This window comes from Cydia strobilella, chromosome 3 (genome assembly GCF_947568885.1).
Source record: "Cydia strobilella chromosome 3, ilCydStro3.1, whole genome shotgun sequence".
NCBI lineage: Eukaryota > Metazoa > Arthropoda > Insecta > Lepidoptera > Tortricidae > Cydia > Cydia strobilella.
The window spans coordinates 5,266,186-5,509,978 of NC_086043.1; the positions used below are offsets into that span (position 1 = coordinate 5,266,186).

The 243,793-nt window shown below is 37.7% G+C and overlaps 3 protein-coding genes across 3 annotated transcripts; 2 read left to right on the plus strand and 1 right to left on the minus strand.

The window, feature by feature from the left end:
- The first annotated feature begins 59,315 nt into the window (after positions 1–59,315).
- LOC134755695 (atrial natriuretic peptide-converting enzyme) lies at positions 59,316–201,882 on the plus strand. The gene is made up of 17 exons (XM_063692242.1): positions 59,316–59,518; positions 78,037–78,146; positions 96,200–96,278; positions 110,929–111,136; positions 112,508–113,152; positions 124,622–124,762; positions 141,877–142,071; positions 155,032–155,164; positions 155,505–155,657; positions 156,119–156,337; positions 158,104–158,251; positions 158,700–158,881; positions 192,536–192,716; positions 193,149–193,302; positions 195,193–195,316; positions 197,232–197,380; positions 199,863–201,882. Exons 2-17 carry the CDS (start codon positions 78,131–78,133, stop codon positions 200,061–200,063), a joined length of 2,928 nt encoding a protein of 975 aa, XP_063548312.1. The 5' UTR covers positions 59,316–59,518; positions 78,037–78,130; the 3' UTR covers positions 200,064–201,882.
- A 20,524-nt stretch (positions 201,883–222,406) lies between these two features.
- Positions 222,407–243,528, minus strand: LOC134755628 (gamma-1-syntrophin). The gene is made up of 14 exons (XM_063692122.1): positions 243,057–243,528; positions 240,320–240,463; positions 239,072–239,231; positions 237,883–238,008; positions 237,008–237,123; positions 236,194–236,338; positions 236,014–236,084; positions 235,456–235,572; positions 234,537–234,695; positions 234,192–234,437; positions 225,289–225,404; positions 224,699–224,789; positions 223,773–223,893; positions 222,407–222,831 (listed from the first exon to the last, which is right to left on the minus strand). Exons 1-13 carry the CDS (start codon positions 243,090–243,092, stop codon positions 223,780–223,782), a joined length of 1,641 nt encoding a protein of 546 aa, XP_063548192.1. The 5' UTR covers positions 243,093–243,528; the 3' UTR covers positions 222,407–222,831; positions 223,773–223,779.
- LOC134756165 (potassium/sodium hyperpolarization-activated cyclic nucleotide-gated channel 1-like) lies at positions 226,546–230,692 on the plus strand. The gene is made up of 6 exons (XM_063692994.1): positions 226,546–226,651; positions 227,356–227,579; positions 228,193–229,157; positions 229,222–229,308; positions 229,510–229,616; positions 230,581–230,692. Exons 1-6 carry the CDS (start codon positions 226,560–226,562, stop codon positions 230,690–230,692), a joined length of 1,587 nt encoding a protein of 528 aa, XP_063549064.1. The 5' UTR covers positions 226,546–226,559.
- Positions 243,529–243,793: the final 265 nt, after the last annotated feature.

The following is a 243,793-nucleotide window of genomic DNA, read 5'->3' on the forward strand; positions in this document are numbered from 1 at the left end:
AGGCACTATATAGGTATAGCATAAATAATAAAGTATCTTACTTTAGCCAGGAATCCAGAATTTTAAATGGACGCTGCAGGTTTAAAAATTACGAAAACGGCAGAGTAAAATTTTAAGAAAGTTGTTCACGAAGATCAGTGTCAATTCATTTTGTCGATTTCTTGAGCACGCCTAGCCTAGATATGACTGTGGGGCAAAAATGTCACAGTGACAGACGAACGGACAGACAGACACGCGACGCGAGTGAGCATAGTTGTTTCCTATTGTGGGACAGATTGTTAACCAAGGGTCGTGATATTTTTATATTAAATACAAGTAGTATTATTAAAGTGAGACCTTTATTCTATCGCCTCAATTTTTTTGGTCCGTCTAGCATGTCGCATTACATCATTACAGCATTAGTAAAATTCTACTTTATTTCTAGTTCATAGTCATTGAAATAAGCTTCATTATGAAACTAGCGATCCGTCCCGGCTTCGCACGGGTAGTTTAACTAATTTACACAAAACCTTTACAAATTATACCTACATATAAACCTGGAGCATTCCACGAAAATGTCTAAAAGAAAATGACTGTCTAAAGATTGGTTTAGGATTGTTGTTTTAAATAAATTATTTTCATTTTCATTTCATCACTACATAGAACACACTCACACACACACACTCAGTCACAGTCACATACACACACACACACGAACACGCACACACAATCACTCAAAACACACACGTACACATGTTATGCAAGCCATATCCAGTTTGTATAGAATGCTTTTTTACTCCCTTCTTTTTTTTGTGTTTCCACTTAGTTATTGCATGTTAATTGTACTTTTGTGGACATCTGTTATTGGCTATGTTTTCTGTTCACTATGATTTGTATTAATTTTTGTATTGATGTTGATGCCCCAAATAAATAAAATAAAAATAAAAATAAATAGTATAAAACAAAGTCGCTTTCCGCCTCCCATCCCTATGTATGCTTAGATCTTTAAAACTACGCAACGGATTTTGATGCGGTTTTTTTTTAATAGATAAGTAGAGTGATTCAAGAGAAAGGTGGAGCATTCCACAGGCTGTTCCGTACAAATGCATTTTATTTCCTGTGTTGCGACTTTTTTTTCGGCGTTTAAAGCAGATGATTATTTTTCTGTGCATATTTTTGACCATTTGTCACAGAAAAGGAAACTACTATACCTGCAAATCCTGAGAAAATTCGCGTTCGTACGGGACAACGGACACCCTCTAATTACTGTGTCAGCATAATTGAGTTTTGATAGTGTGGGAACACACTACACAAGTGAAGATACATCGATTGACACCGTGTGCTGAGGCTGAGGAACGGTGCGATTGACATACTCCGCGGTTAGGCGGAGAAACATGAAATTGCTCTGATAAGAGCAGTTTGGATTGTCCTGAGAAGGACAGTTGGAATATCCTGCAGCATCTTCGTCGGACTCGTCGTGTCTTCTTTCCAAGCAGCGGGGCACGGCGGACCGACGACACGATGTTGACTCCACAGCGGCCGGCGAGCGAAAGGACTCGCGAAGGCGGGCCACTCAGTTTTATAGGCGCGCCGCGCGCGCCTGCGGCATGTACCAGCGTACCTCCTTATCTCTTGTTTCACTCTACTATGTAAATATGTCTCTTTCTTTCTTTATTCATTTTTGTATATAAACCGTGTATTCTGTAAATAAATTCAATCAATTCTTGTACATAGACAAGTGTTTTACTTCAGCTACAAACCTTCTGAACCACCATAGCCAGCACCTTACGACGGACCCTACCGAGTACTAAAACGAAACGACAAAATATTCACTCTGCAGCTACCTAACCGCCAGACGAATATTTCGATCGACCGCCTAAAACCCGCATTCATCATCGCCGACACCGAGCAAGATATACCTACAACTACGAGTTCAACAAACATACCTACAACATCAAATATAACGACGCAACCGACCGTTTCACCGAGTTTACCGACAACACAAGACACCAAAAACGACAACAACAACCAACAACAGAAAAAAGGCATCCTGAAACGAAGAAATGAACAAAGCACAACCACGACCGTTCAAGTACCTACAAGCACAACCCGCCGAGGCCGCACCATTCGCCTGCCGGTACGCTTCGCTTGAGGGGGAACCCTGTGGGAACACACTACACAAGTGAAGATACATCGATTGACACCGTGTGCTGAGGCTGAGGAACGGTGCGATTGACATACTCCGCGGTTAGGCGGAGAAACATGAAATTGCTCTGATAAGAGCAGTTTGGATTGTCCTGAGAAGGACAGTTGGAATATCCTGCAGCATCTTCGTCGGACTCGTCGTGTCTTCTTTCCAAGCAGCGGGGCACGGCGGACCGACGACACGATGTTGACTCCACAGCGGCCGGCGAGCGAAAGGACTCGCGAAGGCGGGCCACTCAGTTTTATAGGCGCGCCGCGCGCGCCTGCGGCATGTACCAGCGTACCTCCTTATCTCTTGTTTCACTCTACTATGTAAATATGTCTCTTTCTTTCTTTATTCATTTTTGTATATAAACCGTGTATTCTGTAAATAAATTCAATCAATTCTTGTACATAGACAAGTGTTTTACTTCAGCTACAAACCTTCTGAACCACCATAGCCAGCACCTTCGCCATAATAGGATAAGTGAATCACAAAGCTTAATACGCATATTTATGTTAAGGTGATCACTATAGAATAAAACTATGAAAACGGATTATATCGCGTATATTGAATTTATAATACATCCCGACGTTTCGAACTCTTTACAGCGTTCGTGGTCAACGGGTGACTGAGGAAAAATTACAAAGTGCAAAAATACCCACATACTAAAATAATGAAACAATCATAGACTACAAACTTTAAGGCTGGTTGTACATGCAAAAATCGGTTCATAAGGCTAGTTATACACTATAATTATTTTTCTTTTTTTCAAGTAAAGATATATATATATACGCGATAAAAAAAAAACTATGCCGGCTCCAACCCTACACCACGGACCCGAGAAGATTTAATTCCCTCCTAAATTGTAGGAGGGTATCCCAATATGGGACCGGCAACAAACTCGGCGGGACACATCTTTTCAAAACATCAGAATGTCCAGCATCATCCAACACTAAGGTCTCACAGTCTATGTCTCGCTTGCTCCTTTATCAGGTGGACTACAGGATCCCAAGCTGGTGGTAGAGAAAAGCCATCTTCCCTATTAAAGTTTGGATATTTCTTAATCTCAATGGCCTCGCGCAGCATTCTGGGTATGTAACGCTTCTCCTTGGCAAGAACCAGAGGCTTATCAAACTTGATTGAGTGATTGGCTTTATCCATGACATGCTCACAGACAGCAGACCTAGGTCGACGGTGCTTGACATCAGCTATGTGTTCCTTCACCCGAGTGGAAATGCTCCGTTTCGTCTGCCCGACATATGATAGGCCACACTCACAGTCCAGCCTGTACACTCCTGCAGTCTGTAGAGGGGTATTGTATTTTACAGGCCTCAGGAATTGTGACATCTTCTTCATTGGCTTGAAATATGTTTTTATAGAAGCACGCTTCAAGATGTGGCTGATCCTGTCCGTGACCCCCCTGACAAAAGGCAGAATGGCAGGCCTTTTGTCAGGGGGGTCACGGACAGGATCAGCCACATCTTGAAGCGTGCTTCTATAAAAACATATTTCAAGCCAATGAAGAAGATGTCACAATTCCTGAGGCCTGTAAAATACAATACCCCTCTACAGACTGCAGGAGTGTACAGGCTGGACTGTGAGTGTGGCCTATCATATGTCGGGCAGACGAAACGGAGCATTTCCACTCGGGTGAAGGAACACATAGCTGATGTCAAGCACCGTCGACCTAGGTCTGCTGTCTGTGAGCATGTCATGGATAAAGCCAATCACTCAATCAAGTTTGATAAGCCTCTGGTTCTTGCCAAGGAGAAGCGTTACATACCCAGAATGCTGCGCGAGGCCATTGAGATTAAGAAATATCCAAACTTTAATAGGGAAGATGGCTTTTCTCTACCACCAGCTTGGGATCCTGTAGTCCACCTGATAAAGGAGCAAGCGAGACATAGACTGTGAGACCTTAGTGTTGGATGATGCTGGACATTCTGATGTTTTGGAAAGATGTGTCCCGCCGAGTTTGTTGCCGGTCCCATATTGGGATACCCTCCTACAATTTAGGAGGGAATTAAATCTTCTCGGGTCCGTGGTGTAGGGTTGGAGCCGGCATAGTTTTTATCGCGTATATATATATATCTTTACTTGAAAAAAAGAAAAATAATTATAGTGTATAACTAGCCTTATGAACCGATTTTTGCATGTACAACCAGCCTTAAAGTTTGTAGTCTATGATTGTTTCATTATTTTAGTATGTGGGTATTTTTGCACTTTGTAATTTTTCCTCAGTCACCCGTTGACCACGAACGCTGTAAAGAGTTCGAAACGTCGGGATGTATTATAAATTCAATATACGCGATATAATCCGTTTTCATAGTTTTATTTCATGAGTAACTATCGCGGTAACCGAAGACAATATTGTGATCACTATAGTTTATACTCGATTACCAGTAACATTCCTATCCATCCTGACAAACCATAGCAGTACCACGACATACCAAAGAAAACAATTTTTATTTTCTTATGGAAATTGGCCTGCCCACGCTTAATATTGTTTCTCGAACGCTTATTTGACAGGCCCTTAACGGGGGGTATCGTTTTATTTGGGTTATGCGAGTTATGTAATTCACGCACCCGCGAAATTACTTTTTTGCGAATTATTTGATTATATTATTTAACGAGTACGTATTTTCTTAAATTATTAACTATTGCGGATTAAGAGATTTTTTATAACTTAAAATACTTAATTAACATGTAGCGACTTGCTTCGCATCCGCATAAACTCCAAATCGATTTTTACGGCGGCGCATGCGGATGCGGAGGCTCGTTTTGAAAATGATGCGGAAGTTCTGCGGTTGCGGTTGCGAATATCCGTAACATCCCTGCTCTTAAACGATGATCACTATGTTATTATTTTATATCAAACACGGCGTCAGAATCAATTTGTTATCTAACGCAAACGGAAACGATCAGCGACAAGCAAAAGCTCTTACAAAAAATATCTTTATCAAAGTAACAATCAGCGATCATTGATTCCAGGGGGTCTATTATCTACACGTGATTTTCTTGAAAGTCGATTGCTAGTCATTTACAAAATTTAGAAAAATTTAGAACCGCTTAAAAAAATATTCCCTTTCCTGTAAAAATAGAAATCCAATAAAGTTGCTACGATACTCATTTCTAGGGTAAAACCCTTCCTCCCTCCGTCCGTCCGTCTGTCTGTCTATCCGTCAGTCCGTCTGTCCGTCCGTCTGTCCGTCTGTCTGTCCGTCCGTCCGTCTGTCCGTCCGTCTGTCTGTCCGTCTGTCTGTCCGTCCGTCCGTCTGTCCGTCTGTCTGTCACTATCCCATGAACCGTGATAGCTAGACAGTTGAAAATTTCACAGATGATGTATTTGTGTTGCCGCTATAAAGCCTCCTCACACTCGTGCGTGAATCGCGGCGCGAAGCCGCGAATGCGAGTGTGGAGTCTAGTTCGCTAATCAGCGAAATCGACTCCACACTCGCGTTCACGGCTTCGCGCCGCGATTCGCGCACGAGTGTGGAGCGGGCTTAACAACAAGAACTAAAAACAGAATAAAATAAATATATTTAAGTGGGGCTCCCATACAACAAACGTGATATTTTTGCCATTTTTTGCGTAATGGTGCCCGCGAGTCCGACTCGCACTGGGCCGGTTTTTACCATTAGTAATAATAATTAAAGATATGACTTAAGGTATGCCAACGGGCTATTGAGCGCAGCATTTTAGGTGTGAAGAGGACCGATCGTATCCGGAACACCACGCTGCGCGCAAAAACCCGCATTGCTGACGTCGGTGAGAAGACTGCTAGGCTCAAATGGGACTGGGCCGGTCACGTCTGCCGCATGCATCCAGACAGATGGGCTAGCATAGCCCGGCAGGCCCAGACGGAGATGGCGGGACGACCTAGACACCTTTCTCAACAACTGGCCGGAGGAGGCACTATATCGGGAGTCGTGGAAGACAAGGGGAGAGGCCTTTGCCCAGCAGTGGGACACCATAATGGGCTAGTAAAAAAAAAAATGACACTATCCTGTAGGATATTATTAATTAAAATATTTTGACTTGCAGTATTCCTAAAATGGATCTTCCGTCCTTTATGTCGCATTTGCATTTGTGACGAGTCACAAAATGAATAACGAGGCTAATGAAATAGCAAACGCGAATATCTGGGCGCCGCAGGAAAAACGGACCTCTCGCTATTCGTCTCAGTGCTCACCACTCGCACTAGTCGCACGCATAGGTTTTTACTTTCAGTTTTAAACGTAATGTTACCTAATCACACAGTCGTCTGTACCTCTTGGTGGCTCTAAATCCGAACAGTTTGTGCATATTCAAGTATTTTTAAAATTAAATCATCATACTTTCGCTCTGCCTATTTGGCTAATAATCCAGCATCTTAAGCAAAGCCTCTAAGCAGCAATTATAGTTTGAGTATTAAACAAATGTTAACCTTCTTGATGTACGTTATGGGCCGTTTTACTAGATCAGAACGATTGTCTAATGCTTACCTTGAAGGATTTTAACCAATTAACTGGCGCTTATGGCGCGGAATTGGGAGGGTCAATAACAATTGCTTTATCAACGGTTTGCTTTGTTAAGTACGGTATCTTTAGTCCAAATCACCTCGTTTACGTAAAAACGAATTTATTCAACTGGTTTAATCGTTTTGTAAATAGGTACATTTTAGTTTTTTTTTCAGGTTGAAGCAACGAATAAGTTTATCAAATAAAGTACACCAAATAAAGTATTTCTATTTCTATTTAAATACACTGATGCGTGTTAGATGTAATCGCAGTACTAAGCCAGTTGCACCAACCACAGTTAACAGACTGATTAACGTCACGTAGCAGATCTATGAAACTTCCCATACAATAAAATTTAGCGAACGCTTTTAACGTTGGCAGATGATTTAGTGCAACCGACCCCTTAGCCTATCAATTTATTTACTGTATTGCGGCGATATCACAACGACGATCAGTGTTAGTTCAACAATTAAAAAAGCAACGCAGTTCAAAATGATCACATGCTCAAAATTATCGTTACAAGAGGTTCGTGAGGTTGGATTATGTAGAAACTGTGGAACGGTCCCACTGTTTTAGTTCGACGAATAATTAAAGCTGATTCGGACTTATAAACTGATGTCAATTTGATCTCATTTCGCCATAAATAGGGAGCTACTAACTTCTGCTTGCGACTTCGTCTGCGTGGGGTGATGATGATGTTGATTGATCAAAACGATCCTATGTCCTTTCGCGTGCCTCAAACTATCTCCATACCAAGTTTCATCTAAATCGGTTCAGCGGTTTAAGTGTGAAGAGGTAACGGATAGACAGACAAAGTTAGAGTTAGAGAGTTGGGAGTTGGCCCGGGCCTAGGGCGGCAAGACGTTAGGGGCGGCAGCAAGCAAGATTAGTGCTGAGAAAGGGGCGGCTAGTAGTTACTACAGGGCCTGCATGGGGCATAGGGCGGCCAACACTGCACATCCGCCACTGCTACCTAATTACTTAATATAAATTGCGTCTTGCATATGAAAGTAATATGCAAATTAATTTCTCTTCTTGTTGTAAGATTGCCTTGGTGTTAATTAACAGTGTCTCTTCACTCCCAATTAGTTTTCCACCGAGACCTGTAACTCATTAGCTTTAATTCGTCATTCAGTAGCGGTTCGGGTAAGCGAGATATATTATAAAGGGTAAAGGCGATATTCGAATGTCAACTGCAGCTTCATTACTGTTGCGGCTTCGTGCTTGCCGCTGCTGTTTCTGTCGATTTCCTTGAAAAAATGAGTGACGGAATGAACGTCATAATCGCAGCAGTAAAACGGCGGCGAACTACTATAACAAGGAAATTGACAAATACAGCGGCGGCAACGACAGTTGTATATAGTTGACATTCGAACGTCATCTTTAAGGTTACATTCCGATTGTGTCTGCGACAGCGGGAAACAGGCGATGTCACTGCCAATCTTCCTGATAAAAAAAGGGACGAAGTTGAACGATATAAAGCCCAATTGCCCAACCCAACTGATATCAGAATGTGATCTAACTGATGTCATTCCATTCCGTTATAGCGCATTTTGCTCGTACTTGTCCGCACATATATAAATTGCCGCGGGCGAGACGCGCGATAACTAAATAACATGATTCAATTATCATTTTGATGTCATTGTAGGACGTTCGAATCGAATTGGCCTGCTAGTTCAGACAGAAATGCTACATCAAAGGAATCGGCAGTGACACCCCCCCCCATTTGCTGCTGCTGGAACGCTGCTTCAGCAATGCTGCTGCAGTTTACTGTTACCGTGTTCTGCACACTTTTTAAAACAGAGCATGAGAAATGAAAAGAAAATAACATACATACATAACATACAGGGCAAGTTAAATAAAAGCTAGTAAAATTGTGAAAAAGCTGGGCTTCTATCAACAAGCTCTAGTTTCCCTTATGGGGTAGGTCAGATGCGCCAGATGGCACTTGTTTTTGTAAATTTAGAGTCTATTTACGTCAATTATTAGAATTAGTTTCTGAAATGAGAAAATTCCACGAAAATTCTACTGGTTTTGTTTGTTGATCAATCTTTTCGTAAGGTGTAATCTTGCTACACCCCCTTGCTACCTACTCTAAATCTGGTTGTTCTGGTTGTTGGGTCTGGTGGTTGTCTGGAAGAGATCGCTTTTTAGCTATAAGACCGCTTGTTGTTTACCTCTACTTCTGTTGCTGTTTTCTTTCTGTATTGTTTTTTACTGAGGTGTGCAATAAAGAGCATTTGTATTGTATTGTACATCTGCATTTGGTCGTATTTAGAGCTGTGTGAAGTTATTACAGATTGTTTTATTTCATTTTAACAAATGTCTGTTTTATCTGCTTTTTCTGACCGACACAAACTTATGTAGGTCATAAATCTCGAGATGTTTCAAGCAAAATATCACCTGCGTCCGTAAACCGTCTCCAACTGAGTAATAAACCATTATTTCATCTCGGCTACGAGCTCGCTTAATAAAGGGCTTATCTAATCTCTTTCCCAATAAGCATTTATACAGCGGGACGGCTATCAATATCCTTCAGATTTGCGAAAACAGAATCAAGATGACGCCGACTTTTTTTAGAATATTAAGAAGAATCTTGAGCTGTGCTGTGCTGACAAATCTTCTATGTTTCAGTACGTGTATTTTTCTTAAAAAATTAACCTGTCCAATCTATTTTTCATATAAATTAAGGCGGGGTAAGACTAAAATAGTTTATTTTGCTAGGGGCAAGACTATGACTAACTACGAAGACTATGAGGATTTCATACAAGTTTTTCACTAGACTTATACCTCGAAATATCGGGAGCTCGAAAATTGCTATTAACCTTTTCGACACTATACCTAATTAATTGTAATAGCAGTTCCATGAAAAAAAAAAATTAATGGTTTACAAATAATAGCTCAGTCGCCCAAAGAGTTTTTATTATGCATAGCCAACTTGTATTTTTTGTAATTTAATGTACTTTACCAACTTTGTTATGTTTTCGTATCTAACAGTTACATATGGTGGATGCATTATAGTATCCAAATAACGCGTCGAGTCGTACATTAGTATCGGTAGTGTAAAGTCCCCGGTAAATATACAAAGAGTCGAAGGCATTATTCACCGTCCGGGCGTCTGAGATCCTTTACTTACCATGCATACTGTGAACGCAACACTTTGTGATTCTTTAACGCGAGGGTTTTTATTTGAAATGTTATACTGTAAACATGAACGCTTATTATCTTAAAATAATGTATTAGTAAGTTCAATCTCAGGGGTGATAAAAGCACATTGCTGAGCCTTTGTGCGTGTACAAGCATTTACTGTAATATATTATATCATAAATTATGGGACAAATTCTTTCGTTTTAATTAATACAGTGACAAACAGGTTTAAACCAATTAGAAAATCTCTTTCAATCCATACTTCTTTATCATCTAAATAATAGCCAGTAAATGAAATTAATACTCGACTTGCCATTCGGTCCTTCATGGCTGTCCTTAGTCACGAATCTTCCTTTATTTATTTCAATTATCCGTAACTAATAACATTCAAAGACTGAATTCATTCACAGCTTACTAATAATATAGGTATCCTCTTATATTAGGCACATAACTTGGCTGCTATAAAATATATTAAAATCTATAATTATTAAATAAACTGTAAATTAATTGTGACGCTTGCTTTAAACAAGTTACAGTCTACAATATTTTTTGATACACACTTATATTGCCGCGTGTACTTCCTCTCCTTTGCATGTCTATCAAGTACTCCGAGATCTTTCTAATGAGCCTGTAGTGTATTTGGCGTCTCGAGCGCTTACGTCATCGTGACGTCACTGACAGGAGTCAGTCGATGACAGACCGCGAGCAGAGCAGTCCTGTCACGTGTTGTTTGTGTTGGCGAACCGTTGGAAATACATTACATCGTGTGATTTGACTGTGGTAAATACAGTACATTACAGAGCCTAAAATCAATGTGTTTATGTTTTTTCATCGAAGAATTATTTTGGCTACCTCCCGACTGCATCATCAGATTAAGCAGATCAAAAGAAGATAAACATAATTTTGACACTGAAGCAAATTTATAGTGCATTTTTTATTGTGATGTGAAATAAAGAAATCTAAATCATCAGTATATGTACACGAGGTGAAGCTAAATAAAAGTGTGTAAGAAGCGTAATAAGTGGTCAAACCCAATTGTCAGTAATTAAGAACAAAAAAAAAACTATACCTATACTCATCCTTTTCTTTTGGGTGCTAGTACTAGTGTAAGACAAAGATACAATGATTCTCTCTGTCTATGTTTGAAATGATGATGATGAATGAATGTTAATGTTTGTTTTATAGTTTGTCCTTTGACAAACTATAAATTCTCACTCCTTTCACCAGACTAATCCTATGTAATAAATGTTCTTTTAGGTAAATACTTACGTCATAGAGAGAAGCAGTGTTTTTTTCACAAAGTAAGGCCCTCAGCACACGAGGCGTAAGCGTAAGAGATGCGTAAGCGTATCGTAATACGCGCGTAAAACGAGAGCGCTACGAGCACGTACAAGTTGAAACAAGTCTGTACACTGAGGTAGTCGTAGCGTAGTGTATAGCGTATGAGATCTCTGTTGTCATTACAACAGTCGTAAGCGTAGCGTTAGCGTAAAGAACTTATATGCAAACAGAACAATTACGCTTACGCGACGCTTGGTGCCCAGAACTCTACGCGTCTCGTACTCGTAACGTTTTTATGATACGCTTACGCGTCTCTTACGCTTACGCCTCGTGTGCTGAGGGCCTATAACTGCGCAGAAAAAAGTGTTCTTGGAATGGAAACCATTATCAATTCCCAGCGGAAAGATGCGTCAAGCTAATTGGTCCCCTTGCGGCGCCATATTTCTTCATTTGCGATCTAATCCGAACTCGTACCATACAGAAATAAGTTTGTAAGCTTAGAATGTTCACTCCACACATAAATAAAATTACGTTTATAATAAGTCGCTCTTTGTGACAACTTATTTGTAATAAGATTTAAGCTTAAGTATTAATAATCAAATAAGGAAACTGATGATGTATGGAGTGGGCACTAAGCTTACTTAATTTCCATGCCCGTACATAACATACTTATGTTGTCTTTCCATATACAGAATGCCTCTAGCCATGGGTCTTTTAATGCAAAGATCGATATTCCGCCCCTGAAACCTAACTACTTTCGATCTACAATTTATGTAGCGCATATACATCACTACTTTACATTACTATGCATTACGTTTTGAATCAACGTAATATAATTTCTTGATGTAGTTAGTTTAAACTAATATTATTAAGAGGATATATTAGCTGAGCCATTTCTCAGATTTGAGAAGTTTAGGTAAATATCTCCGTCGCGCTGACGGGGACGGCTCCTAAAATTAGTGCGATAAGAACAACTGCAGCTAGGCGAAAAATCCGGCGTAAAAATATCAGAAATCGAGGTTTCGTTCTCGACATTTTCCTCTTCCAAAACTTAACCAATTTTGGGAACGGAATGAGAAAGAAATTATATGTGTCTAACCATTTAGATTTTTTCTTTTATAATATTGTATGCTAGGCGTGTGTTTACGGCGCATTTATTTGGTCGTTTTTAGCTCTATTTGAAGTAACCTAGTTCTTATAAAAACAAGAATATCAAAAAAAGCAAAACGTACAGACACAGATTCTGATAATATTGAACTCATATAAAAATACTCATCTAGGGCCAAAATCCAGAGAGGAAAATGTCGAGAACGCTTGTATGGAAAAATTACCACTATTTAATGTATCCTCTTAAGATGCTACAGTTTTACAGTTTAGATGCTACAGATTTTTTAATACAGTCACTGGCCTTCCTTGACCGTACTTAAGTACCTTTCATTTAATATAAGTTTTTTTATGTTTTTAACTCTAATAAATATGTATCACAAATTAAGTTATTTTGAAAAGCGATAAGGCAAGACTAATATGTCGCCATTTTGATTCGTTTTCTATTATAAAGCGATGTTTGTGTATGTAATCGTGTAAACATTTAAAACTTATATCGCTAGTTTAGAACTTATTTGACGAAGACTTTAGCTGCATTTGTTTTTGTGTCCACTTGACGAAGCCTGCCTTGATGATCACAAATTATAGATTAACAACTTCTTTCTACGTTCATACCTGAATTTAACATCGTTTACGAGCCCCGATGCAAATTAGTTCGTCTAGTTCCACACAACAATTTTGTTTATTCTAATAAATTTTACACATGAAGATAAAATGACCCAGTAATGGGAACCGCAATAGTAATGTTTAATCTGGTTTATTTTGATCGTATAATAAAATTGCATGAGACTCTTATTGTTAAAAAAAATTACTTTTCAAAAACGTTCTCCAAATCATATTGTCCTCTCCTATAGCACTGCTGCATGCATGGGCTCGAAACAAAATTGTCAGTACATTGGTAGAGCCGTGTTGCTTTCCCTAGTAATAGCCCTTTTGACATCTGTTATATTCCTAACCGTCAAATAAAAAATAAAAAATCGTACAAACGGTATTTCTTGTATTTGGATTTAGTTATTGGAGAATGTTACCATATGAAATTAAACTACATTAGCATTAGCATTAAATGTTAGTGATTTTTAAACTTAAACATTATTTTTGTACAAACGCGAGAACCTCAAAAAATGGTCTGACTAGACGAAAACATATGCACGGGGCTCGTAATTGTAATACAATGACATAAAGTCCGCTCGGTGGCCCAATTCGATCTGTGCCTCGCCTTATGATGACATGACTGTATGGAATTTCAGTTACAAACTGTTTACGTATAATAATATTCATTGTACCTACTAATTAGGTAGGTAGCACAACAGTCGTAGCTAAGTGCCCACCATTTCTCGCAGCCGCTGTTGCTCGAAGCCGCTTTTTATTATTTATATTTACTAACGGTTCACCACTGACAAGCAAATAAAAAGATAGGAGTCTAGCTATAAATTGTGATAATTTTGAGGGCCAGACAGATGAGATAGAAATGAATTATATTGTCCTTATTTCATTTCGTTAAAAAATACGTTTTTAACCTTTTGACAGCCGTAGACTGATATACATAAGACAAACAAAATCGGGCTCATTTCGCCGCGGTCTGATAAAATTTAATAAGACAAAACCTCGTGTAACTTCGTACCGCCGGCGATACGAGCGCGCTTGATAGATTATATTGTTAACAATAGCTTTCTATCAAAGAATTACGTTGTGATTAAAAATGGGTAGGTAGATTTCTTTTACTTGACATTCCAAATCAGTACAATACAAATACTATTTTTAGTATACCTTTTTATAAATACTTATGATTCCTGGATGTAAATAAATTATCGAATTTCCATATCTAAAGTAAACTATTGTTGTGATAATTGCATTTCAAAATGTAGCCTATTTTTATAATATGTAGTAAATACAACGACTGACAAGTCGACTGTTAATATTTCGGTTTAGTGTCATATTAAGTCTAAGTATAACTTCATGATATTGTAAAATAATAAAAATTAAGAATATTATTTTTTAATGTGATTCGAAATAGAATGATAATATTTATGATTAAGTTTTACAATGTATTTATTTTAAAAGTTGCTTTGCTGATAACTAGCTTGATTGCTCTTTGCCACTATAAAATGCCAGGGAGCTCAGTTTGCAGCTCAGTTCGTTTCCAGCAAGCTACTAGTAAACAACAGGTATGGTCCTGCCTTATTAATCTGTATTTTATTGTGTATAGTTTTTATTAAATTTCTGCAATTGATTTATTTCTGTAAATAATTTCAATTGCTATCCTCAGTAGTTGCCTTTGCTTTGCTAATTATAAATAAACGGTCTAGGCATATTATGAATTGAAATATATGAGATTCTCGGCCTAAAAACCGTTAACCACTGTTTAACATAAAACATGTATAAATCTGGTTCTCATAATTATACTAGTAATATTTTTCTAATTAAAATACCTTTCAGTAATTTACTTATTGATTTGTTTTGAAACCAGGTATATACAAAATAAGACCCCATTTAGCTAACTATTGTTGATGTATAAAGTTGTTTAGAACAATTGTTTCTAAAAGAGTGTAAAATATATAAATACCCTAGATCCTATACTTTTTATTTGATCATTTGAAATAAAACAACATGATTTATAATTCATTTCTTATTATTTTCTATACCTATTTCCCTATTAGCTAACACGCTCGATAAAAAAATATATGGCGGTTATAGGTTAATCATTTCGTATCATTCCTATACCACTTCACCGATAACACCTATATGCTCGAAAGTGATTATCTTCTCTTTTTCTTCATTCGAGCAAAGAAGAAAAGCTTTGGACCACAGTTTTAATCTGTATTTGTGGTGTTTTATAAACTATATCAAGGAGAAAAATGATAAACACGCAAAATAAAAAGAAAATAAATTCTTCTGTACTTTTCCGAGGTAGGTTATTGACTTTTGGGTCATTAGCAAGGTTCCGTGTTGGATATAATTGCGGTTACTTGTTATTTATTTACACCCGTGAACTGAGTATCAAGCAAAGGTTGTAGACATCGATACCGTAGTGCACACATTTAATTCTGAATTTAATTTGTACTTGTATAAGTACGCTGGCACTAATAAAACTTGATTGCAACAAGTTTTTCCTCGTAATTAGTACGAGTGTAAACTGTAAACTAGGGTATCGATATGTGTCGTGTCTAGTTTCTAGTATTTAGGACCTTTAGATACGAATTTGTGGTACACGGTCAAACCAACTCAAAAAAGGTTACTAAAATGTCTACCTACTGCATTGAGGGTATCCCATGTAAATGGCTTATATTTTATGTGACCTCTACAATTCACATAATCCGGCCACTCGCCCAAGAACACAATTTGTTAGGATAGAAGTAGTCGTCATTTGTCTACTCACTACGCCCTTTTTCTTTCAGCAACCGCGACAACCCGCCGGATTCTAAAGAGGGTCACGTACGGGAAGACTTACCCGTATGTTTACAAAGTATTATTACTAACTAGCGTTTGTCTACAGATTTTATCAATTATTTCAACCAAGCATTTTCCTTAAGTTGAAACGTTAGACTTTTATTTTATCAAAGGATGGAGATGGTGGGGGACTTAGCCGAGCCGTTTCTGTTTCTATATTTCATATTATTTTATTTGTATATACTTATTTTATAATTGAGAACATCGGCACAATTTGTTATTGCGTTTTGAATTGATCTTCGTAATATAAACAAAGAAAACAATTTTATTTTGTTTTAGTTTCTTGAAATCAAGAAGAAATTTCCTGGCCCCAATTTACTCGAGGAACTCGTATTTCGTTTAGTATTGTTGGCTGTTAAGAGGGTGTATCAAATTTCAATGGATTTTTCAGCTCGGATTCGTATTTAAAAAACCATATTCGTGGGTACCTCCTTACTTCCCTAATTCCCACATTCCGGTCGGACGTGGATGTTATTGTGTGCAACTCAGTTACTAACTAGCATTGCATTAGAGTTTTGAATGATTCACGGTTAGTTTCACTAGACTTATATTGACCGGGATATAGACCGTGATTACCTTTTGTATTATTTGTGAGCTCCCGATATTTCGACGCAGTTACATGCATCATGTTCACGGGTGCGTCGAAATATCAGGAGCTCACAAATAATACAAAAGGTAATCACGGTCTATATCCCGGTCAATATAAGTCTAGCATTTCATTATTGCATTGTATTCATTAAAAGCATTGATACTCATATATCGATGAGATTATCGAGTTCAGTTGTTTTACTTTATTTCCTTAACAAACAAACAAATACATTTTTACCATTTAAAAATGTAAACGAAGTATTCTGCTATGTTTTTTAAATTCTTGGGGCTACTTAAATGGCGTTATGTGTTTTTTTAAATAAATTGTAAGTGTAAGTAATCTTATTTCATTATGGTGTGGTGTTATTTTTGTCGCGGAGATCGCGAAGTCTTTTATTGTGGTATGTATCCTATTTGTCACTATTTGTCACCGACTTTGCGCGATTCGCGACGGCGGCGGCGACAACCATAGGTGGGAATTATGAATGTTAGAGAAAGATATGATAAAGATAAACGTACTTTCACTGATAACACTGGCGATCGAGGTCGGCTAGTGTTATCTTAGGTGACAGCGGAGCAAGATGGCGGGAACGAGTTGAGAGGTTGAGAGAGGTCGTCTGAATGTTGGTACGTGGTGTGGGGCATGCAATTACGTACAGGAGACTCTTGGTAAGCCAAATATATCTATATTTTTATATATAGATATTGCGGTGATCTTGAATTAAAAAATACCTTGAGATATGCTTGCGATGTAGCTGAGTTGAAGAATTAGTAGCTCGAGTTTGAATGTAACAAGTGAGGTGGCTGGAATTTATCGGTTTGAGTTACTGGAGGTTTCTTATGGAGGCTGATGGATGAGCTGTAGGGGTTGTTGTGGAGGCTCGTCGGGGAACACATCGCATATATGAGTTGAGAGATATATGAGAGTATATGAGTTGCGGGATGCACGATGAGTTCTCCTTGTGGAGATTCAGTTGTGCCGTGCATCCACCGATATAAGCCATGCGGGACTCAAGGCCCGCAGACAGACATCAAGGCCCTTCTAATTTTCCCCGAGAGTGTTGAGGTTACATTCATAACAAGAGATACGAGATTGAGAGGAGGTGGAATTGTGCGCCCATCGAGCGTTGATTCATGGTCAGTGCAGTAGTTATTATATACTGTGCTTTATATACGTATAGATCCATGTAGCGAGGTTTTCATTACATCCCCTTGAGAGTAAAACTCCGTTACAATTTTAGGTATACTTCATTGTCGAATGAATTTTATATAAGTCTGTAGGTAGAGATATGGTTATGTTAAACTATATAAAATTAGAAGTTTTTTACCAAGTGAGTTTCGGCAAATCAAAATTAGCATACCTATTGCGCGTTTTAGAAGGGTAACGCAAAAGTTTGCAAAAATATATATATAAAGAAAGTGTCATCATACTTTCTTCGTGACATATAAAAACGGAGCGGTTAAAGGTTCATGAGTCGGTTTACTTAGCCAAATGGGCTGCCAGCTCACACGCCGGAGTTGATTAATAAGTGCCGGCTGCTGTCGACAACAAACAAAGTCTTTTTACACAGCAACAGAGCAGAGGAAGCACTTTGTGTTCTGTTGGCGTACGAGTATTTTCGGGCATACACACTTTTGATCCTCCAAAAGAGAGTCCTCCTTGAGAGTTGAGGGCGTGTGTGTAAACTGTGATCAATTTGATTTTAATATCAGCGCGTCCTGCGCAACTCGCAAGAGTGTTTATACGAGCGCGACGCTCTAGTATTTAATTCATCAAAATGTCATACTAGCTTCTGCTTGCGACTTTGTCTGCGTGATTATTTCTTCGATAAAAACTGACATACGAGTATGTACTTTCCCGGAACTCAAACTGTATAGAGATAGTCTGTGCGGAAAGCGAAGAGTCGTGAAATGTATGGGGTCTAACACATTCTACGACTCTTCTCTTTCCGCACAGACTCTATCCCTGAATCGCTGTATGATTAGGGAGTTATAACTATTTTTTCATAGTCCATAACTCCCGCGGGTATAATATAACCCTTTGCCGTTTACCCTTCAGTACACCTGGCATGAAATAAGATCCTTTTCAAGCAAGTGTGATGAAAAGTCTAGTATAGATGATCGAGCAGATCGACCGTTTTTATGTCACTGTTTATGTGCTTTAAAAGCCTATTAAAGGCATTACGGCGTCTGGTATTAAGCGTGTGGTCGTCTTATCCTTGAGCGGTGCGGATGGATTCAAAAGCTTTCAGCAATAAAAGCAGCGACAGAAATGTTGCTTGGGAAGTAAATAACGAAGGATTTTTGAGTACTTCTACTTAGCTCTTCGTGATTTTTTGTCGTCAATAATTTCTAAACGTATTAAGTGACATTGGTACTTAAGCTTTTCAATGTAATTTAGTTTGTACTTATTTTGCGTGATTATTATCACAGTCAGGTTGGTTCTTGGAAATATATTAATATCAATTTCAACCTTTAATTTTTTTTTTTTTTTTTTTTTTATTATAAACTGATCGGCGATTGGCCCTAGTCACACCTGATGGAAAGTGAAGACAGGGCCTAAGATGGAGCTCACCGGTTCAGTAACAGCCTATTCACTCTTGTTTTAAAGAGACCGAGGTCATATTGATCAGGGAATACAGATGGCGGGAGCGCATTCCATTCCTTAGCCGTCCGTACCAAAAAGGAGGAGGCAAAACGTTTCGTCCGAACGAATGGAATGTGGACCACGAACGGGTGCATACGCTCCCCGCGCCTGGATGTCCGATGATGGAAAGGGGAAGGTGGGATCAGGTCGTGCAGTTCCTGTGCGCACTCCCCGAAATGTATCCGATAGAACACCGATAGGCAAGCGACTCGACGGCGATGCTCAAGGCTCTGTATCCTTGACTTGACCGATGGATCATCACCAAAGAGTCTATGAGCCCGGCGCTCTACCGAGTCCAGGGCCGCCAGCTGATATTTGGCAGAACCGTCCCATAGGTGGGAGCAGTATTCCATGCACGAGCGTACCTGTGCTTGGTATAGGGAGAGAAGCTGATTCGGCGTGAAATACCGCTTCATTCGTTTGTTTCGTATAAAAATACGAAACAAACGAAATACTTACTGATTCTTCTTTTCTATTCTGCAGTACTGTTAGTTTAAATTCTCGTCAAACAATATGTTGATGCTAGAACAATACAATAGATCCAAACACAGCTTTTACAAGGGATTGAATTTGAACTACGTTTTTAAACCTAAAATGAGTTTGCTGTTCTAGCCTACGGCGTCCGTTACATCAGCTAGCAGCAGACTCATTTGCCCGGTTTGATGGATGCACGATGTCACGGGCAACGACAGTTTGAACGTTTCCAGAACTTTCCTGTACCAAGCTTACGACGTTTTAATGTTTAAGCCTTAATAAACTTCGTCGTAAAGTCTATGGAGCATCTGTTCGATGTTCAAAGAGTGGCAACTCTCATTAACGTACTTATATTTAGTGTTGTCAGGGAATTTTGTGATGTCTTGAACAAAATCTCTGATTATAGTCCAAAATTTGATGGTAGCATTGCTAGCAGGTCAGGAGTGAAGCCCTAATCCCTGTGTTGAGAACGTATGAAACTGAATAATATTCGGTAACTATAGTAAGTAAATACGATCAGGGTAGGGTATTGGATACTGCTAGCGGATGCAACGCACGTAGCAACGAGGGACAGCGGGTCAAGGACGACCAGCGTCTTGGGCAAAGAAAATAAATGGTTCACGTCAAAAACACCGTTTTAATCAGTAACTGCTCGGGCTGAAGCTAAAGTAATATTAAACGTCTTAACCTAACTGACGAAGACAGAAAGGTTCTACAAGTGTTTGCATATTTATTTCTTCGGAAAGTCGTGCAGCCTAAATGTGACGGATATTTACTTCGAAGGTACCAATGTGAAATGTGCCAATATTTTTACCCGTAAAATGCCATTTTAAACCAGATTCCTCAATTTTTATGAAAACTATAGTGATCTTTTTTAAATAAATTATCGAGATAAACAACACCTTAGTTGTTTTATAAATATGATATTCTACCATAATATAATATAGTGGCGTGTTTTAAATGTCGACTACTCTGTAGGTACATTTTAAGGTAGAAACTTAAATATAGGTATACATCCCAGGTAGCATAAATAACGTATAAATGCTACCTGGGATACAATCTATAAATTGTATATAATACAGATATCGATCACAATGAAAATATCAACAATGATCAACTCTGGTCAACAACAACAACAATGGTACAATATATGGATTGTAATGTGGTAAAAAAGGGAAAAATATTAACATACAATCCATCTTTCAATAAAATAACTGAGATGATATTTATTTAACCTATATGCTAACCCCCTTATTCATAAAACTTTACGGGCCTGAATTAGTTAAATTTTGTTTTATCCCTTTCTTACAAATACATAAGTCAAAATGACAGATAAAGACAAACGATTCATAGCTAATTCAGCCCAGCAACGCTTTTATGAATGACGGCATAACTGCCAGAAGTCTTTCAACAAGTTTAACTACGTGTTGAAGTTTTTTTTAATTATACGTTGATAGTATAGGTATATATCATAAATTAATTTTGAGTAAGTACTCTACTTATAAGTAAGTAAGCAAGGAAGTCGATTTTAATGTAACAATTTGTTATGGTTTTAAACTGGTTTTGATATGATCTTGACAATCATCTTGGTGATTGGCTCGCATCTCACGCGCGACTTTCAGTTCATTTCGCATGCTCCAATCAGCGTGAGCGATCTTCAAGGTCGTACAAAATAAGGACAAAACCAAATTGTTAATTTTGAATCAGGCTCCGGGGTACCTAAGTGCCTTGCCAGTCAAGATAAAACATTGTGGCCCTGAACTTATTTCCAATTATTTCTATTCCTTTCGCGATGGCTGAGCTTATACTCGTAATAAGAATATAATATTAACAAGTAATTGGCATCCCAAAATAGACTAGATACATATGTGTTCAGATCACCAACTAAGGAGGATCTAAAGTAGTTTAAGTGCAAATGTACCTAGGTTTTATATACTGAATCTTAATATTGGATTATACATATAAGCGCAAATCGGTGTGTAAGATCATCCCATAATATTTGTTAAAAACATACAGGTAGAGATTCCTACAAAATATACATATAATATTTATGTGTATAGGGTTACGTAGGTATGTACCTACACTATATTACCATATATTTTTTATAATACTAACCATAAGGAAAACCACATTACTTATAACAACATATATGAAATCTGAAAAATGAGGCGGGTAGGCTACGTAACTGTTATATGTCGCTTTGACGAAAAGGTTCGGGCTCGTTAAAACCCAAGACGCACCGTCGCGAGGCAACGGGGCGCCGACAAATTGCCTCGCGGGACGGCCGTGTTGCTAAGGCAGAAGACAGCAAAACACACGGGACGGGACAGTGTAGCGTCGCGTACTGACCGCTTAGCATGACTTGCAGTGTCAGTGAGATCGCACAGCGTGCTGATTATTAGGCCGCTGATTAATATGACTAGGTCATCTGCGTACCCTATAGTCGTAAAGTGTTTGTTGTTTAGTTTTGTTATCAAATCGTTTGCCACTAGGTTGCAAAGCAATGGTGAGAGAGTACTCCTCTCTGGGGGCATCCTTTCATGACTAGTGCCTGGGTGATTTTGATTTTCGGATAGTCTCATTATTCTCTGTCTTAGCATATTCATTATTCATTCGGTTATGAGCGGATTGGTTCCATTCCATGTCTTTGTAATGCTTATTAAATTATTTTAAAACGGGTCACTAACGTATCATTAAGTCGAATAGCTTCGACCCGTGAAAACCCGTGGTCCGTGGTTTCCGGTGAAAAACCGGGTCGGCCAAAGCTCCGCAGTGACAGAACACGTACTGGATTCGGACGCGACGTACTATATTAGGTTTGATAGGGTAACCGTTCTGGCACGAGAAAAGTTCTTCGTTCTACGAAAAATACGGGAAGCTATTGAAATCAGTCGTTATCCGAATTTCAATCGTGACAGTGGTTGGTCGGTGCCGCCTAATTGGAAAACGGTTTTGGGTACTGTGTCGGTGGTCAGTGTGGACCGGCCTTTAGCAAGTGACTCAGTGAGTGTTGTGTGCGATTCGACATTTGACAAACGCAATACGGGGGGTAGAGCCATCCTCGCAACGGTGACGTCGCCGGCACCGCCGACGCCGCCTGTCGTGAGCGGCCGTGCGAGTCGGGCTTTGGCCCGCAGTACACGGCGCGCCCTCAACCAGTGAAGACGGTCCTCGTAAATTGGACCAAAACATGTCGAGCTATTTGACTTAATAATACGTGAGTGACCCGTTTTAAATAATTTAATATGTTTGAGTCTCACGGGAGTTTTATAGTAAAAATTTGTAATGCTTGCTGAATGCTGCTAAAGTTGGTCGCGTCAAAGGCTCCCTTTATGTCGATGAAGGTTCCTAGGCAGGAGTTTTTCCCCTCTAGCGCATTCTCTTTGTTGCTTGCTACAGCATGTTGATTTACCTTGACTGTAGGCGTGTTGGTTTGGATGGATTTCTATGTTTTCACGCTATCACCCCTCTTTACGCCCCGCTTAGAAGAACAGTTTCAGGCACTAACTCTCCAATATGCAGGTTATGTAAAATTGCTAATGGTTGTTGTGACAAGGCGGATATGCACTGTGACCCACTAAATAAATTTATAACATCTGTCCGAAAATATTTATTAAAACACAAATAATTAGAAACATAAATAATTAGAAAGTAAGTTTAAATTTAGGTATTACTATAGTTGTTTACTTATATTTGTTATGCATGCGGTGTTTACCTGTAAGTAATTGTGACACCACTCCTTACATGTTTAGCTTAGTACATTATTAATGTATCGATGTCAACAATTGTTGGTAAACCTTAAATAAATAAAATAAAAATAAAATAAAATGAAGGATGTAAGGCTCATTGGTCTGAAAGATTTTGGATCAGAACAATTGGGTTTGCCTGGTTTTGACTAAATTTTACCACCACTAAGGACGCATTAAGCACTAGGTATTTACATTGAATAACGGTTAAATAACGGTGGCCGATCGAGAAACGCGCTGCGTCATTGCGGCTGATTGATGCTGCAGCTAACATAGTCACAGTCAATCCACTAAGGCCTAAACTAGGTGTCCTAGCTGATTCACTGGGTATTTCAATTTTAGTTCAATGGAATAACGGCTCACCGTTATAAAATTGTCATGGCCAGCTGGGAGACGGGTTGCGCCATCGCGGCTGATTGACGCTGTAACTAATATAGTCACAGTCCATGAAAGTCTAAACAAGGTGTCCTAGCTGATGCACTAGGTACCTATTTAAAATGTGCAATTTAATAACGATGGCCGGCTAGGAGACGCGCTGCGTCATCGCTGCTGATTGACGCTGCAGCTAAAATAGTCACAGTCAGTCCATAAGGCCTAAACTAGGTATCCTAGCTGATCCACTAGGTACTTACATTGCACAATTTATTAACGGTGGCCGGCCGAGAAACGCGCTGCGTTATCGCGGCTGATTGACGCTGCAACTAACATTGTCGCAGTCAGTCGACTGCCCACTGACTATCAGTCCGCCGGACGATATCGGCCTGTCAGTTGTTCGGAACTGTGAAATTTTTGTTCTAACTGACAGGCCGATATCGTCCGGCGTACTGGATAGTCAGCGGGCCCCTTAAGGCCTAACTCAGGAACCAGCCGTCCTAGCTAATGCAGTGTGCACTGGGTATTTATTTACATGCAATAATAATGGAGAAAGTAATGGAACGTATACAAACTCATACTATATTGCCCAGAATATGAAAATTATATTTGTATATAATGTCTACATAGGTATAATGTTAAAATGATGTAATATACAAATCAATATCATACAAAACATATGCTATACATAATACCTACAAGCGGTATTTCTCATTTATACAATTATTTCTTAATGAATATACTTTTTATTGGTAGTTAAGCTATACCATCCGTTAGCATGGCTCGTCTATCATTCGGGGTTTATGAGAAATAAAACAAAAAGGAAAAAAAGTCCCTGCAAAAAAGGTGACGATAAAATTTTAAATGATTTACAGTATTTTCGACTTATCTTTTTACGGGTATGTATTATTCAGAATTAAATTTTTAAATATAGGCATTTGAATAGCACGTTGACGTTTCAGTTTGAACAAAAGAAAGTACGGTTACGGTCCGGTAAGTGAATCGGTGTTTTGTTTTTGATATTTTTATTTTATGCAAAAAAATGGCATTATCATTGGATAGATACGGTACTTATGTTTTGGTTAACTCATGGTCATAACGAAATGAGGTTAGGTACTGTTTTTTACACTGTACGACTTGCGGATTTCTGGGACCTCACGGCTTCACGGCTTCGGCGGCTTTGCCGTGATGCCCATTTAAAAGGCCCCAATTCACTCTAGTGAAGCTAGAGCTTTCCTGGGTGTCATGCTTCAAAACTTGTATCACCGAATTAGGCGTGTCACCAAATAATGCTAGTTTACCCTAGGTTCCTATTGCAACAGCGTGCGACAGTACGAATAGCAGATAGTTTTTTTTTTCACTTTATTCTTAGTTTTATCTCCGAGAGAGAAATCTTCTTTTTTAATAAATTACAAGGCAATTAGTCGGAAAATATTTAATCTTTCATATTCGATTGAGAACCAATTCTGAAGGAATGCAGAAAATGTGAAATCCTGGGAACTTGAGTAATAACTGGGAGAGGAGGCATTCGACTTTTAATTAAAAAAGAACTTACCCAGTGTCAGTCAGCGCTATAAGGGAGAATTTTCTACACTTTTTATCTTAAAACATGAATCTTACGTTGTAGGGATGAAGGGTTATTTTGGAATGGTTAAACTGAGTGAGACACAAGAGAAAGTAAGTTCGCATTCCTGACGTGAAGTGCTAAGTGACGTCTGGATCGAAAAGGTCAACTGTGTTAGGGATGCGTTGTTTTTCAGGGCTATATAACATGGACGTCTTCCTAGCCTTGATTGAAAAATATTAAATAATAATAATAGTTCTTTATTTACAAGTAAACAACCATTTCAAATAATTAAGTACCTACAATAAAGAAAAGAAAACTTGTTAACAAATTAATTGTTACAAAATTGGCTTTAAATACCCGTTGACATGTGATGGTCGGCAATTTCCAGAAAAAAGTTATTAATATTCAATATAGATATATAATAATTAAAAACCTAACCAAAAGAATCGATATAAAAGAAGTCAATAAATGAGAATTGAGTATGACAGTTTAAGTTCTAACAGCTATTTTTCGCAGCCCACTGTCCGCTGTCCATTAATAATTTAATATGCTTAGATATAAATCCGAAAAAAAGCATACATTCAATTCAGAAACTCGATGACAGGTTAAGATGCCACTCTTTTGAGAATCACTCATTAACAGTATTATGAATCTGAAGTTTGTTGTAATACCCAAACTATTCAATATTCATTTCTTAAGTCCTATAATATGTAGTGTGTATATAATATAATTACCAGGCATCGTAAACTGCGAGCGAAATCCATTGAAATGACGTATGACAACCAGTTAGTTAGTACTTCAATGGATTTCTCTCGCAGTTTACGATGCCTTATAATTACTCATTTGGATGGATGTCGCCATCATAAACGATGCTCCGATATAAATACAATGCCGCGCGCCGCTGTGCGGTGTAAGCGCCATCGACAATAAGGTCCCTTTTCATAGAAAATGCCCCATTTTACTTTTAACAAAAATTATATTAAATGCGCTCCAATATTATTCCTTTTCAAAGTACATCTTCAATTTCAATTAGTAATGTTCCTTCTCTAAACCAACCAAAGGCAATTCTAAGTACCGTGATACCTTTGTTTATGTTTAATTAATAAATGAAAGTTATTCCAAATTCAAAGACGAATCTAAAGTCTCAATCAGTCATCAAAGGCGATAGTTAAACGGTGTTCAAGTGTAAGCAAACTCAAACCGAGGGATAGATTAATGTTATTGGAGACTCGTTAATATTCAAGTTATCATTCAACTAACTGGAAACAGGCCGATTTGTGTAAGGTTGAAACACAACCGTAGTCCGTATCGAGGAGTGTCATCAGGAGCTTGTGTTGACGGTGACGGACGCAAGCTCCTGATGACACTCCTTGGTATGGAGTGAAACATGTCGAGCGTTTTTCGACTTAAAATACGTGAGTGACCCGTTATTAATATATTTAATATGTCTGTGTCTCACGGAAGTTTTGTTATTAACATTACCTTGTTCGTATATAACTGCATATATATTGTGTAATGCAACTAAACAGTAAACTTCAAACAAATAAATCTTATAATTCGCGTATCTACTTATACATATCGTAAAATATATCTATCGTCGATAACATCTATGACAGAAACTTTTCAAATAAGACATTCTTGGCAATTTGATTTTCATCCAACATCTTTGCTAAAATGAACCTTATCTTCTCGTCTTTAAATATGATATGAATGCATCTTCTTAAAATTGTTGGTATGCAGATGTTTACTTTTCAATTAAATCGGGTTTGAATCGGGTGCCATAGCGTTATTACGATACAGTAGGTATCGAAATAACGCTATGGCATTGAATTGTACGTTTGGGGATAGCTTCTTTGAACAGTGAATTATATATGTTGTTCAATAGAGTGATTGTGATACTTACAGCCCGATTCGAACAATGCTTATAAGATGTCACACCAATATGATACCTACTGATCGGTCAGTGTCAAAAGTGACGTTTTTGGTTGAAAAAATATTAATAATAAAAAAATACTTTTTTTCTTGATTTTATTTTACCACTGTCGGCATAATTGACTTATATCCACGCCATATTTCAGCTTTCTAGCTTTAACGACCACCGAGCAAAGCCGCGGACGGACAGACAGACGGACATGGCGAAACTATAAGGGTTCCTAATTGACCACGGAACCCTAAAACGAATTATTTTAAGACGTAGGTAGTAATTGTTTAGAATCCGTACTAGTTAAGTACCATTCAGTTTGCCCTAGATGCGCAGGTCATGAAAACAAATAGCAATAAATAGTCTAGATGTCACATTCGTTTATTTTTACCGAGGAAAATCTCCAACTAGAATTCAATTTCCTATCAATTCGTCTTATAGCTTGTCTAGGTTAAGGCGTCTGCAGACGAAACATTCGTATGTTTTATTCAATTAAATTCATCAACGCGGACGTCTCGCGCGCACTATACTTATTAGGATTTCTGAAGGATACAACCTTGATATTTTGTGTCAAAAACTAAACAAATTATACCAACTGATGAAAAAGCGCAGTTAAAGGGTTAAAGAGGTATTTCCCGTTGGACGTATGGATGTTACGTATCATTTTATGATTAATATGTACCGTATCTGCAGTACAGTTCCCGCGCTGGCGGCTGCGCGAGGCGTGTTGTCCATATTAAAAATGGCGGCCCGCCGCACGCGCGGTTGTCAGAGAGCGTCCCATTCGAGGTAGCTTGCCGCCCCAGGGGATAAGTCTCGTTAAATAGGTATTGAAGTAGAACTGTGTCATAATATTGTCTTCGGTTACCGCGATAGTTACTCATGAAATAAAACTATGAAAACGGATTATATCGCGTATATTGAATTTATAATTCATCCCGACGTTTCGAACTCTTTACAGCGTTCGTGGTCAACGGGTGACTGAGGAAAAATTACAAAATGCAAAAATACCCACATACTAAAATAATGAACAATCATAGACTACAAACTTTAAGGCTGGTTGTACATGCAAAATCGGTTCATAAGGCTAGTTATACACTATAATTATTTTTCAAGTAAAGATATATATTATATACGCGATAAAAAAAAACTATGCCGGCTCCAACCCTACACCACGGACCCGAGAAGATTTAATTCCCTCCTAAATTGTAGGAGGGTATCCCAATATGGGACCGGCAACAAACTCGGCGGGACACATCTTTTCAAAACATCAGAATGTCCAGCATCATCCAACACTACGGTCTCACAGTCTATGTCTCGCTTGCTCCTTTATCAGGTGGACTACAGGATCCCAAGCTGGTGGTAGAGAAAAGCCATCTTCCCTATTAAAGTTTGGATATTTCTTAATCTCAATGGCCTCGCGCAGCATTCTGGGTATGTAACGCTTCTCCTTGGCAAGAACCAGAGGCTTATCAAACTTGATTGAGTGATTGGCTTTATCCATGACATGCTCACAGACAGCAGACCTAGGTCGACGGTGCTTGACATCAGCTATGTGTTCCTTCACCCGAGTGGAAATGCTCCGTTTCGTCTGCCCGACATATGATAGGCCACACTCACAGTCCAGCCTGTACACTCCTGCAGTCTGTAGAGGGGTATTGCATTTTACAGGCCTCAGGAATTGTGACATCTTCTTCATTGGCTTGAAATATGTTTTTATAGAAGCACGCTTCAAGATGTGGCTGATCCTGTCCGTGACCCCCCTGACAAAAGGCAGAATGGCAGGCCTGCGCTCAACTGTGGGGATCTTAATTCTCGGGTCCGTGGTGTAGGGTTGGAGCCGGCATAGTTTTTTTATCGCGTATATAATATATATCTTTACTTGAAAAATAATTATAGTGTATAACTAGCCTTATGAACCGATTTTGCATGTACAACCAGCCTTAAAGTTTGTAGTCTATGATTGTTCATTATTTTAGTATGTGGGTATTTTTGCATTTTGTAATTTTTCCTCAGTCACCCGTTGACCACGAACGCTGTAAAGAGTTCGAAACGTCGGGATGAATTATAAATTCAATATACGCGATATAATCCGTTTTCATAGTTTTATTTCATGAGTAACTATCGCGGTAACCGAAGACAATATTATGTACACCAGTACGGACTGGAAGTTGCAACCAAAATCCGGCGACATGAAGACCTTGGGAATAAGCTCGCACGCGCTCGTTGCGCTCTGCATTTCTTGAAGAGGTGTCGAGATGAAAATCTTATTCCTACATGCGTGAAGATAGCTCCGAAGAAGGACATTATCGGCAGTAAACGCATACTTCGCCGGGCGAGTGAGAGATTACTGTGCAAAACCATCCATAACAACCGTTACACGGCTTATAGACTTGAGCAACAGATTAAGGTAGGCACCGGTCAATTGCAGGAAGTGTTGACAAGCACCGATTTTAATGATGTTGTTGAACAAGGTAATAAACGTTACGCATTTACATTTGAACAATGCAAGAAACGACAAAGTGCCAAGTTTGACAAGTTAAAATCGAAAACGAGACGCAGCGATAACGGAGGGCTTCAGAATAATAGCGCTAACGGAACGTCGCTGTCAGTGTCAAATCGGTCGGTTGTCAATCTATCCAGTAAACAATTGTCGACGTCTGAGTTTTCAGTATTAGAAAAAGGTCTTAATTATGTTGTGGCTCCGCGAAAGATCCCTTTTGAGGACATTATTGTTAGTGTAGAAGACTGTCTGGTGAAAAATCAGGTAAAGAAGGAAGATTTGGAGGCTATACGGCAGGATGTTTCGTCATTATTACGGAAAGCCAAGCCTCCGAAAAGGAATTTGCCTAGAGATGAATTGGCCGCGTTGAAAACGTTACGCGATGATCCAGACCTTACTATTCTTCGAGCGGATAAGGGAAATGCGACGGTTGTACTTAATACTTCAGATTATAACCAGAAAATTAGGGAATTATTAGCGGATACTACAACCTACAAACATGTAAAGACGGACCCGACTATGAAAGTATTGAAAACCACTAAAGAACTAATTAGTGATTACTCGGACAGCCTTGATCTGAATGTTGCAAGTTTAGTTCCTGACTGCCCCGTGCCTCCAAAGTTGTATGGGTTGCCAAAAATACACAAACCTAGTGCCCTACTACGTCCCATAGTGAGCCAGATAGATGCTCCCACATATAAATTGGCTCAGTACCTCGCGGGAGCCCTCTCAGCATTACGTGGTAACACTAGCACGCATACAAAGGATTCTTACCATTTCATCGGTGAGATTAAAGACCTAACATTGACTGATGATGAGATCATGGTCAGTTTTGACGTCCAGTCGCTATTTACAAGCCTACCGGTACAAGACTGCATTGAAATTGTCAAGAAGAGGTTATGTGAGCAGAACATGTCAGAGGAATATGCTAAGCTGTTGGAACATTGCCTTACATCTGGCTACTTGCTATGGAATGGTGAATTCTACCTTCAAGTCGACGGCGTGGCCATGGGGTCTCCGGTGTCTCCAGTAGTCGCTGACATCTTTATGGAGGACTTCGAGGAGAGGGCACTCTCATTGGCTCCTGTGCGACCGAAGATATTTAAAAGATACGTAGATGACACTTTTACTATACTTCCAAAAAGTAGTGTTTCAACTTTCTTGGATCACCTAAATTCCATCCATAGCAAAATAAAATTTACTATGGAGTTGGAAAAAGACTGTTCTCTCCCCTTCTTAGATGTATTGGTAAAAAGAAATCCTGATAACACCCTAGGTCGCACTGTGTATAGGAAACCTACTCATACTGATAGGTACTTAAATGGCAAATCGCATCACCATCCCAGTCAACTTGTTACAGTAGGCAAATCTTTGTTTCAGAGAGCCCAGAGGATATGTGATGACCAGCATCTGGCCGCGGAGCTCCAGCATGCCAGGCGCGCGCTCCAGGCAAACGAGCTCAGGATACCGCGGGTCAACCAGAGGTCCCACATTAAGATCCCCACAGTTGAGCGCAGGCCTGCCATTCTGCCTTTTGTCAGGGGGGTCACGGACAGGATCAGCCACATCTTGAAGCGTGCTTCTATAAAAACATATTTCAAGCCAATGAAGAAGATGTCACAATTCCTGAGGCCTGTAAAATGCAATACCCCTCTACAGACTGCAGGAGTGTACAGGCTGGACTGTGAGTGTGGCCTATCATATGTCGGGCAGACGAAACGGAGCATTTCCACTCTGGTGAAGGAACACATAGCTGATGTCAAGCACCGTCGACCTAGGTCTGCTGTCTGTGAGCATGTCATGGATAAAGCCAATCACTCAATCAAGTTTGATAAGCCTCTGGTTCTTGCCAAGGAGAAGCGTTACATACCCAGAATGCTGCGCGAGGCCATTGAGATTAAGAAATATCCAAACTTTAATAGGGAAGATGGCTTTTCTCTACCACCAGCTTGGGATCCTGTAGTCCACCTGATAAAGGAGCAAGCGAGACATAGACTGTGAGACCGTAGTGTTGGATGATGCTGGACATTCTGATGTTTTGAAAAGATGTGTCCCGCCGAGTTTGTTGCCGGTCCCATATTGGGATACCCTCCTACAATTTAGGAGGGAATTAAATCTTCTCGGGTCCGTGGTGTAGGGTTGGAGCCGGCATAGTTTTTTTTTATCGCGTATATAATATATATCTTTACTTGAAAAATAATTATAGTGTATAACTAGCCTTATGAACCGATTTTGCATGTACAACCAGCCTTAAAGTTTGTAGTCTATGATTGTTCATTATTTTAGTATGTGGGTATTTTTGCATTTTGTAATTTTTCCCCAGTCACCCGTTGACCACGAACGCTGTAAAGAGTTCGAAACGTCGGGATGAATTATAAATTCAATATACGCGATATAATCCGTTTTCATAGTTTTATTTCAATAGAACTGTGTCACTTTGTAAAATTGAAAAAAAAAAAATTAATGATATTTTTTTCAAAATTGCTTTCTTGGGTATGAGGATATCACGTATCATTTGTGGTATATTGTACAAAAAAAAACAGCCATATAGTATCTGGACGAGCCCAAACTTGGTATGATTCGAAAATTATTTTTGTTTTAATAAAAAAAAAATGGCCGAAATGTAATGATGTGATATATTTTTAGAATCGCCTCAAAAAGCCCTTTCGTATGATATGATACCACACACGATAGGTTTTGGTTTTTTTTTTCCATACAATAAAAAAAGTTTTATCACTCCCCCGGGAATTTTTTTTAGGACCTGCGGGTCAAAAAATTTGTTTTGACCTCTAGTATGCGTGTGCCAAACGGCTAACCTGTACATCGATTTGCGGTTTTTTAATTCGAACGGCTTACACTATTAGAAGAAGTGCGGGGCGCTGAGCTCCGTCCGTCGCAGTGTTCTTAGGATCCTAATAGCAGTGCTCTTAGGAATATTAATACAATATTATGCAACTGTTTTTTTATTCTGACTTCTAGACAAAGATCTATTTACAAATAATTATTTACTTTGATGATAGGATAATACAAACCACCAAAAAAACAAGGGGTTCGAACTTCGATTGGGAACGGCTTTTTGGCGGCGGGTGCTTGTGACTTTAATGATTTTTTTGGTGTCCCAATACGACAATTATTTTTTAATACAGTTGCTCAAAAAGTGCTACTTTACGTAGCTGTTTAGCGTGCGGAAAGTCGGTAGGTATTCGCGAACTAGTGCTTTTTACTTTCCATTTTTTTTAAATTTATACTTATTCCAATTCATGGCTACTTATTGATGAGAGTTAATATTAGTTTCCTTTAAACGTCGTAACCAACATAAAAACCTACTGCTAATGTAAGAATACGAAAAATATACATATTTCATATTTTATTTCTTACCTCTTCATCATTATAACACGTTTATTTTTTAATATTAAAAATTGAAAAACCGTTCTTAATAAGTTGTCTGAATGGAACGGAATAGCTATGGAAGGTAGAGGCAAAGAGTATATAACCACTACGTTTTAAGAGACGGGACTTCCTTACTGGCCAATGGAATCAATTTAGCATACGTCTAGTGACACACGCACAATATGACACACGTCAATACGTCAAAATTGATTCAAGCAACGTGAGTGCCAACATAGAGAAACGAATAGTGCTGTACGCACGCATTCTCAGCATTTATCGATAAATATTCCGTGGTACCTCGGGGGCGATACATAATAAGTTATAATTTTTATCGATAAAAAATAAAACAAATTACCTTGCAGTCAGTATTTTATTAAAAAAATTACAAAAATTACAAAGCCTATTTTGCTTTTGCCACCTTGCTCGGACGTTTTTTAATAAATTGGCAGTGTTATCTTCAGCAGAAAAAATGAGTCATTTTGTCTTCTACATTCATTGCGTAATAGTAAAACAGAAAACATAATATAATTTTTGTGCCACTCTCGCAGGTTATATTTGTCGCCCTTTCTTGTCTGTTCATCGGCTGGATATGCTCAACAAAATCTGCTACAAATGACGCCGTTTCACCCCACTGTCTGTAAATGAAAAATATCTAGTTATCGATAGTTACCAAGAGCAGCACTAGTGTTACGAACAAAACAATTTTTAACAATTTTTTTAACAAATAAAGCATGCAATCGTGCTTTCACGTTACACGGGACTAAATATTGTCCAATTTCTTGCTTACTGGTCAGGATCCAAAGGAAATCCCGCCATAAACTTCCTTTCTTTATTTTCACATCGGTAGGCAAGAATTCCATAAATAGCACAAGTTCTATATTGTTTCCTTGGTCGTATTTTTGTAAATATGCACAATCCGTTTCAGTTAACGATTTCATTATAATGATAACACGAATTAAAAACAAAAATACGACGAAAAGCTCGAATACGAAAATAAATTGTTGAAGCTCCCGACAACACAATATGGCCGATACAGAGCAATAGCAAGAGATAAAAATGGCGACTGTCAGATGAAGTAAGATGGATACACTGAGAGAATGAGACGGCAATATCCGCCATTACACCGCCATTAGTATTATGCCTTTTTCCGTACATATTGTATTTTTATTCCTAGTTGCGCCAGGCTGGGTAGAGGTAGGAATAGCTGCCGAAACGCCTGTCAAAGAAGAGGTGTTTTCTCTTACTGCAAGCTAAGTTTCCAAAGGCAACATTCGATATTGTTTTTATTCCTTACTTGTTGTTTTTCTTATTTTTTCGCAACTATATTAAAAAAAACCGGCCAAGTGCTAGTCGGACTCGCGTTCCAAGGGTTCCGTACATTACACAGTTTATACAATGTATTTTTTATGTGAAACGTGAGTGAAATTTCTTTAAAAAACCCGTAGGGGTCGGATCAAAAACTAAGTAATTAAGTCCGACTCACGCTTGACTGCACATTTCTAATAGGTTTCCTGTGATCTATAGGTAAAGATCTATTTTGTGTATTTTTTGACCCAGTAGTTTCGGAGATAAAAGGGGTAATGGTGATTTTTCGCCTATTTTCTTGAATAACTTCTAAAGTGTCTATCCTAAAATTATATAAAAAATATATTTGAGATTCCCACGATGAGCTCTTTCATTTGATATGTAACACGATATAGTGTGATAAACTTTATTTTTTAAGTTTCTCATTTACCCCCCAAAAGTGGCCCCCGTGTTTAAAATTAATTTGTTTACTTTACATGCCTGGCTTCGGGTCACAAACTTTCATATGTATTCCAAATTTCAACTTAATTGGTCCAGTAGTTTCGGAGAAAATAGGCTGTGACAGACGGACAGACAGACAGACGCACGAGTGATCCTATAAGGGTTCCGTTTTTTCCTTATGAGGTACGGAACCCTAAAAACGTCGTTCGATGCTAGTGCGGAAAGTATGTCATCACCCCACGAGCACCGAGATATCTGGCAAGACTCGGGACGAGTGAAGAATGACATTTCCGCACGTGTGTACTATTGTGAAAAGCTCACATTATGTATTTCCGCTTGCGAGCAGCCTAGCAGCTACTCGTTACTTCGTAGTTGTCCTCTTGGTAGTCCTATTGCGTCTGGTTGTCGGAGTTAGGGGCTTTCGCAAGCTTGTATCGGCTGCAGTTTTAGTATTTGTCGGACTGTACTGCAGTACGTAAAGAATTGAAAAGTGGTGGTAGCATTGACATAAGTTGTGCGTACTTGCAGTATTTTATTATTGCTACCAATGTTATAAATAAATAAAATAAATAAACATGTTATTTATTTAGGTATCAACCCATTACATTAAATTTATACCTATTTATACATGCTAATCTATATTACATTTAACTATTCTAAACTGAACTAAAATCAAATAATCTAACACTAATTAAATAGTTGCAGCGGAGGCCTTGCTCATACAGTAGCAAAGCATAAATGCGAAAGTAATTTTTTGTGCCTGCCTGTCTGTCTGTCTGTCTATAACCTGTAACCTCTTCACGCTTAACCGCTAAACCGTTTTTTGGCCCCACGGAAGGACATAGGGTCGGTACTTATTATCAATCATCATCATTGGGATACCCTCCGCCTATTGAGGGGGGGGGGATTTTAATCTTCTCGAGGCAGAGGTGTAGGGTTAGATACGGGGTAGCTTTATTTGACGTTCATAAGCGCATTGTAATTTGCCTACTTGAATAATAAACTAAGTATCTTTATCTTTAAAGTCACGGGCAGAAGCTAGCTATAAATAATTTGGGATGGGAAGGTTATTTCGCTTTCTTGCTGACACATAAATATCTTTTACGAATGTGATCGCATCGCACTATAGGTAGTTAGCGTCAATTGAAGTGGCAAAAATATATGCATGAAATATGAAATATGAATTGACTTTGTTGTCGTCGTATCGGATAAAATCGGAATCACAGTTGTTACATGGTCGAAAGAGGTTGCTCCATCTGTCAACCTCTAATAGAGCCTCTCGCGGACAAGGGCCCCTTAAGTGCCCCAAATCGATGTTCGTATCAATGGGACCCTTTAGGATCCTTATAAATGTACTGCCCCAACTTATTTATTTAAAAGGACTGTGCCGAGATAATCAATCCGCATTTGAAAAGGCTGTCTAGCTGACTGATTCCTTGATAAAATTTATGTTGTTTGCAAATATTTTGTTACTGATAAGAGAAGCGCTCTACTAATTTAAAATTTTGAAACTAAAAAAATATGAGAGTCTGATCCATTCCGAGGGATTCGCAATGAACTAGAATAAGGTTAGAAGTATGACTAGAACTTAAATAAGTTTTTGGCAAATATTTAGTTTTTGGTACAAGCTTTTATCGTTTACTGTACTTTTTTTTCCACAGTCAACTAATACTCATCGAGACAATTCTAAAAACCCCAAACACGATTAGGTTGCGTTGTTTTTATCACAGAGTTCCTATGGCCACCTCCTGTCTCCATCATCAGATCAGCTCGATGGTACCATAATATTGCATTGTCACCCGACTTACGTATGTATGCAAATTTTCAGCTTCAATTTGTCGGGAAGTGGGTCAAATTTAACTTGCAAGATTTGACCCGTACATACATTGCAAGTCAATAAAAAGCTTGTAAAATGACCCCGCGTGTATTGTGCCGCGACTCAACTGTACTGCGCGCAGCTTGTCAACGTCAAATATTGTAATGCTGTACAGGTTTGACATACTTACTTATAGATTTTTTTAAAAACTTTTATTGACTAATCACATTTTTTTAAATAGCGAGAAATTGTGTACTTATTTATGGAGGAGGGATGGAATGAACGAGTATCAATCAGTCATAAGACCGTTTTTCAAAATCGAAAATGTACTAACAGCTTCGTCTATGGGATTCCGTTGCTAGGGATTCATAATAAACAACAAATTATAAAAACTTTTCTATAATCATGGTAGAATACATTCAGCATATTCTAAGAATCAGTAGCAAGTTGAGATGACAACATAGTTTCAATAATTTAGAAACATCGCGCATCACGGAAATGCAATAAATTTAAATTTTGCCATGTACCAGGAAGGCCGGTGAAATTTGTTGGTGTTCTTCTATAAAATGACAGAGATGGATGGATGTCCCTTAACGGACATCATAATTACAGAAAGAAGTCATAATTAGAGTTCCCTGTATCTTTAATCCACACATTTAAGCCAAACAAAAGCCCTTCTAGCTTATTAGAGTTTTGAATGATTCACGGTTAGTTTCACTAGTCACGCACGGTAATCACGGTCTATATCCCGGTCAATATAAGCCTTCTAGCTTAGTCGGTAGTGACTACTTATTTTGAATTACTTTTCGACAAACCTGGTGCTGGTGCTGGTGGAAGCGCTGATGGCCTAACTAGCGGTAAGAGCGTGTGAACTTTCAATTCGGAGGTCGCGGGTTCAAACCCCGGCTCGTACCAATTAGTTTTTTCGGAACTTATGTACGAAATATCAATTGATATTTACTACCAGTCGCTTTTCGGTGAAGGAAAACATCGTGAGGAAACCGGACTAATCCTAAGAACGCCTAGTTCCCCCTCTGGGTTGGAAGGTCAGATGGCAGTCGCTTTTGTAAAAACTAGTGCCTACGTCAATTCTTAGGATTAGTTGTCAAGCGGACCCCATGCAGGCTCCCATGAGCCGTGGCAAAATATATAGGTACCTACCTAAAAGCTTTCGAGTAAGAGCACTGTGACTTACGGACAGACATGACGAAACTTAAAGGTTTCTATTTTTGCTATTTATTTGGGCCACGGAACCCTAAAAACAGACGTTGAATGGGTCACTATACTGTGAACTATCTGACCACCGGTACTTTTATCGATCACAATTAAATTCCCTATGTGCGATCAGTCACCCTACCTTTGTTAGAAAACTATCGTATCACATGAAAAGACACGTTACGTATAAGTAAAGACAAGTTATTAATAAAGACTATTGAATTGAATTGAATACATTTATTTCAGATTTACATCCATATTTTGTTAGTATAACTTAAGAACTAATGTTAAATTTGTACATAATACTACAACTATTAATACATAACCTATTTTCTAAATTTACGAAAACCTATAACTTGGCGAATCTAATGCGCCAGTATAGGATGCTCAATCCTCTCTATAATGACCTCCAGAATGCTGTTGGTATTGCCCCTAAGCCTGCCCATCATCGAGACGATTCTCTTTCGCATAACCGCGTGAAAATCGTCTGTATGGGCCTCGGCGAATATGAGCGATGCACTGCACCATGTGGGCAGCCCCAACAACATTCTGAGTGCATTATTATAATGCACGCGCAGGGCATTAAAGGTTTTTTTCGTATACTTTACCCACAGGCTGCTCGTGTAAAATGATTGATTGAAAGCTTTGAAAAGCACAATTTTAACCTCTCTTGAGCATCGAGCAAACCTGCGGGTGGGCTAAGCTATAATGTCCATAAAACGATGTGCTCTTCAACAAATTGAGTAGTCAATGACGTCAGTTGAGCAAGGTCTAGTTTTGAATGCATCTGTTTGTGACCTCTGACCTCTGCTTGATTTGACGCAACATTGAAAATGAGAGAGATTGAGATATTTATTGATAAGATTATAAATAAATTTACACGTCAGCATAAAATCATTTAAAATAATTTTACAGTACATATGGTGCTACCTTACCGCACTAGTGGAATAATTAGCACATTACGTAATCGAAAATTTAATGGGCCATATGTACTGTAAAACGTAGTACGATACATGTGCGAATAGGTAATTCGCAACTCGCAATTTATCGCCACTCGTTTCGAATTTCCTATTTTTAGCACTTGTATCGTAATGTACTATTATTTTTAAAATCATTGCAGGCATTAATGTCTGAGGTCTTCAGTAGTTGATGTCACACTTTGTATAATAGGTAGATTTCGCAAAGAGATGCCGACGACAATGAGAAACCTATACAGAGGGGTCCCTTTGTTTGACATAATTATTGAAAGACATAATGTAATGATTGTCAGATTATCATTAGTCATAACTCTGAAACCGTAAACTTTTCAGGATTTTCGTAAGGTTAATTTATCCTAAGATAGGTTAGGTTAGTTTTATGGCAATCCTGAAAAGTTACGCATTTCTGAGAAAAACCAAATTATGACGAACGAAAATATGCACAACAATACATTATGACTTAAAACTTTATAGGAAACAAATAGAGACCCGTATACAGATTACAATCCTAATTTTTTAACTTGTCTCTGGTACAAACGCCGAAGCTGACATGAGAGTGTGACAAGGGTCACTTTGCCATTTGATAAAACGTTACTTTGCCATTTGCTCGCATATGACTTCAAAACACATGAAATATATACGAATCTGTCCTTATACTTTTAATGTAGGCTGATAAGATAGTTAACATCTATAACTGTGATTTTGCCAAGAGCAAAGTGAACTGCTCTCGGTGATTTCGATACGAAAGTAGCATCAATGAATCGATAACAGCCAAGTTATGAAGCTATTTTACTTGTACGTAAGTACACTCGTCTAGAATTAAAAAGAGTGAATTGAGAGTCAATTTTACTAAACTCTCGTGAGACATTCATGCATTTTTTAAGTTTTGTTTTTCACGTAACACGCCCAGCAATATTTTGACTAAGATTAAGTGACTATCCTTTTAAAATAATTTAAAAGAAAAGTAGTTTGGAAATATACTTCTTATATCATGCATATAAGTATATAATTTTTATACCTAACTCGATATTTCCTACTTCTCGCAAATATATAAGTGCATACTATTTATATTTTGCAAATATAAAATAGTATAAATTTGACATTAATGGGGGCACATGGTCATTTTACTATTCATATGCTGATAAATCTGCACAAGGATTATCTAATACATACTTTATTATTAAATAGCGTAATAAAGTATTATCATATTAGCCTTAACTTATAAATAATCGCTACCATCATTCTCTGCTCGTTTGCCTCCTAACTCATAAAACCATATATATATTCATAGGTTACGATCTGTTTTTTTTTGCGTTACTATTAAAATAATATGTTGTGATAGTGTTATCAACGCGAAGCACGAATACGCTTAAGCCCATTTGAGCTCTCAGTTTGTCCTATGTCCATATTCCAATCGAAAACAATTTAATTATATTCATCGGCTACACGTGGCCGACGCGTAAGGCCACAATCTTCCAAACCTACCTACCATACAATACGAAGAATAACGCTATAAGTGAGTTCCATATCCCTACATCGTTACCGTCACTTTGCTCTGGAGCGAATATTGCTCTATCTGAAAACCGTAAACTACCTTCTGTACGCGTGTGACACGTGGATATACCTAGCATGAAGAAAAACCAACCTTAAATCAACCTTTTTGCGATGAAAAAGAACCCAATTTCGCCTGAAAAGGTTATGACAAACAAAACTTGTTTATATTTGCGGTTTAACCAGCTGTTATAACATTGTCTTAAGACTTACATTGGTGTGTTTGGTCGCAAGGGTTTAGCGATTGGTAGAAATGAGTTTGTTCCTTCCTAATGTATCGGTGTTTGCGCCCGATGCTCCGTGAACAGAGGTATTTTTCGCCTTGATAGCGTATTAAGCACGTCGAATGGTTTTATTAGGTGTATAATAAATATATCTTGTTTCGAGACGTATGAAATGGAAGTTACCTTGAAAAATCATTACAGCAGCAATATTCAAAGCCTCTTGTCAATACTCCGAGATTACTCCATTTATACATACTATTCAGGTTTTCTTGATACAATTGCTAGAGATAGGTATATAATTTTGCACGTGTCTTGAGAATTTTTATACGAGCTGTTCAGAAGAGTGAAAATTACACTCATACGTCCATCAAAATAAATATTTTTTTAATACATACATATGTATTAGGTCTAAATTTCCTTGATATGATTAGTGATTATTATTCACAACGACGGGACTTAATCTCGTAAAATTAAGTTGTGAATAATAATCGTGAAAGTTAAAATCATGTAAATGATGTTCGCCGCTGCATTACTGCCGCGATTATGACGTTTATTCCATCACTCATTTTATCGAGGAAATTGACAGAGGAGCAACGACGCCGCAGTATTTGATTCTGCAGTTGACATTTGAACGTCACCTTTATGCAGCGTCTTACGTAAGCGAACAACTCGCGTACGCGAAGCGAAGTGACGCGGCGCGGCGGGCTCACGGCGTTCACATTCGTAACGAAATCGCCCACGGATTGAACCACCCCGCACCGTATCGCTTCGGTTCGCGTTCGCATGTTGTTCGCCTACGTAGTATGCGTAAGTATAAAGATTTTGAATGAGAATAACAATATACGCGGATGCAAACGAAGTTGCGGCCAGTTGCTAATAATTGAAAAGAACTCTTTCGAAATACGTTTAAAAACGAGGCCAATTGGCCTAGTCCTCTAGTCCCAGCTGAATCACTATTGATTTTCCATTACTTTAACTGGAAAATGAGAGTAAAAAAACGTAGTCAGTTGTCCGGCTTGCGCTAAAATAAATATTCAGATGCAACTGTAAAGAGTGGAGTTAGGAAAGAGTCAATTGTTTTGAGGCAAGTTTTCGGACGCGATCAAGTAGTGTACATTTTAGGGACCTAACCTGCATTGTGTAACAGTCAATGGCAATGGCAAGTGCACAAAGATTTGAAAAAATGTACACACAATAAAGTAGTTTGAAAATCAAATCTTTCAAAATAATCAATAAATCTTACTTATATGGTACGTCTTAAAAGCAAAAGGCGTGGTGCATAAAAATGTCCTGTACCGAAGGTTTTGATACACCAAGCCCATGAAAGTAGGTTTGTAGACGCTTTGCCAGTGGTAGAAAATTATTACAATTTATTTACTTTTATTTGAGTTTCACGTCAAAGCATCACATGCCATACGTACCTGCTGTAAAACTTCATTTCGTGCTTAATTACGTTTGTTTTCCGTACTAACTTTATCTTCATACTACGTTCAAGCTGTTTAGTTGAGCTCAACTAACGTAATGAAGGTTTACTTGGTGCTATTATCTACATTTTAAAATTCGACTCTGTTCCAAAGCGGACCTGAAAGTACACCAAAAAGCTCGGCACCAGATCAACACCGTCTCAAACTGAAGCGCTTAGTAATCTTTGTAGGAAACTCCAAGTTGTAACGCACGGCTCTCTATTGTTTCTCTAAGTCATAATACTCATAATGTAATTATTTGTCCACATTTTCGTTAGTCATAATTTGGTTTTTCTCACAAACGCGTAACTTCAGGATTACCATAAAACAAACCTAACCTAACCTATCTATAGGATAACCATACGAAAATCCTGAGAAGATTACGGTTTCAGAATTATGACTAATGATAGTCTGGCAATCATTACATTACGACTTTCAATAATTATGTCAAACAAAGGGACCCCTGTAACGCATACTTATTGGCATCGGAACAGCATCGCCTCGTTTGGCCTCGGCCCAAGCTAAGCGATGCGTTGACCGCGCTTGAGTTTCGCCGTTGGAGTGGAGACGACGCGCTTACCACCCGTGGTCCTTAGGCGCCGTAAGCTCGCTATCGCCCAGCCGCAAGCGCGATCTAAACTAGCCATAGCCGAACAGTCTTCATCAGAATGTCACATGTAGATGGTCTCGCGTTTATCACCTGCCCGTGTGACTAGCATCTTACAAAATACTCTCGCACTAACCATACTTACTAAAACGTAAGTATGTTCATGCGAAAGTCCGATATAGATATACAATAGATAATAGAAGCGACTATGAGTATCATATTCATATCATATCACTAATTGCCTCTACAAATTGTTCCTTAGAATAGCAATCTTTATATTAAATACCTACCTATGTTCTAAAACTTTAGTATATGCGTTATACACGATGTTTTTTCTGTTCGTTACGGAACTACTTTTGGCGACCATGGATCTGGTCAATCCGCGCTTTACTAGTTAGTAACATTTTAGGCTTTATTTCGGTCTGTTGGGTAAAATATTTTTATATTCATAGAAAAATATAATTATGACTGTTTTAGCATAAAATTTACATATTTGGAATAGACTTTTATGTCAGAGTGCAATGAATGATCAACTTGGCTGGAAATCCCTGCAAAACTGATTGTTCCAGTTATTGAATCGACGGCTGCATTCGTAGAGCGGAGACCGTCGCCCGCCTGGCGATTAAAACTTAATCCTTCGTGCCGATACACCGGCATCGGCACCGGCCGGCAGTACAGTTTATACCATGCGACGTCTTAATTTCTTACACTAGTTGGTCTAAAATTCAACCTAGTGACTTAAATTTTAATCGTACAAACAAGTAGGTTCGTATACGCCTCATCAGTTTCTTCGCCGAAATTTGAAGCCGAATCGCCTATCATGCTGATCAAAAGGAACCAGATGAAACTAGTAGGATAGTTTTGCTATCAGGGCAGAGAAATCGATAACGAGGAGCAGATAAATAAACTCAGAGCCGTATTTAATCATCTGCGATGAATGTGGAACGAATTAGAGAGAAATTCACAGACAGCTTTATTAGCTTATACTTTTATACTAATCTATAAGAAAATAATGAGTTAAAACCAGCTCTCGATATCCTTCATTAAATTTCGCAGAAGCATCGTGAGGTGTAACATAATCCAACAACTACATTATAAGTTAGAATTGGCTACGATTCCAAAGCGGAACCTGATTGCTAACGATCGGACAACTTGCCCACAGAACGTATTTGCCATGGCTAAAGCTATTTGTAATATAATCTATAGGCCAATTCTAACGAATATTTTACATAAAAATGATATCTAAATGATATTATTTAGTTATTAACATATCGCTCGTACTTTTCCATGCAAGCATTGGTGCGAGCGAGACGTACACGAGTGATAACAAAAATACATCATTTTAATGTCAAAATGTTGGTTTTAATTAACCTAGTCGCTTTGGGAGCTTGAGCTGCCTGTGCCAAATCCGGTGAATATTATAGGTCTACCGTTTAACTAAGTCGGTTGGCAAGAAGTTATTATGAACATCAATGGATTGGTTGCAAGAAAGCAAGTACCTACCTGAATTGTATTATTTGTTAAGTAAGAACTTTTTTTGTATATACCTAAACTAGTTTTAGTCCCAAAACTCAGGTACCTTCCACTAGAAAATCACCGTGATAAAATAAATCATTAATCATTTTCCATACGAACCACCTGAGAAAAGTGGTAGACCGATATCCACTCTAAAATACAGTCAAGGCCATGAATATATATACATTCCCAAAGTTTCATAAATATGTGTACGCTCTTAGACAATAAAGTCGTGTTTACATACAAATACTAAACGCTTGTCATCTTGGCTAGGTCCGGGTCTAGGTGAACGGTCTAGTCGACCATGTTTTCTCTATAGAAAACTGAAGTGTCCGACGCCTCGGCCCGGACCCGGACCGTTCTGGAGGGAGTCATCCTTTAACTCGTATTGGATATCACTGGCAAGCTAAAGAGGTTTCAAACACATTTTTGATATACGCGCAAATTAAACACGAACACATAGCATATTGATGTTAAACATAGAATTAATCCCGATATAAGCGCATTATGATAATTCGATACGAGTATAATCTCTTATTTTATAACCAATACGCAATAAAGCATTGCGCAATTGGCTTTGGCTTAAAGCTTTTGGGTTATTAGCATTATGCTGAGGCGGGACCATTTCGTGGTATACTATTTATTTATTTTTGTGTTTATATTTCTTTGTTGTTCAATAGTTTTGTATGTTGTTTATCACTACATAGTATAAAAAAAGTCGCTCTCCGCTGTCTGACTGTCCCTATGTTTATGTATGCTTAGATCTTTAAAACTACGCAACGGATTTTGATGCGTCTCCGGTTGCGGTTACCGCTTAATAGAGTAATTCTTGAGGAAGGTTTAAGTGTATAATTTGTAAAGGTTTTGTGTAACCCGTGCAAAGCCAGGGCGGGTCGCTAGTCATGAATAACTGCGATGATTTCAATTGATATTTTACGGCATTAAACATCAGATTCTGTAAAATATGTCAAATTTTATTCCAATAAGTTCGTCCCGTTACCATACTTAGGTCTAACACTTATCTCAGGCGGTTTATAAAAAAGTTTCAAGTTGCAAGTTCTTTATTTGCATTCATGTTGTAGGTACATATGGGTATCAAATAACAAATGAGTAGTTTAGCAATATTACTTAACCTAACTTATACCTAATACAAATAAAAATGTTAAATTGTAATTTTATTACACCTTAAAACTTATCATTTAAATATTCGTCGACAGTGTAATAGCTTTTGTTAATAAGGGTTTCTTTTAATTTTCTTACAAATAGATGTTCTTTCTTTTCTTCCTTTATATTGTGTGGTAGTTTATTATATATCTTTATGGACATTGATAATGGACCAGACGAATGGAGTTTTTAATCGGGAGGTTGCTGGCATTTGTTTCTTAGTGTATAAGTGAGCTGTACATCTTCCCGTTTGATATTTAATTCTGAATGTTTGCGGACAAATTTGCATACTTCTAAGATATATAGGCTAGGTACGGTAAGAATTTTGTGCTCTTTAAAATGAGGTTTACAACTATCAGTTTGTTTAATGATTACGAGTATGCGGATAAGTTTTTTTTGTAAAGTGAAAAGGGAGGAAGCGTCTGTACTGTTGCCCCATAGGATTATTCCATAAGAAAGCCAGGAATAACCGTATGCATAATATGTTGTAAGTGCTGTTTGTAAGTCGCTGGTTTTCTTTATTTCGCTAAGTGCATAAGTAAATGTTGAGTTTACTTCGGATGTGTTTAATGTGCGATTTTCATGTTATGTGGCTATCTGTGACTATTCCGAGTAGTGTAAATTTATCAACAACATCTAACGGTAAAGAATTGTGGCTGTAGTTAATAGTTAATGCATTTTTCTGGTAGGGTTAAAAGGTCGTTAATTTAGTTTTTTGGTAGTTTATTTCAAGGTGGTGATCATGGATCCAGTCTGAGACAGTGTTAAGAATATTATTAAATTTGTCGTTTATGTGTGCTGTATCTTGACATGAGGTAAGTATTGAAATGTCATCGGCAAATAATATAGACAAGTTAAGCGGTGTTTTTCTAGTAAAAAATGAGAATTGGGACTAAACGTTTATATAGAGAAAGTAACTAAATTAGAGTACGATTAACCCGATCTTACATGATATCAGATATAATTTCATACTTTGCTTCAGAACCATCAACGCAAGAGAGCATGAAATTGATATTTTACGGCGCCTGTGCCTTGTAATCTCATTGGTAACGCGACTAAGGGTGAGTCGAATTTTGTGAAAACCAGTAAAACATTAACTCGCCATTCCACGGTAGATGGCGCGCCTTGTAAAGGCGGTCATTATTAAACAAAATTTTCATTATCGAGATTTTTTATCGGGAATGAGTATACGATGAACTGAATATTAATTATAATAAAAAAACACGTGTTTCGGTATAAAACATGCAAAATATATTAATAAACTTTAAAATAAATTAGTATTTTGTACAAAAAAATGTAGAACATAGAAAAACCTTATGTCTATGTTAGTTTTAACTATTTATTAACTTAATACGAAAAATACAAAACAAACATAAAATATAAAATATTAAAAAATAATAAAATCATAAAAAACGAGTAGGTTGGTGAGATTACCCGGCTCTAGATGAAGATTTCGATGTTTATGGCTGACCCAATTCTACACTCAGCGTATTAAATGTAGATTTCTTTTGAAGATTAACGCTTTGCAACTCGTTTAACCATTCAGAATATTTCACAAGAAGTTTATCTTTGAAGTTTATCTTCGTGAACAGGATTTCCACAAAACCACAATTCGACGGCAAATGTTTTTTTACAACTGTCTCTATGTTGCTAGTGCTTACGTTTTCAGCATCTGGGACCATTTCTATCAAATGTTGTAGCACTTGACGACTTCTTTCTACATCGGAATCACTCATAGACAGCCACAGTTCAAATACAAATCCCTTTGTAAATAACCCGACGTACATATCATCTAAAAAAAAAAGAAAAAAATACGGTTAATTTTGTTTCTTAATATTTTCGTAGTACCGCTACGCGACGGCTCATTTAGGCGTAGCAGGCTTTTAAATACTATGGAGGCAGATAGAGGCAGATAAAGTTTTATGACTTTCAATCTATAAAGATCAAGCTTTCAAACGAGGGTAGTCTCATATGCGTAATAGCGCGGGAACATAACTAAAACACTAGGTAAAAAATAATCATATAATATTTCGCATGAAATTCAGTCATCGCGTAGATTCATTATTTTAACTATATTTTACATGAAAATGATAAAAGTGGTGTGTAAAACTAAATAACCTACCTGATTCTTGAAGATCCATATTAATAATAACAACAACTAGAATAGCAACTTTCACAGGAATTCACTACTAATGACCGATCGCTTAATGGGTCGCTGATAACAGAGCGCGCACAAACGGGTGTTATGATCACTTTCGAGGTTCGTAAGAGAATGAAAGTAATTAGTTATCCAGGATCTATTTATACCCGAATGGAGTACATTTATAGGAGAATAATTTACAACCATTAAATATTTAAAAATAACAGATGTATTTTTTTAATTTATGACCACTGTGATTCCTAAAAAACTATGCGTAATTGGAGTGCGCTTACACTAGACTGAATAGCCCGAAGGGGCCGGTACTAGGCAACAGAAAATCGAAATTGTATTCCCATCCCTGTCAGTCAAGTATTGCAAGAGCGATAGAGATAGATATAAACGATCGTTCAATTAGCCTCATGCATGAAGTTTATATTTGAACGAAATATGTTTTATTCGGATGTCTGTTACCGTTAATCATGTTACAAATGCATTTCCGTTTTTAAATTACCATTTAATTACTTAAAATTATAAATAAAAAGTACAAAAATTTGCCCGCGAAAAGCTAGTGAGCGAAACGCTCGAAACGCCACGTGACGTCACGCGTTCGACAGATTAGTGTCATTATTAGCAAACGTCAGTTGGGCCGCCCAACGTGTGACGTCATCACGTTCTGTCGAATTCGCGCCAAAAATTATGAGCGTTTCAACCGCTCAAAAATTTTCAACATTTTAAATATTTTTTAATAAAATAATGTTAAGGTTTACAAAAGTATTTTTATCATTTCCGGTGTTCCAACGATATAAATTATGAATCCAAAAATAAAAATAAATTCATGCATGGAGCTAATTGTGATGTTCGCGAGAGCGCGGTAGGCGCGGAGAGGCGAGGCGTGCAGCGTACGTGCAAATAGCGGTGGGATGTTTGAACCATTCTTACCTTGGTTAGTAAGTAAAGGTATCCACGGAATTACAGGTTAGGAACGTGACGGGAATTTTATTAAACTCCGCTTTTACAGCTGGAAATGTTTCTTTAAATATTTTTTAATAGAAAGAGTTTGCAGTTGCAGTTTCTTGAGATGCAGAGTTTGCGTTGCATATACTGTATAGTTGTGGTATGATACCTAATACTTCGATATACTCGTAATCTTCAAATAATTTACCTAGTATCTGAGTAACAAACAGAAGTTACTCTGATACTGGGGAAATTATTTGAAGATTATATCATACCTAACTCTCTTTACTGGATTGTTCGTTTCTGCTTGCACCATCTTTTAGTGTTTCTGTTTGGCCCTATGGTTGACTGGTAGAGAATGCCTTTTGGCATTAATTCCGCCATTTCAAGCGCTAAATCTGGATTCAGCAATTATTTTCTATAACAAGATTTATTTTTTCCGCAAAGATATCTAGGACTTTTTTGTGTAGAATTTAATAAGCTTTAATGTTGCTTTACACCATATTTTCACAGAGAACGTATATTTAGAGTAAAATGCAAATTTCTCTAATAATATGATTAAAAATCACGTTTGTTGTATCAGTATTTGTTGTATTTGTTGTTGTAGCGGCGGCAACAGAAATACATCATCTGTGAAAATTTCAACTGTCTAGCTATCACGGTTCATGAAATACAGCCTGGTGACAGACAGACGGACAGACAGACAGATAGACAGACAGACGGATAGACGAACAGACAGTGGAGTCTTATTAATAGGGTCCCGTTTTTACCCTTTGGGTACGGAGCCCTAAAAATATTGGGATCTTAATCTATCATTGAAACATCCTAAATCTACCACTTGTTCGAAATACCCATAGAATAGAAGCAGTATAAAGTTAGAGAGTGAACCTTAATTAGGCTGCTACGCGAGACAGCTACGCGTGGGCGTAGCGCCGCTACGCCGTAGTACTCGACTGTTGTGTCGGCCGATCAGCTGGTTGGGTAAATACTCCCTTTGTTTACGTTTTGCTACTGCAAGTGTAGTTTACGTCACTGGGGCGCAAAAGTTATCATCAAGTAACTTGCCAACTGAGGCCTTATTCCTGTACAAAATAGTATGGCAAGAGTCGCTTTTCAATGGAGTATACGGCCTGATTAGAACAATGCTTATAAAAAGTGACATCTTTTGGTTGAACTAATGTCACTTTTGACACTGACAGATCGGTATCGTACCGCTGTGACTTCTTATAAACATTGCTTGAATCGAGCCGATAGGCTCTATAAAGGGTATTTTTCTTATGTGAGTATTATAACCCAAAAAGAGGGATGTGTATAGTAATTTATTCTGCCGTTACTGATAAAATTTATTTGCTAGACTATAAATGGGTAGTGACTAGCAATGTGTCGATGGAAATGCCCTTCCTAGAAATATTTTTTAACAGTAAGTTACCGGGAAGAAAACCATTTCCCAGTAACATATCCCGAGAATAGTAGATTGTGTCACAAGGGAGCAAAATGACATATTTACGGCGAGGGCGTACAATTGAATCCTAAACGAAGCGAAGGATTCTATAATAGAATCCTGAGCACATACTGCTTTTCACGTCACCTATGAGGAAATTACATACATATACATATTAGGTTTCAAAACATTATTATTTTAAGCAAAGATCGATACGGACAAAGTGCCAAAAGTATGTATACACGATCTTAGTATACGTACATACTTCTGGCACTTTGTCCGTATCGATATTTTCAGACGTGACTGTACTGACAAATTAAAAGTACCTACAGCTCATAATTATGTACCTAATATCTTTTCAAAGACAGCAGCAAACACCTAAAATGATACAATGAAAATCAAGTACATTATTTTTGTAGATTTTTCTGGTAACAAATTAGCTCTTACCCCTTTGAACCAAATCTTCGGAAGAACACTATGAAGACCTATATCACTTATATTTATTATTATAAAGTTATTGATTTAAACTAAGTATTTACAAATTTATACACAATACAGAACCGCATAATTAATTATGCTTTGTGAAATATTTGTACAAAACTTTTTAAATATAAACTTTCTAAATTGCATAGACAAGTATGGCTGCGTTTAAGGAGACCTAAGAAATTAAATTATGAAACTAATATTTTTTTACGTTTCTTTGTAAATAATACGCTAATTAATTAATTTACTTAATTTAATTATGCTATTAATTAATTTAAAATACGCTAATTACACTTATTGTTTACAATTACAACATAATATTATTTAAGTTAGAAAAATTGTACGCACGTAATCGATTATAAAGAAATTGTAATCGATTATATGCATACTAATTTCATATGTCTTTGTGTCAATATTTCATACTGGCAACAAAATGTCCTTGAACAGAAAAGTGCCACTTTGATCCCTCCTAACAGGGAAGAAAAGTTCCCTTTTCGAATAGGTGATGTGAAAAATGATTTACGACTCGATATAAACTAGCACTTGTAACTAACCGACTGAACGGTAGGTCCTCTACCTATACCTATACCTCTATAATAAACGCCATGAATTTGCTGGCGTTTACGTTTACTACAAAATATTATATTGAACTAGATTGCAGTATGGATTTTCGGATAAAACAAACTTTTCGGATTAATATTCCCGGTAGCATGAGGAATTTTCCCAGAAATATAGGCAAATTAACCACTTAACCAGGTAGGGTTAGTAAAATTGTAAACCGCTGATGGTTTCCGCATTGAATCGATATCGAGACCTCATAAAAGATCTTACTTTCTATGCATCTCGCTCGTACTCGCATATTAGTGCAAGCGAGATGTATAGAAAGTAAATTACGTAGACCTTAGCGTATATGCCAGTTTTGACACTGTCAGTGACTCATGGTACGGGTACTTCTATACCTCGTTCTTTTTTAGCATTAAATAAAAGGTAAGCAAACGACGTGTCTTTTTATTAAAAAACACTTTTGAAAAATATCACAGCAAAAAATATGCAACAATTATAAATCAAATACGATAATTTACATTATTTTGCTTTCATAAGTAATAGTTACTGATTTTAAAAAATCGTATTTCAACTAAAATTGTTAACTTTTTTTCTAATGTTAAATAAACGAGGTATAGCCAGTCTGTTAAATACTCTTTATTCTCTTAAATTTTGTGCACCTTTGTGTAGTTAATGTACGAGGCGAAGTATTTATTTAAAGCCCCTTTTCGTGGTAACAGACAAGCTTTAATTGCTAAGTAGCTGAAGCGAGATAGAGCTTTCCCATCAGTTTGAAGAGCTTTGAGAACCGAATCGAATCGAATCATGAAAAGCGTCTGAAGCGTCACTTTCTTTTAATTCGTTAAACATGGAAATAAGTTTTCGTCAAATATAACATTTTAAAACCACCATTTGGTGGTAACTTACTTTGAAGTAACGTATGTACGTAATGGTTCAAATGTTGTTCACATGACCAATGAGGATATAATAAGATAGAGCGGTACTGTCATAGTAAATTTTGTAACCACTGTAAATTCACTGCCATCTATCGACATACTTTAAAACTAAAAATGAAGATTTATAAAAATACGTTAAAATGTATTTAAATATGGATAAATGATTTTTTTATTTGCATTAATTATTTTTATATGATTTTGACCCATGTTCTTTCACTGGTATGCGTTAAAATTATAAATAACAAACGAAACAGTCAACGCCCTCTATACGAGAGTTGGCCAAAACTAGTGGCGCCATCTGATCGAGAATCAAATTTTCGTGATTTTCGAGGCACGTTTTTTCCTTACACTGTATCTATCTATTACGGAGTTATATCTATCTTTGACATGACTAAAGTCCATAACATTCAAACTTTGTGTATGCGCCACAATAGACTTGTTTTAGGGTTCCGTACCTCAAAAGGAAAAAACGGAACCCTTATAGGATCACTCGTGCGTCTGTCTGTCTGTCTGTCCGTCTGTCATAGCCTATTTTCTCCGAAACTACTGGACCAGTTAAGTTGAAATTTGGCATGCATATGTAAGTTTGTGACCCAAAGATGGACATGTAACGTAAACAAATTACTTTTAAACACGGGAGCCACTTTTGGGGGGTAAATGAGAAAATTAAAAAATAAAGTTCGTCAAACTATATCGTGTTGCATATCAAATGAAAGAGCTCGTTGTGATAATCTCGAATATATATATTTTTTAAATATTAAGATAAATAGTTTAGAAGTAATTCAAGAAAATAGGCAAAAAATGACCATTCCCCCCCCTTTATCCGCGAAACTACTGGGTCAAAAATTTTGAAAGAAATACCCAAAATAGATCACCGAAAAACCTATTAGAAATGCGCAGTCAAGCGTGAGTCGGACTTAATTACTAGTTTTTGATCCGACCCCTACGGGTTTTTTAAAGACATTTCACATAAAAAATACATTGTTTAAATTGTGTAATGTACGGAACCCTCGGAACGCGAGTCCGACTCGCACTTGGCCGGGTTTTTTTTGAAATCTTTGTTCGTACCTTGTCGGGTATTCAAATTCGGCAAGACATAAGAATAAATAGAACAAATAATTGACACATCAATGTCACATAAAAAGAATGAGATATGGGTATCACATGCATGCAAGAAGAATATTAATAGAAGGATCCTATGACTAAAGATCAACATATAGGTGTCGCCGCTAGTGGTGGACGCGCAACGAGGAATCCATCAGAAATAACGTAATTATACACTTTCGGTAAGTTATTTCGCATCGCATCTCCACATTGTACGAAATAAAACAAAATTTTCTAAAGAAGTAACTGCTTTGCGTATTATACCTACTTGGACTCTTAGACATAGACTAACAATATCACACATATGTAATTGACCATGAGTAGACTTCTCTTAGAAATAAGGAGTACATATGGACTATTAACAGTGAGGCTTATTCGAATTATATCGCTATTTTTCCATGTTTTACTACATGAAAAACAAATATTAAATGCTCAATACTGTAAGTAGTCGCGAATGATGACAAAATGACATCATTGATATCAAAATGTATGGCCTCAAGATCAGAGGTTGGAATAATTTATCGTCATTATTTATTTAAATCATAAGATGAATCAGGTTACTAAACCACCTATTCAATTAGAATCCGATCAAAGTAAATTTATCTCAAGGTTGTCTAGAAGACGATTTTAACGATATGCCCTATGAATTATGATCCTGTATTAACCCCTACACGTGACTACGAAGAAAATCGAGTAATCAAAAGTTTATTCAGTATAAATATCTAACTAGTAAGTATACAGCGTGTATTTTTAATATAACCGCAAGTTGAACCCATGAAAACATTTTTTTTTAATTTATCCTTAGCAAACAGTGCAATATTTTGTTTTGTTTTATTATTATTTATTATTATTATTTTATTATTCTATTACAAGGAGATAAAACAGAAGCATACAAGTGAAGAACAATATAGACAGAATATACATAACTATTATAGATTATGTTGTTTCCTTAAGCATATCTCACCGAGAACATAAGTGGTATTAGAATGTAAACCTAGCAACATGCAACACTTAACTATTCTAACTACAACAACTACATTAAATTCATATTTATGATTTATGAATGTTATGATCTAAAACTACTTATCTATTTTTTATATAATTTTGTGACAGCAGCCTTGAATGAGGCACGGGAGCATGAGAATAAATCTACATTACAAAGTAGCTGGTTGTGGTGGTCGCAAATTCTATGTAAAGGAGCCCGTTTGCCTGCGTTAGAACGCGTAAGCGGTAAACTAAATAAGTGTTTGGAGTGTTTTGCAGCGGCAATATATTGCGTACTTGTAACCTTTGTGACGTATCGTCAGTAAGTTTGTTGAATAAAAACAAAATAATGACATTGCGTGCTGAATTATTTTATAAGGAAAAAGGTTTCGTTAATTTATATCGTACGAAAGGGAATTCATTTGGCCTATGCCTATTAATTAAATCAATTTATTTCTGACATAAATATCCATATTGTTAAACATATTAAACATATTAATAACGGGTCACTCACGTATTTTAAGTCGAAAACGCTCGACATGTTTCACTCCGTACCGAGGAGCGTCATCAGGAGCTTGCGTCGAGGGTGACGGACCGGGGCGCAGACTTCGGGTCGCAGCCCTCCATATTCATATCCATATTGTTGTTAGTAATTACACATTTACAAAACTTATCGACTCCGGTTAGTTACATAGTATGTAAGTAGAAAAAAAAGTAGTTGCATATAAAGTTACCACTCCCCAACGTTATACAAACTACCCTTAGAATATGTAGTAGTATCAAAAATACAACCTGTATGCGTCAAGGGCGCTTTTACAGGCTCTTCACAATCGTTATACTCTCTGCGGAGTCTCGTGGTCAATTATTGGCAGTGTCAGGCGCAGGTGTTACTCGCAGTATAATTTCTTGCCATTTTTCACGGGTGCAGGTAATTCTGGCAAATATATTCAAGGGTCCGTACAAAGCAGATTTTATACGAAAAGTCCATTGCATGGGTGGCATTTTACATGGTCTGGTTCCGTTTGCTTTACCCTGCTACACTAGAAGTTCTATGGAGTCATGCCTTGAGAGATGGCCCACAAACCTGGGTACCTATGAGGTTGAGGATGTGTTTTATGAGGATGGAGATATTAGCGCGCAAGTCGATTTATGACATCCCCATCCCCAGTTTTTTTTTAGAGTAACGAGTATGCAACTATTTATTTATTTTTAATTTAGGTTTAAATAAAATATTAGTACTATTTATAATGACGTGTAAGTTTTAAACTACAATTTAACATTGCGGAATCCGCCGCCAAGCTAAAGCACACCAAATACTCCGCCCTGGAATCAAGCTATGACTTCGTGCCAGTGGCAATAGAAACCGCGGGGCCCTGGGGCTCTGAGGCTCGGCGTCTGATTGGTGAACTGGGGAGGCGTCTACGGGAGAGGGGCTGCGACCCCCGCTCTGGATCGTACCTGGTTTAACAGATCTCAATTGCAGTGCAGCGAGGGAATGCTGCAGGCATCATGGGAACTTTTGAGCCGGGTACGATGCAGGGTGGAGGCGCATATTAGACGTTTAGTTTATTATTAGTTTTAATTATTGTTATTTATTATTAATACCTTTTGTATTGTCTTTTATATTGATTATGTTATAAATAAATATTCGTCTCATTTAACATTACTTATATTTGATACAATATCACATTTCTCGAATTCTGCAAGAATTTCTTAAAATAAAATGGTTCACCTTATTTTTAAATAGTAAAGACCTTCCTATGTAGTTTTTAGGGTTCCGTACCCAAAGGGTAAAAACGGGACCCTATTACTAAAACTCCACTGTCCGTCTTTCTGTCTGTCACCAGGCTGTATCTCATGAACCGTGATAGCTGATAGCTAGAAAGTTGAAATTTTTACAAATGATGTAGGTGTTTCTGTTGCCACTATAACAAAAAACCGGCCATGTGCGAATCGGACTCGCGTTCCAAGGGTTCCGTATATTACACAATTTAAAAAATGTGTTTTTTATGTGAAACGTGAGTGAAATGTCTTTAAACACCCGTAGGGGTCGGATCAAAAACTAAGTCCCCCAAACCCCAAATGCCCCAAATAAATAAAATAAAATAAATAAATAAAAATAAGTAGTTAAGTCAGACTCACGCTTGACTGCAATTTCCTGAGGTTTTCCTGTATTCTATAGGTAAAGATCTATTTTGTTTATTTTTTTTTCAAAATTTTAGACCCAGTAGTTTCGGAGATAAAGGGGCGGAATGGTCATTTTTTGCCTATTTTCTTGAATAACTACTAAATTGATTATCCTAAAATTATAAAAAATATATATTTGAGATTCTCATAATGAGCTCTTTCATTTGATATATAACACGATATAGTTTGAAAAATTTTATTTTTTAATTTTCTCATTTACCCCCCAAAAGTGGCCCCCATGTTTAAAATTCATTTGTTTGCGTTACATGTCCGTCTTTGGGTCACAAACTTACATATGTGTACCAAATTTCAACTTAATTTGTCCAGTAGTTTCGGAGAAAATAGGCTGTAACCGACGGACAGACAGACAGACAGACAGACGCACGAGTGATCCTATAAGGGTTCCGTTTTTTCCTTTTGAGGTACGGAACCCTAAAAATACTAAAAAGTACGGAACCCTCGGTAGGCGATTCCGACTCGCACTTGTCCGGTTTTTTTTTTACTGTATTATATAGATAGAGTACTTAAATGTTGAATATATAAGCAAATATTTACACATAAACGTGTGTAAACTGCTTATTTTTTTAAAGCACTATTCAAGCTATCAATTACCTATTTGTAATAAAGTGAGCTTGTCGTTTAGTGCTCCAATACATCCAATTCAGTCGACCGAACAAATACTGCAATGTAATGAAACTCGCATGCGAGTTCTCGCACCGTCTAAATGGTCCCTTGAGGCCAATTCCAACTATAGTATTGTGAGATCAAAATGATATCTACATCATATCAGTCGCCCGTGCGTCTCGCTTACGCTAATACATGCATAAAAACGAAATGACATCATTAAGATATCATTCTGATGTTAGTATATGTTCGAATTAGCGGAATTAGCCGGTGAATCTAAATATGAAACTACATGCGAATTGGCTCGTCAGCCCGTGTGTTGTTGAAAAATCTTTAGTTTAGAAACATCGCATTAGGATATCGTTGTCCATTTTAAGGAAAAAGGCATCAGATCGATTGATTTTTTGGCTCGACATAAGCCCATTCGTTAATAAAAAAACTTTAATGTCGAGACTCCGTTTTGGACTGATTTTGAGGTTTTTTTTATATTCCATGTCGGTGATATTGTCGGTTACATATGGACGAATAAAAGTCGCATGCACGTTGCCCACCATTTGTACCACTCATTAGGTAACTCGTATTTAAACCGCATCAATTTGAAATTAACAATTACCAAGCACAAGTTGCACTGCAGTTTAACTTGGTCGTGACCAATTAGCTGCTAGGTACGTCCATTCTTAACTTTGCCTTGTTACAACTTCACTCCTTGTCAGTTTAGAATGTTCAAATACAATATGCCTATATATATATATAATGTTATACAATATGCCTCACTAGTCTTACCGAGACGCGGCTGCATTCAATATAGAAAAAGCTTATATTTATTTGCACTAATTTTGACATACATGGCCGACCACTCGATGCCTCATAGCGAGTGTAGATTTTTGTACTTTTGTTGGTGGTTTGTTAGGGTTCCGTACCCAAAGGGTAAAATCGGGACCCTATTACTGAGACTCCGCTGTCCGTCTGTCAATCACCAGGCTGTATCTCATGAACCGTGATAGCTAGGCAGTTGAAATTTTCACAGATGATATTGTGATCACGGCACTTGGCCGGTTTTTTAATATCTATTTTCGCGGTGGGAGGGTGCTAGCATTAATTACATGTAAAAATACGCAAGTACCTAAGTACTTAATACAACGGGTTAGCACTGACTGATTGACTAAGTAGCACGTTATTATTTTGCGCATTAACCACGCAATATTTTTTGCTTTCATCATCATCATCATCATCATCATGTCAGCCGATAGACGTCCACTGCTGGACATAGGCCTCCCCCAAGGCTCGCCACTCCGACCGATCCTGTGCCGCTCGCAACCACCGAATTCCCGCGACCTTCACCAGGTCGTCGCTCCATCTCGTTGGAGGCCTACGGCAGTTCGTCTTCCGGTACGCGCACGCCACTCCAGAACCTTCCGGCCCCACCGGCCATCAGTTCCGCGAGCAATGTGCCCCGCCCACTGCCACTTAAGGTTTGCAATTCTGCGATTTTTTGCTTTATTTAATATTAACCGTTTTTAGAAAAAAAAAAATGGTATAGGAGGTAAACGAGCAGACGGATCACCTGATGGTAAGCGATTACCGCCGCCCATGGACACCCGCAACACCAGAGGGGTTGTACGTGCGTTGCCGGTCTTTCAGATGGGAGTACGCTCTTTATTATGGAGAAGAAAGAAAGAAGATAAGCGATCTTGACGTGTCTTTTATTAAAAATCACTTTTGAAAAATAAGTCACAGCAAATATGTTACAATTATAAATCATAAACTATCCTTTACATTATTTTGCTTTCATAAGAAATATAAACATTTCTTCAAAAGCATTTTTCAATTATTTTCAATAAAAAGACTTGAAGATTGTTTACCTTTTTTTCTACTGCTAAAAAAACGAACTATTCTGAAATATTTTGATCCTCGGCCGCATTTAAGTCAAACCGAACAAAATAAAAATTATATTTAAAATCTACAAAACGTAGTGTGATAGGTATCAAATAACTCGACTTTAGAAATAACAGTTCAGTTTGTACTCTACTTGATTTCGAATAAATAAGCTACCTAAAATTTAGGTAGTTTTCGACAGTGAATATTTAGATCCTTAATATTCACTGTCGAAAACTTTGCACTTACCTACATTCTATTTATCAGAGTAATGTGGGACTAAAAGTTTCATAAGTTTAGTTAGTTTCATTAGCTACTCTGAAATCAAAAGTGTGTTTGAAGGGGTCCCTTTGTTTGACATGATTATTTAAAGTCATAATGTAATGATTGTCATATTATTATTAGCCATAATTCTGAAACTGTTAACTTTTCAGGATTTTCCTCGGGTTATCCTATAGATAGGTTAGGTTAGGTTAGGTTTGTTTTATGGCAATCCTGAAAAGTTACGCGTTTCTGAAAAAAAAAAACAAATTATGACTAATGACAATCATTACATTATGACTTTAAATAATTATGTCAAACAATAGAGACCCGTGTTTGAATTGTGTTCATTTTATATAATACATTCTTATGCACGAGGACTTAGCGTGATTGAACTTTGTTACTTGGCTGAAAAAAAGCCAAAATGCTTCAAAAGATAAAACTCAAAACCCAATATGAGCCGTTAAATCCGACGGCATATTCTTGGTACTATTTCACTAATATTTAACGAAAGCAATGAATTGAAGTGCCTGTGCTCATTTTCTAACGATCGGATTTATTACTGAAAAATTGCAATATTTTGAATCCCCGCATTCCAGGGTAATCTGTATATTCCTCGAAATGTAGCAAAAGAAACATTGAAGTCAAAACTCGATATGAAGTAGTGTCGGGTCGGGAGGCGCGGGCCGCGGTGCGGGGCGGCAGACGGCCGCCCACGCTCGACGGCGCGGACGTGTCACGCCTGGTGCGCACAGCTCACAGCGCGGCCGGGCCGCGCGCCCGCCGCCTCTCGCGAGTGCCTCCTGGCACGATCACGCTCCCGTCAAGCCATGAGGTATGTCGACCTACTAACTAATGCTGCTAATTTAAAGCCGCTTTAATGGGCTGTATGTCGCTTACAGACGCGAACTGCGATTACAAATGCTTTAAAATATAAATTTGATAGATGACGTCTATACTTGTCATATGTTTGTAAACTTACATAGATGCTCCATTTGTTCTCCCATGGAGTTAACGGCAATACATATTAAATAAAGCTTTAAAGTTGTAATTCATCGCATCGTATTCAAAACTTTGCTGCTTTTATATAACTTACATAATAACACTGTGAAAAGGGTCTTGAAATAATATAATTCGTTTTCTTTCACTAGATGACAAGGTATCGCCTTTTCACATTTTTAAAAGTATAATTATGTAGGTAAGAAGGGTGCGAGCTTACCAGATGTTAAAAATAAGTCAGATCAATCATAATTTAAAGTGTAACATAGCTCGTTGAAGACGTGTTTAATAATAAAGTTAAATCGAATTGTTGTTATCTATATTTTTGTAGGCTACGGTTTCTCCTATGTTAAGAAATTAATATCCAAAAAAATCTTTCGTAATTAGTATAGGTAATCAAAAAATAGTTACCCTTGAGCGGTCAAAATTTAGAACACTACACGATTCAAGCCTCATGTCATGTCCTAAAAATTTTGCATAATAAATCCAATATAATTATGTTATAGGGTGGTAATTTTTGCCATAAAAATCTAAGTGTGCGCTATAAGGGGTTAAAAATCAATTGTTTTTTTTTATGAATTGTTGAAAAGTGATTAGATGAAAAAGGCGTGGTTTACAAAAAAATAAAAACAATAGTTTACAAAATAAAATATGACACAATGCTTCAGTATAACGACCCGAGTATATATATATATATACATTTAAAACACCAAATCTTTACGACAAAGGTTTTTGACGTGATAACGTCTTATAAATCAAAGAACAAAAAGTGTCACGTTGTGGACAGGTCTCCATGGTAACGTTACGGCCTTTTCATCAATGTTTTCCTATGACGTTAGGTATCACGCAAAATTATCGTCCGTAAACCGACTTTACAGACAACCTTTTTTTAGTAAACTCAAAGACTACTCTAACCATATTAATCTTACATGACCTTACCTACCTTACTTTCATGATTGTTTAGTTACTTTCCTGAGTTATTTGGAGGCTTGCCTTAAGTTTTTTTGAAATTTCGACTCGCTTATTTCCATAAATATTTACTCCTACGATACGTAAAGGTTGTCTGAAGTCTGGAAGCGTACTAGCAATAAGATTTTTTTTGTGTACCTAATTGTGTAATATATTATCTGTATTGGAGGCCAATTCGAACGTACAATGTTGACAGCAAAAAGTATGTCGTTTAGTTATCATTCGCCCTTGCGTCACGGTACGAGCGAAATGCACGCGCGAATCGCACTTCCTCTTGTTACCTTTAACTGAGGCGTACAATAAACAGTAGTAGTATTTTAGTTCTCCAAAAGGTCGCCAGCTAGTAGGGATCTCATTACTTAGACTACACGGTATCGTTCATCCCAAACACTTGTAAAGTGTGTCTCGGAATCGCACGCCAAGAGTATCTGCCACAGAATAACTAATAGTACTACCGTACCTGCTGCGTGTATCTGCTATAGGTACAGTCAAGTGTAAAAATATGGGTCATATACAAGGTAAACATACAATTTTAGTCTCAAAAGGACTTCGATGAGGAGTAATTTTATTTATTATCTCAGAAGTTTTTTTTTATTTCCTTTTTTTGAGCATTTTTTCATAGAAGTTTATCCCCAAATATTGAAAATATTAGTTATTCTGTGTATGGGTGTAGAAAACTTACTCAAAAATATGTCCCATAGTTATTAACACAGAATAACTAATAGTACCACCGTTATTAATTCGCTGACATGAGCTGGGACATATTTTTGAGATGATTTGTGCACTCATATTTTTATACTGGACATATACGCTTTAAAAATAAAAAATGGTGTGTCGTGGAACACTGTTGGAACGAAGTTAAGAAAGGCTGGTGACGTGTTCATGCTCATGCTCATGCTCATGGTCGAGGTCTCGGGTTCTCGGGTCTTGTTGTTTTGTTTCGTTTCGTTTCGTTTTGTTTCATTTTGTTACGTTTTGTTTCGTTTTGTTTCGTTTTGTTTCGTTTTGTCTCGTTTTGTTTCGTTTTGTTTCGTGTTGTTCTGTTTTGTTCAGTTTTATTCTGTTTAATTCTGTTTTGTTCTGGTTTGTTCTATTTTGTTCTGTTCTGTTCTCTAGTATGGCTTGTGACGCCAATATTTAACATTTGCGTCTATCGTATTAGTATGGTATGTGACGCCAATATCAAACATTTGCATCTATCGCAGTAATATGGTCTGTGACGGCAAAATCTTACACTTTCTTTCGCCTAGCCCCCATCCCCAAACCAAACCAAACGTTTCAACCAAAAACTTCACTCTCGACACTGGTAGATCAGTATCGTATCGCTGTGACATCTTATAAGTATTGTTCGAATCGGGCCGTAAGACTTGCTATTCAGGAACGAGCAGAATATTTGAATGCGAATTCCGCAATGTAATAAATTTAATCACAAAATTCCTTTACAAAATTTGTCAGATATACGAATGTTATGTTTAATTTAAAGTTTTATGAAGATTACCTTGTTGCTCTTAAGAAAATAATGGTTCTTTTACAATCTGTTTTCTGCCTATATTTTAAAATGAAACTGAAATAATTAATTTGAATCAAAATAACACAATCTTAAAACTAGTGGCTCTGTGAGGTCACTATAATGATGCTATTAGAACATTTTCACGGATAAGAAGTTTGCTGTAACGAAACAGTTTATCTAATGTTGGCCATTATTTACGGATTTTAAAGCCATCATAGAGGTTTTATGATATGTGTGTGAGATACATTTCACGAGAATCGGTTAAAATCATCGGCGGTATCTATTTGAACTTATAAAATATTTAATTTTAATGATTAGTTATTGTAATGTAATAAATATATATGTACGTGAGTACATGTAAGATACACGCTACACGGACAAATTACGTAAAAAAACCGGCCAAGTGCGAGTCGGACTCGCGCACGAAGGGTTCCGTACCATTACGGAAGGAAACAGCAAAAAAATCACGTTTGTTGTATGGGAGCCCCATTATTATTCTGTTTTTAGTATTTGTTGTAATAGCGGCAACAGAAATACATCATCTGTGAAAATTTCAACTGTCTAGCTATCACGGTTTATGAGATACAGCCTGGTGACAGACGGACAGACGGACAGCGGAGTCTTAGTAATAGGGTCCCGTTTTTACCCTTTGGGTACGAAACCCTAAAAAGATAAAAATGCCGTCAACCCGTAAATTACAAATCGACCTCGATGCAATATTATTTTATCGTAGCTGCTACGGCGTAGGTCCACGGCGTAGCTGCCACGCCATATAATGGATTGAGAAGGATAATGAAGTAAATGTTTATATTTGCTTTCGGGTGTTTAGAACAAGGAAAATGGAGCTTTACCCAAACATGTCAAGAATCGTGACAGCTGCGGATTAAACTATCTTCCAAATAGCCCCGAGCTACCTTCGGAATTCACAAACCGACACCGTAACCGATACCGATCTGTTAGTGCCAAAAGTGACGTTTTCGCGATTTCGGGGTTGATCCCATAGTAAAAGTTGCTCAGTATAATCCCAAAACCTCCCTGGCAACGGAAATGCACTTATTTTTTGGCCACCGTATATATAAATGTTTAAACTCCTAACTAATAAATCAAGAAGATGTAACATTATTTTTTGCATCCTTAAGAAAAGCTCAGCCTTCGTACTCAGTTATAAAGGCAACTCTTAAAGTAAAACAAGATTTTACTACCTTATTTCTAAAACCTCTGAACAACTAAGTAGTTTGTCGTCTGGACTTGTTTGAAACTAAAACTGGCAATGGTAAAGTAGTGCGGCCTGTTCAAACTAAAAAGCCATTACTCTTTACATTTTGACCCCGAGACGAGAAAGGTCAAAACCTACTCGTCTAAGCTAATGTTTAGCCACAATGCTTCACATGACAGAATGATATTCATCTTTAAAACATCCGGCACATCAAAGCTATTTAACCAACCCTTCATAACATCAGCCTTACAGGAACCTTCAAGACACCTCCCCTCTCTTTCCCACCCGTAGATAACAGCGAGAAAGAACAAGACCCTTGACCGAACTAGGTCAAGTTCGCACCAGACGGGGACACCAAATTAATGCAACAACTTGCCTAATAAATACCTATCGGTTACGTTTTTGTAGTGAAGTTTCGAGTACAGCGCGGAAATATTTACACCCTTTTTGTCAGTGTTCCAATATTTTGATACGTGAAATGGTTAGGTACTACATGCCCTGAGCCAGTTAGGTATTCGGTCGCAGCGGCCCTAGATTTGAATCCCGAATTACCTATTGACTTATACTTGTATATTACTTCGTAAAGACTTACGAGCACTAAGAACGCACGAATTTGAGCCAGTCGTGCAGTCTAACGCAACTAGTTGCGACCAATCGCGTGCTTGATGCGAACTCATCAACCAATAGCGTTGTAGCATTCCACCCAGGCACACCGAACGAGAATGTCCGGTCGAAATTATAAGAACGGGTCTATCATTACTTTTGAAATCATTTTTACCTGATAACCTCAAGGCCAAAATGTAAGGTTATGACTTTAGCAGTCTACAATTCTAAACTATGTACTTATTCCACGCTGCATACAAATGTATGCAGCGTGGAACACATTTTTTAAACGTTTTTGATAAAATAAGATGTAAGTAAATACTTGATTTGTTTTTATGTCTCGCGAGACAGCAGTTAACTTAAGGCTAACATTTAAGGATTTGCCACACTATGTATGAACCCGTCCGAATGTCAAACCCGCATTATGTATGAACAACATTGACAGCAACCTTTAAAGTTGAAGTTTGACCTGACCGCTGCCCGCAGATTTTTATTTTATTTATTTCATGACTAGAACGCATCCAGTGTGGCGAATCCTTAAGTCTTAAATAATCGAATACTTAAGTACGTACGTAATATGTTTTATATTTTTTTATATGTATATAGTTGAGCACGAATAAAGAGAGATTGTCACGCATGTTAAATATTTAAATGTCTTGATTTAATATTGTTAAATGTTTAATCCAAACCATGAAATAAAAATATTTTCTTAACTGGTCTGAAATACACATGAGGACAAGACATATCGATTGCAGATACTTATTACAGGATATGCGATGGAATGGAATGGATCTTTCTTCGAGAGTATTCGAATAATTAAAATTAGAAAACGAGAAATACACCTCAGGTCATATCATCTATGTTTCAGCTGCCAGCAATACAAAATATACGCTTACAACGTAAAAATATACTGAGATATTACTCGTACTAAGAACTGTCACACCAAGTCACAGTGAAAAGTAAGTCCTAAAGTATTAAAACATACAGTACCATGAAGTCTAGTGCTTGTACATGCCATGACTGTATGCCATTTGCGACTGAATAAACACACAGGGCCAAACATTTTTTTTTTCTTCAAATAAATCGAGTTCACTTTAACTGAAGAACGAAGATCAATAAAAGGGTCGGGATACCTTGGGGATATTGTAAAAGTTGCGCCAATCACGCTCGGACTTACGACTTAGATTATTAAATTTTATTGCCCATGAAGGCATTCTTAAACTTAATGCTTTAATCGCACATCAGTTATTTTTGCTAGGTTTTAAAGATAATGTTCAGCAAGATACAATTTGTTTTATTAGGACACAGTTTTATCTAAGTACAAAAAAAGAGAGTAAGTAAACAAATGCAGAATATATTAAATTACCTGCATCTACAATACTAAAATAATATAAAATCATCAACATTTCTGGGGGAAATATGACAAACTTTTTCCACGAATGCGAATAATTATGCGAAAAGCAGGCTCTACGCTCGGACGTATGAAGCTCGAAGTTTTAATGGCAAATAAAGTGGTGAATTATTATGCTCTCGAATGGAATTGAGAAGATTACACTATGTGGTCCGCGGGGCCCGGAATATCGCGCAGTGCAGGTGCCCTCTCGTGTTTCTCGTCATATCACTTAACATTGTGTTTAAAAATAGGTACCTACTTTAACAATATTGTAACGCCTATTAGTTCACTACCTCATCATCTTCCTGGTATTCTCCTAGCATTTTGTTACGACTAACTTAAGGAGTTTCGGTTTAATATAATATTTTCCTGCTTATAATTTCCGTATTATTCTTAGCGCCAAACTGATTCATTTAAAATTACTATTTTTAAACATGTTTTTTTAACAAGTTTGGGAACAAATCAAATTATTTTATTAAATATTTTGTTTGTTTTTGTTTTTTTTTTGTTAAATATGGGAGAAGGCATTTCCGTTCATAACCTACGCACAAAAGTCGACTATCTACTTAGGTACAATTACTTACTACTCGTACAACTATTATTTTAGTGGCGACTGTGATTTACGCTCAGAATTATTATTTTGTAAACACTCGCACAGACAATAAGTTTGACACCTAAACAAATAAATATTAGCATCACAAGCTGGACAATTTGTAGGTATTCAAGAATGACTCCACTACACTTAATTGCTTTAGAAACAATTAACAATTCTATTAGTACACGAGAATATTTCGATAGCTTAATACAATAGGTACGTTAAATACCTAGGTAAGATATTTTCCAGACTTCTTGAAGAAGTGATTAAACAAGGACTATTAATCAAAGCCAGTTCTAAAATTAAGTAAAGGATGAGTACAATGCGTATTAAGTAAATGCACAAACGTAATTTTGATCTTTCGAAAGTTTTTACCGTGCCTATAGCCGCGATAAGAAAAAGTAATAAAAGTTACTTGAAGCAGAAATCGCAATTTGTCGGTTGCATGCCGTGGAGTCTTTTTAATGCGGCCGGGAGGCCTATTCGAACATTGAAAAATGCTCGCTTGATTTGTTGTTGTTATGATGCGAACATTATTACGCAGATTTTTATCCCATTTCTACTCGGGGTTATGTATGGAGTTTTAAGATATTGTTTCATTTATACGTAAAATCTCAATTTGTGTTTAATTGTAAAATCCCATTATAAAATCTCAATGTTTTAAAATACTATATAATATCTTAACTATAAGTCTGAACTACGAGTAAACGACTATTTTATTTTTAGATATTTAACAATTCAAGCCAGCAAAGTAGACATAAGTCAAGCGGGTTTCCATTCGATTCAAATCATCGAAAACATACAATTTTATTCTAACTTTGATAATTAATTTATCATGATTTTGAATCAACTACTAAGTAATATAATAGGATTAATAGGTACTCGTACCTATAGGTAAGTACATCATTTTGAGGAGGCTCGCAGTCCTTTTCTGGTAGGCTCCGAGGTACCTACATAGCAATTTATAAGTTTGTTTTAAAGTAATAACTCATAACAGTGTAATCTTTCATTCAACTCAATTTATGCCCCTTCTAACAGTCCCAGTTTTTTCTGAACAAAACTTAATATCAAATTTTGATCCCTTCGCAAAGTTAGGCAAATTCGCAAACATTGACAACTTTTTGGGAACTTATTTAGAAGTTTTACGCTGTAATCGAATTAGATTGTATTTTAGTTTTTATTGTCGTTCTTTGACACGGTTTTTGTGAAGCTAGTCAACATAAATCGATTCCTTCCTCATAGCTTTGTTGTGGTTTGCACCTAGGCACGTTTGTTATAAACAGCGATAAACTGGCAATACGTACTCCGGTACTTTTAAGAGCGAAATGCAAGTGCAAAAGTGATTTACATACAGATTGAGAATGCACCAGCTTTACTGCTGCAGCATTGATGCGCAGTATTTTTACAATGCCGACTGCATTACTGCAAGGAAAGTCAGTTCTCGAGGACACTGTCATTGATTCTGACATCATGACACTGTCTCTGTAGGATACATCAAAGAGGTCACTTTATCAACGCATAAATAAAATGTTGATGTTTCCTACAGTTAGTAATGCAGTCGGCAGCAATGCTGCACAGCAAAGCTGCGGCAACTACGCTGGTGCAGTCTCTATTGCTCAACATTGCTTTGCTTGAAAATAGTGATACAGTTATTGTTTCTGGTACCTACCTAATTATAGTAATTATACAGGGTGGCTAAAAAAATTGTGCATTCCCGTTGCCAGGGAGGTTGGGGATTATACTGAGCAATTTTTATTTTGAGACCAACCCCGAAATCGCGAAAAATAAATTTGGCTGTTTCATACAATAAAATTTGGGAGGGTAATTTTTTTTTCGCGATTTCTCCCTGGCAACGGGAATGCACTTATTTTTAGCCGCCCTGTATAGACAAAAGATAATCATTTTACGTGAAGTGTTTTAATAATTGCTTACTTTTAATGTTCATCTCGTATCCGAATCTGGTAGTACCTACCGCTACCTACTAAATAAATACTTTCAACACAATAACTTATTCATCTTTTATGTTTTTATGACGGACAATGTACCGTTTTCTTATATACTTACCTATAAATGCAACAAATAACAAATACATGTAGTTCCTATCATAGTCTGTAATCAAAGCACGAAAGAACTATTATTACATACATACATACCTGTCCTGTGGAATAATCGCTTACAGTAGCGTCGGCAACCTGTTCTGTGCGGCCCATTCGGTGACCTACTTAACTGTGAAAAACGCAGTGGTATTCTGTTTTTTTTTTTTTTAATCTGTTAGTGCCTTGATAATTTATTTATTTATTTATTTATTTATTTATTGAAAACACATTTACATGACATTACAGTATAAAACTAATGCGCCATGAAAGTTAATTACATTTAAATTACAACTAGTACTATGGTATATTTACAATGATATAATGATATCGCGTTAAATCAACTGCTATTTAGTCATTTGAGTCATTTCATTTGGCATCGCACTTAGTGTTGCGCGCGAGGTGCACTGAGAGTCATGTCAACATCGTATTACAACATTATCACAACAAGATTAATGGCGTTTCGGCGTTATTCATAAACGTCTGTCAAATCTTTTGTCCCTATCCGTCATTTTAACATTTCTGTTTGTTAGAACGGGACAAAATTTAACAGAGCTTCTAAGTTTTATGAATAAGGTGGTGAAATTTTAACAAATTGTAAAGTCTGGAGCGTGGAGCCTGGTCTTTACGTAGACATATAAAAAGTTTTTTTATCAATGTACTGTGGTTGATACTGCCAGCGTCAGCGAATAAGTTTGAAGTTTTTTTCTTAGCCGATGAATTAATGTAGCAACGTCTACAATAAGCCCTGAAAATGGCTCCTCGCCAGTTATTTTCTCCAAGCTATAGTTCCCTCTCTACTTTTCTCTTAACCGCGACCGTTACTTGCGAAGGCTTTGGGTATTGTCTCGAGAATGTTCGATTTTTATTTGCCGATCCATTTGCCACGCCCCCGTTCTAGTCGTGTATTGTCAGTTGCCTAAGTCGCCGAGTTGATTGCATGGACAAACCAGCTTTATGAGACCCCCAGGAGGTCTATTCAGATAGTATATTTTTCTTGTTATTGATTCGTAATGGTTACGATCTGTCAGGCTGTCCAAAGTGACTTTCTGCTTGAAGAAATTTCACGTCTTGCTCTCTGGCAACCCCATTGGATTTTGTCACTTCTTTTATATGAGGATTTAGTACACGATTGGTAATTATTTGTACTTACTTGAAAAAAATACCTCTTTAGTTTGGGACTACTTGAATTTGGAGTAGAGCATCTCTCCAGCAACGGTACGGAATCCAGCCATTCTAGCATACGATTGATTTGTTGCTTTGCTTACGTGCTAGTTCGTAAATCGTCTGTACGTATAGGTATACGTAAAGACAATTATTACTACGGTAGGTCCAGAGACATGTTTTTTGTTAGAAATATTAAGGGGATAGTGGACGACCGCTTTTTCATACAATCGTAGTCCTCATTATCCTCATTGGATATCGACATTTCAGACAGCTATACCCCTGCATTTTTTTTTAGATTTTTCAATTACTTTATGAGTTAGCTTTTAAAACTTTGTATGAATTGTATGGAATACGTTTATAATAATCAAAAATTCAAAAAAGTCAAGCGAAGAGGCATAGCTATGTTTGTGTTTGTATGGTAAAGCGGTCGTCTCCTTTCCACTTAAGCACAAACTTTTTTTTCTCCGAATCGTAGATAGTATTTTAGCGTTCGGAATAGAAAGATGTTTGTTCAGATGGCACCAAGAAAACTTGTTTAACATGCGTTGAGTCTTTTAGAATGTTTTGAATCTTTGAAAACGTTATTTGTTGTTTTTACTGAAGAGCAAGCTTTTACTATCTAATCCTTTTCTAGCACGAAATCAGTAGGTTTATTTCTGAATTATCAATATTGTCTACAATTGGTTCCAACTGGATCTAATAAGATAAACATTTTCTATTCCGCACTAAGTTTGCCGAGTAAATATCTTTACACAACATAAACTGTTAGTAGTTATACATCCGTGCCGTTGTTTCTAAAAAAGGTGAATGCTTAATTATTGAAACTCGTTACGTACAAGAAATAATTATACATCGAAACAACTTACGAAACTCAGATTAGAAACAGGAAATCCTTGTTACGCAGCGTACTACGTAGGCGAACAACACGCGAACGCGAAGCGAAGCGATGCGGCGCGGGGTGAATCAATCCTTTGATACCTATAGAAGTGTCCTACGTTGGCGATCTCGTTGCGAACGCGAACGCCGTGGGACCGCCGCGCCGCTTCGCTTCGCGTTCACGAGTTGTTCGCTTACATAAGACGCTGCGTTAGAGGTTTAACAATAGCAGCATATGAACATATCTGATAGGTAAGTATCATTACAACACTTGCAATAGATACAACACATCAGCCCACCATTGTGTCGCAAAAGAAAAACCAAGCAACATGAAAAAGGCATACACGGCACAGTGCACTCTTATAACGTTGTTATAGTGCCGTATGACAGCCTGTTACAAAGTTTTGACAGTATTTTATTTGTGCTGCAAGTCTTATACGGCCTCATTTTTGGTACAAAGCGGGTAACCGCGCTCCAGCAAATTCTGCACAAGATAACCGTGTATATACAGGTTGGCAAAAAAAATAGTGAATTCCCGTTGCCAGGGAGGTTTTGGGATTATACTGAGCAACTTTTACTATGGGATCAAACACGAATTCGATTGATCTGATTAAGTTTATCCTCAAATATTTATTATTAATTACTTTTTATGTCTGTACCCATCACGGAACAATGGTATTCCGGACATTTAATGAGATGTAGTGGTACACCGACCCGGGTGGCGGGTGCTGCCCTTGCCTGTGTCCTGGGACGCACCCAAAGGCAGCACCCGCCACCGTGTAAGGACCATTATTGAGGGTTGATTGAATCTGAACCAGGCTATAGGGTGACGCCGATGGACTAAATACTGGGCAATGGGATAAAAAACTGGACGCCTATATTTAAAACGGTATGCAATTTTATTTCTGGCAGACGGTGACTCGCCCCCACAAGATGGGCCCCCACGAAAAGCAATATCTAGGATGGCACCGGTGTGAGGGCTGAGGGTAGAGAAGTGTCACTGGACTTTAAACATATAGCAAACTCGCCATATACGTTTCCACATCTACTACCCTTGAGAACGCAGCTCTCGCGACTCCACTCTGGACGGCCGGCTATTTACGAGTAAGGCAAGCCAGTGGCAGATAATCCTGTCCCACCCACCTACATTCGGGTGACAAAACTTCCCAGGAGCACTATTGTTGAATATTTAATATTATTATATTTATAACTCCTCGTCCTAATATTCAATTCAATTAATTTATTTAAAAGACAATGTGGTCCATCATCGTTAGTAACAATTAAGATTATAACTAAGTGTTAGTGGAACAAAAACAGAAAGCGACAAACAAACACAGACATCAGCAATAACAATAACTATCACCTAGTAGCGGTTATATGACACACTCAAAATGCACACTCATACGAAAGTAAGCGTAAGATTCCAAAATTGAACTACGCTACCACTGCGAGTGGTTCTAAAAGTGGAATTTTAAGCGTTGACAGGTTTCAAGGCGTGAAAGCTTCCGAGTGAAACACAATTTTTCTCACTACACTAACGTAACTAAAACATTACATTACAAATCACATTCAAATGAAAGTTTTTATCATTTAAAATCATTACTTGAAAGTCAATTCTACTAGCCAACATGAAGAAACAACTTTATTCCTTTGCTTATAAACAAGTCCAATACTACTCGTAGGTAGCGCACTAAATGCAATATTTAATTACTATTTAATAGTGGAAGTCTAAGTCGCTGTATGCAGTAACATTAGCAAAAGTTAGCAAAACGACGTGTTTACTGCCCTAATAAATACAAAAAAGTCATTAAACCTTTAAATTCCCGGCAGTTCGCCAACTTTTTCAAATATCCCGTGACACAGGAAATTAGACTGCCTAGGAAATACAACAGCCAAGCATCGAGTCTAAAGCCTGACCAGTAATATATGATCATTGTGAAGAGGGCGCTGTTATTCTCATGTATAGGGTGACAGTTCAGTATAGTATGAAAAAATTAGTTCCAGTAAAATTCCGCAACATGGCGCGTGATCATATATTCCTGGTCAGGCTTTACCTATTGTACCCACCTATGTTTGTCAGTTGTATGGTTGCCAGATCGAAAGAAAATTCTGTACATATTTCAAAATTCAGATTTATTTATTTATTTAAGTCGTGAGTAATTCAGCTTCTCAGGCCAATTCGAAAGTGCACTGACATCAAACCGATAATATAATGATATTCGAATCATATCAGTTAGCTTTTATTCGCGTGTTTATTTCGCGTGTTCATTTCGCTTTAGACTTCTCCGCACTTAGTTCGAGCGAGACGCCCGCGCGTATGACAGTTAACTAATATAATAGTAATATCATGTCAGTGCACGTTCGAAATGGCCTGTATTATACATATGAATTCCCGCCTTGCATCTCGCATAGATAAGAGATACACAGATATAATATATATTATTTTTTACAAGAAGTCTGACTACGTTGTTATAATTCACAGAAGTTGCGATAAGATGTGCTAGACTTGCTAGGTTTGTGTGGAGTCCAAGATTCTTTCAGTTTAATCCAGAGGAAAACCGACCTGGCAACCCTAGTTGTACCCAAGTTTTGTTTTTATAAAATTCAATTATTTGCGAAAACTATTTTGTGTATAAATTCGGTAATTATTCGGTATTCGGCATGTTTTTCAATATTCGTATTCGGCTGAATAGTTTGGTTCGAACTGCCGAATGTTTACGGAATAAACAAATTCTTTTTAAGGGCGTCCGCTAGCTGGGGCGGGTGCACTTCGCGGTCAGACATGAGGCATATGCGGTTCCGTTTCTTTTCATAAACATTCCCGGCCGGTCCAGAGAGGAAAGGTCAAAAACACGTGCGGAGCTGCGGAGTGCAGATCGCGAACCTGTATGAACATGTTTTCAGCGTTTTAGGCAGTTTTAGCCCAACCGAATATTCGGTTGAATATTCGATTCGGTATGATCGGAACCGAATATTCGGCAAAGTCCATATTCGGTCCATCTCTAGTTTCGTGCAAAAAAGTTTTAATCGATTGTGTGTAGGTATGTATAGCAAGTTCGCATTGATAAACATACTCGTACCTACACAATTATTAAATTTAAATGAAATGCACATTAGTTGTAAAATACGAGTCATTCCGGTTAATATTTTGAAAAAAAAAAAAAACAGAATTGAGTTTATCGAACCCCCACCTGTACTCGTACATGTACAAGGAGAGGTTAAAGAAGCTATGGTTATCTGATTGATTAATGTGCCTATATTTGTATTGTATGTTGGTTTATATTTTTCTACTTCTTTTAAATTTTTAGTGTATTTTCCCCATTCCTTTTTGTGTAATATATTATGTTTATCCTATTAATTTTGTATGTATTTATATCCTTTGTCTTTCTGGTACCTTGTTGTACATTTTGCTACATTTGTCACCCTCTTTTCACTTTCTCCTCTCATCTACTCAAAGGTTAACTGGAAGAGATCCCTCAAAGGGATAAGATCGCCTTTGTACATCTTATTATTTGTACCATGTAATTTTTAATATGTATTTTTGTACAATAAAGAGTTTACTACTACTACTAAATGTATGTAAATAATATTAATAGGTAAACACTGCTATTAACAATTATTCGTGGAAAACAAAGGGGCTACTAATGTTCCTATTTATTAAGAAAACTGTAGCTCTCATCCTAATTGGGTAATCAATAATCATTTAAACGTCGTCGCTCTTCATTAATTATAGCAGCGTCTTGCAACGGAGGGGCATTTTTAGATTTCGTATTAAATATTCGTGTTTTATTGTTGCTAAAACAGTTTCATTAAGATAATATCCCTTACTTTTCTTTCAGGTTAGGTTCGAATAGACATATTTTACTTAGGTAGAGGTCTGTTTTCACTCAAGACATCATATGTCATAAAAATTTAATCCACCCGTATTTTACTTAAGCTTGATAAATCATGATTTTGTCTATAAATCATGATATATAAATTGGTCTGTTATGTGTACTCGAATTAAACAAATAGAACAAGTACGAGTATAGGTATACACCTCAGCAAAGTAACTACGAGTACATACTCGTATATGTATTTAATGGTCGATTTGAATATTCGCCCACTGATGATTGCCTTTATTATAGGTACTTTTATTACTTTTTAGGGTTCCGTAGCCAAATGGCAAAAAACGGAACCCTTATAGATTCGTCATGTCTGTCTGTCTGTCCGTCCGTCCGTATGTCACAGAAACTATAAGAACTATACTGTTGAAACTTGGTAAGTAGATGTATTCTGTGAACCGCATTAAGATTTTCACACAAAAATAGAAAAAAAAACAATAAGTTTTGGGAGCTCCCCATACTTGGAACTGAAACTCATATATGATGTACATTACAATGTAAACTTCCACCGAAAATTGGTTTGATCGAGATCTATTAAGTAGTTTTTTTTAATACGTCATAAATCGTAAACCGCAATTTACCTTTCACTCACGTTTCACATAAAAATACATTGTTAAAATTATGTAATGTACGGAACCCTCGGTGCGCGAGTCTGACTCGCACTTGGCCGGTTTTTTAAATTTGCCTGTGATTCAATGTTGAAGAAATTCAAAATTTATTTACATGTAAGTACCAACATTTCTAGTAAATAAATTCCTTATTTCTTATTAACAAATAAAAAGGAGGCTTCAAAAAATAAGTACTCAGTTCAAAGATGCTTACCTCTGATATTTTTTCTGAATCTGTCTTGAACGTGTCTGTGTTTCATCTGTTATTCGTCTCGTATTAATATTCAATAACCTTCAGGTTCAGGTATTCTAGGGAAGAAAACCATTAGCATCCAAATATTGAAACGATTCCGAGTAACATTTAGTTTATGGTTATTTTGCTCAATGCCCTTATTTTTTTTTACAACGTTAGTAAATTAAAATTGATGACGCGTCGTTCGGAGGGAGAGAAAACATTTTATTTCTTAGACGATGAAATTTCGAGTTTATTTATATCGAAATTCGAAAAGATCTTAAAATAAATATCGTTGATTCAAGAACTAAATCTTAATGGAAATAATGCCTATTTAAATATATTCAATTATATAACATTTTCATGTCATTTCAATTTTAATAAGTAATATACCCTATGCCCATTATATCAATAATAATATTATGCATATCGTTGATTAGTTAATATAAATGTATACCATTATTACATTATTCCAAATAACGGTATATCAAACTATAATATATGAAATATAATTATATAAAATGTAATGCACCCCTATTGAAAGTAATTGCGCGCTGGCTCATTTCAGCTTGCTCCTGTACATTAAATTCCGTCTTGTACAAACCTGCCATTAATTTCGTGTACCTATCTTACATAATGCTTAACCAAATTCTCTGCCATTTGCTAACAAAGAGCACACGTACAATGCTTCGCGACTTCTAATGAAATTAAACCTGTAATTGTACAGAGAAAGGAGCTTTAAAAGCGTGGCGGGGTCGAGGCAATGATATTATATAACTATAGATAGGTTATACTCATGTAGGGTAACTTGTTGATCAATGAAACACCAAAAGTTCAGACCTTCCTATCTCTGGTGTTTTTAAAGATATGAGTGTGATATTTCGTTTGAAGATAAACAATTTAGTTGGCTATCGTATGGCATTCTAGGTTTCAACTTATCTTTAACAGTTTCTCTATTATAAACTTTTTTTAAAGCGTTTTGTTTCATTGTGTACTTGTGCATGTTTTCATTGAAACAATATTTTTACAGTGAAACAGATTTAATAATTATAGTCTACCATGAAACATCGTTAATAAACATTGAAACTGTGTTATAAATAAGTGACATTAATACATATATGTTTTCAATCAATTAATGAGAAAGGAATGGAGAAAATAGTGATACGCTGAGATCGGTTATTTAAAAGGTTTCCGACATATGAAATGATTATAAGATTGCTGAAATATATAAAAGCGAAAGACTTGTTTCATTGTACACAACTTGAGTACATTGTGAAAGAATCGGGAATCTGGTCGGCAGGTACGGCATGCTGTGAGAAAGGTACGCCTTTTATGTCCACAGAGCATGATTGCCAACTAGGTGGACGAGGAAGGGGTTTGAGTAGGGCTTCTAATCCCGGGATCCCGGTATTTCATGATCCCGGGTCTTTTTTTGGCCATTTTTCAATACCGGTATTTTAAAATGCAATACCGGGTTTCCCGGTATTTTTTTAAACATGCGAAATGTGCAGTATTAACCCTCTATATCCATATAACTGATCAAATTCGGCGGCATTAAGAAGCCCAATAAACGGCAGGCGCATGAGTCGCATCCAACTAGTATCTTACTCTCATTTAATAATTATTGAAACGCGTAACATCGGCATCAGGTAGATGTAGATGTAGATGTAGTGTAGGGACGCCCGGCCGGAGGCAGGCGGGCTGTCGATCACGTGTCGCGTTCATTCAGCCCAGTTCCCTGAAGTTGGAGCTGCAGGTTACTGTCTATTCTCCTCAAATCTTCTTGTTTTCCTGCAGAACAGAAGGACATCTTTAAGTTCGAGATCCTTTAGTTCATTCTCTTTCAGCGTGTCTCTACCGAATATATTATATCGCGATGCCGCATACATAATACACTCTGCTAGTAAGTGAAAGCTAGTCTCCTCCTTACCACAATGTGGACAGGAGGCGTCTCTGCTAATTTTCATTATCTTAAGGTGTTTGTTGAGAGTGTTATGACCTGTCAATAGTCTTAGACTGCTCTTACCTAGTTTCAAAAGATACCTGGTTCTCCTGTGATCTATACCTTTAATCATCATCTTCGACTGTCTGCATCCAGCCTCTTCTTCCCATACTCTCTGTGCTTTTATCTCTTTTACCTTCTCTATGACTCCCTTCGTGACATCCGCTGACATGGGCAGAGCCGGTTCCGGACCTATATATCCCGTCTCCGCCCCTATCATCGCCAGCTCATCCGCTTTTTCATTTCCCGTTACTCCCTGGTGTCCTGGTACCCATGCCACCGTAACGCTTCTTTGCTTGCTTATCGAGTTAAGCTCCTCTCGACATTCTCTCACCAGAGAGGAGGTAACCGATATTTTCTTTAGTGCCTTCAGTGCTGCTTGGCTATCTGTGTATATTACAACAGCACCCTCTTGCTGCACACTCTCTTTTACTATACGTGCGCAGTGCGCTATAGCACGTACCTCTGCTTGGAACACGCTAGCATATCTACCTAGTGGTATTGATACTTTCTCTCCCAGTTTAGGGTTCACTATGCCCGCTCCTGCTAGTTTCGTCGAGCTTCTTCTTGAGCCATCCGTAAAGCAGATAGTCGTCGGGTGTCTGACTTCCACCATCCAGTTGTCTCTCTCTCCTATATGTACTCTATATTTCTTTCACCATATCACGGCCCCATATAGCACCCTGGGTAGTATTACCGCCTTGTAGATCCAGTGGATCATTCCTGGCTTCAGCCCCCAGTTCTTTCCCACTGCCCTTTTCGGCATCAGGTAAATATCTGACGATAAATATTTTTGGAAATCGTGGTAGTGATATGAACATAACTACGGTAAACAGTAGGAAAAGAGCAAGGACCTGTAATTTAATACTGTAGAAGTAAGAACTAAGCAATATCTTCTTTTTATGTAAAACCTGACTACGTATTTTAACCATATTTGCTAAAATTGGAGCCATGAAACATTTCCAGCTACATTAAATATTTACTACCGACCATAGAAAACATCCATAATTCAGAAACAAAAATTGTGATAATCACAAATAATACAAATATGGTGAGAGAAACGGAATATTCCCAATAAGGTTAAGGTGTCCCCTCTGGGTTGATGGATAAAGGTCCTATGGTAGTCAATTAAGTGCCGCTTATTCTAGGCGCTGAGGTGTTGGGATGTTTTAGCAGTATAAATTCCACTTTTTTTATTAATTTCAGGTAAAGTCATCGCGAGTGATACCGCCTGTAATTAAGACTGCGACAAATTGGGCGATTCATCTTTAAATGATCACCGACGCGCCGACCCACAAACATGGCCTCCTTCAAAGGTAAGCGTATTTCATTAATTATAATTATTTTGAATTTATCAAATCTGTCAGTGTTCGTCGTTAACAAACCAAGCCTAATACCTACATTGGCGTTGCGCGGCTTCACACACATTTACCTATTGAAGTGGTATTCTAAACTTGATATGATACGAAACACGACTCGTTCATCTCGTGCGCGCCAATAAGTCAAGATCGTATAATAATATATCTTATATCAATAACGAAATGCTACATGCTAGGCTACATGCCCATCCTTCGCCTAATACTGGTACTTTCTTGGATCCGGCCTCCCTTAGACTGGCGACTGGTTTGCGACTCGGGGTTTCGGTGTGTACGCCACACATATGCTCTTGTGGCACGGACGTGGACCGACTGGGACACCATGGATTATCTTGTCAAAAAAGTGCCGGCCGTTTTTCAAGACATGCGTCGCTTAATGACATAATCCGTCGGTCTCTTGCCACCATCAATGTACCCGCTCTTCTTGAGCCGACTGGCATTATCAGAGATGATGGCAAGAGGCCCGATGGGATGTCCTTGGTTCCTTGGAGCTTGGGACGGATGTTGGTGTGGGATGCTACCTGCGTAGACACACTGGCACCGTCCCACCTCCAACGGACTAATGTAAAAGCGGGCGGAGGGGCGGAAAGCGCCGAAATTTTAAAACGTAATAAATATAAGAGCCTCGGTAGAGAGTATCATTTCGTTCCATTTGGAGTTGAAACTCTAGGTCCATGGGGTCCCAGCGCGCATAAGTTGTTTGCAGAAATCGCGAAGCGTCTGGTTGACGTAACTGGTGACCGAAGAGTTGGCGGCTTTCTCGCACAACGTATCAGCATTGCGATACAGCGGGGAAATGCCGCCAGCATCCTTGGTACAATGCCTCAAGGGCCTATTTTAGATTTAAGCTAGTTATTAATTTCGTTTACGTAGTACCACTGTACATATCTCATAACGAAATAAAAAAGCGATGTGACATAACTTTAAACAAAGTTAACGCATTTAATGTTATTGTTTACAACTATTAGAAGCTGAAAAAGAATTTCAGTTTCAGGTGAATTTCATGGTGTAGGTACTAGTAGTATGCAACTGATACATAATGAAAGGCCTTAAAACGCAGCTGGGGTTTTATGAAACGAGCATTAGCGAGAACACAAATCGAGGAAAGATTTTTCCATACAATTTGTATGAAAATGAAAACTTTTATTTTTTACATGCAATTTTTTTATACCAATCGATTCAATTTCTATCCAATATTCTAAAAAGGCTTGGCGATGAAGGAGTTTCTTTTCTGACGGATTTGTTTAATGGTATTCTGACACATGGTATTCCGGACGAATGGAGACGTAGCTACTTGGTGCCTTTTTTCAAAAACAAAGGTGACCTGAGAGACTGTGGGAATTACAGAGCAATAAAGCTAATACCACACTCCTTCAAAATATGGGAACGCGTTATAAGCAAAAGACTCGGCCAGCTCACCAATCAGTGAGAACCAATGTGGTTTTGTAGCCCGAAAGTCCACTACTGATGCCCTCCACACACTCAGGTTACTGATTGAAAATTACAGAGATAACAGAACCGACCTCCACATGGTGTTCATCGATCTGGAGAAAGCTTTCGACCGCGTGCCCCGAAAACTCATTTGGCACTCACTACGCGCCAAAAATGTTTCAGAATACTATATTTCTATAGTGATGGACATGTACAAAGACGTAAAGTCAACCATTCGAAGTCCAGCTGGCAATAGCGATGAATTCCGTGTGGGGGTGGGTGTCCACCAGGGATCGGCTCTCAGCCCGTTACTATTCAATTTCCTCACGTCGCATATACAACGTCAACCCCCATGGGATCTGCTCTACGCAGATGACATAGTTTTGATCAGCACGACGACGACGACGACGTAAAAGAGCTGCAAAACATTCTAGAAACCTGGAGAGTAGCCCTGGAGGACGGCGGACTGCGTGTAAGCCGACAGAAGACCGAAGTGATGCACTGCAACTTCAGTGGCGCCAACCTCCGCAGCACAATTTACTTGGACGGCAACCCTCTGAACGAAGTAACGAGCTTCAAATATCTTGGTTCGAACATGCAAAACGACGGATCTATAGATGCAGATATCGTCAACCGTATCAATACTGGATGGGTGAAGTGGCGTGAGCTCACGGGCGTTCTCTGCGATAAACGAATGCCAGTTCGTATTAAGGGCAAAGTTTATAAGGCAGCTGTGCGCCCGGCAATGACATACGGCCCTGAGTGTTGGCCATTCAAAAAAGAACAAGTCGCGAAACTGCATGCTGCGGAGATGAGGATGCTGAGATGGGCTGGCGGAGTAACGTTGTTGGATCATATTAGGAATATCCACGTTAGAGGCAGTTTCAGAGTAAGGCCAATCGAAGAAAAGCTCACCGAAAATCGACTACGATGGTATGGCCACGTCATGAGGCGCCCACCAGACCACATGACGAGAAAGGTGCTAGAGATGAGTGAAAAGCCTAGGGGTCGCGGAAGGCCCAAGATAACATGGATAGGTCTTGTAAAAAAGAACCTTAAAGAAAAAAGATTACCAACAGAGACGACCCAGGACAGACGCTCCTGGCGACGCCGTATAAGGAGAGCCGACCCCAGGTAAATGGGATATAAGGCTAGGAAGAAGAAGAAGATTCAATTTCTATCCAGTATCAATAGTTTCCTATGGTCAACTTAAGGTAATGTACTAAAAAGCCACAAATTAAAGAAAATCATTCCATACATTTACTATGGAGGAAAAGTGAAATTTTATTCACATTTTTCTATCTCGCCCATTATATACTGACTGCACCTATACTCGCTTATATGTGACCTTTTCAACCAAAAGGTACCACATTGTCGCTTGTTGATAAGGTTGATTTCTAATTTAAGCTATATGGAAATAGCGCCTTACTGACAAGCGACAAATAAGTACCCTTTTCGTTGAAAATGGCACATATTCTGACTGTACCTACTAAGCGACTAATATATATAAATACTTACGTATAAATCTCGCCCCGGAACACATTTTGGGGATTCAATAAGATAGAAGTTTATAAAAATATATAAATGCCTTATCTCTCACCAAAATCAAAGATCATTCAAATTCATTAGCAGAATCACTACCAAATAGTCCAATGTCGACAAATATTACCAAGAAACCTTACAAATTTTGGCAATTGCTAACAAATAATTCACTGCTTTTAAAAGCATTTTATCAATAATTTCAGCCCTAATATAATGAATTGTGAATTAATTTGTGCCTAATACCTAATCTCATCAAAGTGATTCGACTTATATGATAAATTTAATTTACTACTTGAGAATTCGGTTTCGTTCGTAGATGGTAGGATCCTATACAAAGTGGCCTACCGCGTGCGCCCGTGAGGGACAGAACATACGTGAGACTGTAACAAGGACAAACAATAATAACGCTTTCTCTGCTACTCCTACTGAAAGATACATAAGACTATTCCGTTCTGACAGTTCTCCCCACCACTCATGCCTAATCCAGTTTTATACTAGAGTTAGACCAAGAAAAGTCTGCAGCGATTTTGATAGCACACGCAGTGCACGTGTTATTTATACCTACGTCATAATTTCATATAAGTTTGACGTTAAATAAAATAATACTTGCACTGCATATGCTGTCAAAATCGCTGCAGACTTTTCTTGGTCTAACTCTAGATTCATGAGACTTATATTGACCGGGATATAAACCGTGATTACCTTTTGTATTATTTATATCCCGGTCAATATAAGTCTAGTGAAACTAACCGTGAATCATTCAAAATGGTTTCATTTGACCCTCGACTTCAAATAATTTGTCCGCTCTCTGAACGTACGGCACCTTAAATCTTACCCTACGTATTTTAGTCGTAGGATATGTTGTTATTGTGAAAAAATAATCAAAACAAAGAATGTGAGTCAATTATCAAACTAATTCAAACGCTTATTAGTACCTACCTACATAATAATTCAAACAGTCAGACTTTATCTTCGAATAACGTAGTCCGCAATGATGACAACCATGTTGAGGATATAAAATCTAGCTTTTATATTTTTTATAATTTGGTTTCGCTACTACAATATTTCGTTTCGTTTATTTGTTTATTTTGTTTATGTTCGGCAAGCGGAAACATGGTCGCCCTAAATCCACTTGGCGTCGTTCTGTGGAGCAAGAGCTGGGTGTATTGGGGATGGGGTGGGAGGAGGTTACCCAAGCTGCCCAAGACCGTAGTCAATGGAAAAACAAGATTCGAGCCCTACACCCCAGCAGGGGGTAACAGGGAAAGAAGAAGAAGAAGACTACAATATTTACATTAACAATATGACGTGTCTCTAAGCTTAGGTACCTATTCAATAAAAGCATCGATTTCCTGCTGTAAAAAAATACAAAATATTACAATTTCGAAAAGGGACATCTCTAGCGAGATGAAAAATGGCTGCCTAAAAGCCTCACGAACGGAACCTTTTCAATCCATTTACTTTCCGAACCTGCAACAAGGGGTGGCGTATACAGCCTTGGCTAAAAGTATTAAAAATCTATGGTTTTTTCCATACTAACTGGAAATATTAGTCTAACAGTTACGGCTTCCTTATATTTTATTCTGATTTTGTGATCGACCAAACGATGTAGATACCAATTATAAACTGGAATTGATATCATATATTAAAGAGAAAATGACGAAGCCCTCCAGTGGTGAACCGGCCTTCACCACTGGAGGGCTTCGTCACTTTTTCTTTAATATATGACATCTAATACACATCATCATCATTACTTATTTCAGTTTATAATTTATATAATTATAGTAGTGTGACTACTTAAAAAACGCAAAATCAAAATATTTAATAAAATAAATTTATTTGTTCCCAAAGTTGTGTACATAGATGTATATGTTTCAAGTTCTAATCAATATGTCACGTAGGGGCCAAAAATTCAATAAGAAGGTATTATTAGTTCATATAATTTTCTAGAAACTTGGTAACACCAGTGCTGTGACCGACAAGTCCGACAGGAACCAGTAACCGACACTTTATTTTTTATCCAAGAAAATAAGGGAGGAAGCCGATTTCTTAATGTGGCAACACTGCAGCTACTGCACAGTGAATGCTGACAGTGAATGTGCAGCTACTGCACATTGTTGCCATATTAAGAAACAGATTACTTTGCCACTCTTGTGGATAAAATGCAACTTTTTCATCAGTTTTTTAAGTTAAACAGAGCCTTACGAGCTGGTGGGGTGAAAAAGTTACGTTACTTGACCATTAATTTGTGAATCGTTTTTTTGTGAAATAATTGTCAACCTTACAATATATTACTACACTTCCCTAATTATTTTAACAAGACGGCCAGCACACCTAACATATGTGTTATAGGAACAAAATCCATATAGGTATAAGCAGCATAAGGCATAGAGAAATAGGTAAGCTTATACTCACTCCACGCATAGTAAAAAACTCATGTCTGTGTCCAGCAGAAGCAGATCACGTTTTTATTAGAGTTTTATTAGCATGCACCATAGTTCTAGAGTTCCTGATACTTTTGAGCAATAGTTCTGGCGTTTTTATCATAAATGAAAATGAAATGAAATGAAATTCTTTATTTTCACGCAACTATTGGCCCATAGATAAATATCTTAAAACTAGCATACATATTATTATAAAATAAAAATAATAACTAAAACTAAAAAACACACAATTATGGCTGCGATACAGCCAAAAAACCAATACTATGGAATTTCACAAAATGATATGCTAAGTTCACACACTAGCATATCATTTTGTTACAAATGGGATAAAAAAATATCTTAGCCTCAAAATATGGTAACAAAGAATTCCTGACACAAAAAGGCATCTCTGAGAACATTCACTACAATTTTTATCTATTTTTTTAATTAGGTATATTTGTATAAATATACAGCAAATAGTAGCAAATGCTTTTACTCGCGCTATGCTGTAGTCATTTAACAACGCACTGACATATATTTGGTTCCAAACGAAAGCTCGCTCTATTGTTTACAGAACTTAGTTCTTGGTTCTAAAGGGGCCCACTGACTATCAGTCCGCCGGACGATATCGGCCTGTCAGTTAGTTGTTCGGAACTGTCAAATTTTTGTTCTAACTGACAGGCCGATATCGTCCGGCGGACTGATAGTCAGTGGGCCCCTTGAATCGAGCGAGGAAGCCACAAAAAACGTTAATTTCATAAACTTCAACTTCAACGTATTTAGGATTTATAGGCAACTTCAACAAATTTACAGACTTCCTTCAGTTCTGTCTTAAGGTGACAGTCCGTTTCCAACCGCAGCTGCACTGCTGCTCCGACACTACTGCGGCGGCCCAAACGCGTCGGTGTTATTGTCAATTTCCATAGTAAAATGAATGACGATATCGACTGCACGTAATATGGTGATTTTAACGTTTTCCCGACCGCAGCTGCACTACTGCTCCGACACGTCGGTGTTATTGTCAATTTCCATAGTAAAATGAATGACGAGACCGACTGCACGTAGCATGGCCATTTTTGCGTATTTGGTGTATTATTGCAACTGCGGCTGCAGACCGCACGTCAAATCTGTCACCTGCACTGAATTGTCTTTGATCACAGATATTAGTAGTTTTAAGCAAAGAGGATATAACCACTACGTTCTAAGGAGTTATTACACCCACGGATAAACAACCCCGATGGTACCGTCGCCATATATCGCAGATATATCGGGGCGGCCAAGGAGCTCACAGATATCTGAACACGCATTTATTGTCAAGGCGCTAGAGTGCATGTTCAGATATATTTAGCACCTCGGTCGCTCCGACATATCTGATGGCGACTGTAGTACTACTGTAAACTTTTTTGCTAATCTATATTGAGCCATACGAGTATCACAGAGCCAGTTAGGAAACTAGAATGATAGGTCCGAAAAAGAGAGTGTCAAATTCGGAAGTTAACTATAGTCTGGCAAACCCTTCGAGCAACACCGGTTTCCGACACGTCGGAAGGGAGGAGCCCAAGCGATATCTTACCGTACAAATCGTTCTGCCATTTTTGCGGGGGAAAACGTGCACACAGTCGCACTTCTCACTCACTACTTGCAAAATCCAATCTCTAATTAGGATTGTAAATTTTTTTTAAATGTTCTATTTCGAAAACCATTTCGAGATATTAGGTTTTTAAACAGTTTCCGACATTTGCTGCGATATAATAATCGAGGATTGAAGATATTTCAACAAACCTTTGACCTTCTCGCGAGGCTGAATATAATAATGTCATCGTATAGTAAAAGTTATCGAACCATAATAAATAAATCCGTCACTCACGTAATTGTCAAAGATGTCATTGTCATCAATTGTCATAATAAAAAAATTCAGTTAAACCGCTAGTTTCTTACGATTTGATTTATAATTTTTAATACCTAAACAGTAGATTTTGATTGCTTAATATATCAAAAACCTTGTTTCCACTTGTGGGAATGATTTACAAAAATTATAGTCCGCGAAGACCTACGTGAAAGACGGTGTTGTCGTGAAGTAAATGTGGAATGGAATACTTCAAGTGTTACACACAATATTGCTGTGAGGATCACGTCGATGTAAGTATAAAATTAATATTATTTTACTACGAATATTTAAAAGTCCATTTTGGTGGTCGGGTCACTATTACCTATTTATTTTCTGTGATGATGTGGCCAGAATATCTAAAGACAAACCGTTTAACACAGCTTGTCCGCTACTAGCTCCGTTTTACTGATTTGAAGTTAAATTCAACAAACAGACATACATATATGTAACTTGCAAGCAATAAATCATATACATACAAAAATACATAGTTATATTCAAAATACAACATGAAACTGAAAAGATAATTTCTAATTTCCAGGTACCTACAAGTTGCAGTTCAAGGCTCAAGCTGCTGATATCACGATCATGGCGGACAAAACTAAAGTTAATAAAGAGTTGTGAAAAATAAAAATTGTCTTATTTTTTACTTTTTTATTAATTTACGAAAAACCTGTTTCCCAAAAAAGTGTATACATTATATGTTCAACATGTTCTGCACGTAAGGTTGACATTGAGGGCTTTGTTTAGTAGCATTCAGTTGAAGTTGATTTAGGTTCTACTCTTGTTGATCCAGAAAATAATTGTATAGTTTATTATTAAATCTATGCCCACGCCCAGGCACTATTCTTGCTATAACTTTACATTCTCCGCCTTCTCTAGAAATTTGTACATTATATACATCCAATAAAACTAAGGTATATACTTAAGGCAGATTTGTGGAATCAGCTTTCACAAATTTAGCGTATTTTGAGATTATTGATTTAGGGATTCAAATAATACGACGATATTATTTATAGATTCATTAAATAAACTGTTCTTTTATTTTTTCGTAGTTTTGCGAGGATAGCTATAAGCTCGATAGGGCACGAGCGATAGAGAGGCAAATAGAATACCGAATATCCGGCAAAGTGGCCAAATACCGAATAGTTGCCGAATATTCCTGGCAACTGTAATTGTATTGTAATATATCATATTATATAATGTCGTTTATGGTGACAATTTCTCATTTTGTCATTGCAAAGCCATTCCTGATCTAAATAAAAGAAGCAATCATTTATTTTTATTACAAGGGGCAAAGATGTTATTTAATACCTCATGGTAACATATTGATATCCAAACATACGAAACGATACAAAATTGAACCACGAGAGAAGCGAATGGTTTAAAATTTAGAATATTGACAGTTGCGGAGGTCTCAAGGCATGAGGGTTAAACAAACTGTGTTACAGTGCAACACGTAATTCTTCACACCAACACGAGGAAACCATTTATTATTCAAATTAATTTATTAAAAGTTCTTTCTATCGGCCAAGGCGAGGGAAATATCTTTCTTCATAAAGGATTTCTTGTCTCGCCCGTCAAGTTTTATATGGATGGTGCGGTCATATCATAGAGTGCCGTCGCCCATTCACACCTGCAACTGGACAATATGAAGTGTAAATTACAAATTATTTTATTCATCATACTTCACTGTTTGGTACCTAAGGAAAGTAAAATTGGCTTAATATGGATACTTAGAAAGATAAATCTGTAATATTTTGCTAACACCGAACGACTGCCTGCCCACCATTGGATAATTTTATTCTTACGTGTCGCATCGTCATCTCCAGAACCCACGAATCACTTTGCAGAAATCAATAAAAGGCCTGCTAAAAGAGCCTACCTGGCATGGTTTTGAGGGGACGTTTATTACAGACTTCTAAATCCACCCGCACGTTTCTGACGGCCGAGTACCTATAATACGTGATGCAGGTGGATCAAGTGCGCACTCCCCCCGTATATATCACGAACTCCATGAGTCCCGTTTCCGTCGGATTGCTGTGTGCGGTGGTCACGCATTTAGGCAAGAGGATGGGGAAGAAAATTTCACATTGTGAACTTACCTTAATGTTAAGAATAATTTTTCCTCTGCATTAATTTTATTTGAGTAATTTGATTGTATTTCGTCAATTATTAAGTCTCATTCAATGTTGAATTGCTTTTCATTTAATCGGCAATATTATCTGAATAAAGGATCACCATTAAATATCAGATTTTTTATTAATATTGCGTAGCTGCCTTAAAGCTGTAGAAAGGCAAACTGGTCTTCTTTTTCATGTAGCATGTAGCATTATCGTCACTCGCTTCTTCACGTAAAAAATACAAAAGTAAATTAGTACGTATGACATTATATGACTGACATTGACAAGCCATCAACGAACGCTGTCGCGACTGCACGCCGCAACAGCCGCAGTCGTGCTGCTACAGAAGTGCGGCACCGCGTAACGTCGCAACTGCAGTGCAGCGGCAGTTACAATTGGACAGTCACCTTTATTTTTGTCGGTTCTGATTTCCCCTCAGCTGAATTTGAATGCTCATTCTGTAACAGATTTGTCGCTCAACATTAGGTGTAGGTAATTAGATTTTAAACAAAGTGTAACGCACACAGGGAAGTGTCGTCGAGCCTCGAACTCCAGATAACCAAGTTTTAACTCCCACTTAATGAAACAAAGTTATCAACTTTGTTTAGTTGTACGTGTTCGGTGTAAATCTGAACAATCGCGAGAAACCATAATTCCCTAATGGTATTAACTGATTACGATATGTTGTGAGCGCGGTACAATGTTTTCAGTATTTTTTTCTTTTATTGTTTAAGCGAAGAAGCTTTTGTTGTTTTTAAAAATTCATCCCCTGAGGGGGTTAACAAGGGGATGAAAGTTTGTATGGAGATCAAGTTTTTTTTTAGGCTAGGGACTTGAAACTTCGTAAATAGACATTTTCATAAAATACAAGAAAGTAATTTCAGCGTACGTATTTGAAAATTCATCCCCTAAGGTGGTAAAAAAGGGGGTGAAAATTTGTACCGGGAACGAAATTTTTTGTGAACGAGGGACTTGAAACTTCGTAGGAAGACACTAGATTACAACACAAGAAAAGTAATTTCAGCGTTTTTAAAAATTGTACCCCTAAAGGGGTTACAAGAGGATTGAGTTTATAACGGGAACGATTTGGTAGGGATTTCGTAGGAAGAAAGGAGGAAAACATTAGAAAGTACGAAAAATGTTTTTAGTGCTTGAAAATTCTTCCCCTAATAAGGTTGAAAGTGTATCTCGGGAAATAAATCCACGCGAACGGAAGTCGTGGGCAACAGCTAAGTAGTATAATATAATCCTGTAATAGGTAGAATGTTACTAGGCGAATCATGTGAACTGTTAAGTACCTAATCTCATTATCTTACCTAACCTGGCCAATCCACGATAATACCTCGCCCTAATTTAAAAAAATGTGGTTAGGTACAAAAGTGGTGTGGTTGTTTATTGGGACCGTGCACGATGGCAGCGCCGCCTAGCGTTCGCAACAAGATAGGCGACGTCAAAAAATGAGCGCAACAAAATAAAGATTATTCTTAAAAAATATTTACTATAATGCACTTAACAATGTGTGGAATCTGTAATAGATGTCATATATTAAAGAAAAAGTGACGAAGCCCTCCAGTGGTGAAGGCCGGAGTTTTTAATTTATATATAGTAGTGTGACTACTTAAAAAAACAAATCAAAATATTTAATAAAATAATTTGATTTGTTCCCAAACTTGTTCAATGTGTGGAATCTTTTCATTTTTAATGTTAAATACACTATTAGGTTTTTGCTTTACTGTAAAATGGTATGAATTATCTGTGTATTTTATATTAGTTATAGGTCAATTTTTTTTGTTGTGTTTTCGTTACAAATTCAATGAAAAAATGTATGTTTCAGTATGTTTTGATGGCCCACTTCGTGATCCTCTTCCTGGGGATACGTATGATGCTTGCAATTGTACAAACAATGCATCTTAGGTCTTTTCTTTCAAGCAATTATAGTTAAGACTCTTTATTAATTATAGTCAATGAGGGCGCCACTGAACGGTCGATGCAGTCTTAAATAAAATGATGTGCCGTGTTACAAAGAGGTACATTACATACATATAAGTTGAATGTGTGATTATTGTAACTTTCATCTTTTATATAGTAGTTAAAAACACACTCAATAATTTAAGTTTTAAAAGATTGGACAAATCGTACCTAAATATTATAACTTACGATATATCACTAACACAATTAGGTGAATCTATTTTATGGCATCAAGTCATTTAATAAACACGTACATAATTTGTATTACAAATGCGCCAGAAAACATTTTACATTAGGTTCTGTTTCGTCGAGTAAGAACGACCCAGTTTCAGAGTTCAATATTTGCGTGCGTAGCCTATCGTTTACGCTCCGTAGGGAACGAAACTAAACTGTCACTATCGCACTAATATGGAAGTGATAGAGAGACACAAAGCGTTTGGTTGTCGTAGCGCAAGCGATTGTCACCTTGGCTAGGCACCCAGGTGTCCGAACAATAAAACGTTAAAAGCTTTCCATTACAATGAACATTGTAAAACCGTGTAAGTGGGTAAAACAAAAAAAAACAAAGGTTTTTACCCACTTATTGTTTGCATTCAAACATTTTGGCTTCAGTTTTCTTAGGAGGAAAATCCGTAAAATGTACACTTGTAAGCAATTTCTTTGGATAGCCGTGAATAAAACAAATGTGGGGTTCTTTGTTTCAACTTAGATTTTTCCTCTCTGGATAATAACATTATTATGGGTTTATGGTATGGGGAGTGGGTAGGTACAATTTGATGTATATGAACCACAGCTTCGTTTGATTTTTTTGTCGAATTTGTAATTATTATAAGACTTAGATGCATTTAAAAATTTGTTTGGAATTTATGTTTTGCTCCTAACTTATAATAATAAATAAAAATCAAATTGTGTAAACATACTTTCTATAATGTTAATATTATGCTTCATATAAGGTTAACATGGAAATCCCCCTTGACATGTTACACGGAAAATTACGCATACATTTTTTTTGAAACGAGTTTTGATTTCGTATTTATTCTGCACAGAATCGCGAGCTCTTCAACCCAGACAAATTTTATCTAAATATAACGAATAATAAACAAACATATTCTAAACATAAAAAAAATTAACGATATTTTGTAAATTTTCTAATAATTAAATGTGACATATAATCTTATTATTTATTTTCTTTATTGGGGAAAGGAACAGATACAGGCCAATAATATTTACAGATGAGATTATAAAATGGTACAGTGACCATCAGATATATCGGAGCGCCCGAGGTGTTCACAATATCTGAACACGCACTCTAACGCCTTGACAATAGAGGCGTGTTCAGATATTTGTGAGAGCCTTGGCCGCTCCGATATATCTGATGGCGACTGTACATACGGCACCGGTGCCGTAGGTTCAGAGAACGGAGCTTTTGAAAAATCGTACCGCTTTTTTTGATCACAATTCTGTTGCCAAACATTTAATTAGCAATCTTGACTTGAGGATTTTCTCTAGGTGTCTTCATTGATACGAATCCAGATTTTTTGCCTTTCGCTCGATAAAAAAAGCATAGGTCTAAAACGCACGTTAATAATTTGTAACAATGAATTTAATTTATAAAAGCTAAAAATAAGAAATTGCTTCTAAAATTGTGCAATCTTATTTATGAGGGAATTCATCGATTACTTTTTTCTGGTGAAAATTTACAACAAATTAAAATACAAAAACGTTATATCCCTTGTTCCGAGCAAGCACATCCATCTCGCTCATGCTTACGATCAGTGAGAGTGAGAGAAGAACACGAAGACAATTCCTACTAGGAGTTCTGACAGTAGTTTTAGGATAGCATTGTGACAGGAACCCTTAGGAACTAAATAAACAGAAATTAGGTACTTATACTAAAACTTAACAATAACGATATTTATTACATCCAAAGTATACATATACCTAAATTATAAACAGATGCATAGGTTTATCGAGTTAGGCTTACATTACAGCTAAAAAGAGATACAAGATACAAGAGAGACATATTAGCTATAAGAAACAATAGGAACTCAAAATTTAATCATAGGATCAACTGCCATTGCGCTTAAAATGATCAGGAACATGTACTATATAGTAGCATATCTCATATATGCTACATAATTCTGACCAAGATTACTTATAAATTCTACCTACTCAAAGTAATCCACCATATGTAAGTGTTATACGATTAAGTACATTTCGAGAGTTAAGTGCTATTGAATCTGGAACCTCTGTCAGTCTAACTTGGCCATAATCCCTGAAAGATTTAATGTATGTACCTACGTTTATCCCTTGTGTATTATGCATGCAGACTACATCAGACCCAGCTTTCATCGGAAGGGTTGAAAAGGTCAGGGTAGATCGGCGTTTTAATATCTAAGTAAATTATTGTATTTAAACCAGATCTGTAAATCACGATATGAATATATCAATTATGGTCATTTCTCACACACATAACATTAATACACACACATTAACATTAATTTTATGTTAAACTTTAAACAACAATTAAAACCAAGTAATTAAGTCCGACTCACGATTGACTGCACATTTCTAATAGGTTTGTCTGTCATCTATAGGTAAATACTAAATACCTATTTTGTGTATTTTTTAAAATTTAGACCCAGTATTTGGGGGGTCAAAAAGTAGCCGAAAAAACCTCGCGTGATTTGTGCACAAGCCCTATAATATTATATTAGGCGTTTTAGATTCAGTATTAGGCATTTATTAAACGTCATTATACCTACCCGCGAATGAAAATGACACAAAATGTGTGTGTACGTCTGAAGCCACTTTGCTTTTACAGGGACACAAAGAATTTCATCTCTAATATTTTCTTTATTGATTGCTTTAAAAAAAAGAAACACCTAATTTTCTACCTAAGCAAATACCTAGGAAGACACAAATTATTATTTTTAGGTTTGGTATATGGTCTAGAAACTATATGTATAAAATAAATAACATTAATATTCTTATAACCTCAGAAGTGATCGCTACAGGTCTATAAAACTTTGGTCGCTCGACCCTTTGCCAATATAGTTAACAGAGCTAATAATTAGAGAGATTTATTATACGAAACAACGCAAGAATTTCTGCGCGGGTTTTTGTTTCATAACCGCCATATTTATTAGATGAAATATTTAGAAGCACCCGGGATATTGGAAATTGTTTTGTTGTTACTCTTTAGTTTGTTTTGAATTTATTAAATACATATAATATGGAAAGCAAGTAGAAAACATCGGATTTAACATTTCAAGGAATAATTAAGGCGGATCTATATTGACATATAGATACTTGATAATTTAATATATAAAATAATTGGGTGGGAGGTCAGATGACACAGTGGTAGCTTTCGTAAAAATTTGTGCCTACGCTAATTTTTGGGATTAGTTGACAAGAAGACCTCAGGCTACCATGAGCTGTAGCAAAAAGCCGAGACAACGTCAGAAAAATAATTCCTTTAAACATAAAATAATTCCTTTAGGTACATAGATACATTAGATACTAACAGAGAACGTACAGCCCACAGGAAGTTATTTACTTAAAAAGAAGGTAAACATAGCACGAGAACCGGACAAGTCCTAACAAGGCTTAATATTACCTCAACTTTAGAAGAGTTCCGGAGCCCGATTCAAATTTGGCCGGCAGTGTACACTGTAATACATAGCGCCTCGTTTTAAGTGGGTGTTAACAACAACTCCACGTCAACACGACTTGCGAGCCAACGCTTCCCCTCTCTTAGAGAAGAAAGGTCAGAAAGTCACATTAAACTGATACTAATAAAAGCAGTCGAAAACACGGGACATTTGTGTCATAAGGACTTCTTCCGAAGTTTCAACTCTCTCATCATTATCTCCCATCATCTGGGGTCGGCTCTCCTTGTCCGTTTGCTCCATTCTTGGCGACTTTGGGCGATTTCTGGGTTCTTTGCTTATTTCAGGTCTTTTTGTCTGTAGCCAAGTTGTTTCAACACAATCGAAAAAAAAAACACTTCTTGAATTTTGTTAAAATGTCTTTTTACGAAGTTTCAAGTTCCTAGCTTAAAATGAAACTTGAAACCCAAGCAAACTTTCATCCCCTTTTTAACCACTATAGGGGTTAATCCAGCATAATAATATTATTTTTCAAAACTATTAAGTTCGAGCTTTACCATACTGTGCCTGAGGAACGTACTTACATAATTGTTGAGTTTTCATATGTACAGTTGTTATGCGTAGTGGGGAACGTGCCACTATATCGTATCAAGAGTCGGAACTTACGACAAGTTGCCACCGCACTTGAGTTATCGTGTAATGTTTGAGTTACCCGGGCGCTTAATTGCTCTGAGTAATGACCTCCACTTTTGAACTTGGCCTACTAGTAGGAGCCCAAATATTTAGGATTTAAGGATGTTACCGCATTTATGGGCGCTGAATGAACTTAAGCCATTCAGAACAAGCACTAAGATGCGACACGATATTGGTCGCTAACTCAAGGAGACATTCGGAATATAACCGCAGCAGCTGTTAAAACGCAACGCAGGTGATGTCACTGTCTAATTCCTTTAATAATTTGCTTTGACGTGATTGTCGCATTACTGCGGGGTTAGAACGATCAAAGAGATTGTGACACCGCCCGCGTAAACGCTACACAGCAACGTTGTATCAGTTATGCTGCTGCAGTCGCTATCCGAATGGTGAGTTTCAAACCTTTAAAAAAAATCGTCACCCAAATATAGCCCATACTACATAAAAAGGCTCCAGTTAACTCATGGTTGTTGGTACAAGTTCTACTTAAGCCAGTTTTACAACTTTGTTGGAGTCGTAGCAGAATTTTAACTATAAGGGAAAATTTTGTGTATTGGAATATCTGTTATTATCACATTGGAATTCCATTAATCCACAATTTACTGAAAATGTGACTAGGTACTCGTATAATTCATTTCACGATGAAGGAGAGACGTTAAATCGGGTACTGATGTGTAAATCCCTTCCGTCTGTCTCGGCTACTCTATTAAATTTACTCGGAATGAAATCTGGGTACATTGGGTAGGTCTGAGATAGACGATGAGTTGTTTGTTAAAAACCGATAACAAAACATAAAAAAACCGAACAAGTGCAAGTCGGAATCGACGACCGAGGGTTCCGTACTTTTTAGTGTTTGTTGTTATAGCGGCAACAGAAATACATCATCTGTGAAAATTTAAACTGTCTAGTACCATAGTTCATGTATCATGGTTCATGAGATACAGCCTGGTGACAGACAGACAGATAGACAGACGGACAGTGGAGTCTTAGTAATAGGGTCCCGTCTTTACCCTTTGGGTACGGAATCCTAAAAAAGGTACCTGCAGTCTGTTGTTGAAATGTCCTCCAAGTTTTAAAAGTACTCCATGTTGAAGAAAGCTGTTCGCGTTTTTTTGAACTCAAATAAGTAAAAGGACTTTTTTAAGTAATACTGTTGTTTAAAAGCTACTTTACTTTGCTGCATAGCGAGCGCAAAGTTACTAACATGTTTCGAACGACTGCTTTTTACTTTTCCAGTATTTCTAAACTTTACTCTTCCACCATATTGAATCTAAGCAGTACCTACACCTTATTCAACAAAGTGCTATAATTGGGCAATATGGTTTTGTAAACCCTTTTTTTCTCAGCCTCACTCCGTATATTTATATGTAAACTGTCGACGACTTCGTTTACGTGCATTTTTAATATTTTTATATTGGTTGGTGTAATTCTACATGAATTCCACATGGTTCATACAGCGGAGTTTTTAAAAAATCGTACCGCTTTTTTAGATCACAATACCTACTGTTGCCAAAAATCTAATTACCAATCTTAAGGATTTTCTTTAATGACATCAATGACATGTAAAAAGAGATTGATACTTGCCTCCACAGTCAAACTAATTACAGTTTTGTGGAGCTTTGTTAAATTGTAATTTTTAACATTTGATTATAATAAATTAATTAAATAATAATAATGATTACAATCCTGATTTTTTGACTCGTTGGAATGAATTACGAACATTTACCAAAATTCGATTTGGAATATAAAGGAGAGATAGATAGAACGCTGGTCAGCAGATTTTAGGTATTTACATAGATAGCAATATGACCTGGGAAACGCACTCCTTAGAAATATGCAAAAGCAAAACGGCCAAGCCACATATTATTTTGACTAAGCTGGACAACTTAATGCTAACCTAAGTAGTAAAATGATTATTTATAACAAACAATAGGTAGGTAAAGTGAGCGAACTATGTTATACAAATAGTAAGTGGTGACATAACTATTTTTAAGGAAAAAATGACTTATAATATTTTTAAATACTATTGCTATATTTAGCGCTCTATAAGGCACCCTCATAGTCTATAAAACTTAAGTATCTAGTTTACGCATTTTTCCTCGCTGGGCACTCCTCGTCTCCGGTTTTATGGTTGGACAGCGAAGAAAATGTCGAAAAAGCCCGTTGGCTAAGACTCACTTTGTCTTTAAATTGTCAGTACACTAATGGGCCATTCCATATGAAAACACCGAATGGGGTAAGCTGCATGATGTTATATTTTGATTAAAAAATCCTGGATGATTATTATTATATTAACCTATTGTGTCCGTTGTTGCAGACTGGCTAACGGTGACTTGGGCGCAAGGCGGCATGCAGCTACAGCCGGGAGCGGGCGACGACGCCGACATCAAAGCCAGGTCAGAACCGTAGAATGGAACGTTTGTGGATGCTAACAGTGTAAAAAGTGTGAAGGCGCCTCATCGATTTTTAGGAATATCCTTTTCTCAAACATGCTCGGAAATGGTTGTAAGTTTTTGTTCGTAAATCGAAGATTCAAAGTACCCAATTTTTATCCCAGTGTCGACAAAGCAGCGCCATCGCACGCACGGCACGGACGCAGCGGATTTTTTTTGTATGAGTCATTTTATAGGCCTTATTGCCTATATATAAGCCATACATATTCCATTTTCGTCAGCGCGCTGGCGGCCGCGCGCTCCGCGAACGGCGCATTGCTGCCGGGTGTACTGTACGCATCATCGCGGAAGGAACGTGTATCTATACGTATAACGTATGCGACATTCTGAAAAGATATTATATCTCCTTACATATTTGAGAAAAGCATTATGTATTATGTATTAGGTACGTCGGTATACATTTTCACCTTTGTGTACATTTCGGCTACCTTTCGGCATTTTCTGTTTCGGACCTTTTGCTATCTAGATACCTCGTCAGAAAAAGCCATTCTTTCTATTCCTTGACAAGAATGTAAGTAGGTACTATTGAAAAAAACTGGCATGTATGGAAATTGGCATTTATTTTGTACCTTTAAATTAAGCCGTGGATGCCAAAATTTATACCTTCTGCTGAATAACTTGCATTTTGTCCAGTTAAGAAAACAGTTCTTATGAGCCTATAGGAGGCATAGTTAGGCTTGTGAAATATTTAACCTAATTCATGTTATTTTACTTTCACTTGCTGTCTCTTTTGTATGAAAAGATATATATGAAAATGAGCGCGACACACTCAAATTTAAATTGATGTCATGTTTCAACACCCCAGTATATTAAGCCGGCATTCGTACTAAAAGAAAATAGAGTAGACATGTCTTAACCCTTCGAATGCCTTGTCCCGTAACGTCACAGACAATTTGAACTTTAATTTACAATTTCAAGGTTATTAATTCGGTAGCAAAATTTTGACAATGGCGTTCGAGGAGTTTATGCCACGGGTTCCCGCCAATCACTTCAGATTACGAGCTACTTTCCGATGGCGAAAATATTCAAAGCAATACCAAGAGGGGGCGGCGGTGCACTCGGCGGCGCGGCGTAGCCTCGCCTTGTTTAAACCGTGGCCGTGTACCTCCATATAGTAGCCCATGCAAGTCATACAACATTGGAGACCATGTCAAGACGCGGTTTTTTTACCGGTTTATTACGGCAAAAAAACGTGTGTATACAAAAGGCCTATTTGTTATAAGTTACCTCTACAAGTAGACAGAGTAATAAACTTTTAATGCTTTAAAATTTTAATCCATTAATGTAATATATTATTCGCAATCATTCTATCAATTTTATCAACTTCGAGTAAAACTATTTATTTGATTGACGAAATTAAACAATAGTAATAAAAAAATATTAGCAAATTCGCCATGACTGCGATTTTGTAAGGAATATGATCCTACCGCGACTTTGTTCTATTAAGTTTAAGTAGGTATGTATTTATAATTTTATACTCTGCCTATTCCGATCACCGATAATAATTTTCCTTATAAGTGGAACGGACATTTAATGAAATAAAATTTATTTTGGATCGGTAAAGCCACTTTCACTCAAACATGTTTATTTGAAGTAAAGGAAGCGACAGCGTCGTCACCAATCCAAAAAAAGATTCAGATACGATATCTGGGTGATCGATAAATTGAATCTCAGGCGCCGAAAATGCTCGTAAAATTATCGGATATCGGAGCTGATAAATATATCGCTAGTAATTCATAATCTTTTAATATTCAATGATGTACACTACTATTTTAAGTTCATGCCCTTTAGTTGAAATATAAAGAAAGCATCTTGGAATTCCGTTTCCAGAGATTTCCCATGCGGATTTATTCGCGGAATATTCTCACAAAACTTAATACAGAATTAATTAAACGTTTCATTCTGCCATCACAATTATTTTGGTATTAATTACTTCCATTCTATTTTGGAAGCTACCAAAACAATTGCCATTCTAGTCATACCAGTTATTTAGATATTATTTTCCGAATCATTTAAGGAATGTACCCGATTTATAACAGGTAATGTAATTTAACTCTCATTATGACAGTCTGACATCTAACTATGTAGGTGAAATATCGATCAGAAGTTAGGGTTGATATTAATATAATTTTAATTCTACAGGCATACAGAGAAATATTATATTCTAAGTTCATTCCAAGTACTTAATGTGTAGTATGTATATGTTTCGTTTGTGACATGCAGTGTATTTAGTGATTTTTATGGCTTAGCCGAGAATGTTATCATTAGTAGGTTTCTTGAAAATCCATAAAGTAGTTTCAAGATAATTTCAATTTGATGAAGTGATCGGAGTAACTTTTCAAATCAAAGTAAATTTATTATTAATTAGTTATTCTTCATTAATATAAAAAAAATGTAGTAACTTTTGAATAGGATATAATGCAATTCAAAAGGAGCGCGCTATTTCGAGTTCCCGGCAGCTCGTATTTGAAATTGTTTCTTTAAATTGAGAAGTTTTTTTAAGTATTATTGTTGTACATGTATATTTAGGTGTGCAACCCTAAATAACAATACTAATGGATGCTAGGGCTGTCACTCAGCTAATCGAAAAGCTTAACAAATATAATCTAAAATTACATGCGGTGAAATAAATATTGTGGAAAAACAAAACTTCACCTCGGCTTCGGCAAAGCTTCTAATTGCTTTACTAATCCGACGACAATGTACCTACTGAAAGCTCCTGTATTATTCTAGTTGGCAAGTATGAATTAAAAGTAGGAATAAAACAAGGATTGCTTTTGATGCCCACCCGCCAAGTGTGTTGGAAATGATGGTTGTTTTTGCACAAATATGACTGCGTCACTTTTTTTTGTCATATTAAGGAAGGTGTTGGAAATGTATACCTATTCGGGATACACACGTGTAGCTGAATAACCATAAAGAATCCTTTTTATCCAGGCAATCATATTTTAAGATACTATCTCTGGTAAGATAGGTTGGTGTGACCAGTAAATAAAGACTGGTAAATTATTCATTTAAAATTAGAACTCAGCCGTCACTCGGCTCGAATCGAACAATGCTTATAAGAAGTCACAGCGGTACGATACCGATTTGTCAGTGTTAAAGTGACATTCATTCAACCAATAAACGTCACTTGACAATGACACCTCGGTATCGTACCGCTGTGACTAAGTTACGAGTATAAGCATTGTTCGAATCTAGCCGGTTGCAAAGAAAGGAATATACATTTTCATCACACTTGCTCGAAAAAGACCTTATTTCATGCAGATGTACTGAAGGACAAAGGCCTATATTGTTCCCGCGTGAGCTATGGATTCTAAAAAAAAAAGCTATAACTCACTCGTGAGTTATAGCTTTTTTTTTAAATTAATGTCACTAAATCATACGAACCAAGTAGGTATAAATGAGTTTTACTTTGAAAATACTGACGTTTACAATTTTTTTTTAAGCTTTAAAATATTTAATTTAATAGCCGTTTCAAATTTTTTTACCCTATACTGCCAAAAAATTTCAAAATGGCGGACGAATATTTGATTGAAATGTCACCGTATCTAAGAATGATTTCGTTTAAAATTTAGTTTTTTCTTTGCAAGTGTGATGAAAAACATTGTGTGTAACTTCGGGGATAAGAATATTGTTACTTGTCTTTAATATATTAGACTCGTACAATATTTCACTTACGTTGCACAATGAACTATTGTATCATTGTATTCGCGAAGACGCAACAAAAAACATTTTTTTTTTAAATATCATTAGGTAAGTATTTAAGTGACCAGCCGTTCTGAAATTACAGTACCAATTTCTCAGCTTATTGAATTTTGTATGGACAAGATACGAGTAGGTAGTTGAACTTTTATCATGTATCATTCGTAACTCTTGCACTTACAAAGCTATTAGTGAAATAATAATTTTTATTTAGTCTGAATCCTTTTTGTGACTGACTAAAAAACTACGTTGAGTCCTTAAACACAGCCCTTGAAAAACTGGTATCGACCCCGCTTCCTTTTAGCTGCGACCTTCGGTTTGTACAGTAGGTACAATGCCGATGACACCGCGAGCCGATTTTCTGTCCCAGTGAGGGACAGGTAATTTAAAGATAGTTTGTGATTGACAGATGCTTTATTCCATTTGATTTTCTGCCTTAACATAAACCCAATAAAGCCATTATTTGAAACGCTCCAGCCAAATACAAACATAAAAAAGAAGGCATATTGTGCTGGGCACATTTACACGGGTAGGTACCTGTCAACCCTAGTATGTAGATATGTTTTAAGTATTTTTATTTAAACGAAGGTTTCACCTTTTAAGTTTAGTATTATAAATTTTTAAATTAGTTTTTAAGTTTGTAAATTACTGTATAATTAGTTTTTAATATTTGTTGTTTTTTACTTTTATAAGCTTGCAACAAATCGATTTTATGTTAAAATAAAAAATATAAATATTTATTAAATATTAACGATTAAAAAAAATACCAAAAAAATAGGTACTTAATTCCTTTTTCTCAAGCGGCCGCAGATATTACGCAGATACTGCATATTACATTTTTCACATTTTTGTCTTATTCGTTTAAAGTCCGTCAGCCAATGGCATATGTAAACCAATAAAAAAAACCGGCCAAGTGCGAGTCGGACTCGCGTTCCAAGGGTTCCGTACATTACACAATTTAAACAACGTATTTTTTATGTGAAATGTGAGTGAAATGTCTTTAAAAAACCCGTAGGGGTCGGATCAAAAACTAAGTAATTAAGTCCGACTCACGCTTGACTGCACATTTCTAATAGGTTTTCCTGTAATCTATAGATAAAGATCTATTTTGTGTATTTTTTTCAAAATTTTAGACCCAGTAGTTTCGGAGATAAAGGGTCACTTTTTGCCTATTTTCTTAAATAACTTCGAAACTGTGTATCCTAAAATTATAAAAAATATATATTTGAGATTTTCACAATGAGCTCTTTCATTTGATATGTAACACGATATAGTTTGAAAAACTTAATTTTTTAATTTTCTCATTTACCCCCCTCATTAAAGTGGCCCCCGTGTTTATAATTCATTAATTTGTCGTTACATGTCCGTCTTTGGGTCACAGACTTACATGTGTATACCAAATTTCAACTTAATTGGTCCAGTAGTTTCGGAGGAGAAAATAGGCTGTGACAGACGGACAGACAGACGCACGAGTGATCCTATAAGGGTTCCGTTTTTTCCTTAAGAGGTACGGAACCCTAAAAATCCAGACAAGTGCGAGTCAGATTTGCCCACCGAGGGTTCCGTACAATGTTTTTTTTTTTTAATTTAATAGTGTTCAAGCGTAGTGTAAGACGATATTACTTGCCTGATTTCATAGTTCTAGGTCAACGGGAAGCACCCTATAAGTTTTGATTCCCTTGAGTGTCGAAATATACGTTTTTTTGCGGCATAAACGGCCGTATCAATTTTACGTTAGAATTTTGATTTTTTCACAACTTGAAGGGACTGTAGAGTGTAGACCTGAGTATAACTATGTGTTTCCTTTTAAGCTACGGAACCCTAAAAATACCCCTCAGTTGGTTACTTCCTTATATGACATACTGATAATATACATAAATTACATGAGAACGACACACAAAACAGAGACAATATAAAATTACGAGCTCTAAAAGGCAATACAGCCCTTTTTAATAAAAATATTCTTAAGATGACTCCTATTATTTATCATAAGATACCAAATCACATTCTGGCTCGCACTGTCGAAGAGTTATCAGATCTCTTGTAGAGCCAAGCTTCTAATTCTACAAGCCCTAACTTCACGAACTCTACACCTTAGTCAAAATATGTGGCTTGGCCGTTTGGCTTCCGTCACATGGGCGTAAGGTGAAAAAATTTATTCACTATTCATTTATTTTCATTATTATTCACTATTTATTATACAATAGTTCTTGTAGTAACGAAGCGTCCAAGCCACATATTTTGACTAAGGTAAGACAAAAAAATAGGTGTACATGATTTATTATAATTCTAATTTTTTTATACTTGTAGGGGGTTGCAAAATATGTTTTAAATATGTCATATATTATTAGTTATCATACTTTTTAGATAGTGAACTGATATTTTTTAAGTAATAGATATTATTTTAACTGTATATTCGTACGCTGTAGCCTTAGTGCTACGCCGTAGACCGTAGCGCGGCAAATTTTATTTATGGCAAAAAATGCCTCGTTAAAAAAAAGTTTTTTTTTTACTATTAAAATTATTTGTTTATTTTCCCTATTATACACAACTTTTTGTTTACGTGTTTCTTGAATGCCTAACAAAATTCTACCATGTGATCAGGTATTCGTAGATATAATTTACTTTCACAGGTGTTAATAGTCATTTTATGCTTTAGATTGCGGTTCGATAACAATAAATGATGATTCTGTTGCATTACAGTATATTTTATTTTTATTAAAATCCACATTTTTCTTTTAAAAAGTAGGCAACTACCAACTAGTTTATCTAGGGGTTGGCACTGTATTAAATATGATACATTTGATTTTCCGAAACTGGAAATCCCTGGATTTTTTCATATTTTTTTAATAATCTAGTATAGTCAATAGGTGGCAAAAAACTAAAAAAAATATTAAAATTTAAAATATTTTGGGCCTCGCCAAGATAAGGGTTAACACATGTTGACTTGTAACTAAATGTAGTTAAATATATAGAAAATGAGCAATTTATCACGATTGAAAACTTAATAAAATGGGAATAATAAAGAAATACAAGACCAAAAAGGAAAAAAATAATGGTACCATTAGATTCCTTACATTTTATTAAAAATAATATACATAAACGCAACATTTCACCGACAAAATCGCAATTTCCTTGTTTTCCATACATCGAAACGGCTTCTAAGCAATAGCGACGTTATATCGTGACGTCACCATTTTGTTAGGAGCGTTTCGTCAGTAAAGTGCGGGTGCCAGACTTTGACCATCATTTGTGACTTTTGTATTGCTTTAAAACAATGGGTCCCATACAGACATTTGATCCTTAAAACAAACCTGATCGACTGATACCATTAATAAAATAATATATACATATATATAAATTAATAAAAAAATGTCAACTACCCTATTTGGCGAGGGCACGCACAAAGTGATACATTTTGTGGAAAAACTGTCCTATTGTTTTCTTCTATGTAATTTCGTGCAGTCGCTTGGAAATTAACTTTGATAGTTGCGCTAGTTGCATAATAAATAAAATAAATTAATATAAATATTAGGGGATATTTTACATAGATAAACCTAGCCCCAAACTAAGCAAAGCTTGTACTATGGGTGCTAGGCGACGATATACATACTTATATATAGATATATGTACATAGCAAACACCCATGACTCAGGTCAAGTAATATAATATTATCTTTAATCAATTAAATGAGCGCGGTGTACCTACTCGTACTCGTACCGGGATACCGCCGTTTAGCCAAAATATTTTTCGCCAAATTTCACTTCCCAACAAACTTATGGCATCAGTTTCATTTCCCAAATGAAATTTTAGCAAGTTTTTTACTTCGCAACCATTTCATTTCCCAACCCCATACTTGCGAAATGAAATTTCGCCCAAGTAAAAATATGGGATAAATAGTTTGGGAACTGAAAGTTTGTCAAGTAATTTTCGCCGAAACATCAGTAAACCACTCGTACCATTGTACCTAATCTGGTGTTGTAATGACATTTCAAATCACTTTTTTTGCTGAATAGGCCTTTATTAGGTAGGTGCTCAATAAAAAAGGCCAATTCGAGTTTTAGTTACTCGATTTATTTCTGTTGTGTCAAGTTACGTTTCTGGTTAAAGAAATGTCACTTTTTACACTGACAGTTCAGTATTATATCGGAAACAGATCGATTAACTACAATTCGAATTGGCCTGATATTGTCTGAACTGGATTTATCCGACAAGTGGATTTTGGCAGCATTCGGCAGGTTTCGGTAAACATCGGCAGCCGGGACGCTTCCGTCGCTGACTGTCAGCGTGCAGCACTCGCAGATTAGTCTAAAGCCGTGCCAAAGTGAAAATCCTATTTGTTACGAGTATTTGACTTTTCAGCTAACCCTTTTGTTTTTGTTAATTTAGCTTGTTTCTGATGTGACAAAATTGAATTATGTCCTATCACATTTTACTAATGAATGTGTAGCAAGTTTGCGATATGAATATTTTTTCCTCATAATTAAAACTGCTAAATTAGCACGATTTTATTTTGAAAGCCACGTCGCGGCGAGCGTGAACCTACCACAAATATTTTTGCGCTCTATTATTCTTATCGATATAATTATATGTCTCTGGGATGTCTATCGAGTAACATATATTACTTCAGTATGTACTGTTAGCATAAATCCTGATGAAACATGAAACTAAATAAAAAAACGGCAGTTGAGCCAAAAGCTTTGATGGACAGAAAGTAGCGCGTAAAAATCTATCACAAATCGGTTAAATAAATAAAATCGAAAAAATACACTCAAGTGCCCAACGACTTTCGAGGCTGGATAACACTCGTATGGCATTTGGGGCTAATATTTTAAATAAAACATTAAATCCGTAAGTAAAATTCCGATACAAATAAATTGAACAAAACTTGGTAGACAGGTTTATTAAATTTCAAAATCCTCGACCGCAAAACTTAATTACGTAGAATATTTTATTTCAACAAGAACTCTGCAAAACGGAGTTTTAAACTTTATTAATAAGGAAAAAACTTATGGATTACTACCTACTTTAAGTTGCTTAGAACAATATTTTGTTTCACCTATCATGTAGATTTCATTGTACAGGCCATCAAATGATTACAATCGAGAAAAATGTATAATATGATATAGGTAGGGTAGACTGGGGACAATTGAAACACGTTATGATTGAAACAAGTCCAATTTCTCGAAAACTACAATAACTACGCATATGACGCAATACTCAAGCCACGCGGTCAGCCATTTTAGAATCCTGGGCCAATAATGCTTAAGCGCGCAAGCGACGCAGAAGTGTTGAGAAGCCGTTTAAATTTTTTGCAGTATAACCGGTGCTCGCATACTTTTTCGTTTATTTTGTTTACATGTGTATTTTAAGTACTTGATTGTGTTTGGGGTTTTGGATGGGCATCATGGAATATTTTATCTGCCATTAAACAGCGATGGAGTGTTGTTTCTAAATCATATTTGACCTTGACTTGCTATGTGGGGACGGTAGAAACACCGTACTTGGGGACGATTGCAACGCTCCCCGTGTTTCAATCGTCCCCACATATAACCAACTAAAAGTACTTACGGTAGTATTTGTAATGGTTATGATTGAAACATTGTTACAATTGCAACAAGCTTTAGTATGAAACACAAGATTAGTAGTAGTAGTAGTAGTAGTAAATCACTTTATTGTACAAAACAAAAATTGATAACATGAAATTCATATAAATTTAGGTACAAAGGCGAGCTTATCCCTATAAGGGATTTCTTCCAGCTAACCTTAGAGTAAATGAGTGGAAAATTCGAATTAGATAGATAGACAAACTTACAGAACGTACAATAATATTTAAAAAGGAAAACTACAATATTAACGTCTACGAATAACTAAAATACATCAATTGCATTATGCAATAAAATAAATATGTACTAGCATACATAAATATATAGTACTAAATACATATTAAATAAATAAATATATATATACATATATATATATATAATATATAAATAATATATATATATATATATTAGCACTCAACCAAATCACAGTTCGTGGGAAAGCCAAAGCTTTTTCAGATTAACTTTGAGTGATGCTACAGACCGGGACCGTTTGAGCGACAGGGGCAACTCGTTCCACAACTTCACCGCGCGCACTGTGAATGAATTTGCGTACGTTCGAGACTTATTCGAAGGGATAGCAAGCGTAAGATTAGCACTAGAACGTAAGCGGTGATCACTTCCTTCAGCCAGATAGTTAAATCTCTCGGTTAGGTAAGATGGGGAACAGGGGTTGAAGAGTATGTTGAAAAGCAACGACAGAACATGCACATCCCTGCGCTGGCGGATCGGTAACCACCCGAGCTGCTTACGAAAATTAGAAATGTGGTCGTATTTACGGAGGCCATACACATACCTGATACAGACATTTTGTAAGCGCTCAAGTTTATTCAGCAATTCCTCATTAAGATCCAAGAACGCAATGTCACCATAGTCTAGTAGAGGGAGCAAGAGAGAGCGGGCAAGAGTCAGTTTGGTACGAAGAGGGAGGAAATTCTGAAGTCGTCGAAGAGAGTGTAGGGAACCAAACATTTTTTTACTCACCTCAGCCACGTGGGGTTCCCAGGAAAGCGTCTGGTCCATGATGACACCCAAATTTCGGATAGTAGAGGAAAAGGGGATTTTAGTCCCATCAAAAAAAATGTCAGGTATCACCATGTCTGAGAGCTTAGCTACATAGTAAGGGCCACCAATGACAATTGCCTGCGACTTCTGGGCATTAATCTTCAAACCGAATTTGCACGCCCAATCCCGTCCATACTCTAAATCAGAATTGATTTGAGTAATCATTGAAGCAAGATCATCTATATTAGCCGCTGCATAAATCTGTAGGTCGTCCGCGTAAAGATGGTATGATGACGTAAGTGCTTTCGTGATACCATTAATGAAAATTGAAAAAAGAAGTGGCGAAAGTACTCCTCCTTGCGGGACGCCAGCGGAAAGCTCACACCAGTCGGACAGCTTGTCGTCGACTCTGACACGCTGGCGTCTGCCAGTAAGGTAGCTACGAAACCAGGATAAAGTGGTTTGGGATATGTTAAGACTGCTGAGTGTGCCCAGAAGGATGTCAAAGTCCACTGTGTTAAAGGCACTACTGAAGTCGAGAAGAACAAGGACAGTTAGCATTTTGCACTCTATATTAAACCGGATGTCGTCGGTGACTTTAACTAAAGCGGTGACTGTGCTGTGCCCGGGGCGGAATCCAGATTGGAATGAGTTAAATAACAAATTTCTATTAAGATAGGATAGGAGACGGCGATTAACATAATGTTCAATAATTTTTGATACTACAGGAAGAATGGAAATAGGACGATATTGGGAGAAAGAAGCAGGAATGGAGGTTTTCGGTAGAGGGGTGACATGGGCACACTTCCAGGAAGCCGGAAACGTGCCCGTGGATAGGGAAAAATTTATAATGTTGGAAATGATAGGAGAGATGAAATCCGCCGCGAGCATGAGCATATCTACACTGAGGTTATCGTCACCGACGGCTTTCGACTTGATAGTTTTGAGGATTGCTTGTGTCTCTTGTGCAGAAATACAGCCGAGCTCAAAAAATTCTAAATTGGAGTTAGATGTAGTAGTCGCAAGAAGCGATAAGGTGGAACTTTTAACTGACGGATCAAGTGTTACCGGCGAAATACTGAAAATTGATTAATACCGTTTACATCGAGAAAACTAGAGCAACTTGATTGAGATTTGCCCAAGCCAAGGGATTTTAAAAACTTCCATAACTTCGCAGGGGGACAGTCTTCAATTGAGCTGTGAATGTATCGACGCTTTGACTTCCTACAGACTTTGTTGCAGCGGTTACGCAGTGACAGATACTTCTGGCGATTATCATCAGAGGGATTCAATCGAAATTTTACGCGGGCTCGATCTCGCTTAGCCATCAGTAGTTTAATATCCGGCGTAAGCCAAGGCGCAGGAAAGTGTTTAACGCGCATAGGTTTCAACGGCGCATATTTGTCAAAAGTCGCAAGCAACATATCATTAAAAGCCCTCACCCTCATGTCTATATCTGCAAGACGATCTAACCCTTGCCAATCTGCACTAGATAAGTCAGCATAAAAGGCTTGCAAATCCAAGTCCCGCAGGTTTCGCCGCATTATAATTTTGTGCTTTCGTTTTGGAGGACGGATTTTAAAAGCAGCGTATATTAAATCATGGTTGGAGAAGCCAGCAGCATTAAACTGACCATGAAAGGAAACTAAGTCTGGAGAAGAGGTAATAATGAGGTCTAATAAAGAGGGAGGGCCGTTATGCGGGAAATGTGTAGCTGTGAGAGGTAAAACGCTTAGGTTTAAGGACGAAGCAAGAGAATAAAGTTTAGAGGAGCGGAGATCATTTTTAAGGAGGCAGGTGTTAAAATCGCCCATGAGAATACTATGGTCAAACTGGGGGGTTATATCAGCTAATGTATCATACAGAGCATCGAAATAATTTATGTTGGAAGAAGGGCTGTAAACAACGCCTAGAAGAATTTTGGAATGATGTAAGGTGACTTCTACAAAAAGATGCTCGGCAGAGTTCGAATAGACTGATGGTGACTGTGCGACTATCCTACAAGCAAGGTTACTTCTAATATAAATGGCGACACCACCACCGCGGACGGCTCCCGATCCACCCCCACTAGTGCCGGTCCGGTCGTTCCGTATCAAACAAAACCCTAGCAATGGATAATACGTAGAAGGTAGAGAAGGTTTCAGCCACGACTCTGAAATGAGAATAGCGTGAATATTATTGTTGGACTCGAAGGCCGAGAGTAGTTCATGGTAGTGTGCCGGCACACTTTGCGCATTGATGTGAACAACATTAAAGTTTTTGCCTGAAGAGTTAAATGTGTGTTGCAGACGTTCACCCAAATCAGGCACGTCTGACGCATCACTCAAAGAATCATAAAGGCCAGAAGAAGAGAGAGAGAAAAACTCGCTGTCTAAACTATTATTTAAAACGTTTGACATTGTATATACAATGTGGTTGAGTACTATTTATAAGAATATATAAGATAAGATTATGCATTTCTGTTAAAATTATTTATCGTAAAATCATATTATTGCATTAAAACTAGTCTGATTAAGCTACATGTATAAGGTAATCGCAACAAAGAAGTTTAGAAGTCACAATTTTTTTTCGTATACTTTCATAATCAAGATTTTCAAACGCTGATAAATTGTAATTTTTTTGTAATATGTTTGAGAACTTTAGTCGATCTCGTGGTATACAGTGAGTTATTAAAAATAGATTAGAAATAATAAAGAAAAACATTCATTTTGCCGAATATATTTTGGCGTTTCAAACGTCCTCACATAGTGTTTCAATTAACACACCTTTGGGGTCAATTGAACCACTCTCCCACATTCTCTTTGATTCCCTATCATGACATAACCATGGGCGGTAGGGCTTTCAAACAATCTTTAATTTAGAACTAATTAAATAAGGTTTAGTAACATAGGCGCATACCTTTCTAACGCACTTACAACCCCTCTGGTGTTGCGGGTGTCCATGGGCGGCGGTAATCGCTTACCATCAGGTGATCCGTCTGCTCGTTTGCCTCCTATTTCATAAAAAAAAACTGAAAATAAAATAGTTACAGGCCATCATGAGGAATCGAGGGAACTCCTCAAATGTTAAAGGCATACATATAGTGATTTTAGTATTTTCATCAACAAATCAAGCATTTACATTTAAAAAAGTGACATTTGATGAAGTGGAACTGCTGATGATGATCAGAACGGAACTCTTCAATGACGCATAGTTCACGTTTGGCGATTTGTCCTCTTCATTATGATTGGTAAGCAAGTTAGGTTTTCAAGACACATTTTTGTCAAGCTCGAGTTCCGATGATGGGATCCATGAGGAATCGAGGGAACTCCTCAAATGAGAAAGGCATACATATAGTGATATTTGTATTTTCATCAACAAATCCAGCTTTTACATAAAAAAGTGACATTTGATGAAGTGGAACTGCTGATGATGATCAGAATGGAACTCTTCAACGACACATAGTTCACGTTTGGCGATTTATTCTCTTCGTTATGGACCCAGACCCAAACTTGGACCTGGACTTTTTTTTGAACTGCGATCCTCACAGAACCGGACTGCTATCAGAAAAGTGGGTTAGGTTAGGTTAGAACTGTGACCCTTACAGAAACGAAATGCTATCAGAACATTGGGTTAGGTTAGGTTAGAACTATGACCCTTACAGAAACGAAATGCTACTAGAAACGTGGGTGGTTTTACCTCATTTTAGTTAGGCAAAAGATGCTGTCTTTTTCATTTTATTGTCTGGAGTGCACCATCAACAATAAGTAACCTTTCAACGGCATCCCCCATTGAAGTCGGTTTTTATTTCTTAAAAATTATTTACCTTCAGAAGAGATGTAAAGTAGAATAAAATCCTTTTTTATAGTTCGAAAAGATTTTTTTTCGATAGGAATTCAAATAGCAGGCCTATTCCGTTCAAAAATTAAAAAATAGGCAAATGCTGAAATTTAGTATAGCACTTACTTATGATGTGACACATCAGAAAAAAAAGGTTTCTAATGAATCCATTGTCAAAATGGTAAAAACTGGCCGCCATCTTGAATTTCTTCGTTTTTGTCCCGAAATTTATACCTGGGGATCATAAAGGCCTTTTAACATCCGTAGTCGTATTTGTAAAAAACGGCACCCCTCTTGATAACCTATCAATTTTTTTTATTCAATCGCGTCGAAAAAAAATGATGTCTATGAATCCGCTCTATGTAATTTTATGGTCAAAAGATTTTTTTCAATTGCAATTTCTTGACGAATCGCGCGTTCTCAGTTCGGGGCGAACTACTAGTCTTATTTTTATGTGACAGATGCGGGCGCGCCGGCAGCCTAGCCGCGACACCTGGCGAAAAGCTGCTGGAGCTGCTGCGGCCGAGCGCCGGCGCGCCGCGGCGGCACTCCACGGCCGCGTGCGCGCCGGCGCAGCCCCCGCGGCCCTCTGGCTTCGTCTACTGCCCGTCTGATGCGCTGCCCTACTGCCCACCGTCGCGGCTTGCGCCGTCCCGGCCTGTACTCAAGGTATTGTACGTATTAGCGTCGGCGCTATAGCAGCTGTCGTTCCGATGAGCAGACATAGTACATTCTTACTACGCTGACGCTCGGGAGACGCCAGTATGGGTAGTCCCTTATAACACTCGTAACAACCTGCATGCACCCAGACCGATTTAATAAATGCTGAACGTATTTATTAAATATGATCAATTTGTTTGAAATTGAATGGAGGGAGATGTAAGGAAAACACTCACGGCACGGCCACGACATGGTGCCGCGGCATCAACGGCGATCGGTGGCCATAGGTTGGAGAGAAACACAGCGACCCTTTCGTGCCCACCTATGGCACGTTTACGTTGTTTACGTGATTACGTTGAAACGTTTGGTAAAACTTTCAATCAATTATATTTTATGCTTTTAGGAAAATACAAAGAATGACAATAATTTTTAGTACGTGACATTTACACATCATAATTATATCGCAGTGGCCAAATATGCTAAGAAGAGGTTGTGTATGTGTATGGAGGATAGCTGGCGCCGCCGCGGTATAAACAAATTTACTTGATTTTTTTTTTTGCTTGAAATGAGACGAGATAGTACAAAATAAGTATATAAAATATAATTTTAAAGCAAAGGTTTATGATATATGATAGTCATTAGAATGATACCAGTAACAATTATTTTTCCCCCCAGAAAAATACCTGATATTTTCTCATGTTCAAATAGTGCACTTTAAAATTACCACAAGTTTAAGGAGTATTTTTTTGCCTCGTATCACCAGCAAACGTCAGAATTCCACGCAAAAAAGATCAGACTAATTAAACCCATTACCCTACTTTCTGGTGGCTAGTCGCAGTTCAGTAAAATGTTTATATTGTAGATCATGTACAAATGTATAGACAAAAGTGGAATTCATATTCCTCCAAGTTTCCTATTAAGAGAGTGTCCCCTGGAAAAATATATAAGCGCTAAATCTGGATTCAGCAAGTATTTTCGCCAAGAACATGTATTTTTTCCGCAAAGGTGTCGAAGATTTTCTTGTGTAGAATTTAATCGGCTTTAATGTTGCCTTACATCATATTGTCATAGAGAACTTAAATTCCGAGTAAAATGCAAATTTCTCCAAGATGGTACACATTTTCCAAGGTCCCCAAATGTCAAATAGTGTGAACGTAAAAAAGAGACCTTTAATTAACATACATACCAAATTTCAAGACTGTTCCAGAGATCTCGAGGTTTGTCCTATTCCGATTGTGCTAGTACTGATCTCTTGCTTCTTGAAAAAATAAAAGTTATGTACTTATTTTTCCCCATTGCGTCAAGGCCGTCATTGCCTATGTATTTTTACAAAAGCTTATCGAAAATGGTAATACATGTGTTATTTTTCTTTGTCTCCAGTTGCAACCGCCACAAATTATTCAACCTGTGGCAGTCCCGCCACCGCCGGTGCCCCAGCGCTCGGCGCCTCCGGCTCCTCTGCCGGTCCCGCCTCCCGCGCCGCCGCGCCGCTCGTCCCCGCAGCCCCCGCGACGCCTACCGCCCCCTACTCCACCTAGACCTGCACCCACCAGTCCGGCCACAGATCCAAACGGCAACAAGCGAACCGCATCAGTTTCGCCTCAACCGCGACTCGATTGTAATCGCAACCCACAACCACAAGTCCCTAGAAGACCATTAAAAAGTCTACCGGACACACCATATACGCCAGCACCAGCACCGATTCCTACGCAAAACCAGACGATGAAACGATCTCCTAGTTCAGGATCGAATATAAGTGTCAGACAAGACTCAAATGTATCATCTGACTCATTCAGTCAAACTTCGTCACCATCTTACACGACGAAGACAATGGAAGCTCCTTTACTGCCTCACCAGCATGTAAACAAAAGCTTGAATGCTAAGATAGCAAGAGGTTTGCTGTTAAAAGAACAACAGGAGAAAGAGGCGGGCAACTCGTCTATAACCAAGAGCATGTCGACTCCTGCGTCGCTGCAGACTATAGTTCGCTTCCAGAACGGGAGCAACATGTCGCTACAACACCGGGTAAGTACCTATATTAACGTCTTATCAATCATGTAAAAATGTATTCATTTGGTATAACCACAGAATAACTAATAGTACTATTACCGTACAGAAAATTCACTCCTTCACAAAAGTCAGATTTAGGTATAAAATTATACCTATACTCGCCGCCTGCAAGCAAAATTGAAACTTATAACCGCGCACGAACCGTGAATCTTCTTTGCGTGCCGCAGTTTTATGACCGAGCTGCGTCGAGTGTCGGCACGGGGTTGTCACTTGACAAGTTTTTGTACCTATACTCCTACAGGACCTACCTAGTTTTTGTACCTATAGTTTTTGTAAGATAAATATGTAGGAATTACAAACGTTGATTCTGTAAACATATCTGGGGGCACGGTAGTGCCCCCGCCAAGTCGAGCAAAACAAAGAGGCACGGCCGTACCATCCTTTTCTCGAAGCCATTCAGGCCATTTTCGACGTCCTGTAATTTTGTGCTGGCTAAAGCTAGAGCCCTGAATTTTCAGTGACATATAGGGCATGATATGGCTTACATATATATTCCCAAGAACATTCAATTTGAACTTATAGTTTAAGAATTATTGCATGTTAAAGTTCCTTAGTTTTGTCACTGACACACTCACGATCATCATAATTCTAAGGTACTTCTAGCAGACCCACGAGCTCCAAATTTGAAACGTAATTAGTTTTTAGCGTATTAAGCCAATAAAAACTTAAAAATACTGCAATATCAGTCACGTTTTAAAGATTTAATAACTGCACAAGTAAGTTTATAATCCTATATAAATATACGCGATAACAAAATTATGTTTGCAGTTCCTAAAATTAGTATGTTAAGTATAGGTACACTACGTTGTACGATGTGAGTATGAATGAAGATGTGTATAATTATGATATGTGTATACATAGTATGAGTATGGTATGGGTAGTACACGAAAAGAAGGACTGCCTACAAAAAGAGATGAGATCCCATCAAAAACAATACTTCTACTACAAAAAAGTTTAGAGAAGTAATGTGATACCAAGTCGGTTATTTTAGTCAGTGCCAGGGGGTGTTAAAACCGCATCAATATTAGATATCTTTAATTTTTAATACGTATAATGACTTGGCCATCGCACGGCTGCATAATGACATAAGGATCATCGTCAACTATTAAAAATACTTCTAATTGAACATAACGCTAGCGTTAATCACATGCAGCTTGAGCATTACACATATTTAGGAGTACGGTACGAGGAAAGCATTATGTGCGATTGCCAAGTCATTATATGTATTAAAAATTAAAGATATCTAATATTGATGCGGTTTTAACACCCCCTGGCACTGACTAAAATAACCGACTTGGTATCACATTACATCTCTAAACTTTTTTGTAGTAGAAGAACTGCGTTGCGAGACTGGCATCTTTTTACATGTCATGTTTTTGATGGGATTTTTTTATCCGGAGATAGTATGACTGTCTGATTCTCACGGAAGTAGGTAAGCCACGGAAGTACTTATTACTTTAAAAATATATCGGTGGTATAACGCTAAGCATGTCATGCTGATGTCTGCCCCCCCAAAGTTTATTATCTTGTTTGTGGAACAATCACCATATTTTTTTATGGTAGTATCTTTGATAGTCCTGGTAAGGTAGTAAAAAAGAAAGTTCACTTTCTACTTTACTAGATTCCATGTAGGTCTTCCTTGGCTTTCGTTACCTCCTTTCTCCTTTCTAAGATTATCTGGATATAAGTATTTATTGCGTCTGATACTTATTATATCGGACGTGTTACTACTGAATCATACCATTCCACCATATAACATATGGTTGAGTTCGAATATAGTAAGCGAATGTTGAATTCTAATTAGGTCTGGTACATCTCGATTGAACGACGTCCGTCCCGGGAATGCCTCTATTGAATGCGCCACTAATGGAATTGTCACAATGCAATGCTTCAGTCTTTGTTTACATGAAAATGTATTACTGATAACCGGTATGCGGAAATAGTTTGCGATGGAGTTTCTATAATGGGAATTCTCACATCTAGGTATCTCTATTTTACACCGGACAGTGGAAATATCCTTTGCTTCAGTTAATTGGTTTCAGAGCTTTAATCAAACTGCGTTTGGCATATTGAATGGCTTTTAACTTAGTAGCTAAATAGGTATGTCGATTGCTGCGGTAATAAGCGCTACTAAAAGTTCTATTGCATGATGATGACGTATCAGTTAAGGCGCCATTCATTAATTACGTAAGGGGGGGGAGGGGTGTCGACTAAGTTTTATTTTATCTTACAAGGGAATAGGAGGGTCTTGGTAGTTCTTGTCTTCGGGTCTTTAATGTACGATTCCCATCGACCGGCTGGAGTCGGGCCGCGCCGGAGCGCATTTTCAGGGTGGGGGGTGCACTGAGGGTGGGGGGAAGGGTTGAAGGTATCTTTTTTTCATGTTTTTTACGAATAGCATTATAATTACGTACTTCGGACAAAAGTATCTAAATACATAAAATTTTCTACAAATTATTTCATATTTATTTTTACTCTACGATAGCGTGGTTAAGTAGCGTGTAGCGCATAAATAATCAAATTTTTCGTTCCCCTGTAAGAAACCCCTAATTCATATTTAAAAAAAGAAATCTTTATAGTGCTCTCCTAAACCGTGCATCGTAGCGCAAAATTAATACAATTTTCGTTCCCCTTAAATATCCCACGCACTGATAACCTGATTAGGACATGAAACAATCATCATCATATTCATCAATTTCATCATCATCATATTTGTATTATTATTTCATTGCATGTTTGAGAAAAGCACTACACATACCTCGGCGTGAGAAGTACATTACTTTATAAAGTACAAAGGCCGTGAACTAAGGAACCGACCGAATAGAATAGACGGCCAAACGTAGTGAGGCCGGATAATTATGAGGCCGGCAACCCCTTACTTCACGGCCTCAGAAGTAATGTACTATTACAGGGAGCACTAGTAGCAATGCAGGTCATTTCCCTACGGCTTCTGAACCCATCTTAGAGTACTTATGATATATTATGTGTGTAGATAAAGTAGTGCATGCAACTATATATAATTAGGCCTTGAATACCCTCGTATGATTCTATTATGGAACTCGCTGACGCTGGTTTCATAAAACCACACTCATGTTTTAAGGCCTCTCATTATGTATCAGTTGCATAAACTACTATTAATAAACCGACCCAGTCATAACCATTTATTTTTTACATTTGTATTTTTTGGGCCTCGGGACTGCTAGGTAAAAATCATTCGGGTTTCTTCCGTAATGTAACAATAACTTTTTATCACAAGTTTGATACAAAAAATGTGGATGTTTTCTTATCAACTTCAAAAGCCTAACACGTTATTGTTATACAAGAAATACCGGTGCCGTTATAGCCTTTTTTACAGGAATAAAATCATTTATACAGCCAAAAAATATATAAAGTAAATATATACGCTACATCTCTCGGCGCTCTCGACGGTTGTGAACACTTAATTTCGCAATTGGCTCTCAGCTCCCGACGCTGTGTGCGGGTTCCCTCACCGCTCATCGGTTAGTTAAAAGTCTCTTCATGTATCTGAACAGCTTTAGATACATCCCTTTATTTATAAGTTTATAACACTTTAGCAAACCTCTGTAAAATTTCGCCTGCTTCTAGCAAACACAAAAGTCAAACAGTCTAGATAGATTTAACAGACGTTTATACAGGGTGGAAATAGATTTTGGGTCAGTGAGGGCAGCTACCAGATCCCGTGTTGCTAGGCGAAAATGGTCTTAGGAGACCTTCCTTCTATTTCAAATTAATGAAGATTGGCGTTTACAGATTTTGGAAAAAACATACAGGGTGCGAGAAAACGGTCATTTTTGACCAACTTTTTTTTTGCTGCCAATCGATCCCATTCCTGTCCAGGATCAAAAGCTTGTATGGGACCAAAAAGAAATTTCCGGCTAGAGAAGCCATAAATCGAGAAAAACATTCCCCATACAATTCGTATGAAAATCAAAAAAGTTTTTTTTACATGTATTTTTTTATGTCAATCGATTTCATTTCTATCCAGTATCAATAGTTCCCTTGGGGTCAACTTTCGGTAATGTACAATATTATATTATTCTGTTTTTAGTATTTGTTGTTATAGCGGCAACAGAAATACATCATCTGTGAAAATTTCAACTGTCTAGCTACCACGGTTCATGAGATACAGCCTGGTGACAGACAGACAGACGGACAGACGGGCGGATAGACGAACAGTTTTTACCTTTTGGGTACGGAACCCTAAAAAGAATACTAATTTTTTTTACAACTAGAGATGTATATTTGAATGTCTTAAAACTCACTTAAATACTGTTGTAGTAAAGTAATGTGAATTAACTATTCTGGCTTGTGGTAGTGCTACTAGTATCAATTGTCAGCATGAAGTGATAAGTGTCGGTGTGCCTATACCTAATGTTTTTTTATCACTCAGACGAGTAGAAAAGGATGACTCTTTTATATGGATAAGAAATTCTACCGTGAAAATTAGGCTTTATAGCCTATAGGCTATAGCTATAGCTAAGGGCCGTTGTGGAGTAAATTCTGACTGCGTATGCGTGGACATACATCAGCGGGATTTGAACTTTATTGCTGTGTAGGAGAGTTGGGTCATACTAATTCTCCTCGTCAGTCAATAATATTCGTAACAAAGTGCTCTGCCGTTTTTTTGTACCAGAGGTATATTAGTTCCCATTAAATGTCACTAAAGGAGTATTTTGCCAGTAGCGTTCCCGTGATTAAAATATTTGCGAGGAAACTTGCTCGTGTGAGTCCGAGAGCGAGATGGAACGTTCAGGTAGATACAAGTTTTGCTTTTTATCAGTAATCAGTAGGTAATTTATTGTGTGAAAAGATGTAGACCGTATGTACAGCGCATTAAAGTATCTACTACATTATAATAACTTACTCGTATATCACTAAATCTTACCTTTTCAGGCATTTACACTATCACTTATCTTAGTTAACCTATCGCTAACAAAACCATTAAATCGATTTAAATAAACAATGCTACAACAATTAAATTAATCTAAATAAAATACGCATAAAATAATCCATTGAATTTTGATGAAAAAGATAATAAATAAAAATGAAGTCAAGTGAATTGAAGAAGTTGTTTCAAGCTAACAACAGTCTAAGCATGATTTACTATTGAATATGATTAACGTTCAAAAGTTTGTGTATTCGCTGCTCACAAACATAATTAATTTTACAACTGATGTGAGTGGCACGAAGTTTGAAGTTTGTTTCTTGTAGTAATTTTGGCTAACGAGATCGAGCTGTCTCTAACTACAGAATAAAAGTCTGCTGCCGCCCTGGGTCTCTATAACTTAGTAGTCTGTACATAGTGATGGTCCCTTACCGGGAATTTTCCCCACAAAGGAAAGTCTGATAAAGTCCACTTTTTATTTGAACAAGACAACATTTAATGTAGGTCACTTTGAAAAAGAAAACTCCAGTGTTAGGGAGAATTTCCTACATTTTTTTGAAGAATTCTCTAGGTAATGATACCGGGAACATATTACCCTGAACATTTATATTTACCCTGAACATTGATTGGTTTTATCTATAAAATCCGAGTACACAGTTTGAGCCAGTACGAGTATTGTTGTATTCAAATTATTTTAAACGGGTTTCTCTCGTAACTTGAGTTGAAAGGTTATATTATTAATTCATTATAGTCTCCAATGAGGTGTTTTTATCAAATGCGCTGGCAATCACATAGCACTTGCATATGGCATATAACAAAATAAAAATCGGCCCATATAGAGTGTAAAACTTGTGTTTTGATGACTCATTTGTAAATACTTAACCCGATTTACGTCAAAACCAAGTTGAAGCTCGTTAAAGTAAAAGAACGTCTCTTCACGCTGCAATTGGTAATTTCTATGCTAATGGCATTAAGGTCTCAACGCGGAAACTGGAATACGTTTGATCACTATGCATTTCTGAATAAGAAGGATCTGGGAGCAATTTTAAATAAATAAATATCAGGGGACGTCTTACACAGATCAACCTAGCCCCAAACTAAGCAAAGCTTGTACCTTGTACTATGGCTGCTACGCGACGATATACAATACTTATATAAATAAATACATTTTTTTTTTAATTCGATGGCTCGTAATCGAAAGCGATTAGTCGAAAATAATCGCACACGAAACATTTCACGATTATTTTCGCATGAGCATTAAAAATATGTATTTTTGACTTTACTCAAGAGACCCCACTATGAATGGATTTACTTGTCGTTAAGCAGTAGTCAGTAGCCACTACCAACACATTATCAACCCCACCACCACCCCATAGCCAACCCTATGACCATCCCATGACCACCCCATGACCAACCCATGGCTAACAACCTGGCCAACACATGGCGAATCCCGTAACCACCCTATCTCCAATCCCATGAGCACCCCATTGGTTAACCCATGACCATCCCATGACCGATCTCATGACTACCCCATGGCGAATACCATGACATAGAGTGAGAAGATAAAATTTAATACGAGTGGTCAATACCACTCGATTCTCAATTTCGCATTTCATCGTTTTCAACAGAATTTCGATTGACGAAATCGAGTGATCGAAATTCAAAAATCCCCCTGAAGTCCCCAGCAAGCTCGGTTTTCCAGAACCTTGAGCCCTAAGCTAACTTGATGTAAATAAAGTCGAACAAAGGTACTCGCGAAGGTTTTTAAACACTTTAGCAATAAAACAAGAACGTGCCAGCCCTTCTAACGATTAGTAATTCGTACTTTGTAAGTTGTATCAATTAAAATATCTGATAAAACAAGTATTGAGCTGAAGTTAAAATAGACGAGTTTTGTTGCTGTTTAAAATGTTCCCTGCCGAATGTCTGGGGCTTAATTATCGCTTGGGTTCGGAATTTCTTTATTGCTATTGAATGACGTTATAGACATCGTATTTTGTTAACTTCCAGGCTTTATTCCAATTATATTAAAGTCTTAGAAGGATTTGTTTTTATCAAAATTACAAACTTTGCACACTATTTAAATGTTGTATATTGGAATGTGCTTTAGTTCAGTTTATAAAAGCTAGCTACATCCATATCCATAGTAATATTATACTTGCGAAAAATCTGTCTGTCTGTCTGTCTGTCTGTCTGTGTGTTACCTCTTCACGCTTAAACCGCTGAACCGATTTAGTTGAAATTTGGCATAGAGATAGTTTGAGTCCCGGGGAAGGAGATAAGATAGTTTTAATGTCGGAAATCATCCCTAAAGAGAGTGAAAAGGGGGTGGAATTGAGTAATTTAATGAATTGCCTGATTAATTATGCCTGAATTATGCTCAAATAGATATTGTTCTGTTTACGGATGTCTGTGTTTTAAACGGAAGAACAAGGAAGCAGAAATATTTTTTTTTAATTCCGGACTATATTGACCGACATATTTTCAAAGGAATAAGTACTTCTGTGGCATACCTACTTCCATGAGACTCAGACATACTATCTCCGGAAAAAAAATATATTTACAGAATCAACGTTTGTAATTCCTACATATTTATCTTAAAAATAATAAATCAGTAGGTATAGGTACAAAAACTTGACAAAAACCGCGTGACAACCCCGTGCCGACACTCGCAGCTCGGTTATAAAACTGCGGCGCGCAAAGAAGATTCACGTTTCGTGCGCGATTATAAGTTTCAATTTTGCATGCAGGCGGCGAGTATAGTTATAATTTTATACCTAAATCTGACTTTTGTGAAGGAGTGAATTTTCTGTACGGTAGTACTATTAGTTATTCTGTGATCCTGGCGTATGCTGCTTCTGCGTGCGTCCTATGGCTCGGGTAAGGGCAGCATACGCTTGGTACAAGCCTTACCTTCCATTAAAGTGTCGAAAAGGTCTGTAGGTATGTGTTGGCTTCGGTTTCGTGCAGGCCTCCAAAGATCTCGAACACCATTGTTCCGTGAACGGCTTTCTCGAACAAAACAAATCTATATGGATTTTCATGATGTTTTAAGAGCTGAGCGAGTGAATCGGAATTAGCTCGGGCACGGATATGATAGTAGTATTTGTCTACGTGACGGCACTGTACAGACATGGCCTCTTTCCATCACGTAGTATTAAAAAGTGACACTCATTTTATCATGTGGATAAAGACAATGTATGAGTGGTCGTCGCAAAGATTGAGAGATGACTGTGGCCAGCACCGGACAAGAATATATCTGACGGTGATCATTATATCATATACATAGGTATCTCTGAACAAGATTAAGTCTTTTTCAGTCGACTGATACCTACTCTAGTACGGAGTTTAATGAAATTTGAATGTTAAGCTTGTAACAGCATCTATATTATATTATTATTATTATATACTTAATTTACAATTTAAAAATATTGTTGACACTGAAACTCGCATTATTAATTAAAAACTAAACCGCTGTACACACGATACCCCGTTCAAAGTAAACAGCAATATGGAGCTGTAGGTACCGTGGTCCCGACTATGTGGACATACCTCTACATCTCGTCTACATCTTACGTAAAGCAAACATGTAGACGAGCGATATAAGAAATCGAAATATTCTCAGACATCGATGAATTTTCTATTATCTTACAGACTTCATGTTATGCGAATAACGGTTCTTGTAAACATAAATAAACATTGTATAAATTCTGCAAAATACAATATCATTTCACTATGATTTTCAGCACATTAGATGTCAGTCAGCGATAGTTATTTGTGCAACAAGGGAGGAAAGTTGGTTTTTTTTGCGAGTGTTTATTTTGAGTCCCGAGAAAGCGAAAGAGTCTATAATTGAATCACGAGCGAAGCAAGTGAATATAAGTTAGAATCTTGAGCTTAGCGAGGGACTCAAAAACACGAGATGTAAAATAACTTTGCTCTTGTGTTGCACACATAATTTTTCACCTCAGTAGTGAGAACATATTAAAGGTTAAAATGTATTTCGAATTACACAGAATAACACAGACCAAAAAAAAAGTAATTAAAGTATGAAGTGGCAGTTCATGGCCTTCACTAAATTAAAAGGCTACTTTGATTCACTCCCTGGAGTGAGGAAAGTGCGACTTTCCTCACTCCAGGGAGTGACGAAAGTAGGCTTGTTCGAGCTGCTGAGGTGAAAATTAATATGTTTTAAAAGCTCTATAATATAGGTACCTAATTAAGTTATGTTAATTATTGTAGTGGCCACCGTTGCATAATATACTATTGCAGACGATTGTAACTGTTCAAGTAGGTTATAGTTATTTGTTTTACAGGAGGGCAAAGTTGTTGTTTAACCTCTCGTGCTAATATTGATACCCGAGTAAGCGAAAGATTCCAAAATTGAGCCACGAGCGTATCGAGTGGTTCGAAAAATGGAATCTTGAGCGTTGCGAGGGTTTCAACGCACGAGGGTTAAACAAAAGCCACCGAGTGAAACACAAAATTTTTCACCACAACAACACGAAGAAAATACTAACTGTAAAATATCAAACAAAATCAAAGTAAATCGATTAAAAAATATTGATCATTCAAAATCATCATTTAAAAGGCAATTCCACCAGCAAACGAGAAAAAAACTCAACATTTGCATTTGATTATTTTATCTCACATGTTGATAAAATTTTACATTCTTATCAGTTTTTGAACAATCAAGTGAGCCTTTACGAGCTGGAGTGGTGTGAAAATTCTCGCTCGTTGCCGTCGATCATCATCGTATTTATCTTTTGAGGTTTTGGGGGTTTGTGGCATAATAAATGTTAACATTTTTACTATACAAAATCTAAAAAAATTATCAACGGTAACAATGATATTCAGCCTCAAATGCAAAGTTTATCCTAATTCGTTGTTCAACGCTTAGATTTCGTGTCCGGAAAGTGATTTCCTATTTACTACATTGGCTGAAGTCCGTTTTGGCGTTGATTGGGGGCGAACAGAACTCATTAGAACACCCTTCACGCGTGTCGATCAGTGGAGCTAAATAAGTAGGCACATATTTGGCCCACAGGGTTTAGATAAACTGGGTGCTTTTGTTAATTCACTCTATACATGTATCTATATACGTCACTGATTTCGTTCGCTTGACTTTGAAAGTTTACAATCCTGGCTTGTTATACTGCAGGTACTTGGCTGTTGAAAGTGTTCCAAATAAGGGGTGATGTCTTGCAGTTTTTACACGATCTCATAATAATATAACAAATATTATCAGAAATCAGCCTTTCTTACTATTATTGACTGACATTTGAATGCAGTAAATACTAGAACCATGGTCTTAAATAAAGAAACACCGACAATTTTCATATTTCTATAACATACCAATTAAATGACCTAGTTTGTACTGAACTTAATAAAAAAAATGACTTAATGTCAAAATTAAAGTGTTTGATACGTGTATATAATTAAAAACTGTATTTTAATCAGATCATGAGTTACTTTAAGTAAAAGTAATAAACACTTGATTGTATGAAAAAAGAATAATTAACATCAGAATATAAATACTCGTACTTACATTAGAAAGTATAAAGGCGAACTTATCCCTATGAGTGATCTTTTGAAACCGCATCCTAACTACTAATTCGTAAAATTTTTGGTAAATCGCTGTCAGCAGTCGGCGGAAGTGCTAGTTTATGCTAAATTGGTCGTCAGTAGTCGAGCCTTTGAACACTGCAAACATTGGCCTGCTGCACGCCAAATGATCCTAATCAAACGGATTCAGTAAGCGCTGGAGTGTATGTCTGTTTGCTCACATGTTTTGCCTGGATAAAGTCAAACGATCATTTAGCTATGCTTCTACTTATATGTCAGAATTCTATCCCGTGTTAGTATTTCAGAAAAAAAAACTGTATTATGAAATATGAATTATGGTAACAATTTGATTTGATTTCATTCGGGGGTTCCCCTCCAGGATCTAATAGATTCTTCCATTTATGTCATACAATATACAAAATTGCGAAACAATATCTGAAATTTTACCGTATTTTACACTTATTTCGCTTAAAACTTTATATTTTTCTTCGCAAGTGAGATGAAAAACATTGTGTGTAAGACGGAAGTTACGAAAATCCTGTTTCTGTTGACTGTTTTAAACAATTTTGTCCATATAATCTCCCTTATTGCACAATGTATTACCAAAAAGAAACTATTACAGTTTTTTTTACAAAACAAGCAATTAGCAAATTGGATAAAATTTCTCGGAAATACGTGAAAGTGAAACTTATCTGATGAATATACATGTAAAGACTTGATGATTGAAACAACGACATCTTGGAAGTGTTTTTTATTCTTGAGGCACTATCTTACTCTCACATTATTGTTTTTGCATATGTCTATCCTTATTACTCTTAAGTTGTTATTACACATCGATTATGAGTATTATGGTTCGACCTGGATATCGATTTTGCCCTTACACACACACACAACTAGAGATATAATTAAGAAAGTAATGATTAAAACGACCTAACCACAATGTATGTTAACAGATGCTGCGAGACATGCGGGGCGTCAGCAACGAGGGTTCTCCGCACAAGTTCCGAATAATGCAGCTGGCCCTCAACGCTGTGGCGCTACTCGCCATCACTGGGGCGCTGTTCGCGTACTTCAGGGCCAACCCCGCTGTGCAGGTAAGTCACCGCTGCCTTCGTGAATCCTGACCCATTTTTCACCACTGTGACAATTGTAACATGACAATGAAAAGTCAGCGTACATTGCTAGTCCGTCCTATTGCGTCCAACAAGTAAATATGTATTGTCCTTAAAAATAAATAAAACTATGAAAACTAAGAATTTATCACACACAATGCACACAATGCTTTACTTGTACCTTTTACTCGTATGTGTATTGCTCAAACTGCATGTCATTACGGCCAGCGTTATGTTGAATTAGGATTATTTTAAGTAGTTGACGAATTATCCTTATGTGATTATGTAGCCGTGCGATTGCCAAGTCATTATAAGTATTAAAAAAATAAAGATATCTAATATTGTTACCGTTTTATCACCCCCTGGCACTGACTAGAATAACCGACTTGGTTTCACATTACATTTCAAAACTTTTTTGTAGTAGAAGAACTGCGTTGCGAGACTTGCATCTTTTTACATGTAATGTTTTTGATGGGATTATTGTAGTGTCTTTACTTATCAAACCGGGAATATACCTACAGGCAATTTTCAGTGTGTTGAAATAGGCGCTTAGACACACTATAGGTACTACTGCGGCACCCGTAGATAATATAATAAACCCTATGAATACATAAACTGCCCGCGCTGAGTATTTTGCGATCGCTGGGCAGAAAACAAAGTAAAGGATGACTCACGCTAGACCGGCCCGGGCCCGGGCCGAAGCGTCCGACGTCATTTTCTATGACGGCTGATCGGTGATCACGTGGTGCTTTCCATAGAAAACTAAGCGCGGGAAACTCCGGCCCACCCCTGTCCAGCCTAGCGTGAGTCATCCTTAATACAGAAGAATTCCAGTTCAAATTAATATTGGTTTTGCGTGCGTTACTTAATGTATTTCAATTCAAAGGTTACTTTGACCAACCGAAACAGTTGCGAGGTTTACAATGATAACGTTAATGGTTGGGAAAATGGTAACCTTCTCGGTGTTTTACCCATTGGCAGTGGCGTAGCTATTAGGCGTGGAGCGTGGACGAAGTTGGCCGTCGCCCACGGCCTCGCGCCCCAAGGGGGGCCTCGCGCGGGGCCCCTTCGGGCACAGTGATAGAAAAGGGCCCACGGCTAGATTAGTTTACGCTACGTCACTGCCCATTGGGAATACTTCCAGTAAGGGTAGGATAGTTGTAGTTATCTACAGTGACAGCATGACATGCCCAGTATCTGTCTCTTTCAATCGCGAGGTATTAAAAAGTGATAGGTAATTATTTAATCACATGTATAAAGCCATCCATAATACGCATGGAGGAAGTGTACACCGTACATAACTAGGTACACTGTACCTACACTTGTGATAACTACTTATTTACTACTTAGTCCAGTCTTAATCCTGTTTTTTTTTATTCTGTTCGCTGCAGCATTCTTTCGAATTTAGCTGGAGATCCTAGCTGTGAGTGGGAGAACTCCTTTTTTTGGGCCTCCCGAAACACTGATAAAGTCTTTATCCATGAATACTAGGCTTTAAATATAATTTTCTTCACTATTAGCGCTACCTATATAAAATAAATTTCCAAGCAACCCGCCCGTAGCTTAAAAAGGTATCTTATATTTAATTTATTTATCTACATACTTATACCAATCCCGTAACCCAAAATAAATGTGAAAAGAAAAGGAAAACACGTTTTTATAATAAATAATAATTTCTATTTCTATTTAAATCCCCATGGAATTCTAAAAATAACCAGAAAACTTTTTGTGGATTGTATTGCAGAAGTTTTTTTTTTGGTAAAAAAGAACCCGCGCGCGGTACAAAGGCTGAATTATTGCCGCCGCCTCTTGACAAATTCTTGGCACCAGGGGTTTCTTTGTGCCTTTGTTTCCATTGCATGTGAAGAGAATGCTAAGTGTGAAAATTATACATCGTAGGAATATGTAAAATGGACTAAGGCCGTTATAAAGCGACGCTCCTTGGAATGATTCAGCCTGACTTTTAAATTTACCTATAGTAACCACACAACACAACAGTAAATGGGACTGCAGTAATGAATGGGATGGTATAGACAAATCCTGTACAATAGATATTTGTCATCAGTTTTAAAACACTGGCAACATTGTGCCATAAACAAGAGCCATAGAGATTTTTCATAGATTTTTGTTAGTTTTAAATTTAATGGCGCCATACATCCCATGAATGGAGCAATTTTTAATTTGTTAGTAATATTGAAACCAATTGCAGTATCTATAATTAAATACATGAAAAACATAAAAGACAAATAGGCTATTCAATTTTTAACGCATAAAGCCTGCAAACCGGTGTTGGTGAAAAATAAATAAATACTCCAAATTTTTCCTTAAATGTTCCATGATTGGTGCCGTTACTATATGTGTTTGTGCACCGTGCGCACGTTTTAATAATTGTAAACAGTGCTCTAGTCTCTATCGTACCAATACATCAGTGCGAGCAAGACGAACTGCGATCAAGTTTATGCAGTCGCGAACGTAAACGTCGTGTGAACTCATGGTACAGATGTAGTGCATAATTATTTTCCATCGTATTTTCACGGAAATATACGAACGTGTCTTGCTATTAGTTCCCATTCTATTCAGTCAGTCTCGTCTCGGTAGAAAAAGTACTGAGGTTGACTGAAGTATAGTCTGTTCTTTTATTCCTTAGACTAAAATGACATTTCATGTGTTGCTAGTTTTTTACGTCTTATAAATAGTGATGTGTAACCGGTACTAACCGAAAATAAACTATTGGGAGGTACTTATATTTGTTGATGAAGTGTCTGTAACACAATGAATGGATAATCCGTGACGTGCTAAAACTGGACACTAGGAGAGGTAATAAAAAGGGTAAAATTCGCCGCCGCAAAGTCGCGTTCAGTTTTAAAATAGGGCCGTGTCGTACAGCTGCGTTCGTTCGTGGCCCTCAAAATGGTCTCGCCGGAAGATCAGCGCTGACTTTTGGGTTAGCATTATGCTGAGGCGGGACCATTTCGTGGTAAACTATTTATTTTTATATTTATGTTTCTTTGTAGTTTTTATACTTTTTTATATTATAGTTTATCACAAATAAATGCGATGATTTCTGATTTCTTAAAATAGTGTAGGTAAAAATGCCATAATATTGAGGTATTTAGAAATTTTGTATCTAGGTCTATACACAATATTTCTAATATTTCAAAGCGATTCTACATAGCGGTCTACATACCGCATATTGCTATCTCAGCGAAATTACTAACAAATGCGTAAAGCAATAAAATACGAGTCAGTACACGTTCGTACCAAAATCAATAACAAGTTTTTAATACTTGAGTAGATTAGTAGTCAGTAGATTTTATTTATTGTTTATTTCCTATAATGTAGCGAGTCGATTTCATTTATTGTTTATTTTGAATCTAAAATAAATTTAATATTTACCGGTTATTCACCAAACCGTAATCGAAGATCAGCACTTTGTTTGTTTTAAGCTGGCATTATTTCTACGTTTGACATTTGTGGTTGTCATTTTAGTTTACGGAATAAAAGAACAGACTATGGATGGTATAGTTAGGCTCTGGGACATAAGGCAACAAATAACCCGACCAAATTACGTAGGTTGTTTTTGGTAGTATTTCGGTGTATGGTGGCGCCGCCTAATTACTGTTTTTTGATAGACACTTTTCATACATAGAGATTTGGCTCCTTTATATAGTCTCCATGGAACAGACTTTAGCATGACAAACACGAACGTTTCAGAGAAAATAATTACGATGGAAAACAATTATGCACTACATCTGTACGGTTATATAGATGATAGTTGATGAAATGTAATTTGCGTCGTACTTTTGAACGATTTGTTAGGAAAATATGTGTATATTATTTATATTTGGTCATCCAATATATAGGTACATACAATATGACAATGGGACAAATAATTTAAATGGACTGGTTTAAACTCTCCACAATACAGGCAAATATCGTTTGTCAATTTTCGTATGCCTGATGGGTATTAGCGGTGCGTGGGTTGGTCAAATGGTCACGGCTTTATTGTTGGTTGCTTATTTTTATTATTTCTTTATACACTTGACGTTCTTGTTGTGAATATGTGCTATTTTTATATAAAAATAATTTGAAATAAAACTACGAAAACGGATTATATCGCGTATATTGAATTTATATTACATCCCCACGTTTCGAACCCTTTACAGCGTTCGTGGTCAACGGTTGACGGGGGTGGAGTTTTATTTCATGAGTAACTATCGCGGTAACCGAAGACAATATTAAAAATAACTTGTAATTTCCAATAGAAATGAACATATCTAATCAAATCTATAGGTGACATTCGAATGGGCACTGCAGCTACATTACTGTTGCGACATTACTGCTACGGCTGCAACGCGGGCGTTGTGTCTGCCAATTTCATTGATATGAGTGACGGATTGAAAGTCATAATCGCGGCAGTAATGCAGCGGCGAACTTCACTCATTTTACCAAGGAAATTGACAGATAGGTACGCTACTGCATTAATGTTGCTACAGTAATGCAGCTGCAGTTAAATCCGAAAGTCACCTTTAAGGTGACTGTCCAATTGTAACTGCCGCTGCACTGCAGTTGCGACGTTACGCGGTGCCGCACTACTGTAGCAGCACGACTGCGGCTGTTGCGGCGTGCAGTCGCGACAGCGTTCGTTGATGGCTTGTCAATGTCAAGTCATATAATGTCATACGTACAAATAAAATACTAATTTACTTTTGTATTTTTTACGTGAAGAAGCGAGTGACGATAATGCTACATGCTACATGAAAAAGAAGACCAGTTTGCCTTTCTACAGCTTTAAGGCAGCTACGCAATATTAATAAAAAATCTGATATTTAATGGTGATCCTTTATTCAGATAATATTGCCGATTAAATGAAAAGCAATTCAACATTGAATGAGACTTAATAATTGACGAAATACAATCAAATTACTCAAATAAAATTAATGCAGAGGAAAAATTATTCTTAACATTAAGGTAAGTTCACAATGTGAAATTTTCTTCCCCATCCTCTTGCCTAAATGCGTGACCACCGCACACAGCAATCCGACGGAAACGGGACTCATGGAGTTCGTGATATATACGGGGGGAGTGCGCACTTGATCCACCTGCATCACGTATTATAGGTACTCGGCCGTCAGAAACGTGCGGGTGGATTTAGAAGTCTGTAATAAACGTCCCCTCAAAACCATGCCAGGTAGGCTCTTTTAGCAGGCCTTTTATTGATTTCTGCAAAGTGATTCGTGGGTTCTGGAGATGACGATGCGACACGTAAGAATAAAATTATCCAATGGTGGGCAGGCAGTCGTTCGGTGTTAGCAAAATATTACAGATTTATCTTTCTAAGTATCCATATTAAGCCAATTTTACTTTCCTTAGGTACCAAACAGTGAAGTATGATGAATAAAATAATTTGTAATTTACACTTCATATTGTCCAGTTGCAGGTGTGAATGGGCGACGGCACTCTATGATATGACCGCACCATCCATATAAAACTTGACGGGCGAGACAAGAAATCCTTTATGAAGAAAGATATTTCCCTCGCCTTGGCCGATAGAAAGAACTTTTAATAAATTAATTTGAATAATAAATGGTTTCCTCGTGTTGGTGTGAAGAATTACGTGTTGCACTGTAACACAGTTTGTTTAACCCTCATGCCTTGAGACCTCCGCAACTGTCAATATTCTAAATTTTAAACCATTCGCTTCTCTCGTGGTTCAATTTTGTATCGTTTCGTATGTTTGGATATCAATATGTTACCATGAGGTAATAACCCTTTAATGCTCAAAATTTTTTTTCTATTATTTTCTGGTTTCAAGCACTTAAATGAGTTCTTAGGGGTAATATAAACTACAGAAAAATAAAAATAAAAATATTTTGTATATGTTCTTCTAGAAAACATATGCTAAGAATACTTGACGTTGCCCGACTTTCACCATATGACCATTTGCCACCAATGTCCAGTATTCTTGACATTGCGCATGGTTTAGAGATAATAAATAAATAACAGATTTATAGTTTTTTATATAAAAAGCTATTATTGAGCAGCATGAAAAGAGTAGAAACAATTTCTTTTTGCTACTGCATAATCTCAATTTGCATTTTAAGCCATGTTCGTGTATCCTTTTTGCAATACCTACACTACATCTTCCGTATGAGGTGTACACTGGTAAGTGTCGTGTATTATCCTATACTGAACTACAGGTAGAGGTCTTGGAACTACTGTTGCTTTTCTGACAGGTACAATCGCATTGGATGGCCCAGCCCTGTTTTTGTAGCAGCTCCAATGGTAGTTGTACTTTAGTGGCATAGTCTTTTCAGTAGCTCCTACTTGTCGCCGATACAACAACCAGACATTATTTACATATAGATCCAGGACCTGAGAAAATATAGCCGTATACTAGCGCTTGGTTTGTGTTTGTGACCGATATAGGGCCACCAACATATCAGCTAAATCAACACCTACTCCCATATGAGCGTTGTATACTGTTTTACGGTCTGGGGGTAGTCTACGTTGACTCGGGCTTTTTCGACTTTTGAGTATCGTCGTATGTAGTCCCACTCGCAGCCTTATGGCTTGTTCTACGAAAATCTGGAAATCCAAAACTGGAAACCTCATTCGCCAATTCCACGATGGTATGAATGCACAGGTTCAACATGAAAACGAACAGTGTAAGGAGATCCAGGTTACAGGCGAAGTGACGCTGGGATGTGTCATGGGACCTAAATACACTCTTTGCCATATACTTCTCAGTGGTGATGAGAGACGCTTTAAAGTGTTGTAGCAACCAAATGTGAGGACTGAGAAAGGTGTCTTTGACATATCAAGGTTCAGGGCGAAGTCTAAAGTGCGATGAGTCTCCATATTAGAGATACTATACGCTGACGACGTATGCCTTATGTCTGACAGTATGGCGCATCTCCAAAGCTACGTGGACGCATTAAACCGCTCTTGGCAACAATTCGGCCTGGTAATAAGTGCTTCCTAGACGCAAATCCTAAAACAACTACCCCGGGGAGTTGAATCTGATTCAACACCGCTAAATCTAGATGGGAAACCACTAGATGACGACACTGGCTTCAGAAATACGGCGCTGCCAATTTCGGGCGACTAACTGATCGTGTGTATATCCCATGATATCAAACTCCCACCTAACCCTTATAATCCCAGGTCTCCTGTATGGCGCAGAGACATTATGGTGCCTGTAAAAGCCAGATATCAAAAGACTAGACACGTACCACCTAAGATGCCTAAGATCTATACTTAGGATTTAATGGCAGGTGCCATACTACGAGGTCCTGCATCGTTTCCGGGATGTACGGCATGGAGACACTATTCATGCAGCGTCAGGTCAGGTGGTATGGGCATGTTCTCCGAATGGACGATCGCCGCTTGCCTAAACCTATATTCTACTCAGAATTAGCAGAGGGTAAGCGGAAGCACGGTGGTCAGTGCCTCCGATTATAAGGATGTGCAATTGTGCAAACGTCACCTAAACGCGTGTGCTATCGATCCTGCACGTTGGGTTGGGAGGAGCTCGCTGCGAAACGGCCATTTTAGCGGCCTACCACCTTTGAATCCATCAAGCCGTGTATGTTGCTTCTTCTCTCATATTAACCTTATCTTCGCAATGTTAAAATTACTTAACAGCCCAACAAGAATGTACTTTATTAATAGCGGCGCAGTGCTAAGAATGCTTAACATGCGTTACACTAAGTACATTTCTAAGAATCTCGCGAAGCTAAGCATTCTTAACACCTATAATGGTAACCCAGTCCTGTCTTAGTTAAGTTTCCATTTCGTTAGAAAAACATAAAAACATAAAGCACATACCCTCAATAACACGTGGTAATAGTATTTCAATAGACATTATAGGTATAAATATTTTTAAATATTTTATAATTATCTTACGTCCTACGGTCGATTGCTGTCGCAGCACAATCTTGCCACTAACTGTCAAAATACGTGTGCATTGGTAATGGCTTCAGTCGTCAAAGATGCGTTAGGTTTCAAACTATCATTTTATTAAAAAAAGTACTGGGTTTAAGTGAAAATTACGTTGCAATATTTTTTTGATTCTGGTGTAAAGTATTCTTATCATTGCGAATTAAAGGGTTAAATAACATCTTTGCCCCTTGTAATAAAAATAAATGATTGCTTCTTTTATTTAGATCAGGAATGGCTTTGCAATGACAAAATGAGAAATTGTCACCATAAACGACATTATATAATATGATATATTACAATACAATTACAGTTGCCAGGAATATTCGGCAACTATTCGGTATTTGGCCACTTTGCCGGATATTCGGTATTCTATTTGCCTCTCTATCGCTCGTGCCCTATCGAGCTTATAGCTATCCTCGCAAAACTACGAAAAAATAAAAGAACAGTTTATTTAATGAATCTATAAATAATATCGTCGTATTATTTGAATCCCTAAATTAATAATCTCAAAATACGCTAAATTTGTGAAAGCTGATTCCACAAATCTGCCTTAAGTATATACCTTAGTTTTATTGGATGTATATAATGTACAAATTTCTAGAGAAGGCGGAGAATGTAAAGTTATAGCAAGAATAGTGCCTGGGCGTGGGCATAGATTTAATAATAAACTATACAATTATTTTCTGGATCAACAAGAGTAGAACCTAAATCAACTTCAACTGAATGCTACTAAACAAAGCCCTCAATGTCAACCTTACGTGCAGAACATGTTGAACATATAATGTATACACTTTTTTGGGAAACAGGTTTTTCGTAAATTAATAAAAAAGTAAAAAATAAGACAATTTTTATTTTTCACAACTCTTTATTAACTTTAGTTTTGTCCGCCATGATCGTGATATCAGCAGCTTGAGCCTTGAACTGCAACTTGTAGGTACCTGGAAATTAGAAATTATCTTTTCAGTTTCATGTTGTATTTTGAATATAACTATGTATTTTTGTATGTATATGATTTATTGCTTGCAAGTTACATATATGTATGTCTGTTTGTTGAATTTAACTTCAAATCAGTAAAACGGAGCTAGTAGCGGACAAGCTGTGTTAAACGGTTTGTCTTTAGATATTCTGGCCACATCATCACAGAAAATAAATAGGTAATAGTGACCCGACCACCAAAATGGACTTTTAAATATTCGTAGTAAAATAATATTAATTTTATACTTACATCGACGTGATCCTCACAGCAATATTGTGTGTAACACTTGAAGTATTCCATTCCACATTTACTTCACGACAACACCGTCTTTCACGTAGGTCTTCGCGGACTATAATTTTTGTAAATCATTCCCACAAGTGGAAACAAGGTTTTTGATATATTAAGCAATCAAAATCTACTGTTTAGGTATTAAAAATTATAAATCAAATCGTAAGAAACTAGCGGTTTAACTGAATTTTTTTATTATGACAATTGATGACAATGACATCTTTGACAATTACGTGAGTGACGGATTTATTTATTATGGTTCGATAACTTTTACTATACGATGACATTATTATATTCAGCCTCGCGAGAAGGTCAAAGGTTTGTTGAAATATCTTCAATCCTCGATTATTATATCGCAGCAAATGTCGGAAACTGTTTAAAAACCTAATATCTCGAAATGGTTTTCGAAATAGAACATTAAAAAAAAAATTACAATCCTAATTAGAGATTGGATTTTGCAAGTAGTGAGTGAGAAGTGCGACTGTGTGCACGTTTTCCCCCGCAAAAATGGCAGAACGATTTGTACGGTAAGATATCGCTTGGGCTCCTCCCTTCCGACGTGTCGGAAGCCGGTGTTGCTCGAAGGGTTTGCCAGACTATAGTTAACTTCCGAATTTGACACTCTCTTTTTCGGACCTATCATTCTAGTTTCCTAACTGGCTCTGTGATACTCGTATGGCTCAATATAGATTAGCAAAAAAGTTTACAGTAGTACTACAGTCGCCATCAGATATGTCGGAGCGACCGAGGTGCTAAATATATCTGAACATGCACTCTAGCGCCTTGACAATAAATGCGTGTTCAGATATCTGTGAGCTCCTTGGCCGCCCCGATATATCTGCGATATATGGCGACGGTACCATCGGGGTTGTTTATCCGTGGGTGTAATAACTCCTTAGAACGTAGTGGTTATATCCTCTTTGCTTATAACTACTAATATCTGTGATCAAAGACAATTCAGTGCAGGTGACAGATTTGACGTGCGGTCTGCAGCCGCAGTTGCAATAATACACCAAATACGCAAAAATGGCCATGCTACGTGCAGTCGGTCTCGTCATTCATTTTACTATGGAAATTGACAATAACACCGACGTGTCGGAGCAGTAGTGCAGCTGCGGTCGGGAAAACGTTAAAATCACCATATTACGTGCAGTCGATATCGTCATTCATTTTACTATGGAAATTGACAATAACACCGACGCGTTTGGGCCGCCGCAGTAGTGTCGGAGCAGCAGTGCAGCTGCGGTTGGAAACGGACAGTCACCTTTAGGCGACGGCCTGACCTGCGATGTGATTCTGTAAATAGTTTATTATTTACTGTTTACTTTAATTATACCTATATTTTGCCACATTATGTATTAATAAAAAATAAAAAATAGTACCTTCATCTAGATAGATGTTGTTGTCTATCTTACTGTGTTCTTGACTTAATTTACCAAACTTGATAGGGTTCCCTAAGTATATCTTTTTTCTACTAAGTTATCCTCGTGTCCGCAAACTGGAAGCTAATCGGATAAGAATCTTGTTACTTTGAGGGCACACGAAGAGATTAAAAAACAACCGGAACAAGTAAAGCTTACAGTAACTACAGCTTTGCTAACACGTATGTCAAATGGATAACTCGTACACATACGTCATTTTTGTAGTGTAATGTTGGTGATGTAGAAATTCCCGATCCCCAGATCACTTGTTTAACTAGAGTAGACGCGAATAACACAACTGGTTTTCACCAGTTTCACCACACATGTGCACTGCCAAAGCATGAGAGCTCAACTATTCATTTCAGTTTCGTCCATTTTTACGACCTGCAGGGGACATGGCTTTATCGACGTGACTGATAAGTGTCACCTTAAAAGGTGATACAATGTGATTGAGTAAGACATTAGACAGATACTGTTATTATCACGCTATCACGTAGTCCACGTAGACAAATAAGACCACTATGCTTGTACTGCACTAATGAAAATGATTATATAGAGATTATTGGTGAATAACCTATATGTTTTTACGTACAATGATAATTATATAAAATCGCTAAGTGGTTCGGCTTGCAATGGAATATTTTAAAAGTAGAATTACACGTGTGGTGATCGCGAGTCTTCGTAAACACGGAGTCTTTGAGGGGTGGTCTATGCCCCGACCGAACGAGTCAATATATACGTTGGACCTTTATTTCAAAAGCCGATGTTTCGGCGTACTCGCTTGATTTGTGAAGCGAAATGTCCTAAATAGGCCAAGCAATAAGAAGGTATAGAGGGAAATGCTAGGAACACAATTTTTGACTTCGTAGCTTCGTAGCTTCGTAGCTGGGTAAAAGATATATTATTAAAAAACAAGAAAACTAATTTCAGCGTTTTTGAAAATTCATCCCCTAAGGTGGTGAAAAAGGGGTTGAAAGTTTGTATGGAGATCGCAAATTTTATCAAGTGTGGGGCTTGAAACTTTGTACATGGGCATATTATTAGAATACGAGAAAAGTAATTTCAGCGTTTTTCTAAATTCATCCCCTAAAAGGGTTAAAAAGGGGATGAAAGTTTGTCTTGGGGTTAAAATTTTATTATAAGCTAATTTCAGCGTTTTTAAAAATTCATACCCCAAGGTGGTGAAAAGGGGGTTGAAAGTTTGTATGGAGATCAAACATTTTATTGAGTGTGGGACTTGAATTTTTGTATAAAGGCATATTATTAGAATAGAAGAAAAGTAATTTCAGCGATTTTAAAAATGTACCTCTTAAAGTGGTTAAAAAGGGGTTGAAACTTTGTATAGGGTTCCAATTTTATTTTAAGCTAGGAATTAGAAGCTTTGTAAAAAGGTATTTCATTAAAAGAGTAGAAAACCGACTTCAGAGTTTTTAAAATTCATCCCCCAAGGTGGTGAAAACGGGGTTGAAAATTTGTATGGAGATCAAACATTTCTTTGCGTGCGGGACTTGAATCTTTGTATAAAGGCATATTATTAGAATACAAGAAAAGTTATTTCAGCCTTTTTAAAAAATTCATCCCGTAAATTGGTTAAAAAGGGGTTGAAAATTTGTAGGGGTCCTAAATTTGAAATTTTGAAACTTCGTAGAAAAATGTTTAATTAAAAGGGAAGAAAACTCATTTCAGCATTTTTCAAAATTCATCCCCCAAGGTGGTAAAAAAGAGGTTGAAACTTTGTACGGAGATCAAACCTTTTTTTGAGTACAGGACTTCAGTCTTTGTATAAAGGCATATTATTAGAATACAAGAAAAGTGATTTAAGCGTTTTAAAATATTTATCCTCTACAGGGGTTAAAAAGGGGTTGAAAGTTTGAATCCATTACAAATGCTTTGAAACTTCTTAGAAAGGCATTATATAATATTACAAAAAAAGTTATTTCAACGTTCTTAATAATTCAACCCAAATTCAAAGAGGTTTAAGAAGGGGATGTAAGTTTATATGTGATTCAAGTTTTCGTTCAAGCTAGGACCGTAAAACTTGGTAAAAGGGCATTATATTAAAATAGACGAAAACTGATTGATAAAGTTTGCATCGGGAGCGATTTTTTTTTTTTAAATAGTGGACTTGAAAATCTAAGTGTTGAGAGGGATTATATCGAGAACAATTATTTTCAGTTAGGGGCTTGAAACTTCGTAGTTTGTGAAAGACAAATTTCATGCGTTGTATAATTATTAACAAATGATTAACCGTCCCTACTGATATCTTTTGCTGCATAATGTTCTATGCTCATGTAAAATATATAACCACCAACATACAAATGCACGCGTACGAAGTCGCGGGCAACAGCTAGTATATATACAAATACCTATTATTCACCTAATGTCTTCGTTACAATTTCATTTACTTTAAAAGACCTTGCGCCTACTTAATCTTTCTGGTTTAGCCCATTGGTAGAGAATACCTTAAGGCATTAAGTCCGCCATTTGTATTATCATGTGCAATAAAGATTAGATAAATAAATATCAATGCAGAAACCTGGTTGTACTTCCCCAAATCTTGTAAAAGGTTAGTTTTTCGTAATTATGAGTGGGGACATGGGGACACAGGACAAATCTTTATGTCAATTGCGAATAACTCTCCACAACTATCGTGACAATAACCTTGAAAAAAAAGCTCAATCGAAAACGTCCCAAATGAATTTTTGAAGGTAGACTGAGCATCTGCGGTGATTGATCTAACTGCGGCCTCGTCGATACTTCGATAGTGACTCGTTTATCTGGTATCCGGTCATGTGGCCTGGTATCCATGTTGCCAAGTTCGCTTGTAACTAGATAGCAAATATCGCTTGTTCCTCTATTTTCTATTCTTTAAACCTACATAACTTCGTCTCTTAGATTGGTATACGTTAGCTCAAACGTTACACGTTACGGCAGACGTTAGTTACGTTAGCGTCAGAGACATACACCGGACCCACGACAGTGGCTTGGAGAGCACCGGTGAAGAGTGTCTACAGTCGTCGCGTGAGTCACGTCCTTCTGCCATGAGGATACGACAAAGAAGAAAACGACGTTAGCTCATCATGAGTACCGGGTATTACAAATGTGTAACAAACGGCGCGATTCGGGAAATGATTTAGAGATTCACTAGATATAAAACAGTAAAGATATGTGAAATTCCACGGCAAAAAGGTACCTTATGGCGGATGGCGCTTACGTCGCCATCCAATATTAATTAGAGCGGCGATAATAATAGCGTAAGCGCCAACTGCCATAAGATACCTTTACCCGTGGGACGTCACATATCTTTTCTATTTCATATAATATAGTGAATCTCTAATTCATTTCCAGAATCGCGCCGAAAGGCTATAAATATTATCTTAGTATGAAGAATTCAAATATATATATATATATATATATATATACTTATACATACTAACAAGATATATCCAGTGGTACTACGTAAAAGAAATTAATAACTAGCTTAAATCTAAAATAGGCATTGTACCATACAAACTTTCATCCCCTTTTTAACCTCCTTAGGGGTTGAATTTCTCAAAATCGCTTCTTATCTCTTGTACACATTATAAATGTAACCTGGTGTGCAAATTTCAACTTTCTAGCTTTTGTAGTTTCGCCTCTGCGTTGATGAGTCAGTCAGTCACGACACGTGCATTTATAGATGTGCATGAAAAATATTGTCTCATAGTTGATATACCTACCTCATAGGTAATGAGATGTAGGTATTCAAAAGTTCCAATTAAGTATATCGTAATATCATAACGATGAAACAGAACCTAACAAAAAAAAACAAGTGAACTTAGCACCAAAACGAGTATTATCCGGATGCCCATTGTGTGGACATTAAGTATCTAAGCAGGGCACATAATCCTAGAACTAGAACTGAAGAAAATGATATTGTTACTGGTTTTAAATTATGTACAGCCGAAGAAACAAAAATACCTATAAAATGTTTCATTACACGAGTACCGAGGCAGGCGTTTATCGAATTACCGCGCCACTATCGACATGTTCGTATTGTTCGTTGCCAGCAGATAAATCCTTCTAGATAAGACTGTCCTAGAGCTGAAGGAAATTTTTTAGTTGAGGAAACAAAATGATCTAAAAAGGATTTCATTACACGAGTGCCAAGGCCGCGTGATCTGCCGAACACACCATATCGGATTACCGCGTCAATACAGTATCGACATCGCCGTTGCCCGTAGACCGATCAATCACCGGCCGGCGCATGGTTCTATAGTTGGAGGAAATTGCGTTGTTTATGTTCTTAAAATTTTAATGTAGCAAATATTAATACCCATGAAAGGAAATTTTATTTTTATTATATTAATTACGTTTCATTATATTGCGTTGTTTATGTTCTTAAAATTTTAATCTTATTTATTTAATGATCTAAATAATTATTATTAATTATATTTAATTTAATTTTTTAATATAGCAGATAATAATATTGCCTACCCATGAAATTAAATTTTATTTTTATTTTATTAATTACGTTTCATTATATCAATCAACCAACGTGGAAATGAATAGAAGTGGGATAGAAACTCAGTTGACTGTTCACGTGGTGAACAGATTAAAAAGGGGGAAACATTTTATAGTCAAGTGGACTACTCAGCAGCAGCAGGAAAGCGGATAATTGAAAACCAGTGCTTGCCGCATTATGCTGAGTGCGATGTTTACCGTCTTCTCTCTCGTTGTGTACACGTGCACATTACAGGATTTACAGGGATATAACTGCGGACCACTTCGTTTGTTCGTATATTTCCCTCTCTATTAATAAGGGGGTTCGTTTGTAACGGTTTGGGTGCGGACCTTAAAACCGGTAACATCCGGTCGCGTCGTGTAAAAAACACGAGTACCTACATAGGTTGATTACATACATACATGTTGCCTAAAACCGTAATAATAAGATGCGCTTAAAAAAGCACCAAGGGCCCCTTAATTACCGCATTTCTGACAAAATGTTTGCTTAGGAACGTCCATTCTTACGTCGGAATGTCCGCGCCGAGTTTTTAGCCAGCCGCCGGCTCGGGGCTATTTAAATTAATTCTGCGTACATTTTTACCTCTATTAAGGTTTCGTCGGATTAGTTTTTGGCACGGATTTACATAGAAGAGTGCATCCTTTTTGGGCATTATGTAGTAGGTATTTGGGTTTTTGGGCATTTGGGGTGTCCTTTTTAAGTCTAAGTAAACAGGTTCTCAGAAATGCTGTACCTAGAATCCCTAGTATTCCGAGAGTAGGTATTACTTTGATAGTCTTAATACTCGTAACTTAAAGGATATTTCGATTGCTTCCCTTCATACTGCCTAAACTTAGGCCGTTAACTCTAACGAGTGATATCATAATGTGATCAACTCGAGATCAATTAGGTATAAACTGAAATAGATAACATACACTAAAGAAAAAAGTGATCAAGTCCACCGGTGGCCGAGTGGTCAGGATGTTAGCCGCGGAAGCTGAAGACGCGGGTTCGATTCCCGCGTCGGCCACCGGTGGACTTAGTCACTTTTTCTTTAGTGTATGTTATCTATTTTAGTTTATATGTTATAATACACTACTTAAACAAATCAAAAAATATTTCACAAAATAATTTGATCTGTTCCCTATAGTATAGTAAACCGTAAAGATAAAGATAAAGAAAGTTTATTATTCAAGTAGGCACCTCTGCGCTGAAATAGTTATTTGTTATACAAGGGTGCAAAGTTGTATTTAACCCGCGAGTGTGGAATTGATACACGAGCAAGCGAAAGGATTCTATAATAGAATCCTGAGCGTAGCGAGTGTTTCAACACACGAGAAGTAAAATACATTTGCACCCGTGTGTAACACAAAACTTTTCCCCTCACTATAGCGAGGAAAGTGCAACATTTACAGGCGTTAGATCATCTTCATCACTGGAATCACTAATTTTTTTACGATAATACGATATTATAACAGAAAACTGGAAGTTGTGCATTTTTACGTGTCGGAGCCGGTGAGAAATTTTTTGTTGACAATGACATTTCTGACGATGCGTTTTGAAATTGCATCGACTCAACTTGTGCGTTCAGAATTACATTCAACATCATTTAAAAAACAAATGTTTCTTATGGAATTTAAGGTTTATGACTTAAAATCATTAAATAAAGCCAAATTTGGTATTTTTTATTTAATTCTCAAACCATTTATTTAATGATAATTAATATCGAACGAACCATTATTATGAGCGTTTTACGTTTTGTTATCTGTCAAAAGCTACTTAAACACGCTCCATCCAAGGTCAAATTACTTTCCCCACTAGTGGATAAAATGCGTTTTTCCCCGCTTGTTTTAAAGGATAAAAGACTGCTTTCCGAGCTAGTGAGGGGAAAAGATTTAAATCCCCCCTCAATTAGAGGATGGTATCCGTGACGTTAAAATCCATATATAATGTATAATTATCTAACAAGATCTTGTCTTTTCAGTATGTGTCCCAAGTGGTGAACCGCAGCTCTGTGGTAACGTTCCCCGTGCCCACGGAACCCCCAGGCTCCCGGAACCCGGCGCCCGGCGTGTGCCTCCCCGTCATCGTCAGCTTCTGCCAACAGCACCGTGTCTCCTACAACTTCACCATCTTCCCTAACTACATCGGTCATTTTGGACAGAGGGACGCCCAGCAGGTAAATCGTAAATTAAACCTATATTATGGTGAAGTTATTAGGTTTTCGGAATATGCGTGGAAATACAGGTAAAAAAAGCCGTCTGTGCGGAACTGATATGGTGTAAAACCATCACTGATTTGCTGATGTAAAATATGTATTGGGACGGAGGAGCAAGTAACATACGTAAGCTAGTTGTAAGTCTGATTCTTTATCTCGCTACCGACACATATAAGTATGTGTATGACAGCAGACACAGAAGTTTTTGTGGCAAAAAATCCCATCAAAAACATTACATGTAAAAAGATGCAAGTCTCGCAACGTAGTTCTTCTACTACAAAAAAGTTTTGAGATGTAATGTGAAACCAAGTCGATTATTTTAGTCAGTGCCAGGGGGTGTTAAAACCGTAACAATATTAGATACCTTTATTTTTTTAATACACACATATAATGACTTGGCAATCGCACGGCTACATAGTCCATGACAAGGATAATTCGTCAACTATTTAAAATAATCATAATTGAACATAGCGCTAGCCCTGATGACATGCAGTTTGAGCAATACACATACAAGTAAAGCATTGTGTGCGATTGCCAAGTCATTGCATGTATTAAAAAAATAAAGGTATTTAATATTGTTACGGTTTTAACACCCCCTGGCACTGACTAAAATAACCGACTTGGTTTCACATTACATCTCAAAACTTTTTGTAGTAGAAGAACTGCGTTGCGAGACTTGCATTTTTTTACATGTAATGTTTTTGATGGGATCTCATCTCTTTTTGTAGGCAGTCCTTCTTTTCGTATACCATACCCATACCATAATCATACTATGTATACACATATCATAATTATACACATCTTAATTCATACTCACATCGTACAACGTAGTGTACCTATACTTAACCTAATAATTGTAGGAACTGCAAACGTAACTTTGATATCGCATATGTTTATATAGGATTACAAACTTACTTGTGCAGTTATTAAGTCTTTAAAACATGACTGATATTGCAGTATTTTTAAGTTTTTATTGACTTATTACGCTAAAAACTAATTACGTTTCAAATTTGGGGCATGTGGGTCTGCTAGAAGTACCTTAGAATTACGATGATCGTGAGTGAGTGTGTCAGTGACAAAACTAAGGAACTTTGACATGCAATAATTCTTAAACTACATGTTCAAATTACATGTTATTGACAATATATCTAAATCATATTATGCTCTATACGTCACTGAAAATTCAGGGTTCTAGCTTTAGCTATCACAAAATTACAGGACGTTGAAAATGGCCTGAGTGGCTTCGAGAAAAGGATGGTACGGCCGTGCCTCTTTGTTTTGCTCGACTTGGCGGGGGCACTGCCGTGCCTCCAGATAAAATAAAGTGATTGACAAAATGAGATATCGACATGTCTGTTATCGATGTTACCTTAACGTTATAGATATTTTTTACGTTATAAGAAGCTAGTTATTACGATACACAACACGTTCGATATCTTCTTCTCTTTTGATATATTGGTAGTTTTTAATCATTTTGGCACGACTACATGTTGAAGTTTTAATTTTCAAGTACTAAATATATGTAATAAAGAAATTATGTACCGCTTTGTAATTGATTTGCATTCTTGAAATTTAGCGGTAACTTACCTACAGCAAGTATTAGCAGCCGTTACATCTTTTAAATATTTATTACTTATCGATAACAGATTTATCGATGTTTCATTTTCTCAAACACTCGTTTTTACCACAAAAACTTCTTATGTCTGCTGATTTGTGTTCACAGAGACACAGTATTTCTACCTTGATCAAGGTTACACTTTTTCGAGCTATGTTACATACGGGCACATAATTATTACGCTTGGATGTAGAAAAAATAAAGAACGTTGTACCTTTGCTAGAGGCTAATGAGATTTAGGGAGTATTCTAACATTGTTACGAAATATACGAAATATGTTACATAAGGAAAAAAACAAGCACACAAAGGATACACCCAAGCTTATACTTAATTTCCGTTCTCTAATTCGTTTCGTAAAATATTAAATAAAAGCCTTACAAAATTAACAAAATCCCTCCTTGAAACAGTTAAGCTTAAGAATAAGAATCTATAACACACAGAATAAAATAATCTACTCAAAAACAAGAATCTTATTACAACTCAACAATGTTTTCGTAAAATTTATCAATTAATAAGGATTTTGGAGTACCTAATTAATTAAAAGTTGCTCGCCTTATTCCACTTAGTAACAAGCTGGGCAGTTTTATGTTGTCTGTTAGTCAGTTTTTAACAAATAACCTTTTCAACACACTTGCTCAAAACGACGTTTTTATTCCACCGATTTTTGGCTCATAATCCTAGATATTAAACACGCGTGCTTTTTATACCACGACGGTGGCAAACAAGCATACGGCCCGCCTGATGGTAAGCAGTCACCGTAGTCTATGGACGCCTGCAACACCAGAGGTATTACATGCGCGTTGCCGACCCTTGCTCTTTCAGTGTATTATTCCACTCGTGCTTTTTCATTATATTATCCGACTGAGTTAAGAAGGTAACTGATTGGTGATTGCTAATAATATGCATGGAAAGGGGGCCTTCTTTAATTGGTCGGACTGGCGGGCACCGGCGCGCCCGACCACCTGCGCGGTGCGCGGCGCGCGGCCCGGCCGGCCCGCCCGCCGCGCCGCCCGCGGCCGGGGCGAGGGGCGGCCGGCAGTATGACAGATGCAACATACAATACTAACTGTTTTAACTAATAAAATTTGATTAATATGAAAGTTTCTTTTTTTTCTCGCAAGTGTCTTGAAAAAGGTCGTATGAAACGTGTGTGCATTGGTCATTACACACATCGGCTTTCTTATTGCGTGCTCGCTTACAGCTCGGGCGCACAATATCGCCTCGTGTGTAATGACCAACTTAGCACACTTGTATCATAATGTACTATTTTAATACGACTTCAAGTTTTTGTAAATATTAATTTTAAAGCGTCTCTTACACAAGAACGAACATAGTATTTTCGGACCGTGGCAATGTCTAAAAAAAAGATTTTCTTATTTTGGTTGCTTGCTATTTTCTGATCTGTTTGCATCTTGATTACAGGAGTAACAAGGATTATCATAATATACGTTTGTCATGATGTTTAAAGTCACTTTCTATTTATTAATATGACTAGCACAGCAGTTGAGCCTGCTTGATGTAGGTTGACATTTGAATAATTGTAGTACCGTTGGGTTGTCGTTCTTAAACGTGGAAACAGCAGGTAGATAAACACGTCGGTGGTTGCGTTCAATACTATCGGCTCGATTCGAACAATGCTTCTAAGAAGTCACAGCGATACGATACCAATCTGTCAAAAGTGACATTTCTTCAACCAAAAAACGTCACTTTTGACACTGACAGATCGGTAACGTATCGCTGTGACTTTTTAGAAGCATTGTTGTCTTCCGGTTCGAGCGCCATCTTGATAGTTAGCCTGTTTTTTGCTCATTAATATTGTTTAGTGTAATATCGATAGCTTATTATACAGTAACCTAATGTGGTAGTGTGCAGTGAATGGAGAATTAATCTTGAAGCGCGTTGCCATTTGGAGTCAACGGCCGGTAGTCCACATGCTTCTTGTAAAGTCCAGCTAATATCGATTTACAAGAGCTAACAAATCACCGTACACTGTCTTGTACAACCGTACAATTTTTGTCGTATTTAAAGCTCTTAATACCTTGATACTCGCGAAATAGCCCACTGGACTGAAACAATAATTTTAAAAGAAGAAGAAGCGTTGTTAGAATCGGGCCGTGTTACAACTTACAACCAAAGATCACGTGGCGGCATCAAATTTCAGATAGACGGAGGCGCGCGTGCCGACGCGACTCTTTCACGGCTTAGCGGCGCTCAGTTAATTATCTGTGGTCGATCAACGCTGTATGCAAAATGAGATAACTGGATAGGTTGGCACGCTCCAGATAATCTTGGAATTAATCTTTCAGCAACAGTACGCGATCGTGTGTTGTTTCCAGGAAGATGTACCTCAGTGCGGCCCTCACACCATTATTTACTATATATCAAATATAATGGCACTAATGTCCTATTACTTGCGGCCCTTTCCACCTAGCAACAATTTGGTCAGACATGTTCCATTCTTTTACTGCCATTAAACCCTTACCTTTAAAACTCAAAGGCGTAATAGCTACATAATTACGAAAACACCGATGAGAAACAAAAACAACCGATGGACTCATTATCCCAGTGTTCGATGTTCAGGAACATTCTAAACACGGCCGCCGATTGTCCTCTGACAAAGATTGATTCCCCTAATGATCGTTCGGTATTGTGACGGGGCCTTTAGAATACTGCTTATAAAATTGACAGGTGGGAAGGCGTAGGGTGGCTTTACAATTTTAATCGTATCATTACCTCGGCTTTTCCTTGGACAGCTTGCTATATAAAATTATTTTCAGATGTTTCCAATGAACTCAAGGAGATTATGGGCTTTTTTAAAAGGGAATGGGACGGCCGCATCTCAAAACGTAGTCTCCATTTTCCTCTTTGGATATTGAAATTATGGAAAATGTTTTTACAGATGTTTTTAATGATTTTATAGATGATAAAAATGCCCGTAGCTTAATTTTGATAGTTTGATAAAATTGTAACCAATATTTGTGTTTTTTAATGTGTGTGTGTTTTTTTATCTCTCTCTGTCTATCATACTAGTGTCCAGTAGAACTGACACAAGAGACAAGAGACTATCATGTTGCCATGTGAACGCAGTAAGAGAGCAATATTTTTCCATTGGTTTCGTGGTTGCTCATGAAATTATAATTATGTAAACGACGTATAAAAATATTTTAGAAACTACTAACCTAATTTGCGTCAAACAAAGTCGTTTAGTAAAAACTTAGTCCGTAACTCGGAACGGTGAACGCCAACGAAGTTATAATTTCCTGAATTTTATAGAAAACTTTAAACTTTTTCTCTGAATTGAATGGAAGTTTAGGAAATTACGCTCACTCGTTTTTATATTATTGATAATAAAATTAATAAAAAAAACCATGTATGTATTTATCTTTACGACTAATGATTTACTATTTACTCTGATTAAATGGTTGCAATTTATCCATATTAATATGTTGATACCTGTATATATAGGTATATGAATAGGAACACTATTGTAGTCTTTTTCAATATACCTACTATACCTAGTAGCTAATATATGTATAAAAAATAATGATACTGTTCTGGTTTGAATCAAGGTCATACTTTTAGTACTGAAAATAGGTGAACGTATAAAAACGATATAAATTGTTAAAATAGTTATTTGTTATACAAGGGTGCAAAGTTGTATTTTACCCGCGAGTGTTTTAACACACGAGAAGTAAAATACATTTGCACCCGTGTGTAACACAAAACTTTTCCCCTCACTATAGCGAGGAAAGTGCAACATCCACAGGCGTTAGATCATCTTCATCAACTGGAATCACTCATTTTTTTACGATATAATAACAAAAAACTGGAAATTCTGTACTTTTACGTGAGAAGTTATTAAATAAATTTTAGTTGACAATATTGACATTTCTGACGTATGAAATGTCAATGATGCGTTTTGAAAATGCATCGACTTAACTTGTGCGTTCAGAATTATATTTAACATAATTATTAAAAAACAAACGTTTATTATGGAATTTTAAGGTTTATGACTTAAAATCATTAAATAAAGCTAAATCTGGTATTTTTTATTAGATTCTCAAACCATTTATTTAATTATAATTAATATCGAACGAAGCATTATTATGAGCGTTTTACGTTTTGTTATCTGTCAAGCTACTTAAACACGCTCCATCCAAGGTCAAATTACTTTCCCAACTAGTGGATAAAATGCGTTTTTCCCCGCTTGTTTTAAAGGATAAAAGACGGCTTTCCGAGCTAGTGAGGGAAAAAAAATATATTTAAAGACAGCAATCATTTCAGAACATGTCCACAAAACTTCAAATTGAATACAATATAAAATATTAATTGAATATAATATTGTACAATTTACTTATACAATAGGGAATATTACACGAAACTCTGCGTAGGTGGCGCCACAATCGGGGGGTCTATCGCGAAACAAGAAAATCGAAATTTCGTTATCTAACATCTCTGTCACTCTTGCATATTCGAGCGATAAAGAGGCAGATAGCGAAATTTCAGATTCCCGGTTCCCGGTAGGTCCTCTGTAAACAAATGGCCTTGATGCATCAATGTCATATTTTATTATCTCTGAAAACTTGTCAAAAACCTGTTAAAGGTACAGTATGTATAAATTACTCTGTGGTTTACTAAAAAGGCTAGTGCTGCACTCTGGTGGCAGAACATTGCAGTAATATCCCCTATACTTTGAATTTAATACAAGTCCAGTGTTGCTACGAAAAATCTGGAACATTCACGAACAAAGATCTGGCAATTTCATATATTTTCATTAGGTGCAAGTGCAACCTTTGCCCGCCGTATAACCTAGAATGTTTGACATTCCCACTCTACGGAGCCTTACCGAGTACTGGCCAGTAGAGGGAAGACTAGCAAAATAGTTCAAGTTGGCCCTCGGACTATCTTATGTTGCTATATTATAGTTGGTCAAGCAAATCTTGCCAGTAGAAAAAGGCGGCAAATTTAAAAAATGTAGGCACGAAGGAATTTCGCCCATAGAAAATTTGAATTTCGCGCCCTTTTTTACTGAGAAGATTTGCTTGACCAACTATACACTTCACACTATGTTACAAAAAATTGGTTTTAACTGTTTTTTTACTGGAACATTGTGTTCATTCACAATACAATACAAATATTCTTTATTGCTTACCAATATGAAAAGGAACATGACATACACGCTAAGCACAATAACTGAAACTATGGTAGACAACAGGCGGTCTAATCGCTAAAGAGCGATCTCTTCCAGACAACCTTAGGGTAGTGGATACAAGTTAAAAAAAACCGGCCAAGTACGAGTCGGACTCGCGCACGAAGGGTTCCGTACCATTACGAAAAAAAAACAGCAAAAAAATCACGTTAGTTGTATGGGAGCCCCATTTAAATATTTCATTATTTTTTATTTTATTATTCTGTTTTTAGTATTTGTTGTTATAGCGGCAACAGAAATACATCATCTGTGAAAATTTCAACTGTCTAGCTATCACGATTCATGAGATACAGCCTGGTGACAGACGGACAGACAGATGGACAGACGGACAGCAGAGTCTTAGTAATAGGGTCCCGTTTTTACCCTTTGGGTACGGAACCCTAAAAACAAGTAATATATCAGCAAATTAGAATACTTGCTTGTAGTAAAAACATACAGCTATATGAAGATACTTTTTGCATTTTTAAATTATGTTTTTATTTCTTTCTTTTTATCGATCTGTTGATAATATTATGTAAATTGGCTTTACGAATAAATTGACTATGATTTTTTAAATAAATAAGTGACAATCATTTATGAGTTACGTATCTAGTTCACACACTAACATTGCACTGTTTTCCGAATACATTACTCACACCCGCACTCGCGTAGTTCATAGGAATACAGGGATTGCAAAGAATGTTCGCGCCAGATTGCAGCGCGAGCGGAGCAACGACTTGTATCCCGACGGGATAAATCTGAAACAATGTTCATCCGGCCCTCCGCGCCCTTCTTCAGTGTACTGGCATTTAAAACATCTTCCCCGAAATGATTCATTAGGAAGATTCATTTCGCAAATGCTTTATTACCCGTACAGCGTCTTTTAGGAGTTCCGTACTCGAAGGGGGCCAACAGAACTTTAATATCAGGTGTTGCAGGTGTCCATGGACGACGGTAATCACTTACCATCAGGTGACACGTCTGCTCGTATCATTCAAAAAACAAAGCTTACGCCGTATCCTACCTTTGAAGATTTTGCTTAATTGTCTAGGCCGTTGAAATTATAGCGTAATATATTGGTGTAAATAAAAATAGGGATTTATATACGAGTAATGTGTTTTATTCGTAGTATGTGGAGTTGTTTAGGTATCTAAAACGGTAAAATACAATAAAATCAAATTTAGTTAAGGCGAAGGTTACACGAATACACGCGCATCAGCATATTCTAAGATTCTGACAAGGCGCCGTGATCCTTTGCACGACATTTGTGACACACGCATACGTAAAATTGATAAAAAGATAACGTTGATTTATGTATGATTTCTGTATGAAGCAAAGTTTTTCTATTAATTTAGCGCAATATTCGAAAGTATATAAATGCGGAAGTATTTATGTAGTAATAGTGTGTAGTGACTAGTGACTTAGTTAAAGTCGATTGAATTTTGTATGAAAATAGGACCACCTTAAAGACGGCCGTCTTAAAACAACATGTTTGTATAAAACATGTACCTACAGTACGAAGCGTGTAACAGAGCCCTCAAAACAATAGCATAGCTTCCCTCAAACAAAGAGAAGCGAAAACAAACTCTTATAATAAGTAAACCTTTGTTAACAATAATTATCTCGGCAATAACAAGAATTAGCAAAATTTCTCCGTTTAATAATCAAACAAAGTTGTCAAAAGTCGTCCGCAACTTGTTCATTTATGATTTTAAACCAAAGTTGAAAATCAATTTCAGGAGGATCATCTCGTGCGAAATTAACTAACTGTTATATATACCTACACAAGTTACCTACTGTTTTTAACACGCGTTTATTTGGAAATTGCATCTGCTCTCTAAGTATGTACAGCCAGTATCAAACTATCAATAGTAGCGGATGAATCAACGTGCTAAAAGTTACCTATCTGCCACCCTAAAATATTTTTCCAAAATTAAATGAGATATGCGATCAAATTACTATCGCAGTCTTATTGTTCTGCATATAGAGACATATCTCTTTTTATTAAGTTATTAGATAATTCTAGATACTTTTGACGGGTCTTTATTGTTTGACATAATTATTGAAAGTCATAATGTAATGATTGTCATATTATCATTAGTCATAATTTGGTCTTTCTCAGAAACGCGTAACTTTTCAGGATTGTCATAAAACAAACCTAACCTAACCTAACCTATCTATACGATAACCCGAGACAAATCCTGAAAGTTAACGGTCTCAGAATTATGACGAATGAATAATGATAATATGACAATCATTACATTATGACTTTCAATAATTATGTCAAACAAAGGGACCCCACTTTTGACGCTTAGTCCGATCCGTTACTTCTGAAATGGACTATCCTTACAGTCCTTTGTCTATTTATCAATTACTCCTCGAGAACGCCTATTGAGCCCAGCCGCCATTTGGTTGCATTTCTTATTAGAATTACTTATTTACTAATAGTCATAGTATTATCAGTATTTTTAATCATAACTAAGGAAAAGCGGTGTCTCTCGACACAGCTAACTGGGCGGCTCTATCCCCTTACATCATTTTGTATCACTAATTTATTGAATGAATAATTTTGTATTTATTTTGTGTATTTGTATTCTTAGACGAGGAATTCCGTTTGCATTTCGTTATAATACGAATTTTCTCACATGATTTTTTCGGGCTCGGGCAGGCTTTTTTTTATCTGTTAAACAATAGTTATTTGTGCAACAAGAGAGGAAAGTTGGTTTTTCTTGCGAGTGTTTATTTTGAGTCCCGAGAAAGCGAAAGATTCTATATTTGAATCACGAGCGAAGCGAGTGATTCTAAGGTAGAATCTTGAGCGTAGCGAGGGACTCAAAAACACGAGATGTAAAATAACTTTGCTCTCGTGTTGCACACATAATTTTTCACCTCAGTAGTGAGAACATATTAAAGGTTAAAATGTATTTCGAATTACACAGAATAAACAGAAAAAAAAGTATTATAATATGTACGATACGATACGATACGATACGAGACCGGACCGGACCGGACCGGACCGGACCGGACCGTACCATACCATAAAAAAAATGTAATAAAAGTATGAAGTTCGTGGCCTTCACTAAATTAAAAAGCAACATTGTTTCACTCCCTGGAGTGAGGAAAGTCGCACTTTCCTCACTCCAGGGAGTGACGAAAGTAGGCTTGTTCGAGCTGCTGAGGTGAAAAAGCTTTTGTTTATTTTAAGAGCGGTCTTCAGCACGTGCCAAATCAGCCATGTCGTTTAAAAAGCAACTATCGCGATAATATTAAGGTTCAAATTTATGTGACAGCTCATTCAGAGAACTACATACTTATTAGGGTGGTATTTTCTTTGGAGATAACAAAACGTGTTATCTCCGAATGGGCTGTTTTATGAATTTGAACCATATAAATAGAATGGTAAATTTGCTTTTTCAACGTGCTTGTTCCCGTTACTTATGCCGGGGCTATTAGCAGTAAGCAGTGTTACCACTGCCCGAGCCCCAAAAAATCATCTGAGATTATTCATACTATACTGCATTGTCATTAAAATAACAAAAAAGTACTCAACTTTTGGTTCAATCATACACGACGAAGTGGCTGAAATTTAACATACAAGATTTGAATCCAATACTTATGCAAACAAACACTGTATATTAAATTATTATGTGTATATTTGATTTAAACAGTAATGATTATTATTATTGTCGTAGATAAAGCTCAAAAGCGTATGTAAAAAGGTTTGGAAAAAACTAAGTAACCCAGGGGTGCGAAACTCCGCGCTTCGGGTATTAAGCTCGGCTCCGTTCGGCTCAGCATTGCTCCGAGCAATTTTTAGGGTTGGCACAACTTGACGTCCCTTTGCGTGCACGACCACAGATAAGATAATGACTTGAATTTTGACAACCCTAAATAGCCGAAAGGGATAGTGCCATATATTAGAAAGGGAGAGCATGATTCGACCCTGAACCGCTGTCAAACTTCGGTTTTGTAGGAAGTTTCCTTTCTGTACGGTAGTACTATTATTTATTCTGTGGTTAGGCGCTTACTTTAGTGAACCTTTTGTATTTTCTCTATTGTAGATAAGTACTTTGTTCTGCCTCAATTCTAAATTTTGACCTTGATGTTTCCGAACAACAATAAGTTTAGTTGTTGTTAATGTTATTTTAAAATTAACACTGCTTTAGTGAAATGAAAGTCGCAAACTCTCACTGGATTTGCGACTTTCACTTCACTTAACATTAATTAAAACCCAACTTTGGGAACAAATCAAATTATTTCATTAAATATTTTGATTTTCGAGTATTAATCCTGCACCTAACAACCATCTCTTTTTAGCCCAGTGGTTGACTGGTAGAGAATGCCTTATGGCATTAAGTCCGCCATTTGTACTTATAATTTTATGTGCAATAAAGTTTAAATAAATAAAAAATAAATAAATTTGTGTCTTTAAAGTGACCACGGAGGTTTCGCGGTTTCGCGATTTCGGGGTTGGTCCCATAGTAAAAGTTACTCAGTATAATCCCAAAGTCTGAGAGATAAATATCGTTATCTCAATATAACAAATAGCGTTGTCCCTACTTACGTAAGTAAAACTTATAAGTGTGTTTCAGGCCTGAGACTAGGCGTCTCTGACCACGTACTGCTTGCCCTTAATATCTCGATATCTATGTTTGCCAATAGGCAATATAAAACACAATCGGCATACATGTACAACAATATAAATAAGTTAAACGATATCTATCCACTACTGTTGTATAAGTGTAAGATAGAACTCACTAATTGGCTGAAACAACTAAGTTATGATGATACAGAGTCATTATTGTAACGCGTAAATTATTAACTATACATAAATATATTGGCTGAACACATACGCTAATCCACACACGCGCGCACTCGCACACACCCACAGCACACACACAAACACACACACACACAAACACACACACACACACACACACACACACACACACACACACACACACACACACACACACACACACACACACACATACACACACACACACACACACACACACACACACACACACACATGCATTCATGCATAATACATATGTCCTTCATCACAAGCACAGTATTTAAGTAAGTAATTTAATTAGGTTAGAACATTATTTAATACCATAAATACCTAAAATATAAGTTAAAATTATAAGTAGTTTATAAATAAAAATAAGCCACTCATGTATACCTACAAATAATATTTCCTAAATAAAATAAAAATACTGTTACAGTTATAGAGGAGCGGGGCATCCTGATACAGGTTCATTCACCTAAAAGGATGTCCCAACCACTGATGGCAATTTGTAGATTAAGCTTACAAGGAAATAAAACAATTTTCATTTTCATCCATATCGTCCGGCGGACTGATAGTCAGTGGGCCCCTTTAGAGTTGGTATATATATATTCACAAAACGCTCTGTTCGACCTACATCATCTATTAGCGCTCTTGGTCAACTTGCATAATAAAAAGCTTATTATTTAAAAAAATTACAAGCTTTTGTTTAACTTGTCCTCTTAGTATGTTAGGGCTCTTTTCCGCTGAACATCCCGTTTATGTGGGTACGGTTTTCTGCAGGATACCCGCCGTTTTAGTAGTAGGTATATAATACGTGCTAATATGGTAACTTTCGCACGAGCATTCTGTTTGCGGGATACTGCACGTATACTACTAAAACGGGATCCTGCAGGAAACCGTACCCGCAAAAACCGTGATATTCTGTGGGAAAGAGCCTCTAGTGTTGGTCAAATCTTGGAAGCTAAATTTGACCTTTGATTTCCGATTGAGTTGAAATTTTACATACCTATGTAAATCGGATGACAATACCTAATATTACAATGACATGAAGCTGATCTGGTGATGGAGACAGGAGGTGGCCATGGTAACTCTGTGATAAAACAACGCAAAAGTAATTGTGTTTGGGGTTGTTAGACTTGTCTCGATGAGTATTAGTTGCCTGTGCAAAAAAAAGTACAGTCAGCGATAAAAGCTTGTATATACCAAAAAAATATATTTTTGCTAAAAAGTAATTTCAATGTTAACTCTTGCAAATGTAAGTTGACACAGACAAATAAATAACTGGCAATTAACCTGTTCAATATTATACGTATTTGGTACTAGGATCTGGAGATATACGACGCGGTGGTGGATGTGCGGTGTTACGAGCTGACGGCGCTGTTCCTCTGTTCGCTGTTCGTGCCCAAGTGCGGGCCCCTGGGCCACATGGTACGCCCTTGCAGGAGCCTTTGTCAAGGTTAGTAATACACATACACTATCTATATGTCATATTTCACCAGGCTGATATTTTGACTTTAAAAAGACATACTATATATCCATATGTGATCCATATCTGTATCCAATAATAGACGGACTGCTAAATAATTCAACAATTATCATAGCTTTGGCTGGTAAAGTTTTATATGCGGGCGACATTATCTCTGGTTTCCTGACTATAAACAAATCAAATTATCTTTACTTCACATTTAGATAAGCCCGGATGTGTAACATACCTACATTGTTTTTTTTTTTAAATAAATCAATAGAATCCTAATTCTACCAAGTTACTAAGACCCAACAAAACTATACTCCACCAGAAACTATGCGTCGTTGCGGCTTCTTCCTAGAAGTATTCGGGCTGTCTATGCCCGACTATCTTCAGTGCGAGATCTTCCCCGAATCAACCGACACCGACGTCTGCCTCGGCAACCGAGAGGTGAAAGAGGCGCGGTTCCGCGCTGCAAAACCTGGTAAGCAGAGGCTACACATTTGTCTGCCGGTTGGGTCGATTGAACGGACCATGTATTTCATTCGAGGTCCAAACCGGGAGGTGAAATAACTAAGCGAGGAAGTAGGCCCAAACTAAGAAAAATATATAATAATTATTAGTCTTCAGTACCAGATATTTGCTAAATCCACCAACACGCCATCTGTGTCGGCAAGTGAGTCTGATAGAAGTGAAGTACTGCACTGCAAAACCTATGGAGATATTAGTCTGTAGATGCGCATGTAACTTCATTGCAATATACTCATTATACCACCGATGCTGGCATCGACCTCGGCAAACTAATTGGACAAGAGTTTCTTGCAAGAGCATCATCATCGGTCACACAACATCACTTTGGCTACCCGTTTATTTTCAGTGCGTAATCTCTTAATGATGTCTGCTTCATTAACCGATAACGATAAATAATCAGAACATTTTCCCCAGTGTGCCCCAGTGGCTTCCAATGCGACGTGAAGCGCTGCATCCCGCACGACTGGCGCTGTGACGGCCACGTTGACTGCCTGGATCGGTCCGATGAGCTCAACTGTCGCACCTGCAAGAAGAACGGCGACGTGCACTGCGGCAACAACCACTGCATCTCGCAGAGCCACATGTGCGACGGCCATTCCGATTGTCCTTGGGGTCAGGATGAGAGGAACTGCCGTGAGTATATTTCAGTGATATCGGGCCCTTTTAAGTATTCCATAAAGCATATGGCTGAAACGCGAAGACAACGTCCAAAGGTTGTTTAAGTGAGACAGACGACGTCAAAAGCAAAAGAACATTTTTTTCCAAGTAAGTAAAGAATCGGAAAATCTTTGATGCATCGTTTGCGCAGTAAAATGTATAAATGCTACAAGCGGCATTAAATGAAGTAACTAAAAATACATTGCGTTAAAGTGAAAATGCATCACTTTTTACATGAAACTACTTGACTTATATCAGAAAGTGTATCTGGTCATAATGGCTATATTACCTTTTAAAAAATAAACATTGTATATCTGAAATGGGTATAGGTACCTATTGCCTTTTATTAACAGAATAAAGGAATATTGCACCAAAAACTGTAACGGTGCGTGTAACGGAACGTTACACTACTGACTTTTCTATTATTTCTGGCATATACAAATTCTAAATTCCCTATTCAAATTCAAATCTTTCTTGGAATCCCTTTCGTTGGTTTTAATTTTCAATTCGATTCAAGACTTCGATCGATTAATTAATATCACGAAAATATCTTAATATTCTAAACGTACTGTACTTCCTTCATAGGGCCAAAACATGCTTATCTTGCATTTAAATAGTGAAATTGTGATCAAATATTTAGTTCATACAAATTAGTGCTGTGCAGTGTATCGGTACTTATAATAAGTACACATCTAGTCGCCCAGTTCACCTTCAGACTACCTACATCGTAAAGGCACATATTGTGCCTTTTTATCTCAATTAATAAATACCCAGATCGTCCTGGTTCCTGCCTTTCATTACTACACCCTGTTGAGTGAGGCCTACCTACTCTGCCCCCTCACAAAAACATTATATTTCCTAATTAGTGGCATTGAAAAAATAGACTGTCACAAAACTTTCTTTTGAAGACCATTTTGAGGATTCCTTCGTAGTAGATTTCGTCGTAATTGTTCTATTGATAAATTGACGGGCCCGTATCATTCACCGTACACAATTCCAAATTTTTTGAACAATGAATGCTGGATTGAGATGTAATTTGGCAATGCGGGTTTTATTTGTGTTTTTTTTTTAATTAGGTTTTACCTACCTCCAAAAATTTCTAGTATTTGGTTATCCAATTTTATATACTGTTTTTGCTCAATTTGATATACGAAACGTTTTAAATTAATACGGTTTTTTCCCGCCACCAAGTTTTTTTTCCAGATTTATTTATTTTTATGTATGGGTTATATCCATACATTTTTTACCATTAAGTACATAATAAAACACACATCATGTATTGAACTGACAGGCCTTAAAATCTACATCTAAATCCATACGCGTTAATTAAATTGAGTCCGTCTAAAATAAATAAGTTTTTGCCGACTTGGCAGCGAAAAAGTTTGGCGGCGCCATTATATACGTACAACATACCTGTTTATCAGTACGGTTTTTACTCACTATTATTTTTAGTCGCTTCTGGCGACATGTTTCGGATTCTCGTGATTCCGCGGACACTCGTGCCTGGGGATGGATTCGAAAATAATCCGAAACATGTCGCCAAAAGCGACTAAAAATAATAGTGAGTAAAAACCGTACTGATAAATATTTTGAAATATGTCTCACGATAGTTTAAGTGCGAATATACCTGTTCATAGAAATTTGGCGTTTATGATGGTGCTTTCCACATGCATGCTTAGTCTGTGGAGAGTTAGTTTAGTTACTCTACATCCGATCCTAAAGATGCCAATGCCTTGTTGTAGTGCGACTAAGCGAGATGAACGGCGACGTGGGTCGTGGCGAGCTGCAGGTATTCCGCGCAGCCAACCAGTCTTGGTTCCCAGCCTGCCTCAGCCCGCGCACGCTAGACGAAGGCACGGCCACCAAACTGTGCTCCATGCTGGGATATTCGTAAGTTCCATAACGCTTTATAATTGAGCCCTGATCAGGGTTACTGTACTGCCTTGTTTGACCACTGTGTTAGTAATTCTTAAGCTTTTATTGATCTTTTTTCCCAATAACATCATTTTTAATAAGCGTTGCTCTCCGCAACCTAATCGTAAGGTTTGGCATAGGCCTTTCTGGCTCAGAGGAGAATTTGGGCCTTGTGAGTTTCCTTACTAAAAAGATTTTCTATTACGAGCCTCTGATTTGAATCTCGCACGTCTTAACCACTTGAACTAGCGCCGGAGAATTTTGATTTTATACTAATATAGTCGAACTAATTAGAATATTCAAACTTCATAGTCTGTGGGATGGCAAGTCTGGCAAGTAAAATTTTGTGCCTTTTATTACAAATAAATCGGCGTGTTTTACCAAAGAGAATGGTTTTACTAAAATATTGCGTAAAATCCTTCAGGCACATGAACAGCAGTGCAACGGTCGGTGGCGCCGGGCCGCGCGCCGGGCGCATGCACGGAGCGTACACCGGCGCGGCGCGTCAGTACAACTCGTTCCTGCGCAGCGAGGGCGGCCTGCTGCGCGAGCTGCGCGAGTGCGGCCAGGACACCGCACATGTCAAGCTCGTCTGCAACCATTACGGTCAGTCACTGTTCTTACCATTGTACAGCTACAACACGTACAGTTCATAAGACTTTACGCCATTAGCCAAGCGCGCATCAGGTTACCGGTTCACGCCTCGCCTTTAAAACATAACTTGAATCTTAAATCGGCCCTGGTATTGGATTCTACAAGTACCTTTAAAATCCTCGCATTTTATGCAAACATATTATATGTTGGTACTTACGCTAATTCTACAATGAAAAGTTCCTAAAGGAAACCGTGATCTTTGACTGAAGGTTGGGGACAGCTCCAATGCCATTTTAGTCGGTTAAAGTAAAAGTTTCTAGAAAGAAGCGCTCATTCAATGCACAATACAATTTAACAGTTGTAAACAAATGTTATTTTTTTGCCCTTTATGTATTATTTTTATTTATAGTCAAAAACAACAGCAACAACAGAAACACTGTTTAACGGACAGTCAACACACAATGGACAGTTATCTAAATACACCTAACGAGAACAGCTAATCGATCACTCAAATTAGACAATAGACATACAAACGATACAATTTCAAACTAACCACAATCCTAATAGTGCAAACTACGCAATATCTACAAAGCAATAATCCCTGAAATCCATTGGGCTTCCAGCAAAATTCCGTGATCAAATAAACGGGACAACAGTTTGTTTGTATCGCGCTAATGGCCCGCGGGAGCTGATCGCCCGTGAAATGAAGCCGCGCCGCGGCGCCAAGCGCGCTGCGGCCACGCCAGAATGGTAGCAGTCAGAGCGGTTTGGGCGGAAGAACGGTTACCAAATTCGAAATAGGTTCAATCCTGATTTTTCCAGTTTCTTATTTAGTCAGCTTCCGAAATCGTCCAACTCACATGAGGTCGTTTTGGTAATAAGTTTAATACTGAGTATATCTAATCCGCTTAAAATTAAATTTAGAGAAAGTCAGATTCTAAGTTATTATATAGTGATTACGTTACTCTCTCGTAAGTGACATTTCTAGTGTAAGTCAATTTCATGGTACGTCATGCGGATACACAGTCAACCAAAATTATTTGTAGCCTATTTCAACGAGATTTGTAATAACAGTTTTATTTCGTGAGTAACTATCGCGGTAACGGAAGACAATATTAAATAATATGCAATAACAGTATTGCATACTCAATTTCCCGGTAGATGTTGCTTTTTATTTCTAGAACTAGCGAACTGTTGTCTTTCGTAGGATTCATAAGATATTTAAGTTTTTTTTTAAAGAGTAATAGGGCTGGGTATTATCCGGCCGACTCTAAAGCGAGGTTTAGACTAACAAAAACTTGCATGAAATTTAAGTTACATTGCCGACTACTAAGGTAAATTGTATTCAAAAGGTTCATCAGATACCGCAATGTAACGAAAATTGCATGCAAGTTCTTGCTAGTCTACACCTCGCTTAATATCTATGTTAAAAAAAAGGTATCCATATGTTTGTTTTACAATATTATGTTAGTAACAAAAAGATATAAATTATATACCTATGTTAGTAAAAAGTATAGTTCTCATTGGATCATACTTCCAAGGGCATATACATTCCCAAAGTTTCAAAAAATATGTGTACGCTCTTACACCTTAGAAAATAAAGTCGTGTTCACATACTTTTGAGCCATTTGTCTGGATCGATATTTTTGCCTTCGCTGTACATGCATAGACATCCAATGAGTGATAAGAGGGCGGTCCATCCTTTTCGCAATCACCTTCAGGACTTTCAGGAGTGTGTTGCCTGTGTTGGTGCTGCCCCGCACGCGGTCCCTCAGGGACGCCACCCTTTTTCGCAGCACTGCATGCGTGGAAGCTTACTTACATAGGTATATTGCAAGGTTATAAAACGCTTGTAAAAACTCCCTAGCCTACTGAGAATCTGACCTCCCCAGAAAGATACTAAATAAAAATTTGCTGAATAACTGAATATAGTGTGAGACATGTTTAGAAACTGATACACTACGAATCCAACCTAATAAAAACAAAAGAAGCTGACCAAATAAGAAACTGGAAAAGTCAGGATTTCAACCTATTCCGAATTTGGTAACCTCCGCTCAAACCGTCAGAGCGAACGGTTAACCTTCTAAGCTCTTTGCAATTTAATTTGGAGACTACACTTAAATTTTATAATAATTATTGTACCTACTAAAGTTTAAAATGAGAGCCATTCTATGCCGCTCCATAAAATTTATTTTTATAGGTAATCATGGTAGTAGTAGGATATAAACTTAGCAAGATAAACTTTTTTAAGAGCAATATGTGAGGTAAAACATTTTTTATGTTTTTTTCTTAATTACATTAACTTTTAAGGTTTCATCAGTCAACTTTTATTACATTCTGCTGCGAGAGCGGGGCGCGAGTGTTTCTTTTTCTAATTGCTGCTATTAAATAAAAATGCTTTAGGTATAGCTACCTAATGATAATCCTAGTACAACTTTGAATGGTTAGAATAAGGATAGCATTGAATTCATGAAAGTGTTGTAGTTAATCCACCTAAATTCTACTCATCATTACAATGATGTTGTTGAATTTCTTTATAAATATGATACGGCTCGGCCATTTGAAAACTCATTCAATTGTTTACCGAATTCTCGCGGGACTAATATCAAATTGAAACTCGTTTTCGCTAACTGGCTGAGTGATTGAGTGGCTTATAGGTATTATGCTTGATATGCTTGATGGTGATGCAGAAAAGCCACGTCATTTTTCACATTTTTTAAATTTCATTTAGGCGTTTATTTGAAAAAATTTCGCTATCCATTTTCTAACTTCTAACGTCGACCTCGTTCTATTACATTTCGCTAGGTAAAAATTAAGCAGTACTATCAAAATGGCCGCGCGCCCGCTCGCTTTGACACTTGCACAATTTCACATTTTCTGGCAGTCGGAAAATGCAACGCTGATTCGCTGTTGTCAGCGCGCCGGCCCCTGAATATAGGAGGCATCGTTCCAAACGCTTGATAGACTCGGCCATCGGTCGGCCGGACCAGTATAAGCACATTCTACCTTTACTACCTATATACCTTTACTTTTGGACGTTGTTCACGAGGTCATATTACCCTGGCTCTCTCAAAAAGTCGTCTCGCCTGCGCTTGCGTTGCCAATGAGAATTCGTGGCCTGTTGTCCGCTCGTCGGCAGCTGTCTGGCTCCGGGTTTTCGGGAGACTAGCTTTTCTGTGTGCCAGTCAGTTAACTATTTAGTAGTTGCATGTTACATTTTTGCTGTTTCTGGTTATTAGCTTTCAGGATTATGTTACACAATCAAACACAATACATTTTCGAAACTACCTAAGTTTTATAGTTACTTCTAGAAACTCATTTTAAAGATGATTAAATATTATGAGATTTATAGTTCAATGTAAATACAGAAGCAATAGTAGCAAAAGATGATCAGTTAAGAGTATTTTATAACAAATCTTCCGTGAGACACAGACATATTAAATATATTAATAACATATATAACATAATAATAAGTAATAGTTTTGTTAATATATTATTAACATATCGAGCGTTTTCGACTTAAAATACGTGAGTGACCCGTTATTAATATATTTAATATTACATCCATACTTAAAATAAAAGGAAGTCTGTAGTGTCTGTGTTACCTCTTCACGCTTAAACCGCTGAACCGATTTAGTTGAAATTTGGTATATACATAGAGATTGTTTGAGTCCCGAGGAAGGACATTCCCGAGATAGTTTTTATCCCAGAAATCATCCCTTAAGGGAGTGAAATTTTGTATGGGGAATTAACAACAACAGCATAACAAACTGTGTCGATAGGAACTATCCCGCCCGCGCGGTGTAGCACCGCCCCGCCCGCGCACCGGCGCTGGTGCACGATTTAGTTGAAGTTTGGTTCAAAGATAGTGACCGGGACTCATTATTCTTCGGGATAGTGACAAGCACAAAGGGTAGTTTTTATTACAGAAATCAACCTTTAAAGGGGTGAAACGGGGGGTGCAAGTTTGTATAGGGAATCAATAACAGCTGACCTGATTTAGATACAATTTGGTTATACAGAGAGATAGTTCGAGTCCTGGGGAAGGACGTATGATAGATGTTACCTCAAAAACCATACCAATCAACCATAAAAGGGGAGGGGAGAAAAGGGGGAGGTAATTTGTATGACGTCAGAAATCCGAAATCAGAAATTTTATTTGCTTAAAACATGGTCAGTACAAAGGTATTTACAACAGAGGTATTTACAACATGGTCAGAACAAGTTGGTCAGGTTCAGACTACCACATTCCCGGGTTTTGAACTGGGGAGGGACGTTCAAAATCGTTCACACAGCGTCTATGCGAGAAAGCATGTGTGTCTAGCCGTATGAACGATTTTGAGTTGTCATACACATTTTGCTGTCAATATGGTATTCGATGAAATCCCGTATACGGTATACGGGAAAACATTACATCGTGTGAACCTAGCCTTACTGTTATTAAAGCTGGGTCAAGCCATTACACGTGTATCGTCCGGACAACCACCGCACATTAATAAAGGCTTACTTATTCCATCACAAACCCCCAAAAAACAACAACCAAAAACAATCAACTCCACCAAATTAAATTAGACCGCTTTCCGCATTGAATCAACAATAAACGTTTTTATTCCATTATAAATCCAATAAAAACGAAATCACAGATCATAATTGTATTCTATCGAGCGATCTCCATTACGGGTTTAGTGCCGGGTGAAATTGAACCTTGTTATATAGGCCATAAAGGCGTTGTTAGGCGACACCTGACGTAAAGTGGAATGTTCCCGGGTCTGCTATCTTTCGAGTGAATCGGTCGTTATTTTCTTAAGTTTTCGTGAAATCGAATTATAAATTGAATCTGATCACTGATCAGCTTTACTTTATCGGAGGTTTCCGAGTCGCACTTTGGGTGCTTATTACGTTTCGATTTTACATATCCGATTTGGGTAGTTGTTTAAGTGAACCTGGATTGTGTTGTCGATATAATTTAAAAACAATTAAAAAGTTATCTTCGCTTTCGAATAAAATGCTATAACAAATTTAATCAGTTTAAGAACAAACAACACCTATATATAATTTTTGAAATAGTACATTACTTTGTTGCAATTAAATACATAATTATTTTTTCTACTCGTCGACTATAATCTGTGTATTACAACTTCATATGCAACACTACAACCTTACTCTTTTCAACGTTGGATAGTCTATGGCACTTCCGACTCAAACCTCAAGCATAAATTTTTTTTCGATACGGTAAAGTCAATTATAAAATTTTGGAAAATAGAAGTTCATACATTTCGATAAAATATTTCTCGTTTAAGGAGACTCGATTCAATGCAAATTAGCCAACGATGACGTTTCGGAACGTAATTTCGTCGCGGCATCTGTCATATTTCCGTCTACTTAAACACTGCTGCGTCGCCTCTTGGTTGGCCAATCTCAGCTCGCCGCGCTCAAAAGGACGAAACAAAACGATAGCTCAAATGAATTATTTATTATTAGTTGTAAAGTAGAAACAAATGCTTCATAAGTCAGAAACGCGCATGTGACACCCTTCTTATAGCAATAGCCATACAATACGAAAACCGCTTAGCGTTGCTTGTTAGTCTCCATAGGCTACGGTGGCCAAAATCGAGATTTTTTTTTTAAATATTTACTTAAAATTTAATTTAAAAATTGTATTAGTTTTCTTTTGTTTTTGTTAACCTACAACCTGTTGCTACGGAGGATTGGGGCTTCCTAATACAGGTATAGTATAATATACTTAACAGGAAGTCCCAACCTACTAACTTGTAATGTAACATTATATTAATGTAATAAAATATTTTCATTTTCAATTTAGCAAAGAGCAGGTACTAGGGCTTCATGAGTTTCGAGGAGGTGTCGTTGACCAACCCGCCCGGCCTCGGTGGCCGGGGCGCGTACGAGTATGAAGATATTGCTCCGCTCGCGTATCTTAGCTGTATACGACTACCTACTTTTGGTTTGTTACCTATATAATTCTACTAGTTGAAAGTTTTTTTTTGTCTCGTATAAAAAAGTATTGTATACAATTTTATAGTGATATAATCAAGCTTTTCAATTTCGTACCTTACTTAAGCAACTCAGCAAGCTTCGTTGCTTTTTTGTCTATCCCTCATACTTTACAAAATATTTCGCAAATAAAATTGCCAATTTTGATTTCACTCTCCTGAAACTGTTTTCCTCGTCCGACTATATGGAAGTCGAGGCGAGATATAGATACACGTGTATCATCCTACACGAGTTGCGCAAACCTTTTGAATCTCACATAAATCCTTTCTCAACTTGCAACAGGCAAAAAAATCAAGTATTCTCCCAAAATTGTAAGGATTCCCTTTTTAAATTCGTCTTCCTTGTCTCTTTGTTGGCAAAAAATATGTGTATTTTATTAGGTTCCTATCTATATGGAGTTTTATAAGGTTGGATTTTAAAAACCATCTAACTTCTTTTTTGGCTCAAAATAATATGGGATTCTTTGTAACGTTACTATTACTACAAAAAAATCGGCCGTGCGAGTCGGACTCGCGTTCCAAGGGTTCCGTACATTACACAATTTATAAGAATGTATTTTTTATGTGAAACGTGAGGTCTTTAAAGAATAGGGGTGGGATCAAAACTATATAAGTAATTAAGTCCGTCTCACGCTTGACTGCACATTTCTAATAGGTTTTCCTGTGATCTACAGGTAAAGAGCTATTTTGTATATTTTTTTTCAAAATTTTAGACCAATTAGTTTCGAAGATAAAAGGGGCGGGAATGGTAATTTTTTGGCTATATTCCTAAATAACCTAAACTATTTATTTTAAAATTACATAAAAATTATTTGAGATTCTCATAACGAGCTCTTTCATTTGATATGTAACACGATATACTTTTAAAAACTTTATTTTTTAATTTTCTTATTTACCCCCAAAAATGGCCTCCATGTTTAAAATTCATTTTCCCCTCACTAGCTCGGAAAGCCGTCTTTTATCCTTTAAAACAAGCGGGGTAAAACGCATTTTATCCACTAGTGGGGAAAGTAATTTGACCTTGGGTGGAGCGTGTTTAAGTAGCTTGACAGATAACAAAACGTAAAACGCTCATAATAATGGTTCGTTCGATATTAATTATTATTAAATAAATGGTTTGAGAATTTAATAAAAAATACTAGATTTAGCTGTATTTAATGATTTTAAGTCATAAACCTTAAAACTCCATAATAAACGTTTGTTTTTTAATAATTATGTTAAATATAATTCTGAACGCACAAGTTAAGTCGATGCAATTTCAAAACGCATTATTGACATTTCATACGTCAGAAATGTCAACATTGTCAACAAAAAATTTACTTAAAAACTTCTCACGTAAAATTACAGAATTTCCAGAGATTTTTGTTATAATATCGTAAAAAAATGAGTTATTCCAGTTGATGAAGATGATCTAACGCCTGTGGATGTTGCACTTTCCTCGCTATAGTGAGGGGAAAAGTTTTGTGTTACACACGGGTGCAAATGTATTTTACTTCTTGTGTGTTAAAACACTCGCTACGCTTAGGATTCTATTTTAGAACCACTCGCTTCGCTCGTGGTTCAACTATAGAATCCTTTATTCGCTTGCTCGTGTTTCAATTCCACACTCGCGGGTAAAATACAACTTTGCACCCTTGTATAACAAATAACTATTTTTACGTTACATGTCCGTCTTTGGGTCACAAACTTAATTACGTATGTGTACCAAATTTGAACTTAATTGGTCCAGTAATTTCGGAGAAAATAGCCAAATGGCAAAAAACGGAACCCTTATAGATTCGTCATGTCTGTCTGTTTGTCTGTCTGTCCGTCCGTCCGTATGTCACAGCCACTTTTTTCCGAAACTATAAGAACTATATTGTTGAAACTTGGTAAGTAGATGCATTCTGTGAACCGCATTAAGATTTTCACACAAAAATAGAAAAAAAAAAAAAAAATTTTGGGGTTCCCCATACATAGAACTGAAACTCAAAAAATTATTTTTTCATCAAACCCATACGTGTGGGGTATCTATGGATAGGTCTTCAAAAATGATATTGAGGTTTCTAATATCATTTTTTTCTAAACTGAATAGTTTGCGCGAGAGATACTTCCAGAGTGGTAAAATGTGTCCCCCCCCCCCCCCACCCCCGTAACTACTAAAATAAGAGAATGATAAAACTAAAAAAAATATATGATGTACATTACTATGCAAACTTCCACCGAAAATTGGTTTGAACGAGATCTAGTAAGTAGTTTTTTTTGATACATCATAAATCGTAAACCGCGATTTACCTTTCACTCACGTTTCACATAAAAGAATACATTGTTTAAATTGTGTAATGTACGGAACCCTCGGTGCGCGAGTCCGACTCGCACTTGGCCGGTTTTTATTTCCTTTTAAGGTACGGAACCCTAAAAAATACTAATATGTATGCCTAATAAGTATACGTAGGTTCTGTAGATAGGTATTTGTAAAAATCTGTAATTCCGTGCACCTATTCTAGATAACATCTCATTTGTTAGTTTTCCGAGGTCCGCCAAACGCCGGAAAAAGGTACAATTTTGTAGACAAATGTCCATATGCATCATTTAGCATTGCTGTGCCTTGTGGCACAAACCGCCCGCGATCTGCTACACTGAACCAAATATTACAGGTCGGCCGCGGAATGCCGCTACTCTGCCGTTTACATATGTAACTATATAGTTGCGGCACTTGCGGTAATCAATAGTTATAATTATTGCGATCCAACTTTCAATACAAATTAGAACAAGTTGTTGGAATTGATAAGTACGTTAGCCTAATTCTGATCATGATGCTTCTTATGTTGCAGTTATATAGTTAATTACAGAATTTCACACTAGGTTTTTGAAGTAAGTAGGTACCTAGGAAATGCTTAAGCAATTTCCCCTATAAAATATCGCAGCAAAAAAACTATCGCCTGTTGTAAACAGGGGTATTCAATTATTATTATGCATTGTCAATGATAAATAAGTGATCCTACGATAGAGAAAATAAATCGATAATCGCGCTACATGGTAAGAAATCTGACTATTGTAGGCCCAAAAAATCACTTGATATTAGTTGTCAACAGTCAAATAAAATAACTAATGTGCCCCATAGCCGCAAGGCTAAAAATAAATAAAATAAATGGGGGCCTAGCCAAGATGACCAACGTACATCGACAAACGCAAAAACGAAAAGAAAAAATTGGCCAAACCCCCAGTCACGACTGCGGTAATAAGTGTTCCGTACCATCGTAGGCATATCGTTATGACACTTATGACAGATTAAATTTTAGGCATATCTCAAACACAATGAGCTGCAATCATAGCTGTGATTAACATACATTAAAGTGCGTAAACATATTTTCTATATTGTTATAGTATTTTTCAAACCGCTCGGGTACTACCGTGCCAGATGTCATCTATTTACAATATTAAAACACAAAATCTTGCAAAGTTGTATTTAGAACACCTTACTGTCACAACCCAAACTGTTTGAAAAATACTTTAGGTAATATCCAGAGGTAACACTAAAAATGTATCGGGATCACATGCAGATGCTTCTAAAAGTCACGTGACCATTTCCATATATTATTTAAGTTTGGCGTTTTTTATCATCGGTTGTCATCTTAGCTAGACCCTCTGATGAGAAGCAATATACATTTGTGTGTGTGTACGTAAAAATATAGACTCGTTCACGGTCCGTGAACCGTAATGGCGCCGAGTCGTGAGCGATTCGTTTGGCCCGGCTAATGGCGTTCGAACGGTCTGCGGGCTGTAAACACCGCACCACCCATTAAATCCCTCGTTTGGGTTTCAATTTGCAGTTAGTGATTTAATAACACCGCATAGGTGATACAATGGACCCATTAAAATGAAAAATATACCAATATTTTTCTTTGATTCTAGTTGTAATCATAGAAATGAAAAATATGTACTTTAGCGTACTCTTCGCTGTGAGCTGAGCAACAATATACCAGTGGTTGGCCCTAGACCTACGCTAGACCTGGCGCTGTGATTTAAGTATGGCCGAGAAGCCATATGATATACATGGGGTCCCTTTGTTTGACATAATTATTGAAAGTCATAATGTAATGATTGTCATTTTTTCATTAGTCATAATTCTGAAACCGTTAACTTTTTAGGATTTTCCTTGGGTTATCCTATAGGTTAGGTTAGGTTTGTTTTATGGCAATCCTAAAAAGTTACGCGTTTCTGAGAAAAACCAAATTATGACTAATGATAATATGACAATCATTACATTATGACTTTCAATAATTATGTCAAACAATAGAGACCCGATATACATATGCCTCGCTTTTTAACAAGCCTTGTGATATTCCAACTAACTAAAATTCAATTAGGCCTTGTTCGATTAAGTCGGTTTCCACGACATTTCCCTTCTTCGATAAGGTGATAGTAAAAATAAATAACGGAATATGCATAAATTGGTCAACATATATTCCATTGTAATACAAGTTCCGAGAAAGTATAATACTTAGTTGTCAATATCAACAGCACATCTGGAGTGAGGCCATCGAGAAGAATGGAGAGGCTTTAGCTCTCTCTAGATGTATCGAAGGCCTTCGACAGGGTTTGGCACGAGGGCCTTATTAGCAAGCTACCGTCCTTCGGTCTACCCACTAGTCTTTGTGACTGGATAGATTCGATTAGATTAGATTCGATATTTATTCTCATAATATGAAATTACATTATAAATTATGGACTGAATGGACAGAGGACAAAGGAATGAACGGTCTTCTTCTGTTGTATGTTAATTTTGATTTGTGTAGTATGTGTATGAAATGTCTATTGGTTTCACAGTGCTTTGGATCACTGTTATGCTGTGAAATGTAATGAATAAAAAATAAATAAATAAATAAATTATATATCAGACTTTTTGAGGGATCGATCAATTCGGGTTGTCATTATTGGCTGCTCGTTCGATCCATTGGCAATCAATGCTGGAGTCCCTCAAGGGTCCGTGCTTTCAGCGACCCTTTTCCTGCTCCACGTAAACGACCCGCTGCAGTCAGGTACGTTCAGATATGCAGATGACACTACGGTTGTTGAAAGCTACATACCCAATTCACGACCTAGTGGAGCCCAAATTTAGATCGCTCAGGAAGGCAATGGTCGAACGCATGAACGTGTCACTGAAGGCAGTCTTCGATTGGGGTGAAGCCAATTTGGTTTCGTTCAATGCTAGTAAGACTCAGGCGTGTCTTATCTCCGCTAAACGGAGTTCATTCCATCTCACTCCTACTTTCCGAGATGTATCCCTTCCGTTAACCGACCATCTTGAGCTGCTCGGAATCTCGCTGACCACGTAACTCAACTTTATAATAAATAAGTAAATAGGTACACGTGTCCGTGACGTAGCGGATAAACTGCAGGAAAGTCGCCTCCGGTGGTAAGGCCATATAAGCGGCAGACCGGTGGACTACGTCGGAAACAGATGCCTCATCCTCACTGTCAAAGGCCCTAGATCACGCGGCCGCGGTAGGCCTAAGAAGTGCTGGCTGGACGTCGTGATAGCGGACTTGCAAGAGAACAATCTCACACCTGAGGATGCTAAATACCGGGCAAAGTGGAGAAGATTGAGTAGGAAAGCGGACCCTGGCGCTAGGCCGGGAAAACGCTAGGTCAAAGAAGATACGTAAGTAGGTACAGGTTGGCCTAGTAATAAGTTGACAACTTTTCTTACTGCGGCATATCGTTGATAATTTTAACAAACGTTTTCGTTCGTGTATCAAAGCTACAGGAGAATATTTTGAAGATAATAACTTAACTTAATTAAGTGATTGTAGTTTACAATTTTATTTATTTTTCATTTTTCTAAAAGACGTGTAATTAATATTCTTTGTCAACGTATTTTGGGCCATTCTGTACTATAGTACTAATTACCTTAGCGCTTGAATCATAACCATATTCGTACATAAGTGAACTGATTTACCTTTACCCACTCGCTAACTAAATCATTTCCATTCACCAAACGTTTTAACCTCGAGAGTATAATCATGATTATAACAAAGTTTGATATTGAATAAGGATCGAACCCGTGCGCCCTTGCGGCTTGGTCATTACGCAAATGTGAGTTGAACCCTGATTTAGTGCTTCAAGACAATGGGCACCTGGAATAATATATTACATATGAAATAGGACGCCCGGACTTGATTTAAATTAAATTTTAGTCCACAACTATTTTAATTTACCCCTAGAGATAAGAAACTTTTAACACCCAGAAAGCCAATATTTGAGACCCTGTTCGTTACCTTTATTGCTATGATACCTAACAAGTCGGTATTCTACAGTGAGATATTTAACTTAGTGTATTTGGCACTAAGTACCTATTTGTAACAAAATCACGCCCTGTAGTACACAATACAGAACGCAGTTTGTGAAGATGTGTCGTTATATTTATATACATCTCGGTTATGATAGTGATTTTGAAATTTTGCTTATTATGCCGTCAGCCTGCAATTATATCGTTAAGAGCCCTTATTCCCTGGAGCGTTCATCGATTTCACGAAATAACACTCAATAGATGGCGTTGACGCGCGGTACGCGAGCGCCGGCAACTATAACGCGTTTTGAACCCAGAGAAGAATAATCTTGATTGTTGTCGATTTCAATAGCAAGTTGTCACGTTGACAACATTATTTTTATTGTTATAGCCACTCTTTTATTTTATTTTATATGCATGGTAGTAGTAATTTCAGTTTATTATGTTAAGAAAATATACATACTTGTACCCAGAGATGACCAGGGTGCCTAGCCAAGATGCCAACCGCTTAGGTACTTATAGTTTACATTAAAACCAAATCTGCAACTGGCCTCTGAAATGGGTAATAGAAATGCGTCCCGTATGTCTTTAGCTTTCCAAATGACCAGGGTGCCTAGCCAAGATGCCAACCGTTTACGCTCCGTACCAAACGAAACGTAATTGTCTCTGTCGTATTAATATGGAAGAGTGATAGAGAGAGATTACGCTATTGTTCGCTTCGGAACGAACGACTGGAATCTTGGCTAGGCACTCGGGTTTAGTACCTACAGTTTACGTTAAAACCAATTCTGTAGCTGGCCAGTTGGCCACTGAAATGGGTAATAGAAACGCGTTCCGTATGTGTTTTGCTTTCCAGATGACCAGAGTACCTAGCCAAGATGCCAGTCGTTCGTTCCGTCGCGAAAGATAGGGTAATCTCTCTCTATCACTCCTCCATATTAGTGCGACATAGACGGTTGCATTTCGTTCGCTACGGAGCATAAACGGTTGGCATCTTGGCTAGGCACCCTGGTCATCTGCAAAGCGAAACACGTACGGAACGCGTTTCTACTACCCATTCAGAGGCCAGCTACAGATTTGGTTTTAATGTAGACTATAGGTACCTAAACGGTTGGCATTTTGGCTAGGCACCCTTGTCATCTAAAAAGCGAAAGAAACAAGGAACGCGTTTCCACGACCCATTTTAGAGGCCAGCTACAGATTTGGTTTTAATGCAAATTATATTCTAGGTACCTAAACGGTTGGCATCTTGGCTAGGCACCTTGGTCACCTGGAAGGGGAAAGACATACGGAACCCGTTTCTACTACCCATTCCGAGGCCAGCTACAGATTGGGTTTTAATGTAAACTATAGGTACCTAAACGGTTGGCGTCTTGGCTAGGCACCCTGGTCATCTAGAAAGCGAAAGACACAAGGAACGCGTTTCTACGACCCATTTTAGAGGCCAGCTACAGATTTGGTTTTAATGTAAATTATATTCTAGGTACCTAAACGGTTGGCATCTTGGCTAGACACCCTGAACAGATCCGATCACCTTGGCGAAAAAATTTAATATTTGTCTTTTATGTGTGCTATAAAATGTACCTATGATCACCTAAGGATCAAGATTTTCTAATCGCAGTATACACCACTTCTCGGAACTAGCTCGCTGATTACGAACGCAACGAATGCCTGACGATCGAGCACAGGCCCGTCCCCTAAGCGCGCTCGGCGGAGACTGAGCGCGCAGCGTCGGTGCAGCGTGATTTATACCTTTTAAAAATATTTAAATTTACGGCAAAATAGGTCCTATACTCGTAGTTATGTTTTTTTTTTATGGGTTCACATAAAGTTAGAGTTTGCTATAATATTATTTTGAGGGCAAAATATAAGTACAATTTGCGATAAAAAAATATAACGCGACCCTGTTTTCACCGAAAAAATGAAGAAAACTCGGAAGGTATTTTATATTTTTTTTTTAATGAATCTGATTTTCAATCATTTCAGCCCCTCGTACAAGATATGGTGAATTGAATTGTAATCATTCATGTACCAAATGATTCTTGTTTACTGCAAAATTGGCAACCGAAACGACACTTCTCACTTCAAATTTTTAAAAATACTCCCAAGAAAACTCATTTATTTAAGGTTTAAAAAGACAAAATGAAAACTTTAACTATTTCAGCCGCTAGTTTAGGAAATGATTATTTATGAACGTTAACAGTTTTTGAATAAATACTAATAGTTACGTCGTAATGTTGAATGAAAAAGGTAGCATTTTGCAAAATACGCTCGTTTGTAGCAATAAGGACTCTGGTACAGTCAGCGTGTAAGCTTCGAGGTTTATCAGTTTCGGTACATAGCAAGCATTTCTTCGGAGTCCATTCTAATAACTCCATAGTATATAGTATTGCTTCATTAAGGCAATCAATACTCAATTCAGAAGCAAACAGCCAAATATATGCGTAAGTACAATCAGCATCAAAAATAGCGTATCAGACTATATACGTCAAAACTTCCACCATACCACCACACTAAACATCATTCTCTAATACCTTTAACATTTTTTCATAGAAGGTAATTTAATTTGTTCTTAAGAGTATTAATGGCAGCGCCATCTCTCTTCGCTAGCCCGTAATCACCTGAGTTTGATTCGGTTAGACGGTCGAACCATACTGTTAGAGATAACCACCTTAGAGATGACCGGGGGCGCCACAAGCCTTCAGGAAATTGTCATATACTTGAAAATTTCGACCCATGTCACCGTGACCGAATAGCCGTGTGGTTCAGGCACCTGTCCGGTAAACGAGGGACGCTGATCCGATTCCAGCTCTGGACACTGGAGGTTTTGGTAATTTTTTTCTTCGTATATGACATTTATTCTTATATCCTTTGTCTCTTCTCTAGATCATGTTGCAAGGTATGACCAATTCTCTGCGGACGCCTTTTCATATCATCATCTGCTCTTTTTGTCTTATAAAATCCGTCCCCCTAAGGCCAAACCTAAAATACTCTTTCAGCGCAATTTTAGTCGGATGTGTGTTGAAAAGCTTCGTGAGGATGCCTCGAAGTTCGACTGGAGTGGGGTGTTGGAGGCTGCTTCAGTAGATGAGAAGGTATCGCTCTTTAACTCTGCTCTAACTCATCTCTACGATGTTCACGCCCCTATACGCCCGGTAAAAATTAAGCACCTTCCTGCTCCCTGGCTTACTGAGGACATTAGGTTACTAATAGCAAAAAAGAATTTGGCTAAATCTAGATTCAGGGGATACCCTACAGACAAAAATAAGGCTAAGTACCATGCTTTACGGAATCGTTGCAGTACAATGTGCCGAGATGCTCAGAGGCGACACATTCACAATTCCGTAGAAAATGGGAACCCCGCCAAAGTTTGGAAGTTCTTAAAGTCACTTGGAGTTGGGAAGCAACCTCAAAACTCAATCAGTGATAGCGTTGACCTCGACCAGCTTAACCTGCATTTTTCTTCTTCTGCCACTTTTTCTGGGTCAGTTAAGTTGGACACCCTTAACTTTCTTTCAAATATCCCAACTCCTGACTATCCCCCTTTCTCTCTTGCTCAATTTACTGACAGTGACGTTAAGAAGAACGTAATAGCCATCTCGTCTAATGCCGTTGGAGTCGATAATCTGAGCCGAAACATGATCCTTCCCCTCATTGACCTCATAGCTCCTATTATCACCTGTATCCTCAATAGCTCCATTTCTTCTAATGTTTTCCCGTCGCTTTGGAAAGATGCCGACGTCATTCCTTTGCCTAAAAAATCCAGTCCTTCCGCCTTCTCAGACTACCGTCCTATTTCCATTCTTCCTTTCCTCTCTAAAGTTCTAGAGCGTCTAGTACATCAGCAACTTACTTCTTTTTTGAACAGACACGCGCTCATGAACCCATACCAATCCGGATTCCGTACAGGCCACAGCACAACTACTGCTCTTGTAAAAATTACTGACGATATCCGGGCCGGTATGGATAATCGTAAGATCACGGTATTATCGCTTCTGGATTTCAATAATGCTTTCAACACGGTTGACTTCGACATCTTGTTAGGCATATTGCGTTCACTTAATGTATCTCCTGCGGTAGTTGACTGGTTTCACAGTTACTTAGTAGGGCGTCGGCAGCGTATAAAGGCGGATTCCTATCGATCTTCGTGGTGCAACACGCTTGCTGGTGTCCCACAGGGCGGCGTGTTGTCTCCTCTTCTTTTTTCTATCTTCATAAACTCTATCACTTCCAATATTTTGTCCTCCTACCACCTTTACGCTGACGACCTTCAAATCTACTCTCAGGGCTCTGTTACCGATCTATCACAGACTATCTGCGCCATGAACACTGACTTGGAGAGTATTTTAAATTTGAGTAAACGTTACGGTCTCAAGGTTAACCCTACTAAAACTCAGGTTATAGTCATAGGTAGCTCAAAGCTCACTGCCCGGATTGATTTAGGTTCTCTACCTGCCATTGTGTTTGACGGTATTCAGATTCCCTACTCTCTCCAGGTAAAGAATCTCGGTGTCATGATGGACCAGAGTCTCTCTTGGGTACCTCAGGTGAATGAGGTTAGCAGGAAAATGTTTGCTGCAACTGCATCACTCCGCAGACTCCGTAATTTATTGCCTTACGCCACTAAGATTGCGCTAGCTCAATCCCTCTTATTGCCCATATTAGATTATGCCGACATTTGCTATCTGGACCTTACGGAGGACCAGCTGAATAAGCTCGAGCGCCTCCAGAATCTCGGTATAAGGTTTATATTTGGTCTGCGCAAATTTGACCATGTGTCACAGTTCCGTTCTCAGCTCAAGTGGCTTCCTATTCGTCTTCGCCGTGACTCTCATGTTCTCGGCCTTCTCTATGGCATTCTCTTTAACCCCGCTACACCACCTTATCTCAAAGAGCGTTTCAAGTATCTCTCTTCTATCAGATGTTCTCAGACTCATATTCTTGCTCCTCCCTCATCTACTTCTAAATTTTATAATAGCTCTTTTACCTTCCGGGCTGTTCGGCTGTGGAATGCTTTACCAGTAGAATTAAGATTAGCTAAATCTCTCCCCATATTCAAAAATCAGCTAAAACTATACTTTCTATCTCTGCCTTAAGTTGCCATTTTATATATTGTATATATGCTTGTATAAATATATATTATATATATATATATATATATATTGTATTGTATATTTATTTGTGTGTTAGGTTTCGTTTTAATACTTATATGTATAAGTAGTAATTGTAGTATGTGTGTTTGTGTTTAATATTCTCCATATTTAGCTCTTGCACTACCTGTTGACTTTTGTATGAGTTCTACATTTCCTGCTACCCAAAGGTTGTCTGGAAGAGATCGCTTTTTAGCGATAAGACCGCCTGTTGTTACCTGGTTCTATTTCTTCTTTAAATATTTCTTTGTAGTTTTACATGTATGTAAAATGTATAATTTTGGTGCAATAAAGAATATTTACTTACTTACTTTATTTCGGTTGATATAATCTTTTTTTGTTAAAGTTAAACAGATTATGGCTCATACTTTTTAACGCAAATGTAGAGGTAGGTACATATATCTCAATTTAGAAAAGTATTCGAGGGTGGCAGATACCTTTAGCGCGTTGTTTAATTCGCTAGTATTGATGCTGGCGGTACCTACTCGTTTAACAAGGCTTCCCAAAAATCACTATCTCCCGAGAAACTTCAACAATATCCTATTAATTTCTTTATACCAATCCCATCCAATACAGCCAGAAACAACGTCCCAATTATCGTAGCGAAGGTCCCCGTGTCTAGCCGATGAAATGGCTAATTACGAGTTCCGACCGTGAGCTCCCATTGGTTGGGCGACCTGCGCAGGCGATAAGTCGGATTCTCGGGTAGGCCAAAGTAACGAGACCTCGAGAGCCTTGACAATAATAATAATACAGTGATCCTAATTACTGATTAGATTATAAAACTCTACTGAATTTTTCATTACCATAGGAGTTTTGCACGTAGCAAAAAAATTCAGTAGGTCGAGGTTGATCTCTTCATCATTTTCACGATCACTGCATTCGATGCCATAGTCGAAGTTGATCCTGCCATAAGTAGTTGCTGTGGCACATGATTTCACAATCTAGATTGATCTTTCCCTAGTTTCCGCGGTATAAAAAGATTGACGTACACCTACATTTACTTGGATTGGGATTGGATCAATCAACCACCAGGCAGCTGTTTATCACTGAAACGCCTGCGGCCGTAGCACGGTCGCATTTTTATCACTTGTCACCATGCCTGTTAGTGGTGTGGAACCTACTTTATAGCTTGAATCGTCTCCTGCGTATGGCAACACTGTTTTCTCTCTTCCTAGCCGCCATTCTTAGCGTACACATCAAAAATGTAAGAATTTTCTATATGAAATAATAAATGCAGTAAAAAGTGAAGTTAAAGTTTTTATCTCATCTATATCAAGTCTCTCCATCCTCCAACAATTACACCTGTCACGTTCTAACAAGTAGGTATGTTAGTGCGAAAGTGACAGGCATAGTGACAGGCGATAAAAATGGAACCATACTGCCACTGCTGGAATCAGAGCGATGAGAATGACGCCACCAATGGTTGCTTATAGGTCGACGGCCTCGGCCTACGCTATCTGTGATAATCCCTGATATGCGGGATATTTCTGCTTGCACAGGATTTACGAGTGGCAGCTTTAACCAACGTGGTTGGAATTCATTAAACTTTATGTAACCCGAAAGTCTTATACTGAAAGCTATTAAAGCGAACTCAAATTAGCATTTATGATTACATTTTACAGGTTTTTATACAGTTGGACCTCTCCATTACATGATCACTTCCTTTCAGTGTCCTTTTACTTTATATGGTATATCCATCTCATTGTTCCCTCATTACTACATAACAGTTAAAATAAATTTGATAAGTAAATTATGTGTTATTTGTCTCTGTTAGGCAATTGCAGTGTCGTAGTGACACTTGCCCAAGAGTGACAAAATAATTTTTATTTTATTTTGGGGCACACAGTGGGACATTTAAAAAAAATTACCCCCTGTCCATTTTTTCCCTCTTTTTTATCCAATAAAAATGAACGGTTTTAAAATTCGAATACAGCCAGATTACAATACCATTTAAATAAAAACATTAACCGTATACATATTTATTTTCAGAAATATAAATTTCACGATTAATCTGATCATAATCTCAGTTTATCTCGCTTGAAGCTCTATAATAGTACGATAGATACGCAATGAGATTTGAATGCATTCGCCGAGATTATGCATAGAAGCGCGTAAGCCTGCCATATTGCAAGCCATATATTATGAACAATGTTGGCAGCTGGCCGTAGATGTACTGTGTGCTTGACACAGACATTGATCTAAATACAGACGGGCAATAGATTGTAAAAACCAACCTCAAGTAACCTCAAAACTTTACATTAGGTAATTGATAGACAAATTGGAAGAAAGTACTTATTGCGAAAGCAACCTTTTATTTGTATAATGCAGTAGCTAAACGCAGCCGTCGGGCTCGCTTACAATGCGGAGGCTTTTTTAAAAGCACCAATAGGAGCGCTCCACATAACTTGTATCGCGGCCAATTAGAGGCACCTAAATTTAGACTACCTTTTTACTATTCAAAATTAGCTTAATCACTCTTGCATCAGCCTCCATACCATTACCACCACTTCTACACCATTTAACCGTTTTTGTCAGCTGTACCTTGTTGTAACGTAACCAGCACCTATATATTCAAGATTACACGTTTACTTCAAATCGAAGTCTTTTTATTTGTCGTCGAGACCTGCACGGCGGCTACAGTACTCATAAAAAATTGTACATCAATGCCTTGATTTATCAATATAAAATTACGTAATAAGATATACTTTCAGCAGATCATTCATAAACATCTTTAAATCAGATCACATGTATCGTCAAATGTATTTTAGAAAAAAAATATTATTACTACTGTAATATAAATTTTTTATCTTATTCTTTTTTAATTCGCAATCGTCGCCGGTGTAAGAAGTTATAAGAAAATTACACATTTCAATTTCGATCGGTAGAGTTCAACCACTCTAAATTGGCACAGGCTCGGCTTGGCACATGACAGTAACAATGTATGCTCGACTTTAACTGATGCCCCTAAATATTATATGCCTGGCAGTGCATAATCATTGGACTGCCAAGTAGGTATATTTGGGTAGCCTACTAAGATATATGTCTGTGGCTCAAACAGTTTAGTCTTAGGCAGTGTTTAACTTAGGCTTAAGGGTAAGTTGCGTAGTTACGAGCTAGCTTACAGACCGTGTATACTTACTGAGATAGTTCAACGTAGTTAACTGTTATACACTAGTTTAAATTGCTTGCATCCAATTATTACACATTTCAACTTACGCTAACCTTAAATGTTCGATTGTATCACCGTGAAATGAATTGAAAGGTTACTTGCCATCAAAATTTGATACACAGTATTGACAGTTTTGAAATATTGATTTTGACGGGTGGAATCGATACCTACTTCTACCTACACCGTTTTTACACGACGAGGGAATCGCTGAAAGTAAATATTACTATATACATATTTTAATAGGGTACGTACCTACTTATATGTAAGGTTTTATATTAGATGATCAAACGAACTTCTCTAGCGAAGTTCGATCACTATTATATGAGTGGTTTCATTCGAAGATATAATATATTATTATAAATAATTCATAAACTTAACTTAAAATGACTATTATTCAAGTTTATTTGCAATGTACAGTATAAAATAGTTCACAATCAATAATTACATAATAAAAATGAAAATTTAAAAAGACAGTCCATATAACACCACCTTACATTACTTGTACCATTCCACTAACCCGGGGTTAACGGTTAAACCGTTAGCCCAGTGTCAAATTGTACTGGTAACCATGGTAACTCCAGATTTAACCGGTTAACCCCGGGTTGGTGAGATGGTGCAAGTGGCCCTTACAGTTTAACTCTCTAAGGACCACTTGCACATTCCCACTAACCCGGGGTTAACCGGTTAAACCTGGAGTTACCAATTACCATGGTTACCAGTACAATTTGACCCTAGGTTAGTGAATAATGCGCGTGGCTCTAACGCATAGGTCCCAACACTAAATAAAAATTTAAAAAAAACACAGTCCATACTTTTATAACGTCGCATCCAAAACTTAATTTAAGCAAAGACACGCGTAAAACAAACTTTGATAGACGAGTAAATTAGCCAGGTATTACGTTTCTCATTACCTTAGATTTTTTACTTCTACGAATTCTACGCAGCCATAAAAACGAAATGGGACTTAAAGTCTGGGGGTCAGGGTTGACGTTTCCTTGGCGGGGTAGTCCCAGTGGTCTCATTACGCGTAACGGCCGGCCATAAGTTTGGCCGATTTAATTCAATCGGCCATCGCTCATACAGGCCCAACGCGGTTTTTACGAGCTCGAATAAAATATGTCGCATAAATGTTACGCTTCGCTACGTATAAAGTGTTGAGGATTTGGTTTTCAATTTGTTTTAGATGGGCTAGGTAATCTAGGTATGTTTTGGTTTAATTACTGAAGTTTCTCGCTTGTGTTACAGATTTAGTGAAAAATGCAGCATTTGTATCAGTTCTCAAAACTAACTCACTGCCATGGAGACAAGAATATAGAAACAATCTCACTTGGGAAATTTAATTGTCCAATGTTTTATGCAGGAAACAATAAACGCTGAAAAATGGGTTAATAATATTATCACATCAGAAGTACTTTATCGTATATTTCGGGGCCACTTACGTTTCTGCAATGCGTCACCAATAATAGTGTCACCAATCACCCGTTTATTAAATGTCAATCAAATGCCAACATATCAGTGGCCGCATGAGAATTGTAGGGGAATGAAAATGGATTTTACAAATTGTTAAACATTTAATTTTGAGCTTGAACAGCCTTGTAGTTATTGATCGTCAAGGTCGTGTCATAACAAGAGCAAAGCCTTTAAAAAATGTTTAATCAGTTTCGGCCTCCCAACAAATCTTAAACATCGATCCTGAAGAGCCTACCGCCAACATCGAAAAATCAAAAATTGTTATCTACTTCTATCGGTCTTGCATATTAGAGCGACAGGGAGGCATTCGTCTCTCGATTTTTCGATGTTTGTGGTAGGCCCTCTGTCCCGCCCGGAGTTGCTCGATCGCTAAAACATTTGATAGGATAGTTTAGTTTAGCAAGAAAATATTAAAAACGGTAACAAAAGGCGATATTTTAGGGACCGAAATAACTACGAATATAAAAAATATTCGTAATAAAAAGCAATTTTGCGCGCAGTTTATTTTTCTTTACGGCTGTGATTTTGTTTGTTGTTGGTTGCTTTTAAGCCAATTCACGTGTTATTTTCATTAAAATTATCTTGAGTTAATAACCTGTTTTGTACAATTTTAATAAGCTCCCGAATAAGCCGAATATTATTAACTAAGTAACGCCTACGAGCACACCTACAGATTTTCTTAAATACCAGTCATTACACTCTTGATTATGTCTCCTCGAAATTTAGATCGCTTTAGCGGTTTGATACACAGTGTATCTGTCATAGTTTGATGAGTGTATCATACACTCATCAAACTATGACAGCTCGTGTCGGGCGTGGTACAACAAAAGACGTTGTTGTAGTGCCCGCGGCACGTGTCTACTTCCCAGGCTTTGCTATTAAGTCCATTACTGGTCCACGTCAGCTTAATAGTGTACCTTACTGGTGCCTCTTAACTACACCTCGCGCATATTGTTAAGATTGACAGAGATAGCCGTAATGCTCGTGGTCTTATCGCTATATGCAGCACAAGGCAATAGCGAGTTTTCATGGAAATTGACAGTGACATTATCCCCGTTGACGCCGCAGCAATAACGTTGCAATAGTAACGCTGCAGCCGTCACCCTCATTGTCCTTATATCACCTTTAAAAGAGCTGGCGTTCCTCAGAACTGCGTCGTGATCCTATAAAGGATTCTTAAAAGAGCTAAAAGTTAATTTTCGCCACACTAACTAGTAAAGGCCCTCTTGATTGTTTAAACACTAATGAGAAACATAGGTATGCTTACCTAATGTAAATGACACTTTTAGCTTGTTACACTGAAGAATTACTTTTGTATTAAATTTTCTTTTTGAGGCTGTATTTTTAATGCTAATAAATAGAGCTAAATTGACGTCAGTCAAGGAATCGAGCTCACTTGTATATTGTAAGCCATATTAAATTTTACTATATATTTTCTAAAGGGCATAATCGGCATTGCAGTCATTAGAAAAAAAGGTAAAAAAAAGGAACACAAGAAAGTTTTGTAAGACAGCGTGACAACGAAGCGTAGGTATTATATGCATGTTTTCCTGCTTACAATACGATACTTATTATTGGCTCTCTGCACTTTGGCGTTGTCCTAGCAGACATATATATGTGTGTAGACATATATAGGGCAAGTATTAGTTATCTGAAAAAAAAAGCAAAGCTAATAAAAAAAATTGATACAGTTTAAGTATTAACTTTACATTGTAAAGGGTTAGTACTTCTTTTTAAGTAACAAATACTTGTACTAAAGAGGCGCAGCTGTTGAACAGTTTGAGGTTTGTCCCGTGAAAGTTGACTTTTTTCTCATGCAGTCCATGTCACCGCTTGTATTTCCCCCACAACTTACACACTACATTACATAGATAACATTTTTTAATCCCTATAGGGAGTAAGCTACGGGAAATGTACCTGCGTATTATAAGCACATTTGCTTACAAACCCTATCCACCATTATTCTACCATCACCGCGTGAAGCTTAGATTAATGCCAAGTTTTATTAAATTCCTTCAGGACAAAGGGCGGTTTTGACAGCGAATAAATTACCAACGCGGCGTCTCGAACGCTAACGCAAACGCCAAGTTACCTAGTCTACACGGCGATAGTTTATCTACGCTCCACCACCGAATACTAATGTAATGTGTCTCACTGACAATAAACATTACGACTTGAAACCTCGTGGTTTGTTTAAAGGGCATTATATTTTGAGGAAAGAGATTTTAACCAGGAAGTGAATTGCCGGGGTAAGAAAAACACGCAATCATTGCTTTTGCTTGTTTTCTCAATACGCTGGTTCAGATGGACCTAATCTTTTTTATTTGGTTTACAATTGATTTACGTTTTAAAATTGTATACATATTTTCGTATCACCGTAGTCGTGATCTCGTGATTGGACCGCGCTGCGTTGATTTCTGTCGCCGATAAAATAATACTATAGCCTACCATAACCTAGTCAAAATCAATGTTTTTAGGGTTCCGTAGTCAACTAGCTTAGTCATTTGTGCGGTTTGTGCCATTTTTAACCAAAAGGGTACTTATTGTCGCTTATCAGTAAGGCGCTATTTCCATATAGCTTCAATTAGAAATCAACCTTATCGACAAGCGACAATGTGGTACCTTTTTATTGAAAACGTCACATATAGTTTCGCCATGTCCGTCGGTATGTCGGTCTTTCTGTCTGTCCGAGACTTTGCTCCGTGATTGTTAGTGCTAGAAAGCTGCAAATTGGCATGGATGTTAATATGTGACATTAATATTGCAATTTAATGCAGTCTCCGATTGAAAGTTCTAAGGAAAAAATCATGGCCATACGTCTATTACTTTAGTAAAGTACTGATTATGCAAATTTACCTTGTCTTTTTGGTTTCCTCGTATTCGATATAAAAAAGTATATTGTTTAACTCGGGTGAAAGGCACCAAGCATCATTTCATCCCTCTGTTAACAATTATTTATACTAATAGCTCCAGTTTGGCCTATTGTGACAGAAGGGTAACTACGGAACCCTACACTGAGCATGGCCCGACATGCCCTTGGCCGGTTTTTTTATAAAATAAAAAGTGTACGATTCGCATTTCGTTTTCTTACATTAATTATTTATTAGAAACTTCGCGCTATATAACCACTCTCTTTTTATACGACTGCCCAAAAAACGAGTGTATTGTGTTGTCTTAGCTTATCATGCCTTTTTACGGTTTAATGATCTAACTATATCGAGCAATGCGAATAGGTAACGCTAATATTTATCCCTACTTACCAATTATAAAACAATATATTGTATCGTCGCTTTAAAATCAGCACCATTTATTTAACCAAAAGCTCTCTTTGTCCCGGCTATGCAATAGCGTTTTAATATAATCGTTTTAAAGCGCCATCGCCAGCTTTGTGCTGAAATAGGGCTGTTGTTCCATACGCTTACTACGCGTAGGCCATGGTTGGCTGAAAATGAAATATGATAGCTTAATTGATCAGAAAAGTGACTCGTTTAGGTATATCATCGTTAACTCGAATAATATGAAATACTAAAAAAATATTAGTTGTAGTCACGGAATCCAATGCTTAAAAGAAGTAAAAAGGTGTAGTTCGATAGAATCTTTATTTTCTAGTTCATGAAATCTCAAGACAATTTAATCCTAAATTAGCTAATATCATAAAAGCGAAACTAATTGTCTGTCTGTTAGATTTCCACGGCAATTTGGCAATTTTTATAACCTATCAAGCTCAACAAAAATAAGTACTATATCCTTTCCGCCCTTTGTCAAAAACTCCCCTTTGTTTGTTATCTGGAATTCATGTACGCAATTACACTGGATGACCCGAGACGAATGGCCGCCTGTGGTCGGCGAGCGATGGGGACGGGCCAGGTATAGCGGTTGTCCTCGGAATTGCGTGCACAAAATCTGCGCCATGTAAAGCCCAGGGGCCCTGAGGGCCCGGATTAATTGCATTCAATCATTAAGTTGTAAATTTAGTAATAATATGCTTACGGTTGAACTATTAGAGCTCTTCATCCGAAATTTAAACCCCAAGCAGCATACTGGCTGTAGTATGCATAAGAGCTTTATAAAGCTTCATCAAGCAATAAATCAGCTTAATTGCAGTTTAGAATATATGTACTAATTTACTGTATCGACTATGGTATTATGCAGTATACCTACATAAAGTTAGATTAGTCACTATATATAAGAGTAATAGGGATTGGTTAACTTAAGACGATACTCGCTGATTTGGCCTTGAGCGTCTCAGCGTCTCTGTACCCGCACCCCGGTCACTGCAATCGTACGTGAATTTCGTCTCGCGGCAGTCGCGGCACCACAACGAGGTTCAAACAATAAGCTACAGCCCAGAGGCGCGCGGCATTTGGCGCTATACTCGTATTTGTGTATCTTTTGCAGATATTTTGTCGTTTGAGTATGAGTAGATCATGCGTTTAGTGGAGGTCGTAAATTATAATAAAAATATATTCCCTTATGCATTATACTTTACAAGCCTCAATTAGTTAATGTGTGTTTTATCTCTTTCTTACAAATAAATACCTAAGTCAAATCGACACATTAAGATTTATAGCTAAAGCTTGGTTGGTAGTAAATTGAGGTGAACAGCGAACGTTTATTTTATACAGTATTTTTTTTATCCGTAATAAATAAATATAAATAATGCCATCAATAGTTAACATATAAAATTAAAGTACCTACTACCTACATATACTATTACAACTGTGTTATTTTTCGAAGTTCGAAGTTTTCTCAACCATTACGTGGGAATAGCATCATTATATTACAAGCGCGCCACAACCCAATCAGCGCTCTGCAGTTATTTATTTTTTGGCCACAATAACTCCGATATAGTGGTTAACGGTTATTTATGATGAACCCCCGTGGACGTCAGCTGCCGCTCCGTTGATGGGTTGAGGAATGGCAGCAAATAAAGTATATAATAAATTTTATGTCATCGCCTCCCGCTAGATACTTTGTCAGATGATAGTTTAGATGCTATTGTGAATAAACAAAATCGTCAGCCGATTGTATCACTGTGGAAAGACCGTCAGCTGGTCACATGAACATGTAAAAAATAATTATTTTCAGTCATCGGCGTCATCGCCTCTCGTTTGATGTTTTGTCAGATGATAGTTTAGATGCTATTGTTAATAAAACAAATCGTCAGCCTAATGTATCGCGGTGGAAAGACCGTGTTACGCGTTTCGGTGGCTGCCATTCCTTAACCCACCAACTGAGCGGGAGCTGACGTTCACTAGGGTTCATCATATATAGCCGTTAACCGCTATACGAGTTTTCGCCCTGGAGGCGATGACTGACGAAATTTGCGCCTGGTTCGCGGCCTATTATTAACTTTAAATAAAATTGCAGGACGTTGAAAATGGCCTGAGTGGCTTCGAGAAAAGGATGATACGGCCGTGCCTTAATAGTAAGTTTTTCCGTAAATAAAAATACTATAGGCCGTTTTGCTATTTCTTAATCGATATAAAAATATTTTTAAACTACAAAAACTACTGTTTTAACAGGTACTATACATACGTACAACGTAATAGGTAATAAGTAGCTTATGTTAAATCAATTATTTATTGTTTCGAGATGGAATGGAACATTATTCAAAAAGTAGAACTTGAATGACACTATAATATGTTGTTAGAAAACATTTATTTATTTATTTCAAATGAAGTTTTCTCAAACATACGTATATTATAGTATACAAGATACGGATATTATTATTACATTCATTGTAATAGACCGCAAAATACTGTGTTGCGCTCGCTAATGCGCGTCGCAACCAAATCAGCTCTCTGCAGTTATTTGTTCTTTGGCCACAATAACTCCGATTTGCTTGTGCATAAGCGAACATAGTGCAAGGAAGGCACGGAGCGACGAGCGACACAGCCTCCTCGTCTCAAAGCTGGCACACGACTGCCGGCCACGCCATTTTCAGGCTGCATACGCATGAAATGTGGAAAAACGTTCGATTTCTTAAAAAAATATTTATTGATTAACAAAAGCTATGTTGTATTTGTAGAACCTGTTAAAACATTTTTGTTAGTTTAAAAATAATTTTAATCGATTAAGCCGTTTAGTAGATATAAGCAAAGTTAGCCGCAAAACGGCCTGTCGTATTATTATTATTTCGGTGAAACTATAAATTTCAGGAAAAAAGTCAAATGTTACAATTGTTGTGCATAGAGTGAAGATGCATATATATTTTATTCGTAATTTTTTGTTGACCCATTTAGAAGATATAGGCTCTAGAAAGTATCAGTTTTTGGCCAAAAACTGCGCGAAGCACCTTAAAAAAAGTCAACTGAAATATGTTTATAAAATTATAATAAGGAGTTATAGGTAAATAGGCATTTAGAAATAAAAATTGCAGTGCAGCACACCGGCCGGCAGTCCACGGCGCGCTGTTAACGCAAAACAGTGTCAGCACCAACTCAGCACTCTCAGTGTTTTAAAATGGAAACCTAAACTATCCAAAACATGCCGAGCCTAGTCGAGTTACTTCAAATCAAAAATGAATACATATAATGTTTGTACGACTCACGAGCCGCACGAAAGTTTTAATTCTGTGAAATAACTGTTGAATAACCGTTTTTCATATACCCAACAAACAAATTGCCATGGATGTGTGTGTACCATTCGGTTGGCAATGAGCCTTTTAGCATGTGCCCATAGACTACGGAAACCACTCTCAGACGAGCCGACATTGTTTGTTTAATTTCCTCCGTTTTTTGGTTCGCTATCGTTAGTTTCAGAAACGCTCCAATTTATCGCGGAAATTTATACATAGATATTACGTTTACCAACATTCGTCTCGGTGTGCCATCAGTCTTCGTCAGCTCAGCAGTACGTTTTTACTAATAAATTGGGAGTAAATCTTTGCGTCTGACAGTATAAAGGAAGATTTGCTAGATCTGCGACAATAGGTTGACGTAATAAATGCCTCAATATCGGAATTATTTATATTGGCCTTCGTGAGGAGTTATTCTATTATATGAACTATAGAACTACTTGGAGGTTGATTCCTGTATATATCTTTTTTTTAGGAAAGCTGCTTACCATTTAAAACTTTCGCGGTTTAAACACATATTAAATCACATTATATATTAGCCGCGATTATCACATTATTATATGTTAGCCGCGACCACGACCAGTGAAACCTGTGTCGAAACGTCGGTAAATAAAGGTAACAAAATAAATTCGCGATTGACCCGTTTCTAAATGTGATTTAATAAGCTGCTTACCTTCTGTCAACTGTAAATTTCTAACGCTACAGCTATCAACAGATATATGGTGCTTTGGCGCTAGTGCGTCTGTCTCTTTTCTAAGTGTAACTTCCATATAGAATTATAGATATACATCGCCCTAAAATGTTTCAAATATTTACTTGAACGTCCATTTCTAGTCCCAGTCAACTCTCATTAGACACCCGCCTTGGTGCCTAGCCAACGTGCTAATCGTCAACGCTTCGTAGCGTAGCGTAGTCATATTTCTCTATCAGTTGCGCTTGCGTTTCGTTCGCTACGGAACGTAAACGGTTGGCACGTTGGCTAAGGTACGCAGCCTGGAGAGAAAGTTTCTTCGTTTTTAGGTTTCCGTACCAAAAGTGTAAAAACCGGCCAAGTGCGAGTCGGACTCGCGCACGAAGGGTTCCGTACCATTACGCAAAAAATGGCAAAAAAAACACGTTTGTTGTATGGGAGCCCCACTTAAATATTTATTTTATTCTGTTTTTAGTATTTAAAAATACATCATCGGTGAAAATGTCAACTGTCTAGCTATCACGGTTCATGAGATACAGCCTGGTGACAGACGGACTAACAGACAGACAGACAGACAGCGGAGTCTTAGTAATAGGGTCCCCTTTGGGTACGGAACCCTAAAAATGGGACCCTATTACTAAGACTCCACTGTCTGTCTGTCTGTCTGTTGTCACTCTGTCACCAGGCTGTATCTCATGAACCGTGATAGCTAGACAGTTTAAATTTTCACAGATATTGTATTTCTGTTGCCGCTATGACAACAAATAAAACAAAATAAAATAAATATTTAAGTGGGAAGGTGTATAAATAAATATATATTCATATACAACAAAATAAATATGATTTTTTGCCATGCCATACCAATGTACGGAAACCTTCGCCAGCGAGTCCGACTCGGACTTAGCCGGTTTTTTTATTTTTTAATATTTACAAGAATTAATCGTTATGACTTATTTAATAAGTTGCACATTACAGAATCTACAAATTACAATTACAGCCACGCGCTTCGTCACTCATTTAAATGGATAATTGATTTACAAATATGTTTTTTTTTTAAGCTAATCTTGAGGGAATACGAAATTTTATTGTGCTGCAATTAGATCAGGGCTCAAGAAGTTAAGACTTTTTAATATAGAATATAAAACTTAATCAGAAACCAAGCAACTGAACCTGTGTTTAACTATCAAAAGGCTTAAAGTGAAATTGCTCCAAACAGTCGTCTCAAGTGGCAGGGAAATTTTTCTTAATATAAATGCTGACGGGGGGCGATTACGGGAACTTTTCTAATTATGTTTTTGTCGAGACCAACAATGGCCGTCAGGTGTGCGGTGTGGTGATTAAGTTAAATAGCGAAAGCGGGTTAAAGTTCATAAATAATAGTGTGCGGTAAATTTATTACGACTGACGATTGATTCAATTGCAATCGTCAATCGCTATAAACGTTATGCACGGAGGGCTTAACTATAACGCCCTGTAGGTGAATTCGAATTTAATAAATCTTATTTTATTTTACTTATACTATGTCATAATGCCATTGTTATTATTTGTCCTAAAATTCAAAACACCTTAGTCCCAAAATACATAATTGTCTATCGATCCCTTCTTAAAATGGCCGAATGTCATAATAACTATTATTCATATCGTCCAAGTCCCAAAATAACCCAAATGTCAAATAAGATTAACTACATCCTTTATCGTTTTAACTATTATGTTTTACCAGTCTGCTACAACTATTATAGACGATAGTATTGGATAATATGGCACTTATTAATGTAGGGTACTTAAGTAATTTGAAATTTATGTAGGTTATTATAACACCATGTCGATTTAAAGTGTAGGATTTTAGGATTGTGGTATTTTTAGAAAAAATATAGGCGTTCTGGGATTCAGGCATTTGGACACAATTCCGCTTTTAGGGATTTCAAGGGATTTTGGTAAATGGGTAAAACGAAATTAAGGTGCAATGAAACCACAGCATCACACGTGCTATTGAGAGCAAAATCAAATAAAACACTTATTTTTAAATTTTGAGAGCCGCTTGCTAAACTTTGTTAGAATTGTCTCGACGAGTATCAGTTGCCTTTTGAAAGAAAAGTACAGTCAGCGATAAAAGCTTGTATCAAAAATGTTTTTTTTTTTTTTACAAAAACATATTGCTTTTATTCGGCCGTGCATCTTGCTCGCGCTCGTGCTTGTAAGGACAAGTACGACTAGTACGAGCGAATGATATACGAGTCGCGTAACTTAGGACAATAGAAATTGTTTACCGTATACTTACCACGAAAAGGGGTTTTTATTTTCAATTACCCTCCGGACGCCGCTCCGGGTAAATAACGAACTCGTTCCGACGAGAGATTTCATTTGAGTCCCCTAATTTGTTTAATAGAAGCCATTATATTATAATACCTGTAAATTCCCGTGCTGTTTTCTTTCTTTAACAATAAACGAAGGGTACACGGAAAGAACATGTCTAGTCACTTTAGTAACATTTTGAGTAATCGCGGTTTAAAAATTTGGAACGATGTCAAAATGTATGGTAATTCCGTGACCAAGTCTTTTTTAACTAAAAAAATAGTTGTGTTACATATATTATACAGTGGTAGCAAAATATATAACTCTACATTTTGAAATGAAAATCTCATTTTCCGAAAAAAGAGACTAGATATGTTCTTTCCGTGCACCCTTCAAATAGTGTGTAAACAAACTACGGGCTTTTGTTATATGGAATCGCTTCTTTTATTAAAGTTGGTTAAAATGTTATCCTTTTTACCGAGGCACCTTATTCATCAAAATCGTCGTAGTAATTTTTACATTACGTTGAAATATATTGTTTAATTAATATTTAATTAACCTTGTGGCGATTTACTCGTCAAAAGCAACGACCTTATAATAAGTTTCACGGCAACCTTGAAATCAATTCAAATAAAAAAATTATCAACAGTTTGTTACATTTGACACAGGTCCATATACCTATACTTAAAACAAATTCTAAGGATAAAAGCGTTGTAGTTTATACTAGCAAACGAACTTTAAAACACCTTGTATACATGTCCTTATTTTGAGAATGTTACAATGAAATACAATCGAGTATGCAAAGCTTGTTTTATTATAGGTATCTACTAACTTATATACTACTTACAGTTAGACTCTTTTTATAAACTTTAAATAAATAAATAATAAATAAAACTTTCTTAAGGAAAAAGCCCCTATTTTTTTTTATTCAATTTTCTTCTGATTTATATCAGACTAGATTATTGAATAAAAAAATAGGGGATTTTTCGTGTATTCTTCAATAATAATATTGAAAATAATTTAGTGAGTATGAAAGAAAATTCTGAACCAGTGTGCCATTTCTTACAAGTACGAAGTAAGTACGGTCACCATGTTTATCATGTTACGAACTAAGTAGCTATATTAAAAAAATATATATATATATATACCTACGCAGGCGAGGATACGCCTATGCTTTGCCGAAGTAAAAGGAACATATTGAAATTATCTTATCTCGCGGCTCGTCTGCCTGGAAACTGACAAAAAACCTACTTATATTATGTGTAAGTATTAAATATATTTTTGTTTACACGTGTAAGCTGTGTTAGGAATAAAGGCACAATAATATGATGCTTCAAATGTAGACTTATTAACATATCTTTCAAAGTCAGTATCCAAGATTTTGATTTGGGAGGCCCTTGAACCTAATAAGGGTAGGTTTAGGTTGCAGGGATCATAAAGTTTTATTAAGGAACTCTTGAGGCCCAGTGATAAAAGTTGCGGTTTCAGAGTGACACATATATACTTACACACATAGACAAGTATAAAATTATAAGCTTTGAAACTTCTAGTTTGTGATACGTAGATATGTGGGCTGCTTTTTATTCTGTGGTCGATTTTTTTCTTAGATTGGATAAAATAATTTTATTAAGAGGAAAGGGGATGGCCGCCGCTTCTCCATACAAACGTAGTCCCCATTTTCCTCTCTAGATATAGAATTTGATACATAATAACTGTAACTATGCCCCTACGTTTGACTTTTTTTCGATTTGTTGATTATTGTAAAAAGTAGGAGCGACAAAAAGATTTCATAAAAAAAATAATGCTTCTAAATAATCCTCTTATAATAATTAACATTAGCTGTGGTTGATATACAACAAATTGTGTTAAAATATTTTCAATAAGTAATGTTTAATCCAGAGAGGAAAATTAGGACTACGTTTGTATGAAAGGCGACTTCGCACGGGTCCTCCACTTTCGTCTTAAGAGAACATATTCTATGAGTGCCAAGGTACAGCATAACATTAAATAGGTAATTATTTGTCTTTAGAATGCGGTCGTCGCCGCACGCCGCCGAAGGGCACAAAACGCATCGTGGGCGGAGTAGAGGCCACTCCGGGCGACTGGCCTTTCCTCGCGGCCATCCTCGGCGGGCCCGAGGAGGTGTTCTACTGCGCCGGAGTGCTGGTGGCCGACCAGTGGGTGCTCACCGCCAGCCACTGCGTTGGCAAGTAAGTGTTCTGTACAAGTAATTATGTCTGGAGGTAGACGTGAATTGAAGTGGTGTTTTAGTTACAGAAGTGCAATCTTTTGAACAGCAATGAGCATGTGATACATCTGTATGTAGTCACAGGAGTTCATAGACTAAACTAACGGTTACCGCTTACCATCAGGCGGGTCATATGCTCGTTTGCCACCGACGTATCTACTGAGTACTGCTGATGGTCATCGAGTAACTAGTTTAGCTAGAAACAATTTGATTGTCTTGGACGACGTAAGACATCAAACGATACTCGTTTATGAATATTGATTGTGATTTTACTAGGAGCTGCGAGTCTATTATAGCACTATTGTATTATTGTCAGTATTTTAGTGGCTAGCCGGCTAGTATTCTGGCACACGCCTACCTATAACCACAAATTTAGAAAGTTATTTGTTCCCAGCCACTCGGACGTGAACGGGTGGACGATACAACTAGGCATCACCCGACGCCGCTCGCACGCTTACTACGGCCAAAAAGTTAAAGTACGGCGCGTCGTGCCTCATCCGTTGTACAATGTCGGCGTCGCTCACGACAACGACATCGCCTTATTTCAGGTGAGTTCACGTCATACATATTTGTTTGTTTAATATCATTTACAGTTTGGAAGTTTTTCTGACTATTATTTTTATATTAAAACGTATAACGTATATTATTTCTTATTTTATATTACTATAAGTTTAAGGGTCCGCTGAAAATCAGCAAATACGTTACATGCTGAGTGGCACAAGTGCACTGAGTGGTTTTTGGGACAACAAATTACATTATGCCACGTGTAATATTTGTAAATTTTAAGATACATACATACATACATACATCTGCAATAAATAATTTGGCCTTCCTATATTTAGAATAAATACGGCACTCATCCTGACTCCTCAAAAATTCAAAAAAAAAAAACAAAATTCTTTATTGCGTGAGACACACTTATTTCATAATATAAGGTGATGGAGCCACCCGGTAAGCAAAAATGCCTGTGATGGGTGGCGCCGCTCTTCCTTCAGGTTACATAACTATATTATAAGTATATTATACTTATGCTTATGCTATACTCCTGCCCGCGCAGCATGGTTCCCCTATCACTAAGTCCGTCACTTTCGCACTCACATACTTGTTAGAACGTGACAGGCATAGTGATAAGCGTACCGTGCTACGACGCCTGGTCCTAGTCTATTCTTATTCGAGCGTGACCCGCGATCATTCTAATAGCCTAGAGGTAGAGTGTGGTGCTGGTGAATGATTTTATTTGCTGTAGGTATCTACTTGCGACCGCCACTCTTGTTCTTGCAGTTCCAGATATCATCCATCATCCGAGTTCAATCGATTATATTAGATGCGTGTGTTTAACACTCTATGTACATGGCTCTAGGGTAGTGATCTCTATGGATGAACGACCTCCAGAAAATTAACGTTTGGCTTTAAAGTCTTCTTCGCCTCCTTGTGTGTGTTCTACCGCTTGTACAATGGGCTGTGCTCTGAAGAATTGTTTGACATGATGCCAACGGCCGCTTTCTATCACCGCACCGCTCGCCATCGGCAGGGTGTTCATCCTCACACCCTAGCACCTAAATGGTCGCGTACTGTGCGGTTTAAGAGGAATTTCCTCCCGCGTACGCTTCGGCTGTGGAATGAGCTCCCTGCCGAGGTTTTCCCGAGGGGCTACAGTATGGGGTTCTTCAAAAAAGGTGTGTACAGGTTTTTAAAGGGTCGGCAACGCGCGTGTAATATCTCTGGTGTTGCAGGCGTTCATAGGCTACGGTAACTGCTTACCATCAGGCGGGCCGTATGCTTGATTGCCACCGACGTGGTATAAAAAAAAAAAAAGTCTTAATAATGAAATTTAAAACTTTCGCGTTTTGAACACATATTAAATCACATTTACAATCGGGTCTATCGCGAATTTATTTTGTTACCTTTATATGCTGGGACGTCAGTTAGCCGCGGCCACGACCACGACCAGTGAAACCTGTGTCGAAACGTCGGTAAATAAAGGTAACAAAATAAATTTGCGATAGACCCGATTGTAAATGTGATTTAATATAAATAATGAAATCCTGAAGTTAGGGCATATTGGCTTATTCCGCCACTTATTATTTCTTGTAACAATACTGAATAATAATAAGAGGGTTCGGAGTAGGTGCTTTAATCTAAATTTAGTTATAGGCTAAATCTTATAAAAAAGTTTATAGGAAAAAAATCTAAAGTTGGAGTAGTGGGTTAATTGTTCATTTATTGATGACACTGCGCGTAATTAACTAATGAAATTGCACGTACATTAAATAACATTGTTTTTGTAACACCAACATTACAATACTTACAGTTAACAACTAGGTACACTTAAGCAACATTGATTTAGTAGGTAGGTAACAGTTACCTACTAAGCCCATTTGTTCTAATCATCCGATTTTTTATAAATAAAATGATAATTATTTTGTTTGATTAAACAGCTGGCAGTCCGAGTGCGTTACCACGAGCACCTGTCTCCAGTGTGCCTCCCACCAGCGGACCGCGTGCTACCGCCGGGCACCTACTGCACTGTTATTGGTTGGGGCAAGCGGGACGACAAGGACAGTGAGTACAGAATGCATAACTGTTACAGGATTTTTTTTCTATTTATTAATTTAAATAAATTTATAATTAATATATAATCTTGGAAAAGTAGACTAGTTTATAAAAAAGTTGAAGAGTGAATTTTTATAGACTGGTCAGCATTTCTTGGCGTGAACTGATACTGTGACTACCTAATTGGCTACCTAATCTAGCCATAAATTTGTTGGCTTATTATTTTTATGATCTTATTATTATTATTATTATTAGGAATATACATCAACTGTAAATATATGAACCATCTGCGTTTCGCGGACGATATCATATTAATGTCAGAACATTACGCCTACATGAAGCTAGTGCAAAAGTCGGCCTAAGAATGAACTTTCAAAAAACAAAACTTATGACCAATAACATTCAAAAGGACATAACCGTTGATGGGACGCTACTAGAGTATGTAGACAGTTATATCTACCTAGGTAAGCAGATATCATTTAGCAGTCAACGAAACGAAGAGGAAGTAGACCGACGAGTTAAACAAGCTTGGAATAAGTACTGGAGCCTAAAGGAAATCCTGAAAAGTAATATAAATATGAAAATCAAGAAAATAGTTATGGATATGTGTATTTTGCCTTCACTAACCTATGCAAGTCAAACCTGGCTGTTCACTGCAAAAATTAAATCTAAAATAACTACATGCCAGAGAGCAATGGAGAGAAGTTTGCTAAACATAAAAAGAGTCCAAAAAATACCCCATATAAATATAAGGGCTGTAACACAACTTATAGACGCTCTCAAGCACGCAAAAACACAAAAATGGAGATGGGCAGGACATGTTGCCAGACTGTCTGACTCACGCTGGACCTTGCTAGCTACACCCTGGAAAGGACCTGCAGGCAAAAGACGCTTCGGGAAACCAAATAGCCGCTGGACTGATGACATAAATAAAACAGTCGGTACAAACTGGAAATATATAGCTGCAAATAGGGATAGATGGAAGTCCTTGGAGGAGGCCTTCACCCGATGAGGGGTTCTTGTCCACAAACTTAACTTTTGTTTTAGATTATAATATCAAATTACTTAATAATATATGTGAAAAATTGACTTATTTAAATTGACATACTAAATAAATTATGCTTTACTGTAACAAAACTAACTTATTTAATGTAATTAACTTGGACTCGAAATAAAAGCCTTTTTTATTCATTTTATTATTATTTTTCGGGCATCAAAAATAATAAACAGCAGTATTTATTCGTCATGGTATAGTATAATTTGGCTGTCTATAAATATTTTAGCACTAATTAATTTAGATAAACATTAAATCAAGCAGAAAAACGACAGCTACCTAAATTAAGACGACCAAAAAATAAACAAATATATAGCCTGAAATAATATTAGCCTAAGGCAGCTTAAATTAGTTTTGGAAAGGTTACTGTAACAAACAAACAACAAACAAGAACAAACAGCATTCAATTAGACTGATAGAACGATATTAAAATAAATACGCTTATAATTTGTGCCCTAATCCGGGCTTATACGGTGATATAAAATCAAAACAAACGAAATAGAGCGAGAATAAACTAAAAAAAACAGCGAATGTCATATTTCCGCATAGAAAGGTGCGTTGTAGGAACGGCCGCTTTGTTAAATAATGAAACTTAAGGACAATTAACTTTGTGACAGAATTTATGGCTACGTGGCATACCATTGACTACGTAATTAATTACAATGAAATTCTGACGCTACATTCCACGTCGAACGTACTCTTTTAGGTGATTCTCACTTAATGAAACAGTTAACATTAGTTACTTTCACAAGGGTTATTGGAGGCGTCATAAGTAAGTTTACCTACTTCAACTCTAGATACAGTAAGCCCTATGAAGGCTGTGAACCACTGTTATTAAAGGTTTATTTTAATTTGAATTATTTTATTTAGTGTCGGAGTACGAGCCGGCAGTGAACGAAGTGGAGGTACCGGTCCTGAACCGCGACCTGTGCAACCAGTGGCTGGAGCACCGCGACCTCAACGTCACCGAGGGCATGATCTGCGCGGGATACCCTGAGGGGGGGAAGGACGCTTGTCAGGTTTGTAATCATGTCCATTTATGTCGTACCTACTTAACTGATAAATTGTTACTCAGACGGCCTCCGCAGCTTGATCAATAGTGAGCAGTGATTCAACCTGCAGAGTTCCTGATATCCTGATATTTATTTTTTATATCAATCAACTTAATACATAATTTCTAAAATCAAATATCCTAAGTACCCATGAAATTCCTAAAGACAGAACATCGAAAATCAAAATGTGTAATGTACGAAGTTCCTTAAGATCACTTACGGTTAATCTACCTGTTTTTAGGGTTCCGTACCCAAAGTGTAAAACGGGACCCTATTATTAAGACCCCACTGTCCGTCTGTCTGTCTGTCTGTCTGTCTGTTTGTCTGTCTGTCTGTCCGTCTGTCACCAGGCTGTATCTCATGAACCGTGATAGTTAGACAGTTAAAATCTTCACAGATTATGTATTTCTGTTGCCGCTATAACAACAATACAGAATAAAATAAATATTTAAGGGGGCTACCATACAACAAACGGGATTTTTTGCAGTTTTTATTGATTTTGGTACAGAACCTTACGTGCGCGAGTCCAACTCGCACTTGGCTAGTTTTTTTTAAATGTCTTAAGTACAATGCACGAAAATACTAACGACCTTTTTTCCTACGTCCAGTTGACCTAAGTTTGTTAATGTATAAATTGCGACATTTCTAACGACATTTGTCCTAGGTTTAGCTGACCTTAGTTTAAAGAGTAACGTATGAAACCATGGTCCCACCGCACTGTTTCTTTTCAAAAACCGGCTAAGTGCGAGTCGGACTCGCGTTCCAAGGGTTCCGTACATTACACAATTTAAACAATGTATATTTTTATGTGAACCCGTAACCCGTAGGGGTTGTATCAAAAACTAAGTAATTAAGTTCGACTCACGCTTGACTGCACATTTCTTATAGGTTTTCCTGTAATCTATAGGCAAAGATCTATTTTGTGTATTTTTTTCAAAATGTTAGGCCCTGTAGTTTCGGAGATGAAGAGGGGGGGGAATGTTCATTTTTTGCCTATTTTCTTTAAATTGTTTATCCTAAAATTATTAAAAAAAATATTTGAGATTTTCACAATGAGCTCTTTCAGATATGTAACACGATATAGTTTGAAAACCTTTATTTTTTGATTTTCTCATTTACCCCCCAAAAGTGGCCCCCTTGTTTAAAATTCATTTGTTTACATTACATGACCGTCTTCGGTCCAAACTTACATATGTATACCAAATTTCAACTCAATTGGTCCAGTAAGTTCGTAGAAAATAGGCTGTGACAGACGGACAGACAGACAGACGCACGAGTGATCCTATAAGGGTTCCGTTTTTTTCTTTTCGCGGGGCTCCTATATTTGGGCGGTTTGCCCTTCGGACTTTCTGGGCGGTTTGCCCTAAAGCTAACCTAACGAACCTAACCCCTAATCTACACCTACGCTTTTTTCCCTAAAGTTTAATGTTTTCACGGACTTCACACTAAATCAATAGGTAGGTAGGTTAGGTTCGTTAGGTAAATTCAGATGCCCGAAGGTCAAACCGGCCAGAAATAGGAGCCCCGCGTAGCGGGGTCCTGAGTCCGTCGACTCAGGGTAAGAAGGAAATATTCTCGGAAATATTGAGTTTCCAAGTACTGTCATTAGGCTTTTTATACGTAACTATTTTGAATGAGCACTAGACATATTGACTTTCAAAGTATTGTCATTAGGCTTTTTGAACGTAGCTATTTTGCGCACTAGACATATTGACTTTCAAAGTATTGTCATTAGACATGCATCTTTAGGAATTTCGTACATTTTTATTTTCGATGTTCTGTCTAGGAATTTCGTACTTAGGATATTTGATTTTAGAAATTATGCTACATAACCACTTAAAGTATTTTCTCAGTAAGGGTATTTTCTTTGAAAAGATGTGTAACTAAATATTTTACGTGTTTACCTCAAAATCGTTTACGACGACACGGCCTTTTAGTAGGAATCTTTACAACGTGTTCGAACCGAAGGGCTGACAAGGGTCCGCCACTAAACGCAAAAATGTATGTAATCTTCAATAATCCAATAAACTGGGTAAAAAAACTAGAATGTTTACTCTGAAGATACAGTTTCCTTAGAGATTACGCAATCGTTTGTAGACGCCAAACAGTCGGCGAATCGATAGGTACAGTGAGGCTGACTGTGATAAATCCATCCTCTCAAGTTTCAAGCGGACAGATTTATTTTGTAATGAATTATCGTCGATGAATAATGTTATTTACTTGTACCTACACAGAGTAGACAACAACGAATGTGCACTATGGATGGAATTTTGTAGAAATACCAGTCAATTTGTAGAAATAATGAAAATAGACTTAGGTAGGTATATTTCATTAGAATAATACCTACGAGTACCAAGAGCGAAGAGGCATTGTAACCTAAAATTAAAATAAATATACCGATACACTACTGTATATGCTACCGGTCTAATTCTGTTTTCATTATTTGCAGGGAGACTCTGGGGGTCCATTACTCTGTAAGGACCCGAACGATTCGTCTCGCTGGTACGTTGGCGGCATCGTTTCCTGGGGCATCAAGTGCGCGCACCCGCGGCTGCCGGGCGTGTACGCTTACGTCCCGAAGTACATCTCGTGGATGGAGCGGCAGATACAACTGTACAATGACGACTCTGCGCGATCCGAGGACATTTGAGTAACCCCGCGCCCCCACCCGCACAAGAGGAAAGACTCCAACCACATCAGCCGGGTTTTAAATTTACGCTAAGCGTAAACGACTATTGACTATAAATTGATAGAAATTTTATAAAGCGTCACAAGGCGTTCATGAATAATGACAATAAAATAATACTGTTGACAATAATTTTCGACAAGAATGGCTAATTATTTTTACATATCACTCGTTTATCGTGTGAGGTAAATCTGAAGCTGTGATAATAAGCCGTGTATTGTGAATGAGACCTATCGTATTGTATTCAACGTTTACTCATGGCGTCTGCTCTTTTAAACTCTCGATACTTTTTCTCGGGGTTATAAGTCTTAGATAAGTCATAGATATACATATATTGTTTAATGTGAGTGTTGGATGTAACCTGCAGCTTACGGTTAAGTAGGCTCGTAAAGCTTTAGCCTAATCTTTAAACGGATTTTATATGACCCTTATTGATTTTTTCATTTCTATTCAGTGTTGTTGGACGTTTAGTCTCGATTATAAATTGAGTGTCTGTTTGTTTGATGTTTGGTGTTAGTAGTCTAGGGAAAAGTGCTTTTATAGATTGGAAGTAGGTAAGTGTAATTTTGGTTTAACGATAGTAGTCTGATGTAATAGATCCTCTAGTAGACATCTTCCAGTTCTTCGCCATAGCGGACTTGATTATGACTGTACCTACTCTAACTTCCACGTAAAGTGGCTACATAGATGTATTAAACGTAAGTCACGTGTTATTTCAAGCGCACTTCCCTTGTACTCTATATGATGTTTATAATGTTATAAACTTAAATTAATCGACACTAAAAACCTGGACATAATGACAATACCTTAATTTTTCGACAATATATTTACAAAACTTAGTTTTAGCGGTAAAGTACTGTACACTCTCCTAGTAGTTACAGACATAATTTGGAAATCTGTATTGAAATACTATTTACAAATTTTATTTTAACTGTTTAGTAGTTAGGTAGTGACATTTTATAAAAAGAAGATACTGGTATTCATAAGAAATTAGTAAAATAGCTTTAATAGTTCATAAGAGTAATAACTCTAGACGCTAACAGAGGTAGCTAGTGTAGGTAGCAGGACTTGTGACAAAACAGTTGTTTCGTAGTTGCTTATTAGTGACTTTTTATTTTTATTAGAAGTATTGCAGGAGGTTTCAATATTGAGTGGTAATTTTTATTTGTGTGTAGGACAAGCTATGCTCAACGTCGATGTAACGAGCGGGGCTGTCTGTTTATTTCGATTACTAGTTGTCTTGTATAGTAAGTACATTAGTCATGAATTTTCATTAACAGCTCTGAAGGTTTTATGTTTAAAGGTTTTGTTGACAGCCTTGCGATATAGATAAACTAATTAAGTAAGTAGGTAGTTTGCCAGTAACTAGCTACGGCCATTTCGCAAGAATATACACTAACATAATAAAATAATTTACTAACATATTAGCTATAAATATAATCATCTAGAAAAAAAATGTTATCTAGACTGTGAAAATGTCTATCAATTACCGTTTATAAGTAGGCACCTAGCTAGTTACTGTCATTAATCCTAAATGTAATGAAAGTATGGTTGTCGACCTCTTATGAGTCTTCTTCTTATTCGAGCTTTCTCCTAGAATTGTTAAAATTTAAATTTTTATATGAAAAATCTAAATAACAAACATATATTAATGGAAGAGAATTTAATGATGATATAATGACGAATAAAAGATTTAATCTACGGCAACAAGGGTGGAATCCATTTGATGGTACAATGTTTAAGTTGTTTATAAATATTTTAAAAAATCAGGATGAAAATTGTATGGACCCCTTCTACATAAGTGGAAATATAAAGTAGTTCACATATAAAAGAAAAAAGAATTAAAAATATCTTTTAATTTAGTTTCGACGTTTATACTAAGTTTTACAATACCTATTCAACTCGTCAATAGACTAAACTTTGGTTATTAATATCAAAGGTAAATCGGTTCTTTTTTTTATTATTTTACAATCTAGTCAAATTCTAGTAAAGTAGGGTAAGATAGAACTTAGTATCAATCGTAAGTGAAACTTATGACTTTTGTACTTTAAAATCTTCCACAAAACCATTGACAATGAAAACACGTTTAATTCCAGGTATGAAAAAGTTATTAAAGCATCTAGAGCATGGAGACTGTATAAAGGAGCCAAATCTCTATTATGTATGAAAAGTGTCCATCAAAAAACAGTAATTAGGCGGCGCCACCATACACCGAAATACTACCAGAAACAACCTACGTAATTTGGTCGGGTTATTTGTTGCCTTATATGGTTCATGTTATAGTCATGTCCCAGAGCCTAACTAGCGCCACCGGAGAGATTAAGAACTATTATTTAAAGCTGAAAGCGGTCACTTTTGCAACAATTCTGCCATAAGAGATTGGCATCCTTTCTATACCATCCATAATTAGAGAGAGATCTGTACGGCTGCCACCAGTTTGACACTGACATATTCGCTAAACGCTATAGCGTGTGCGTAACTTACTTTCTATGCATCTCGCTTGTACTCGCATATTAGTGCGAACGAGAGGAAGAGGAGGAGGAGGAGGGAGAGGAAGTAAGGTAGTCAGACGTTAGCGAATATGTAAGTTTGACACTGCTAAGGCAGTCGTGGTAAGGTTACTGCTAAGTATATTATTCATTGGTTAGAAAGCCATCTGAAAACTTTTACCGTGTTACAATTAGAAGTCAATTTGATGCTTTGGGAATTTTTAATAAAAAAAGGCAGTTCGTATTATTGTAATAGGTACGTAAAATCACAAAAGTGGTCTTGTAACTCTTGTAGCCTTATATGGCAGAAATCCGATATTTACAAAATATGTCAATAAATACTAAGATACATATAAATAACGCAAAGTAAAGAAAGAGAATCTGATAACAAATAAAATATTCACTCATCTCATCTTTAAAATTTTTGAAAACTGTGTACCTACTGTCTAATACTTACGGCCTGATTCTAATTTTAATAAACGTCAAAAATGAAACAAAAACGTCACTTTGACACTTCCGATCCATATCGTACCGAAATCTAATTATTGATGTTTATTAAAATTAGAATCAGGCCGTTCTACATTATTATCCGGAAGAACAAACCTTTTTATGTTAAATGTATATTACTATACCTACTAGAAACGGAATAGAATTCGTACAACTAAAAATGATACCTAAACTTTATAAATAACATAAAAGAAATGCATTGGTATTTGGCTTTATCATAGAACATGTGTAGTATAATGCACTACAACTCTAAGTATAGAATACGACCGTAGACAAGTAATACAAGTCGTTTGTAATGTACCTACTTGTATACTATAAATATAACATTTTCTTGGGTATATTTGAAAGACGTTGGTAAAACATAACATAGGTACCTACTTAATGCTACTACTTTTTTCTTTGTTCTTCGGTACCTACCTTCTTTAAATAATAAATGTTTAGGTAAACTAAAAAAAAACAATAGTCAAGAAGATTATGGTGTCGATGAGCATGGCGTGGTACTACGCTCGGTCTGTCAGCACGACATCAGGCCCCATAGGCAACATGTCAATCGCTAACGCTCCGTAGCGCACGAAACGCAACTGTCACTGTTACACTAATATGGAAGAGTGATAGAGAGACACAAAGCGATTCAATGGTGAAGCGCAAGCGATTGTGACCTTGGCTAGGCCGCATGGCTCTTTAAAGCCAATAGTCCTGTCCGTGATGATAGATCAGTCCCAGTAGAGCGTGCCAATAGGCAAGTGGCATAGGTGTATAGGGTCTTGCAGTACTGCACAATACGAATGAGATCAAACTGCATCGTTATCAAGATGTATCTACCGGCGAGGCGAGGATATACCTAATCCGAATGACGACTTTACCGTCCTTCATCACTACACATTTAATTGTCATGATAAGTTTAAATTTATAGCTTATATTGCTTTTTATTATCGACTTTATTGGATGGCTCAACATTTAAGTCACTGGTCTGAAACACTTAAACAATACAAAGGTACGTATGCTCCTAGGCGACCTAGAATCGTGTACGGCTAACACAACGTATTTTATCTCTGTTCCTATATGACCATCCTATGTGATATCTGTGACCTATATTATGTATTTTTTTTCTTAAATATATGTTAAATTGTGTATTTAGAGCGTCTTTCAAGTATAACGAAGCAAATGATAGTAGAATATTGCTGTTCAGTCTAAGTAGACAAAGTTAAGTGTTCAGGTCATATCTTGAGCCCGCGGGGTCACTCCTAGCGTAAATTAGAGACAATTAATGTTTTGATATATGAACGAAAATATAAACACATTTCTACTGTATTAAAATTTAATCTAAGTCTTACATTTTGTTCAAGAGATGCTTGTTTAAATTATAAAAGTTTTGTTTTAGAAGGTAATGTGGAAATTTTGTAAAATATTTTAACCGGTACAGTCAAATTAAGCATAGACACATAAAATAAATATAGTAGGTAGGTATGTAGTAACTGTTCATTATACGGCACACGAAGTATTAACATAGGTACATTAATTTGAATGTCTATAATGTTTTGTACGTGTCATATTGAGTCCAGAACCTACTACATTCTTATCTTACAATTAGCAAGGCGACTACAGCTGGGCTACCGCGACCTTCCTAATTCCTAAAGATCGTCTAATTGCATCACAATCCCTGGAATGTTGCAGGATCGATCGTTAGAGATCATGTCTCTGTAGATCATTCGATGTTTGCTGTAGCCGTCCTGTGGCGGATAAAAAGTTAAAAGCTTATAAAGTGTACATGTTTTTAGAAAAATCATATTCAATCAGTCTAACATAAAGGTTGTGTTATACATGTTAGCTGTGTATGTTAATCTGTGTTAGTACTGGCCCATATTGAATGTTGGACGTTGTAGAAACATATTACATACCTACTACCTAGAGAATAATTATCATACTTATATACTTATCATTTTAGGCCTAAACTTCAACGATTTTATTAAATTTGTAGCATCAAATGTCCTAGACGATTAAAGCTCAATGAAAACTTGACAATAATTTATGAAGTTTTAAAGGAACTTTATTCTGAAGTTACATTCATAATTCATATTAATTATATTGACATTGACAATACCATGTTGTTACACGTTTTACATGTTATACACTAAGTAGATATTATAATTTATGAGAAATATTTTCAAATTGAAACATTATGCCTCACTCTTCATAATTTAAATTAATGGAAATAATGCCAAATAATAAACTTGCGCGACAATAAATAATTACAAGTTTTCCAAATAAAAAAAATTTGTAGCCCCTTTTGTATGTAAATCTATATTTTCCAAAGAGTTTAATAATACCTAGTCCTACTTATTTATATGTTAGAACATTCGCTAAAGCTCGGATCGATTTGTATATGGTACAAATAACTACCTTGTTTTACTAATTTGTCCTCATTTATCCCAATATTATCTTGGTGGTTATCACAGAATCAAATATCTCGCTGTTACTCTTTTATAATTGAGTCGAGACTATCAAACAAATGAGATATTGCCAAACTTCGTCCTTGCAAATTAATGCCATGCAGAGTTAGCTTGGTCCCACTCTATTTTGATAACAGAATTGGATGGTTCTGAACATTTGACGACCTAGAGTATTCTAGACGCCAACCCATGAAAACGTGGTGTTTACCAAGTGTCTCTGAAAGTCTCGACTCCACATCGAATTCCTGAGATTTAGAAGACAGAAAATATCGTATTATTTGGATATGTCGCATTCTTATTGTTTACCGGACACTGAAGCGGTATTCGAACTTTATCTCATTTTGATAATATGTTTTAGTACACCTCACTTCTGCTTATATTATTATTGGTTAGAGCGAAATACCAACTCTTCGAGTGGTGTCAAAATTGTAAAGTTCGCAAACCAGTTACCACGCTTTATCTCTGTGCTCCCTAATCAATCAGTGTATGGACGAGCAAATAACATATTTTTTGGCGATATTGTTAATGCATGGAGAGGTAGTAACGTAACAACTAGGGTTGCCCGAAAATCACCTGTTTTCTTTAGAATATGTTATCTACTTATGAATACAGTTGTATTTAGTGTAAGGATTGTAGACACGTAATAGATACGCACAAGGAATTATGTACTGTGGAGCCACTAAAATAGATTTCCGTTATATATTACCGATTATAATAGCTATCGAGGTATATATTTTATTTATTATATTGATGTTGTACCTATGTCGTAGACGCAAAGTGTTGCTTTCAGAGCCTATTTATACTTCGCGATTTTATATGAAATTTACAGAAAACGTAAAAAAAAGATATGAAAGTGATCTTTATCCGTTTTATATGTTTTGAATGTGACAGTTCTCGCCAATAAGACAATAACTTCGAAGGACGTATTTTTAGCAAACTCAATTACCTACATATCGGATCATGCATTTCATGTGGCGGACTTCATAGCTTATTTAAGATTAGAATCGATTGTCCAGAGATATTTTTCTAAAAAGGCTTTGTATTTTGCTTATTATATAGGAATCCGAGTCAATAAATATTTTTAAAATAGTAAAACCTAATTAAGCCGGTATACAGATGATTTTGTTATGTCTGACCATACTCTCAGGGGTGAATATGTGGGTCGTACTTAACAACTTTTGACCTACATATTCACCCCTCAGAGTATGGTCAGACATAACAAAATCATCCTGTATGTATTTAAACGGTTCTGAAGAACTCCGACTACTGTTACGGCAAGAGTTTGTCCTAGTTTTGGTTCTTCGTTCTTTTGGATTGCCTTTATCTGACACTGAATCTGTAAATACAGTGTTTACAGTCAGCAAAATAAGTTGTTGCGCAAACAAACGAACTCAAAACTTAATTTTTTAAAGTTAATAAAGTAAAAAAAAATCAAAATACCATATATACCCAGCGAAATTAAACAATTCGAGCATTCTCTCATACGACTCCATTTAGAGATAGATACAGTAAATACCTATCATTTTGAGCATTTGCACTTGCACTACATATGCTACCGGCTTAAGTGCGAACATAACACACTTAAGATAAAAACACAAATGCCAATGAAATTAACAAAATTACCGTTATATGCTACCGTACTTGTAAGAAGTTGCACGCGTTTTGGATGTCGTTGGTTTCCAGTCCATAGTTTGGTGCCTAACCGGTGTCGCTTGTCATAGGTTCTATTGTGTAGATTTACTTTGTTCCTCAAGCTTGGATTAAATATTACAGTAAAATTTGTCTTTTATTCGTGAGCCTTTGATCCTTGACTTAAACGTCAATGATCGTTTCGTCGTATTGCCGTGGTAGCTGTTCCATCCCTTCCATTCCGAAATTAATCCCTATTAAGGGCTCATTTAGACGATTCGAGTTATATTACATTGCGGTATATTTGATCGCTCGGCTGAATTGGATGTAACTTCAATAGCCCGTAATGTGAATAAATGGCATGCGAGTTCACGAACCGTCAAAATGAGCCCAAGTCATGATGGGTAGGTATAATCTTAGACATGGATGTAAGTTAAGGGAGGTGAATATGGCACCCGCTTAGAGCATTTATAACTGGAGCCGGTTTCAATAACTTACCCCTCTGCCAAAAAACTTGCACACTGTGCAAAAAGTCACGTAAATACAATGTCACAATCGATTATTGCTCATTTCCACAATCGCTTCGCAAGAGATCACTGGTAACTAAAAATGCCCGCATGTGCTGTGAGCACATGTAATAAACAATCAACCACTTCAAGCATAGAAAAAGATGGTATATCATTCCATTTGTAAGTAATTTTATTATTTTTATTGGTCTAATATTATTTTTATAAAAACAATGCACTCCTTTTTTGGGCAGTCGTGTAAAAATATTTTTCATCACACGTCAAATGAATCCATTTTTCAATCGATTTACAATTCGAGGTACCGTGATTGTCCTGCTATTTCTAACTGGAAACTTCTTAAAACTAATCTCACCCGTTTCTTCACAAAGTCTTATTATTCTATATATACTAATTTGTCTAGCTTTACTTCAAGAAAGTGTTTTTTGTGTGTGTTCTTTTTTAATATAAGACTCGTAAAATGAAGGCAATTGTGAAATTTGTGAATAATTCATTTTGAAAAACTAATATGCAATAATGAAATTCCCGCTTTAAATGACAGATAACGAAATCGTAGATGCAACGACACCAAAACTTTTCTTTCGTTTTATTAATACTCTCAGCCAGTAAGACTTTGAAAGTTGTCTCTTTACTTCTGGGACACCCTTAGTACATGTGTCTAAACGCGAAGGCCGAAGGCCCAGCTCCGCATAGCACCGAAGGCCCGAAGCGTCCAGGATGTTAGTGCTCTAACAAAGAACAATAGTACAAGTGTCTAAATGCGACCTCCAGATGAGAACATCCGGAAAACACTTTTACCCAACCTAAAAAGGAGACAATCGCCAATGATCAAAAATTTTCAGTTTTTTTTCTTTGTACACGCCTAATAGTCTACCTTCATGCCAAATATCAAGTTTCTGGGTCATCTAGAAGTGGGTTAGGTTTTTGGTCTGTAAGTATTTATCAATCTAATAAGTATTCATATATGTTTTTTTTATCGAATTATCAATAATATTCAGGTTTCAGATTTTATCCTGTATATTTATTTTATAGTCTACCTTGATGCCAAATATCAAGTTTCTATGTTATCTGGAAGTGGGTTAGGTTTTTGACCGATTAAGTCCTAAATTATCAATATATGCTTTTTCCATCGAATTACCGATCAATTTTTAGTTTTGAGATTTTCCCCTGTATACACATCTAATAGTCTACCTTGTTGCCAAATATCAAGTTTCTAGGTCATCTGGAACAATCGCCCCCCCTCCCTTTTTTCATTAGCCGGCGCCATTTTCAAAATTTATATAGCCCATATGAGATGTGGTTGAATTCGTCAGAATTGTGTTAGTGACATAGGCTATATATAGCCACAACCGAATACAGAACCTCCTCCTTCTATGAAATTGAAGTCGGTTAAAAATGGCGCCCGCTAATGAAAAAGGGAGGGGGGGTTGTTTTTTTTCTTACTATAGCAATATGGGTATCAAATGAAAGCTAGTAAAGAGACTATTTCAAAAATATATGCAAATAGTTTGGTTTTTAGTTTGTTTTAATAATAGTTGCAGTTTAATGTAACAGAAAATTATACTTTTTTCAACTTGATGTACTTTTCTTATTTTTGGTTATATCTGGTTAATTATTTTTCAACGTTATATAGAGGATATTCACAGTCACTTGTTATGTATTTTAGAATGATCCATTCAGTCATTTTTAATTTAGAGCAGTTCAAAGTCAACTGTGGATTGTGAAATTGTTAACGTTTTCTAATAATTTGTTAGACGAAGTAGTGAAAATGTTACAGTATGTTATATATTTGTGATCTACTCACAAAGCCCTTACATTTGATACCCCACATGGTATGATTAAAAAAAAATTAAAAAACTGTACTGCCGACTTTTTGACGTCACAGCAACTACCCCCACCACTTTCGCGCTTGTCATCTCATATATTTGTGTTCAGGACATCACACTGAATTCACTAATACTAAATATGTCCATATTTGCGACGACATGAGCAAAAAACGATTTCCGGAAGACTTCTAGACCAAAAACCACCGTACTAGAAGGCGAACTATTGCGATTCGATTCGATTTGCCTCGGCGAGTCTAGTGGACGCCAGCCTTAAGATAAGATAAGATAAGATAAGATAAGATAAGATATCTTTATTTCATTATAAAATACATTATAAATTTGCCTTCAATCAAACCTAAAACGCATAACTATAATGATCGTCAGAGATTATGTTCATAGGAATACAATTTTGTATTATTATTATTATAGTACAATTAGTACAATATATAGTATAGTATTATTAGTACAATATTACAATTTTTATTAAGATTATTTCTATACAGTGAAAAATTAAGTTTCGTCAAACACTACTAATATTATATATTGGTCAGCTCAACTACTGTGGTTACATAATATTTTATTGTTTAAAATAATATCAAATTCGGAATAATCATTGGTCATGTACTCTTTAACGCTGTACAATGTGCGAGACAACAGAAGTGTTTTCACTCGTAAACGGAATAAACTTTCGCTTTCTATATTTTTAATATTGTATGGTAACTTATTATAGAGTTCACATCCCATAGGGTCAGGTAAGCGCTTACTCATCTTTAACCTATATCTATAGGTAGTTGGTATAATATCCAGAGATCGTTTTGTTTGGCGCGGATTACACTGTGACTGTGTGTGATAAGTACGCCAATGTGTCAAAATTGTCACAATCATCTACAAATATTGGCTGCATTTTAGTTTTGTCAACTATGAACGTCACGCGTTTGTTATTAATAAAAGGTCATATCGTAATCGTAGGTAATATCGTAGAGGATATTTCGTCAAAAACAAAAGTAGTTAAGAAATGTTTATTTTCACTAATGGATACAATATAGTTACATGTCAACAATATGTATAAATAACTAGGTTACCACATCTAACATAGTGGTTCCCATGAACAGGTATACAACGCTTCGATTCCACCAACATACAGGGAGAATCTACTGAACATCTCAAGATTTACCAATCGGAAGTTGAACAAATATTTGAGACGCCCTGTATTAGATCTACACATTCCGTACACCTTATGAATTTGTAATTAAATTTGTCGTAACGTAAGATTTCTAGTTGAAATAAAATGAATGGTACATTGTTAGGGGAAAAACGTAACTATGATATATTTCATTTGACTGACTAAGTAGGTCAGGCAATAAATGCTTTAAAAAAAGTTATAGAGGGAAATGCTTTGAACACAATTTTTGAGTTCGTAACTTTGGACTAGTTAGGATGCATGTGAACATATCAAAAGTCCCCGGCCGTAGCCCTTTGAGCCGGGGGAGGGGGGGGGGGGGTTTGAAGATCCCATTTTAGCGACATGGCCAAGTGGCCATATAAGTATACATGCGTATTAAATTACCCCACTGCTTTGTACCAGATAAATACTGCACTATAAGTGTACCGTTCAAGAAATACATGGACAGGCCGTGCGTATTCGAGTATTTCGAGTTACTGAAGACCCAAGTTCCCAAAAGTTACGCTTTTAAAACATTGGGACGCTTGCTTTATAAGGAAGGTAGGTTATACGAGGGGTGCCTTTTGTTGTGTCGTTTGTAAAATCTAAAGACAATTCAAAGCTCAAGTACTATTTATTGTTTTTCTAGGAACTCGCCGTGATATTTAATACACTTTTTCAATCAGTCGATCCAGTTTTGAAAGTACTTTTACCACTCCGAAGTTGGGGCTCCAAATGGTCGTTTTATATACGTGTACCGCCTCTTCTTGGGTACGGTACCGTTAACCACGAAGACATTGCTCGATTTTAGGGAAAGCAAAGAAATCATTAGGGCTCAAGTCAGGGCTGTACGGCGGGTGGTCGAGAATTTCGACGTTTTGCTCTTGCAAAAACGCAATTGTTTGCCGCTGAGGTGTGAGCTTGCATTGTCATGGCGCAGTACCTTACGATGTTTTCGGTTGATTTTTCGGAATTCACTTATAGCTTCTAGTAAGCAAAGTGTGATATACTAGTCAGGGTTAATAAATCCAAGATTCATCACCACTGACAATGCCACAAACGAGTTTAGAATCTCCTCGAATCGAATTGTTGTAGAGTTTTGCGGCACCATCTAATGCAAGCCGTTTTTTGGTCGTCAATTAGCAAATGTGGTATCCGGCGAGATTTTTTTTTACACCTAACTCCTCATGTAAGATTTCTTAAATGGTTGTTCCTGAAATGCCTATAGAAGCTTCTATCTCACGGTATATCACATGGCGATATTCGACGATCACAGCTGCCGTACAGCCTCAATGTTTTCCTGGTTTTTCGCGGTTTTCGGACGAATTTCACCCAGTCTGTCACTGAGACTAAAGCAATCGCGTTAAAATTCCAAATACCAACGTTACAGAAGGCATGATATTCAATGAAAACAGTCAGCTCTTTAAAGCACTGAAGTCGCGTTACACATCTTTTGAAGTTATAGAAAATTATCACACGTAAATTTTCCTATTGAGTTTCCATTTTCACAACTGACTTGTCAACTTTGACTCGATGCTGTACTAAAACGGTTCGGTCCTTCGGTCAATCATAATTCGTTTATTTGTTTTTGGATTTTTAATTCAAATAGTTTGATACGATAGTTAAGTAGTTTTTTTAATAATTGTGAGAGATTTACAAATGACAAGACTTAAAAGGCGGCCCTCGTAATCACCTGTAGGTGACGAGGTTTAGAAACACACTTCATCGGAGGCGCATTTTCAATAGTCAACAAATCGTTACCGGGCTGGTAATGCCTCTATTCCGTGCTATCTTAAGGACACTCGGACATCCGGATGCCAACTGCGCCTGCATTACTATTACGAGATCACTGCTGCGGCATTGACGCGACGCGAGCGCTATCACTGTCAATTTTCTTGATAAAATGAGTGACGAATTGAACGTTCTAATTGCAGCAGTAATGCCACAACCGTCGAACGTCATCTTATTAATAATTATTTTCATTTTCAGTATTTTTGCAAGCGACTCGATGCTTTTGCCCCGTTGTGAAGAATCGGCGAAATAAAACTGCGAATGACAACATTCAGTTCAGTCTTGAATATACTCTCTAAATTGACTAATCGATTCCCGTAGGTATTTATAAAATTCAGCTGTTGCCCACGGAAACATTATTATACCTAATTAGGACGCCATTTAGGGAAAAGGATCCAATTGTCAATAGAATTTGAACTTTCTGTCAAAACTTAGTCATTGATTTAAATGGCAAATTTTAGAGGATGGATCCTTTTCCCTAAATGGCGTCCGTTAGTCTCTTTTATGTTATGAGATTTATGAGTTTGAACCCCGTTGCATAATAACATGACTACATCGTGTTTAGTACCATTAGTAGTAGGTAGAGTCCATTTCAGTTAACTGACTTTAAAGGGAAATAATCTTATAATAAAATGTTAATGGGACACAATAGCTTTTGACCTACTTCTTTTTTCAGACCAACGCTCGGACGCTGCACTGCAAAATGTTTGGACTTTGTATCATCATTAACCATTATTAAACTTGTAATATAAACTTTTATTATGCAACTAGGCCCGTTTGAAATACATATAAGCTCTTCATTATTTAACTCAAGTAACAAATGAATCGATATCTCGATTCTCTTGGGTAATATATTATATTTCCGTTTGAAAGAAAGAAAGAATGAAAATACATTTATTTGATGCCACAACATAGTGCATAAAAAAGAAAAGCATGCAGACAAAAAACATTTGGACGCCAAAAAGGATCCCCCACTCAGCATAGTGCCGCGGCAAACCTTGGCGCTGGTTTTCTGTGGGGACAGTCGTTTCGCGGACACATCAAGCTGTTTGGTTGACAATTGGACATTCGCACTTACGTAGTAAGGATTATGCTAGGTTACTGATCATTATTCGATAGTGAAAGAAAAGCTCGTACTAAGTTATATAAAATGTCTAGTTTATTGAATGGATGTTTAATTTTCTCGTAGTAAAAAGTAATAAAAACTACCACTCAGTCTAAGTATTTTATTTTGGAATATAGTCCTCCTCATCGGTTTCGATGACGGCGACCTCAGCAATTATGGATTACGCCTATTATGGGCTCGAATGTGGCTGGCCAGGCCGAACTTGGTCTTAAAGACTATTGCAGGTGCTACAATAGAGTTGGCCAGACGCGTTATACGTATACGCGTACGAGGGCTTCGGTCTTTCTTTACGTTGTTTGACATCTAAACGACTACGTTCAAAAAAATCGAGATATTCGGGTATAAAGTGGACGGGCCAACTGGTTAGTGGCGTTTACTATGCAGGTTTTAGATTGGTCAAATTACCGTATGCGCCCTGTCACGTATTAATTAAATAAGCGAATGTTTATGGGTTTATTTATTTGGACTCAAAATTTCATCAAACACATACATATCAAAATGAAATAGTTAAATGTCTTATATAGAGCAATTAAATTTGTTGTAAAGCGTTAGTATCCCTTATAATTTTGTCATTTTATTTTATATTATTAATTTTGGATTTCACGGGCCTATAAATACTGGTCTTTTGATAGGCTTGCGTGGGGATAGATCCAACACGTAGAGGCCCTTTGGAGAGCATAAAGCCTATTATTATACTTACGTAACAATAATTATGTTTATTTATTCTAATAAATCCAAAAACACCCCCTAAATTAGTTTACTTTTGGTGCAGGGCTGCTACATCGGTAAGTGTTACAAGATATTGTCCGTTACCCACAAATAATGAATATGGAATTTGTTTTTATCTTCTCTGTTATTTGTTTACTAATTATTATAAATATACCTATATATATATTTTTTTTTCAATATCATTAATCCTAATTTTAATATTGAAGTACCTATGTATTTTCAGATAATACGTGACAAGCAGCATGGTTTAGAATTTAACTTTACAGGTGGTAATTTCATACTATTTTCTAGAGTTATATTCGTTGTTGCTATATTATAACCTTTCCTCTTTATAACTTTTTCTCTCAGTAGCGAATCCGCAAATAGACACCCGAAGCTAATTATTATTTAGACAAGTCAATTTTGACACCAGTCACGCACTAGGCATACATTAGGCGGTGACGGGTGTCACACAACACGTAGTCTGTGCGGAAAGAGAGTCGTGGAATGTATTGGGCCCCATACATTCCCCGACTCTTCTCTTTCCGCACAGACTCTACACTGGATTGTTTCATTGACATCACAAGGTTGACAATCATTTTTTAATATATTTTTTTTAATATGTATCCCTAGTACTTTAATTTTTTTCTTTAATTTTTTTTTTATAAAAACAAATAATTAAAAAAAAACTGTTTGCTTAGCACAAGAGCGATGCGCAGCGACAGTATCTCGCGCGCGAGTTCCTTTAGTTGTCTGTATCTATCTGTATTGATTAGAGAGGGACGGGTAGTCTATCTCGCGGGCGAGATACTATTGTAGTCCGTTTTCTATTGAGACATTTTCTATTGGTATGACATTTTGGGGTACAGTACAGTTCATTCATTCATTCAAAACGCCCGGTAGCCAGTTTGAACTCCGCGTCAGGTTGGGGGTCAAAGTGCAGAGCTGCCGGCGCTCAGAAAAAAAATTGTGGATTAGTTTGGACCTTTGGGTCAAGTTTGGTGTCGTTATCAGGTAACTAGATGATGCCCAATTCATTCCCTATACCAGTTTTTTAGGGTTCCGTAGCAAAATATGCCGCAATACTTAAAATAATAAACTTTTAGTAGTAGCGAAACGCAAACAAACCCTCATATTTTCATATTTTTTGTATTAAACTTGGTTTATAAAAAATACTGTTCGAAAGCCCATTTAATGCAGATTCTAAAAACAATAACAATAAATATAAATTTAACCATTTTCAATGTAAAATAAAATATTGAAAGAACTGCGACGTTCTTCAGCGCAGCGTAGGGGACGACAAAAAAACCATAGCTTTCATAATATCTGTAAATTAAAGTGCCTACAATAATATCATAATTATTTTTTTATTTCTTTTTTATTTATTTATTTATTTTTTACTAGGTATTAGGTATCTTAAGTTAGGCATTTTATAATATGAATATAAAAGTAAAATATAAAAACACAAAACAATAAAAAATACATATAAACACATTACAAAAATTCTAACCTAGGGTGCCACGAGTAGCAGTGGGCAGGGCCCAAGCTGCCGGTGGTCAGGGCCGCAGAGTGAGGAACCGGCGTACTATACGCGCCGTGTCCAAAATTACCGCATTCTGCATCTGACCCTTGATCCAACCACCTAGCGAGTCTCTCAAGGTATTGGTCGAGACTTCGCTATGAGACCGTTCGCTGACACGACTATCGGAACAATGATCGTCGAGTCAACATCCCACATGGCGGTAATCTCGTGAGCCAAGTCTAGGCTTATATGCAACAATAGTCCTATCAGTGATGAAAGACCGATCCCAATAGAGAACTGGCGCAGGTGAGTACTTGTAGTACGGTACTTCGCAGTCCACAAGGCCGTATAGGAGAGCAAGCTGCTGGTGAATAAATCTGGCTACGAGATTATGTCTGTACCCGCCGTTAGCAAGATGAGAACAACCGGAGATAATATGCCTGAGTGACTCTCTGGGACGGCGGCATGCCCGACAAATGTCGACCGTAGCACAGGCAAACCCTCGGTTTCTCCGAAGAGGTCCCCGAATCGTAGCCAGTTTACCGACGCGGGCAGGTCTACATCGGGTTTCATGACGGTCTTGTAGAACCGCCCGTGTAGCTGCTTACTTATCCTTCCATACCGCGTTGCGGTCGTCGGTGCTTACTACTACCGGTTTGTGGCAGTCCCCGTTTGCCAAGAAGAGCGGCGTGAGGCCCCTGTCTGCTGCCACCACATCACGATGCATCACACACTTGTTGTTGAGGAAATAATTCCTGTGATTGTACACCTCACGGTTGTGGAGATTTTTGGCGTTTAGAAAGCCGCGACCTCCACATTTCCGTGGGATGTACAATCTCATAACAGACGAGCGTGGGTGTAGCATACGGTGTGTGGTGAGCAGCTGTCGGACCCTACGATCCAGGGCATCCAGCTCGGTCTGAGTCCACCTTAGTATGCCAAAGGAGTATGTGAGTAGGGGCATTACCCAGGCGTTGAAGGCGCGCACTTTGTTGCCTCCTGACAAAAGACTGTTAAGGACTTTTGTGAGCCGACTGAAAAAGCGCTCCTTCACCGACCGTCTAATACCCTCGTCCTCAATACCCAACGACTGTGACATAAATACCAAGGTATTTATAGGTTTCGGATTCAGAAATAGATCTGAAAGACATTGTAAATTTGTTGAAATTATAAATTCAACAAATTTACAACTCAGAAAGTTGTAAATTTGTTGAATTTATAACCTTTCCCCGCTGTACATGTATAACTGCACATTTATCGACATCAAACTCTTATGTTGATGGCACTACTGAAGACTTCCAACAAGTCTTGGCTATTTGGTGCAAATAATTTGAGGTCATCCATGTACTGAAATGAAATGACTTCACCCTCTCTCCGAAGCCGGCAACCTAGTCCCAAATTCTTCAGCAGGGTACTGAAGGGATTCAGAGCTAAGCACTCAAACTGTCGTCCTGAGATATTCCTAGCTCAATCCTTATAAAATCCTGCGGGTCAGGGCGGTCATCATTCATTTATTTATTATTAAGTAAAACAAAATGTATTTTCCCTCTTGACCTATAGACATATTTTTAATATTATACTAGCTGCGCCCCGCGGTGTTACCCGCGGTTAAGAAGTAGCCTATGTGTTAATCCAGGGTATCAGCTACCTCCATACCAAATTTTATCAAAATTGGTCCAGCCACTTGAGCGTAAAGAAGTAACAAACACACACACTCACAAACTTTCACCTTTATAATATTAGTGTTATTTTTAATCATCTTCATTCTTCAATTTATAAGAGAAGTCAGGTAACATTGTTAAAATAAGGACAAATAATAATGGAAGATAAGATAAGATTTATTGTATAACTGTGTACAATTCAAAGGTATTGACAATAAATAATACACACTGATTTAAACTTTCACGATTTTTACTCATTATTATTCCCAACAACGGGACTTAAACGCGTAAAATAATTTTACGCGATTAAGTCCCGTCGTTGTGAGTAATAATGAATAAATAATACGGTTAAGAACAGTTTATCCATCAAGGACGTACAGTCGCCATCAGATATATCTGAGCGGCCAAGGTGCTCACAAATATCTGAACACGCCTCTATTGTCAAGACGTGAGTGCGTGTTTAGATATTTTTGAGCACCTCGGCCGCTCCGATATATCTGATGGCGACTGTACACAATATACATTTGTGAATTACATAATTCAGTACATTTGAGCTGACGTTTGAAACAATTGCACCTGGAACTGCAAGATTTCACGCACCGACATCTAATTAATAGTTATTAGAATAATATAATTATTCTAGAGCCATAGGACTTTGGGTCCACAGTGGCACCCAAGCTTCTTGACGCCCGCGCGCCGCCCGCAAAAATCAAGTCGGTACGTGCAATTATTATTTTATTTTACATTGAAAATAGGCTTTCGGACAGTATTTTTTTAAACCAAGTTTAATACAAATTTACAACTATAATACACAAGTTTATTATTTTAAGGATTGCGTCATATTTTGCTACGGATCCCTAAAAAACTGGTATGGGGAAAGAATTGGGCATCATCTAGTTAGCTGATAACGACACCAAACTTGACCCAAAGGTCCAAACTAATCGGCCAGATTTTTTTTTCTGAGCGCCGGGAGCTGTGTACTTTAACCCCCCCTATCCCCTACCTGACGCGGAGTTCAAACTGGCTACCGGGCGTTTTGGGCTCTGGTGGACGTGTATAAAAATGGCATTGCTGTACCCATAATTGTTTACCTCTCCATACAAGCATTCCCAATAGACAACGGACTATTGTGGCGCTTCTGTGCCACCACTGACGCCTGTGATTTAAATACATTTGTTAACCTAAAAAAATTTAAGTTCAAACATGTATATACATATCTCCAGATATTTTTTTAATCGATATTAATTGCAGCTGTTGCTATAAATTGACAGATACTTATATGCTACTGGGTTATATAGCTGCTACAATCCAGTGTAATGTTCAAAGCCATACCTCCTATCACTTATAACTGATAGCCTCAAACGGCCAAAACCTACTAAGTCTACCCAGTCAAGTCGTAGAATACACTAACAAACTGTATATTTAAAAACAAACTTATCTTAGCTGACATCCGACATACATTTCCTACTCAGTGTTTGGTGCTGCTCCACACTTCTTGGCACCACATGTAATAATAATTGTACCCTTATCACGTAGCGTAATAACCAATCCAACTATAGTCCACAAACCCTCAACTATTTATTGTCTAAGATTAACCCGAATAACTTGAATACTTTGAATGGAATACTGGGAAAAAACTATATATGTATGTGTACTTAATTACAATTTAACTTGTAGACCGTAGTTGCCGTTATTGGTATAGTTAGGTGGTTGTACGGTATGAATTAGGATCATATCATCAGGTGACAACCAAAACTCACTAATTACCACAACGAGTTCATAGCCACAGTGAACCATATTAGTATCAAAATAAAGTTCATTTTTGTTTATAAATAAAATAAAATAAAATAAAAATTATTTAATTCAGACTTTCAAAAAATCCATATTTTGTTAGTGATACTTAAACTAGGGAACCTATAAACTAAGTGTTAGTCTATTTATAACATTTACAACATTTACATAATTAAGAGCTAGCCATAAAAACAAAAACAAATACAAACAAATACCTACTTACTTACTTACTTTATTAATTTGTACTGCCTATTACAATATTAGCCCAGTGCCTTAATATAGGGCAGTCGAGGCGTCCAGCTACCATCCTCAGGATGCTGTTACTGCTGCCTCTCACTCGTCTCAGCAAAGAGGCTACCCTCTTGCGTCTAATTATTATTGCGTTTAATTATTTTTTAGTCATTAGTGAGTTTTGGTTGTCACCTGACGATATGATGAATGTATTGTATTCTTTAGAAATGTACGCCTTCAGTAGGAATAATTTTCAGTAGGTTACGAATAATAGTTGTCAACTAAGATAAGTTAGTTATCCAGATCATATCCATTATTGTTGACAGCACAAAATAGGATTAATATCTACTGATAAAAAACATTACTTAAAATCGCGTACCTTGAGTATAACCAATACATGATACAAATTTTGCTAAAAACCCGTTTGTTCGATAATTTAAGGTAAATAATGTTTTTGCTACGAATTGACCTTACACAAGGCGAATACAATAATTGTATATACATGTATACAGTTTCGCACACAGGAAAATAAGTTAAATCTACTAGTTACATAAATATATCAGATCTATATAGAGTAATACACTTAAGCATGTAAATGCAAAAAATAAAACATTACCTAGCAAATTATGCCCATATATCTTAAAACATGATCACATAAACACTTTCATATAATAACTTTTTGTGATGATTTAATACTGTAATAAAAATTTAGAACTGCAATAATCTCGATAGTTAACAATTCAATTCATAAGAAGTCCTTAATAACTAAATATAGGTAGAGTACTAAGTACCTACTAGCCTCGGGTAAACTTTAATAGGCCAACCTGCAATAAACAATTTTACTTCATATAATAATATCACTCAGCTGCTTCGCGTTACTCTTTCGCAATATAAAATATTCTATGGTTTCACATAAGTACTATTTTTTATACATTTTGGTTGCAAATTACTGTGGCCTCGGAAATTTTACCCCTTTATAGACAAAATTATAACATAGACTATTTTAGTACAATAATATTGAAAATACTATATTTATCAAGCCATTTTCTATCCGGCCGATTGTTAATCTTGATAAAATATGAACGTTTAACACCCAAATAATTATATGAGATGAATTTATTTCCGATAAATTTTAAACATAGAATTGTTATAGCAATATTTAATTTCACTTAAATTTAATGATATGATGCAAGCGCAAAATTTTCTAATATATATAGTAGGCGTATTTCGATTAATAAGAAAACTTAGTTAAATCTAACACTTAAATATAATTCGTATTTCAGTCAAAACCATAGCCTCGCCACAAACGATAGCAAAAAAATATATTTTGAAACGTGTTATAAAGTATCTAAGTAAAATCGATATAACTACATTTTATAATTAAAAACTGGACAGCCATAAACATGTCAAAAATCCACACTAATTTATTGTATAATATCGTCATTACCTTGAGTCGTAATAGTTTTGGTTCAATCGAGTTTCCGTTAAAATCTTTGGTAAAATAATCGGTACCTACTTATTAATATCAGGTTAAAATTATGGAATCAAAAATCTAAAAAGTAACAGTACAGATAATATTAATTACTTAACTATACATACTAAACTCACATAAAACTTCTTCGTAAAATTGTAACAAATTCGATGATTCGTAATTTTCTCTAACAGAAGTACCGCTTTTGAAATGATCCGTTAGACTTTGTGATCACATATATTACGTTTCATTACATCACTAACCAATTAGAATAAGTAATCGGTCTAACGGATGTTATCGAGTCTTAGAATAAGCAAGCATTAGTAATACTGAATATAAATGACTGTTCCTTCTACAGTACTGCAATTAGTTATGCTTCGACAACTTTGTTTTGCAAACATTTAGGGTCGGTTGCACCAACTGTTTGTAATCGTTAAAGAGTTCGCTAAATTGTATTGTATGGAAAGTTTCATAGTAAACCGGCCCCCGGGTGACGCTGATCAGTCTGCCAAGTGCGGATGGTGCAACTGGCACTAATTGTGATCATTGCGTCACCATGAATAATTCCATTTCTAACCTTTAGTTGCAGTAATGTTTATCTCGTATTCGGACAATGCTACTCGTTCTTTAAAAATCTTAGATCTTGGGAGTAGGTAATGAAGAATCAAAGTGCTTATAAAATATATTTGAAGTACAAGTAGAGAAAATCGCAAGGAAGACGCGCGACATTGATGCCATAGATAGGATAATTGAACCTGAACCGGCGTGCAAGACTGTATAGTTTTTTGTAAAACCATGGATACGTTCTACGAGTACATGGATGCTTGACCAAAATTTCGAGTGATTTGACGTTCATTCTTCTCTAAAAGAACACTATAATATTTTTAAAAGTTTTATATTAATGAACTTTTGTCATTTTAACGCTATATGAAGGGCAGATGTATATTTTTCAAGCCAGAAAGTAGAATTAGTCCGTAATTCAATATAATGTTTGATCTCTTTTGAGATATCAAATTGTTAGCCACATTTTTTTACCGGTTCAGATGAAATTGAAAACTGTTTTAACAAATTCATTGACAGCGACCCGCTAGGCGGGTTCTCTGTTCGTAGGCGCTTTTCGTTGCATACGGGTTTTCCCTGTGTTTCGGCTAGCTCGCGCTGGCATTGAATTTGTTAATTTATCAATACGACATAAAATCGTTAGATGCTAGACTAGAATGACTGTACAAAAAAACGGGAGTCTCTTGATTCGCTAAGTTTCGAAAAATACTAACCTTTGAAAATGTTAAGATACCTTGAAAGTACAGCCAGCAGCAGAAGTTGCTAAGCGGGCGAGGTGTTCAAAATTACCTTGACCGCTCTTATTTTCTTAACAATAAAGTCACGCCAAGATCATTTTGAACACCTCGCCCGCTTAGCAACTTCTGCTGCTGATTGTACAGCTACCTGTCATTATGACAGAAGTAACATGACTTACAACCCTAATGGGTTTAGAGGGAAAACGTTAACGGATACGAATTTGTATGTACTTGGTATAGACTAAAAAGAATAAAGTATTTTTTTCGGTTACATGAGGTGTGTGAGAGTGTACATACAAACACGTATCACCCTAGGTTTGCCCCATAGTCCAAATATCCACTTTGCTAAGCTTATTCAGCAAAATGTAATGTACCTATTTATTAACAATTGGAACAATTAAAAATGTAACAGTTTTAGTTAAACGATAAACAACGCTTCAACGGGACAAAATTTGTCAAAGCAAAGTGAGCTTTATTTTTACCTCATTAAGATCTTCATCTTGCTGTCGACGACTAAACGTCCTGTACATGTTTAGTCGCTGGTCTCTGAAAATGAAAAGATAATACACAGTTATTCGACTATCGTATCAAAGAGAGGAAATGACAGAACGTGATGGTCTAATGGAACTTTTAATAGTAGTAGCAGAGAAAGCGTTAAATATTATTGTTTGACTTTGTCATAGTCTCATATTTCATATCTGACTTGTTGTTACCCACCAGTGCTTGGTGGGCAACAATGAACACGACTAAATTACGTAGGTTGTTTTTGTGTTGTCAGGAATGTTAAAACGAGTTTTTAATGACGTATGTTCTGTATGTGGGAACAACTTTTTTATTATTCTTATTTATTTAGAAACACATTCAGTCATAATAAACATGTTACATATGTTGTACACAATGTACAAAACAGAACTAATACAAACAGACCTTGAGGTTCATTAAACACAATATTACTGAAATAAAATTAAAAATAAAAATAAAAATGAAAATAAAAAGCTAGGTAAAAACAACGTAGTAGTTTAAGAATACATAACTAAGTATACAATCAAGGACAATGAAAACGGGCCACGCTGTTTATTATTATGTCGAAATGTATTGCTACAGTTAGGAATTACTAAAAGAGTACGTTTTACTAGCATTTTTAGACTAAACATTGAATTATTAAAAGGATCAATATCGAACAAATATTTATTATAGAAACTGTGGACTCGTCTGAAAAAGGTATGTCTAGAAATACTTTTTGCGAGAAAAGCTCACATGGAATCTCTCAAGCTTATAAGATCTAGGTCGGAAGGGGAGACGCGGACAGCCAAACGTCACTAATAACCAAACGGACGACCGGGATCGTAATACTTCTCATTCACGCTCGCTTGGTAGAAGGTAGGGTGAGAGAGATAGAGATACGAGTATAACCTCGGTCGTCAGTTTGGTTTGCGTCTAACTATAATTAGATAATCTATAATAATGTTCTGTATAGTGATAATTACCCTACTGTCAATTGTTCTGGTGCATGGACGCGAGGAAGGCGGGGTCGACGGACGCCACCTTGGCGGTGAGGAATGCGTGCATGCAGAACAGCAAGCTCTGCAGGATCTGGCATTCCAGCTCCTGAATACAACAATTGTTAGAAAGGACTATGCGTCAAAATGGTACAAAAACAAAGTTGAGAGTTAGGTCATTAGATAGGTATTTTTATGAACTTCATTTCGTTCTATGGGCACATAGCGGAATTCCATTGCAGAACTGAGATACTGGTTAGACTCCAGCCCTGGGCACTGGAGGCCTTGGTCACTTTTTCTTCGTATATGACATTTTTTTCGGGTTGTTGAAATGTATTGGGATTTATACGGTCAAAGGGTTAAATGGTTGGAATAGTGACGTTTAGATACGCCGATTGCCAAATACACAAAACGTAGTAGTTTAGTAAACGTGTGACGACCGGTCTGGTCTAGTGACTGGTATGCCTGTGAAGCCGATGGTCCTGGGTTCGAATCCCGGTAAGGGCATTTATTTGTGAGAGTTGTATAGTGATTATTTATCGAGTTGCGCTAGTTGCATCTCTTTTCTCAATATGTCAAACGAAAGTGACGCAACGACGTCATGCAATATCAAATCACGAAGTGAGTCGGTTGTTTAGTATTCGCCTATTTATGTATGTCACAAAATGAAGCAGAAACGTTAAAAAAAATGTTTATGATTGATTATAGTTCCAATTAAGGCGGTTCCCTGAGCCAGAAGGCGAAAAATCTCCTTATATGATCATATTTTTCTAAGAGACGTTGATATTCGTAGACGTGAAAAAAATATATGTAGTTCTTGATTATCTTTAATTTATAAGCTTCCGATACACGAATTATGACACTTCGCTCAATACAATGAATTCCCAAAGTATAACCTCTAACTCGGACTGTACCTTTGTTTCTATGACCTTGGTCTCGGCGTCTTGAAAATGTAGTTTTAGCTTCGACTTTCCATCGTCACTCGAGCCCCTCAATTGTGAGAACCTGAACAAATACAAAAATACAAATGAGTTAGGAACAGAAGATAATTAATAGAATTTGTGGTCACAATGTTCTGTTAGTCTGAGGTTTAGTTTTCCTATTTTTAATTTGAACCTTGTTGTATAGCGAATTGAGATTAATTACAGTTGTTTGAAAAAGCAATGAAACAAAAGAAATGCTACTTTATTCGGTTTATGAAAGGTTCTAATTAGATTTAAACGAAGTGTACATTGTAATTCACATTGGGCCTTACGAGGTTAAGACATTTTAGTTAATTCGCAGCGCAACAAGGAAATATATGTCAAGGGCAAAATCGGTTAGTGAGAACAATTTTTTGGATGTCAATAAAATCTACATATAATTACGTCCGAAGTTTGAGCCGTGTCGTCGTATTACGCAAAATAAGAACTTGTTTTTTTTTATAATTAATTCTGGACAATTAGAATTTTCCTTAATTATTAGTAATTTGTTAAATGAAGTGTGAAAATTGTGAAAGTCTTACCTATAGGCCCACACAGGCGGCGCCCCGGGCGTGCCCTCGCTGAGCGAGAACCCCGACGACCAGTCCAACGTCAGGCCCGCTGCCCGCCCGCCGTGCACCACCGTGAACGTTTTCTTCTGCGAAATAAATGCTAATTTAGATAAAACCTTCTTTTACACGTTTCGACGTAAGGACTGGGGGCCCATTTTTGAATATCGATCGCTCCATTTCGTGTGGCTCCCTTCAATATATCTCCACTACTAGGCATTTAAATTCTACTAATAGAAATGAACACGAGTGGTCAATATCACTAGATTCCCAATTTCTATTACTCGTATTTCAAAAATAATATCAATTCGTCGTTTTCCACAGATGTTCGAGTGACAAAATCGAGCGCTCAAATTCAAACATCGGCTCCCAGATTTGATATGGTCACGTTGGAAGACTAACTTCAAAAGGTTTGATATCTGTTTAAACAAAATAATTATAACTACAAGAAATTTGTTTTAAAGTTTAGTTTTGTTACGTAAACTATAAAGCAAAACAGTAAATAAAATGCTGAAACCGTAGAGTGTGCGGAAAGAGAAATAGTCGTAGGTAGAATTATGGAAGGTAGAGTTAAGGAAATGAATCTTCATGTATCAAAAAGTGACCGTAAAAAACAGTAAATAGGCGGCGCCACCATACACTGAAGTACCTAAACCCTACACCTAGTATTTTATATAGATGTGCACCCGTGCGACCGTGAGGGACAGAACATACGCAATGCGACAAAATTAAAAACACCTTTTAACATTCCTGACAACATACCAGAAACAACCTACGTAATTTGGTCGGGTTATTTGCTGCCCCTATAGGGATTTCAACTCTACATTATTATACCTCTATGGTTCATGTCATAGTCTCCTATATATTACAGTACTCTTTGGTCTCAGAGCCTACCTAGCGCCACCGGAGAAATTAGGAACTATTATTTATAGCTGAAAGCGGTCACTTTTGCAACAATTCTGCCATGAGAGATTGGCATCCTTTCTATACCATCCATAGGTAGAATGTATCGGTTCCCATATATTTCACGACTCTTCTGTTTCCGCACAGACTAGTAGTGATGTCGAAATGTGGTTTTGAAGTTCTAAGTCTATTTCAAACTTTTTTCATCGATACCACAAACCAACCACAAACTTGCCACAAACGAACTTCAGTTAAGTATCCGTCAATGTCATTACGACAGTCACGGATAAAGCTGAATCTTTATTTGCATCGAAATATATTATTTATAAATCTGTAAGAAGATGGAACACACGAAGCATGCGTGCATGCTGTCTAAGCCTGCGGATTATGAGGACGAACTACACCCGACGGCCAACTACTGTCAACGTATAAGGTAGTTACCGATGCACTCCCAATCTAGATAATGCGAGACCTAGGTCTATTGATTATGAGACAATTGTAAACCTACGTTCATAGTGCTATGCACGACAGTGGACTTCATAAAGCTATCGATTATGTCCGATAATAACTGTCTTTATAAAGATCTTTGCCTAAACACATACGGATGAAGTTCAAGAACTAAGTAAGTAGAAAGTCCTTCCAATTCTGTCTCAAGCTAAAGCAATGGAAATACTAGACCTAAGCGAAATCGGCGTCCTTTTTACAGCTGTAAATTCTCAGGCGACTTCGACCATGAGAAGCAAAACAAACAATAAATCTGTACGGAGTCTTATGCGTATGCTCCTGTTGCCCTGCGACTGGCACTATAGCTCGCACGGGGCTATATTCGCGAAAATCGAAGTTCGCAAATTGCGGGCATCTTTCTCTGTCACTCTAATTACGCCTTCATTGAAGTAAAAGAGAAAGATCCCCGTAATTTGCGAATTTCGGTTTTCGCGGTCCTCTGTTCCTAAAAAGCCGCAAGAACCTAGAGTTGGAGCGACAGCGGCATATCACATAGGGTTACTGATCTATTTAAAACCCGTAGAAAATTATATTTTAAATGCTCCTTGGCGATCTTTTTTACTGTTGTAAGTTCTCAATCCCAAAACCCCTTGGTAAATGAACCTCTAAGCTCAACAATAAAATTGTGCGTAGGAGTCATATGCGTAACCTTTTATTGCCCTGCGACTGGCACCACGGCACGCTCGTGTTCCTGAGAAGCCGCAAGAGCCTCGAGTTGGAACGACAGCGGCAGATCGCCTCGGGACACTGGTTCATCTGGCACCCGTACAGCCCGGCCAAGTTTTACTTCGAGTGCTTCCTGTGGGTGGTCAACGCTTTCGCCGGACTTTATGCGCCGTTGGAGGTGTTTTTGAATTGTATGTACTTAAACATTTTTATTATTTACGTTAACTTTTTTATTATTTTACAGTCAGTAACAAACAGATACAAACTAAATGGATAGAAAATAGGTTTATCCATTCCTTGAAAAACAATTTCCAGTGTAGTTTTGTTGTTTTTACTTAAGGCGGTTCCCTGAGCCAGAAGGCGAAAAATCTTATATAATCCTGTTTTTCTAAGAGGCGTTGATATTCGTAGACGTGGAAAAAATATATGTAGTTCTTGACTATATTATATTTAATATCATAGCTTCCGATACACGAATTATGACACTTCGCTCGATACAATTAATTCCCAAAGTAACCTCTAACTCGGACTTTTAATCCAACTTTACTCGGTTATTTATTATGTGATACTATAAACAAAAAAAGAAGAAAAAACAATCTTAACTTAAATAATAATTTCATAGCTTTCGAATTTCGATATTGTAGGGTAACGTTTTTAAAATAAATAAAAATCGACAAAATTCGATCAAAATTGACACTTGGCGCGCATGATCTTTCCCGTTCTTTCTTGCGAAATGTGACAGAGACAGCGGCAAACCAATGGAACGGCCTTAATAGCATCATGTGCGACATGTTATTGTTTTAGGTCCAAACCCAGCGAACCCTTTAATCTTGGCAACAGACTTTTTGACATTCTGCGAGATCATTATCAACTTTTGTTCGGGCTACAATGACGAGAACAACAAAGAAATTGTTCTCGAGCCCAGAAAGATTGCACGCAAGTACATCAAAGGCCCTTTCTTCAACGATTTGATCGCTGCTATACCGTGGCAACTTTACCAGCCTTTCAGTGACTGTCGGTACCCTTCGCACACAGTTTTTCACTCAACGAAACTGCTCAGATACAGAGTATTGTTAAAGATACGTGAATCGATTATGGAACAGCTTGAAGTCCCCTATTTCTGCACTGTCATCGTTACGGTCATCATTAGACTCGTATTTTTTTTTAATTGGATGACTTATTGGCAGTATCAAGTGCCAGTGATCTGCGTACATTACTATGACCTTAATAACGTAGGGAAGGCAGAGGCAGAGTGGCTAAATCTTTTAAACGTCGACCCTGAGGTGGACGCGTTCACCAAATACATCACTAATCTATACTTCGTATGCGGGAGGTGCGTGGGCGCAGGTTATGTGTCCCCGGTGCGGAACCATGTCATGCCGGAGATGATCCAGAATTGCATCACGGACGTCGTCAGCCTCATCTTCTTAATATATTGCTTCATGACTGTTCTCCGTTTAATTTTGTGTTCGCAATCAAATTTCATATTTGACGGCTCAATGAAGGATTTAGAGAAATACATGAGCGTCAAACGCCTGCCGAAGAGTTTGCAGAATAAAATAAGATTGTTCATCAACTATAAGTTTGGTGGAAGTTATATGGACGAGAATTATATTTTGAATACTATCAACCAACATATTAAGCAAGATATCAACATGCATACATGCCGGCGACTAGTTGTGACTGTACCGCTGCTTAAAGGGTTTCCAATGATGCTGATTAACACTATCATCTTTAAACTGAAGCAAGAAGTCTTTATACCGGGACAGGTACTGTTCAATCATCTTTTGTAATTCTTTAAATATTCGTGATAACACTTTTTGTTTTTTTTAGGAGGTGATAAAACGTGGGCACTTGATTGAAAACATGTATTTCATTTATTATGGGACTGTGGTGTTTACAGATGAACATGGTAGAGAGGTAAATATAACAAAGAAAAATAAAAAGTAAAGAGGTATATATATTTTTAACGTGCATGCCATTAGCTACAACACCTTTATCTCAATTTTAAAGCCTACTCGGACCTTTTGCCAGCAGCTTTTGGCATCTCGTAGCTCGTCGTAAAATGCCTTTCTATCCATCCCTCGGCAAAAAATGTACTTATAACAAACCCATTTGTAGGTACAGCATTTAAACGACGGAGCACATTTCGGCGAGGCAGCGCTATTGCGTCCCGACGAGCCCGCAACAACGACGGTCACTGCGCTTGAGATAAGCGAGATATACACGTTAGCAGCCCAACTATATTACTAGCTATAAAGGTTTAAGCTTACTTCGTTAAAGGTACAGATGTAGTGCATAATTATTTTTCATCGTATTTTCACGGAAACTTACGAACGTGTCTTGCTATTTCAGTCAGTATCGGTACAAAAAGTGACTTTGACTGAACTAGCATTACATATACGAACGCTTCCGAGAAAATACGGTGGAACACAATTATGCACTAGCACTGAAAGTGCGTATGATAACCGCGGCGGCGGGCCTCCAGCGGCCCACGGCCTACTGCCCCACCGCAGCAGTTAAGTCCCCGGCAAGCTCGGCCGAATTGCACATTCCCATACAAACGTAGTTCCGCTCTCATTTTAAAACTATGTGTTGGATTAAAATAAAACTATGAAAACGGATTATATCGCGTATATTGAATTTATAATACATCCCGACGTTTCGAACCTTTTACATCGTTTTTTGAATATTTTTATAGAAGTTTTAATTTAATTGCTGACTGTACTTTTATGTCCACAGTCAACAATACTCATCGAGTCCATTATAACGAACCCAAACACAATGAGGTAGCGTTAGTTTATCACAGAGTTCCTATGACCACTTAAGTTCTGCATCATCAGATCAGCTGGATGGTACCATAATATCGCATTGTCACCCAACCAACGTACATAAGTATTTGGAGTTTCAGCTCAATCGAATAATGGGAAATGGGTCTAATTTAGCTTGCAAGATTTGATTACATACAGACATGTGAAGCTTGTAAAATGGAATGGCGACCTGTGCCCTGTTTATCAAAAGCTTGTAGCTTGTAATACAAGCGGAACTCACTTTTTGACAGCTCTTGTTAGAAAGGGACTTCCACTTGTATTACAAGCTACAAGCTTCGCTAAACAGGGCACTGTTCCCGCGGCGTACGGCCGCGGTTGCAAACGCCAGTGCATGAGCCCTAATTGTTACTATTATTTTCAGTTTATCGAATGCAGACTTCACAGCGTGCGTCCAGATTTATCCGCAAATACAACAACGCTTGACGGAGAACCACCGCCGCTCCGTGTCGCGAATCTTCCCCGGGCGACGATAACAATGAACTACCTTACTACGGCGGCGGCGACAACCATAGGTGGGAACGAAAGGTCCGATCGCTGTGTTCCGCTCCAACCTACGATTATCGCTGCCGCCGTCGCCAGTCGCGCAAAGTCGTGGCCGAGCCGTTATGAATTAAAGTCAAGATTTATTTTCACATGTATTCCACCTGTCAAATTTATTTTTATAATGTCATTGCGTCTCACTCTCTCATGAAGCAAAATGTGAGACAAATAACACACTGGACCAAGATACTGGACAGATGGAATATCATCCTTACTTATGCTTGCATGGTTCGTCTATGCGTATGCTGCATGAAATAGTGCTTTAGGTTTTAGTGTATAAAGAAAAAAAAAATAACTTATTATGACCTTTATTGACAGCAATCGACTCCAAAATATGCTATGAAACCAGCGGGCAGGGCCGAATTTATAATAATAATAATATTGGAGGAGAGTCTTTTCAAGAGGGCTTATTTCTGAACACCATAACAAACATAAGCCCTTTTTGAGAAGACATTTAATACTACTATATAATAATACTCTGAGTGAGTTGGTGGTCGTGGTATTAGGAGTATATTGATATTCTCCTCGCTTCGCTCGACATAGATCGCGAAATCGCCTCAGGTGAAGTGAGTTGTTTTATGCTCTTGTTTTGTCTACTTTTTATGTTTTAAAATCTACTACTTTCAAACTTTTGTGCTGTCAGTTTACTCTATCTGAAGTCGCGCGGGGCCTCGCCTACACGAGCAAGCAGTACCGTCTCGCTCTAGTGTACCTGCAGCCTGGTGATAGAGTTGACAAGTCGAGTTGCTGGTCCAGGCGGCCTCGACGCGCAGCAGCTCGCGCCGGTTCTCCGCGCTGTAGTTGCGCGGTCCCCGGCACGAGAGCAGTGCCGCCAGTCTGCCGTCCCGCTCTAGTGTACCTGCAGCCTGGTGACGGAGTTGACTATGTTGCTGGTCCAGGCGGCCTCGACGCGCAGCAGCTCGCGCCGGGTCTCGGCGCTGAAGTAGCGCGGTCCCCGGCACGAGAGCAGTGCCGCCAGTCTGCCGTCCCGCTCTAGTGTACCTGCAGCCTGGTGACGGAGTTGACTATGTTGCTGGTCCAGGCGGCCTCGACGCGCAGCAGCTCGCGCCGGGTCTCGGCGCTGAAGTAGCGCGGTCCCCGGCACGAGAGCAGTGCCGCCAGTCTGCCGTCCCGCTCTAGTGTACCTGCAGCCTGGTGACGGAGTTGACTATGTTGCTGGTCCAGGCGGCCTCGACGCGCAGCAGCTCGCGCCGGGTCTCGGCGCTGAAGTAGCGCGGTCCCCGGCACGAGAGCAGTGCCGCCAGTCTGCCGTCCCGCTCTAGTGTACCTGCAGCCTGGTGACGGAGTTGACTATGTTGCTGGTCCAGGCGGCCTCGACGCGCAGCAGCTCGCGCCGGGTCTCGGCGCTGAAGTAGCGCGGTCCCCGGCACGAGAGCAGTGCCGCCATTCTGCCGTCCCGCTCTAGTGGACCTGCAGCCTGGTGACGGAGTTGGCTATGTTGCTGGTCCAGGCGGCCTCGACGCGCAGCAGCTCGCGCCGGGTCTCGGCGCTGAAGTAGCGCGGTCCCCGGCACGAGAGCAGTGCCGCCAGTCTGCCGTCCCGCTCTAGTGTACCTGCAGCCTGGTGACGGAGTTGACTATGTTGCTGGTCCAGGCGGCCTCGACGCGCAGCAGCTCGCGCCGGGTCTCGGCGCTGAAGTAGCGCGGTCCCCGGCACGAGAGCAGTGCCGACAGTCTGCCGTCCCGCTCTAGTGTACCTGCAGCCTGGTGACGGAGTTGACTATGTTGCTGGTCCAGGCGGCCTCGACGCGCAGCAGCTCGCGCCGGGTTTCGGCGCTGAAGTAGCGCGGTCCCCGGCACGAGAGCAGTGCCGCCAGTCTGCCGTCCCGCTCTAGTGTACCTGCAGCCTGGTGACGGAGTTGACTATGTTGCTGGTCCAGGCGGCCTCGACGCGCAGCAGCTCGCGCCGGGTCTCGGCGCTGAAGTAGCGCGGTCCCCGGCACGAGAGCAGTGCCGCCAGTCTGCCGTCCCGCTCTAGTGTACCTGCAGCCTGGTGACGGAGTTGACTATGTTGCTGGTCCAGGCGGCCTCGACGCGCAGCAGCTCGCGCCGGGTCTCGGCGCTGAAGTAGCGCGGTCCCCGGCACGAGAGCAGTGCCGCCAGTCTGCCGTCCCGCTCTAGTGTACCTGCAGCCTGGTGACGGAGTTGACTATGTTGCTGGTCCAGGCGGCCTCGACGCGCAGCAGCTCGCGCCGGGTCTCGGCGCTGAAGTAGCGCGGTCCCCGGCACGAGAGCAGTGCCGCCAGTCTGCCGTCCCGCTCTAGTGTACCTGCAGCCTGGTGACGGAGTTGACTATGTTGCTGGTCCAGGCGGCCTCGACGCGCAGCAGCTCGCGCCGGGTCTCGGCGCTGAAGTAGCGCGGTCCCCGGCACGAGAGCAGTGCCGCCAGTCTGCCGTCCCGCTCTAGTGTACCTGCAGCCTGGTGACGGAGTTGACTGTGTTGCTGGTCCAGGCGGCCTCGACGCGCAGCAGCTCGCGCCGGGTCTCGGCGCTGAAGTAGCGCGGTCCCCGGCACGAGAGCAGTGCCGCCAGTCTGCCGTCCCGCTCTAGTGTACCTGCAGCCTGGTGACGGAGTTGACTATGTTGCTGGTCCAGGCGGCCTCGACGCGCAGCAGCTCGCGCCGGGTCTCGGCGCTGAAGTAGCGCGGTCCCCGGCACGAGAGCAGTGCCGCCAGTCTGCCGTCCCGCTCTAGTGTACCTGCAGCCTGGTGACGGAGTTGACTATGTTGCTGGTCCAGGCGGCCTCGACGCGCAGCAGCTCGCGCCGGGTCTCGGCGCTGAAGTAGCGCGGTCCCCGGCACGAGAGCAGTGCCGCCAGTCTGCCGTCCCACTCTAGTGTACCTGCAGCCTGGTGACGGAGTTGACTATGTTGCTGGTCCAGGCGGCCTCGACGCGCAGCAGCTCGCGCCGGGTCTCGGCGCTGAAGTAGCGCGGTCCCCGGCACGAGAGCAGTGCCGCCAGTCTGCCGTCCCGCTCTAGTGTACCTGCAGCCTGGTGACGGAGTTGACTATGTTGCTGGTCCAGGCGGCCTCGACGCGCAGCAGCTCGCGCCGGGTCTCGGCGCTGAAGTAGCGCGGTCCCCGGCACGAGAGCAGTGCCGCCAGTCTGCCGTCCCGCTCTAGTGTACCTGCAGCCTGGTGACGGAGTTGACTATGTTGCTGGTCCAGGCGGCCTCGACGCGCAGCAGCTCGCGCCGGGTCTCGGCGCTGAAGTAGCGCGGTCCCCGGCACGAGAGCAGTGCCGCCAGTCTGCCGTCCCGCTCTAGTGTACCTGCAGCCTGGTGACGGAGTTGACTATGTTGCTGGTCCAGGCGGCCTCGACGCGCAGCAGCTCGCGCCGGTTCTCCGCGCTGTAGTTGCGCGGTCCCGGCACGAGAGCAGTGCCGCCGGTCTGCCGTCCCGCTCTAGTGTACCTGCAGCCTGGTGACGGAGTTGACTATGTTGCTGGTCCAGGCGGCCTCGACGCGCAGCAGCTCGCGCCGGGTCTCGGCGCTGAAGTAGCGCGGGCCGGCCGCGCCGCCGCCGGGCCCGGCGCCGCTGCTCTGCACGAGGAAGCAGTGCTGCCGCCAATCCACTGTCTCGCTCTCTTTCACGGTGCGGAACATGGTCTGGTACACTTTGAGGGTTTCTGGACATTTTGCTAGCTCGGCGATGTTCATCTGGGGACAAAAAAGTAGGTATAAGTCTAACATCCTGTTCATCAGCCTGTTTGGATGGGATATATCCAATTCCATCTTCCAGCTCCCTGGCTGTCTTACCGGGGGAACATCGAACAACATGACGTCGGTGCCCTTGAGGAGCAGGAACTTAGGTCGGTAGGTCTGCCACGGCTGCGCGCCGCACAGCACGCCCTCGTGCACCCAGCCCATGTACTCGATGCGCTCGCCCACGGCCAGCTGACGGTTGAACAGCTTCATCTGGGACAGGACAAACAAATCACTTACACACTACTCGTTTTCCAAAACAGTTTCATTCAAGTCTATACATTCAAGACTTGAATGAAACTGCTCATGTTTTGCATATTTTCTTGAATAACTTCTAAACTGTTTATCTTAAAATTATAAAAATATATATATTTGAGATTCTCACAATAAGCCCTTTCATTTGATATATGAGACGATATAGTTTGCAAAACATTGTTTTTTAATTTTCTCATTTACCTCCGAAAAGTGGCCCCTGTTTCACATTTATTTGTACACGTTACATGTCCGTCTTTTGATCACAGACTTATACGTATGTGTGCCAAATTTCAACTTAATTGGTCCAGTAGTTTCGGAACAAAGAGGCTGTGACAGACGGACAGACGGACGGACGGACAAACAGACGCACGAGTGATCCTATAATGGTTCCGTTTTTTCCTTTTGAGGTACGTAACCCTATAAATTATAATACGCACTTCCATCTCGCTCACGCTTATACGCTCAGTGAGAGTGTGAGAAGAACACGAACTTACTGCACCTTAACACAATAAAAAATCGAACATGTCATCCGCTCCAGCATTTTAGTAACTTAAACATAAAGTAGAAAGTCTACTAAGGGCCACTTGCACCATTCACTAACCCGACGTCAATCGGTTAAACCTAGTTACCATAGTTATCAGTACAATTTGACATTATATTAACGGGTTCACCCCGGGTTAGTGGGATGGTGCTAGTGGCGCTAAGCAAGGTATAATACCTGTAGATTGGTGAGGCCGACGATGTTGTCGGATATGCTCTTGAGCCACTGCGACAGCGCCGCGGGGTCCTCCGCGTGTATGACGCCCGTCGTCATCTGTGGCCGTGCGCCGCGCACCTGCCGATGTAAGTGAACGGTTCATTTGACCCTTGAAGTGGCAGAAACCGCCTCGCGGACAATTAACGTCATTTAAATTTGGAATTTGATTAATTAAAATAAAATCGAAATTCATTCAACTCAAAAATTACGTATGCCACTTGAAAGGTTAACCTTGACCTTGAGTCCCACGGACGCGATACCGGGGTTAGCAATAGCATTTAAAATTCTAAATTTAAAACACCAAAGTCGTTTTTTGGCTGGCCAATTCAGGTCTTACGAACTCAAAAATTTAATTAACGTTACCCTCGAATGATAGGCGAGACTACCTATTCATGTCTTGTTATGAAGACTATAAACTGCTGTTAATGGTAAATTATTAAAGGGAAATCAAAGCGAAGCGTTATTGCTGAGAGGATTTTTTAAATTTAAATAATAAAATAAAAAGTTGATCGTTCTTACTTCAAAAGCGCCCGGCCTCAGCTTGTCCGTTCCGAAGACATATCTTGTGACATATCCCATCATTAAAGGTACTGAAAACAAAAACAATCATGATTGGTTTTATCGGTACCGATTTTTAATAGAGTCAAGGTGTAAATGTATGTATAAGGCTGGTTTTGACACTGGCACCGAAACACATACCGGAAACTACGTCTTTCCACTCCTTAGGTCCGTGTAGCTGCGTGTGGTCGGCCCCCAGACGGTCGGACGCCACGGACGAGGGCCGCGAGCGCTGCGAGCCGGCCGCGCTGCCCGGCCGGGAGCTCTCCTCCTCTCCCCACGCCGTCTCAAATGTGAGATACGACACTCAATTACAGGTTTTATTTGAAGGGAATTTCCCATACGATTCAAAGATTTATTTCTTCAACATAGGTAAGTTACAAGATGTTAAATAAATATTTCAGTATCACTATGTCGTAACTATTGGCATACAAAATCAATAGAAATACACACTAATCATAATATCACAGAGAAACAATAATAGTCCAAACAGGGTTATGTCATGCAATAAATCTTAATTAGGTAATTCAGTCAAAAATTCTGTTATAGAGTAATATGCTTTCTCGATAAGAAAAGCTTTTATTTCAACAGTGAGAAATAGTCAGGTGCAACCGATGCTTAGTGCCAGTTGCACCAACCACAATTACCGGACTAATCAGCATCAGCAGTAAACTATGAAACTTCCCATACAATAAAATTTAGCAAACGGTTTAACGGTGGTACATGGTTTGGGCAACCGACCCTTAATATTGTAAGTGGGTAAATAAAGTCTAGATAAGAGGTTTCAGACGGAATACCAGTACTCAGGCTGAAGATCTATTCGAGTGTAACAGACTGAGGACATCGTATGGTGCGTAAGGCGTCAAATTTTATGAGAAAACAGCAACATTAACAGTTCTAATAAAACGGGACACAGCAACTGTCGTCAACCGGGACCAAAGCACGTAATAATTACCTGCCATCCGCCATTGGTCTGTTCGGCCTTCTCATTGCAATTGGCATCGACGGGCTTGCCGTGCAGGGACGGGTGCTCGTCGCCCGTACTGCTGTCTGTGTCAGACGCGCCGTCCGCTGGAAATAACAGATAAAATAGAGTAGGTACAAAGTAATATAGGAACTAATAGTCAAGAAAAATTGGATTCTGAAAACGCCATCAGCCATTGCATTGCCCGCAACCTCGGTCAGTTTTTTTTTTCTCGCGACAGTCAAAGAAACGCCAGCGGCATGAACAGTGAGTACCCATACCAATATACACGTAGTCGGCATTCGGATTTACCGCGGCAACATGACGGCTGCGGCAAAATGCTCATACAGCAATGGGTAGAAACCCCAGAGGCATAAGCAGTGAGTGTTTACCCATAACAACATGCATGCACGTAGGCGGAATTCTGATTTACCAAGGGTAAGTTTTTACCGCCTGCCGATGCCGAGTCATTATGCCAATATTTCTGGCAGCATGCCGTAGGCGGCATGAACTTAAGACATTCACTGCTAGCGACCCGCTACGCGTATTCTCTGATCGTAGGCGCTTTTCGCTACAAAGCTAAAAAAAAGTGGTTACCGACTACGAACGTACCGCGTAGCTTGCACTGGCACTGAAAGCGATAAGTGTTAAAGACATATAACATGAAGACAGTATGTACTGAAACTACTGTTGAAAGGACGACCGGTCGATAATGAATGATCGTCAAGGTATCATTGACGCCTGCGTCCCGTAGTATATTAACACAGATAACCACATCTTCGTGTGACCAAGCTGTTACGTACTTGCCACCTAACGCCACCACTTGTATAGGTAATCACGGAGAGTGTTCGGAGGTAGTGGTGTACCTTGTTTCTGCAGAAAAGGCGTGGCTGCTCGGTAGTGCTTGACCGTCAAGACGACAATATCACCCGCGTTCCTTAGAATGGTGACGGCATCGTCGTGTGAGCAGGCTGTGATGTACTCGCCGTTTACTAAATAAATAAAAAATCTTTATTATTATTTTTACAGTAAAAACAATTAAAGACACACATAATACACGCACGGGCTATTGCATACCTACAAGTGGAAATTATAATATACGGTATAGTATTGCGCGCAAGACCGTATTTGTTTCCTAAATTATTTCATTTAAAACTTCAGCAGCAAACTGCTTGTTATTTTATACCTTTAATACACCTACCTTTAGGTACTACCTAAAATTGTTTTTTTTTTCATAATCATACATTTTTTTTTTGTTTATACTTATTGACAACTGCAAAATTCAAAGCAAAAATATGGAAGCCGATTTTTGGCAACTCGCCAAGTCACACTCGTCGATTAATGAGAATGGTGCAGTTCAGGGGTGAAAAGCAATTGAATTAATAACAGCCTCTTTTAAAGATGTTTAAAAATTCCTAGCTCATTTGGCCAAGCCAAGATACAAGTTGAGCAATTAGAAGTCTGTCTAGGCTTGATTGCCCTCAATTACGCCAGACGTCCTGTCTAATTCAATCTAACTAGGAGGCAATTTGAATTGAAAAGTCTGAGAGCTACTCAGTTTAAACTTGTTAGAAAAGTTGAAATTGGAAAACAGTAGGTATTAAAGCGGCTGAAATTGGAAAAGCTTAAAATATTCATAACTTAGTAACAAGCAAAAGTGCAGAGCAGACTCGTTTTAATGGAAATGTTATGTAGCAGCTTCTAGTGGCTCTAATTCTATACAGAGTCACGGTTTCCCGATATAGCTACAAATTACTATTATTTACAAATGTACGATAAAAGTTTCAATTAAGAGTACCCGGCAAGCTCGGTTCTCCATACAAACGTAGTTACGCTCTCATTTTAAAACGACTAGCTAGATTGCTCTGAAACTTTGTACTTACAATGGGATAAGGTATATCTAGGTCTGTAATTAGTTTAAGTAGCTTCAGATACCATATTTAAAAAAATACAGCGAATTTAGGCTTTTCATACAAAACTTGTTTTTGCTCTATTTCGCAGCGTTTAGCCTTTGCTCAAAATACGGAATTGTTTGTTGAAACACAACATCCTCACCTTTAATAACTGCGTCGCCGACAAATAACTGTCCGGTTTGGTCCGCCGCCTGGTCCTTGTATATCTTAGATATTAGGATGGGCAGCTTGTGTTCCGCTCCGCCCTTTATACTGAGTCCAAGGCCGCCCACCTTCTGTCTGGTTATTTGCACCATACGCTCCTGAAAATAAGAGTGATTACCCAATAACATTTAAGGCAATGTGATTGATATTCCACCAACATGGCATACCATAATATGCTGCCATATTATTAAATGCTCAAACAGTACGTGAACTTTGCGCCTGTTATTTGATAAAGGTAAAAACCGGACAATTGTGAGTCGAACTCGCCCACCGAGGGTTCCGTTCTTATTTGTTGTTATAGCGGCAACAGAAATACATCATCTGTGAAAATTTCAACTGTCTAGCTATCACGGTTCACGAGATACAGCCTGGTGAAAGACAGACAGAGGGATGGACAGACGGACAGCGGAGTCTTAGTAATAGGTCCCGACTTTGCCCTTTGGGTACGGAACCCTAAAAATGAGACTGATTGTAGCCGCCGTGCAGGTCTCGACGACAAATAAAAAGACTTCGATTTGAAGTAAACTTATAATTAATAGGTGCTGGTTACTTTACAAGGTACAGTTGACGTAAACGGTTAAAAGTGTAGAAGTGGTGTTAATGGTATGGAGGCTGATGCAAGTGATTAAGCTAATTTTGAATGGTAAAAAGGTAGTCTAAATTTAGGTGCCTCTAATTGGCCGCGATACAGGTTATGTGGAGCGCTCCTATTGGTGCATTTAAATAAGCCTCCGCATAGTAAGCGAGCCCGACCGCTGCGTTTAGCTACTGCATTATACAAATAAAAGGTTGCGTTCGCAACACTGATCATAGATCAACTCAAAAACGTTCACGCCGTAGAATATCTGTCTAGTTTAATTGAACCTAAACTACTTAGGTATTATGACTCATACCATAAATTAAACACTTCTTTTTATTACTCCCATTGTCAGAGACTTAAGCAGCGTTGCACCAGCAGCACTGCAGCATCTTACAAATGAGTCATCTTAAAGCTTACTGTAAGAACTGTAAAGCTTACTTTTAATAAAATTACATCATAGTTATACCAGTGTTACTCTCCCAGCGCTGGTGTTACCCTCATATCCTAGTGACACCACTAGGAGCACAGGTCACACGACCCACCTGCTCATCCTGGCCCCAACCTCAGAGCTATTTTCGACCGATGATAATAAAAATAGGGACTAACCCTAGCATGAGGCACATTCTTGTCCCGCACGGGCACCACAACGGGTACTTCTCGCTGAACCGTCACTGCGTCCATACTGAGCACGAGACGCGCAGGCCGCGGCCGCGACTTGCCGTCCGACACTTGCACCATGCCCATGCGGATCTGAAAATATGGACACTTTTAGTTAATAAAATATAGTTTATTTTTAAATTATTAATCACTTTTTTAGGGTTCCTTACCTCTTAAAGGAACCCTTGTAGATCACTTGTGTCTGTGTCAGTCTGTCACAATTCGCTATAAAACTACTGGACTGATTCAGTTGAAATTTGGTACCTATTAGCGACCCTAAGATGTTTATATATATTATGTAATGTGAATAATTTTTTTTACATTTTGCTGCCCTGAAGCTTAGAAGCTAAATATTTTTTTAACATTTAGCTGCCCTGAAACCTGCCTTCCATTTAATTGTACTTTGACAAATAAAACTTGTATTTGTCTTGGTACTTTGGGTTGAGAGTGGCTAATTAATGTTATAAGTAGTGTAGGGACATCAATGGTGGCAATCTGAACAGAGAAGAAAATAGAATCGTTATTATCTACAAACTTTTTATGATTTAATGAATAAATTCAAATTTTATATGACATTACTTATAAAATTTCCCTTTCCTTTTGTGAAATTTTTATTATTAAGTTTGACATCTATAATAATTCAATGTTTTTAAGAATAATAATAACCGCATCAATAAATTGCTCTGATATTTAGATTAAGGTAATATTTGTAAAACTTGACAATTTAAAAGTGCTTGTTTGAATAAAGTATATTTTGACTTTTACTTAATGTTATGTTACATGTTATTCTATTTATTTTACAATTTTTACACTTAATTGATATACATACTAACCATATGCTTATACAACCCGCATTATTACTGGCTAAAAAGTTCATTAATTATGGATACGAAATTATAATGTGATGCTGTCAATTTAGACAACTGTTTATTATAGGCATTTGTAGTTGTTATACATTGGTCTAACTTTGTCTTAAATAATTGACAAATTATATGAAAAATAGTTCAATATTTACATTCCAAAAACTTTGGCACTACTTGAATAAGAAGTGTATAGGTATTTTAGATAAATCAATCATTTAATTGTTTTTCATTCAATAACAAAGTACACTTAGGCGACCCCATTGTCCTCTCTGTCCATAATGCCACCACCTGTCCGTACACTAGTAATAAGGATGTACTATACAACAATAGTTTACATGTGTCTCTGCCATACCAATAGACCAGACAGTGCCTTTAAATACTAAACCCATTACTCATTATTTAACCATTAGCCATTACCTTGTCACATTACCTATTTTTATCTAGCGTATTTTTATCATTATGGACAAAGTTCATAATGTTTATTTAGAGTCACCATCATCGAAAACGATGAGGGGGCCTATAGCGTAAACACCCCAATAATCGACATGTTAAGACCCAATATTCGACACCTTTTTATTTTATTTTTTTCTATTATTTTTTAATGGGGTTTCGTCACTCAGTGACGATGTCACCCCTGTACTAAGATCTATAATAATAAACTAGTATTTGACACCTCACTGTCAACTTTATTGCTATGACATTATGATTGAAAATGTCGATTATTGGAGCTGTGTTGGGCACTGGAGCCTATATGTTATATACCTATTTTTAACCAACTTTCAAAAAAGGAGCAAGTTCTTAATTAAAGTGATGTGTTTGCCAGAACTGAGATCTGGTAATGGGATCTATGTGCAGTCAATGGAACTACATAAATATCACTGGCACATTAATGGCTATACATATATTTTTAGTGTATTTAAATAACACTTAATGAAATTGATAAGCAGCAAAATAAGTAGCAGTTTGTGTTAGAGAAACAACGGTAACTGCTTACCATCAGGCGGGCCGTATGCTTAATTGCCACCGATGTGGTTAAAAAAAAACAAATGCAAATGCAAATTGTAATTGGATACCTCTTAAGTGTGGCCAGCAAGAATTCATTTCCAAACTGGCCATATGGACCCTATGCAACCCTAGGTTAGCAGCAAATGTATGAACTCATATCGTTCTAAACACTAATCAGGCCTAAAGCAAGTACTCGTATAAACACTCGTATGGACCTTATCAGATAAAAATAATTGAAATCGAGTTTAACCTCAAGAATGCACCCTTGAAATTAACAGTTAAAAAAAACACGGTATAGAGCCATTAGTTCTTAGCTAGGTATTCATAAATCATTACTAAGTTTAACTATTTAAATAGAGTTAGATATAAACACTTTTAAAATATTTCTTAGTCACTGCTGTAATTTAATTTAAATTAGTTTTATTGGTTTTAGGGTTCCGTACCCAAAGGGTAAAAACGGGACCCTATTACTAAGACTTCGCTGTCCATCCATCCATCCATCTGTACATCTGTCACCAGGCTGTATCTCATGAACCGAGATAACTAGACAGTTGAAATTTTCACAGATGATGTATTTCTGTTGCCGCTATAACAACAAATACTAAAAACGGAATAAAATAAATATTTAAGTGGGACTCCCATACAACAAACATGATTTTTTTGCGTAATGGTATGGAACCCTTCGTGCGCGCGTTGACTCGCACTTTGCCGGTTTTTATTTATATTTATAAATTTATGTGTGCCTGTTTTAAATTATAAATAAATATTGTATAATGTATATTATATTATTAATTTAAAAGTTATAATTTTAAACTTACCTTGTCATCTTTATTTTCTTCAATTGGCGTCATCATGTTAAAACAAGAACACCATAACAAAATGACAATTATTAAGAATATATTCAACACTGTTTAGAAAATTCCGATTCCGTGCCCATGTTCACAGCTTTCTCTCATTTATAACTAGGTAATACGTTGATATTATTGTCAGAAAGTCATCTTCAACGATCCTCAGGCCTTTTTCTAATGATTTCATTAATTATTTACGAGTAACACATTTATAACACGAAATACAGGTCACTGGCTTACGATAAATCAATATAACTAACTAGCACCAAAACAACACATAAATCACGGTTTTTCAAATATTTGCCACTTAGACATCATCGTGGATCTACTCTGTTTGCTAACGATATTGTTGATCTGATAGACATTGTTTACTAAGTGAAAACAATCATTATGACCTATTATTAAATAGAAATCCCTTCCCTACTTTACAATACGAATGCAATGGAGCGAGCGAGACTAGCGAGCAAGCGACTCACTCAAGCGAGCATGAGCATAGTGATGTATTTGTACATACGCTTGAAACGTTTTTTAAAATTACTTAACCACAAGCACGTTAAGTAAGTCCGGTTTACACATAGACCTAGCATTACATAGATGAGCTATACGCGTGCGCCCGTGAGGGACAGAACATACGCAACGCGACAATATGATTGGTCAATTAGATTTGTAGCCCACCATAAACCATACAGTTTTACGGTGGGGAATAA

What these genes read in the sequence shown, in the direction of transcription:
- LOC134756165 (XM_063692994.1), top strand. Translation starts at nt 226,560, where the DNA reads ATGGAACACACGAAGCATGCGTGCATGCTGTCTAAGCCTGCGGATTAT. An exon ending in AACTACTGTCAACGTATAAG is followed by an intron (nt 226,652 to 227,355) that starts GTAGTTACCGAT and finishes AATTGTGCGTAG; the next exon opens with GAGTCATATGCGTAACCTTT. An exon ending in GAGATAAGCGAGATATACAC is followed by an intron (nt 229,617 to 230,580) that starts GTTAGCAGCCCA and finishes TATTATTTTCAG; the next exon opens with TTTATCGAATGCAGACTTCA.
- LOC134755628 (XM_063692122.1), bottom strand. Translation starts at nt 243,092, where the DNA reads ATGATGACGCCAATTGAAGAAAATAAAGATGACAAG. An exon ending in AGAATGTGCCTCATGCTAGG is followed by an intron (nt 239,232 to 240,319) that starts GTTAGTCCCTAT and finishes TCTTATTTTCAG; the next exon opens with GAGCGTATGGTGCAAATAAC. An exon ending in TCGGCCTCACCAATCTACAG is followed by an intron (nt 234,696 to 235,455) that starts GTATTATACCTT and finishes GTCCTGTCCCAG; the next exon opens with ATGAAGCTGTTCAACCGTCA.
- LOC134755695 (XM_063692242.1), top strand. An exon ending in GACGCCGACATCAAAGCCAG is followed by an intron (nt 96,279 to 110,928) that starts GTCAGAACCGTA and finishes TTTATGTGACAG; the next exon opens with ATGCGGGCGCGCCGGCAGCC. An exon ending in GTTCCGCGCTGCAAAACCTG is followed by an intron (nt 155,658 to 156,118) that starts GTAAGCAGAGGC and finishes CATTTTCCCCAG; the next exon opens with TGTGCCCCAGTGGCTTCCAA.